The following is a 224,194-nucleotide window of genomic DNA, read 5'->3' as shown; positions in this document are numbered from 1 at the left end:
ACCCCCTCACGCCATTGAATGGGGAATAACACCGGAGACACTGCTCCCGCAGCAACCCCCCTGACACAGCACAAAATGGGGAATAACCAGGGGACACTGCACAGCAGGGGGCAGTGTTGGTCGCGGAGCCTGCTGTGGGGGGGGGTCCGCAGGTCATGGTCAGCCCCCCCCTCACCGGGATGGAGCGGCCAATGCGGGGCCCGGGGCCACTGACCGCCGAGGGTCCCCCAGGCCAGAGCTGGCACCAGCACTGCCTCTACCCCCGAGGCCGCTCCCTCCCTCTTGCACCCGTGTCTGTGAGTGACTGCTGTCTGCTGTGACCTTAGACCTCTGCCTCTTGGGCCTCGCCCTCCTCACCCCAGGTATCCACAGCACCCACGGGCCTCGCCAGGCTCCTGGCAGAGGTGCCACCAGCACCCCTGCCTGACCACGAACCCCCCGAGGCCGCTCCCTCCCTCTTGCACCCGTGTCTGTGAGTGACAGCTGTCTGCTGTGGCCTTAGACCGCTGCCTCCTGGGCCTCACCCTCCTCACCCCAGGTATCCACAGCACCCACAGGCCTCGACAGGCTCCGCAGAGGTGCCACCAGCACCCCCGCTATAGAAAAATACAGAAACAGCACTCCAATAGCGCCCAGGCGGGCTAGACAGACAAACAAGCATTTGCAATGCAATAGGTCTCGCAATACTAAAAGTCTGAACTATTGGCGACGCCAGTAGCTGCAATCTCTGCTCACATTCTTCAACTCTTTCTCCTGCTAAGGAAAGACCTTTGGGTGCGGATCAATAGAAGGGTGACAGACTTCGTAATATGAAAACAACCATGACGATGTACAGTTCAGATATTGTTGCAAAAACTCTTTAACAGGCAGAGCTGATAAAAAAGTCACACAAAGTCTGAAGCCCAAAGAGAACATCATCGAAGAAAGCAATGTGTGAAAATGTTTTTTCTGCGCTGTTACCCCGGCAGGAGGTGTTGTGGCTTCACAAGTGGACGCTCATGTGCTAATAAGACACCGCTGGAAAGATGATGGCTGCGCTGAGATTACCGAGGGTTGGGTTGTAGCAGCCTTTGCTTAGTGTATGATTCCCTTTCATGTCTTCGAACTTTCAAGAGAGAAGAGAGGTGCCAGGAGAGAGCCCGTGACAAGGACAGTCCATCAGAAGGCATTTATGAATTAAAGGTCATTGATTGATTGCAAGTCTACTGATGACGTGTCGCTCATTTACAAAATAAACCTACAAATGAAGACACAACGGGGCACATTAACAAGCAGCAGAGATAATTATCGCTGACCGCTGTTAGCGTGAGTAAATCTATCGCCGGCTATCGCTGGCGATAATCTCCATGTTAGCGTTGTATTAACAACGCTGAATGCCGTGGAGGTAAAAATCCAGCGCTAGCGGGGATTATCGCCGTTTTCAATGGATTATCGCCGTTTTCAATGGAATATCGCTGGTTTTCCAGGGGGAGCCCCGGTGTTGAAACTCAAAAAGCTGTCATTTGGGCAACATAGCAGCACGTTAATATGAGCTTTATTTGTAAGAACAAAAAGCGACACCTCTGACCCAATGGCCCACTCCACCAGTGCGCAAAGGTTTGTGACGTACCAAGGTAAATACTGTTTTTAAATTAATATAACCACACGTGAAAGGTTACCGTAAGCTCACAATGCTTCCTGGTGCAAAATTCCAGTAGACCAGTTGCAGATGGTTTCCACTGTGTCCACTGGTATGTGGATCTTTTGACAGTGCCTCATGTATGTCTAGTGATGAATGGGAGCAAAACTACTTAAATAACACACATATGAATGACCCCAAAGGGCACCACCGGGCACCAACTACCGGTTCCAATATGGAACTGGAATGTGCTTCACAGCCTGTCCGCAGCATAGCAAATCATACTTGCTGATAACTAGACAGAGTAGAAACCCATCTGTAACTAGTCAGATGTAACAGCCGCTGAGGAGCGCAAACTATGGAGAGATGAACTGAGATGCCCAAGATCACACAGTGTCGTCGAGTGAGCAGCAGGATTTGAACCCAGGACTATTATTGCAGCAACGCTCAGCTTGACCAAGCGAACCATGGGGATATAACAAGAGCTGCCCAAGATCACATGGTGTCAAGTGAAGACTCAGGATTATTGATTACCAGTGGACGATCTACCCGTGGGACCAGCCACGATGTGAAACTATACGTCACAGAACCTTACTGTTTTGTAACTTGCGAGTAACTGTTGCAGCCAACACACACGGATGACCAAAAGCCGTCAGCAGCCGCTTGAAAACCGAAAAAATTGTGCTATGCACATCCCTGCATACGCAAATGAAAGTGACCGTCAGCCATCTTTAACAAAGTGAAAATGCGCGTGTGTCTTCAGAGGAGTGCCTGCAGGGGGCGCCATTGTGCGGACGTTATATTAGAGGGAGTGTGTCAGTGAGATTGTGCATAGAGAGGCTTCTTGCTGAAATTCGCTGCAACTAAGTGTGTGTGGGGAGTGTGCGCGCATGGGGGTCACCGGCTGGGAGTCCACCGCACTGACAGGCCACCCGCGGGCCCGCTCGGGCCCCCTGATGGTGACAGCGGTGGGTGCGGGGGTTCAGGGGCGGCCTTAGGCATGTGCAAGCTGTGCACCTGCACAGGGCCGCCAAACCCCAGGGGCCGCCACCCCAATATATATCCTTAATATGAAAATTCTCTGAGGATGGATAAATATTTGCGTGGCGGCCCCTGGCAGGGATTAGGTCCACTTCCAAACACCCCGACCCCTTCCCCTTCACAGGCCTCCGCACCTCCATTCCTCCTGGTTCCTGATTGGCTTCTTTTTTTCCCGACCCACTGCTGGCCACGTCGTGTTTCACAATACCCTCCTCCGCCTAAATTTTATCGTTCTAAGACAAATTCGGAAGGGTAGGAGCAGCCGCAGGTACTGGTCATCTAATGCCTTTTCTGGACATTTTATTAAAACACCTTCCTGAGCTCTGGGGGGCTCCACCCCGCCCGGACCCCCTCTTCCAGGGCCCCCTACCTACGCTCCCTGCCCAGGGCCGCCATGAGCCCAGAGCCGTCCCTGGGTGTTGTACCCATCACGTGGGCCCAGGCAGAGCTGGAGAGTTCCCGAGGCCGCAGGCCGCGGCGGTGACTTCAAGGGATGATTGCAGTAGCGCTCTCGAGCGCTTGCACAAGGGCCGGCGGCGCTGAGCTCACAGGTCCAGCGCGTCTCTTCAGCGCCTCCAGGGCAGAGTACAGTCAGGTTGCCCGGGCCAGCAGCGGTGAGTCCTGGCAGCAGCCTTTCCTCTCCTCCACAGCGCCTGCACTTCCCAGCACGCTCAGGTGCCGGGCGGTGGCGGTTACTCCCGGGCACACAGCGCTTCAGTCCCTTCACAGCGCTTTGCAGCACCTCAAGAGCCTCGGGCTTCTCCGGTGATTGTCAGGATGACAGCGCCCCAGTCCCTTCACGCAAGGAAAAGGGAAAGGCTGGGTCCTGTCTCTGACCGGCTTGGACCACTCTTAGGAAGCAAACACAAGAAAGTGCCGGACAGTCTGAATAAATACAAACGAATGCACACCTAGTATAAATAATTGCTAGGTGGACAACCCATTAGTGATTGGTCACTTGTATTTTATGGAAAAGTTTTTGAAACGTTTTTGGCATCAAAAGATACACACCTCATTCACAATGATACACAAATGCATTGAAACCAAAACACAGTACATAACATTACAATATACACGAAAAATAATTGTGATTACAATGAACAACTATGCTATGCCTCAAAATATATTGTTGTGCTGAGGCACCAATCCTAAGTTGCAAATGAACAAGTGGACAAGGAAATGAAATACTAGCCTACTTGTTTCCACCACCACTAGATACGTATTACTTTTAACATATGGTACAACAACATAGGAACACACAAAAAACTAAGCAGACATGTAGAATTTGTGCGAATTCTGTTCCTATTGTGCCCTAATATTTGCGGTATCTGGGTGGAGCAGGACGCCGACGCGTTTCGAACCCATAGAATCAGTTGGGGGTTCTCCTCAGGACAAGGATTGGGGGTCGTTGTTGCTGTGGATTTAAAAAAACGTGGTATCAATACGATGTTGACTACCACCTTACTGAAGCTATCACACTGTACATACACGTATGGGGTACCTTAAACTTGGAATGTCAGGAAACTCTCTGTGGGTTAGCCTGTGGGTAAGATGATATAAACCCTAATTAATCATTTAGCCATATGCAACACGTAAGCCTCCAAATGGTCAAGGGGAAGTGGGCACGTACCTTGGTGAATACAACCCTACATGGTAAACAGGGGGTGCCGATGTGCGAGAAGTCAGGAATAATGAAGGTTATGCCTGAAAAGATAAACCACGCTGAGTGTCAGAAAACACACTCCAAAAGCCCTTATTAGTTTTTTTGCGCATGTAGCTAGAACTGCTACGAAGGTAAAATGTACTCCTACCTTGTTAGGTAGACTCTTGTAGGAATACACGAACTCGAGCGGCAGCCGCCGCTGTAGTTCGAAAACTGTGGGGACAAAGGAAGGAATAGATCAGTCGAGGGCTAGATAGGCTTTTGCTAGCTCTCCATAGTAACACTATATTAAAGCGGGGCTTACGTTTTCTGCGATTCAATCGGACTTCACATCAGCGCGCCCAAGCTGCACTGGAATGGTAGCGCGAGTGAGTTGGGGGCGTGTCCCGGTCTTTTTAACGCGTGATGCGTTAGCAAAGACGTGCTGGGACTTGTAGTCCACTGTATTTTCTTGACGCGTGATGCGTTAGCACAGGTGTGCTTGGACAATAGTCCACTTTGTCGCAAGTAAGTAGGGAGCGTGTCCCGATGTTAGACACGTGGTGAGTGAGTATGTCGGCCACCAGGACCCCGGCAGCCACAAGTGTAATTATAAGACTAGGGATGGGTGAATTCGAACGGAGGGCAGCTAAAGTATTGTATATCTACTGAGATTGTGATTGAGAGGTGACGTGTGTTTATGGCAATCCGGCCCTTGTGTGTTAAAAAAACGGAGGCTGGCATAGTGGGTACATCAATACGTACAGAGTTGAGGATATTCACAAGCACATGAGCGACTGGCAGCAAGAGCAGATAACGGATGCAGGCAGGCTATCTAGAGGTTACTCAGTTCATTAAGATCATTCAGTCCCACCATCGCAGTGTTGAACCTTAGAATGAGGTAAGCCTCTTTCTGGGCAAGGCGGACATCGGGGTCCCCTCCAGCTTCCGGTGTGTTCTTGATGTTTGACAGGATTGTCCACTTTAGATCATTGGATGAATGTTCTTTATGCAGGAAATGAGATACCAGGGGAGCGGTCAGAACTTTATTATTTATCCTGGATCTGTGCTGGATGATGCGTTGGCGCACCTCCTGCGTTGTTTTGCCGATATAGACCTTTCCACACGGGCAGGTTATGGCGTATACTGCGTATTTGGTCTTGCAGTTGGTGAAATTATTATGGCGCCAGAATTTCTGACCGTCGGTGAAGAGGGTTCCTTCTGTCGTCAAGTTGCACACTGAGCATGTGCCACATTTGCGGTGACCCATGACCGGGCCCATATTGAAGAGGGTACCTTGTGATTCTTTTTTCGTGGCACCTCTCGTGGACGAAATTTGTTGACCAATGCTCCTGTTTTTTCTGAGAGCAAACAGAGGTTTGCCGACGTGTGGCAGAATTTCTTCAATCAAGTGCCAGTTACTGCGGATTATTTTTTGCACCGGGTTGGTATGGGGATCAAAGGTGGAGACGCAGACCATTCTCTCTGTGGTAGATTTTTCTCTTTTTTGCAGAAGGTGTTCCCGTGGGGTCCATCTTGCTCTCTTCATGGACTGCTTTAAAAGTTTTGCTGGATAGCCTCGTGCCCTCAGCTTGTTCGTCAGTGCGTCCCCATGGGTGGTGAAGTCTTCTGTTCTTGAGCAATTCCGTCTTACCCGGAGATATTGGCCATATGGGAGGTTGTTTTTCAAGCTTTTCGGGTGGAAGCTTGCGTAATGCAACGCATTGTTCCTGTCTGTTTTCTTTTGAAAGAGTGTGGATTTCAGGCCCTCTGGTGTGGATTTTATTTCTACGTCCAGGAATGGCATGGATCTACAGTCGTATGCTAGACTAAATTTAATGTCTGGACTGCGGTTGTTCAGCCACTGATGGAACTCCTCTAGGGACTCAGGTGTGCCATTCCAAATGCACCAGACGTCATCTATGTACCTGAGCCACTGCCCAATATGTGCTGCATACGGGTTGTTGTTATAGACAAATCTGTCCTCGTACTGTGCCATATACAGTATGGCCATTTCTGGGGCGAACGGACACCCCATCGCCGATCCCTTGATCTGTAGGAACATTTCGTCCTCAAAGATGAAAAAATTCTTTTTAAGGGCTAGGGAGGCCAGGTTCACAATTAGTTCAGTGGGCACTCTATGCGGCCGTGGTCTTGAGTTGAGGTACAATTCTATCACATCAATGCCATCCTGCTGCGGAATTTGGGTGTACAGAGAGGACACGTCCATTGTGACTAAGAGTTGAGTGTTGGAATCGAACTCAACTCCCTCAACTTTATTCAAGAAATCCATCGTATCTCGAAGGAAGGATGGTACTTTGATGGTGAATTCCTTCAGAAACACGTCCACAAACTTTGAAATTGGTTCTAACACCGAGTCGCAACCCGAGACTATCGGGCGTCCAGGTGGGGCACTTGGATCTTTATGCACCTTTGGAAGGAAATACAGATGGGGGGTGCGTGGAAAACGTTTGACAAGGTACTCTGCTTCCTTGGGGCCAATGATTCCATTATCTCTTGCATCTTTGACAATCCGTGAGATTTCATAGGTAATCTCGGCTGTAGGGTCCTGTGTAATGAGGCGGTACCAGTCGGTATTGTACACGTGTTTCCTTCCTTCACAGCGCTGCGACCTGAAGTCAGTTCCTGGGCGCGGTACTTATTTGGGGGTGAATAAAATAGCCTTCCTCACCCAGCGCTGCAGAGGCAGTTCAGACAGCAGAGGAACGTGGCAATCCTTATGAATCCCCCCCAGGCAGGGGGATAGACAGTAGTTTGTGGTGGAGACACTCTGGAGATGGTATTCCTGGGTCCCCTCTGGCAGGGCAGGATCCGCAGGCAGGAAGGGCAGCTCAGCTAGCTTGGGGCAGCAATTCCTGGGAGCGGTCAGCCTAAGTAGTGTAGCAGTCCTCGCAGCACAGCGGTCTTCACTCCGGCAGAGCACCCCCAGGTCCAGGAGTGTAACAGGGATGTGTGGCCAGAACCCACCCTAATGTACCCTAAGTAAGGTCAGGTGACCGGGAGGGGCGGCAACTTCTGGAAGGATCTAGGGGTTGGAAGACAGTGGAAAAATCCAGGAGGCTCTGGGGTGTTCCCTTTCCTACCTGTCTGTCAACCGGGGACTAAAGGCTACAGCTACAAAAGTCCCAGAACATGCAGACTCCCAGTATGTAAATGAAGGGTAGGCCTCACTGCAGTACCAGGGCCTGTAGCCAGGGCTCGAGTCGGGGTACCACGCGGGTGGACGGCGCCCCCCCACTTATTTTACCATGAGCTCTATAACTGGAGCAAATGGAGCCACACATTCACTCTTTGGCCTCTCTGGGGCGAGATCGGAGCTCATTCAGAACGCTGCTCACATGCTGGCTTCTCTGATGCAATCGCATGTAAGGGGTGAGCGAGGGGAGGCAATGACCACCTCATCACTATCCCCATTATTGTTTAACTTGTACATTCGACCTCGGATTCAATCACTCAAGGCTAGGAATGTAACAGTATTCAATTATGCTGACGATCTTCAGCTGGTCTTCAAGCTAGAGCCCCAAAATGCAGCGGTTGAATTTCAAGCTACAATGCTGCACAGACAAGGCTGGATGGATCAGAACCAACTGAAGCTTAATCCCGGGAAAACTGAATTGGAGTTGCCTGGGAAAAGCCTTGCTAGTTGGGGACCCCATTTTTGGCCGGGCGAACTGGGCCCCCCTCCTGTACCGTCACCCTCGGTGAAGAGTCTTGGAGTGACTATAGACCCTGATCTCTCTCTTAGGGGCCATGTGGGCACGGTGATTTCCTCCTCTCTGTTTCAACTATGGAAAATAAGGAAGATCGCCTACCTTTTGTCTCATCAAGCCTTGACCCAGGTGGTGATCGCTCTGGTTTTTTCCCGCATTGATTTTTCTAACTCACTGTATTCTGGCCTCCCCATAAGCCTGGTAAACCGTTTACAGATAATCCAAAATCAGGCGGCGAGATTGATGTACAAGCAGCCGAGATGGCAGTCGGCCAGGATGCATCTGCGCACCTTACATTGGCTACCTACAGCACAACGCTCGGTGTTCAAGGGGGGCTGTATAATCTTTAAGGCCTTGCACTGCACTAGCCCTAAATTCCTAAACAGCTTAATCACGAGACACGTCCCCACACGCAACCTTCGTCCCGCCCATCTTCATCTTTTGTCTATTCCAACTATTAAACTAAAACGACTAGGCGGACGTAGGTTTGCTTATTTAGCCCCTAGGCTCTGGAATTCATTTCCACTCTCAGTTAGGAACTGCGACAGTCTCTTAGGATTCAGAAAGACCTTAAAAACCTGTCTTTTAGGACAAACTGATTAAGTCGGATCCTCGCAGCTGCCAGTGTAGGAACAGCGCCAAGAGACCTATGGTGTAAGTGCGCTCAATAAATCTATCTTAACATAACATAACATGAGTCTGATGGTGCAAGGAACCTTTCGTGATGTCACTTGCTGTTGTGTCGTCTGGGTCCCCACACTTCTTTTTTTAAGACTTCTGCCCTGACTGTCGCTGATACTCTAGGGTCACTTATGATTTTAAAAGAGAGCACCTGCACCTCAGCACTGTTTAGCAGTGGTAAGGGGCCCACAGTCCTAATGTCCAACAAAAATATGGGTCCAGTAGGAGGCAAAGAGGGCAAAAAATGAAGGGGAAGACCACCCCAAGGCTGACAGGTCTAACACACTGCTTGTCTCAATGTTAACAATGAAATCTTTTTTTAACAACTTCGCCGCAGGGCTAATTCCCCTGCGGCGCTGGGGGGAGGGGGCGCGAGCGCAGCACCACGGTGCTCTTGACGAGCTTGGCTTTTCCCGCTGCGCGGTGGCACTGTGCTCATAACGAACTGAGCTCATCATGACCACGCCCGTTTTAATAGAACGCTCAGCATCGCGGGGTAATTAGCCCCTCGTGTAAGCGCCACGCGTGTCATGATGAGCTCAGCTCGTCATGAGCACGGAAGGGGTTAAAAAAAGGGTTGGGACGATACAGGTGTCCCTCCTTAAGGGGGGAGGATGGACAAGGAGCAGGCTAGTCCCCTGTCCATTCTCCAGGTTTGTTCCAGAGCAGGATCCAATGGCTCCCTGAACTGGTTTGAACTGGACTATGCATGGACGGCACCAAATGTGCCCTTTAAGCAGACTGTGTGGCGCTGGGAAGCTCAACCACCCGGCCCCAATACACTAATCCCTGTGTGGGAGGTGGTCACACCTCCCTGTGACAGGATGTCTATTGTACTGCCTTCCTCTGCTTGAGCTTAGCTCAGCAGCAAGAGGGCAGCATTGTGTCTCTGGCCCGCAGCACCCATGTTGTGCTGTTCGAGTCTAGAAGACAGGTACCAGGAGCACTGAGGACCTAACGGAGGCCCTTCACAGTGCTTTATACCAAACACAACAGTGTTCATTACAGCCAGTTTCGAGATGGTCCTCGCGTAATGACGCGGTGCCCCTCTCTATGTTATATGGCTGTCTCACTTACAACCCGGGTGAATGGACCCCGAAAGCTGTAGGGGTGTCCTCACACTTAGAACCGAGCACTCTGCCTTTAGGATTGAAAAGCTTGCTGTAGGGGTGACTTAGAGGTTTTAAGTGCAGTGACCCTAGATGTAGGGAACCCTATAATTTTTGTAAGTAGTGCTAGCACAAGCTTACACAAGCTGAAATGGCAATCCTGTAGTTATAGTTTGAATGGTCTCTTATAGATGACACAATACATGTTTCAGTCCATGGGGGACCTCTGGGGTACCTATGCCCTGGGTACCTTGGTACCATATAGTAGGGACTGATAAGTGCACTGAAGGAAGAAGCCTGTTTAGGGCCACGCGCGTCACTCACGACCACCTCTCAGCCTTTCGTACCAAATGAAGAGACGGTCAGACAGTAGAGAGTACAAACCAATAACTGTTTATTCAAAGTACACTAAGAGGGGAGCCTCATTTGTAGAGTCGCTGAGAGTGCTGCAGAGGGTACTGAAATCAACAAGCATAAAAGATGCATTTTGTACGTTTCGTAACTGGGCAGAAACATGTCTACAGTGGAATTTTCCAGGCAGGTGCAGTTAAACAGTGTGATATAGAAAGAACGGTTTCAGTGATCCTATTTTACACAAAGTATCGTAGTCCAAGGTCGTTCCATTGGGATCTCACCACCAGAAAAGGGGGAGAAGGCCGCTATTTAGTGAGAAAGCTATTTGCGAACATGAGCGGTATGCTTACTACTAAAACAGGACCGAGAGGAAGAAGCAAAACCTACAGAGGAGCATTTCTCGGAATTGAACTGGATCAATTTCAAACAACCTGAAATGGCGCCAAAAATGAAAATGGCTCAACAAATGCTAACCTACATAGAGCTCTGTGTAAGCATAAATGATTTCTATTCTAACATTACCCCAGTGTCCATTCTGGGATGTACCTTAATACTTACCATAACAATTTAGGGGAGAAAGGAGAGAGACTGGGGTCCCGATTGGCAGGATCCCAGTCAGACTAGTCAGAAACAGTATATGTCGAGCAAAAACTGTGGGTAAGCATAGAAGCAGATCCTACTTTCCTACAGAGGTTGAAACTAATTAGTCTCTGTTAGACCTGGCATCATTGGCGTGAGTCTCCCTTTGACGGATTGCCTCCTCTGTTTTGATACGTTTTTGTGGTTACATGTTTTGGGCCCTGGGCCACTGCTAATCAGTGCCACAGTGCATTTGCTCCCTATGTTAAATGTATGTCCTAATTGGTTATTCCATGATTGGGTCATTTGATTCACTGTCAGCCCCTAGTACAGTGCACCATGGGTGCCCAGGGCTTGTAAATCAAATGCTGCTGGTGGGCTTGCAGCACTGGTTGTGCCACCCACAGAAGCAGCTTGTAAAGTGTGTCTCAGGCCTGCCATTTCAGAGCCTATGTATAATCTGGTACTGCCATGCTGACTGAGCACGTGCACCCACTTGCCAGTCCCTAAACCTTCCCTTTTATACATATCAGTCACCCCTATGGTAGGCCCAAGGGCAGGGTGCATTGTAAGTATAAGGTAGGACATGCCCTGGTGTGTGAGGCATGTTCTAATAGTGAATTACAGCCATTTTCGTTTTTCACTGTTGCAAGGCTATCTGTTCTCCATAGGCTAGAATGGGCAGTCAGAATATTACATTTTTATAATCCTAACTGACTCAGGGAACATGGTAGCAATTCAAATTTAATATTCCAGAACGCAGAATGATAAAATACATCTTTTAGTAAAGTTGTTTATTCCGGGTTTGAAAATACCATTTTTAGAAAGAAGGTATTTTCTTGCCTAACTGTCCAGGCCAGCCTCTGCTAGGTTGTGTATTCCTTGTCTGGGTTTGTGAGTGACATAGCTGGGGGATTCCAGGAGAAAGGCTGGGGCAGCCTGGTGGTGAATAGAGAGATTTGCATCTAGATCGGAGGGAGGAGTTGCACCTGGGACCCGAATAGGGCTGAGCCTTCCCTCTACAATGCTGGTTCCACCTTCTGTGGCTTGTGTGATGTCTCTGCCCTGCAATGTGAAAGGAGAGAAGGAATCTTGTCAACAAAGTGCTGCAGGCTTGCGCCTTCCATCCCCTGTGCTGGATCCACCTCCTGTGGGGCGGCTGATGTCTCTGCCCTGCACAGTGAATAGAAGGAAGGAGTCATGTAAACAAAGTGCTCAGGAACTGGTTTGGACTCGGCAAAGGCCTCTCTGCCTTCAGAGAACAAAGGATTTTGGGTTTAAATATTTGGGACCCAGTCCCAAGAACTTTAAATCACTTCTGGAACAAGAAACCTTTTGCCAAGGAGAAGCTGCAGGAGTTTGGACTGCCCCTCTGCCAGTGTGCTGTTTGATGGGTTGGCCTGAAGTGGTTGCTTCATTGCCAAGGAAAGAAGAAGGAACTTTTAAGGACTTTCATCATTTACAGAATATTCTCCAAGGGCTTGAACTGTGCTTGCCTCCTGCTGGAGTCTCAGGGCCAAAAGACTTCATCTCCAGCTCCCCGCTGAATTTCCTTGCTGGGAATTCTCAACTCCACACATTTGCGTGTTGCTAGAAGCTGGAAGTGCGACGCATCGAGAAGAAGCGTGTCACCGCCGCAGCTAAAATCGTCGCACCGCCGTAGAAGTGTGCATCCGCCGCATCTCCCAGAAAGCGTGTCTTTGTGAAAGCTGCCTGCTATTGCATCACTGGAGAAGCGGGATGCCATCGAGAGAGTCGCCATCGCATCACCCGAGAAGCGTGTCACAGGTCCTGTTGTGGCTCCAAAGTACATAGTCATCGCAAGGTTGCCAAGGCGTCTACGCATCATCATCGCATCGCCGCGTCAAGGGCGCTATCTTCTCACATCGCAACCAGATCATCGCATCAAGGCGCCATCTTGCGCATCCCAACGGGCCAACAGGCTGAGAACCTATGCATCAACCCTGCGCTGGTAAGGTTTACGATGCATCCCCTGCTCTGCGCAAGCTTTGAGGCACGAGGCATCATTTCCCCTGGATCACGTAACCAACGGATCTCCCCTTTTGCAAGCCTTTTGTTGACTTTGCATTACGCATCCAGGTACTTTGTTGAGAACTGTCGCATTTATCATCAACTTGGACTAAGCAACTTTAATTATCTTTAAGTCAACTTTAAGTAAAGTATTGTGGATTTTTGTGGTTTGTGGTCTTCTGTTGGGGCTATATAAAGAATACTTATTTTTATAAAACCTGTCTTGTGTCCATCTGTAGTGTTTTCACTGAATTACTGAGTATATTCACAAATGCTTAACACACTGCCTCTGAGATAAGCATGTCTGCTCATGCCAAGCTACCAAGGGGGTGAGCAGGGGTTATTAAGGAGTGTAATCCCCGTATCCTGACTTAGAAGTAAGGGTCCCTATTTGGACAAAGGTGAATACAATTGCCAACTAGAGACCCCCAGATCTAACAGTCTCTACTAAGGGGTGACCCCACTAAGGAGATTTCTGAAGCCATCAAGAAAATGATAGATCAAGCGCTCAATCAGGGTATGAATTTTTGAACAAAGACAACTGAGGTTGCCCACAATTGACCCCTTACCTAAGATCCATAAAAACCTGGAGAAACCACCGGGTAACCCATAGTATCTGGATGTGGATCAATACTAGAACCCCTCTGCAAATATGTTGGTTTCTTTTTTCAGCATTTTGCCAAATCCACGGTTGCCTGCATACGCAACACCATTGAGACAATCAAACTGATGGACTGTTTAGCATTTAATCCATTAGATCAGATTTTAGACACAATGGATATAACCTCCCTCTACGTGAATATCCCTCAGGAATCGGCTTTGAATCTTGTGCATGAAATATTAAACTAGAGATAAAGACCAATGCAGGCTCCGACAGATTTCATAATTAAACTCCTTGGGATCGCTATGACTAAGAATGTCTTCTTTTTCCAGGGGCTTAACTACTTGCAGACCAAGGGAGTAGCTATGGGGCAGGATTTGCACTGGATGTACCATTCTGTATATGGATCACTTTGAGAGGAGTCATACTTGCCTCCATTCTCATAGCGCCTAGACGCCTCCGATCAGATGACTGCCTGCCTCTGAGGAGAGTCAGAGCGACCTCTGCTGGGCCCAGGACCGCAATGCGCAGGTGTGACCGGTTGTGCGCAGGTGTGACCGGTTGTGCGCAGGTGTGACTGGTTGTGCGCAGGTGTGAGCGGTTGTGCGCAGGTGTGCGTGGTTGTGCGCAGGTGTGACCGGTTGTGCGCTGGTGTGAGTGGTTATGCACAGGTGTAACCGGTTGTGCGCAGGTGTGACCGGTTGTGCGCAGGTGTGACCGGTTGTGCGCAGGTGTGCGCGGTTGTGCGCAGGCCTGACCGGTGGTGCGCAGGTGTGACCGGTTGTGCGCAGGTGTGAGCGGCTGTGCACAGGTGTGAGCGGTTGTGCGCAGGTGTGACCGGTTGTGCGCAGGTGTGACTGGTTGTGCACAGGTGTGACCGGTTGTGCGCAGGTGGGAGCGGTTGTGCGCAGGTGTGACCGGTTGTGCGCAGGTGTGAGCGGTTGTGCGCAGGTGTGAGCGGTTGTGCGCAGGTGTGAGCGGTTGGGCGCAGGTGTGACCGGTTGTGCACAGGTGTGAGTGGTTGTGAGCAGGTGTGAGCGGTTGTGCGCAGGTGTGAGCGGTTGTGCGCAGGTGTGACCGGTTGTGTGCAGGTGTGAGCGGTTGTGCGCAGGTGTGACCGGTTGTGCGCAGGTGTGACCGGTTGTGCGCAGGTGTGACCAGTTGTGCGCAGGTGTGACCGGTTGTGCGCAGGTGTGACCGGTTTTGCGCAGGTGTGAGCGGTTGTGCACAGGTGTGACCGGTTGTACGCAGGTGTGACCGGTTGTGCTCAGGTGTGAGCGGTTGTGCACAGGAGTGAGCGGTTGTGCACAGGAGTGAGCGGTTGTGCGCAGGTGTGACCGGTTGTGCGCAGGTGTGACCGGTTGTGCGCTTGTGTGTGTTTGTTTAATCACTGCTGAGTGAGCACACCTCAGGGGCCTGTGCGTGAGGCATTTGACTATCTTTATTGTAAGACTCTCAGCAGTGCTGTCTGAGCGCGCACGAGTGACGTCATCTGTCAGTGATCTCTTTGTCAGTGAGCGTCACCGGATGAAACCATCAGAGTGTCAAAAAGCACAGTGAGATCCCACATTTCTGGGAGGGATGTTTTAGACCTGTGAAAGATGAGACTTCACTCCCTGTGAATGGAAGCTCTTGCTTCATTTGTGGCAGTGTTTCACCAGTCAAGGGGAGTACACGTCCCCAGCAAAAAAAATCCAACAAAAAGTTTGTTGTGTGTGTGGTTGAATCGGATCCTTGATTTAGTACTTGTGGTTGGCGATGCTGATTCCCAAGTGTTAAGTGGCACTTACCAGAGGGAGGTGCACTGGGGTGGGGGGGGTCCTTCAATGTGTGTTGATCCTAAGGCTGATGTTCAACTGCGGAACAAGACCTTGAAAGTATTAGTAGGTTCGAGTTCCAGAAATACTATCGTCGTTATAACACCCTCTCCTGTTCGGTAGCATGCTAATGACCGCGCCACACACGGAGCTCTGTAGTGCACGTCTTTATTCTTCAGACTCCAACCATTCACTGTAAGCACTGTGTCATGAACTTTATTAACCGCACCCAGACACACCCCAAAAAATACGTAATTATCCGATGGAGTCCATCAGGGAACAGAAAGGTTCCACTATTCATACTTACAAGACACTACAATCTGTTCACTGAAACTTAGGGTGTTAGAACTCTGTTGCCAAACAAATGCTCCGCTGTTTCATACAAAGGCTGCAAGATTGAACTCTTAGGATGTATAGCGGGTGGAGTTTGAAGGGAGGAGGATCAAAGGGAAAATACATGTGGCAGTAAAGCGCCTTACCACTCTAGGATGGTTTCATCAGGGCCTGGTTGGTATGATATTTAACCTGTGCTAAGGAGCAGGTCCTTGTTGTTGAGTGTGATGATGTGGCTCTGGAATGGAGCAGGAAATGGCCTCCTGTTTCAGTGATGATTTTGGTCAAGTCCAAGGGTTCAAGCATAAAACCATGGTTAAGGTAGGGGTAGTGTCAGTAAAGCTCAAGCTAAGAGAAGTGCCCTTCAGTGTCAAGGTTGATCTCAAGCAAGAAGTTAGGTGTTTATGTGAGAGGGGAATTATTGAGACAGCTGAATCATCATTGTGGCTTTTTCCCTTAGTAGTGGCATGTAAGAGGTGTGGACAGTTGCATGTTTGAGTGGATCTAAGATCTCTTAATATAAAAATCTGGGTGGATTTGTACCCCTTGCCCAAGATGTATGACTTGTTTGCACAAACTTCAGGAGCCAATGTGTTCTCTAAACCAGGTGAAACTCCATCCTGATTCGAGACATCTGTCAGCCTTTATTTCACCTAGTATTCTAGTATTGTTGTATGCCATTTGGACAGCTTCTGCGGCATCTGTCTTTCAGAGGGTTATGTACAACTTACAGGAAGAAGTAAAGGGGGGTCCTGGTGTTCCAGGATGGCATTTTGATGTTTGCAAAGGATTTTGTGGCCTATAATGCTATTCTCTACAGAGTATTTGAAATCTTCAAGAAACATGGACTTTGTTTTTAAAGAAGGAGATGTGTAAATTCTTGAGCACCGAAGTACAATGTTTGGGACATATTGTCTCAAGAGATGGTATTAGACCCAGGCCGGGATTAATTGAATGCATTTTAGGCGCGCCGCCTTTCTATGAGAAGGTGGGGGTAAAAATTGCCTTGGATTGTGCAAGTTCTAATTTTGTTTTATCCCCGATTTAGCTACCAGGGTGAGCCCCAATAGTAATTTACTGAAGAAAGGTTCCAAATATATTTGGTATAATGATTGTGCAATGGCTCTAAAGCAAATTAAATCTTTGCTAATTCAAAGTAATGCTCTCAAGACATTTGATCCAACGTTGACCTGTTGCATCACTGCGGATGCTAGCCAGGTAGGCTTGGGGGCCGTTTTCACACAGAGGAAAGGTGATTGCGAAAATACAGTAGCTTTCTAAACAAGAGTGTTATGGGAAGCCGAACTACAATACTCTGTCATGGAGAAAGAGCTTCTTGCCTGCTGGCGGGCGAGTGAGAAACTTTGTTCGCATGTGTGGGGATGATAATTTCTTTAACAAACATATCACAGCCATTCTTGAAGCTAAATGAAATAGTCACAATACACATGTGAATTTCAAAGGCAGCTTTATACATGAACAAGGGGACAGATGGCATAGGAACCAAGCGTCGATTTTGCAGAAGTTCAGCACAATCTTTTATTCTTGCGAACCACAAAATGGTGTTTCGGTACATGTCCAATAAAATCACGAGTACAATAGGATTTCTCTGCAGCTATGAACCAATACATCCCATGTCCATCATCAGACTGCACAAGTTACGCAATTATTAGACGCAGATCCAATCAGAAGAAGCTAATAGTGCTTGCCACCTGCATGTTACAGGGTGGTGGTGCCTCCTGTGGTCCTCCTGACTTGTCAGTCTGTCCCTTCAGAGGATGCAGAGGAGCCTGTAAACTGGCGCTTCTGAGACGCCTCCTGGGCCCGCTCGGTCGCCATGTGTGATCCACGGCTCAGATGCATGTTCACCCTGAGGCCTCGCTGCTGGGACTCTCCAGGCTTTGTACATATGTTTCACGAGTCAAACATAGCGATTCGGTAAGTACTGCTGCTTCTGAGGTGCAAGCCCTGGGTCCGAGGCTTCGACTCACGGGGCAGCGGAGGCGCTAGTCAGGAGCGCTTGGCTTCAGGGAGCTTTACATCCTCAGGGTTCACACTCACCACCAACATTCAGAAGTCCCTATGAGGTGCTCTCACATTACTGGGAGTAATTTGAATACCTTGTGCCTTGACACCATTTATTTCATAGTGTGTGTGTTAGACGCTACATGCCATGCTAAGGGTATAAAGCGCTATGTAACTGCAAACCTCCTGTCTCGCATTAACCTATAATACCCACCCTCAGAGACTGCTCACCACACAATGCTTGTGAAAAAGCTCCACAAAAGTGGCATTTGTAAAGCAGATCTACGCATACCCTGTTCAAACCTAGGTGTAGACGCACATTAGAGAAGCTCTCTTTGTAAATAATACATGTATACAAGCATTAATAATACATCAGGCAGGTTCATAAGAGGCTACATTAAAAGACAGGCTGGTTGCAGGTTCTAAAAGTACTTTTCCCTCAGTACTACTTGCCTGCTAACATTCTGGCAGGTAAGAAATCTCCACGCCAAACTCTTCACCTGCACCAATGGATGAGCCTACTCACCCTACAACCAAACCCCGCACTGCCACCAGTAACAATCTGTGTCTACTCACCCCACAACCAAACCCCGCACTGCCACCAGTAACAATCTGTGTCTACTCACCCCACAACCAAACCCCGCACTGCCACCAGTAACAATCTGTGTCTACTCACCCCACAACCAAACCCCGCACTGCCACCAGTAACAATCTGTGTCTACTCACCCCACAACCAAACCCCGCACTGCCACCAGTAACAATCTGTGTCTACTCACCCCACAACCAAACCCCGCACTGCCACCAGTAACAATCTGTGTCTACTCACCCTACAACCAAACCCCGCACTGCCACCAGTAACAATCTGTGTCTACTCACCCCACAACCAAACCCCGCACTGCCACCAGTAACAATCTGTGTCTACTCACCCTACAACCAAACCCCGCACTGCCACCAGCAACAATCTGTGTCTACTCACCCCACAACCAAACCCCGCACTGCCACCAGTAACAATCTGTGTCTACTCACCCCACAACCAAACCCCGCACTGCCACCAGTAACAATCTGTGTCTACTCACCCCACAACCAAACCCCGCACTGCCACCAGTAACAATCTGTGTCTACTCACCCCACAACCAAACCCCGCACTGCCACCAGTAACAATCTGTGTCTACTCACCCTACAACCAAACCCCGCACTGCCACCAGTAACAATCTATGTCTACTCACCCCACAACCAAACCCCGCACTGCCACCAGTAACAATCTGTGTATGCTCACCCCACAACCAAACCCCGCACTGCCACCAGTAACAATCTGTGTCTACTCACCCCACAACCAAACCCCGCACTGCCACCAGTAACAATCTATGTCTACTCACCCTACAACCAAACCCCGCACTGCCACCAGTAACAATCTGTGTATGCTCACCCCACAACCAAACCCCGCACTGCCACCAGTAACAATCTGTGTCTACTCACCCTACAACCAAACCCCACACTGCCACCAGTAACAATCTGTGCCTACTCACCCCACAACCAAACCCCGCATTGCAACCAGTAACAACCTGGGTCTACTCACCCCACAACCACACCAACACTCCTACTCACCCCAGAGCCAAACCCAGTACCACCACCAGTAACAACTGATGTCTCCTGCTCACCCGGGCCCCATACCCCAAGCTAAAACGACAGGTGAAGTTCACAAGACCCAGTACTGATGCTTGGAACAGGTAAAGAAGCAACAGGTGAAGTTCAAAAGAACCAGTACTAATGCTCGAAACAGTAAAGAAGCTACGGGTGAAGTTCAAACGAACCTGTGCTGATGCTCAGAACAGGTAAAGAAGCGACAGGTGAAGTTCACAAGAACCAGTACTGATGCTCGCTACAGGTAACAAAAGAACAGGTGAAGTTCACAGAAACAGTACTGATGCTCAGAACAGGTAAAGAAGTGACAGGTGAAGTTCATAGAACCAGTACTGATGCTCGGAACAGGTAAGAGAAGTGACAGGTGAAGTTCAAAAGAAGCAGTACTAATGCTCCGAACAGGTAAAGAAGCTACGGGTGAAGTTCAAACGAACCAGTACTGATGCTCGGAACAGGTAAAGAAGCGACAGGTGAAGTTCACAAGAACCAGTACTGATGCTCACTACAGGTAAAGAAACGACAGGTGAAGTTCACAGAAACAGTACTGATGCTCAGAACAGGTAAAGAAGTGACAGGTGAAGTTCATAGAACCAGTACCAATGCTTGGAACCGGTAAAGAAGCGACAGGTGAAGTTCACAGAACCAGTACTGATGCTCAGAACAGGTAAAGAAGCAACAGTTGAAGTTCACAAGAAACAGTACTGATGCACAGACAGACAAAGAAGCGACAGGTGAAGTTCACAGAACCAGTACTGATGCTTGGAACAGGTAAAGAAGCGACAGGTGAAGTTCAAACAAACAAGTACTGATGCTGGGAACAGGTAAAGGAGCAACAGGTGAAGTTCACAAGAAACAGTACTGATGCACAGAACAGACAAAGAAGCGACAGGTGAAGTTCACAGAACCAGTACTGATGCTTGGAACAGGTAAAGAAGCGACAGGTGAAGTGCACAGAACCAGTACTGATGCTCAAAACAGGTACAGAAGCAACAGGTGAAGTTCAAACAAACAAGTACTGATGCACAGAACAGGTAAAGAAACGACAGGTGAAGTTCACAAGAAACAGTACTGATGCTTGCTACAGGTAAAGAAGCGACAGGTGAAGTTCACAGAACCAGTACTGATGCTTGGAATAGGTAAAGAAGCGACAGGTGAAGTGCACAGAAGCAGTACTGATGCTCAGAACAGGCAAACAAGCGACAGGTGAAGTTCACAGAACCAGCACTGATGCTCAGAATTGGTAAAGAGGCAACAGGTGAAGTTCCAAAGAGCCAGGACCGATGCTCGGAGCAGGTAAAGAAGTGACGGGTGGAGTTCCAAAGAACCAGTACTTTTGCTCGGAGCAGGAAAAGAAGCGTTAGGTGAGGTGAAAACGAACCAGTACTGATGCACGGAACAGGTAAAGAAACAACAGGTGAAGTTCAAATGGACAAGTACTGATGCACGGAAAACAGGCAAACAAGCGACTGTTGAAGTTCATAAGATCTAGTACTGATGCTCAGAACAGGTAAAGAAGCGACAGGCGGAGTACACAAGCACCAGTACTGGAGTTCACTGCTGCTCAAGCCTCGCTTCTGCTGCATGCGAATAGAGCTACATGGATGAAATTATCGTGAACACGCCTGTGAACGCTTTTTCCATGCTGTAAGGTCAGGTTCTAGAAGCTTCCAGGAGGACTGCTCCATGCTAAAGTCTTCCCACCCAAACAAGAAACCCACCCACATCATCGCTAGTAAAGCTTTATACACAGTGATGACGTCATTCCTTCCAGGTACCCTCTCAGGCCCCTCCCCCAGACTCCCCAGTGCACCCCTAAACAGACCTGTTCCACTAACACTCAGAACAATCCCTTCCTAGTGACAAGTCCCTGGGTGGGAGCCCCCTTCGCGGGACGGGCTACACTTGATCAAGTCCCTTAGGGGTGTTATGATGTTTCTCTTTGGGGTCTCCATCGGTCACCTTTGACCCAGGGTCTGGCAGGGCTGGTACAGAGTCTGGGGAGAGAGAAAGAACAGATTAGCTAATTACCACAGGAACCTGTCATCAGAAGGACACATCAACATCTGTACAACTCAACTCAAACGAGAACAATATTCAAAATGCCACAAAAGGAGAATAAATATGATTCTAGGACATGCAGATGTGGCTGGAGGGGGGGCTTGTTCCCTGGTTTGACAGTGGCAGCCCGTTCACATCAAGTCTCTGCTGGTTTCGATCAGTAATGACACAGCTGTCAGCCTGTCTCTGCCAGGCCCCTCCCACAACCAGGCAGGGTATGGATTGCGAAGGGTCTAAGGCAAAACCAGAAAGAGAGTAACTGAGAACTGTCAACCAATCAAGGATTATAAAGCGCTGCAAATGACCCGTGCGGGTCTCAAGGTGCTGAGGTTTGGTTCTGCTTGGTAGTTATCTGTTCATTTGAACAGCCAGGTCTTGCGTTCTTTCCTGAATTGCCGGAGCAGTGAGGTGGTTCTGAGGTGCAGCAGAAGGTCGATCCAAGCTTTGGCCTCCAAGTGTGAGAAGGAGCGTCCTAGGTTGTTGGCTCAGTAGATCTGTGGGGGGCCTTCGAGGCAGAGGGAGGCAGGTGTTTGGTCAGTTGGTGGAAGGTCATTCGTTTGTGGATGTAAGCGGATGTTTCGTTGTGCAGAGCGTTGCATGCGTGGTTCAGCATCTTGAACAGGGATCTCTTCTGGATCAGGAGCCAGTGTAGCTTCCTGAGATGGGGTGTGATGTGGGTCTATCTGGGGAGTCGAGGATGAGTCTTGCAGCTGAGTTTTGTACGGCCTGTAGTCTCTTCCGGAGGTGTGATGTGGGTCTGTCTGGGGAGCCGAGGATGAGTCTTGCAGCTGAGTTTTGTACGGCCTGTAGTCTCTTCGGGAGGTGTGATGTGGGTCTGTCTGGGGAGTCGAGGATGAGTGTTGCAGCTGAGTTTTGTACGGCCTGTAGTCTCTTCGGGAGGTGTGATGTGGGTCTGTCTGGGGAGTCGAGGATGAGTGTTGCAGCTGAGTTTTGTACGGCCTGTAGTCTCTTCGGGATGTGTGATGTGGGTCTGTCTGGGGAGTCGAGGATGAGTCTTGCAGCTGAGTTTTGTACGGCCTGTAGTCTCTTCGGGAGGTGTGATGTGGGTCTGTCTGGGGAGTCGAGGATGAGTGTTGCAGCTGAGTTTTGTACGGCCTGTAGTCTCTTCGGGAGGTGTGATGTGGGTCTGTCTGGGGAGTCGAGGATGAGTGTTGCAGCTGAGTTTTATACGGCCTGTAGTCTCTTCGGGAGGTGTGATGTGGGTCTGTCTGTTGAGTCGAGGATGAGTGTTGCAGCTGAGTTTTGTACGGCCTGTAGTCTCTTCGGGATGTGTGATGTGGGTCTGTCTGGGAAGTCGAGGATGAGTCTTGCAGCTGAGTTTTGTACGCCCTGTAGTCTCTTAGGGAGGTGTGATGTGGGTCTGTCTGGGGAGTCGAGGATGAGTGTTGCAGCTGAGTTTTGTACGGCCTGTAGTCTCTTCGGGAGATGTGATGCGGGTCTGTCTGGGGAGTCGAGGATGAGTCTTGCAGCTGAGTTTTGTACGGCCTGTAGTCTCTTCCGGAGGTGTGATGTGGGTCTGTCTGGGGAGCCGAGGATGAGTCTTGCAGCTGAGTTTTGTACGGCCTGTAGTCTCTTCGGGAGGTGTGATGTGGGTCTGTCTGGGGAGTCGAGGATGAGTATTGCAGCTGAGTTTTGTACGGCCTGTAGTCTCTTTGGGAGGTGTGATGTGGGTCTGTCTGGGGAGTCGAGGATGAGTGTTGCAGCTGAGTTTTGTACGGCCTGTAGTCTCTTCGGGATGTGTGATGTGGGTCTGTCTGGGGAGTCGAGGATGAGTCTTGCAGCTGAGTTTTGTACGGCCTGTAGTCTCTTCGGGAGGTGTGATGTGGGTCTGTCTGGGGAGTCGTCGAGGATGAGTGATGCAGCTGAGTTTTGTACGGCCTGTAGTCTCTTCGGGAGGTGTGATGTGGGTCTGTCTGGGGAGCCGAGGATGAGTCTTGCAGCTGAGTTTTGTACGGCCTGTAGTCTCTTCGGGAGGTGTGATGTGGGTCTGTCTGGGGAGTCGAGGATGAGTGTTGCAGCTGGTTCAGCATCTTGAACAGGGATCTCTTCTGGATCAGGAGCCAGTGTAGCTTCCTGAGATGGGGTGTGATGTGGGTCTATCTGGGGAGTCGAGGATGAGTCTTGCAGCTGAGTTTTGTACGGCCTGTAGTCTCTTCCGGAGGTGTGATGTGGGTCTGTCTGGGGAGCCGAGGATGAGTCTTGCAGCTGAGTTTTGTACGGCCTGTAGTCTCTTCGGGAGGTGTGATGTGGGTCTGTCTGGGGAGTCGAGGATGAGTGTTGCAGCTGAGTTTTGTACGGCCTGTAGTCTCTTCGGGAGGTGTGATGTGGGTCTGTCTGGGGAGTCGAGGATGAGTGTTGCAGCTGAGTTTTGTACGGCCTGTAGTCTCTTCGGGATGTGTGATGTGGGTCTGTCTGGGGAGTCGAGGATGAGTTTTGCAGCTGAGTTTTGTACGGCCTGTAGTCTCTTCGGGAGGTGTGATGTGGGTCTGTCTGGGGAGTCGAGGATGAGTGTTGCAGCTGAGTTTTGTACGGCCTGTAGTCTCTTCGGGAGGTGTGATGTGGGTCTGTCTGGGGAGTCGAGGATGAGTGTTGCAGCTGAGTTTTATACGGCCTGTAGTCTCTTCGGGAGGTGTGATGTGGGTCTGTCTGTTGAGTCGAGGATGAGTGTTGCAGCTGAGTTTTGTACGGCCTGTAGTCTCTTCGGGATGTGTGATGTGGGTCTGTCTGGGAAGTCGAGGATGAGTCTTGCAGCTGAGTTTTGTACGGCCTGTAGTCTCTTCGGGAGGTGTGATGTGGGTCTGTCTGGGGAGTCGAGGATGAGTGTTGCAGCTGAGTTTTGTACGGCCTGTAGTCTCTTCGGGAGGTGTGATGCGGGTCTGTCTGGGGAGTCGAGGATGAGTCTTGCAGCTGAGTTTTGTACGGCCTGTAGTCTCTTCCGGAGGTGTGATGTGGGTCTGTCTGGGGAGCCGAGGATGAGTCTTGCAGCTGAGTTTTGTACGGCCTGTAGTCTCTTCGGGAGGTGTGATGTGGGTCTGTCTGGGGAGTCGAGGATGAGTGTTGCAGCTGGTTCAGCATCTTGAACAGGGATCTCTTCTGGACCAGTGTAGCTTCCTGAGATGGGGTGTGATGTGGGTCTATCTGGGGAGTCGAGGATGAGTCTTGCAGCTGAGTTTTGTACGGCCTGTAGTCTCTTCCGGAGGTGTGATGTGGGTCTGTCTGGGGAGCCGAGGATGAGTCTTGCAGCTGAGTTTTGTACGGCCTGTAGTCTCTTCGGGAGGTGTGATGTGGGTCTGTCTGGGGAGTCGAGGATGAGTGTTGCAGCTGAGTTTTGTACGGCCTGTAGTCTCTTCGGGAGGTGTGATGTGGGTCTGTCTGGGGAGTCGAGGATGAGTGTTGCAGCTGAGTTTTGTACGGCCTGTAGTCTCTTCGGGATGTGTGATGTGGGTCTGTCTGGGGAGTCGAGGATGAGTCTTGCAGCTGAGTTTTGTACGGCCTGTAGTCTCTTCGGGAGGTGTGATGTGGGTCTGTCTGGGGAGTCGAGGATGAGTGTTGCAGCTGAGTTTTGTACGGCCTGTAGTCTCTTCGGGAGGTGTGATGTGGGTCTGTCTGGGGAGTCGAGGATGAGTGTTGCAGCTGAGTTTTATACGGCCTGTAGTCTCTTCGGGAGGTGTGATGTGGGTCTGTCTGTTGAGTCGAGGATGAGTGTTGCAGCTGAGTTTTGTACGGCCTGTAGTCTCTTCGGGATGTGTGATGTGGGTCTGTCTGGGAAGTCGAGGATGAGTCTTGCAGCTGAGTTTTGTACGGCCTGTAGTCTCTTCGGGAGGTGTGATGTGGGTCTGTCTGGGGAGTCGAGGATGAGTGTTGCAGCTGAGTTTTGTACGGCCTGTAGTCTCTTCGGGAGGTGTGATGCGGGTCTGTCTGGGGAGTCGAGGATGAGTCTTGCAGCTGAGTTTTGTACGGCCTGTAGTCTCTTCCGGAGGTGTGATGTGGGTCTGTCTGGGGAGCCGAGGATGAGTCTTGCAGCTGAGTTTTGTACGGCCTGTAGTCTCTTCGGGAGGTGTGATGTGGGTCTGTCTGGGGAGTCGAGGATGAGTATTGCAGCTGAGTTTTGTACGGCCTGTAGTCTCTTTGGGAGGTGTGATGTGGGTCTGTCTGGGGAGTCGAGGATGAGTGTTGCAGCTGAGTTTTGTACGGCCTGTAGTCTCTTCGGGATGTGTGATGTGGGTCTGTCTGGGGAGTCGAGGATGAGTCTTGCAGCTGAGTTTTGTACGGCCTGTAGTCTCTTCGGGAGGTGTGATGTGGGTCTGTCTGGGGAGTCGTTGAGGATGAGTGATGCAGCTGAGTTTTGTACGGCCTGTAGTCTCTTCGGGAGGTGTGATGTGGGTCTGTCTGGGGAGTTGAGGATGAGTCTTGCAACTAAGTTTTGTATTGCCTGTAGTCTCTTCCGGAGGTGTGATGTGGGTCTCTCTGGGGAGCCGAGGATGAGTCTTGCAGCTGAGTTTTGTATTGCCTGTAGTCTCTTCGGGAGGTGTGATGTGGGTCTGTCTGGGGAGCCGAGGATGAGTCTTGCAGCTGAGTTTTGTACTGCCTGTAGTCTCTTCGGGAGGTGTGATGTGGGTCTGTCTGGGGAGTGGAGGATGAGTCTTGCAGCTGAGTTTTGTACGGCCTGTAGTCTCTTCCGGAGGTGTGATGTCGGTCTGTCTGGGGAGTTGAGGATGAGTCTTGCAGCTGAGTTTTGTATTGCCTGTAGTCTCTTCGGGAGGTGTGATGTGGGTCTGTCTGGGGAGTGGAGGATGAGTCTTGCAGCTGAGTTTTGTACGGGCTGTAGTCTCTTCGGGAGGTGTGATGTGGGTCTGTCTGGGGAGTCGTCGAGGATGAGTGATGCAGCTGAGTTTTGTACGGCCTGTAGTCTCTTCGGTAGGTGTGATGTGGGTCTGTCTGGGGAGTTGAGGATGAGTCTTGCAACTAAGTTTTGTATTGCCTGTAGTCTCTTCCGGAGGTGTGATGTGGGTCTCTCTGGGGAGCCGAGGATGAGTCTTGCAGCTGAGTTTTGTATTGCCTGTAGTCTCTTCGGGAGGTGTGATGTGGGTCTGTCTGGGGAGCCGAGGATGAGTCTTGCAGCTGAGTTTTGTACTGCCTGTAGTCTCTTCGGGAGGTGTGATGTGGGTCTGTCTGGGGAGTGGAGGATGAGTCTTGCAGCTGAGTTTTGTACGGCCTGTAGTCTCTTCCGGAGGTGTGATGTCGGTCTGTCTGGGGAGTGGAGGATGAGTCTTGCAGCTGAGTTTTGTATTGCCTGTACTCTCTTCCGGAGGTGTGATGTGGGTCTGTCTGGGGAGCCGAGGATGAGTCTTGCAGCTGAGTTTTGTATTGCCTGTAGTCTCTTCGGGAGGTGTGATGTGGGTCTGTCTGGGGAGCCGAGGATGAGTCTTGCAGTTGAGTTTTGTGTTGCCTGTAGTCATGTTGGGAGGTGTGATGTGGGACTGTCTGGGGAGTCGAGGATGAGTCTTGCAGCTGAGTTTTGTACGGCCTGTAGTCTCTTCCGGAGGTGTGATGTGGGTCTGTCTGGGGAGTCGAGGATGAGTCTTGCAGCTGAGTTTTGTACGGCCTGTAGTCTCTTCCGGAGGTGTGATGTGGGTCTGTCTGGGGAGTTGAGGATGAGTCTTGCAGCTAAGTTTTGTATTGCCTGTAGTCTCTTCCGGAGGTGTGATGTGGGTCTGTCTGGGGAGCCGAGGATGAGTCTTGCAGCTGAGTTTTGTATTGCCTGTAGTCTCTTCGGGAGGTGTGATGTGGGTCTGTCTGGGGAGTCTAGGATGAGTCTTGCAGCTGAGTTTTGTACAGCCTGTAGTCTCTTCCGGAGGTGTGATGTGGGTCTGTCTGGGGAGCAGAGGATGAGTCTTGCAGCTGAGTTTTGTATTGCCTGTAGTCTCTTCAGGAGGTGTGATGTGGGTCTGTCTGGGGAGCCGAGGATGAGTCTTGCAGCTGAGTTTTGTATTGCCTGTAGTCTCTTCGGGAGGTGTGATGTGGGTCTGTCTGGGGAGTCGAGGATAAGTCTTGCAGCTGAGTTTTGTACGGCCTGTAGTCTCTTCGGGATGTGTGATGTGGGTCTGTCTGGGGAGTCGAGGATGAGTCTTGCAGCTGAGTTTTGTACTGCCTGTAGTCTCTTCCGGAGGTGTGATGTGGGTCTGTCTGGGGAGTTGAGGATGAGTCTTGCAGCTGAGTTTTGTATTGCCTGTGGTCTCTTCCGGAGGTGTGATGTGGGTCTGTCTGGGGAGTCGAGGATGAGTCTTGCAGCTGAGTTTTATACGGCCTGTAGTCTCTTCGGGAGGTGTGATGTTGGTCTATCTGGGGAGTCGAGGATGACTCTTGCAGCTGAGTTTTGTATGGCCTGAATTCTCTTCAGGAGGTGTGATGTGGGTCTGTCTGGGGAGTCGAGAATGAGTCTTGCAGCTGAGTTTTGTACGGCCTGTAGTCTCTTCCGGAGGTGTGATGTGGGTCTGTCTGGGGAGCCGAGGATGAGTCTTGCAGCTGAGTTTTGTACTGCCTGTAGTCACTTTCGGAGGTGTGATGTGGGTGTGTCTGGGGAGTCGATGATGAGTCTTGCAGCGGAGTTTTGTATTGCCTGTAGTTTCTTCGGGAGGTGTGATGTGGGTCTGTCTGGGGAGTTGAGGATGACTCTTGAAATTGAGTTTTGTACTACCTGTAGTCTCTTCGGGAGGTGTGAGGTGATTCCCCTGCCCTCGCTAAGGGAGCTTTTGTGAGTGCGGGTGGTGAAGTACTTCAAGAACCGACTGCAGTAATTGACTATCCCCATATAATACGGCACGGGTGCAGAGGCAAAGGGATTCTCTCATTTGCATTGGGCCACGCCCCCATGCGAATAAGGGAACGGCCCCTGAAGATAGCGCTGGCGCTTTATGTGCCCCAGTGCTATAGGAATTACAGAAGCGGTCTTACAAGCATCTTCGGCCCCTTCTGTAATACCAAAGTGTCCCAGGGGGGTGCAATGCAGGAATAAATGCCTGTTGCACCCCTGGGGCCCTTTGAGTAATACAGCCCTGTCATATGGTTATTACGTTCCCAAAGGTTGTGTTAAGTTAGCATGTGCTTGTTAAAAGTTTAAACGCCATCTTTTCTTTCTGCTTCGGTTTGCACACGACACCTACTTGTTATTACAGCTTTTAACCTAGAAGAAGGATTTGATTTACTTCAGAATAATATATTATTGCACTGATATCAGTCGTGCCTGGAACATTTGGAACAACTGTCTGCACACTGAGAGCTGCACACTCTAACACAAGGTTATTGTAGGCCTGATCCTCACACTACGTTAGTCATAACACAAATAATGTTTGTGCCAACTTTGGGCTTTACGTGAGTTCAAGATACAGTTACAGGAAATTCTAAACACACTTGATGCTGGACATGCTGAGAGCTGGTAGCTGTTGATGTGATCTCCTACTACTGAGAATTTGAGGTATGGGTTCGCCCAGCTAAAGCCCAAATGAGACCTTCTTAGATATAATATAATATGCTAATTAGGGTGCGCGAAATATAGGTGATACAGAATTCTATAGATTTTGCATCATAACATGTTATCACAGTTTGCTTATTATGGATTAGTGACTATGCTGCTGACTCTGATTTTTATAATATGTATGTTGGTATTATACAAGATACTGCGTTTGAGAATGTTGCATTGAAAAAATAAACATTTCAAACTTGCACGTGTTCTCATTGCCTCCCAGTTTCGGTTTGGAATGATAATATAACGAAAGAGTGTTCATGTGTTCCACGATACCTGAGGTATTCTAAGTTCATGTTCTGGATTGTCTAAGACATCGGGAAGTATTTACTGCCGATGAGATACTGTAGCTAGCCTGGTAAGGGGATTTCTGAAACATAGGTGAGTTTTGGGTCACCCTGACTCACCCAGGTTCTAGGTCTCTGAGCACAGTTCTGTGAGAGAACGGAAACCCTGCGACAGCCCTAGGTGGTGCAGATAGGGTGCAGAGGCAGCCAGAACTGTGATGATGAGGCTGGAGTCTGGGCTGTGTGGGAGGGAACTGACCACTATTTCCTTCTTGACGTTGACTGGTTTCTGTGGCCCTTGCAGTGGTGAGTACGGAATATCCTGTGGGCGAAGAACCACCTTTGCACCACTTTCTGCCGCTTGGTTAGAGCACTGTGGCAACAGGCAGCATATAGCCTGGCTCGGACATAGGTGATTGAAGCCCTCTGGTGGGTGCATGGAAACCTCATGCTGTCCTGCAGGGAGAACAGGCACTGCATAGGCCCAGGACCCCGTGGCACAGCGCAGTGCGCAGAACATCCAGCAGGGGGCAGAAGAGCCCTCCATACAGATGTAGGGTACTGTGCAGGCCTTAGCTGTGAGGCACAGCGCTCTCGTTTGTTTCAAATAATACTGGGTCACTGAAGACACTGAGCTACAAATAAAACTGTGCCACTGAAAATACTGAGCCACAAACAATACTGGGTCACTGATGATACTGAGCTACAAATAATACTGGGTCACTGATGATCCTGAGCTACAAATAAAACTGGGTCACTGAAGTCACTGAGCTACAAACAATACTGGGTCACTGATGATCCTGAGCTACAAATAAAACTGTGTCACTGAAAATACTGAGCCACAAACAATACTGGGTCACTGATGATACTGAGCTACAAATAATACTGGGTCACTGATGATCCTGAGCTACAAATAAAACTGTGCCACTGATGATACTGAGCTACAAATAATACTGGGCCACTGATGATACTGAGCTACAAATAATACTGGGTCACTGATGATCCTGAGCTACAAATAATACTGGGTCACTGATGATACTGAGCTACAAATAAAACTGTGTCACTGAAAATACTGAGCCACAAACAATACTGGGTCACGGATGATACTGAGCTACAAATAATACTGGGTCACTGATGATACTGAGCTACAAATAAAACTATGTCACTGAAAATACTGAGCCACAAATAGTTCTGGGTCACTGAAGATACTGAGCTACAAATAATACTGGGTCATTTATGTTAACGAGCTACTAATAATACAGAGTCACTCACATTACAGGGTTACTGATAATACTGGGTCTCTGATGTTACTAAATTACTAATAATGCAACAACTGCTGTAATTGTAGGGTCCCAAATGTGCGTAGAATCTTTAAAATCTCCTGGTGCAGAAGTCTGGACCATTGCTAGATGTAAAGTCTTTGCTCATTGGTCGCTCAGACCATCGAGTGGGCTGGTTCTCTTTTGCGTTGCCCTGTGATTGTCAGTAAGTTTTAAGACAATGCTCAACCTCTTCCCAGTGTCCCGGTGCACACAGGGGTCATCAGCACCCTGTCCTATGCCTTCTCTTCCTTTAAGGTGTCACACACCTGCCCCTCACGTGTGCCCTCTCAGCTGGAGGCCTGGAGTGGACCCCAGTGGGGTGGTTGGTAGATGCTGATGGTGCAGTTGTCTGTGAGCAGACCCTGCCCCATCTACCTGCCGCAAAATGGGCCATGAGATAAACAAGGAATGAACAAGAACCTCAAGGTGGAGTGGAGACGAGGGGCCATTTCTCCCTTTCCAAGATGGGTATAGCTGCTACTCTATATCCATCTCAAAGGGGCAACAGAGGTGGGGTTCAATCAATCAATCAATCAATCAATCAGGGGTTTGTAAAGCGTGCTACTCATCCGTGAGGGTCTCAAGGTGCTGGGGGGGGGAGGGAGTGGGGGTGGTTGGGGGGGAGCAGGTCTGGAAGAGTCGAAGAGCCAGGTCTTAAGGCTCTTCCTGAAGGTGCCCAGAGTGGGGGGAATGTCTGATGTCGACTGGGAGCTCGTTCCAGGTCTTGAGGCTCTTCCTGAAGGTGCCCAGAGTGGGGGGGGGGGTGTCTGATGTTGACTGGGAGCTCGTTCCAGGTCTTGAGGCTCTTCCTGGAGGTGCGCAGAGTGGGGGAGCGTCTGATGTTGACTGGGAGCTCGTTCCAGGTCTTGAGGCTCTTCCTGAAGGTGTGCAGGGTCGGGGAGCGTCTGATGTCGACTGAGAGCTCGTTCCAGTCCCTGAGTCTCTTCCTGAAGGTGCGCAGAGTGGGGGAACGTCTGATGTTGATTGGGAGCTCGTTCCAGGTCTTGAGGCTCTTCCTAAAAGTGTGCAGAGTGGGGGAGCGTCTGATGTTGACTGGGAGCTCGTTCCAGGTCTTGAGGCTCTTCATGAAGGTGCGCAGAGTGGAGGAACGTCTGATGTGGACTGGGAGCTTGTTCCAGGTCTTGAGGCTCTTCCTGAAGGTGTGCAGAGTGGAGGAACGTCTGATGTGGACTGGGAGCTTGTTCCAGGTCTTGAGGCTCTTCCTGAAGGTGTGCAGAGTGGAGGAACGTCTGATGTTGACTGGGAGCTTGTTCCAGGTCTTGAGGCTCTTCCTGAAGGTGTGCAGCGTGGGGGAGCGTCTGATGTTGACTGGGAGCTCGTTCCAGGTCTTGAAGCTCTTCCTGAAGGTGTGCAGAGTGGGGGGGCGTCTGATGTCGACTGGGAGCTCGTTCCAGGTCTTGAGGGTCTTCCTGAAGGTGTGCAGAGTGGGGGAACGTCTGATGGTGACTGGGAGCTCGTTTCAGGTCTTGAGGCTGTTCCTGAAGGGGGTGCAGAGTGGGGGAGCGCCTGATGTTGACTGGGAGCTCGTTTCAGGTCTTGAGGCTGTTCCTGAAGGGGGTGCAGGGTGGGGGAACGTCTGATGTTGATTGGGAGCTCGTTCCAGGTTTTTAGGCTCTTCCTGGAGGTGCGCAGAGTGGGGGAACGTCTGATGTTCACAAGGAGCTCGTTCCAGGTCTTGAGGCTCTTCCTGGAGGTGTGCAGGGTCGGGCAGCGTCTGATGTCGATCGAGAGCTCGTTCCAGGTCTTGAGGCTCTTCCTGAAGGCGTGCAGGGTCGGGAGCGTCTGATGTCGACTGGGAGCTCGTTCCAGGTCTTGAGGGTCTTCCTGAAGGTGTGCAGAGTGGGGGAGCGTCTGATGTCGACTGGGAGCTCGTTCCAGGTCTTGAGGCTCTTCCCGAAGGTGCGCAGAGTGGGGGAGCGTCTGATGTGGACTGGGAGCTCGTTCCAGGTCTTGAGGCTCTTCCTGAAGGTGTGCAGAGCAGGGGAGCGTCTGATGTCGACTGGGAGCTCGTTCCAGGTCTTGAGGCTCTCCCTGAAGGTGAGCTGAGTAGGGGAGCATCTGATGTCGACTGGGAGCTCGTTCCAGGTCTTGAGACTCTTCCTGAAGGTGTGCAGAGCAGGGGAGCGTCTGATGTTGACTGGGAGCTCGTTCCAGGTCTTGAGGCTCTTCCTGAAGGTGTGCAGAGTGGGGGAACGTCTGATGTTCACAGGGAGCTCGTTCCAGGTCTTGAGGCTCTTCTTGAAGGTGTGCAGAGTGGGGGAGCGTCTGATGTTGACTGGGAGCTCGTTCCAGGTCTTGAGGCTCTTCCTGAAGGTGTGCAGAGTGGGGGAGCGTCTGATGTCGATCGGGAGCTCGTTCCAGCTCTTGAGGCTCTTCCTGAAGGGGTGCAAAGTGGGGGAGCCACTGATGTTGACTGGGAGCTCGTTCCAGGTCTTGAGGCTCTTCCTGAAGGGCTGCAGAGTGGGGGAGCCACTGATGTTGACTGGGAGCTCGTTCCAGGTCTTGAGTCTCTTCCTGGAGGTGCGCAGAGTGGGGGAGCGTCTGATGTGGACTGGGAGCTCGTTCCAGGTCTTGAGTCTCTTCATGAAGGGGTGCAGGGTTGGGGTGCGTCTGATGTTGACTGGGAGCTCGTTCCAGGTCTTGAGGCTCTTCCTGAATGGCTGCAGAGTCGGGGAGCGTCTGATGTTGAGAGGGAGCTTGTTCCAGGTCTTGAGGCTCTTCCTGAAGGTGCGTAGAGTGGGGGAGCATCTGATGTTGACTGGGAGCTCGTTTCAGGTCTTGAGGCTATTCCTGAAGGGGGTGCAGGGTGGGGGAATGTCTGATGTTGATTGGAAGCTCGTTCCAGGTTTTGAGGCTCTTCCTGGAGGTGCGCAGAGTGGGGGAACGTCTGATGTTCACAGGGAGCTCGTTCCAGGTCTTGAGGCTCTTCCTGAAGGTGTGCAGAGTGGGGGAACGTCTGATGTTCACAGGGAGCTCGTTCCAGGTCTTGAGGCTCTTCCTGGAGGTGTGCAGGGTCGGGGAGCGTCTGATGTCGACTGGGAGCTCGTTCCAGGTCTTGAGGCTCTTCCTGAAGGCGTGCAGGGTCGGGAGCGTCTGATGTTGAGAGGGAGCTCGTTCCAGGTCTTGAGGCTCTTCCTGAAGGTGTGCAGAGTAGGGGAGCGTCTGATGTTGACTGGGAGCTCGTTCCAGGTCTTGAGGCTCTTCCTGGAGGTGCGCAGAGTGGGGGAACGTCTGATGTTCACAGGGAGCTCGTTCCAGGTCTTGAGGCTCTTCCTGAAGGTGTGCAGAGTAGGGGAGCGTCTGATGTCGACTGGGAGCTCGTTCCAGGTCTTGAGGCTCTTCCTGAAGGCGTGCAGGGTCGGGAGCGTCTGATGTTGAGAGGGAGCTCGTTCCAGGTCTTGAGGCTCTTCCTGAAGGCGTGCAGGGTCGGGGAGCGTCTGATGTTGACTGGGAGCTCGTTCCAGGTCTTGAGGCTCTTCCTGAAGGAGTGCAGAGTGGGGGAGCGTCTGATGTCGACTGGGAGCTCGTTCCAGGTCTTGAGGCTCTTCCTGAAGGTGTGCAGAGTGGGGGAGCGTCTGATGTTGACTGGGAGCTCGTTCCAGGTCTTGAGGCTCTTCCTGAAGGTGTGCAGAGTAGGGGAGCGTCTGATGTTGACTGGGAGCTCGTTCCAGGTCTTGAGGCTCTTCCTGAAGGCGTGCAGGGTCGGGAGCGTCTGATGTTGACTGGGAGCTCGTTCCAGGTCTTGAGGCTCTTCCTGAAGGTGTGCAGAGTGGGGGAGCGTCTGATGTCGACTGGGAGCTCGTTCCAGGTCTTGAGGCTCTTCCTGAAGGTGTGCAGAGTGGGGGAGCGTCTGATGTTGACTGGGAGCTCGTTCCAGGTCTTGAGGCTCTTCCTGAAGGTGTGCAGAGTAGGGGAGCGTCTGATGTCGACTGGGAGCTCGTTCCAGGTCTTGAGGCTCTTCCTGAAGGCGAGCAGAGTGGGGGAGCGTCTGATGTTGACTGGGAGCTCGTTCCAGGTCTTGAGGCTCTTCCTGAAGGTGTGCAGAGTAGGGGAGCGTCTGATGTCGACTGGGAGCTCGTTCCAGGTCTTGAGGCTCTTCCTGAAGGCGTGCAGGGTCGGGAGCGTCTGATGTTGAGAGGGAGCTCGTTCCAGGTCTTGAGGCTCTTCCTGAAGGCGTGCAGGGTCGGGAGCGTCTGATGTTGAGAGGGAGCTCGTTCCAGGTCTTGAGGCTCTTCCTGAAGGTGTGCAGAGTGGGGGAGCGTCTGATGTTGACTGGGAGCTCGTTCCAGGTCTTGAGGCTCTTCCTGGAGGTGCGCAGAGTGGGGGAACGTCTGATGTTCACAGGGAGCTCGTTCCAGGTCTTGAGGCTCTTCCTGAAGGTGTGCAGAGTAGGGGAGCGTCTGATGTTGACTGGGAGCTCGTTCCAGGTCTTGAGGCTCTTCCTGAAGGTGTGCAGTGTGGGGGAACGTCTGATGTTGACTGAGAGCTCATTCCAGGTCTTGAGGCTCTTCCTGAAGGTGCGCAGGGTCGGGGAACGTCTGATGTTGATTGGGAGCTCGTTCCAGGTCTTGAGGCTCTTCCTGAAGGTGTGCAGTGTAGGGGAGCGTCTGATGTTGACTGGGAGCTCGTTCCAGGTCTTGAGGCTCTTCCTGAAGGTGCGCAGAGTGGGGGAATGTCTGATGTCGACTGGGAGCTCGTTCCAGGCCTTGGTTGTGATGTAGGGGAAGGCTCTTCCACCTCCCATGTTTCTATGGGTGCATGGGGTCTCTGCCAGGGCGAGGTAGGTGGAGCGAGGGTTCCTCTTGGGCACGTGGAAGGAGACTCTCTTGTTGAGGTATTTGGGTCCAATGTTGTGGAGGGATTTGTAGGCGTGGATGAGTAGCTTGAAGGTTACTCTCTTCTCGACGGTGAGCCAGTGGAGGTCTCATAGGTGCCGGGCCATGGGCTTGTGTCATGGGGCACCGAGGACGCAGTGTTTTGGATGGTTTGGAGCTTAAGTAGCGGGGTTCTGTTGATTCCAGCGTAGAGAGTGTTACCTTAGTCCAGTCTGCTGGTTATAAGTGTGTAGGTGACAGTTTTTCTGCATTTTGGGGGATCCACTTGAAGGTCTTTTTCAGAATGCGGAGGAGTTAAAGCAGGTGGAGACAACGGCATTGGTCTGGTGGGTCATGGTGAGGGAGGAGTCTATAATGATGCAGAGGTTCCAGGTGTGGTCTGTCGGGGTAGGTTGGTTTCCAAGGGCAGAAGGCCACCATAAGCTGTCCCACGCAGTGGGGGAGGGTCCAAGGACGCAGACCTCGGTCTGCTCGAAGATCAGTTTTAGCCAGCTGTCACTCATCTAGGCTGCGACGTCTTTCATTCCTTCTTGGAAGCGGAGTCTGTTGTCTTTGGGGTTCTTCGTGAGAGAGAGGATGAGCTGGGTGTCATTGGCGTAAGATACTATGCTGAACCCATGCTGTCTTGGCTGTTCTTATGCACTTATGGTATTCATTCATGGCGTTCCTGTAGTTGTTCTGGTCTTTGGTGGTTTTCCTGTTCTGCTAGAATTTCTCAAAGCAACTACAGGAGCGTCTGGCTTCTTGGAGGTTGGTGGTGAACCAGGCGGCCTTCAGAGGCATTCTTTTACGAGGTGGCGGAGTGGTGCATGCTTGTCAGCGCAGCAGGAGATCCTCCGGTGTAGTTCTTTGGCTGCGGAGTTGGTGTCGGTCGTGGCGGAGGGGGGAGGAGGGTGAGGTTGAGGTATTCCTCCTTGACCTTGCTACAGTTCCTGTGTGGTTGGCGCGGGCTGGTTTTGGTGCGATGGTGGTGTTGAGGGGCTGCGTGGTGTGGCTGAAGTGGAGGTTTGTCTCTCCTGCGAAGATGGGTTTAAGGGTGTGTCTGGCACTGTGGGTGGGGATGGTGACAAGCTGCTTCAGTCCGAGGTTTGAGAGGTTGGCAAGGAGGGTGGTGGAGTCTGGGTCGCTGCGGTTGTCGAGGTGGAAGTTCAGATTTCTGATTAGAATTTAGTACATGGAGACAATGGTGTGGGGTGCGATGAGGTCGGCAATGGTGGGGGTGGAAGAGGCGTGAGGCCCAGGGGGCCTGTAGACGAGGTTCCTGTGCAGCATGGTTCTGGGGGTGATTTGGATCTGGAAGTGGAGGTGCCCTGTGTTGGAGATGGGGTCGTTCGTGCTGGAGGTGCTCTTGTGTGAAATGGCGAGCCTCCTCCTGGGTGGTGGGGGTGGTCCTTTCTTTGGATCTTGTATCCATTGGGGATGGCAGTGGCAATGTTGGGGGTGGAGGTGGCGTTGGTCCATGTTTCCATGAAGAAGGCAACATCTGGAGAAAGGTTGTCAAGCAGGTCCCAGGTTTCAGTGACATGTCCGTGGAGGGAGCGCACATTGAGGATTATGCAAGTCCGGGCTTCGGTGGTGCTACAATCAGTCACGGGTTCAGTGGTCGTGGCAGGGCTGTTTTTGTTGAAGGATTATTGGCAGTTTTGCCAAAAGAACTGGCCGTGGGTGGTTGTTAGGGGTGGTCGGATTTGACCTCATTCATAAGTGTTCAATATAGATTCCTCAGGGCTACGTAGAATGCTCATTTCTGCAAACCTTCTTTTGCCCCTGTGAGCCTTTTGTGACCTTCCCTAAACCTCTTACAGGGTAATGCCATGGTATTTGGAGATGCTCCCTAGGTAGCTGAAAAGGGAAGCTCACCCGCGAATCATTGCTTGGCTTACTGTTTGGTTAGTGACCACGCCCCCTCTACTCAGCGTTCTGCTCCGTGAGGTTCCCGTAGTGTCCTGAGATCCTGCTTTGTCCTATCGATCCCGTTTGTGCTCTTTTCCGGCTCCTGAGGTTTTTGCCCTTGTGTCACGGTATTTCTGTTCCTGTTCTGGGTTCTACCTGTTGTTTGTTCCTCCCGCCCTGCTCCGCTACCTTCCTTCTCGGCACGCCCTTCCCCTGTGCCTAGATCCCCCTTCCGCCTTGATTCCCCGTCTGCCCGTCTGCCCTCCTCTCGGTTGTCAGTTCCTTGCTGGCGATTCAGCTCTGGTGTATTTCTCCGCGGTCACTGTTGTGATCGTAGGGGTTCTGTGTATGTGTGTTTTTTGCGCTCCACTCCGTCTTGAGTTTACGAGTGGAGCGCGGCTGGTCTATCACGTCTTGTTACATGTACGCCCACTCTGCTCTGCTCTAGTCGGACGGGGCGTGTTTATTGTCCGTGTTCTATGTTGTTTGTTTCCTCACTCCGCTCTGTCTTAAGCTTATGAGCCGGAAGTGGGGATTGTCTGTGTTATATGTTTGTTTCTCACTCCACGCTGTCTTAAGTTTATGCGCTGGAAGTGAGAATTTCTGTATCACTTTGTCTTTAGCTTTATAAGTGATACCATTGTTATCAGCTGCGTTGGTGGCCCCAGTCCTGCTCTGTCTTCAGTTTATGAGCAGGACTGGATTTGGGTGCATTCTGCCTTGGAGATGTCATTGCTAGTTGTCACCCAGGTTTTCTTCTGTACCTCCTGGTTCTCGCCTGGACTGCTAGCTTAACACTCACCTGGTGAGGTAAGTGGAATGTTATGTTGAACACTTGTGTATCCGCCCTGTAAACTACTGGTGAGGTTAGTATTGTTGTACATTTATTTTTCAGTCATCTCCTGCCATCAAGACTGCAGCTACGTCACTTTGCTGGGGGAGAGTGGTATACTCCCTGGGAAAATTGCCCCCACACTTTCTGGTAGCAGCTGACTTGGAGCGAAGTTATCTCTTCTCGCTTGGGTCGTTGTTGTCTGGAAGTGTGTGGGACATTCATCTTTGCTCCTGTGGATGAACAGCCTCCTCTACCGAGGGGGATCCTTGACAGTGGTGTTCGGCGTCGATCTCGGGCAGTTGTTGTTTCTTCTGGGGTTGAGTGTGAGGAGGTCAGCGGAGTTGTAGCGGTGGGGGGTGATAGATCCAGGGTCCCTGGTGCTGGCCGCGGTCAGGTTGTGTGTTGGACAGGCCACATGAAGGGCCCGCTCCCCCTCTGCCCGACCAGGCCCGAGCCCGGTCCCTCAAGTGTCACACACCACCACTTCACGTTTTCCGTCCCCTCCGGGACCCCTGCCTCTGGACATATCGACCTCGTGGGCCCGATCCTGGCCCGCGCACCCAACCTGGGCGCCATCTTGGACACTACACCACGAGGCCGCGTGGCCTCCGATCGACCCTAACCCTGGGCCTGGCCAGGCCTCAGACATCCCGGCACCACCATCCACCCAGGAGGTGAGCGGACTACTTGGCAGGTCAATGGGAGAAAGAGGTGTCGATGGCTCTCCCCCGCCAGGTACCGCTCGCCCCCGACCTCCCCGGGCGCTGGCTCCACCCCCCTGCTGGGTGTCTGGACTCCCTCATCCCGGACCCCCCGACCTCCAAGTGCGAGGGTCCGGACATCAAAGGGCACCAGCCCTATAACTGAGGCAGCTCCAGGGCAGGAAGGCAGTTGTATCCTGGAGTCGAGAGACGCAGAGAAGAACTCATCCTTGACGGACTACTGGCGCTGCCGTAGCTCTGCCTTGCGAACTATCGTCCTGCCTGCTGGCGCTGCCGCAACCTTCGTAACCTTCATCGTCGTCGGGACCTGCTGGCGTGGCCGCGGACCGTTTGTAAACTACCATCTTCATCGGGACCTGCTGGCTCCGCCGCGGACCGTCGCTTCCTTCATCCATCTCGGGACCTGCTGGCTCCGCCGCGGCCCGACCATCTAGAACACCGAGCTCGAGGATTGAGAGCTATTTCATCTATTGGTAACAAGACTGTCCCGCTACCCTTTTCCCAATCCAGAGACTAGAATCGAGGGGACCCCGGAGTCCAGACCTCCTTGTATCATTTTACCGTACTTGAAGAAATGCTTATAAAGTATCGTTGAACCTTATCCTTGTGTGGTGTACGTCTGTGGGGGGGAAGTTACTTGTCTGTACGATCGCTGGAGACGGCTATCCCCGGAGACCTCTCCCCTTATCCTCGGCCGACCCTCCCAGTCCGTCTAACATTGGTGGCGCGATCCGAATCACCGCATAATCGTACAGAGAGTAGCTCACCCCACGACGAAATCACAACCAAAGAAAGCGGATCCACCGAGAAATTTCAGATGGAGAAATTGGAAGAATACAGCCATCGTGAATTAAAACAATTCTGCATCGAACTAGGTATCGCTACCACCGGTCTAAGTACCAAAGACGATTTCAAGCAGGCCCTGGAGTCCTGGGCAGAAACCGGGGCCGTCAGACCCCCGGACCAAAATATCGCAGCAGTAGAAAAAGACACTACGGCCCCCGAGGAGCGAAGAACGGGTCTCTCGCAAGACGAGATCCAGGAACGAGAAAGAACACGACTACATGAACTAGAAATGGCCCGGCTCAAAATGGATGGTGAACTTAAGTTGGCCGAACAGAAACTGAGCTTAGAGCATCTACGTCTCCGAGAAGAAAGAGAGGAAAAACAGAGACAAAGGGAGCTTGAGGAAAAAAGACTGGCATATGAACACGAGCGCAAATTAGCGGAGATAGACTTACGCAAGCAGAACAAAGAATTAGGGGCGCCCGAGCAACCCCGCACCCCAGGGACAACAGATAAGAAGGTACACATCCCCAAGGATGTCGTTCGAGAATACTTCCGAGAGGACGACATCCAGCAATGGTTCAAGGCCTACGAAATCGCTATGACCGCCCACCGGATCGATCGAAGCGACTGGGGAGCCGGTCTATGGGGGAGATTCCTCAATGAGGGCCGCGATGCCCTGCTACAGCTCCCGGACCATCTGATGACCTCCTATGACCACATGAAAGCTGCCCTCCTCACCCGCTATGGGCTCACACCCGAGATGTACCGTCAGAGGTTCCGAGACTGCACCCGCATCCCGGGTACAACTTGGGTGGACTACGTGAACTATTTTAGCCGAGCCTTCGAGGGCTGGATCAAAGGAAGCAATGTCACAACTTACGAACAACTCTTCAATCTCATGGTGTGGGAGCATCTATCAAACAATTGCTTCATTGAGCTCCGGCAGCACCTCCTCAACAGCAAATTGACTGATCCACGGCAGCTCGCAGCCGAGGCTGACCGGTGGGAAATCACCAGAGTGGGCCGAAATGGATCCTATGAACAGAACCGGAACAACCACGGTCAGCACCGTCCCCGAGGAGGAGGAGGGGGCCAAGGACGAGGAAGAGACAACGCTCCGGCCGCCCCCGCTACCAGCACCACCCCCCCGGCCAACCGGGGCAGCACCCCGGCACGACCGGGATACAGAGCCAATGTCACGTGTCACCGATGCCAACGAGTCGGCCACTATGCAAACGACCCAAATTGCCCACAGTACCAGAGCCCAAGACCCCGCCAGGTGGCTGCTGCTGCCCTGGGGGAAGAACAGATTTCCGAGGAGCAGGAAGAATATGAGCAAGAGCATCAAGAATGGGAGCCAGCCGCCATGGCTCTAGCATGCTTAGGGGGGAAAGACATGGTCCCGCGGGTCCCCCTACCCGCTAACACCCGGAAGTATAGCCAATGGGTGAGCATCAATGGACGCCAGGCCGAAGCCCTCTGTGACACCGGGGCCAGTGTAACAGCCGTCCGCTGTCACCTGGTGACCCCAGAACAGTTCCTACCAAACATTCTCTGCCCTGTCCGTTCAGCCGATAACTCGGAGAGTCTGTGTCGGATGGCCTGCGTCCCTTTCGAATGGGGAGGGGTCTCCGGCATGTTGAAGGTGACGGTCCGAGATGATGCCCCCGTAGACTGCCTCCTGGGAAATGACCTTGAAAGCTCTCCGTGGGCAGCCGTAGAACGAAGAGAACACCTGGGGATGTTAGGCATCCCGGACTGGGCGTGCGTCACCACCCGGTCCATGGCCGCCCGTGCCAATCCCCGACCCGAGGAACCCGAATGGCCGGCGCCTCCTCCCCCGGTCGCTCCAGTCGAAGACACCGATCGTGCCGTCCCCCCAGAACCAGCTCAACCTCCGGACCTCGCTGGCCTCGACCAGTGGCATCAAGAGGGGGGGCCCACACAGGAGCAGTTTCGCCAAGAGCAGAAGACCTGTCCCTCCCTCGAGGGACTCCGCCAGCAAGCCCTCGCCCAGAGCGCAGGGGATACCCCCGGAACACATTGGATCTATTGGGACAATGATCTGCTATACAGTGAACAAAGGATCGCGGAGTTGGGGACCAGCCGAGTGCTAGTGGTGCCCCTCCGTTTTAGAGACTTCTTGCTAAATCTGGCCCACGATGTCCCCCTGGCTGGACACCTGGGTCAGGATAAAACTTACAGTCGCCTAGTGACCCACTTCTTCTGGCCTAAAATGAGGAATGATGTACTCCAGCATTGCCGATCTTGCCCCACGTGCCAAGCCAGTGGAAAGAGCGGCCGCAAACTAAAAGCCCCCCTGCAACCATTTCCAGTGGTCACCACCCCGTTCGAGAGGGTCGGGATAGACATTGTGGGGCCCCTGGACCCCCGTACAGCACAAGGACATCGGTTCATCCTGGTACTGGTGGACCACGCCACCCGCTACCCCGAGGCTGTTCCCCTGCGAACTGTGACAGCCCCGGTAGTCGGCCGGGCCCTGATGGGGATCTTCTCCCGGGTGGGCTTCCCCCGAGAAGTCGTCAGCGACAGAGGCACGAACTTTATTTCCAAATATATGAAGTCCCTCTGGCAACAGTGTGGGGTCACCTACCGATTCACGACCCCCTATCACCCTCAAGGAAACGGACTCGTTGAGCGGTTCAACCGCACGCTCAAAGGGATGATTGGGGGGTTGGAAGAGCCCCTCCGTCGCCAGTGGGATGTGCTGCTGCCGTGCCTCCTCTTCGCATATCGAGAGGTCCCCCAGAAGTCCCTCGGCTTCAGCCCGTTTGAACTCTTGTATGGACACCCGGTACGGGGGCCGCTCAGTCTAGTCAAGGAAGGCTGGGAGATGCCCCCTCTAAAGAACCCTCCAGATGTCTTCAAATACCTCCTAACCCTCCGCAACCAGACCCGACGGTTCAGAGAGCTGGCGAAAGCAAACTTGGAGGCCAGTCAAGAGGACATGAAAAAGTGGTATGACCAAAATGCCTCCTCCATCGAATTTGAACCCGGCCAACAAGTATGGGTGATGTCCCCCACCGAACCCTGCGCCCTGCAAGACAAGTGGACGGGGCCCTTCAACGTAGTCGAGCGCAAGGGCCCTGTCACCTATCTCATCGACATGGAATCTTCACGGAACCCCCTCCGGGTCCTCCACGCTAATAGGCTGAAACCCCATTTCGTGCGTTCAGAACTCAGCCTCCTGATGGCCACAGACAATGGAGCCGAAGAAGACTCCGAACCCCTCCCTGACCTCCTACGGACTCGGGAGAAAGACGGCTCCGTGGACGGGGTCCGACTCTCGGAGGCCCTCACCCTGGAACAACGCCTAGAATGTCGAGACCTTCTGTTGCAGTTCGCCAGCCTGTTTTCCCTCACCCCAGGTGTCACCTCCTGGTGTGTGCACGACGTGGACACGGGGGACAGCCCCCCTATCCGTCACCGGGCGTACCGCGTACCAGATCGGGTACGGGCCTGCATCCAGGAAGAAGTAACCAAAATGCTCACGCTCGGGGTCATTGAGCCCTCAGACAGCCCCTGGGCCAGCCCAGTAGTACTGGTCCCCAAAGCAGCCACTCCCGGCACCACACCGGAACTCCGGTTCTGCGTCGACTACCGGGGATTGAATGCGGTCACCAGAACAGACGCGCACCCCATCCCCCGGGCAGACGAACTAATCGACCGCATGGGAGCTGCCCGCTACCTCAGCATTTTCGACCTGACGGCGGGCTACTGGCAGATCGGCCTCACACCCCGGGCCCAAGAACGATCTGCATTTTCCACTCCTGACGGCCATTATCATTTCAAGGTCATGCCCTTCGGCATGAAGAATGCCCCAGCAACGTTTCAGCGACTCGTTAATCAGGTCTTGGCCGGGCTCGAAGGATTCAGCGCCGCCTACCTAGACGACATCGCTGTATACAGCCACCACTGGTCCGACCACCTCCACCACCTCCGAGCGGTGCTACAGGCCCTTCAGCGAGCCGGCCTCACGATCAAGGCCAGCAAATGCCAGATTGGTCAGGGGTCCGTAACCTACCTCGGACACCAGGTGGGAAGCGGCCTGGTGGCCCCTCTGCAGCTCAAGATCGCCGCCATCCAGTCCTGGCAGCCCCCCATCACCCAGACCGAGGTACGCGCCTTCCTGGGACTCACGGGCTATTACCGACGGTTCGTGAAGGACTATGGTAGCATAGTGGGGCCCCTCACAGAACTCACATCCAAAAATCAACCAAAGAAGGTCAACTGGACCCCAGATTGTCAAACAGCCTTCGAACAACTGAAGGCCGCCATGTGCTCCGCCCCTGTGCTCCAGGCCCCCGACTACAGCCGGGAATTCGTCGTCCAGACGGATGCCTCCGACCACGGCATTGGGGCGGTCCTGTCTCAAGTGAACCCTGAAGGCCTGGATCAGCCAGTGGCCTTCATCAGCAGGCGACTCCTACCTCGAGAACAACGCTGGAGCACCATCGAGAGGGAGGCCTTCGCCGTGGTATGGGCCCTCAAAAAGCTCCGGCCCTATCTCTTTGGCACACACTTCCGGGTACAGACCGACCATCGACCCCTGCAGTGGCTGATGCAGATGCGGGGGGAGAACCCAAAACTACTACGTTGGTCCATCTCCCTACAAGGGATGGACTTCACTGTGGAACATCGGCCTGGGCCAGATCACCCCAACGCGGATGGCCTGTCATGCTTTTTCCGCCTCGACGAGGAGAATCCCCAAGAGGATGGGTGACTCTCCCCGCCTTCAGCTGGGGGGGACGCATGTTGGACAGGCCACATGAAGGGCCCGCTCCCCCTCTGCCCGACCAGGCCCGAGCCCGGTCCCTCAAGTGTCACACACCACCACTTAACGTTTTCCGTCCCCTCCGGGACCCCTGCCTCTGGACATATCGACCTCGTGGGCCCGATCCTGGCCCGCGCACCCAACCTGGGCGCCATCTTGGACACTACACCACGAGGCCGCGTGGCCTCCGATCGACCCTAACCCTGGGCCTGGCCAGGCCTCAGACATCCCGGCACCACCATCCACCCAGGAGGTGAGCGGACTACTTGGCAGGTCAATGGGAGAAAGAGGTGTTGATGGCTCTCCCCCGCCAGGTACCGCTCGCCCCCGACCTCCCCGGGCGCTGGCTCCACCCCCCTGCTGGGTGTCTGGACTCCCTCATCCCGGACCCCCCGACCTCCAAGTGCGAGGGTCCGGACATCAAAGGGCACCAGCCCTATAACTGAGGCAGCTCCAGGGCAGGAAGGCAGTTGTATCCTGGAGTCGAGAGACGCAGAGAAGAACTCATCCTTGACGGACTACTGGCGCTGCCGTAGCTCTGCCTTGCGAACTATCGTCCTGCCTGCTGGCGCTGCCGCAACCTTCGTAACCTTCATCGTCCTCGGGACCTGCTGGCGTGGCCGCGGACCGTTTGTAAACTACCATCTTCATCGGGACCTGCTGGCTCCGCCGCGGACCGTCGCTTCCTTCATCCATCTCGGGACCTGCTGGCTCCGCCGCGGCCCGACCATCTAGAACGCCGAGCTCGAGGATTGAGAGCTATTTCATCTATTGGTAACAAGACTGTCCCGCTACCCTTTTCCCAATCCAGAGACTAGAATCGAGGGGACCCCGGAGTCCAGACCTCCTTGTATCATTTTACCGTACTTGAAGAAATGCTTCTAAAGTATCGTTGAACCTTATCCTTGTGTGGTGTACGTCTGTGGGGGGGAAGTTACTTGTCTGTACAATCGCTGGAGACGGCTCTCCCCGGAGACCTCTCCCCTTATCCTCGGCCGACCCTCCCGGTCCGTCTAACATTGTGGATGAGTGTGACCCATCTGGTTTGGGGAAATGATGACCTCATGTTGGGCTTAACCTCTTCCTCCTAATCCTTTACTAGCGATGTACCCAAGTTGGCATTGACCAAGCGTTGTCTCGCGTCCCTTCTTAGACCTATTAAAGGTCCTCTGGCCCTTGTGCTCTATGCCATCTCTGGTCGCAAGAGACTGGTTGTTGTTCTTAACGAACAATGCCTTTGTAAATCACGTGTTTTGCACAATTTATTCTTGCAGCCGTGTTTTTAAAATTAAATTGTTTACTTGCCTGTACCCACGTTTCCAGTCCGTCACGGCTGCCTGGTGCCGGTTGCATGGAGGAACGCACCAGGCTCACTCCCTCTGTCCTCCCGACCACAATCACTTCCTGTTGGTTGGAGGGCAGCTTGGCAGTATTTTGGCAGATATAAAACATAATGCTTTCCCGAACGCGCAGCGGACGCGCGCAGCGGGCGCGCCAAAGGCAAGCCCATCAGCGCCCGTTTGCGGCCGGCCAGGGGCCACTCCCTATGCCCAATTTTATAGATATTCCTCTAATGACTTAAAATTGTGGCAGGGTAAATACAAAATTAACGGGAATACCAAACCGAGCCTTGAACAGGCGGAAATCTTTATACCAAGACATGATTTCGCAGAATTAATCCTAGAACCCTCCCCCCCATGAAGTTATCCCGGTTCATTTCTTCCCCCTCCATGGGTCGGAAACCTATAGGACTCAAAGTTTACTATTTAAACACCCGATCCTTGGTGAAATTCCAAGCTGAAATTTTACTACTCCTGCAATCAGAAAATCCTGATATCCTCCTCTTAACTGAAACCTGGTTGACTGATGATTGTGCCCCATTTTAGCGGCTATTCCGGATGGCTATTACATCCTTCAAGCTAATCGGTCCACGGGGAAAGTTGGAGGTGGGGTTGCTGCAATTATCAGTAAAGATCATCAATTTACACGTTTAGAAGCCCCTGGTCTGCCTGCTATTGACTTCTTGATTTTAAAATTTGATTCACCTCAGTTATCGTTTATTTGCACCCTTTTTCATAGACCCCTGGGGAACATGCCCACTTTTCCTCAGGCGCTGTGAGAAATGATATCTCACTTCATCATCAACCATGCCAGGATTATTTTCATCGGGGATTTTAATGATTGTCCTAGCGATAATTAAGAAAGCCCTAGTTCAAGGGAATTTGTCGATCGGCTCTCTGGGATGAATTGCTCTTCGCATGTCAGGGACGCCACCCATATAAAAGGGCACACCCTAGATCAAGTCTGGACCTCCAATATGGAGATCTCCACTCCTTTGATAACTCCATGTGCTTGGTCTGACCACCATTTGATTAGATTCACTCTTCGATGTACTCCTCATAGTCATATTGATGGAACCGCGCACAGCCACTTTGCGTGGATTTGAATGTCTTAAAAAATATGGAGTAACGTGATACAGCGTAAATCATTGTGTTGTATTACTCTGCTCTGGGTAGGCGTTCCATGGGCGTTAAGTGGGTGTTCCATGGGCGTTCCATGGGCGTTCCATGGGCGTTCCATGGGCGTTAAGTGGGTGTTCCATGGGCGTTACAGTGGGCGTTTCATGGGCGTTCATGGGCGTTACAGTGGCCGTTGCATGGGCGTTCATGGGCGTTACAGTGGCCGTTCATGGGCGTTACAGTGGCCGTTGCATGGGCGTTCATGGGCGTTACAGTGGCCGTTCCATGGGCGTTACAGTGGCCGTTGCATGGGCGTTCATGGGCGTTACAGTGGCCGTTCCATGGGCGTTACAGTGGGCGTTCCATGGGGGTTCCATGGGCGTTACAGTGGGCGTTCCATGGGCGTACAATGGGCGTTACAGTGGGTGTTCCATGGGCGTTACAGTGGGCGTTCCATGGGCGTTCCAGTGGGCGTTCCATGGGCATTACAGTGACTGTTCCATGGGTGTTACAGTGGGTGTTCCATGGGCGTTCCATGGGCGTTACAGTGGGCATTCCATGGGCGTTACAGTGGGTGTTCCATGGGCGTTCCGTGGGCGTTCCATGGGCGTTACAGTGGGTGTTCCATGGGCGTTCCATGGGCGTTCCATGGGCGTTACAGTGGGTGTTCAATGGGCGTTACAGTGGGTGTTTCATGGGCTTTACAGTGGGCGTTCCATGGGCGTTCCATGGGCGTTACAGTGGGCATTCCATGGGCGTTACAGTGGGTGTTCCATGGGCGTTCCGTGGGCGTTCCATGGGCGTTACAGTGGCCGTTCCATGGGCGTTACAGTGGCCGTTGCATGGGCATTCATGGGCGTTACAGTGGCCGTTCCATGGGCGTTACAGTGGGCGTTCCATGGGGGTTCCATGGGCGTTACAGTGGGCGTTCCATGGGCGTTACAGTGGCCGTTCCATGGGCGTACAATGGGCGTTACAGTGGGTGTTCCATGGGCGTTCCATGGGCGTTCCATGGGCGTTACAGTGGGCGTTCCATGGGCATTACAGTGACTGTTCCATGGGTGTTACAGTGGGTGTTCCATGGGCGTTCCATGGGCGTTACAGTGGGCATTCCATGGGCGTTACAGTGGGTGTTCCATGGGCGTTACAGTGGGTGTTCCATGGGCGTTCCGTGGGCGTTCCATGGGCGTTACAGTGGGTGTTCCATAGGCGTTCCATGGGCGTTCCATGGGCGTTACAGTGGGTGTTCCATGGGCGTTACAGTGGGTGTTTCATGGGCTTTACAGTGGGCGTTCCATGGGCGTTCCATGGGCGTTACAGTGGGTGTTTCATGGGCTTTACAGTGGGCGTTCCATGGGCTTTCCATGGGTGTTACAGTGGGCGTTCCATGGGCATTACAGTGACTGTTCCATGGGTGTTACAGTGGGTGTTCCATGGGCGTTCCATGGGCGTTCCATGGGCGTTACAGTGGGCATTCCATGGGCGTTACAGTGGGTGTTCCATGGGCGTTCCGTGGGCGTTACAGTGGGTGTTCCATGGGCGTTCCATGGGCGTTCCATGGGCGTTACAGTGGGTGTTCCATGGGCGTTACAGTGGGTGTTTCATGGGCTTTACAGTGGGCGTTCCATGGGCGTTCCATGGGCGTTACAGTGGGTGTTTCATGGGCTTTACAGTGGGCGTTCCATGGGCTTTCCATGGGCGTTCCATGGGTGTTACAGTGAGTGTTCCTATGCAATTCCCATGGTTTTTGTAGCATTCCTAGATTTACCAAGCGTGGGAAACCTGAGAATGCACCAACAATATACTCCTTCCCAGGCTAAGTGTAACGAGGAGAAATATATTTATATTTTCTTGTTACTTCCTTTTTCTGGAAAAAGGAAAAAGCCTCCACTGTCTGTTTTTGTCCAGGAAGGTGTCCCTTCCTGCCCAAATCCATTCCTGCCTACAACCCAAGCACCCTTACACCCTGCATTGGTACTCGACTGCCAAAACGGCACCAGCGCAAGGGAAAAGGACAGCAATGTGCTGCATTGGATAAACACAGTGCATGCATTCCCTTTCCCTGTGGCGAAGGGCAGCACGGCATTATGCCTTTCTGTGCTGCCCTGCACCACAAAACTTGTAAATATGGCCCGAAGTGAAACCCCAGGAGCCAGGTCTCACAAACCTCTCACATAATCTCAACAAGGGCACACAATCGTACTGCACGTTCATTTAATATAATGATTCAGATATAGCTCCTTATCGGCTACAGTGTAATAAAGAGAGGAGGGAGGAGAGAGGGAGTGACCCTTCACTAGGGGGATCTCCGGAGACTTTTAGGGTACTTCAAGTCACTGCAGTGTGTGAAGTGAGGAGAACGTTTACCTGTGTGAGGGCTCTCTTTCTGCTCAGGCGCAGGCTCTCTCCTGGAAAGCTCCTCTCCTGCTTCACATGTCTGCTCCTCCTGTGCTGGGTCAGTGGGAGGTTCATCCCGGGGAGGCTTGTCCTGTGCTGGGTCAGTGGGGGGTTCATCCCGGGGAGACTTGTCCTGTGCTGGGTCAGTGGGAGGTTTATCCCAGGGAGGATCCTCCTGTGCAGGTTCAGTGGGGGGTTTATCCCAGGGACGCTTGCCCTCTTTGGTTTGGCCAGAGTGCGGGGGGTCCTCTGGCACTGGCAGCAGCTTCTCTTCTCCTCCAGGTGAACTCTTCAGATATACAAAGCTCCCCTCACTCAGGTTTAGAGGCGCACCGCCATGTCCTCCAGTTGCAACCAGGCGAGAAACCGATGCTGAAGAACCAGAGAGGGACAGAAAGGAGAGAAGCCAAGCCACTGTGGAGATAAAGGAAGAAACACCATCATGAGAGGGATGAGAAGGAGGAGGCGGGGCGTGGAAATGAGTGGGACAAAAACACCAACCTCATCAATTACAGACTCACTACACACCTACCTTTCCTTCGATCTTACAGAAGTGCATGCAAATCAAGACAAAGAGGAAATGTACCAAAATATGATGCAACACAGTGGCATGAAACGGAGGGAGTAGAACAGCGCCATATTTACTAAGATATGGGTCGGTTTTTGTGGCTCCTGCACTGGTGCACTTTAGTCTGCCATGCACCATCGTGCACCATTGTGCAAGGGTTTGTGAATTCTTTTAAGATTAGGTTTTTGTCCCGGAAGGGGACCTTTCTAATACACAAACTATTCTTTACGTTTTTTCCACTGTATGTCACTCGACTCTACACCACTCGACTCTAAGTCGCTACAGTCTGCACTATTCCACCCTATGGTACTCCACTCTACGACTCTCCAATGTACGCTTGTGACAGGGTGTACCAGCCTGATGAAGCAGGGAAGAACATATGGGAATGGTGGGCTGCCACCGATGACTTACCCCCTCTTATCCCATTTCAGCAGGAACCCTGGGGAACACAAAACCAAACTTTATTAGGCGCTGAGGAAGAACAAAGTGCGGGCGCCTTTAACTGGAGCTTCACATATGATGAGACTCCCATCACAAGAGGAGGATTCCCGGAAGGAAGAGGGCGGTGTGTATCCCGAGGAGGAAGAAGTCGTGAGGAGGAGAACGAGTGGCAGAAACTGGAGACTGGAAGAAGGAGGAGACGGCGAGGAGACGAGGTCGGGACCTGGAACCAGCACGGAAACGCCTGGAGGCCAACGACCCCACGAGTCGCCCTGCCATGTTCCCAGGGGAGGAACGTGGCTTGAACAGGTACGGGGTAAGGTGGCGGGCTGGGTTGGACGAAAGGAACGCCCGACTGTGTAAACCTGTGCTCCTCTCCCTATATACGAGCTCATTGTATATACTAAACTTTGTATATACTCGCTGTTGTCCTTTACACCCCCATGTGCACTGCCATTCACGTTCGTCGAGAGTTTTACACAGTGCACTCTGGGAGATATAGTTTTCCTCATTCCCCTGGTCCCTGGTTTAGGTTTAAGACTGTAGGACGGTAGTCCTGATTCTTTTTTTCTTTATTTGTTTTGTTTTGGGTTCCGGCCCTATTGATACGGAGACCTCAAGACTCGGAAGAAAAGATTCGCCATGTCCAGGAGAAGTTCAGTATACCCTCCCCCGTATCTACAAACAGGGAGAACAAGACGGATCCCGCAGCCTTTGCTAGAGAAAGACTATCTAGTAGAAGTAAAAAAGTGTTGGGTAAAATAAAACCCTTGTTGAAACGATTTGGTCTACCTTCTGATTTGGCCACCCGCCACAAAGCTCACCACTGTTACACACTGTACGACTTGCCACTCTATGACATGACACTCCACTCTACTGTACAACAAATCACTCCTCTCCATGCCATTTCACTATACTCCACTTCACTCTTCTCTATTCCATGCAACTTCACTCTACTCTATTCTATGCCATTCAACTGTATGTCACTCAACTCTATGCCTCTCCACTCTACGCCCCACCACTGTAACACACTGTACGATACTGTAGAACTTGCCACTCTATGCCACTCCACTCTAAGTAGCTACACTCTACACTTTTGCACTCTATGGCACTTCATTCTACGACTCTGCACTCTACGCCCCACCACTGTAACACACCGTATGACTTGCCACTCTATGACATGGCATTCCACTCTAATGTACAACACATCACTCCACTCCATGCCATTTCACTATACCGCATTTCACTCTACACTTCTTCACTCCACGCCACTCTATGCCATTCAACTCTACGTGTCTCAAATCATCTCTACTCTACTCTATGCCACCCCACTCTGTGCCACTCCACTTTCCACTCCTTTACTCCACGCCACTACACTCTATGCCACTCTGCTGTATTCCACTCCACTCCACGCCACTCCACTCCATGCCTCTCTGCTGTATTCCACTCCACTCTATGCCATTCCACTCTACTCTACTTTAGTCTACACTATTCCAATTCACGTGACTCGACTACTCTCAACTTGACCATATGCCACTCCTCTCTATGTCACTCAGCTCTCTGCCCCGCCTCTCTATGCCACTCAGTTCTCCACCCCTCCTCTCTGTGCCACTCAGCCCCATCTCTCTATGCCACTCAGCTCTCCGCCCCTCCTCTCTATGTCACTCAGGTCTCTGCCCCTCCTCTCTATGCCACTCACCTCTCCACCCCTCCTCTCTATGCCACTCAGCTCTCTGCCCCTCCTCTCTATGCCACTCAGCTCTACACGTCCACTCTATGCTGGTCCACTTTACGCCAATTGACTCCACTATACGCCACTCCACTATACAACTCTCCACTCTATGCAAAGACACATTACACCTTGACACTGTACGACACAATACTCTACAAACAACATTCTACGACATGACACTGTACACCACTGCACTATATGCCACACCACTCTATGCCACTCCCCTCTATGACACTTTGCTCCACTCTACAACTCTTCACGCTACCAAACTCTACTTAAGTGTTTTTATTTGATTTTACTGCTTTTAAATACTTCTGACAATTGGACACATTTGCTTTGTTGCACAATTGCGGGAATTGCACAAAGGCTAACTTCAAGTGAGGAGGGAGCAGTTAAAAAAATCTATTTTGCATATTGAGTATCACTGTGGCCATTTTGCTTTGTATGGGACTGCTAGAGCCAACATTTTGGTTATTGCGCACTCTTGAGTCATCTGTATTCAAAGTACCATGCGGTGCTGATGTGCCACCAGTGCACCAATGGCACGCCAAAGACAAGCCTTTTTGTACCGCTGTCTGCACCCATCAGCATCACGAAAGTGACCAGCAACAGCCACAATGCTCAGGATGCCCAAGAAGGTAACTTTGGGCTATGCTGTAGCCCTGAACCATTGGTTAGTTTAGTCCACGCATGGAATCAAAGCCCCTATCCCCTACTGCCTTCACTGATTACTCCTGCTCACAGGGTGGTTTTAACGTTAATCTCACATCCCATAGTAACAACAAGCATTGGCATAGTCAATAGGTCTCGCATTTGGGACCTTATAAGTCTTTAGTTATCCAGCACAATATCCTTGGTGCAAAACATCAAGTGTTGCATGGCTAAACACTAATAAGCTCCCAAAGGCAAGACCTTTTGGCTATGCCAATGCTTGTTTTGAGTGAGTGGCTAGTGCAGGTATGCGACTGTGAGGTAGAGATGCTGCGGGTGCTTTTACAGGAGCCCCTGTGACATTGTGCCTCTTCAAAATGTATCTTGGGTCTAGTGTAATACTTCTAGACCCAATTCCCGTCTTCTCGCACCTAATGCATCCTTAAATGTCCCATGTACTGCTGGGGCTGATACTGCTATTACCCTTACCCTCCAGTGACACTTATCTGTCACAGGTGGTGGTGATGGACGTTGTGGTGGTGGATGTTGTGGTGGTGGTGGACATGGTGGTGGTGGTGGATGTGGTGGTGGTGGTAGACATGCTGATTGGGGAAGTGGTGTGGTGGTGGTGGTGGACGTGGTGGTGGTGGACATGGTGGTGGATGTGGTGGTGGAGGGTGTGGTGGTGGTGGTGGATGTGTTGGTGGAAGATATGGTGGTGGTGGACATGGCAGTGATGGACGTGGTGGTGGTGGACGTGGTGGTGGAGGATGCAGTGGTGGTGGTTTTGGTGGCAGTGGTGGATGTGTTGGTGGTGGATGTGGTGGTGGTGGATGTGGTGGTGGATGTGGTGGTGGTGGATGTGTTGGTGGTGGACGTGGTGGTGGTGGTGGATATGGTGGTGATGGATATGATGGTGGACATGGTGGTTGTGGTGGATGTGGTGGCGGTGGGCGTGGTGGCGGTGGGCGTGGTGGTGGTGGACATGTAGTGGTGATGAACGTGTTGGTGGTGGATGTGGTGGTGGACGTGGTGGATGTGGTGGTGGTGGATGTGGTGGCATAGTGGTGGACATGGTGTTGGTGGACTTGGTGGTGGTAGTGGATGTGGTGGTGGTGGATGTGGTGGTGGTGGACGTGGTGGTGGATGTGGTGGTGGTGGACATGGTGAAGGTGGACGTGGAGGATGTGGTGGTGGTGGATGTGGAGGTGGTAGACATGGTGGTGGTGGACATGGATGTGGTGGTGGTGGACGTGGTGGGGGATGTGGTGGTGGTGGACGTGGTGTTGGTGGACATGGTGGTGGATGTGGTGGTGGTTGACATGGTGGTAGTGGACATGGTGGTGGTGGACGTGGTGGTGGTGGTGGATGTGGTGGTGGTGGAGGATGTGGTGGAGGACATGGTGGTGGTGGTGGACGCGGTGGTGGATGTGGTTGTGGATGTGGTGGTGGATGTGCTGGTGGACATGGTGGTGGACGTGGTGGTGGTGAATGTGGTTGTGGTGGATGTGGTGGTATTGGTGGTGGTTGTGGACATGGTGGCAGTGGACTTGGTGGTGGATGAGGTAGACATGGTGGTGGTGGACGTGGTGATGCTGGAGAATGTGGTGGTGGATGATGTGGTGGTGGTTGTGGTGGTGGTGGATGTGGTGGTGGTGGACGTGGTGGTGGTGGATGTGGTGGTGGTGAACATGTTGGTGGATATGGTGGTGGTGGATATGATGGCGGACATGGTGGTGGTGGACATGGTGGTGGAGGTGGTGGTGGATGAGGTGGTGGTGGATGTGGTGGCGGTGGATGTGGTGGTGGTGGACATGGTGGTGGTGGACATGATGGTGGTGGAAGTGTGGTGGTGATGAACATGTTTGTGTTGGACATTGTGGTGGATGTGATGGTGATGGATGTGATGGTGGTGGACATGGTGGTGGTGGACATGGTGGTGGTGGACGTGGTGGTGGACGTGTTGGTGGTGGACTTGGTGGTGGTAGTGGATGTGGTGGGGGTGGATGTGATGGTGGTGGATGTGGTGGTGGATATGGTGGTGGTGGATGTGGTGGTGGTGGACATGGAGGTGGTGGACGTGGTGTATGTGGTGATGGTGGTGGATGTGGTGGTGGTGGTGGTGGATGTGGTGGTGGACGTGGTGGTGGTGGATGTGGTGGTGGTGGACATGGTGGTGGTGGACATGGTGGTGGATGTGGTGGTGGTGGACATGGTGGTAATGGTTGTGTATGTGGTGGCGGATGTGGTGGTGGTGACGTAGTGGTGGTGGTGGACATCGATGTGGTGGATTTGGTGGTGGATGTGGTGGTGGTGGAGGATGTGGTGGAGGACATGGTGGTGGTGGTGGACATGGTGGTGGTGGTGGACGTGGTGGTGGTGGACATGGTGGTGGATGTGGTGTTGGACGTGGTGGTGGACGTGGAGGTGGACGTGGTGGTATTGGTGGTGGTTGTGGACATGGTGGTGGACGTGGTGGGCATGGTGGTGGGCATGGTGGTGGATGTGGTAGACATGGTGGTGGTGGACGAGGTGGTGGTGGAGGATGTGGTGGTGGTGGATGATGTGGTGGTGGTGGAGGACGTGGTAGTGGTGGTGGTGGTGGTGGACGTGGTGGTGATTGTGGTGGTGGATGTGGTAGTGGACCTGATGGTGGACGTGGTGGTGGTGGACATAGTGGTGGTGGACATGGTGGTATTGGTGGTGGTTGTGTACATGGTGGTGGTGGTGGACATGGTGGCGGTGGATGTGGTGGTGGATGTTGTGGTGAATGTGGTGATGGATGTGGTGGTGGTGGACATGGTGGTATTGGTGGTGGTGGTGGACATGTTGGTGGACGTGGTGGTGATGGTGGACATGGTGGTGGTGGACATGGTGGTGGTGGATGTGATGTATTGGTGGTGGTTGTGGATTAGGTGGACATGGTGGTGGTGGACATTGTGGTGGTGGACATGGTGGTGGTGGACATAGTGGGGGTGTTTGTGGTGGATGTGGTGGACGTGGTGGATGTGGTGGACATGGTGGCGGTGGACGTGGTGTTGGATGTGGTGGTGGTGGAGGACATGGTGGTGGTGGATATGGTGGTGGATGTGGTGGTTGACATGGTGTTGGTGGACGTGGTGGTAGATCAATCAATCAGAACATTTGTAAAGCGTTCTACTCACCCTTGAGGGTCTCAAGGCGCTGGCGGGGTGGTGAAACTGCCACTGCTTCAATAGCCAGGTCTTGAGGAGTCTTCTGAAGGTTAGCAGGTCCTGGGTCTGCCATAGGAGGATGGGGAGGTATTCCAGGTTATAGCGGCGAGGTGGGAGAACGCTCCGCTGCCGGAGGTCACTCTTCAGATGTGGGGGAGTGTCGCGTGAGCGAGGTCGACGGAGCAGAGCTGACGGTTTGGGGTGTAGAAGCTGAGTCGTCTGTTGAGGTATGCTAGTCTGGTGTTGTGAAGTGCTTTGTGTGCGTGGGTGAGGAGTTTGAAGGTGATCCTCTTGTTGACGAGGAGCTAGTTCAGGTTTCTCAGGTGGGGTGCGAAGTGGATGCGGCAATGGATGTCGAGGATCAGACGTGCAGAGGCGTTTTGAATGCGTTGAAGTCGTTTCAGGAGTTTGACCGAGGCTCCAGCATAGAGGGCATTTCTGTAGTCCAGCCTGCTACTGACGAGGGCCGTTGGTGACCGTTCTTCTTGTTCGGGGGATCCACCTGTAGATCTTGCGGAGCATGCGGAGGGTGTTGACACAGGAGGACTAGATGGCGTTGACCTGTTTTGTCATGGAGAGAGTAGAGTTGAGGATGAATCCAAGGTTGCATACGTGGTTGGTGGGTGTTGGAGCTGTTCCCAGTGTGGTCGGCCACCAAGAGTTGTCCTAGGCCGTGGGTGAATCGAAGGATGACGACTTCTGTCTTGTCCAAGTTTAGCTTCAGTCGGCTGTTCTTCCTCAACTCGGCGACGGTTTTCATCCCTTCGTGGAGGTTGGTTTTGGCAGTGAGTGGGTCCTTGGTATGGGAGAGGATCAGCTGGGTGTTGTTGACGTAGGAGATGTTGTTGAGGTCATGCAGTCGGGTGACGTGGGCGAGCGATGCCATGTAGATGTTGAACAATGTCGGGTTGAGGGATAAGCCCTGGGGTACGCCGCAGATGATCATGGTGGCACCGTGACCTCTCTTACCTCGTGAGAAGCGGTCGCTCCCCACGCTCCCTGCCCGATTGTCATTGCACCTCACACTGCTTGAATTGTGATCTTGGTGTCTGGGTATCGTAGCGCTATCGCTTGCCTGCTATTGCTGCATTGTTTGCCTGCTATTGCTGCCGCATTTGAATTTTGCATATTATCTCATCTCCGATCGCATTTACAGCTAGGAACACTGACCATCCGCATCACAACCAACTCTGATGACACCCTCACAGACGCCGAACACCTTCACTTCCAGAGCCACATCGACCCCAAGACCACACTCAGAGGCACCCTCATCTACAGGCCACGAGGACCCCGCACACAATTCAGCGAAGACATCACTGACTTCATCAGCCCACACGCCCTCCCCTCCGATGACTACATTCTACTGGGAGACCTCAACTTCCACCTGGAAAAGAACAATGACAGCAACACCACCACCCTTCTAGACAACCTCGCAAACCTCGGACTCAAACAACTTGTTGACACCCCCACCCACCTGGCCGGGCACACACTCGACCTAATCTTCACCTCAAGCAAGCACATCTCCTTCAATCACACCACAACTCTCCACTGGACAGACCACAGCTGCGTTCACTTCAAGTACAAAAAAACCACAACCCACAACCACCCACAACCATTACCCCGCAGAAACTGGAACAAAATTACCACCGACCAGCTCCTCACATCGCTTCTCCAAAACCCTCCTGCCAAATCATCGGACCCAAACCAAGCAGACACCGATCTCACACAATGGATCACCCACAGCGCTAACGAATTAGCACCCTTGAAAACCATTCATATCAAGCAAGACAACAAAAAAGACCCATGGTTCAACGAAGACCTTAAGAAATCCAAGAAGACCTGTCGCACCCTAGAGAAAGCCTGGCGAAAAAACCCAACCACTGACAACCTGTCCACCTTCAAGAACGCCACCCGCATACACCACCAACTGATCCGATCCACAAAGAAATCAGCTTTCAAGAATCGACTCGACAACAACGCCCACAACAGCAAGGAACTTTTCAACATCGTCAAAGAGTTTACCAACCCCATTGCCGGCACCAACGACATCACCCCCTCTCAAGACCTCTGCGATTCTCTAGCCTCATTCTTCCACAACAAAATCGCTGACATACACAACAGCTTTGAAAACCAGTCCACACCCCCCTCCTCCGAAATAAAATGCCCTTCCAACAACCTTTACGCCTGGAACCCAATCACCACTGAAGACACCATCCGCTTGATGAACTCCATCCACTCAGGTTCTCCAACCGACCCATGCCCCAATCACATCTTCAACAAAGCAGACTCCACCATCGCACCCCATCTCCGAGACATCATCAACTGCTCCCTCGACTCCGCTACCTTCCCGGAAAGCTGGAAGCATGCCGAACTCAGCGCCGTTCTGAAGAAACCCACAGCAGACCCCTCTGAACTGAAGAACTACCGCCCCATCTCGCTCCTCCCATTCCCTGCCAAAGTCAATCAATCAATCAGTGACACTTATAAAGCGCGCTACATACCCGTAGGGTCTCAAGGCGCTGGGGGGGGGGGGGGGGGGGGGGGCTAGGGGTGCCGCTACTGCTCGAACAGCCAGGTCTTCAGCTTCTTCCTGAAGGAGAGGTGGTCTTGGGTCAGGCGCAGGTCGGTCGGGAGGGAGTTCCAGGTCTTGGCGGCCAGGTAGGAGAAGGACCTTCCTCCTGTAGTCGCTCTTCGGATGCGGGGGACGGCGGCGAGGTTGGCTGATCGGAGGTGGCGTTTGGGAGCATAGAAGTTGACTCGGCTGTTGAGGTAGCTCGGGCCTTGGTCGTGTAGGGCTTTGTGTGCGTGGGTGAGGAGGCGGAAGGTGATTCTTTTGTTGACGGGGAGCCAGTGAAGGTCTCTCAGATGTCCGGAGATGTGGCTGGTTCGTGGGATGTCGAGGATGAGTCTGGCTGAGGCGTTCTGGATCCGCTGGAGTCTCTTCTGGAGCTTGGCGGTGGTACCGGCGTAGAGGGCGCTGCCGTAGTCCAGTCGGCTGGTGACGAGGGCCTGGGTGACGGTCTTCCTGGTCTCGGTGGGGATCCACCAGAAGATCTTCCGTAGCATGCGTAGGATGTTGAAGCACGCCGAGGAGACGTTGTTGACTTGCCTGGTCATGGAGAGGGAGGAGTCCAGGATGAAGCCCAGGTTGCGTGCATGGTCTGTCGGTTTGGGTGCGGTGCCCAGGGCGGGAGGCCACCAGGAGTCGTCCCAGGCGGAGGGTGAGGAGCCCAGGATGAGGACCTCCGTCTTGTCCGAGTTCAGTTTCAGGCGGCTGGTCGTCATCCACTCGGCTACCTCTTTCATCCCTTCGTGCAGGTTGGCTCTGGCGGCGGCGGGGTCGTTGGTCAGGGAGAGGATCAGCTGGGTGTCGTCGGCGTAGGAGATTATGCTGAGGTTGTGTTTGCGTACGATGGCCGCGAGGGGGCTCATGTAGACGTTGAAGAGGGTGGGGCTCAGAGATGATCCTTGGGGGACGCCGCAGATGACTTCGGAGGCCTCTGACTTGTACGGTGGTAGGCGGACTCTCTGTGTTCTTCCGTCGATGAAGGAGATGATCCATTCCAGCGCCTTGTCCTGGATTCCGATGTTGCTGAGGCGCCGTACTAGGGTGCGGTGGCAGACCGTGTCGAATGCCGCGGAGAGGTCTAGGAGGATGAGGGCCGCTGTTTCTCCATTGTCCATCAGGGCTCGGATGTCATCGGTGGCGGCGATGAGGGCGGTCTCGGTGCTGTGGTTGGCTCGGAAGCCGGACTGTGAGGGGTCGAGGGATCCGTTCGTCTCGAGGAAGGCGGCCATCTGCTTGTTGACGGTCTTCTCGATGACTTTGGCTGGAAACGGGAGGAGCGAGATGGGGCGGTAATTCTTGAGGTCGGTGGGGTCCGCTGTTGGTTTCTTGAGTAGAGCGCTGAGTTCGGCGTGTTTCCAGCTCTCAGGGAAGATGGTGGTGTCGAAGGATGTGTTGATGATGTTGAAAAAATACAGGCACAAATTACAGACAAAATAAGGCAAAAACAACCGCAGCGGAGGCAGCCGGCAACCGGCAAACGAGGCAGCAGCGAGGCAGAGGGCAGGCAAGGGGCACACGCAGCAGCTGGTGGCCGTGCGGCGCGGGGGTGTCCCACAAGTGGGTCACACTCACCTGCGTCGCACGGTCGCCATTTAAGGCCAAGTGCGCGGGTGGGCGGAGCAGCTGGGAGGCGGGAGCGGGGAGGGTACAGAATAGAAAAAGGGGCGGGGAAAAGCGGCGGTGGCGGGAACGGAGGGCGGAGGGCGGCGAGGTAGGCGGACAACAAGGAAGGAAACCAAAACACAGGCAAAATGAAATAAAAAATACAGGCATAAATTACAGACAAAATAAGGCAAAAACAACCGCAGCGGAGGCAGCCGACAACCGGCAAACGAGGCAGCAGCGAGGCAGAGGGCAGGCAAGGGGCACACGCAGCAGCTGGTGGCCGTGCGGCGCGGGGGTGTCAAAGTCATTGAGAAAGCAGTCAACACTCAGCTCGCCGCCTTCCTCGAATCCAACAAATCCCTCGACCCTTCACAATCCGGCTTCCGAGCCAAACACAGCACCGAGACCGCCCTCATCGCAGTAACAGACGACATTCGAACTCTACTAGACAACGGAGAAACAGCTGCCCTCATACTACTTGACCTATCTGCAGCCTTCGACACAGTATGTCATAGCACCCTTATACAACGCCTCAGCAACATCGGAATACAAGGAAAAGCCTTGGACTGGATCACCTCGTTCCTCACCGGAAGAACCCAGAGAGTCCGCCTCCCCCCTTTTAGATCAGAGGCCACCCCAGTCATCTGCGGCGTACCACAAGGATCATCTCTCAGCCCCACCCTCTTTAACGTATACATGAGTCCCCTCGCAGCCATCGCACGCCAACATAACCTCAACATCATCTCCTACGCAGATGACACCCAACTGATCCTCTCCCTCACCAAAGACCCAAACACCGCCAAAACCAACTTACACGAAGGAATGAAAGAAGTAGCTGAGTGGATGAAGAACAGCCATCTAAAACTGAATTCAGCCAAAACGGAAGTCCTCATCTTAGGTTCATCCCCCTCCGCCTGGGACAACTCATGGTGGCCTCCGGCCTTGGGAACAGCACCCACACCCAAGAACCACGCACGGAACCTGGGTTTCATCCTGGACTCCTCCCTCTCGATGACCAGACAAGTTAACGCCGTCACGTCATCCTGCTTCAACATCCTACGCTTCCTCAAAAAAATCTTCCGCTGGATCCCCACCGATACTAGAAAGACGGTCACCCACGCACTGGTCACTAGCAGATTGGACTATGGAAACTCCCTTTACGCCGGAACCACAGCCAAACTACAGAAAAAACTCCAACGCATCCAAAACGCCTCAGCCAGACTCATACTAGACATCCCCCGCCAAGCTCACATTTCCGGTCACCTGAAAGACCTCCACTGGCTCCCCGTCAACAAGAGAATAACGTTCCGTCTCCTCACCCACGCCCACAAAGCCCTCTACAACTTAGGACCCGAATGCCTCAACATACGCCTGTCCTTCTACACCCCCCGCCAACTACGATCGTCCAATCAAGCCCTCGCCACAATCCCACGCATCCATAGATCCATCATGGGAGGAAGATCCTTCTCATATTTAGCGGCCAAAACCTTGAACTCTCTCCCCACCCACCTCCGCCTCACTCAGAGCCACCTCTCCTTCAGAAAGCAACTAAAAACCTGAATATTCGATAAGTAAAGTACCCGCCTCCCTCAAGCGCCTTGAGACCCTCTGGGTGAGTAGTGCGCTATAAAAAATTTTGAACTTGAACTTGCTTCAGAGAGGAAAAGGGGAGGCGGACGCTCTGGGTTTTGCCAGAGAGGAAGGAGGTGGTCCAGTCCAGAGCTTTTTCTCGGATCCCAGCGTCGTGGAGGCGTGTGCGTGGAGTGCGGTGGCAGACAGGGTCAAAGGCAGCTGACAGGTTCAGGAGGATGAGCGCCGCGGTTTCTCAGTTGTCCAGCAGGGCCCTGATGTCATCTGTGGTGGCGATGAGGGCAGTTTCGGTGCTGTGGTTGCTGAGGAACCCGGACTGGGACGGGTCCAGGATGTTGTTCTCTTCGAGGTAGCGGGTCAGTTGTCTGATGACAGTCTTCTCGAAGACCTTCGCTGGGAACAGGAGCAGGGAGATGGGCCGGAAGTTCTTGAGGTCCTTGGGGTCAGCCTTGGGTTTTTGAGTAAGGCGTTGATCTCGGCGTGCTTCCAGCTCACCGGAAAGGTCACTGTCTTGAAGGAAATGTTCATGGCTTTCCGGAGATGGGGTGCGATAGTGCTGCTGGCTTTGTTGAAGATGTGGTGTGGGCATGGGTCTGACGGTGACCCGGAATGGATGGTGTTCATGATTTTGATGGTATCGTCGTCGGTTATGTTGGTCCAGGAGAGCAGAGGATCGGTGTGGATGGTGGCCGTGTGGAGGGAAGTTGGGAGGGAGGAGCAGCTGGGAGGTGGGAGCGGGGCAGCAAATGGGCACTTCAGGGGGGCTGGGATGCAGCAGCGGGAAAAAAATGGAGGATAGAGCAGGTGGGGATTACAGAGGCAAAACAAGGGCACAATAATAGGGTAAAAAAGTACAAAAACAAAATAAACGAGGTGAGATACAGCAAAACAATACAAAGGCAGGCACCACAACCAGGCAAGGCTAGCAAGGGAAAAAGGGGCAGAGCGAGTGCAAGAGCTTACGGCCAACAGTGGCCTCGGACCAACAGTAATCGGCAGCAGTGGGCAGTGATACACAGGTGGTGCTGTGTGGCTTGGGTAGCAACCTGCCTGAGGATAGGGTCAAGTGTCGCTCTCCTCACCACGCAGAGGCCACCATATGAGGGTAGTTGGGAGGGAGGAGCAGCTGGGAGGCGGAGCGTGGTGGCAGATGGGCGCTTCAGGGGGCGGGCCGCAGGGGACACAGTGGCGGGAAGAAACCGAAGGTAGAGCGGGCGGGGAATACGGAGTCAAAACAAGGGCACAATAATAGGGCAAAAAAGTACAAAAATCAAATAAACAAGGTGAGATACAGCAAAACAATGCAAAGGCAGGCAGCACAACCTGGTGGTGGACATGGTGGTGGTGGATGTGGTGATGGTGGATGTGCTGGTGGTGCTGGTGGTGGACGTGGTGGTGGATGTGGTGGTGGACATGATAGTGGTGGTGGATGTGGTGGTGGTGGATGTAGTGGTGAATGTGGTGGTGGTGGATGTGGTGGTGGTGGATGGGGTGGTGGTGGATGGGGTGGACGTAGTGGTGGATGTGGTGATGGTGGTGGACATGGTGGTAGATGTGGTGGTGGACATGGTGGTGGTAGACGTGGTGGTGGTGGATGTGGTGGTGGTGGAAGTGGTGGTGGTGGACGTGGTGGTGGACATGGGGATGTGGTGGTGGACATGGGGATGTGGTGGTGGACATGGTGGTGGATGTGGTGGTGGACATGGTGGACGTGATGGTAGATGTGGTGGTTGTGGTGGCGGACGTGGTGGTGGACATGGTGGTGGATGTCATGGACATGGTGGTGGATGTGGTGGTGGTGGACTGTGTGGTGATGGAAGTGGTGGTGGACATGGTGGATGTGGTGGTGGACGTGATGGTATTGGTGGTTGTGGTGGCGGACGTGGTGGTGGACATGGTGGTGGATGTCGTAGACATGGTGGTGGATGTGGTGGTGGTGGACTGTGTGGTGGTATAAGTGGTAGTGTTGGATGTGGTGGTGGACATGGTGGACGTAGTGGGGGACGTGGTGGGGAACATAGTGGTGGCGGTGGATGTGGTGGTGGACATGGTGGTGGATGTGGTGGTGGTGGACTGTGTGGTGGTGGAAGTGGTGGTGGTGGATGTGGTGGTGGACATGGCGGACGTGGTGGGGGACGTGGTGGTGGTGGTGGACGTGGTGGTGGATGTGGTGGTGGTGGACTGTGTGGTGGTGGAAGTGGTGGTGGACATGGTGGATGTGGTGGTGGACGTGATGGTATTGGTGGTTGTGGTGGCGGACGTGGTGGTGGACATGGTGGTGGATGTCGTAGACATGGTGGTGGATGTGGTGGTGGTGGACTGTGTGGTGGTGGAAGTGGTAGTGTTGGATGTGGTGGTGGACATGGTGGACGTGGTGGGGGACGTGGTGGTGGTGGTGGATGTGGTGGTGGACATGGTGGTGGATGTGGTAGTGGTGGACTGTGTGGTGGTGGAAGTGGTGGTGGTGGATGTGGTGGTGGACATGGTGGACGTGGTGGGGGACGTGGTGGTGGTGGTGGACGTGGTGGTGGATGTGGTGGTGGTGGTGGTGGTGAACATGGTGGTGGTGGAGGAGGAGGAATATTGGGTAGGAGGGCGCTGGCAGAACACAGATGGAGAAGAGACTTAGGACTTAGAAAGATATCTCATAGGTTGGAGACCATGGAAAGTGAGAGTGCATTCCTCAAAGGCTGGGGGCCGAACGAAGCTGTCAGCCTCCAGGGGCCTTACCCAGAATCAGAGGGCCGTAAAACGCATGCAGGAATTTAGGATCTGCAAGTGGGATTGCATACGAGTGGATTGGAGTGCCTGCATGGATTGTGGTATTTATTCATATTATAGAGCTTGATGCTGTACTGCTGTTTCTAAGCGCTGTAACTGGTGCTAATATTAGCAACTTTAATAGTCCTCAGTATTACAACCTTGGAACGATAACGGACTGATTAGCCTTACTAAGATTTCATCTTGTGAGAAGCGTTTAACTCGCTGAGCCATTGCGCCGGTGTGTCGGGCTTCTGTGTTTGAATTGTCTGTGTGTACCAGGGAACAAGTCCTTAAAAAATAACAAGATAGGCACATGACAAAAGAGAAATGAGGGTGAGATAAAATAGGGGGTAGACTGAAAGGAAAGAGGGAGGGAGAGAAAGTCGCAAAAGATAGACTAACAGTGAAACAGGCAGAGGAAACTGAGGAGGCAGAGTGGGAACACAGAGTTGAAAGACTGATGGAAAAAGGCAAACTGCGATAGGAGGGAAGGGTCATTGAAAGCTTGAATGCAAATGGTTAGCGAGAGACTGCGGAATGCAGGCAGGAGGTGAGCCTGCGAGTGGTGCGCACGCACTCGGGAGAGCAGTCGGCTTACTTTCAAGCACTGCTCGCTCCCGCAAGGTGGGTGTCGTCACAAGCACGGGTGTGTCCTTGAAAATGAGCAGAGCGATGGCTAAAGGCCCTCCTATGCAGCGCCCCCATGATCTATATAGAGACAATTTTGATTGTGTCCCAATACCGATAAAGGGTCTGGAAGGTGCGGAGGCGCTTGGATTTTGCCTCATCCTCTCACCACATCAATCCTTGGTGGGGGCTTTAGTTTATAGACCCGCAGGCCCGGCAGCCCCTTTCCTTAACTCTTTGTGTAATGCGCTGACACATCTGGTCTTGAGGCACACTCATGGTATACTTTTTGGAAGATTTTAATCTCCATATGGATCATGAAGAGGAGAGTGAGGCGATCTCCTTATGTGAGGACATTTCATCCCTGGCGCTGTCCTCTTTGGGTTCGATCCCATGCACCAAGCTGGCCATGTGTTAGACCAGATATATAATTCATTTTGTCTGCCCCAGTCTTGTAAACCAGGGCAGCATCAAAAAGCAATGGGTGTTGTGGCGGAACACCCACTGCAATACCCATTGCGACCCCTTTCACACCAGGTGAAGCATGAAAAGGGGCCTTATTTACAAGGTGCTGTTAATCCACGTTAATTGGCAGAATGCCACTTTTCAAATATGCCCCTAAGTGTCTAGAAAGAGAGTGGGGGCAATCATACATCCTTACTGTTGAAGCTAGGTATGAAGATGCCTTACAAATATTACAGAGAGGTTACATTGGATAAACAACTCCTCTCGGATGGAAGAATTGCTGGGGCTGGAAATAGATCCAGAGAAATGTTCAACACTGTGCAAACCTTTGTGCCCCCTGAGGCTAGCTCTGGGCATCAGTAGCCTGCGGCGGAGTTGTGTGATCAACGGGCACCCTTTTGCAGAATAAGATCATGAATATTCAGGCAAGTCTTCTCCCTTCTATGCAGTCAAGGAGACAGGGGTGGGAAGCATGCACCCCCCCACTGTGACTCTTGCTAGGATCTCTCTCAGCCACATGCGGCCTTAAGTCTGGATCTCCCACAGACCCCTGCCTCCCTAGCATGCTGGTTTTAGGGGCAGGCATTATTAACCCTTTGGCCACTAAACTCTTGAATGCATCGCTGTCATCAGCAGTAGTGCCTCGGGCCTGGTAGCAGACAAATATCCAGCCTCTGCTAAAGAAACCTCAGGCAGACCCAGGGGAGCCATTCACTACAGACCCATTTTGTTGCTTCCAGTTACCTCCACAGTGCTTGAGAATCACGCCAACCATCAGCTCTCCCAGTCCCTGGAAAGCAATAATGTACTACATCCGGGGCAGGCTGGCTTCTGCCCCAGTGTCAGTATGGAGACGGCCTAGTGGAGGGGGCAGATTACAACGGGGTACTTAAGATGCCGGGGGCAGGGCGGTGCTGATTATGCAAGACCTCTCAGTGACCTTCGTCACGGTACCCCACACCACACTCCTGGCCTAACTTCAATCTATGTTATAGGGTGGCTTGCATTGGACTGGCTGGCTGCATTCCTTGAGGCGCGAGATCTAGAGGTCTGGATGCTTCCCTGTTCGTCTCGGTCATGTGATTCGCGAGACGGAGGGTCACAGGGCTCGGCTTTGAGCCCAACTCGATTTATTATTTATCTTACACCACTCGCCCTACTTGCTGAGGGTCTGGGAGCAAAAATAATCTGTTTCCCTGAGGCAGGGGTGAAGTGTTCCCTGGTGAAAAGATTAGATCCACTGCCGTGAAGGCACATGAGCCTTGGTAGTCCTTTTGGCAGGTTGATGCTCCTCCAACAGGTCGCCAGGCCAGCTCAGTAAATAATCTAGGCATTCATCGATGACTGACCCTCTTTCTACCTGAGAGGCAGCAGTGGTGGGAAATTGCTTTGGACTGTTGCGTGTCATAGTAATATGTTGTATTCTCATTGTGAGCTATCTGTTCATTTCCCCTTTAAGTCCATGATTCCATTTAGATATTTAGTTGGCTGAAGTTCTGTACTTTGTTTCCTGTGGGCAGTTGTCTGCTAGTCTTGTTGGGAGCACCAGCTAATCTCTGTATCTCTTAATAAACCTCTTATTCTTTATATAAGCTTCCTGGTATTAGTCTACCTTTCCCTACAACAAATGGCGACGATCAGGACTGGCAGAGTGAAGAAGGAGACAGAGTGAGGAAATATTACCTCAGTTGGTGAAAAGAACTCCGTGTGCAACAAAGAAAAACAGAAAAGACGGCAAGAAAGAAACAGAAAAGCAAGGTGCAAAAGATTTAAAGAAAATCGGAAGTTATTACTATAAGAGAAGTAAGAAAAAAAAGAAGAACAGCGTGAAAGAAGATAAGTCATAAATAAAAAAAGAGGAACTTCAACGAACAACAAAGCGTGAATAGAGACATTGTTGTGAATGATGAAGGGAAAGGATATGCCTGGAAAAGGAAAAGTTAATCGATAACTTAAGTGCAGAGAGTTCAGTGCATCTTTTGAAAGTGATTTAACTGCACACGAGTGAAGTGCGAGCAGGTTGCGACATTTAAAACCTCACCTTTACTCGAGACTCAGCGCGAGATGCAGATGGCAGTGTCTCGGGCAAGAGCTTGACGCAGAGGGTGTGACGTGGACCAACGTGCACTGCGTGTTGCTAAGAGAGCATAAGAACGCGTTGCATGTTGACGTGAAACGCAGCGGCCAATGAGAGCGTAAGAACGCGTTGCGTGTTGACGTGAAACGCATCGGCCATTTTAAGAGATAAACCAAGCGTATCCTAGCAACCACTCTGTGAAGCGTAACAAGGCCTTCGTGAAGCGTACCAAGGCAGACGCAGAAGAAAGAAAAGCCGCACTTAAGGAAACGAACTGCTGCATTCACGGACTACTGAAGTGGTGAAGTAAGGAAAGGAAAACGGAACGGTGTAGAGTATTCTGACATTGACTTTAAAAGTATAACAAGGGGAAGCAAAGGAAGGAAAGGAAAAGTAAAGGAAAGTGCTGATCAGAAGAAAGGAACAGTGAAATAGAAATCTGGAAGATAAACTGGGAAAGAGGGAAAAGTGTAAAATTGTATAAAAGAATATCCTTTCTTGTGTGGGTTTAGGCGTGTAAGTTTACTTTATTTTTCCTACAAGGATGGAGGGGCATAATGTTGTGATGCCACCTTTGTTCCTGCAACAGAGCGGAGATCCCCCAATAGAATGGGAGGAATGGATTGAAATTTTTGAGAACTATATAGAGGCATTAGACGGGAAAGATTTTAGTGCAGCTAGAAAGAAGGCATTGTTACTGAGTACATTGGGGAAAGAAGCACAGCATGCCTTTAAGTTTTTACCGGCAGGTACAAATGCAGATGGGAGAGTAATAACTAATGTCTATCTTGAGGCGAAAGCCAGGCTAAAGAAACAGTATTCAAAAGAGGTGAACATAGTTATGGCCCGGCACAAATTCTATACTCAACATCAGAGGATAGAAGAAAATATTGATCAGTTTGTCACCAGACTGAGGGAATTGTCAATTTAGTGCAATTTTGGGGCAATAAGGGATGAAATGATAAGGGATCAACTAATTGTTCAGTGTAAGAACAAAAAAATGCAAGAAAAGTTATGGGCGGCAAAGAATCCATCTCTGCAAAATGCTATAGAGATTGCTAAGGTTGTGGAGGAGTCAAGTGCGTGCATGAAGGAGATGGAGAAAAAAGAGTATGTTAAGGAAAATGTGGGTGCGGTTGGTGTGTCTCAGGAGGAGAAAGAGGAAGATGTGGCTGTGGTTTCTAAAAGAAGTAGTGAGAGAGGGACCAAAAAATATAATGGAAATACACAATACGGTGTGGAACAAAACAGGGGACAAGAGAAGCAGTGCACAAGGTGTGGCAGTACTTATCACACGGCTGAATATAAAAGATGTTTCGCATTAGACAAAGAGTGCAAGAAGTGTGGAAGAAGAGGCCGTTTTTATAAAATGTGCAAAACAATCAACAAAACAAAGGTTGCTGTTGTGCAGAATGAAGGGGTGTGTGTGGTGAATGGCTGCAAAGTAAAGGCAGCAAATAAAATATTGTGCGTGAGTGACAAGGAGATGGAGGATGAGAGGAGTAGAAAGGAAAGACCCAAGGCTATGTTTGTCATAAAGGGAAAGGACACTGAATTGATGGTTGATTCAGGTTCCTTCTGGACAATTATTCCAGCATGTTTATTTAAGGCAAACTGGCCAGATGTTGTCCTTATGCCAAGGACATCAACCCTGGGGGTTATCAGGGAGAGAGGATAGACATTATTGGGTAAATGTTGACGGACATTGTTTTTCAGGGAAGGAGCGTGGAAGGAAAGGTGTATGTTGCGCGATCTGGACCACCAATACTGGGTTGGAGTCAGCAGTATGATCTCAATATCATCATAAACCCAAGAGCAAAAAATAAAGTGATGGTTGTGGATGAAGTGACAACAGAGTCAATTGTGGACGGGATGTCATGTTTGTTTAAAGAGGAAATAGGGGCACTTAAGGGGTACGTACATAAAATCATGCTTAAGGAGAATGTGGTTCCCATGCAGCATAAGGTGAGGAAGGTGCCCATTGTAGCAAGGGAAGAGGTGAAGAAGATGTTGACTGAGATGTTAGAGCAGGGAATAATAGAACAAATAGAGACATCCAGTTGGATTTCGCCCGTTGTTATTTCGACCAAGTCTGATGGAAAGTACAGATTTTGTGTAGATTTGCGCACCCTAAACCAAAATATTGTTGTGGATAATTACCCACTACCCAACATAAATGAGCTGATCTTGTTGCTGAAGGGAGGAAAGTATTTTACAAAATTAGACCTACGCAGCGCATACCATCAGATAAAATTACACGATGAGTCAAAGTCTTGGACCGCGTTTATCACTCCAGAGGGTATTTACCAATTTACGCGCATGCCCTTTGGGTTGGCGTCCGCTGCTGGCGTGTTTCAACGAATTATGGGATCAGTCTTGGGTGGAATAAAGAATGTTGTGTACTTCCAGGACGATGTTTTGCTGTTTGGAGAATGTTTGGAGCAGCATAACGTGATTTTGAGTGTAGTGTTGAACAAAATGGAGAAGGCAGGCCTGACGTTGAAGAAAGAAAAGTGCAGGTTTGCAGTGGAGGAAGTAGAATATTTGGGGTATACCTTGTCCGCTGATGGAGTAAGACCAAAAAGAGATTTGTTGGAATCCATAAGGAAGGCACCTGCACCGGAGGATAAAGACCAGTTGAGGAGTTTCTTGGGCTTAATAGAGCACTACGCGAAATTTGTGGAGAATTTCGCAGATAAGACGGAGAGGATTAGGGCACTATTGAGAAAAGGTTGTAAATTTGTGTGGGATAAGGAATTGGAGGCCGTGTTTAACAACATAAAGAAGGAGATTTGCGAGGCAAAAATTCTCACACCTTTTGACACTAAGTTTCAATCTGTTTTGACTGTTGACGCAAGTGGTGTAGGTGTAGGTGCAGTTTTGGCACAGGAACATCCTGTTGGACTCAAGACGGTAGCATTTGCGTCAAGATCACTTACCAGTACGGAGAGAAACTACTCGATAATAGAGAGGGAGGCGCTAGCGGCTGCATGGGGCTGTGAGTATTTTAGGATGTACTTGTGGGGATTCAAGTTCAGATTACTTACAGACCATAAACTGTTGCTTAGAATCTTGTCACCGGGTGGTGCAGGTAAGGGCTCTGCAAGGTTGGCGAGATTGGCGGCACGCATGCAGGACTTTCTGTATCAAGTTGTTTATATACCTGGTTGGAAAAATTGCCAGGCAGATGGTTTATCTAGGCTACCTTTACCGTGGGAGGATGTAGACAGGTCTGGCGTAGAATTGACACAGTGTGAGGGCGCGGTAGCAGCAATAGATGATGTTGTTAGTTTGTGTTTTGGAGCAATAGGGAAGAAGCAATGGAATGAAAGTATGGAGAAGGATGAGGTTTTGCGTAGTGTGAAGGAGTTGATTGTGAAAGGTGCCAGACGGGAAAGCACCCTTGCTATTGGTGTTAGACCGTATTTGAAGGTTTTGGACCACTTGTCAATCTATGATGAAGAAGAAAATTTGGTGATGAAGGACGATAAATATATTCCACCGTGTGATTTGAGGTTTCTCTTATTTAAGTTGGCACATGAGGGACATCTTGGACAATCCCTTACCAAGAAAAGGGTTAGAGAGCATTTTTGGTGGCCGGGAATGGACCAGCAGATTTCTGAGTGGGTGGAAAGGTGCGCAGATTGCTTGGAGTGTGAGAAGCGGTTGAAGGTGGGTAGTCAGAGTAATCATGGTGAAATTGAGGATCCAGGGTTACCTTGGCATACCGTGTGTATGGATTTCATTGGACCATTTTGTGGGTTCAGTGTGAGCATGAAATTCGGTCTGGTTATGATCGATGTTTACTCAAGGTGGTTGGTTGTGAAATAATTTTGTGCAGAAATCACAACAAGATCTACTATTAATATGATGTCTGGAATTTTTAGAGAGGAAGGGTATCCGGTGAAAATCATTACTGATAACGGAACACAGTTAACATCAGGTGAGATGGTTTCATTTTTGAGGGGATGTGGTATCTTACACTCAAGAACATCTCTTTATAACCCACAAGGCAATGGCATCGTGAAGAGGGCGAACAGGATGGTGAAGGGCGTGATGCAGATGGCCGTTTCGTCTGGTGGTGATGTGAGATGTATGGTGGATGATTTAGTGTGGGCATATCGGACAGCGGAAAACAATGTTTCTGGGAAAATTCCTTTTCAATTGATGAGAGGAAGGGCTGCTGGAACCAAGCTTTTACCTGCATGGATGAGGGAAGGTGTGGATATGGATGCGTTGGAAAATCACGAGAAGACTAATGAGGGAGAAGAACAGGTTGTCACCAATAAGATTAAAGTAAATGACCTTGTGAAGGTGAAACCTGGTCGTATTTGCAGTGGCTTGAGCAAATTTAGGGGTCCTTTCAAGGTAAAATCTGTAAATAATCGCTTTGTAACATTGTACAATGGTGAACACTGGAACATGAGGAGAGTCGCATTGTACAAAAAGGGTACTGGGATTGAGGATGATGAAACTTGTGTTCAAGATGATACCCATGTTGGTCCGGAGGGCAACGTGGGTGGTTCAAGTGTCTCTGTAAAGAGGTGCAGACGACCACCTAACTACTTAAAAGATTATTTGTGTGATTATGCTTAATTGTTTTGCTTGTTTTATTTTTCGCTTCTTCCTTTTTGTTAATTTCACTTTGATGTATGTAGGGTAGAGGATAAGTTGTATTCGCATTGTGTGCTATCTGTTCATTTCCCCTTTAAGTCCATGATTCCATTTAGATCTTTAGTTGGCTGAAGTTCTGTACTTTGTTTCCTGTGGGCAGGTGTCTGCTAGTCTTGTTGGGAGCACCAGCTAATCTCTGTATCTCTTAATAAACCTCTTATTCTTTATATAAGCTTCCTGGTATTAGTCTACCTTTCCCCACAACATAAACCTTTTACATTTTCTTGACTACAATGATGCATTGTATTTGGCCTTCAAGACTATCGGACCAATAAGCTGCAGGTGGTCCAAAACGCAGCAGCGCGTACCCTTTTGGGCCCACCACTGACAACACGTGTATTGCCACATCTAAGGATGTTGCACCGGCTCCGTATTAAGAAGAGTATCCTTTTTAAGACCCTGTTACTGGTGCATAGGCCCCTCCATCAGACTGCGCTGGGTACATCAGAGCAAGGATTCGTTTCTATGCTATATCAAGGCGCCTTCATGTAGCCAAGACTTTTTGGGCAAAATCCCTTGGATCTGGCGTTCCAGAGCTGGAGGTTGGTGCTTCTCTCTCTAAGGACCATCAGCAAGGAACAAACTCTCCTTGCAGCTGTGATTCATCACAGCCACGCCCAGTTTCGGAAGAAACTTTAAAATGTGGCACTTTAATCAGGATTACTGGTTTGCCTCTTAGGTAGTCAACAGTAGAGATGCAGAGTATCAGGACACTCCCTGTAGTAGCAGAGCGCTATACAGTTGCCCTTTACATTATATTACAATACATTACTGTACAACACTCCACTCCACTCCACGTCATCCTAAGGCAAGAGATGTACAAGTGACAGGTTTCGAAGAAGGCTTCCTGTTGAATATTGCCCTTTCTTCAGGGTCTCCTCCAAACCTTTTGCCTTCTTCCTCCTCTCCTTTTCTGACCTAATTATTGAGACTTGAGGACTCTGGGCACTGTCTACTGCTAACTAGCGCTAAATGCATGTGCTCTTTACCTAAAATGCAGTAACATTGGCTTATCCACAATTGACATATTTCATTTACCTTCAAATCCGTTGGAAAGTGCACCAACAAGGCCCAGAGCCCAGAGCCTCTGTGTTACTATCCTACTAATGGGCCTGTAGCACTGATTGTGTCACCCACGCAAGTACCTGTGTGTGCAATTTTACTGCCATGTCGACCTGGCATTTAAAACCCTTTGCCAAGCCTTAAACTCCTCTTTTAGTACACATAAGTCACCCCTAAAGTAGGCACTAGATATCCCATAAGGCAGGGTGTTCTGTACATTAAAGGTAGGGCATGGACTTTTAAGTTTTGCATGTCTTATTAGTGAAAAACACCTAATTTTTGTACTACTGTGAGGGCTACCCCTCTCATAGGTTAACATTAGGAATTCCTTATTATAGCCTTATAGCCCGCCGTAGCGGGCTATACCGGCTAATAAAGGCGCGCTGAATCGTTAAAGGCCCGAGCCGAAGGCGAGGGACTTTAATGAGACAGCCGGACTTTAATTGCCGGTATAGCCCTGCTACGAAGGGCTATAAGGCTATTAGAACATTCTGCCACTAGAGGGTAGAATGTTCTAACAAATTAAACAAAGGGTTCTCGAAGCTCGAGGGGATATAAATCCCCTCGAACTTCGAGAAACCTTTGTAGAACATTGGAATGTTGCTCTGCGGGCCTTTACCGGCCCGTAGAAGCAGGGAGCACTCCATTGTCTGCAATGGAGCTCCCAACATTCCAATGTTCTAATAGACTTTTAAGCTGTAATTTCTGGTTGAGAAGGCGTAGCTCTATCATTTTTCACATATATTAAATGATAATTCCTCTTTACTGATAAAGTTGGATTTAATGATGCTATTTCAGAAATGCCACCTTTTAGAAAGTTGGCATTTCTCTGCTTTTAAAGATCTAAATGCCTGCAGCCTGTCTCCCATACACGTCTGGGGTGGGTCACAGCTTCACTTTGTGCACTCCCTCTAGACAGCCACACACAAAGGAAGGTTAGGTGTGTCCGAGTGCCCATCAGCATCCTGAAGGCACAATACTGGGAAATATGGGAGAGAGGAGCTGACTGTCATGGATTGGCAGCAGCGCAGGCTCACACACGCCACTAACCTTAGCTCAGGGTGTCCGGCAGAAACGACTTCGGATGCTAAGCTCTCCTTCCCCCACCAGACACGGAACCCACAGTGGAAGCGAAACACACTGTGCGCACACGTACCTAGCCGGGAAAGGGGAAGTGGAAAAAATAATAAATGGGTAGCGATGATTCCTTGGGATCCCCCGGGAGTCTGGTCACCAAGATGCGTAGGACAGCAGGAGAGAACCCACCTGATTAGGGAAAAGTAAGGAACACAGTCAACACTACACTTCAGGTTTCTCGGACAGTATCTTAAGCAATTCGTAGGCACATCACTCACCGGAATCATACAAAACCCTGGCAGTGAACAAAGGACACCACAGCAAGCCTGCAAGGACTATGACTCGTTCTGTAATGAGTTCAGAACTGTGGCATGAGGTAGTCAAAAAAGGATATGGAAAAATAGCGGTTGTTTAAAATGGCACAAACCGCTCTCAGAATCAGCCACAAGTTTGCTTCAGGAAACCCACAAGAAACGTCCGTGGAATAATGTCTCTGTCTCTGTGTGGCAAGAACTGTCCGTCAACAAAACAAACAAAACAAAAACAGTTCTGAGACTACGTCTCCCAGAAACCCTCTCTGGAGAGAAAGTACAAGGAATATTAGCGCAGCCCGTCTTCAGGCAGAACGCTGCCTAATACGAGTTGCAAGAACAAGCAATACGTCCCAAGAGTGCCCTAATCTAACTAGCTAGGGACTTTTAAACAACAAAGCAGAAAACAAAAACGAGCCCGTTTCCGTTTTTTAAGTACTTATCAGAAAAGCGCTGAAAGTTCCAAACGCTGGGTTAATCACGGCTTCTCAAATCCAGGAATCTTCTAGCTTCTCGCTGGAATCCGGCGGGGAACACCTTCCGCCACTCCGATCCTCTCAACAAACAAAAATTGACAAGCACCGTCCGTGAAGAGGGGAGGGGCTAATATGCCTTAGGTCTCATGGCTCTTCCTGCTTGCCCCTTGGAATGCTGGTCACTGTAGTTCACTCTGCCTCTTCTACAAACGTCCCCACACGCATACCATCTTCGGGATCTTGATAGTAGTACCATCCCTCGACCCCCGGGCACCACAATCGCTACAGAACCCCCTCTCGAGGACTGCCGACTCGGCAGTCGACCAGGCTTGCCCGGATGCAGGGCATGGAACCGGTCAACTAGTTCCGGACAGTGCAGATTCCCTAGGGGTTCCCAAGACCGATCTTCCGGGCCGTAACCCTTCCACTCCACCAAGTACTGGATCCTGCCCCTCACCATACGGGAATCTAGGATGGACTGCACCTCAAATTCCTCCTGACCATCCACATCAATAGGAAGTGGAGCTACCGGGAGCCTCATACTGGGAGGGCAGGGAACCAGGAGGGAGACATGGAACACAGGATGAATCTTCCAACCCACCGGGAGCAGGAGCTTCACAGCAACAGGGTTGATCACTTCAACTATACTGTAGGGGCCCACGTATTTGGGTGTCAGTTTGGTATGCCCTTTAATGTGGAGATTCTTGGTGGAGAGCCACACCTTGTCTCCTACCCCATATGTCGGTTCGACCCTCCTTTTCCTGTCAGCGAAGCGTTTCTGCGCGGACTGGGCATCGGCCAGGCTGTTTCGTGCATCCAACAACACCGCTCTCAGATGGGCGTGGTGTTCGTGGATGCTAGGAACAGGGGAATGGACAGGCCACTCAAAGGGAAGGATGTTTGGATGGTACCCATGGAGGCAAAAAAAAGGCGAACAACCCAGTGTTGAGTGCACGGCATTGTTGTATGCGAATTCGGCCATCCAAAGTAACACAGTCCAGTCCATATCATTCCTCAGAGAGAAACAACGAAGATATTGCTCCAGGGTCTGGTTCAGGCGCTCCGTCTTTCCATCCGTCTGAGGGTGGTAGCTGGAGGATAGACGGGCATCAATGTTCAAGGTGGTACATAACGCCTTCCAGAATCGAGAAGTGAACTGAGAACCCCTGTTGGTGATCAATACACAAGGAAGACCATGGGCCCGGACTATATGTTGAAGAAACACTTTTGCTAATTCAGTAGATGTGGGGACATCCTCCAGAGGTATGAAATGGCCCATCTTCGTCAAGTGATCGACGACAACTAATATCACTGTCATTCCATCACAAGGGGGCATCTCAACAATAAAATCCATGGAGAGAGTGTGCCAAGGCTGGGGAGGTATGGGCAAGGGTCTCAGTAGTCCCACCGGTCGAGCATGCACAGCTTTTCCTTGCGTACAGATGGCACAATTCCTCACATAAGACCGGACTTCCTCTCTTAGCTGGGGCCACCAGAAGGAACGCTCCACGATAGCAATAGTTTTGTACATTCCCATGTGACCCCCCAGAACCGAATCATGAGACCAGGCCAAAACTCGTTGTCTTAGGGCATCGGTGGGGATAAACAGCGCATCATCCTGGTAGGCGAGATCATCCTTTTCCGTGCGATGCTCTGGATCCATTCAAGTACGTTCATATCTGCAAGGGCTATTTTCACGTCCTCAAGAAAGTTGTTTGACGACAGGAGAGCTACAGATCCCACGCTTGCAGTTGTTTACTGAAGGATCAAAGGTGTTTCCATGTCTTCGGTCTTTCTCAGTTCTCCATCCTCCAGACGTGACAGCGCATCTGCCTTCCCATTTTGGGGTCCGGGTTTGTATTTGATAATGAAGTTATAGTCAGAGAAAAACAGAGACCACCGTAACTGTCGGGGAGTGAGGGCCTTAGCTGTTTTCAAAAATAACAAATTCCGGTGATCAGTATAGATCTCAACTGTATGTACTGCGCCTAGTAGATAATGACGCCATTCCTCACATGCCCTTTTTATAGCTAAAAGTTCTTTGTCTGTTATGGCATAGTTCACCTCACATGGCGTCAGCTTTTTAGAGAAGAAGGCAACAGGGTGTACTTGGCCCGTACTAGGGTGTCTTTGGGAAAGCACTCCCCCCACAGCATATTGAGATGCGTCGGTTTCCAGTATAAATGGTAGTTGTGAGTCAGGGTGACGAAGAATAGGAGCTTGAGTAAACTGCTTCTTCAGGTATTGAAAAGACGCGTCCGCATCTTTACTCCACACAAAAGGCATATTCTTCCTTAACAAACAAGAAATCGGATGTATGATCTTGGAGAAGTCCTTGATGAATCTACGATAGTAGTTTGCGAAACCGAGAAAGCTTTGTACAGCTTTCACGGTTTTGGGTGTAGTCCAATTGAGTATCGCCTCCACTTTACTCAAGTCCATTTGAAAGCCTTTCTCGTTGATGATGTACCCAAGGAAGGACACTTCCTGGACGTGGAACAAGCATTTCTCCAACTTGGCGTAGAGAGAGTTCCGTTGTAACCGGTCTAGCACAGACTTCACATGCATGACATGTTCTGAAAGAGTGGAGGAATACACCAGGATGTCATCGATGTAGACTATGCAATAGGTTTCTAGACAACCCCGCAGAACCTCGTCCATGAAAAACTGAAATGCTGCGGGGGCATTGCACAGCCCAAAGGGCATTACCCTATATTCAAACAGGCCCAGCTTCGTTCGAAATGCTGTCTTCCACTCATCCCCTTTTTTGACACGCACCAGATGATAGGCTCCACGCAGATCGAGTTTGGTAAAGTATCTGGCTCGTTTGAGTTGGTCCATGAGCACAGGTATCAAGGGGAGAGGGTACCGGTTTTTGATGGTCACACGGTTAATGGCTCGGTAGTCTATACAGGGCCTTAATTCTGCGCAATCCTTCTTGGGAATAAAAAACATAGGGGATGAGGCAGGAGATGATGAGTGCCTGATGAATCCCGATGCTAAATTCTCTTCAATGTATGTTTTCAGATATTCTGTCTCCTTCTCGGTCATGGCATAGACCCTGCTACATGGAATATCTGCTCCTGGTACGAGATCGATTCTGCAGTCGTATACCCTGTGTGGCGGCAAATGGGTAGCCTGTTGTTTGTCAAACACAGGGGAGAACGACTGATACTCCAAGGGAAGTATCGTGGCACAACAGTATCGCTCAAGAGGACATGCAGCCGCCAGACAAAGAGAAGACGAGAGTTCGGTAGTGCAGGGAACCGAAGAAACCTGAGTACAATGTTCCTGACAGTAATCGGATGACAAGGTGATAGTGCGTGCTGCCCAACAGACCTTTGGATCATGTAGAGTTAACCAGGGCATTCCCAGGATGAGACGAAACTGGGGGGCATCAATGAGATCAAACTGGATGTATTCCTGATGATTGTTTCCAATGTGCATCAGCATGGGACAGGTGTGGTAGGCCACTGGACCCGATGATAAAACAGTTCCATCCACGGCTTTCACCAACTCCGGTTTTTCTTTTTTCTCACATGCAATTCCGATCTTCATGGCAAATTCCTGATCAATATAGTTCCCGGTGGCTCCTGAATCTACTAAGGCATCTATATTCAATGATTTCTGTGGGGTGACCCAGAGGATGATTTGAAGGTTCATATGCGCCACTGCAGGATGCAATGTGTTTGCAAGACATGGGGAGATCATTTGCGGCAAACAACCCAAGACAGAGACCTCTTCCTGGTTTGGGTTCTTCAGTTTTCCGTCGGTTGATCGGACTGTACTAGAGCTTGTATCCTTGGGACGGGGTTTCTGGCTGGAACAGTGTTCCGGGCTCTACAGTCCTTAATGAAGTGACCCCCTTTTCCGCAATAGAGACATTGCTTCAAACAACGTCTTTTCTCTTTTTCTTCCTGTGTCAGCGGTCCACGGATACCACCGATTTGCATGGGTTCAGGACCTTCGGAGGGTTTGGAACGTTCTTCTATCGGACCTCTAAAGCGAGGGTAGAAAGGGCGATTGTCTCCTCGTGATCTATCCCCTCTTCTCTCTAGGAGCCTGTGGTCCAACTGGACAGTCAAATCAATGAATTCTTCACAGGTGTCGGGTAACTGTACCACTTGTGCAAGGATGTCTTTTAATTCACCACGAAGGCCTTGATAAAATAACGAGATGCGTTTTGCAGGGGGCCAATCGGTCTCTACCACCAACCTGTTGAATGAGGTGATATAAGTCAACAAGTCCTGCGAACCTTGACGTATGGTGAGTAGTTCCCTATCCAGGGTCAACATGTGAGATTTGCAATCAAAAAGTTTGCGCAACTCAACACAAAAAGCAGAAAAATCGTGCAGCACTGGGTCGTTCTTCTCCAGCAAAGGGATGTTCCAGCTAGCAGCATTACCCCCCATATAAGACATCATAAAAGCTGTCTTAGCAGAATCGTCCTGAAATACCCCGGGCTTACATAAAAAATGTAACCTACATTGATTCAGGAATGTTTCAAACTTACGGGGGTCTCCGTAAAAGCGTTCAGGGGAAGCTAAAGGAACGCCTACGGTCTGCACCACATGAACGGTATGAGCGGCTTCAGCCGAGGAGGCACTAGAGGTGGCTAATTGAGGGGAACAGAGAACCCACCCCCTTCCACTTCTATAGGTTTTTTTGCGCCAGGGGGAGGTAAGGCAGCAGGTTTAATATAAGGACTCCCTCCTGTTCCTTTCTGGACTAGTCCTGCGACTTCCCTTCTTAAGGTGCCCACTTCTTTATACAGGGTTTGATTTTCAGCTCTGGAAGTGGCTACTTCCTGTTGTAAGGCGGCCACGCCTTCCACCAGGGAGGCCAAGACTGCCTCAACATTCATCGTTCGGGCCGGTGTGTCAACTTGGGCTTGTCAATCTGTCATGGATTGGCAGCAGCGCAGGCTCACACACGCCACTAACCTTAGCTCAGGGTGTCCGGCAGAAACGACTTCGGATGCTAAGCTCTCCTTCCCCCACCAGACACGGAACCCACAGTGGAAGCGAAACACACTGTGCGCACACGTACCTAGCCGGGAAAGGGGAAGTGGAAAAAATAATAAATGGGTAGCGATGATTCCTTGGGATCCCCCGGGAGTCTGGTCACCAAGATGCGTAGGACAGCAGGAGAGGACCCACCTGATTAGGGAAAAGTAAGGAACACAGTCAACACTACACTTCAGGTTTCTCGGACAGTATCTTAAGCAATTCGTAGGCACATCACTCACCGGAATCATACAAAACCCTGGCAGTGAATAAAGGACACCACAGCAAGCCTGCAAGGACTATGACTCGTTCTGTAATGAGTTCAGAACTGTGGCATGAGGTAGTCAAAAAAGGATATGGAAAAATAGCGGTTGTTTAAAATGGCACAAACCGCTCTCAGAATCAGCCACAAGTTTGCTTCAGGAAACCCACAAGAAACGTCCGTGGAATAATGTCTCTGTCTCTGTGTGGCAAGAACTGTCCGTCAACAAAACAAACAAAACAAAAACAGTTCTGAGACTACGTCTCCCAGAAACCCTCTCTGGAGAGAAAGTACAAGGAATATTAGCGCAGCGCGTCTTCAGGCAGAACGCTGCCTAATACGAGTTGCAAGAACAAGCAATACGTCCCAAGAGTGCCCTAATCTAACTAGCTAGGGACTTTTAAACAACAAAGCAGAAAACGAAAACGAGCCCGTTTCCGTTTTTTAAGTACTTATCAGAAAAGCGCTGAAAGTTCCAAACGCTGGGTTAATCACAGCTTCTCAAATCCAGGAATCTTCTAGCTTCTCGCTGGAATCCGGCGGGGAACACCTTCCGCCACTCCGATCCTCTCAACAAACAAAAATTGACAAGCACCGTCCGTGAGGAGGGGAGGGGCTAATATGCCTTAGGTCTCATGGCTCTTCCTGCTTGCCCCTTGGAATGCTGGTCACTGTAGTTCACTCTGCCTCTTCTACAAACGTCCCCACACGCATACCATCTTCGGGATCTTGATAGTAGTACCATCCCTCGACCCCCGGGCACCACAATCGCTACACTGACACACCTGAATAGGCAGTGTCCTGCCCCCACACAAAGGGCTGATTAGCCCCTGTAAACAGTTTGGAGCCAGGGCTAGGAACAAAAGGACCACTGTGCACTTCAAAGTCCCTTATTTGAAGTCAGACCCACTTCAAAGGCACAACTGGGTATAATTACTGGGTCTCTGACCCCACCATGAGAAATGGACCTGTAAAGAAACTCTGCCAGGAAGAAGGACAGCTGTGCTGCTACAAGGACAGCCACTCTGCTGGACTGGCGCTCTGAAAGAACTGCTCATCTGCTGTGCTGCCCTGCTGCCTGTGACCCCTCTGTTCCTGCTGTGGAAGAACGGGACTCTGCTTGAACCCAGAGTGATCCCCAAGTGCTTCTTGGCTTGCCTCCTATTTCTGAGAGTTCGGGATATTAAAGTCTCACCACCTGCTCCAGGGCCTGGTCCACTGGAATTGGACCCAGGCTTTTGCTGCAGTAGAACCGGCGCATCTCCTGTCTGCAAGAAGCAGTACTGATGCATTGTTGCTGTTGAGGGAGGAAAATTGGTGCATGATACTGGAATCCAGTGCATCGCCCTAAAGAACCTCAGCATCGTACCTGCTGCAATGTGGGAGCTTCAACTCATCCCTTTGACTGCATCCACAGAACCAATGCCTCTTGGCATGGTGCATCATCTTTGGAACTGGTGCATCTCCATCACCAAGTGAAGAAAATGGACACATCACCTCGACTGCAGGATAGACACCAATGCATCGCTCGGCTGTTGCAAACAGTATCAAGGTAGTTTGTTCAGTGGGCCTAGCGTGGCTCTTGTATCCAGCCCGCAGTCCATCGCAGTCGGCCTGAACTCTTTGACTTTGTCCGGTCCAGCACAACCAGATAACCCCCTTTTTGCTTCTAAGTGCTATTTTTACATTTAACTTTAACAATTCATATCTCAACTTCTACTTATTGGATTTTTGTTGTTTTGATCTTATGTTATTTACAAAATCATAATCAATTTTTAAAATCTGGTGTGGAGTCTTTTTATGGTGTTTTCACTGTGTTACTGTTTGAAGTGTTGCATAAATACTTGACTCTTAAGTTAAGGCTGACTGCTCTGTGTCAAGTTACCAGAGGGATGAGCAAAAGTTACTTAACAGTGTGTATCTGACTTACCCTGACTAGGATTGTGGTTCCTGCTCGGACAGGGTGCCCACCTCTGTCAATCAGAAACCCAATTTCTAACACTTCCCAATACTGTATAACAGTCAGAGAGAGGCAAGGACATGTAAGAACCTCAAATCAGTATCAGAACTGATGAGAGTTAAAATTTCAAAGGAACTCAGATTGGGGAGGATAGGAGGGCGATATCAGGAGCCAGCAATGCCGAATCTCATCAAATCGCCACTGGGAGTGGAGCTGAAGAAAGAGCCAGGTGAGTTCAGGTAATTCACCACTTGTCTCACCCAGAGGCAGCTGGGTGAATGGCGTTAATAATCCTGAACACTGTTCAGTGGCCAATGACATGCTGGATGATGCGATTAACCTGGTGATGGCAGCAGGCAAGGGGGCACTCATAGCAAAAGCGGACATCGAGTCAGTGTTTTGCCTCATGCTGGCACACCCAGGCAGGCATAGATTGCTGGGGTTTCAGTTTGAAGGACAGATCTACTGATGCAAAGTGTCATCTCTGAGATGGTCAGCATGTTCCTCGAATGGACGATGCACACAAGACTCCTGGAAGCTGGAACCTTTTATTATCTAGATGATTTCTTCACTGTCTGTGTTGACATGTTTCTGACCCTCTGCACGTGAGAGTCCATGCTCTCTTAGGCAAGAAACAATGCCTGCTCCGGAGGAAGGTGTTCACATCTCCTCCAGCAGGATGGCTAGTGATTTAGCGTATCAAAGCCAGGGGCTTCAGATGTCCTGCCACCTTGTGCTTCATGAAAGAAGTTTTCCACCATCTTATATTTGGTGGAATCAGGAACTCAGGGACAGGATTCCTGCCCACAGGAAGTGGACCTAAGGGGTGTAGTAAACTCAGGGTAAGTAGACCATTGGCTACAACTCTTCAGTTCCCTTAACACCCTTAAATGTAGTATTTAGGTGAACCCTGACCCCAGGAACCCAGATTTATCTGACTGAAATAAGGAGAAGGTAGAAGAAGAGGTAAAGATGTGAAACAGTGAACCAGCACCTAACTTGGCGCATCACCCTACCTGGCTGCTGTTCTTATGACAATCACCGACATGGATTCGTCCAGAAGCGGAACAGCCTCCTCAAACCCTTGGAGGTCTGCTCAGCACTTCCCCGCACCAGCAGGCATTGACGAAATCTGCCTGGTACAGCGTTCTGTCAACCACTGAGCCCACAATGAAAGCAGCACCCCAAAAATAGGTCTTTGTTGCTCCAGGAAGTCAGATCCGTCTCCCCACCATTGGAAACACCAGGACCCCCAGGATAGGGGCAACACTTCTTCTGGATAGAGACACACACTCCTTCTGGATACGGGCACACACTCCTTCTGGATAGAGACACACACTCTTTCTGGATACGGGCACACACTCCTTCTGGATTCGGGCACACACTCTTTCAAGACAGGGACACACACTCCTTCTGCATAGAGGCACACGCCTTCTGGATAGGGGAACACACTCTATTCACAAATTAATTATTAATACCTATTACATCTATTTACATCAATTTCAAAATGCTTCAATGCCCCCTGTGTGTGGTTCATGCTTTACAAAATTGCAAACATATAAATAAATAAATAGAAATAGAAACAATCCAAACAAACAGGACTCATTCAGATAGCAACATCTAATTTTTAACCCCATAAGCTACCTTTTGAGCCTTGAAAACATTAATTCATTTATGTGTTCACTCAATCACTCCTGCAGGTAATTTGCATGAACTTTACTTGCACAAAGAAAAGGGGGAGCAAACATATATACTGCCTATAACTAGTGATAAGAGGTAAACTCTGCTTCTCCGGGAGAGTTTGCTTCGTTTTGCCCACTTCCGCCAATCACAGTGCGCCGGAGTCTTTCACACGTGCAGCTCGCCAACGCTAAGTTGATGAGTGCAAGCAGGAAAAACCGATCAATAGAACGCCTCCCGGCCAGACTTCTCAATGCAGACAGTTGCAGCATGTCGCTACCACTTACGATGAGAAAGTTGACACTTGTGCTGTGAAAGTAGAAAATCTACTCGAGCGGCAGAAAGAAGCGATACCCTCGGATGCGTCGGGTAGTGCTGTTCATGCTGATTTTACAGCACAGAAAGAGCTACGGCCGCTAAAAATGAATGTGAGAACGCAACATACAAGATTTCCACTCCCCGAGGAACTCCATGGAATCTTGCAGAGTTTTTAGGTACCTCTGTGGAATTACATGAAGTTCAACTCCACAAGTTCCACCCACCCCTTCCTATAGCTCAAAAAATACTTTGAGAAGGGCCTGTCTCTTTCTCTCTGTCTCTCTCTCTCTCACATACACACATTCATTAGAATAGCAAACAAAACAAATGTGCATGCACACATATATAGCACACACACATACACGCATGACTGACATGCATGCACACTTGCCACACACACACAGACTCTCACACATCTGGTGCACAAATTCATTAGACAAGCAGATAAAACATATGTACATGCACACCCCCATACACACATCACAAGAACACATACACACATACTAGACACACACATTCAGACATACCCCTGCACACACACAGACTCATGCACACCTCACACACACACATTCAATGGAGAAGTAGACAACACATATGTGCATGCACACACATGAATACACATATCACAAACACAAATAACACATGCACACACACAAACATGAATACCACATGTATACATACATATACACACACACATATACACCCCCCCACACACATTCATTAGACAAGCAGACAACACAAAGGGGCATGCACCCACACACATGCACTCATCACAAGCACACACAAACACATCACAGGAACACACACATATCACAACACACATACACACACATATACCACATATGTGAACAAACACACACACATCTAGCAAGTGCTAAGAACACACACATATCACATATCACATGGATGTGCAGACATTAGGACACTGGCATGCGCAGAAACATCCCACATACACTCCTTGCCCTGGAGATACTTCAGTCTCCCTGAGACCTGCATTAACATGTCTTGATATGAGTTAAACACCTAGTACCCCAGGGGCCACACTCGCCGAAGACTTAAGAGTGTGGGAACTGTCTCATTCTCAAGAATGGGTAGGTGTAAAGTGAGATTGTGGCATCCTGCCTCCTTCTCATTCTTTGTTCCAATACCATAGTTACTGGACGTTCTACTCAGCTCTTGGTTTCTTTAGCATTGTTATGAACTATTTTGAATTTCTGAAACTGTGATTCCTGTCAGGTTGAGCTCCTGGATGGGTTCCTTCTTGCCTAAGAATAAATCTTGGATTTCAACCTCAAGAATACCTGCCTTGCCTGATCCTTTACCTCCAATTCAAGGATCTTACACTGGCGTAGTCGACAGCTGGCAGAGGAACCGAACAAGACTCAACTCTACTACTTCTGAAAGTTGTGCAAACCAGGTAGTGAACTGAAACTCCTACCGCAGGTACATTTATTTAATTTTATTTAATTCCTTTGGGACACTCATTCTGGATTTATTCAATAGTAATTTACATCTGGACTGGGAGCTATCGCCCCGCTTTCCGTGTGGTGTGAAGGAGGAAGGGTTGACGCGGGCTCGTCCCTGTAGGGTGTGCAACTATGCCTTTCAATGACTATACTGCCGTGCCTTGTCGGTAATGGGCTGGTGTATTTTTGCACTTTTCATGTGTTTTGTTGGGTTGTGCCTCACTTCAACGTGGAATTTTTAAAGGTTTAAAATTTGAAGAACTCACCGCATTCGTACTCGCAAGCACAAGAATCCTCCTCGCTTGATCTTTTCGTGTTGAGGGAGTCCCTGGGTGTCTAGAACGCAATCTCATTCTTCACTGGAGCGTGGTTGGGACACTTTTTACGTTGTGTGACGACAATCCTGGAGCCATCTTTGAAGTACTTCTTTGTTTTGTTGCAGCGTATGGTTGCCACGCTTTTCACGTTGCGTGACGACGATGTGGAAGCTATCTTTCAAGTACTTCTATGTTCTCTCACTTGTGTGCCACTTCAGTGACACTCACACTTTTTTTTTGCAGTTAGCGTGTTTGGGAGTGCAAAGTCTGTGACACGCACACTTATACGGGAGTCAACGTGTCACTTCAAGTCAGGTACTTCTTTATTTTCTCATTTGTGTGCCACTTCAGCGACACGCAATCAATCAATCAATCATAGTACTTGTAGAGCGCGCTACTTACCAGTGAGGGTCTCAAGGCGCTGAGGGGAGTGCTGCTACTGCTCGAAAAGCCAGGTCTTGAGGAGTCTTCTGAAGGCGAGTAGGTCTTGAGTCTGCCGCATGTGGGTAGAGAGGGTGTTCCAGGTCGCTGGTGGGGGTGTAGAAGCTGAGTCTGCTGTCCAGGTAGGCTGGTCCGGCATTGTGGAGTGCTTTGTGTGTGTGGGTGAGGAGCTTGAAGGTGATCCTCTTGTTGGTGGGGAGCCAGTATAGGTCTCTCAGGTGGGGGGTGATGGGGCTGCGGCAGTGAACATTGGCAATCAGTCGGGCGGAGGCGTTTTGGATGCGTTGTAGTCGTCGTATGTGTTTAGCTGGGATTCCTGCATAGAGTACGTTGCTGTTGTCCAGTCTGCGGCTGACGAGGGCCTGTGTCACTGTTCTTCTTGTTTCAGTCGGGATCCACTTGTAGATACTGCAGAGCAATGGAGGGTGTTGGAGCAGGAGGAGGAGACGGCGTTGACCTGTTTAGACATGGAGAGGGAGGAGTCGAGGATGAATCCTAGGTTGCATGCATGTTCGGTGGGTGTAAATGTAAATGTAAATGTAAGGTGTTTTGTAGCGCGCTCAATTACTACCGGAGTATCCTGGCGCGAATGACCGCTGGGGAACCCGTCCTGGCTTTCCCTGTGAGATGGTCCCATGCTGGGTATCTCCAAGGTGAAGCCAGGCATCCCCGGCGTCTGTGGGGGGCCGTTGTAGAGATGAGGCAAGCTTAATGCCCAGAGTTACCGAGTGTGATCACTGCCCAAAGTGGGCACCGAGGCGAGAATTATCAGTCCGCTGACCCTGGTCCTCGACCCTGCCGCGTCGGGAATCGAACCCTGGTCCCGGGCCGTTCTCAGCCTCCGGGTCTGCCGCCTCTAACCAGTGAGCCACACCTCGGTGTTGGTGCTGTTCCAAGTGTTCTTCTTGCAGTTACCTTGTGTGGGAGTTCTAATTCTTTGGGAGTGCTAATTCTGTGAAACGCACACTTATACGGGAGTCAGCATGTCACTTCAAGTCAGTGTGCCTCTACTGTGACACGCTCACATCATCATCGTAGTAGAAAGTCCTGTGTTCATACATGTGAGTCAGCGTGCCACTACTGTGATATGCACACATCTTCGCTGTCCTTGAAAGTTGGGAATTGCATGTCTCTTCAGTAATGCAGACTTTTTATTATCCTTGACAATTCTGAGAGTTGTGCAGCGACGGAGACATTCTCCTTGCTTATGATTTGTCTAGTTTATTTTTTGCTTACGCTTTATTTTACTTAGTTGTTACAAGTTCTCATCACTCCTTTAATGTGTTTCTTGCGACACACACACGGACACGGTGTGTATCAACCAACACATTTTACACTGTGCATCTAACTAGTTTGATCATTTTCTAGTATTGCTTTTAGTGCATGGAACAGTTGTATTTATGTCTCCTTCCTCTGTTGCTTTAACGTCAAGTATGCAGAACGTTACTGCTCCCCCTTTCTTCCTTATATCTCCTGGGGATCCATCCACACAATGGAAGAAGGTTTTTGAGCGGTATGCTAGAGTGCGTGGTGTAAGTTTGAGTATGGAGCGTAGATCTTCTCGTCTCCTTCATTGCTTGGGATCTGAAGGTCAGGACGTGTTTGATCACCTTCAGGAATTTAGTGATTCAGAAGGTAGGGATTTAAATGAATTTGAAATTTGTATGAAAAAACTTAATAAACACTATTTTCCCAAGGTTAGTACCATATTAGAAAGGTATCATTTTGGGAGAAGGTGGCAAAACGAAGGAGAGACTGTTGAAAGCTACATCACCCAACTCAGGAAACTTGCTTCGATTTGTACGTTTGCTGAATGCTCAGAAGAAAGAATTCGTGATCAATTCAAGTTAAGATGTAACATAGAAAAGGTAGTGAAGAACTTTGGCTGAGGGATGAACCTTCTTTAGATGAAGTTATCCAAGTGGCCAGGAGAGTTTAGCATTCTTTGAAATGTGTTGACATTATAAAAAGGGATAAACCAGCAGCTGTTCAAGTGGTTAAAGGAGGCGAACAAGCTGTTGAGGTCGAGGTTGAGGAAAAACATATTGTCAAACCAGAAGTTGTGCTCAAAAACTAAAGCAAGCCTTTTGTTCCCAAATGTTTTAGTTGTGACAAGGTTGGCCATCTGGCTAATGACAAAAAATGTCCAGCTTTGTCTGCTATTTGTACCAAATGCAAAAAGAAAAGTAATTTATCTATAGTTTGCAAAACTAAGATTACAACTTCAAAATTTAAATGTGTGGAGGCAGCGTTTCCTGAAGAGGACTTTGTGTGTGGGCAAATTGTTGTTCTGGTTGGTGCACATGTGAATAAATCTGGTCCAATTGATGCAATTCATGTTGCGGGTGAAACCACCAGAGTTCTTTTTGACTCAGGTACCAAAATCACCATTATTTCAAATTTGTTTTACCAGACTAAGTGTGTGTGTAGATTTGAAGCAATTTAACAGGTGTGTTATATTTGATTGCTATCGACTTCCCAACATTGCAGAGTTATTGGTTTTATTAGATGGGGATAAGGTCTTCAGCACCATGGACTTGGCCTCGGCTTACCATCAAATTGAGTTGGAAGAAACTTCAAGGGATTACATTGCCTTTATAACTCCTTTCGGCACTTTTCGCTTTGTTGGGATGCCTTTTGGGCTTGTGTCTGCAGCATCTATTTTTCAACTTGCAATTGAAAGAATTCTTAAGCACGGTAGGGGCATTTCCGAATACCAAGATGATATTTTGGTTTTTGGTAAAGATCACAAGGAGCATGCGGAGCTTCTCAACATTGTCTTGGGTAGGCTTGAACAAAGTAATCTCACCATTCAATCTGAGAAAAGTTGGTTTGGCACTTTGACAATACAGTAGGGCACACTATTTCCGGTGATGAGAGTAAGCCTTATGCCAATCTGGTCGACACCATTAATCGCATGTGTGCCCCCACGTCTAGAGAGGAACTCTTGACGTTTTTCGGCAAGGTCGAATATTATAATAAATTTGTGGGCAATTTTGCAGAACACTGTTGTAATATGAGGACACTGTTAAGGAAGGGTGTTGAATTCAATTGGAGTGAAGCTTGTGAACATGAGTTTAACACGCTTAAAAGAAAACTTAGTGATGCTCCCAATCTCAAAAGTTTTGATCCATCAAAGACTTCCATCATTACCACTGATGCCAGCCTTAAAGGGTTTGGGGCTGTTTTACAGCAGGAAAGTGAAGGCGGTTTGAAAATCATCATGTTCATATCCAGAGGTCTCAAGGATGCGGAGTCACGCTAATCTGTTAAAGAACGGGAAGCTTTGGCAGTGTTCGGGGCTATTAAGAAGCTGAAAAACTGTTTGTGGGGTACCAAGTTTCTAGTTAAACATGACCACAAGCCGCTTTGTGAAATTTTCACAAAAAAAGGAATTGACCTTGTTTCCAGTAGGATTACCAAATGGGTAATAGCTTTACAAGAGTATGACTTTGGTATAATGTATATACCCTGTGTTGAAAATCACACAGCTGACGCTCTTTCAAGACTTGTTGGGGAGGCAGCAGATGATGAAGTCGGTGATGACATTTTTGTTGAAAGTGATTTTTATATTTATGTGGTTGGGGAGGAAATCATTGATGAGCATTTATTGTGTAATGAAATGTCTTTAGATCCTGTACTCACTGAAATATTGTCACTTATTCACAGAGCGTGGCACACAAAGAGGCAAGCTTCTGATGAGGCTGCCAAATTTGGGGGTTTAAAGGATGAGTTAGCAGTTTGTGATGGGTTGTTAGTCCGGGTTACTAGATTGGTTGCTCCCCTGAAACTACGCAAGGTTTTGATTAAATTGATTCACAAATCCCACTTTGGAATGTCTAAGAACAAAGAGAGGGTTTGCGCTTCTTATTGGTGGCCAGGCATGGATTTTCATGTTGAAAGTGTCAAAAGGGATTGCATCGTTTGTGCTACTTGTGAAAAAAAAAGAAAGTAGTTAGGGTGCAACCTATGACGAACAGAGGGCTTCCTCGTGGTCCCTGGAAGGATGTGTCTTTGGATATTCTTGGGTCTATTCACTCTGATGGTCGCCAAGTGTTCCTATTGGTGCTCATCGATTTATTTCCTGGGTGGCCTGAGATCCAAATCACTTCTAGCATTGAAACTGGTTTTGTTGTTAAGTTTTTAGAAACACTTATTGCTAAAGAAGGTTATCCAGAAACTATTCTTACAAACAATGGTGCACAGTCAGTCTCGCGTGAAATGGAGGGATCCGGCACAAGAGGTGTTCTCTTTACCACCCAGAAGCCAATGGTGTTGTGGAGCGGTTCAACAGGGTGTTGACGGAGACCATTTCTTGGGCGAAGGGCTCAGGTCTGAATTGGAAAGCGGAAGTTCTTAAAACAATCAAGTCTTCTAGGGTGACCCCCCACAGCAGGACTGGCGTCACCTTTTGTTAATCTTGGATTCCAACCTCAAGAATACCTGCCTTGCGTGATCCTTTCAAAACCACGGGGCGACCCTTGACCTCCATTGAAGGATCCCGCAGTGACCTCTCACCTGGCTGAAGGCAGCAGGGCCTCATGGAAGGAAAGAGTGTCCTGGCCAGGGGGGAGACTGCACTCTCCACAGGTCCACAGTCTGAGCAGTGCTCGCCCCTCAAAGCTGCCTCTTGCTGCGCCCTCAGGCTGTAGGAGGTGAAAACTGCAAGAAGTGTGAGAAGGGAGAGGGCTGGTTAGTGTCTGATACCCCACAGCACCAGTGTTTGTTACATTGCATCAGCATCACAGTTTAGCAAAGTGTCCAAATGGGATCCATTGTTTACCAAGCAAGTAACAGCAAGAGGGAGAGATATGATAGAGAAGGAAGAGAGAGGGGCGAGGAGAAGACAAAACTAAGAGGAGAGAAGAAAGGCAAAGGAGAGAGGGAGGAATGAGTGTGGAAAGAGAGAGAGACAGAGAGACAGAATAAGAGAGCGAGAGAGAGATGGGGAGGGAGAGAGAGAAAGAGAGAGAGAGAAAGAGAGAGAGAGAAAGAAAGAAAGAGTGAGAGGAAGACAGAGAGAAAAATAGAGAGAGAGAGGGTAGAGAGAGAGAGAGGAGAGAGAAAAGGAGAGGGAGAGAGAGAAAGAGAGGGAGAGAAGGAGAGAGAGAGAAAGACAGGGAGAGATGCAGAGAGAGAGAGATGGAGAGACAGAATCAGAGAGTGAGTGAGAGACAAACACAACAACAGAAAGAAACAAAGAGAGAGAGAAACAAAGAGAGAGAGAGAAACAGAGCGAGAGAGACGGAGAGACAGAATTAGAGAGAGCAAGAGAGAGGAAGAAACAGAGAAAGAAAAACACAGAGATACACAGAGTCACAGAGAGACATAGAGAGCAAGAGACAGAGTGAGGCAGAAACAGAGAGAGACAGAAACAGAGAGAGACATACACAGAGAGAGATTGAGACAGCGAGAGGCACAGCGAGACATAGAGAGAAAGAGACATGAGAGAGACACAGAGAGAGTGAGAGAAAAAGGCACAGAGAGACAGAGTCACTGAGAGATATAGAGATAAAGGGGAAGAGAGAGACATAGAAACAGAGAGGGAAAGATAAAAACCGAGAGAGAGAGAGAGAGAGAGAGAGAGACACACACAGAGAGTGTGAGAGAATTACAGAGAGAGACAGAGAGAGAAACAGAGAAAGAGACATGTAGAGTGAGAGAGGGGGCCACCCATGGGCTAGCTGGTAATGCACATGGCAGAAAAGAAATCACTGACACACAGGGGCAAATGATGCCCCCCTCACGCCACCCACCTCCCATGCAGCAGGCAGGTGAAGAGGGAGGCACTCGACTGCAGAGCCTGGCCGGGGAGCACATGGCATATCTTGGACTATTATCAACAGCGCTTAATTTGTAAAAACATTAGTGCCGGGGCTCTCGTCAGGAGGCCACTGCAGCCTGCACCACACAGTGTCCCCGCCAACGCTGCCAATAATAGTAACGGCACAACTACCACCCATCAGACTCCTACAGGTGAGACGATTCGGGCTATCCCAGGCCCCCAAAGATATAAGTATGGATTAGGCAGTAGTATTGTCATTTTTAATGTATATTGAATTAATGATTACCTCTTGTTGTGGTCGACTCTAAATAAGCCAGACAGCGCCACCTTGTGGCAGACTGTGACAAGCTCTGGCGAGGACAATGATTTGCCGTGCCGAGCACTGGAGTCCACCGGCTCAAACTAAGCATTGTCTATCAAGCGATGGGAAAATGCCACCTGTGGAAGATCTGCATGGCTTGGTCTCAGCTTCACACGACAGGTGATTACGAGTCAGCTGAGCGAACACAACTGTTGTCGACTCAGGCTGACACCTGTGCACAGGCAGCGCTGTCACATATGGAACCAAACAAAAATGATCAGGATTCAATCGAAAGCCCAAAGAGACTGCATCAAACTGCTTTTGATACAGTGTAACTTGTAGTGCTTTACTCAGCACGGTATCGTTAATTGTGTGTTCGTTTAATTGAAGAGAGGAATATGACGCAAAGGCCACTGATGCTGCTTTATGCACAAATCATCGGACAAGAATCCAAGTAGGAGGTCCCTTCCGTACATATTTAGGGCCCGATTCACAAAGGTAAACTTACAGCAAAAGTCTACCTTTACTACGTTTCAATATTCACAAAGGTAAGTTACTACTAGTAAAATAAGTTACTACTGGTTAAGTTAGACCTTTGGTCTAAATTTTCCTTCGTGAATACCAAAAAGTAGTGAACTTATACAAAAATGTAAGTTCACCTTTGTGATCAAACCCAGATTCCTTCGCGTGTGCCATATATTGTTATATTTCCTAGAGACAGCCTTCATGAGATGTTGTAGGTTGGGGGGGGCTGGGGGGGTCATGACTTTGCCCACCAGTGATCGCTGAGTACAGCAGCCCACCCCAGAGAGATGAAGGCGTCTCCAGCTGCAGGAGGGGGGCACACCGGGCATCTCAGTGGCTATTAGCTGCACCCCCTGTAAGTTATCTTGGAGCGCCTTCTCACTTGGGGCAAATGGACGACAGGCAGAACTCTGATGTATTGTTGAGGTTTCGTAGAGAAGTGGCCAGGGCAGGGAGAGCTTGATTCAGTGACGGAGATGTTCCACATTTTGGAGCCATCGCAGACACTAGGTAGAAGCAGAGGAGATGGAGCCGGATACCAAGAGGTTTATTTTTCATGTTCTGCCTTGTTTCCTGCGACACAATTGTCTCCACTTGTTTGGGCCACTTGAGCCCTCCTCCATAAAAGGTTTGTAGTCATCCTATGGGGATCGGATCGGGCCCAGCATGGCCAGATGCAACGACTTGCTTCAAGAGACATTGAACCAGGTCCGGTCACAGACGCTGCACCAGAAGACCGCAAAAGAGAGGGATGAGGCAAAGCAACGGACACAGTCCAAGGCCCAGCAGGCAATCCCGCATGAAACACCACAGCCCAGACCAAAGCCTGAGAATTTGGAGGAGGAAACAGTAGGGGACACAACCCTCCGGCGGGGAAGCAGGAAGAGGACACTGGTGAGGAAAGAGGACTTTATGGCCAACAAGAAGTTGAACAAGGCAGGCACTGTGGAAAACGACCACGAAAAAGAGATGGAGGATGAGGAAGAAGGCCAGGAGGGCCTCCAAGGACTCCATCAGCAGCCCACCATGATTGGAAGCACAGAAGAGACAGCACAGTGGATCCCGGATGTAGGAATAGAGATGCTCATCGGAAACACTGAAGACAGCACAGGAGAGGGAGAGCAGGACCAGCAGGGGGCTCAGCACCCCAAGTAGAGCACCCAATGGCCTTTAACCTGAGTCGCTTTCAAACTGAACACTGATGGCTAGTGTAGAGACAATGGCGATATCATTGTTCACCCTAAACGTCAGAAGTATGAAGGATCAGGTAAGGCAGGTCGGCACATTGCAGCTTCTGGCCGCTCAGAACTGTGATATCTACTTTCTGTAGGAATACAGGATTCCCTATGCACAATCATACAGCTAACTTGGACAACAGTGGTGTTGGACCCGGCCTCGTGGCGTGGTCCCACTCCGCCCGCATGGCGGGCCCTGGACGACATCGACCCCTTCCCTCCGGCCTGAAGCTACCCCCTCCGGCCTTCACGAGATCCGCCACTCCTGGCGACCCCGGCTCTACCCCTCAGGAACACGGCGATCCCTACTCGCCCCACTCTGCTGGTCCGACCCCTCTTCCGGGCCACCATCTCAGGCCCCGACCCCATCTTGGACCCTCCACGTCCGGGCCATGTGGCCTCGGTCCGACCTCGGCCGCGGCCCCAGCGAAGCCCCGACATCGAGGCACCAAGATCCGACCAGGTGGTAAAGCAGCCACTTGACGGATCAAGGAGAAGGAAAGTTTCGATGGCCCTCCAGCCGTCCCCGACGCCTGGTTTCGATCGCCCTCCGGCCTCCCTGGGCGCTGGCTCCACCCCCCTACTGGGTGTCTGGACACCCTCATCCCGGCCCCTCTGACCCCCCAGGCGCGAGGGTCCGGACATCAAAGGACTCCAGACCTATATCTGGGGCAGCTCTGGAAGGGGTGGGGAGTTGTATCCTGGAGTCGAGAGCCCTGCAGATTGAATCGCGGCTGACCCTGGGAAGAACTCACTACTTTGAACCCTGAACCCATCTTTGGAGCCCTGCTGGCACTGCCGCTGCCCAACCTCGCTGAAACCATCTTTGGAGCCATGCTGGCGCTGCCGCGACCCGACCTCGCTGGAACTTTCCTCGGAGCCATGCTGGCTCTGCCGCGGCCCGACATCGCTGAAACCATCTTTGGAGCCCTGCTGGCGCTGCTGCGGCCCGACCTCGCTGAAACCATCTTTGGAGCCCTGCTGGCGCTGCTGCGGCCCAACCTCGCTGAAACCATCTTTGGAGCCATGCTGGCGCTGCCGCGACCCGACCTCGCTGGAACTTTCCTCGGAGCCCTGCTGGCTCTGCCGCGGCCCGACCTCGCTGAAACCATCTTCGGAGCCCTGCTGGCGCTGCCGCGGCCCGACCTCGCTGAAACTATCTTCGGAGCCCTGCTGGCGCTGCCGCGGCCCGACCTTGCGGCACCCCCCAGCTTGAGGATTGAGAGCTGAGCGTAGGGTATTCCTGTGCCAGGCTGGTACTAAGACTGTCCTGCTACCCCCTTCCCACAGTTACCGAGACATTAAGGATCCCTTGATCCGTTTGTACATATTGCTGAAAGATTCGACCTTGATTGATGATAAAGACTCTAAGAACCTATCCTTGTGTGGTGTCCATTTGTAGTGGTGTGATTGCTCGGCTGTACGATTCTAGAAGAGGAACCTCTCCAGGAGGCCTCTCGATGGCACTCGGCCAACTCCAGAAGGAGAGGTGGGTCTCGGGGTGGTCGGCCAGACAACTTCTGCCTCCCCATAGGATCGCCTTTCTAACAAGTGGATGCACGGGCCATTGTTTTGGTCTGGAGGAATCAAGTGCAAATCATCTGGAGTGGCTATTCTGATCAAGGGGAGGCATTTCACCTTGAACAAGGTCACCAAGCAGGTCAATGGCAGAGTGCTGGACGTGGAAAGCTCGTGGGCCGGTGAGCCCGTTAGGCTACACAATGTCTATGCCCCCCAGGGAAGAATGAGCGACTCGAGGGTGCTCAGGATGCAACTTGTGACCTCAAGAACCTCCTGATGGGTGGAGATTTCAACTGCATAGTAGAGTTGGATGGACGCATTGGGTCAGGCTCTGTAGGGATGGACGTGACGTGCATAATGCTGGTGGAGATGGTAGGTGAGGCGTCCCTCCGGGATGAAATTGGAAGCATGAATCCGAACGCCAGGAATGTTTCCTGGAGTAGGCCGGACGGTTCCTTTAGTTCACTGATCGACTTCCTATTCACCTCCCCAATGGTAAAGCATGGGAGAAGTTCCATGGTCACCATCCACTTCTCCGACCACAGAGCAGTCAGTTTCGAGAGGGAAGTTCCCTTTCTGCCCAGGATTGTGGAAACTAAACTGCTCATTGCTGGAAAACGAGGAGTTAGTGGCAAACCTCTGAGTCATATATGTAAAGTGGAGGGACATAAAGGACCTCTTTCACTCCGCCAGTGAGTGGTGGGAATGGATGAAGCTCCGGAGCTTTTTCCAGGATGCAAGCAGAGCTGCTGCACAGGAAAAGAAGAGGTTGCTCAGGAAGCAGTAGAGCAAACTGCAGCAACTGTACAAACTCAAGCTGGGGGATGGGACGTGGATGACAAACTGGAGGAAACCCGAAAAGGGCTCGCTGACTACTTTAAGGAGGAATCCAGGGAAATCATCTTCCAGACCAGAACCGAGAACCTTGAGCAGGAAGAGAACTGTAACTCGTTCTTCTTCACAAAACTTCACTCAGCCCACACACCATTGGTATGCTGAGAGGGGCCTCAGGGGCAGTGAAACGGGCGAGAGGGGCCTCAGGGGCAGTGGAAAGGGCGAGAGGGGCCTCAGGGGCAGTGGAAAGGGCGAGAGGGGCCTCAGGGGCAGTGGAAAGGGCGAGAGGGGCCTCAGGGGCAGTGGAAAGGGTGGGGCGCATGAGAGGGGCCTCAGGGGCAATGGAAAGGGTGAGGCGCACAAGATGGACCTCAGGGGCAATGGAAAGGGTGAGGCACATGAGAGGGGCCTCAGGGGCAGTGGAAAGGGTGGGGCACATGAGAGGGCCCTCGGGTGCAGTGGAAAGGGTGGGGCATGGGAATTGGTGGGGTACTAAGAGAGAAACCAGAATATTTTGTAAAATAACCAATATTATTTAGGACTTTTTAGAATCATCTTCCAGACCAGAACCGAGAACCTTGAGCAGGAAGAGAAATGTAACTCGTTCTTCATCACAAAACGTTACTCAGCCCACACACCACTGGTAGAGCTTCAGGACTCAGAGGGCAACCTCCAAAGTGAGAAAAAGCAAGTCATGATAGTCGTAACCGACTTATACGGTGAGCTTTAATCACCAAAGTCATCAGAGAGAGCCCAGGTGGATAGTTTCCTGGAGGGCATCTCAAAGACCCTGGGTCCGGAAGAGAGAGAGGGCCTGAACGCGCCCTTTACCCTGAAAGAACTGCACTTGACCACTACGACCTCCAAGAGAGGCAAGACACCCGGGAATGACAGTCTTCCAGTGGAACATTATGTTGAAATGTGGGACCTGATCGGGTTGGACTTGCTGGATCTCTACGAGGAAATGGTGGACAAGGGCAGTATGCCGCAATTCCTCGGAGAGGGTGTGATAACACTTTTGTACAAGAAGAAGGGAGAGAGAGAAGACCTCAAGAACTGAAGGCCCATCTCTTGCCTCAATTTGAACTACAACATTCTCGCAAAGGTGATGGTCAACTGCCTAAAGAAGGTAATAGCAAAGATAGTCCACCCAGACCAGTCTTGGGGGTTTCCGGTTGGCAAATCGCAGACAGCCTGGGCCTGGTCCGGGACTCAATTGCATATGTCAAGGGCCGCAAGGTTACGACACCCATGGTCAGCCTGGATCAGGAAAAGGGTTTGACCACGTTTCCAATGAGTTCATAGACCAGACACTCGGAGCACTGGGGCCGGGAGACTTCTTCTGTGACATGGTGACCATAATGTATAGAGATATCTCTAGCACGGTGTTGGTTAACGGCAGGAAAACCAACCCCTTCCTTGTCATGTCAGGCATCAGGCAAGACTGTCTGCTCTCCCCCCTCCTGTTCCTCTGTGTGATTGAGCTCCTCGCCGAATTCATCAGACAGAACAGGAACATCCGAGGAGTGACAGCCCCAGGAAGCAAGGGAAAGGGTGAAGTGAATTGTTCCCTCTACATGGATGTCCCAATCTTCTGCGCGGATGGACCATCTGTGAGAGGACTGGAGAGGATTTGCATCCAGTTTGGAAAGGAGTCAGGAGCGAAGATCAACAACACCAAGTTGGAGACCCTACTCCTCAGATGCTGGACCCCCACCCAAGACCCACTGCCGTCCCCCATCAAGCAGGGCTTCCAAAAGATCCTTGGAGATTGGTTTGGGGTAGAACGTGCCATGGAAGACATGGGAAATGAGACTGGCATTGACACTGCAGAAGCTGGGACTTCGGAGCCTCTGGAAACTGATGATCGAAGTGTAGCCTTTGTAGTCCTGCACGGCCAGGGCCAAAACAAGAATGATCTTCGACTTCATCTGGAGTTCAAAGATGGACAGGGTGAGGAGGGCAGTGATGTTCAAGACCCACAACAAGGGAGGCAAGGGAGTGCCAGACATCACCACCATCCTGAGGGAAATCTTCGTATAGAACTGCGTGAGGAGCATCCTGAGGAACGAAGACGAGGGCCAAGTCGGCTTTCTGATTGCACGATTCTTGCTGGTGCCAATGTGGAGGCACCTCGGATGGGCAGAGTGGGTGAGCGCTGTCCCATACAACTGGGAGCCCCGTGGTTCTAGAAGGGAGTGGAGAAGTTTATGAAGAGATTCGGGCTGGAGGCTGCCGCCCCCGCCACATGATCCCCGAAGCTTGTCCAACAGCAGACACGAGCGAAGAACATCAGCAAACTGATCAGCGCCTTCCCCTCTGCCACAGTAGACCACGTGTAGGGAAACATCGTATCCAAGAGCCTGACCAACCAGCACAAAGGCATTGCCTGGATGGCAATCCAAGGAGGACTTCCTATGAGAGCTTTCTTGCACGCTAGAGGATACAAGTCTTGCCCGAGATCGTGCACCACGGACGAGATGACATACCACCTCTTCTGGGAGAGCGCGTATGCACAGGACCTGCTGAAGGCCCTGGGCATGGAGCTTAGGACCTGGATACCTACGCCCTGAATCACCGTGGACTCTGTGATGTATGGTTTGTTCCCAGGGACACACACACTGAGTGACCTCCAGAACTGCTGGAGGTTCCTGTGCTGTCTTTAAGATGTTCTTCGGGGGATGGACGCTTGTTGAAAGGGCTCTGCCGGCCGAGGAAGAGTCTGTTAATAATCCTGCTGCAAACGCAACAGAGTTTGCATACATCCTTCACCGCACAAAGTGCAAGAGATCCGTGCAGCTTGAGCGCCAGAAAAAAGCCACAAACTTTGGAGGCTTCATTCCGACTGCTCTGAGAAGCGGGCTATGACAGGCCTTGTGCATGGGCCGTAGTCCCGCCGTCCAAGTAGCCCAAAGATCCGGCGGTTGGAGTGGCGAGCAACGGAATCCGAAGAAACCCAACTGAAACCGAGTGACCTGCTGTGTGTTCCCGCCACTGCAAGTAAGGAGGGGTACTCGGAGGGCACCGTTGACAATTCGCACCCCGGTCGGCAGCACGTCTGCCCTAGGCATGGGGGCGCTGAGCGGAGCTCATTGCAGGAAGCTGGAGGCATGCTGGAGATTGGAGGGCAATGAAAAGGGCAGGGAGCACGACAGGGGCCTCAGGGGCAGTGGAAAGGGTGGGGCGCATGAGAGGGTCCTCAGGGGCTCTGCAAAGGGTGGGGCGCATGAGTGGGACCCAAGGGGCACTGGAAAGTGCAGGCGCACAAGAGGGGCCTCAGGGGCTATGGAAAGGGAGGGGTGCATGAGAGGGGCCTCAGGGGCAGTGGAAAGGGAGGGGTGCATGAGAGGGGCCTCAGGGGCAGTGGAAAGGGTGGGGCGCATGAGAGGGGCCTCAGGGGCAGTGGAAAGGGTGGGGTGCATGAGAGGGGCCTCAGGGGCAGTGGAAAGGGTGGGGCGCATGAGAGGGGCCTCGGGGGCAGTGGAAAGGGTGGGGCGCATGAGAGGGGCCTCGGGGGCAGTGGAAAGGGTGGGGCGCATGAGAGGGGCCTCGGGGGCAGTGGAAAGGGTGGGGCGCATGAGAGGGGCCTCAGGGGCAGTGGAAAGGGTGGGGTGCATGAGAGGGGCCTCAGGGGCAGTGGAAAGTGCAGGGTGCACGTGAGGGGTTTCAGGGGTAGTGGAAAGGGAGGGGCACATAAGAGGGGCCCCAGGAGCAGTGGAAAGGGCAGGGCACATGAGAGGTGCCTCAGGGGCAGTGGAAAAGGCGGGGGCATGAGAGGGGCCTCAGGGGCAGTGGAAAAGGCGGGGGCATGAGAGGGGCCTCAGGGGCAGCGAAAAGTGTGGGGCGCACAAGATGGACCTAAGGGGCACTGGAAAGGGTTTTACCCCGACCGGCGCCAAACGCTGGTCTTCTTTTGAACGTTTGATTCTATGAGGGCCGGACCCTGCTTCTCCTACGTTATCGCTACAATATTCGTGCTACATTCCAATATTACTCTTTGGCCCTAGGTCGGCACATATCTGTGTCTCTCAGATCTTATGCCTTTATTCCAAGCTCCTATTCTGAATACGCTGTGAAGGACTAAAATTACCAGAAAAGACACGTTTCATCATCCCTTTATATTTAAGGAATTCCGCATTATCATTTTACTTATTGTCCTAAGTGATACGTTGCGATACCGACGGATGCTATACAGAACCATTAGGCAATAACATTTTTGTGAGTCCTTCTTCCTCTCCTAGGTTTTATGTTGCAATAGACGGGTCACCTGATGAAGGCTAACGAGCCGAAACGCGCGTAGTGTGTCCATCTACCGCATTGCCTCCATCATCTCATCTCTCTTATGCAAACTGTGTGTCTGTTATGTGTGTTTTTTATGAACTCTCTGTAAATACTGCCACATAAATTTTCAATTGCATCAAAATGAGATAGATTCAACCATGTATAAAACTGTTATATATATATAAAAAAAACAAAAAATATATATATATATATGTGAAAAATAAAATTAAAGAATACATCCACATTTTTGGTGATAAGTCCTTAAGTGTTGAGTAACAGTTTTACTTAATCATCTTGGTTTTTTCATTTAGTAGATCTACTCAGCTATAGACCTTTCCAACCAGTTATTGTTCCCTATGTATAGCGAGTACATTACTATATAGGGGTCCCCTACTTACAAAATAACTGGAAAGGGCGAGGCGCATGAGAGGGGCCTCAGGGGCATTAGAAAGGGCAGGGAGCACAACGGGAGCCTCAGGGGCAGTGGAAAGAGTGGGGTTCATGAGAGGGGGCTCAGGGGCAGTGGAAAGGGCAGGTGCATAAGAGGGGTCTCAGGGGCAGTGAAAAGGGCGAGAGGGGCCTCAGGGCAGTGGAAAGGGAGGAGTGCATGAGAGGAGGCTCAGGGGCAGTGGAAAGGACAGGGAGCAAAAGGGGGTCCTCAGGGGCAATGGAAAGGGCAGTGTGCATGAGAAGGGCCTCAGGGGCAGTGGAAAGGGTGGGGCGCATGAGAGGGGCCTCAAAGGCAGTGGAAAGGATGGGGCGCATGAGTGGGGCCTCAAGGACAGTGGAAAGGGCGGGGGCATGAGAGGGGCCTCAGGGGCAGTGGAAAGGGTGGGGTGCATGAGAGGGCCTCAGGGGCAGTGGAAAGTGTGGGGTGCATGAGAGGGGACTCAGGCGCAGTAGAGAGGGCGGGTGTGAGAAGTTGGCCTGGTATATGATGCTCACTAGTTCTAGTGATGGATCAAGCCCTGATCTTTTGACTGGGTAAGAGTGGTCTGCTTAATTCAGACACTCTGTTCATCACCACCCCCTTTTCTGAATCACTAGTTCTAGTGATCACCTTGTACCATGCCAAGCAACCCTTATGATGATTGGTTGTAAGTCAACCTTATAGACCAGCTATCCTAGAGGTAGCGTGGGCAAAGCAGTCTTAGGCTAAACTCTGTAAAGGCAGGTGAAGCATGCTGTTTTACCATACACAATCCCCTTGAATACCAAATGAAAGGACACCACACAGATATATATTGAAAATATATATATATATTTATTTACTACAAATATCCCCTATACTCTTTATGAGCACAGAATCAAATGCGTTAAAACAAAACACAGTTTAAATATACGAAAGCTGCACAATATGGATGAGCCCTAGGGGCCACCTAAACCATATACTAAAATAGTGGTATAAGTACCACGAATCGGAAAGGAAGTAGGCCTAGGACCAGGGGAATCGCTGGAGCTGTTCGGGACTAACAGTGAAGAAGTCGGGAAAGGCCCGCGGGACTCGGGTGCAGCGCTTAAAGCACACGCATTCACCAATGCAATGTCAATGGTGCGTAAAAGTTACAAAGTTACTGTTTAAGGAACCTTCCGACTGACATATATACTAGAGGTGTGTACCAGTACAGGAGAACCAGCGTTGTTGAGTTACCTCACCCACAGGAAGCGGGTGCATAGGTGCAAAGTAGTGTCGGGTTTCGTCACGCAGGTCGATGGTGCCTGAAGATGAAGATGCTGCAGGCGGGTCGTCGAGGAGAGTTCCGGTGGATCCAAGGGTGGATCTGAAGAGGTGAAGACCTGACAGTAGAGGGGACAATGTTCAAAGTCACTAGCCAGTGACTACCGTGGAACCAGGATGGAACCAGGCAATGTTGGGTGCAAACAGGTGAAAAGGTGAAGATTGTCTCTGCAGCCATGTAGACACGAAGAGGTCGAGGACGTCCAGGCGTTGGTCACGAGCTGTTCCACAAAGGCTCTAGCTGATGGCGGTGTCGGCTTTTTGATCAGAGCAAACAGGCCTTGGCTAATGCAAGCCATGCAGGAATTGATGCAAGCTTCTCACTCGGACCAGCAAGGTCAGAGCGGGTGCTCCTTTTCAGGGGAGCAAGGGCCAATCTGGAGCAACCAAACCAGCGGTGTTGTTTGTAGGTTTCGTCGCCAAGATGGCCGCTAGCCACGTGGCAAGTGGCCGGGATGGCGCGTCAAGTGGTAAAGTGCAAAAGGGCCCCACGCAGATCGTGGAGATGCTGGGGGGCTGATCTTCGATGCAAATGCTGCTCAGTGGTGGGGCTTCTCAAACCCCAAAGCACAGCATCGAGGGTGCCTTGGGTGCTGCGCAGTTAGCTTCTCAGGGGTCTTTCGAGATGACCGGTACCACGTCTCTCGGTGCCTCCACAGGTCTCTTCTTTTCAGGGACTGTGGATCGGGCTCTGAGATGTCTGGGAGTCTGGGTCTCGCCGGCTCTGGGCTCAGGCTCCGGCAGGAGGCGGTGGCAAAGCAGACGTCGAGTTGCTGGATGGTGCCTGTATTCACAGGGTGGTCACTCCTTGGCCACAAGGGAGATGGTCTTCAGTCTTCTGTGCAGCAGAATGTCGAAGTCCAGTTTTCTTTTTAGTTTCAAGTCGAGTTCAGGATGATCTGAAGTCTTGGGACACATCTCCTACTCTTATTCCAAGTCTGGGGGCCGGATCACCTGCTAGGTCCCTCCTCTGGGTGGGACCAGAAAGGGGGGCGGTTACACCCCCTTTCCTTTGTCCAGCTCCGCGCCAGGACTGGGGCTGGAAAGCCCCAGCACCGGTTTGGACTGGCTTATGAACGGGGACACCTTGTGTGCTCCAGGCATGTCTCATTCTATTCAGCCCTGTCCTACCCAATACACAAAATCCTGTCTGGGGTTGTGCTAGAACCTCCCGAAGCAGGAAACCCTTTGTCCAAGCCTCCCTCGCTGGAAGGACTCCCAGCAGCAGGAGGTCAGACTTGTGTCTGTGGTGGCAGCATCCATTTTGTGATGCTGAGGCTCGAGTTTAACTTTACCCGGGGTTCAGGTTATGTACATGTCGTGTCCCTCTAGATGGTTGGAATGCTACCCCCGTCGCCAGAACTGGCGAGGGGGTAGTATCCCAATTCGTATGACACCTTACTCGACATGTTTTGATAAAGCCAAACCAAAGTTAGCAAGTAACCGCGAGGATTATAATGCATTTAAGAGTATATGGTATGACAATATCCCGGAACAGCTAAGGGAGTTGTTCCCGACAGCTGCAGATGGGCTCAGCTCATGCCAGAGCACCATCTCACATGAAACCACGCACTCTGCCTCCAGGATTGTAGAGGCCCTCCATAGGAGTGGCTTATAGGTTACCATGGGTCCAGTGAGGTTAGATATAGATATACTATATCTAAGTAAGAGGTGATTACACCAACTTCCCCAGCTGATTATTCAGCCAGTTGTGTCAAATATGGAGGCCAGGCCAGGGGTGGCATAATACATGCTGCAGCACCTGGTATGCCTTGGATACACCTATGCCCTGGGTACCTGGAGTACACTGTTACAGGGGCCTATTTGGTGAACCAGTTCCAATTCGTAATGCACCTAGAGTGCATTGGCAGTAATTTAGAGAGAGAACAGCAGGCTGTGGGTCTGATTAGCAGGCCCACAGCCACATTAAGTCATAAACCAGTGAAGCAAAAAGCAAAAATTTGGGGTGACCATAGGATAGCAGACCCTACTCTCCTACAGCAGGTGCATGAGAGGGGCCTCAGGGACAGTGTAAAGGGTGGGGTGCATGAAAGGGCCCTCAGGGGCAGTGGAAAGGGTGGGGCGTGGGAATTGGTGGGGGTACTAAGAGAGAAAACAGAATATTTTGTAAAACAACCAATATTTTTTAGGACTTTTTAGGACTTTAAAAACAGACAGGTGCTTGGTGCATTTTTGTCTCTGTGTCTGTAAACATTCCTGCTGACATCCCATAATACCCGACTGAAAGCACCTGCACTCAACTATTTATCATACAATACATTTGTTAGGGGGGGTAACACCCCGTAAAGCTACGCCCTTGAATACTCTCTATATTTACACCCCCAAAGGGGCAAACTCCGGTTTTTGTTCTCACAGAGCCCTGGCGGAGCCTCTTTGCTTACACTGGCAGGCTTCAAGCGCCTACCTACTCTCCCTCGTAGAGTTCAGGGTCTGAGGGCTCTATACAAGGGTTGTGAGTGCACTGGATTAATGCATAAATCAATATTGAATTGCAAGCAGGACGGCAATGAATTGAATGGCCATTTGGAAATGGCATGCACAGGGGTAGGGCACATTAGTTTGGGGAGTGCCCACATGCTGATAGTGCTCTGGCTGCTGGCACTGAAGAGTGGCAGCAGCCAGAGCACTTGGCTGGGCTCTACAGAGACAAGAGGCTCGGCTGTGGGGAACCTTAGTTGGCAGAGAATGGTCTGCACCAACTGGTGGCAGTCAGTGTGGACGTGGCCCTTGTGGTGTCTCAGCTTATTATTATTATTATTATTATTATTTAATTTTATAGAGCGCGTAGTCACCCGTAAGTATCCCAGCGCTAAAATCAGTACAACTAGGAGTCAGCAAGGGAAGGGGAGAGACAGTTTAAGGGAAGAGGTGGGTTTTCAATTGCTTCCTGAACCGTAGGTAGTTGGATTCGGTTCTCAGGTAGTGCGGTAAGGCGTTCCAGAGACGTGCGGTGTGAACCGAGAAACGTCTTCCTCCTGTTCGGGCCTTCTTAATTCTGGGGGTGACAATGAGGTGTTCCTGGTCGGAGCGGAGGGATCTAGGGGCTTTGTATGGTTTGATCATTTTTTTTTAGGCTTGGGGGACCATTGTTTTGGAGCAGTCTGTGTGCTAGGCAGAGGGCCTTGAACATCACACGTTCTCTAACCGGAAGCCAATGGAGACACTTCAGCGCTGTTTTGGCTGAGGCTCTGGCCGGGGTGTTAGTAAGGATCCGGGCAGCTGCATTTTGGACCCTTTGTAGTTTATTCAGGGTTGCCTCTGGGGCCCCTAAGTAGATGGAATTACTAAAGTCGAGCCTAGAAAGAATCAGTCCTTGGATCAGCAGTTTTTGAGAGTTAAGGGGGAGTATGGGCAGGATCTTTCGAATTGACCTGAGCAGTCCAAAACACGTACCGGCTACCTTTTTTGCCTGTGTTGCAAAAGATAATTCCTTATCGAGCCAGACACCCAGGCTTTTTACCTCTGGTTTCGGATCTGGGATCGGGCCTAAACAGGGTGGCCAGATGTTATGAAGTGAAGTGGATCCCTTCTGGCCAAGGAGGAGAATGTCAGTCTTTGAGCCGTTGAGTTTCAGAGACGATCTATTCATCCATCCTTGTATCTGCGTCAGAGAGTTGTAAAGGTCCGCAGGTTGTTGTTTCGGATGAGAAAGGGACACCACTAAATGAGTGTCGTCGGCATAGCTGACGATGCTCACTCCAAACGGGATAACAACCTCCTCCAATGGGGACATGTAGATGTTAAATAATGTGGGGCTCAGGGAGGAGCCCTGAGGCACGCCACATTGGAGGGGAGTGTCGGAGGAGCAGGTGTTGTTCTCCCAGATTTGAAAGGAGCGTTGACTCAAAAAGGACGATATCCAGGACAGAGCAGTTCCTTCCACACCGATGCTCATGAGCCGTTGGATGAGGAGCTGATGGTTGACGGTGTCGAAGGCCGCACTGAGGTCGAGGAGGATCACTGCCACTGATCCTCCTTCGTCTAAGAGTGCTCTGGCCTCCTCCACCGCCATGAGAAGGGCAATGTCGGTGCCCTGCCCGGGGAGGAAACCCGTCTGCGAGTTTTTTAGACGGTTGTTGTTCTGCAAAAATTGTGACAGCTTTCTGTTCACCATTTTTTCCGCGATCTTGCTGGTTCCCGGGAGGAGGGAGATTGGTCTATAGTTTGCCAGGTCGACCGGGTCAAGGGAGGGTTTTTTTAGAAGTGCCTTGACGACTGCCGCCTTCCAGCTATGGGGGACGACTCCTTGTTGAAGGGAGGCGTTGATGAGGTGAGTGAGAGAAGGGGCGATCGAGGGTGCTACCTTTTTGAGAGTACGTAAAGGGGCAGGGTCCCTGGGAGATCCGCTTTTAATAACTTGCAGCGTATCTTCGACTTCTTCTACTGTCACTTGTCCCCAGGAAGTGATGCATGGGAGGGTAGGAGAGTTGCTGGCTTCTCTCTCCTCGCTTGAACTAGTAGGTGGAATAGAGTCGAAATTAGCCAGCTGGTGGCACTTTTCCTTATCAGCTTTGGGGTCTGGTGGGTCTCTCGGTCCCGAGTCAGGGACTTTGAGGAGTTCTTTTAAAATGGTAAAAGATTCTTTACTGGAGCTAGCGGAGTGTTCTATTCTCTCTTGGAAAAATAGACTTTTGGTTTTGCGGAGGGCGGTTTTGTAAATTTGTGAGGCGGTGTGATAGGCTTCCTTATTTTTGTTAGATTTGTCCTTCCTCCAAAAGCGTTCTGATCTCTTGCATTCCTGTCTCAGAGATTTGAGCGCCGGAGTATACCAGGGAGCGGGAGCCACTCTTTTTATGTGTTTAAGAGTGGTGGTTTTCAGGAGGAGTTGGTCTAGTGAAGATGAGAGCCAGGAATTGAATTGTTCGTCGGCCGTGACCGGATCCATGGAGAGGGCAGGTGTCGAATCTGAGAGTAAGCTGGCCCACTCTGCCGGTTCAAGCTTGTGCCAACGTCAGTCCGTCACTCGGATTTTGGGGGGTTGGGGGAGTGCTGTGGCAAGGTCCCAGGAGAAGGGAACAAGAAAGTGGTCTGACCACGGAAGGGGGATGGGGGGATCTGAGGTGATATCCCCAATATTGGTCAGGACGGGGTCCAGAAGGTGTCCTTTGTCGTGGGTGGGTTCGTTGTTGACAAGTCGGATGTTAAATGACCTAAGGTCCTGCAGGAGATCCAAAGCTAAGGGATCGGTGGGGTCGTTAAGGTGAAGGTTGAGATCGCCCACGAGGAGGAAGTTCGAGGCAGAGGAGGCTGATTGTGATACCATGTCAATGAGGGCGTTGAGGAAATTCCCTGTTGTCCCCGGAGGGCGATAAATCAACAGTCCTGAGATGGAATGTGTCGGGGAGATTTGAAGGGCGAAATGGCAGCTTTCGCAGTCTGCAATGTTGGCGTTGCTAGTCCTACAGGCGAGATGTTCTCTGTGGATAATTGCCAGCCCCCCTCCTCTCCCTTTAGGTCTATGTAAAGTTTGAATGAGGTAGCCTGGGGGAAGGGCAATGAAAATATCCAAGTCCGTGCTAGCAGAGAGCCAAGTTTCTGTGAGAAACAGCGCGTCCAGGCCATGATCCTGTATCAACAAGTTGATTTCGTGCGCATGCTTAGGGAGGGAGCGGCAGTTAAGGAGGCCAATCTGTAGCCCCGGCTTTCCCAAGCCTTGTTCGGCTGGGTTACATCGTACACAGTTGGCGAAGGGTTTACCTTCAGCGTGGATGTAGTGACAGTCCTGCTTTTTTTCCTTGCGAAGGGCTCGAAGCATGTCACTTGTATACACCACACGTTTCTGCAGCGGATCGGGCAGAGTTCCTGGGCCTGGGGCCGGCTGGGCCCGGACGGGCCCAGATGGGCTTGCCTTTGGCGCGCCTTCGGCGCGCTGACGGCGCGCTGACGGCGCGCCCGCTGCGCCCGTCCGCTGCGCGTCCGGGTGTTACACATAGTTTTATCCAGAGAAAAGGACGTAGGGAGGTGTGGCCTGGAGAAGTGGGCGTGGCCTGTGAGCAGGCTCGCTCGCTGATGGCGGTGCTTGCAATTTCCTACCCCGTGGCAGCGTTCAGATCGGCTGCACGGGTAATTAGTAACAGGATGAGTGCCCCAACCAGCCTGGCAGGTGAGGGAAAGAAGCGTAAATTTTTAAAATCAATTCACACACAATATTTTTAAAAATGACACAATTTCAAACAGAGCTCCCGGCTGTGCCTCAGGAGTACAGATTCTGGGAAGGGCTGGGCGTCGGCGCTTTATATAATCAAAGGGGGCGTGGCCTGGAGAAGTGGGCGTGGCCTGTGGGCAGGCTCGCGTTATATAATCAAAGGGGGCGTGGCCTGGAGAAGTGGGCGTGGCCTGTGAGCAGGCTCGCTCGCTGATGGCGGTGCTTGCAATTTCCTACCCCGTGGCAGCGTTCAGATCGGCTGCACGGGTAATTAGTAACAGGATGAGTGCCCCAACCAGCCTGGCAGGTGAGGGAAAGAAGCGTAAATTTTTAAAATCAATTCACACACAATATTTTTAAAAATGACACAATTTCAAACAGAGCTCCCGGCTGTGCCTCAGGAGTACAGATTCTGGGAAGGGCTGGGCGTTGGCGCTTTATATAATCAAAGGGGGCGTGGCTTGGAGAAGTGGGCGTGGCCTGTGGGCAGGCTCGCTTTATATAATCAAAGGGGGCGTGGCCTGGAGAAGTGGGCTTGGTCTGTGAGAGGCTCGCTCGCTGATGGCGGTGCTTGCAATTTCCTACCCCGTGGCAGCGTTCAGATCGGCTGCACGGGTAATTAGTAACAGGATGAGTGCCCCAACCAGCCTGCCAGGTGAGGGAAAGAAGCGTAAATTTTTAAAATCAATTCACACACAATATTTTTAAAAATGACACAATTTCAAACAGAGCTCCCGGCTGTGCCTCAGGAGTACAGATTCTGGGAAGGGCTGGGCGTCGGCGCTTTATATAATCAAAGGGGGCGTGGCCTGGAGAAGTGGGCGTGGCCTGTGGGCAGGCTCGCTTTATATAATCAAAGGGGGCGTGGCCTGGAGAAGTGGGCGTGGCCTGTGAGCAGGCTCGCTCGCTGATGGCGGTGCTTGCAATTTCCTACCCCGTGGCAGCGTTCAGATCGGCTGCACAGGTAATTAGTAACCGGATGAGTGCCCCAACCAGCCTGGCAGGTGAGGGAAAGAAGCGTAAATTTTTAAAATCAATTCACACACAATATTTTTTAAAATGACACAATTTCAAACAGAGCTCCCGGCTGTGCCTCAGGAGTACAGATTCTGGGAAGGGCTGGGCGTTGGCGCTTTATATAATCAAAGGGGGCGTGGCCTGGAGAAGTGGGCGTGGCCTGTGGGCAGGCTCGCTTTATATAATCAAAGGGGGCGTGGCCTGGAGAAGTGGGCTTGGCCTGTGAGCAGGCTCGCTCGCTGATGGCGGTGCTTGCAATTTCCTACCCCGTGGCAGCGTTCAGATCGGCTGCACGGGTAATTAGTAACAGGATGAGTGCCCCAACCAGCCTGGCAGGTGAGGGAAAGAAGCGTAAATTTTTAAAATCAATTCACACACAATATTTTTTAAAATGACACAATTTCAAACAGAGCTCCCGGCTGTGCCTCAGGAGTACAGATTCTGGGAAGGGCTGGGCGTCGGCGCTTTATATAATCAAAGGGGGCGTGGCCTGGAGAAGTGGGCGTGGCCTGTGGGCAGGCTCGCTTTATATAATCAAAGGGGGCGTGGCCTGGAGAAGTGGGCGTGGCCTGTGAGCAGGCTCGCTCGTTGATGGCGGTGCTTGCAATTTCCTAACCCGTGGCAGCGTTCAGATCCGCTGCACGGGTAATTAGTAACAGGATGAGTGCCCCAACCAGCCTGGCAGGTGAGGGAAAGAAGCGTAAATTTTTAAAATCAATTCACACACAATATTTTTTTAAATGACACAATTTCAAACAGAGCTCCCGGCTGTGCCTCAGGAGTACAGATTCCAGAAGATCACACCATGCAAAACTATGCTACACTCTGCGCTGCCTCTACAAATCCACCCCAACCCCATCGGGTCTTGGTAATCCTATCTGGACTGAACCCCACAGAAGGCTCAGGCATGCTGCTGTTGCAACAAACAACCTCTCAGTAAAGCAGTCAGAGCTCCTGAAGCCAAGCGTCTCCTGCACCCAATACCTGCAAATGAAGTCTCTCACACCCCAAGGATTGAGACAGCCATAGTTGGGTCAATATTGTGAAGCGGTATTGGTAGTGGTATAGTTAGGAGTATTGGTAGTAGAGGTATTGTACTGGTGATGGTGGTGGCAATGGTATGGGCAGTGATATCGGTGGTAGTGGTGGTGTCGGTGGTGGTTTTGGTGGTACTGTGTCTGTGGCATTGGTGATACAGAATGAATTAGTGAATTAATTACTTTTATCACGCACTCAGTGACCTCAAAGGACACTGGCGGTATTAGATTTGGTGGCATTTTGTTATTGTTAATGGTATTCATGTGGTACTGATGGTATGGTGTTAGTGGTAGTTGTATTGTGGTAGCATTATGCTATTGGTATTATTATTATTATTATTATTATGGGCTTATTACGCGCCGGCATCACACCCGAAGGTGTATCTCCGCGCGGTGCTGTGAGGTGAACAGATCAAGGAGCTCCTCCTAGAATAGTAAAGTCTTTAGTCGTTTCCTGAAGGCTGTGTGGCTCTGACATTCTCTAAGGGAGAGGGGGAGACTGTTCCATAGACGAGGACCCATGATAGATAGGGCACGGCCTCCCTGTCTGGTCTTATAGTGTCTAGGAACCTGAAGCAGCTGTTGATTGGAGGACCTGAGGATACGGGAAGAACGGTGAAAAACAAATTTGTCTGTCAGGTAATGAGGTCCTAGATTGTATAAGCATTTGTGTATCACACAGCTGATCTTGAATTCTATCCGCTTCCGGATAGGAAGCCAATGAAGGGCCTTAAGGAGGGGAAGGGACGGTGTTCTGGGGGGGGTGTTGGTCACCAGCCGAGCTGCGGTGTTCTGCACCACCTGCAATCTATTGAGCACTCCCTCATTGGCAGCTAGAAGTAACCCATTACAATAGTCCAGGCGGCTCAAAACGAGGGCCTGGACCAGGGTCTTCCGGGAATCGTCAGGTAGAAGGGGGAACACCTTCCGAAGGAGGCCGATGATGTGGAAGCAGGACCCTGCAGTGGTGCTGGCATGGTGAGAAAGGGTGAGGTCCTGGTCTAGACGTACTCCCAGGTTCTTGACTACCTGTTTGGGGAGCGGAGCTTGTCCCAAGCTTGGAGGCCACCAGTCTGGGGTCCAGAGGATTAGTGTTATTTGTAGTGGTTGTGGTGTTTGCTGGTTTTTGTGATGGTCCATTGGTGGATTTGGTGGTGATATTGACGGTCATGGTATCGTTGGTGGTATGAGTAGTATTGGTAGTGGCATTGGAGGTGGTAATATTAGTAGTGGTGGTATTGCTGGTAATGGTTTTGTTGGTAATATTGTTAGTGGTTCTAGGGGTGGTGGCACTGGTGATGGTGGTAAAGAATGGAGTAGTGAAATAAGTACTTTTGTAATGCAGTAAGTGCTCTCAAAATGTATTGGTGGTATTACTAGTAGTGGTGTTTTGTAATTGTTGAGGATAATGACTTAGTACTTGTGGTGTGACATCAGCAGTAGTTTATTGTTGTGGCATTACGATTTTGGTATTTGTGTTATTGGTAGTCGTGGTGGTGTTATTCATACTGGCGGTGGTGTTATTTTTTGTGGTGGCAGAGTTATTCATACCGCTAATGGTGTTATTCGTCCTGGTGGTGGGGGTGTTATTGGTAGTAGTGGTGGTGCTGTTATTCATATAGGTGGGGGTGTTATTGATGGTGGTGGTGGTCTTATTCATACTGGTGGTGGTGGTATTTGTAATAGTGGTGGTGTGGTACCCACCAATATCAACTGCGGAGTACCCCAAGGGTCATTGTTCAGCCCCACGCTCTTCAACATCTACATGGCCCCCTTCGCCGCCATCATTAGACATCATGTGCTCAGCATCGTATCCTACCCCGATGACACCCAGCTCATCCTCTCACTCATGAAGGATCCCAAAGACACCAGACTCTGCTTCCAGGAAGGAATGAAGAAGGTGGCAGCCTGGATGAAAGACAGCTGCTTGAAGCTCAACTCAGAGAAGTCTGAGGTCCTCATCCTTGGACCCTGCACCACCGCCTGGGAGAACACCTAGTTCCCCTCCACTCTTGGGAATCCACCTACTCCTACAGACCACGCACAAAACCTCAGCATCATCATCGACTCCTCCCTCTCCATGAACCACCAGATCAACGCTGTTGTCTCCACCAGCTTCAACTGCATGTGCATCCTCTGCAAGACCTTCAAATGGATCCCCCCTGACTGCAGAAAGACCGTCACCCATGCGCTCATATCCAGCAGACTGGACTACGGCAATGCCTTATACACCGGAATCAACAGAGCTCTACTACACAGACTCCAGACCATCCAGAGTGCCAACACCAGACTCTTCCTCGGGACTCCATGTCATGAACACATGACCCAACACCTATGAGACCGCCACTGGCTCCCCGTCGAGAAGAGGGTCACCTGCAAACTCCTCACCCACTCCTACAAATCCCTCAACAACATCGGAACCAAATACCTCAACGAGAGAGTATCCTTCCACGTACCCAAGAGGAACCCACGGGAGCAGGGCTGGCGGGGAGCACAGGAGAGGCAGCACCACTGGGATGGGTACAGGAGTGGAGGTAAGTCACCAGAGACCCCCAAATGTCAACAGGTTGGGACTTGGCAGGTAGTAAGTACAAGAACTCCGATAACAGAGTCTGACACTGAGAGGAGTCCTCCAGCCAGCTCTCAACTCTAGAAGCAGGTCTGCGACCCCAACACATGGCCACCCTACGCCTGGCCAGGACCAGCAGCATCTCAATCAGGCATCGAGAAGCATCTGGGCAGAATTTTACGAAACCAAGAAGACACAGGGGAGGGTCAGGATGCACAGTGATACTAGTAATGTCAGAAATTGTGGAACACACCACCCTCCAGAATTCGGAGACCTTAGGGCATAACCACGCTAAGTGTGCGAAGTCCACGGCGGGGGCAGCACAACGCATACAAGTGTCCCTTGGAATGAGCCCGAGCCTGTGGAGCTGAGCAGGGGTGCGGTAGATCCTGTGCAAATACTTAAAATGTATCAGACGGAGCCGGCAATTTGGTGACAGCTTCTTCGTCTGGTTGCAGCAGTATAGCCAGTCAGTCTGCGCAATGTCCATACCAAGATTGACGCCCCACGCTTCCGCGCCCGGTCTGAGGAAATGGAGGTGGGCATTAGAGTAAGAGCGTATAATTTGGTGACTAATTTGTGTGGGGACAGGGGTGTATACATGAAGTCCAGCCGGCATAGTGGGTGGGGGCAGAGGAAATGTAGAGTGTAGTTTCCAGCAAATAGTACGCAGCTGGTAGAAAAAAAGTGTGTCCAGCGGGCCCGAGGAGTCAGGAAGGGAGTAGAAAGTTTTCCCTGGGTAAAGGTCCGCCACTGTCCGTAAACCCAAACGCGTTGCATGCCTAGACATGCCAGAAGGCTGGAGTGGGGGAAAATCAGGGTGGTTCTCTATTGGCACAGCATTTGCAGAGAGTAAGGGAAGATTAGAATGCCGGAGAAGGCCGGACCAGGCCCAGCGCAATGACTCGACTGTGTCCACCTCCGCCGCCCGCCAGTGCGAACAAAGCCTTGGACAAAGGCCAGGGGGATGCTTTATCCGTCTCAACAGCAACCTGAGGTTGATAAGGGGTAGGATGGACCCAGAAGTGCTGAAAGCTGGCCTGGGTGCACAAGGCATAGATCTTGAAGTCAGGAGCGCCCATACCGCTGACAGACATGGGGAGATTGAGGATGTCATGTTGTGACTCTTTTTTTGGGGGGAAAACAGATTTTATTTGTCTGTAAGTAAATATTATGCAGAGCTCCGAGACCCGGAGTCGTCAGCAACAATGGAAAACAATACTAATTGCAGCAGACTTATACTCGAACACTAACACCCCCCTCCCCCACCCCACCCTCCCAAGTGTGGTTCTGAAAATTATGGACTGTGGTTCTGAAAATTATGGACCCTGCTATTATATGGTACCGAAGCTCTACACTCGTGTCAGAAAATATCATCAAACCATGACGAATTTGGTATCGGCAGACCGGTAATGATTGGGACATTATACCTGTGCATTTGCGTCATAATCGAGTGATGCAATCACCCTTAAATCGTAGTTTCTGTCTTGAACCCTCAGGTTCCATTTTGTGAGCGCCATCCATCTTGTGGTTGCCCTTACATAGTCAATTGACCAAGGCCGAATTCGAGCTGAAAGGACACGTAGACCTTTCCTGACTCCTCTGTGACCTGGGCGAGCTGACTCCACTGCCTCCAGCCAAACCTGTTCGGGCAGTCCCCAACCCAATGGCCGAGCGAGATTAGCATCAAGGCACAACATGTCATAAACCATTCACCGCATACAAACCACGCTTTATCATACACACACCTGTCCCTGTTTCTCCTTTATGGCTAGTTTTACAAGGAGGAGGTGCCCGATTTTATTGGGGTTTCATCGATATCTGATGGAAGTTCTTGACCTGGCTGGGTAATCTGTCACAAACTGGACAAACGAAAATATGGGCTTGCCATCATGACTTTGCTTTTCCTTTGTTGCGAAAATATGTATATGACCAAACTGTAAAACTAGGAATTCTTGCCCGAAGTGTAATATTGTGTATAAAAAGAGAAGGCTGGCTCTGTAAAAACGAACAGTCTCCTGAGAATATACACACCGTGCTGTTGTACTTCTAGGACGCTTGTTACTTGGTTGCAACCAATAAAACTCGATCCTTGACATCACCTAGAAGACTCTGTGTTTCTGTGGTCCAGAACAGGAAGAACTCAAGAGGTCTCTGGGTGTTCCCCCTGGCACCGCCGGGTCCCTAAAAACCCGGTACCTCAGTTTGGCGCCCAACTCGGGGCGGTATCAAGCGGTGTCGGTCCAAGCCAGATGTTCGTGAGGAGCTTCGTGTGAAAATTCCAGAAGACGGCCAGCCACTTCAGCGACCCATGTATGTCGACGTGGTTCCGAAGGTCTTTGCTGCGAGGTTCCCCGCGTCCCGACGGCTACGAAGGACTGCTGCCCTGACTATCGCCCTGTTTTGGACCAATTGATGCTTGGTAGAGCGAAACGATAGACGAGTCTTCTAGTGACGTCATCGATCTTCAATACTTCTGTTAAGTATAAGTGGAGCGTCTCCCAGTCCTTAGTTTGATTCTTAGTTTTGGTATCCTTGAGATACGCTTTGATTTGGAACTTGCAAGCGCCAAAGCCGAGGGACTCGTGTATTCACGAGAAATATCGTAATCGATAATCCTTTGAAGTTTGAAGCTAGACTAGTGAGCGAAGATGCCTGGTCGTAGCAGACTTGGAAACTTGTTTTGTCTTGGTTGTAGTAGGGACTCCCGATTAGAGGATTCGTGTCCGGTTCCTCCGATTGGAACTCCAACGTATGAGCTCTATGTGAAGCACGGCGTAGGCCCTATCACGTATAATGAAGTATGGATAAAATACACCAGAAAAGATGGTGTTTTAAAATGGCCACAATATGGTAGCTTTGACACAGAGATTTTAGATAATCTAGAGGTGAAACTTTTCAAGAAGAAAGCCCGGCCGGCGATGTTTGACTCTTTTCGCCTATGGCGTAAGGAAGCCAAACAGAAAGAAATGAAATTAGCAAAGAAAAATAAAAGAGGTATGTCAATGGTACAAGCTGCCGTTGCATTCAGGGATAACGAGGAAGAGCAAGAGAGTGAACAAATGCTTAGAAGTAGGAAGTTAGCGAAATGCTACCCAGTTCTGCCACGTAAAGGACAAGGATCAATGGAGAAACTTGATAGTGATCCTCTAATGTCCCACTTATTGAGTTCACCACCCCCCTATGCACAAGATGCTACTGCACCCTCGCAACGCTTTGTTATACCACGCCCCGCTGCACGAACTCCAGTTCTTCCACAAGCACCAGCTCCTCTTCAGCTGGTTTCTACTCCTCCGGCGCAGCCCTCTCAAGGGCCGCTGCCTTTGCTACATACTCCATCCACCTTTTCTACGACTTCACCTACTGCTCCAACTGCTTATCCTAATACTCTTTCTGATACTGCCTCGACTTCTACTTTACATCAGCCTGTCTTTTCTGGCGTTTCTGCCGTTCCACCAGTTTCTCCCTCTGTTCGACAGAGAGTGGCAAACACTGTCACTGGTCTTTTCTCACCGTTCTTTGGGTCGCCTAATACGACCCCTAAAACAGAACGTAGACAGTTGCGGAGTCGACTGCCTGACTATCAGGAGAGAGAAGTACTGAATGAATTAGCGCGTAACTGGGTTACCAATACTGTAAAGTATGACGTTCAGTCCGTCATGGAAGTCTTCAGTCAGTGGGAAGCATCTACACAGAGATATGTCTTCGAACAAATGTGTGTCTTCCTCTGTGAAGATTTGAAGGGAAATGATCCAGAGTACAATATGCAAGAATTATTCCGTGTGCGATTCAAGTTCGGAGAAGGCATGATTGTGGGTGCTGATGTTGAACCAGCAATTGAGATGTTATTATCTTATAGGAGTAAGGGAAGCAATTCCAGATTACTGTCTGAGTATGACATGCCAGGTAGGAAAAAGGTGCGACAGTATCCCATGAGAGAGGTTCCTCCAGTTTGGAGGGAAGGCGATGCAAATGCGAATCCAGCAATTCCACCACATTTTCAGCGTGTATGGGTACATGTCCCATGGAAAAGATTTGAGGTTTTGGCTCTAAAGCAGACATTGCCTGATCCCCGTAAAAATCCTGCTGGGTATTACAAGGAGTTATAACTTATCACAGACTGCCAGCTCCTGTATAATGAATTTAGCTGATGTAGACATGTTGTTTGGTAATGTTGTTCCACAGCCTTTATGGGGTAAGATTCGTCATGCAAACCATGATCAAGAGTTAGGTGATACATGGGTTAATATTGCTGCTGCTGATGCTAGACAAGTTGGTGGCTCTAAGCCTGAGCCTTTGGTAGCAGAACTTCCTGGTAGAATTATCACGTATATGAAGACTTTAATGTCCGAATTGCGTGTGAATTGGGACAAGTTGTCTGCATGCAAGCAGAAGAAAGCTGAGAATGTGTCTGACTTTTTCACGAGGTTTGAAGAGACCTTCGTCGATCATAGTGGTCAGGATATGGCTACCGAGGGTGGCCAGAGATTGTTTGTAGACAAATTTGTACATAATTTACTTCCTGAACTATGTAATAAATTGAAGGATTCCGAGAGTGCTTGGGCTGTTCCCACGTCAGCGCAGATTCTAGCCACAGCCCAGTACTATGAGAATAGACGCAAAGACGAGCTAGAGAAGGCAGATAAAAAGACTAAAGAATTGAAAACTAAAGTCCTTCTCCAGCAAGCTTATCCACCTCGTACTGCTAGTCAGCACGATTATCAGCAACCTCAGCAGTATTCGAGGAACTCGCAAAGAAACGAGTCTTCTCAACAGCGTTTACCGTATGGTCCGAATCAGTGTGCGTTCTGCAAGGAAGAGGGTCATTTCAAGAATAGTTGTCCGGCTCTGTTACGACGCATGAATGGTGTTTCTGGTGCAAAAGGTAGAGGTGTTCAACAGGCTCCTAGAGGTAGGGGCCGTGGAAATTTCCCCCAGAACGCTCGTCCCTTTCCGCCTCAGAATTCTATGAACAGCTTTGACCAACAGAATAATGCGTCTTCTAGGACAGCTCAGTACTATGCTGATGACTATTACGCAGAAAACGAGAATGAGGGTAATAGTTGCTAGGACAGCCATGGACAAAGAGAGGGAGTTGTTTCAGTTCCAGTAGATCAGAATGGACCTTATGTTGAGGTGATTACATCAGGAGTGTCGGAACCTTTTCTGCTGGATACTGGTGCTACAAAGAGTTCTATTATGCACTCAAAACTTCCGGGCGCACCTTTGTCTGGCGAAATGAATGTTTCAGTGGGTTTTTCTGGCGCCACGGTTAGGAACCCGATCTCTGGTCCTATGTCCCTTTCTGTTGGGCCATGTGAATTGGAAGCACCCCTCATTCTTACAACAGGTTGTGGTGAAAACTTGTTGGGATTGGATCTGTTGAAGAGATTATATGCGACTTTGTACTGTTCTCCTTCGGGAGTACAACTTACCCTAGGTAAGAAAGTAATTTCTCCAATGTATTTGTCAAAGGAAAAGGTTCCAACAGAATTGTCTTCTCTTCCAGATATACTTTGGGCTAATGGATCTAATGATGTGGGTCTTTTGGAAATAGCGCCATATGTTATAACATTGAGAGCCAATGTTAGGTTGCCACGTATTCCCCAATACAAGATATCTAGCGAAGGTGAAAAAGCGTTGTTAGCAATCATTTACGACCTGATTGAGAAAGATGTAATTGAAGAGACAACAGGCAATATTTGTAATAGTCCTGTTCTGCCAGTTTTGAAAAGAACTGATCCTTCCCAGCCACCTGTGTATAGATTTGTGATTGATCTTAGAGAAGTGAACAAGATTGTTGTGCCACAGTTTCCAGTTGTTCCTGATATCACTGCCTTATTGACTATGGTTCCAGCGTCAGCCACTTGGTTCTCGGTGATTGACTTGAAGAATGCTTTCTTCAGCATCCCGATTGCCGAGGAGAGCAGAGATATTTTTGGCTTCAATTTAGGAGGCCGAAGTTTCCGCTTCAAACGCGCTCCTCAGGGCTACTGTGAAAGTCCATCAATATTCAGTCAGGCTCTGAAATCACAGCTTGACACGATTGTTCTACCTGACGGTGCGACCCTTATTCAGTACATCGATGATTTGCTGGTCGCTGCAGATACTGATGAAATTTGCAAACAAGCCACTCTGTCACTGTTGCATCATTTATGTGACATGAAGCACAAAGTCTCTCTTTCGAAATTACAATATTGCCGACAAGAAATGACCTACTTAGGTCACATCTTATCGAAGGAGGGAAGGAAGTTGACCCCAGAGAGAATACAGGCAATTGCAAAATTGAGTGTCCCAAGGACACAGTGAGAAGTGCGTGCTTTCTTGGGTATCACATCGTACTGTAGACAGTGGATTCCAAATTTTTCTTTACTGGCCAAACCATTGGTGGCATTAACATGTAAAGATACACCCAATCCCGTGCCTTGGTCTGAAGAGTGTCAGAAAAGTTTTCACGAATTGCGTGATGCATTGTGTTCGGCTCCTGTGTTGGGTAACCCCAACTACAGTAAGCCTTTTACATTATATGTCCACGAGAAAGAAGGTTGTGCATTATCTGTCCTGACACAGTCTTTTGGGGGGAAACAGCGTCCATGCGCATACTTTTCAGCGACTCTAGACCCGGTAGCTAAGGCATTGCCAAGTTGCTTGAGGGCCACTGCGGCAGCAGCTGTCTGTATTCGACAGTCTGCTGGGTTAGTAATGAATAATACACTAGTCGTTATGGTCCCACATGCAGTAGACATTTTGCTAAACAGAACAAGGACACAGCATTTAACTAGTGCTCGATTGTCAGGTTATGAGCTGACACTGTTAGCGAGTCACATACACATAAAGGGGTGTGACACACTAAACCCAGCCACGTTATTGCCCATTCCAGTTGAGACAGATGAGGTCGAAAAACATGACTGTTGTTTTAGGACAGAAGAGGAGACAAAAGGGAAAGTAGACTTGCAGGACACTCCTCTTCCTGAATGTAATGATGCTTTATGGGTTGATGGTTCGTGTTTCAAATTGCCGAATGGTGATACGACTGCAGCATATGCTGTGACAACATTGCATACGATTGTTGAAGCTGCACGTATCCCACACAATTCTGCGCAAGCAGCAGAGTTGATTGCACTTACAAGAGCGTGTGTGTTGGCAAAAGGAAAACGAGTGAATGTGTACACAGACAGCCAATACGCCTTTGGCGTGGCTCACAGTTTTGGACGATTGTGGCGTGAACGTGGGTTCCTGACTTCGCATGGCACGAAAATACAACACGGTCAGTTAGTAAATGAGCTTCTCGAGTCACTGACCTTGCCACTACAAGTTGCGATTGTGAAATGCAGTGCACACAGAAAGGTGACGGACGATGTTGGTCGTGGGAATGCATTTGCAGATGAAGTTGCAAAAGAAACTGCAAGGAACGTGATGAGTCGAATGTATGATGCAGGCCCTGCGAGATGGATTGGTGGTGTTGGTATGTGCACAGATACCATCGAGAGTGTGAAGTCTATTCAATCCGAAGCCACAGAGAGAGAGAGGTGAATGAATGGAGAGAAAGCAAGGGTAAATTGGATGCGAATGGTTGTTGGGTCATATTGTCAGAACATCAGAGATGGTTGTTACCCGATGCGTACGTGCTTGCAGTGGTGACAATGGCTCATGGAATGGCTCACATCAGTGTGAAAGGGATCTGTAAGTTGTTAGTTCCAGTATGGCAGAATAGCGGAATCCCTAAATGTGCAGAGAATGTGGTCAAGAACTGTATGGTGTGTTTTAAGTACAATCCTGGTAAGGGAACTCCAACTCCAGCTGGTCATTTTGCGCCTCCAACGTATCCGTTCGAGGTTTTGCAGCTAGATTTCATCCACATGGAAAGGTGCAACAATCTGAAATATGTACTCGTTGTTGTTTGTGCCTTTTCCAGGTGGGTGGAAGCATATCCCCTTAAGGACAATACTGCCTTGTCAACAGCTAAAGCCCTTGTCAAAGAATTCTTCCCTAGGTTCGGAATGCCTAGAATGATCTGGAGTGATAATGGGAGTGAATTCGTGGGACGAGTGATGAAGAGAGTGTGTGAGAGTCTAGGCATACACCAGAAGTTCCACGCTGCAAATCACCCCCAATCAACTGGACTAGTAGAATGCTATAACGGCACTCTAAAGTTGAAACTGGCCAAGATTCAAGCAAGCACAGGTCTTAAATGGCCTGACGCCCTGCCTTTGGCACTCCTGTCCACGAGAATGACCGTCCACTCTAGAGTGGGACTCAGTTCACACGAGATTGTGTTCGGCCGCCCAGCCAACATATGGGGAGTGCCAAGGCCCACAAAGCTCAGCGAGATAGAGCACCCTGTACTGCTTGACTATTTGCACGAATTGACAACTAAATTGCGTGTTTTACACCAACAGGTCCACAGTTCTTCCCCACCAGCGTCTGATGATCCAGGCCACGCTATTGAGCCCGGCACCTGGGTCCTGGTGCACAACTTCCAGCGAACCAAGAACAAGCAGCCTCGCTGGTCCGGACCCTTCCAAGTTTTGCTGGCTACCCGCTCTGCAGTACGTGTCCACGGCAAGAAGAACTGGGTGTACGGCGCCCACTGCAAGAGGGTCATGCTACCCCTCCCTTATGACCGGTGGGTCGAGGAGGGAATTGCTGACTCTGAGGCTGAGACTGTGCCTCGCTTCTTACCCTTCAGTGATGCACATTTGAAAGGAACTACTTCAGACAAGGAGAGTGATAGCCTTCTGCAAGGACCTGTGCCACCGTCAATGCAATTGGACACTACTGAGCCTGAACTCCTGTTTCAAGACTACACAGCACCTGGCCGAAACCGCTATAACTTGAGGCCAAGACCTATGACTATGGACAAATAAAAAAGCTTTTTCTTTTTGATTGTGCAGCTCTCTCATCCAGGAAACTTGCTCATTTTTGATTTTCGAACCGCCATCCGGTTATGCTGCTAGGGTCGCGGTTGCCACAGTCTTTGGAGTGCAGCTGGAGACGGTTAGGTCGACAGTTCTGGTTGGTCTAAGGGAGTTGCCCTAAACTGACAGAAGCACTCCTTAGCAGAATCAATCTCCCACCGCGGGCAGCAACTTAGAGGATGGAGTTTCCCAAGATGGAAAGACCTGTCAGGTTAGCGGACTTTGAAACAAGAGTATGCACTGTGATGGCAAAAACACGATTTTTAATAATATGCATTTTCATGTTGTGTAGCATAATGATGTTTTTAGTGGGCTATGCTTTGTTCACCTTTCGAGTTTCATTTGTACACAACACTCAGCCCACACCTCCTCCTACTGTTTCCCCGCACTCTTTTCCCTTTCTGCCTGAACACGAGTCTGCAAGAAGATTAGAATTTGTAAATAACTCATTCGTCCAGCTCCTACACCAGCACCAGTCTGTAATGAACACAACGAATTGTTGGGTATGTGGACTTATGCCACACACAACAGATAAGGGTATCCCGTATTTTGTCCTGCCATTTAGCTACCATGGTTCTCTGTGGGCATTTCGAGCAATGTTCCTGTTTGCCCTCGAACCATATGTTCCAGGGAAAAACTCAAGCAACAAGGCACTAGTGGCGGGAATTAGAAATATGAGTAGGGATATCGACACATATAAAACGATTCCCAGAGATGAATTGACGCCTTACAGCAGATGGAATGTCACTAAATATGGAATTTCCTTGAGTGAGAGCCAGAAAGCAAAGAAATCCTCCCCAATCTGGATGGTACCCCACCAAGGTCACCTATGTCTGCAGGGAAATGGCAAAAACCCTAGAGCTCAGTTAGGGAAGAGTGTCTGTACTGAAACTTATGTCTTTTCGTCTCAGACATCTCCTTCATTCTTAGCAGCTAAGGGTACCTACTTCGTCTGCCATGATAGAGCATACACATGGTTGCCCCCTGACTTTTCGGGCACATGTTTTATCTCGTTTCTGTTGCCACCCACCTACACGGCCGAGGCAGATTACCATCGGACAAGGACAGTTAGGGGTGTCGTGAGTAAAGACGACACTGCGGAACAGGAGTTTGGAGATTTCGCAAAAGGTTTTCTGCCGTTTTGCGGGCCTATGGTGAACAGCAGGAACATTCGCCAATTGATGAGGGTAGTTGAATCCGCCGTGATTGAAATGGCTGGTGCCCTTAGTAACTTGACTGTGGAGCTCCAGTCGGACCGCCTTATGACTCTTCAGAACAGGGTTGCCCTAGATGTCATACTTGCAGACCGTGGTGGGGTATGTAAAGTGATCCAATCCAGTTGCTGCATTTTTGTCCCCTATAACGCTCCGACAGTGTACCAGGCCATCTCCAAACTGCATAAGATTTCTGAATCCATTCACGTGGATAAAGGGGACTGGTCCTTAATGGGGTGGTTCTGGGAACTGATATCTGCCTGGGGATGGAAAATTCTAATAGTCATTGGAATGGTCTTAGCCATTCTGTTCATGTTCTGCCTGTGTGTACAGTGCGCTCCTGCAATATGTGGCCTCTGTGCTACATCATGTGTAAAGAAGCCTGTGTCAAGGGACGAACTAAGCAACAGGATGATGCTACAGCAGCATCTCAATGACTTCATGCACACAGACCTGGACTCAGATTAGCATGAGTTATTGCCTATATAAGGGCAAAAGGAGGGTCTGTGGTTCTGAAAATTATGGACCCTGCTATTATATGGTACCGAAGCTCTACACTCGTGTCAGAAAATATCATCATACCATGACGAATTTGGTATCGGCAGACCGGTAATGATTGGGACATTATACCTGTGCATTTGCGTCATAATCGAAGGATGCAATCACCCTTAAATCGTAGTTTCTGTCTTGAACCCTCGGGTTCCATTTTGTGAGCGGCATCCATCTTGTGGTTGCCCTTACATAGTCAATTGACCAAGGCCGAATTCGAGCTGAAAGGACACGTAGACCTTTCCTGACTCCTCTGTGACCTGGGCGAGCTGACTCCACTGCCTCCAGCCAAACCTGTTCGGGCAGTCCCCAACCCAATGGCCGAGCGAGATTAGCATCAAGGCACAACATGTCATAAACCATTCACCGCATACAAACCACGCTTTATCATACACACACCTGTCCCTGTTTCTTCTTTATGGCTAGTTTTACAAGGTGGAGGTGCCCGATTTTATTGGGGTTTCATTGATATCTGATGGAAGTTCTGGACCTGGCGGGGTAATCTATCACAAACTGGACAAACGAAAATATGGGCTTGCCATCATGACTTTGCTTTTTCTTTGTTGTGAAAATTTGGCACCGCCGGGTCCCTAAAAACCCGGTACCTCACAAGTGCGCCGCTGTCAATGCACATATACAGGAAGAATCTATGCAGAGCATGCCAAGTTCAGTAGGACACTTCTCAAGGTTACCATTGTTCCAGTGATCAAAGCGTCAGGAGGGCATCCCTCTCGGGCGGAGGATCCAGGCCCAGCCCTCGGTAGTCTGCCCACCTCTTCCAAATTTTAAAGTGTTTGCGAGGGCACCCTTTGGCCAAAAACACAGGCTGCTCCAATCCCATGCCGAAGTCCATGCCGTTCCTCCAGGCAGCCAGCAGCGGGGCGCTGGGCGCCTTCCAAGCCGGGCGATGTCTCGCTTGGCCAGGGTAAGTCCCAAGAGTAAAAAGTGACGTTTGTACAGGTTGCCCCCAATCCCTGCCATGACATGCAGCAAAGCCAATTTGGGGTCACGGGGAAGCTCCCAGGCCAGCACCTCAGATAAGCAGCTAAACACTCCGGCCCAGAATCTGGATAGCGCAGTGCACCCCAATACAGTGTGTAACAACGTGCCCACCTCCGATCCACAACGGAGACAGTCAGGGGAACCAATCATTCCCACCCTCCACAAACACTGCCGGGTGATGTAGGTACGATGTAGGTACTTAAACTGAATAAGTCGCAGGCGCGTAGAAATTACAGCCCCAGTCGGGCTTGCAAGGGCCTCTGCCCAATCCTCTCCCTCCAAGTCCCCTACGTCCCCGGCCTTAAGTCTGTGTAAGTCAGAAGAGCAGTGGTGTACTAGCGTCTGGTAAATACGGGACAGCTTCTTGTCTGGCAGCTCTCCCATGAACAGCTTGGCCTCCAGGGGACCGAACTCAGGAAGGCTCCCCAGGTCAGCCAAGTGAGGTGTCAAAGCATGCCGGAACTGAAGGTATTTAACGAACTGTGAATGGGGCATCCCAAATTCATCCTGGAGATTCTGGAATGACTTCAGGGAAAGACCTGACATCACGTCCCCTAACGTAGAGATACCTATCGCATCCCACCCTCCGAAGCCCAACAGAGCATCCAAGTGGGGCAGGCGACCATTGCGCCAGATGGGGGTCTCATGAGTTAGCACATTCCACCATCCCATTCTGCGTAGCGCAGCTCTCCAAACATGAAACACCACCTGAGTGGCCGCAGGGAGGCACCCTCTCAGCGGTGCCGAGTACAGCAGAGTATGCATGGATGCAGATCCCATGAAAAACCGCTCAACCGCATATGCCGGGTCGTTCCTATCGCCATACCACCAATCATTGAGGACCATCAGGTGTGCCGCTTGGTAGTAAGAGAGCACGTCGGATGTAGCCAGCCCCCCAGTAAAGGAGGACAGAAAGCACGTTCGCTGCGCCACGCGCACCGGACCCCCGGCCCACAGAAACCCCCACAGTGCCGAATTGCCCTGCTGAAACCAGCGGGGCGGAATCCGATACGGATGATTTTGGAGTCGATAGACCAGACGAGGGAGCGCCACCATTTTAAAAATTAGGGACCTGCCATTGAAGGACAGTGGCATACGGGTCCACACCTTCATATCTTCGCGCGTGCGATCCCATACCGGGGCAAGATTGCGCTCCTGGGAAGCAGTCTCGGCTTCCGACAGGTAAACCCCCAGATATTTCACTCCATCCGTCGCGAGTCTCAGACCCGACGCCCACCCTCCCACTTGCCGCTGGCCCCCGAGTATCCAAAGCGTGGACTTACCTGGATTCATATAGAGGACAGACGTTTCACCGAATATCTGCAGTATGCGCAGAGGGGACAGCCCTTACGCTTCCCCCGCCGCACCGAGAAGGATCGGGACACTGCACCCCCCACCCGCACCGAAGCCGTGAGGTCAGTGTACAGCAGCTGTATATACGCCAAGAATCGTGGGCCCAGGTTTAGCCGTCGTAGCAGGGCGAGCAAGTAGGTCCAGCTCAGGGAGTAGAACGCGCGGTCCATGTCCGCCAAAAATAGGGCGGCCTGCTCCCCCAGCCTCCTCCAGGCCGATACTGCCACCTGGGCGCGCCAAATATTATGGCGAGTGGCTTGTCGAGGCATAAAGCCCGCCTGATCCAGGTGGACTAGATCTGTGATATGGGGTTTAAGTCGATTGGCCAAAGCCTTAGCCAAGACCTTGGCCTCCGTGTTAAGCAGCAAGATCGGGCGGTGTGACGCGTGGGCCTCAGGAGGTCTACCCGGCTTCAAGAAAACCACCACCTCCGTGTGTCGCCAATCCGGAGGAAGAGCTCCGCTCTCACACGCCTCCTCAATGACCGGATGAAGGCGAGGACCCAGCTGCATGTGGAATCTCCGGAAGAATTCACACGAGAACCCATTTGGTCCCGGCGCCTTTCCAGGGTTCAACTCGCCCAGAGCTGCACCCAATTCATCGTCAGTTAGAGGGACATCCAAACTATTGTGCACCTCGTCCGAGACCTTCCGCGGGGGGAGATCATCGATAAAGCGCTGGACTACGTCCGCCGCCAAGCATTCCCGGGAGGCATAGAGCCCCTCATAATACACAGCAAAGCTCTCCGCAATCGCCGGGGGTTCAAGTATGGGTACTCCCCCAGGATCCAAAATCCGAGGCAGCGGCTGAGCATGGAGAGCACCCTGACACAGGCGGTTTAGCATCTTACAGGATTTGTCCCCCCACTGGTACGCTCGGCTGCGCGTGGCCATCCAAGCCTGCCTAGCCTCCTCTATCAACACTGCCGTGTATTGCTGCTGCGCCAATACCAACTGTCTTCTAGCGGGGCCCCCACCCTCCTCACGGCTCCTACGTTCTAGCTCCTCTAGGGCCGCCTCGCGCTGCACTAACGCCTGACGCCGCTCTCTGCGGGCTGCCGCACACCAGGAGATGTCCACCCCCCGCAGGGTGGGCTTCATAGCCTCCCAAAGGGTAGTCGGGGAATCCACCGAGCCTGTATTGAGGGACAAGTAGTGATCTATTTCTTTGGCCATATTATCCCTGTAGCCCTCCTGCAGTAGGTGCCACCCAGACAGCCGCCACCGAAATGGCTGCCTGGTCGGGCCGACGCTAAAGGTAAGAGCAACCGGGGAGTGCTCGGACAGGGCTCGCGGCAGAATATCAGCAGACAGCACTCTATAGGCCAACCCCCGCGGAACAAAAATGTAGTCCAGCCTAGAAAAGGAGTTATGTACAGAGGAGAGATACGTGTATTCCCTACGTGAGCCATGCTTATAGCGCCAAGCTTCCGTCCAGTCAAGGTCCGTCACCAGGGCATGCAGTTTGGTGGAGGGACCCCCCCATCCCCCACTCCCCCTTCCTCCCGCCGCCCCACTCTGCCACCTGTTGCTATCCAGATCCATGACGTTGTTCCAGCCCCTCCTACTATCGAAAGGGCATCAGGTATGGCACACCAGAGGGACAGGAGCTTTTCCACTAACGGCCAGTGTAGTGGCTGCGGGCGTACACACATCCCAGGGTAATTCTGTCCTCCCCCACCCTACCCTGCACATAGGCATACCTACCCTGCGGGTCCGCCCAAAGCCTGTCATGGATATAGGACACCCTCCGGTGGATAAGGATAGCAACGCCCCTAGATCCACTTGAGGAACCCCAAACCGTTGGAGACACAAGGCCTTGGTACCTAGCAAATGGGTCTCTTGAAGAGCAGTAGGACATCAGCCCCCACCCTCTTGGAATATTGGAGAACCGCCCCCCGCTTCACCTTGTCCAATACCCCCCGCACATTCCAACTCAAGATACGCAGACGATATAGTATAAGTGGAGCGGCTTTAATAAGTCAGCCCCTGGCAAAATATTATGTCCAGGGTAGGCGAAGTGCAAAAAAGAGGAGATTGCTTTATTCGGCTCCTACGTAGTGATATGAGCTCAATTCTGAGCGGCGTCTCAAGGCATAGTAACTGTTTCCCTGTTGGAGCCATATATCGGCAAGCTCAGTTGAATTGTCGTTCCAACTTGGAGCAGGTGGTTCTTTACTCGGAAGACGAGAACACTACAAGAGTCTCAGCAATTGCAATTGACTGGTCGACTGTTCCATCTGATACAGATTTGATCGTGCCCTGAAGAAGTACCGTAAAGGAACGAAACGCGTTGGCTGTGTGATTTGCCTGGTATAATTACCAATATAAAGAAGTTTAACCATTCGGACTCAGAAATCTGTCTGTCATATTTCAATTGAGTGCGCCTTCCACCTTTTGATGCAAAGGTGAATACCATTGCCAACTAGAGACCCCCAGATCTAACAAACGCCTTTGTAGCGTCCAGCAGAATAGTCACTGCAGGAAGATTGGGATTAATTTGATGTAACACTGAAAAAATTGAACGTAGGTTGTGCTAGGTAGCCCTACCAGGAATGAAACCAGATTGGTCCGGAAAAGCAGTGAGGGGCATGAGTAACAGAAGACGGGAGGCGATCAGTTTGGCGTAAATTTAGTTGTCAATGTTTATTAGGGAAACGGGGCGGTAGGAATCGCGACAGTCAGCAGGCTTGTCGGGTTTGAGAAGCAGAGTTATCATAGACTCATGGAGAGACTGCGGAAAGAGGCCAGTGTCAAAGGATTCTAGGAGATCTGCATACATTTTGTAAAATGAGGCCGGTAGGCCATCCAGGCCCGGGGCCTTGTCCCCGGGTAAGTCACTGATGGCTGCGAGTATTTCCTCCCTAGAGAATGGCTCATCTAAAAATTTCCGGTAGTAGTCCTCTAGCCAGACCAGCCCAATAGACTAAAAATATTGAGCAAAGTCCTCCCGTGTCGGAGGGGTGCTGGCGGAGTATAGCTGCGAGTAAAAGTCTAGGAAGCGGGACTTAATTTCCTCCGTGGAGGTGGTCCTCGACGAACCCCCATCGCAGAGGGCCGTAATATAGGAAGCAGCACGTGGCAGGCAAAGGAGATTGGCAAGAGTACGTCCCGGGCGGTCGCCTTCACCGAAGCAACAAGCCCTGCCCTCCCTACCCAAGAAGGAAAGTTTGCGGTCGGCTTCATCAGAGAATTCAGTGTGTTTTTGACATATTAATGCCAACATCTCAGGCCTGGGGTGTACAGCCTGGGCGGCATCAAGATCGTTTATTTCCGCCTCGAGCTTAGCCAGAGTGGTGCGGATGGAATGAAGAACACTGACCTGTTTGGAAATGCATTCTTAAACCCTTCCCAGAGTACCGAAGCTGAGTCCACGGATCCCGAGTTTAAGTCAAAATAATTAGTAATAGCTATTTGAATGTCCTCACAAAATACAGTGTCCCCGAGAGCGTTTGGGGGAGACGCCAGGTAAATGCACGTTGCGGGAAGTGGGGAAGACAGAGGCAAATCTAGATCGGCCCATGGTCAGATAATGTGCCATGTGTGCTGTGTCGGTGAGCCAGGTCAGGACATCCGGGGAGGTCAGCCAAAAATCAATGATTGACCAACAGCCCCTCACACTGGTAACTCAGGTTCCCTCACGGGCATCAGGCCGAAGGTGGCGCCAAGCATCATAAAGAGAATTATCAGTTAAAATAGATGTGAGGGCCGCAGTGGCACGCGGTTGGGATGTATAGGAACCAGACCGATCAAGGGCCACCGATAGGGTGACATTAAAATCCCCTCCCCAGACGACAGCCGCAGGGCCACAAGCGGAGATGAGGTGCCATATATGATTGAAGAAGTTTGGATCGTCCGAGTTGGGACCGTAGACGGCGGTGATCGTCACAGGCTGGGCCAATAGTGAACCGTGTAGGATTACATACCTGCCCTCAGGATCAGTAAGTGCCTGAGCAGTGTGCCAGTGGAGGGCCCTGTGTATCAGAATAGAAACCCCCCTAGCATATGAAGAGTAGGTAGAGGAGTGAGGTTCCCCCAATAGCGCGCCTGGAGTCTGGAGAGGGATTCGGACATCAGGTGCGTCTTCTGTAAGAGACATATGTCCACCCTGTGTTGCTGTAAGTGTGAGTGGATCAGTCTGGGCTTACGGTGGTCATTCAGGCCACGGACATTCCAGGTCCAGCAGACAGTGTCAGTCATGAGGAGGTGGTCATAAGTGTAGCGTTACGCAGCGCGGGCGGGGAGCGCCACGTGCAGGTGCAATCAGTGCATCAGGGACGTCAGCTGGCAGGACAACATTGAGAGAGCACGCCGGCCCTGATCCGGTGAATAAGGAGCAAAGATGCAAAGCGCGCCAGTGAACAGGGGTAGCCCCTTGTACACCCATACCAGGCACATGCAGCAAGCAAGTGGGAGGAGAGACTAAAGGCGCAGTGTGTGCATAAAAGGTGAATAACAATTGACTTGAGGCAAGGAGAAGCAGTAAGCACAATGTAGTGTCACAGTCCAAACATACAAAAGCAATACATAACAGACAGACGGCGGCAAAATAAAGCCACATCTCCTATAGAGGAACATAAAGACCCCAAGAGAAATTCCCCACCCCATCCTAACCCAACCCCCCCCAGGCGAGCAGCATGAAAGTGAAAATTGGACAGCCATTGACCAGTCGCAATGGTGAGCTGGAAGCATAATGTGGTGTCTAAGACTGGACATGTGAAAGCAATGCAGAACACCAAAAAATAACATATTGACACAGCATCCCCCGAAGAAAACAAAAAAACCCTGAAATCCCCCTGACCCAACCCACCCACCCTGAGACACTGCAATGAGGACATTACTCTACCCCCACCCCGACCATACCCCCCCCCCAACTTAAATGACTGATAAGGAAAAACAGAATGATCCCCAACCCCACACCCACTCCAACCCCCCAATCAGGCTGAGACTCCAACCCACCCCACCCCAGGGACCCACAACTAGGAGGGGGAAAACAACTGAGCAGTTGGGAATCATCCTGTGAGGGCATGGCAGGGCTAGGCCTACACCCCTGCAGTAAAGCAGGGTGGGCAAGCTGGGGTGAAGTCAGGCTTCCTTTGAAAAAAATAACAGCATTCAATGCATGGCACTTCAGTCATTGTCACTTGTCTGCAGCTTCAGACGAGGATTTGGATGTTGGTAGCCGGGATGATTTCTCGAGCGTCTTGGCGAACGCCAATGCCTCCCTAGGATTGGGGAAGACAAGGTTTTTGCACGCTGGTGGACTCTAAGCTTCGAAAGGAGTATGGGACTTCATGTTTCTGTAGGATTTGTTTGGCAAGTAGGAATTACTGCCGGGCTGCCTGAACTGTGAGGGTGTAGTCCAGGAAAAAGGAGAGTGTTGCCCTGGTGAGTAATGGTGGCTCGGAGAATGGCTTCCCAGTCCCGGTAATTGAGCAGTTTAGCGATGATGGGACGTGGGGGCAGGCCAGGACCGAGATGAGGCCCAAGGGAGCGGTGTGCGTGTTCCACAATGAACACCGGAGAGGACGTTGCCGAAGAGTTCTTTGACCAGGGTCTCAACAAAGTCCTTCATGCGGGAGATGTTGGTCGATTCCAGAAGGCCTGTTATACGGAGGTTGCTCAAGCGGGAGCGTGCTTCCTAATCCTTGTTTTTCTCCCGGATGACAGACAGAATCTTGTCCATTTGGAGCAATTTTTGACAGTCCTGCATGGCGGCATCTTCTACATCAGACACCCGGGACTTAACATGCAGCAGACGATTGTCGTGAGTATCCACACGGGCCTTCACCGAATCCAGACGGGCTGAGAGTTGTTCCAGCTTGGTGAGGATGCCGGTAACCGTCGGCTTCACGTCCAGCATGATCGTCTTCAAGTCGTCGTCTAGGGAGTGGGGCGCATCCAGGGTGGCCGCAGGCTCATTCCCCTTAGCACCAGAACCATCTTGGTGGGAGGACCTGCAGAGATTGAAGGCAATCTAAGGCTGCTTCGGATTGGTTTTTCCCATGGTGAGTGAGGCTCCCGGCTGACTAGCACCCTGAAACAGTCTGGCTCATGCAAGGGTGTGGTGGCTGGGTATGCGCCACCGGTATGGAGGACCACCAGTGCAACTGCGTTGAGGATTGGCAGTCGTGCGGCCGAGGCTCCTTAGAGGTGAGAGGGAGGAAGGAGCAGATCTGCAGTGCTGTTGAAGCTGGGTGAACAGAGTCCCACCAGGAGAATAACCCATGCGGCAGCCGGGCCAAGGAGGAAGATCAGCGGGATAGTGGTCAGAATCAGACCAGCACCAGGGGCCAGTACAGATCTCAAAGTCTGGGCGTGTGGCCAGCAAACCTCAGCATGGGTCTCCTCCTCCACGGACCCACTAGGGAGATGAAAAACAGGGGGGGGGCACCGGTCCAAAATAAAAGCCCCCAAGATGGCGGCCACCTGCATGTGGGCAGTCTCACCTGGCAGATGCACAAGAGTGGAGGGGCTGGGAGTGGACACCCCCAATCTTATGGCACTGATGGTGTGCAGAGGAGGCCCTCCCAGGCAAGAATACAAGGCGCAGGTGAGTCCCCCTAACAGGCAGCATACAAGGGGCTCCCTCAAAACCTCTCACCATCAGCAGGAGAGGAGGAGCGCCCAGTGCAGGAGGGACCGGCGGAGGTCGCAGTGGCCGGCAGCAGAAATCAAGAGCATGATGCGGGGCCCACTGGGAGGCCGGCGCCGGGAGTCCACAAATGCGAGGCCCCGCCAGGTGTGTGTTCGAGGCTGCTCCACGTATTTCAGGAGCCAGGCAATGTTGCGTTGTGGCGAAGGAGCTCGGGCCCGATGAAGAGGGGGGCTGGTGGCAGGGTTCAGGTGGGCCGCCATAGATATGGAGCGGAGCGGAGACAGCAACTCAAGGGCCTCAGCCCGGCCGGGCCGTGTTGAAAGGCGAGAGGGGGGGCGAGCAGCACTCAGGGGGCAGGGCCGGCAAGGAAACACGAGGGGTCTGCCACCCCCGTAACCAGACCCAGGCGTTAGCGGCTGCCGCCAAAGACAGCCAGGGGGAAGTGGAGAGAAACAGCAGCGGCTAGGCCGCGGCCTCCCGGACCCGGTGGATCGGCCCGCGGACCCCCAACTAAGCCAGCAATCCCCCCAAGGCAGCGCCCCTCACTGGGAGACACGATGCCCAGACCTCTGATCCCCCATCCGCAGCGTGTGGTGCCAGGAGCCCACGCGGCCCCGGAGGAAGTTGTTGCAGCCAACACGGGAGCCAGAGCACAGGCCAGACGCCGCCTCCCGACGGTGTATCTCAGCCGCCCGGCCGTGCTGGAGAATGAAAGCAGCTCGGATCGATGCCTCCCGCCATGGGAAATCAGAAACCAACTTCAAAGTGTAGGTAGGTTGCGATAGCCTGCAGAATAATGTCGGATAGTAAAGCTTGGCCGGCAGAGCCCACTTAGAGTGCGGCCATCTTGCAGCTGGCCAAGCCACGCCCCCGGTATTTTGTTATAGTTGGTGCTATTATTTATAGTTCTGTGGTGAAGGCATTGGTGTTATGTTGGTAGTATTGGTATTGGTGCTAATACTGGTGGTTGTGGTAGTGGTGGTGGTATTAATAATTCTGGCTAGTGGTGTCAGGGGTGGTGTTATTCATTGGGTTGTCATTGGTGTATTGGTATTTTCTTGTGTCCTGACTCTGTGTTGCTATCGCTGCTTGCTTTTAGTGAATTCTGCCCGTCATTCTGTGGTAAGGTTTTTCGTGTTTAATGTAACATGATCCATGTATGTTATCTTGGTCTATCTAAGCCTGGTGTTGTTTCTTATGCATAGGCACATGTCAGACAGTAAGAATCCTCAGGACATCCCTCTCACGGTGCAATAGACACAAGGACTTTTTCCACCGCCCCCTGCTGTGAAATGACACAAGTTGGATTCTTTGTGCTGTGTGAGACAGAAAGGAGCACATCCTGCATCCAGCGAGCTGGTCTCACCCATGAAATGAAGGAGAAAGGCTCTCGGGCACTGCAAACTCCACCGCTGGCTCTGGCAGACTTTAAAAGCTAATCCTCAGCAGAAGAGAGTTAGTATAAAGGCAATCTTAAAACACCCATGTGCTCTCTCCATAATATGTCTGCTCTATGTAGTCTCCATTGCCCCCATAACTGGGATGATTGGTTTTCAACTAGTTTGAATTCCAATAAAAGCAAATAATAAAACCAGTCTGTCTACACGTCATCTGTACGCGCTAACTCTGGGAAAAGGATGCGCAGAACCTCACTACCCAACTCTGTCTTTGCTACTTCGTAAAGCTGATCATGTTTCAGGTAGGTTTGGGAGAGGTTTATGGGGCATTTGCCCATTTCCCCTCTCCACATGGAAAGCTGGTATATCTGCAGTACCTGATGACCCAGGGAGGTCTACAAGGTGGGAGCAAGATTAGCTAGGCTACAAAACAGTCTAGGAGGTGGTGGTACTGGTGCTGATGATGGTGGCATTACTGCGGGTACTGTACGAGTACTGTGGGCAGTGGTATTGTTTGTATGTTTGATATTGCGGAGGTGGATTTGGCGACATTGTGATGATCGTATTGGTGGTATTAATACTGACGGTGTTGGCAGTGGTGAAAATGGTATAGTGATACCACTGCTGATGCCACTCAGAGTGGTATTTCATGTGATTTGTTTGTGCTAGTGGTGGTGTTGGCAGTGGGATGATATTGGTGATTGTGGTATTGGTGGAGGTGGCATTGGAGGTAGTCTTGGTATTGAGGTGGTGATATTAGTTGATTTGGGAGTGGTGGTGATGTGCTATTGTTGTTTGACGCATTGCAGTGGTAGAATTGGTGATGGTGTTATTGAGAGAATGCATGAACTTTATTTATAATGTCCTCAGCAAAATCAAAAGGTACTGGTGGTGGTGGTATTTTGTTATGGTTGGTGGTATTTCTGTTGGTTATATGGTTTGATGGTATTAAGGTATTGGCATTTGTGCTATTGATAATGGTGGTGGTAATGGTGTTGAGATACTGGTATATTTTGTGGTTAAGGCATTGGTGATACTGGTAGTGATGGTGGCATTAGTGTGGAATTGTTGGTTGTGCACTGCTAGCATTGGTCATGGTATTGCTGGTTGTGTTGCTGATGCTGGTGTTGGTATTGCTGGTGGTATTGATGGTTGTGTTACTGGTGGTGGTGTTGGTATTGATGGCATTGGGGGTGTCAGTGGTGTGGTATTGGAGGTGATGCACTGCTAGTATTCCTGGTGGTATTGATGGTTATGTTACTGGTGGTGGTGTTGGTATTGGTGGTGGTATTGATGGTATTGGTGGTGTCAGTTGTGTGGTATTGTTGGTGCTGTATTGATGCATTAGTTGTGTCATTGGAGGTGGTACACTGCTAGCATTGGTCATGGTATTGCTGGTTCTGTTGCTGCTGGTGGTGTTGGCAGTGTCTTCTGTGCCTTCATCAAGTGCATGGTTATGACATGCCAGCTGTAGCAGTAGCAGATAAGTGGTGCAAGTACATGAAGGACTTACTGAGACGGAGCAGGACAAGCAAGATGGAGACCTGAAACATCAGGCAGATCCCAAAGATGAAGGCACGCTTCCTCCAGTGACGAATCTCCAAGGAAACTGCGGAAGAAGATGAGAGGTGAAGGGTGGAGGCAGCAGCAGTGAACATCAGTGACAAAGATAAGTAATAAGTCTATGTACCAACCATTGACTAGAATTGGACCAAATGGAGCAGGGTACCCTTGTTATAAAAGGATCAGTGCAGCTTGTTATTACACACATGGAACAACTGATATAGGAAAGGTATAGCTTGTAGGAGCAGGCAGGGTCACTGTTGTTACAGGGAGGGTGCAGCTTGGTGTCACTGTGGAGGGTGCAGCTTGGTGTCAGAGGGAGGGTGCAGCTTGATGTCAGAGGGAGGGTGCAGCTTGGTGTCAGAGGCAGGGTGCAGCTTGATGTCAGAGGGAGGGTGCAGCTTGGTGTCAGAGGGAGGGTGCAACTTCGTGTCACGGGAGGGTGCAGCTTGGTGTCATGGAGAGGGTGCAGCTTGGTGTCATGGGGAAGGTGCAGATTGGTGTCACAGGGAGGGTGCAGGATGGTGTCAGAGGGAGAGTGCAGCTTGGTTTCACAGGGAGGGTGCAGCTTGGTGTCATGGAGAGGCTGCACCTTGGTGTCATGGGGTAGGTGTAGCTTGGTGTCACAGGGAAGGTGCAGCTTGGTGTCACGGGGAGGGTGCAGCTTGGTGTCACGGAGAGGGTGCAGCTTGGTGTCATGGGGAGGGTGCAGCTTGATGTCATGGGGAGGATGCCGCTTGGTGTCACTGGGAGGGTGCAGCTTGGTGTCACGGGGTGGGGGCAGCTTGGTGTCACGGGAGGGTGCAGCTTGGTGTCACGGGAGGGTGCATCTTGGTGTCACGGGGAGGGTGCAGTTTGGTGTCACGGGGAGGGTGCAGCTTGGTGTCACGGGGAGGGTGCAGCTTGGTGTCACAGGGAGGGTGCAGCTTGGTGTCACGGGAGGGTGCATCTTGGTGTCACGGGGAGGGTGCAGTTTGGTGTCACGGGGAGGGTGCAGCTTGGTGTCACGGGGAGGGTGCAGCTTGGTGTCACGGGGAGGTTGCAGCTTGGTGTCACGGGGAGGGTGCAGCTTGGTGTCACAGGGAGGGTGCAGCTTGGTGTCACGGGGAGGGTGCAGCTTGGTGTCACGGGGAGGGTGCAGCTTGGTGTCACAGGGAGGGTGCAGCTTGGTGTCACGGGGAGGGTGCAGCTTGATGTCATGGGGAGGATGCCGCTTGGTGTCACTGGGAGGGTGCAGCTTGGTGTCACGGGGAGGGTGCAGCTTGGTGTCACTGGGAGGTTGCAGCTTGGTGTTACGGGGAGAGTGCAGCTTGGTGTTAGAGGGAGGGTGCAGCTTGGTGTCACGGGGAGGGTGCAGCTTGGTGTCACTGGGAGGTTGCAGCTTGGTGTCACTGGGAGGGTGCAGCTTGGTGTCATGGGGAGGGTGCAGCTTGGTGTTACGGGGAGAGTGCAGCTTGGTGTTAGAGGGAGGGTGCAGCTTGGTGTCACGGGGAGGGTGCAGCTTGGTGTCACAGGGAGGGTGCAGCTTGGTGTCACGGGGAGGGTGCAGCTTGGTGTCACGGGGTGGGGGCAGCTTGGTGTCACTGGAGGGTGCAGCTTGGTGTCACAGGGAGGGTGCAGCTTGGTGTCACAGGGAGGGTGCAGCTTGGTGTCACGGGAGGGTGCATCTTGGTGTCACGGGGAGGGTGCAGCTTGGTGTCACGGGGAGGGTGCAGCTTGGTGTCACAGGGAGGGTGTAGCTTGGTGTCACAGGGAGGGTGCAGCTTGGTGCCACAGGAAGGGTGCAGCTTGGTGTCACTGGGGGTGCAGCTTGGTGTCACTGGGGGTGCAGGTTGGTGTCACAGGGATGGTGCAGCCACTATGTAATTAGACATCTCATAATGACCGATGTCCACTATATGTATTAAAATGGTTGAACACACCTACAAAGCCTGGACAATCGACTCTAGGATATGTGGGGGTATCCTGCTCATGCAGGGGCACCCTCACTCCTATAACCATGACTTATAACCAAGCACCTTCCCTCAGGACTGAAGACCCTGCCATGGGGGGACTTATAGGTTTTAAGTGCAATGACGTCAGATATAAGGAAACCTATAACTGTTGTAAATGGTGCTAGCACCAGCTTACACAGGCTGCAATGACAGGCCTGTAGTCACAGTTTAATGGTCTCTCATCAATAAATCAATCAATCAATCAATAAAAACATTTGTAAAGCGTACTACTTACCCGTGAGGGTCTCAAGGCACTGGGGGGAAGCTGCTCCTGCTTGAATAGCTAGGTCTTGAGGAGTCTTCTGAAGGGCAGCAGGTCCTGGGTCTGCCAAAGGGGGATGGTGAGGGTGTTCCAGGTCTTGGCGGTGAGGTGGGAGAACGATCTGCCGCCGGAGGTCGCTCTTCAGATAAGGGGGACTGTGGCGAGGGCGAGGTCGGCGGAGCGGAGCTGGTAGTTGGGGGTGTAGAAGTTGAGTCTTCTGTTGAGGTATGCTGGTCCGGTGTCGCAGAGTGCCTTGTGTGCATGGGCGAGGAGCTTGAAGGTGATCCTCTTGTTGACGGGGAGCCAGTGCAGGTCTCTTAGGCGGGGTGTGATGTGGCTGCGGCGAAGGAAGTTGAGGATCAGGCGTGCAAAGGCGTTCTGAATACGTTGAAGGCGTTTCAGGAGTTTGTCCGAGGCTCCTGCTTAGAGGGTGTTTCCGTAGTCCAACCTGCTACTGACGAGGGCCTGGGTGACCATTTTTGTTTCGGTGGGGATCCACCTGTAGATCTTGCAGAGCATGCGCAGGGTGTTGAAGCAGGAGGACAAGACAGCGCTGACCTGCTTTGTCGTGGAGAGGGTAGAGTTGAGGATGATCCCTAGTTTGCGTGCGTGGTCGGTGGGTGTTGGAGCTGTTCCCAGTACGGTCGGCCAACAGGAGTCATCCCAGGCCAAGGGGGTGGATCCGAGGATGAGGACTTCCGTCTTGTCGGAATTCAGCTTCAGTCGGCTGTTCTTCATCCACTCTGCGACGGCTTTCTTTCCTTCGTGGAGGTTGGTTTTGGCCGTGTGGGGAGAGGATCAGCTGGGTGTCGTCGACGTATGAGATGATGTTGAGGTCATGCAGCCAGGCGACGTGGGCGAGCGGTGCCATGTAGATGTTGAACAGTGTTAGGCTAAGGGATGAGCCCTGGGGTACGCCACAGATGATCTCAGTGGCTTCGGAGCGGAAAGGGGGGAGGCGGACGCTCAGGGTTCTGCCAGAGAAGAAGGAGGTGGTCCAGTCCAGGGCCTTCTCTTGGCACTATACATGCTGCAGCCCAGGGCGACCCCTGGTGTACCTTTGCCCAGGGTACCTTAGTACCATTTAGTAGGAAGTTACAAAGGTATACCAGTAGCCAATTATGGATTACACAAGTACTTACTATGGCCAATTTATTGAGAAAGCACCGGGACTGGGGTCCTGATTAGCAGGATCAATCAAATCAATCAATCAGTAATTTGTAGAGCGCACTACATACCAGCAAGGGTCTCAAGGCGCTGGGAGAGGGGTGGGGGGCCGCTACTGGTCAAACAGCCAGGTCTTGAGTATCCTCCTGAAGATCAACAGGTCTTGGGTCTGTCGTAAGTTCAGTGGGAGGGTGTTCCAGGTCTTGGCGGCAAGGTGGGAGTAGGACCTCCCGCCGGTGGTTGTTCTTCGGATGCAAGGGACGGTGGCAAGTGCGAGGTCGGCGGAACGGAGCTGGCTGTTGGGATTGCAGAAGGAACGTCGTCTTTTGAGGTAGGCTAAGCCGGTCTTGTGGAGTGACTTGTGTGCGTGGATGAGGAGCTTGAAGGATATCCTCTTGTTGACGGGGAGCTAGTGCAGGTTTCTCAGGTGGGGGATGATGTGGCTGTGGCGTGGTATGTCGAGGATCAGTCGTGCAGAGGCGTTTTGAATGCGTTGCAGTCGTTTGATGAGGTTGGTTGGGGCTCCTGCATAGAGGGCGTTTCCGTAGTCGAGTCTGCTGGTGGTGAGGGCCTGGGTGACCATCCTTCTGATTCTGGTGGGGATCCATCTGTAGATCTTGCGGAGCATGCAGAGGGTGTTGAAGCAGGAGGAGGAGACGGCGTTGACTTGCTTGTTCAGGATCCCAGACAAACTTGTCAAAAACATAATGACACCAGTAAAAGGTGGGAATAACCATGTAAGTAGATCCTACTTTCCTATACCTGCTCTCTGAGAATAAAGACTGGACCTGAACCCTTCATCCCAGGCTACCTGAGTGACTCCAAGGATCAGCTGCCTGAGCCTCTGTACTGAGATACAGGGACACAATAAGTTACGGAGATCTCCCTTCCACTGCCCAGCTGACTTCCTGCAACTGAATCTGCCTAGAACTGCAACTGGAATGTCCTGAGCCCTGCTTGCCTCTGACAGAGCGTGTTCCTGATTCCCGGGAGGCACCTCCCTAGGTCCTGGGCCATTGGTTGGCATCAGAGTACACTCCTCTGAAGAAAAAGGAGAAATCCTGAAGTTTTGGTCTCCTCATGAACAGGCCCGTTCTCTCCATTGTGAAGCTTTGGTGAAGCTACTGCAGCCGCCAGTGACGATAAATATGCCAACGACAATGCGAGATTTGACCGCCCACTGTGACCACCAACGTGAAGCTCCACCAATGACCGTCTGTAACATCAGACAGCATCTTTATGCTATAGCGACAACCATCTGCTCTCCCTGCTCCTCGCCGCCTCCTCCAGCACGAATTGTTCTTTTCGTGCCAGACCGTAGGAAGTTAAGTTATTCAGTGGTCCAACCTCTTCCCTGTATCTGGCCCGGACTCCATTGCAGTAGTCAAGCATGTGAGGCATGTGGCGTTTTGAGCGATTCAGTGCTATTCTTACCCAATTGTTTAAATAGCATACCTACTGTTGTACTGATTGGATTTTTGTAGTTTGGGTCTCAATTTATATATTAAATTTTACTCTATTGTTCTAAATGGGTGTGGGTTTTTTCTTGTGTTATAGTTCCACTTTATTACTGGATGTGTGCTTCATAGACACTTTAAGAAACCGCTTCTCTGTACAGTGCACTAAAATGAAGTACACTATGTAGAGGGTGCAAGAAATTCCCAAAGGGCAGGCAGAGCTTAAAGTAGCGTTATTGTCACTGTTAAACAAGCTGTATACTGACTGTAATAACATGCTATACTCTGGATGTAATACCAGGCCACCCTGGATGTAATACCAGGCTACCCTGGATGTAATACCAAACTACCCTGGATGTAATACCAAGCTACCCTGGATGTAATACCAAACTATCCCCTTGATGTAAGAAAAAGCGTTATCCTCCCTGTTCAACAAGCTGGACAAAAGCACTGGTTCAAGGGAACTCTCCAAGATGCTTCTAGCTCATAAATTCCTTGGTCTAAACATCACTGGAGAAAGGAGTGGTTCCCAAAGGATGGCCATGAAATGCTTCTCCCTGAATGCTTCAGTGCCACAGGAGTCCAGGCAGAGGAGGCTCTCTGTGGTTCATGGATCCAGCAAGGATGTGTCCAATACGTGTGCCCAGAAAACCCACAGCATGCCAGCCAGAAGCCATCCTGCTGCCTATGGACAAAAATGAAGGGCTCCTGTGCTCCTTCCACAGCGGACGAGCAGCCCTTGGTGGGACGAAGCCCCCATCAGGGCTCTCGCTCATTGACAAAACATTCTGGGAGAGCCGAAAGAGCGAAGGTGGTCAGGACATCCCTTTGTCAGTATCACTCACCAGTGTGGTCTCTGTGGCCCTCATTGGGATCTGTGCCTTCATCTTCATCCTCAGAGTCGGAAGACTGGCCCACGATCAAACTTTTAATTGCAGTATACAGATTGGCTGTGGAGACAAAGTGCAAGAAGGAAGCTGTAAACTTTGATTCTGAAATATGGGGGCCCAATGAGCTGCAAGCACCATCATGCCCAACAGTTGCACTTCTGAAGACTCTTAAGACAGCAGTGCCAGCCAATCACTCTTCTGTATCCTACTAGTTCCACCAGTCTCATCACTGCCTCCTACTGCTTCAATCACTTCGACAGGGAGGTGACTCCGGTCACTGGCGGGCACTTCTCTGATTCCTAATGGTTTGACCAACCACATCACTGTCTCCTACTGGTTCAACCAACCACATCACTGTCTCCTACTGGTTCAACCAATCACATCACTGTCTCCTGCTGGTTCAACTAGTCACTTCACTGTCTCCTGCTGGTTCAACCAATCAATTCACTGTTTCCTACTGATTCAACCACTCGCATCTATGTCTCCTACTGATTCAACCACTCACTTCTGCAGGAAGGTGGCTCTGGTCACAAGCAGTCACTTCCTTGTCTCCTAATGACTGGTTCAACCTGTCACATCACTGTCTCCTACCGGTCCGACCAATCGCATCACTGCCTCCTACTGGTACAACCAATCACATCACTGTCTCCTACAGGGCCGACTAATTGCATCACTGCCTCCTACAATTTCAACCAATCACTTCACTGTCTTCTATTGGTTTGATCAATCACTTTACTGTCTCTTACTGTTTCAACCAATCACTTCACTGTGTCCTACTGGTTCGACCAATCACATCACTGTTTCCTACTGGTTCAACCAATCACTTCTCTGTCTCCTAAAGGTTCAACCAATCACATCACTGTCTCCTGCTGGTTCAACCAATCGCATCACTGTCTCCTGCTGGTTCAACCAATCACATCACTGTCTCCTGCTGGTTCAATCAATCACATCACTATTTACTACTAGTTCAACCAATCACTTCCCTGTCTCCTCTAGGTTCAACAAATCACATCACTGTCTCCTACAGGTTCTACCAATCAGTTCCATGTCTCCTACTCATTCAATTACTTCTATAGGAAGATGACTCTGGTCACCTGCAAGCATCTCTATGTCTCCTACTAGGTCACCCAATCAGGGTGGTCACCCAACCCAACTAGGTCTGCGCCCGTCCGCGCCCATACGGGACCCGGGGCCATATCCCCTGGTCCTTTCACGGGTACTCCTCTTTCATATAACACCAAACAATTACTTGATCTAAGACCTTCAAGCACTCACATTGCAACCTCTTTTAATATGCTTGATCGGTTCCCTCAGCATTGATCTGACTGTTCTTTTCATTTAGATATCCCTCTCCTCTCACAGACGACATCCGAACGCTACTGGACAACGGACAAACAGTTGCCCTAATCCTACTCGACCTCTCCGCCGCCTTCGACACAGTCTGTCATAACACCCTTATACAACGCCTCAGCAACGTCAGAATACAAGGAAAAGCCTTGGACTGGATCATTTTGTTCCTAGCCGGAAGAACCCAGAGAGTCCGCCTCCCCGCATTCAAATCAGAGGCCACCGAAGTCATCTGCGGAGTACCACAAGGATCATCACTCAGTCCCACCCTCTTCAACATTTACATGAGTCCCCTCGCATCCATCGCGCGACAACACAACCTCAACATCATCTCCTACGCTGACGACACCCAGCTGATCCTTTCCCTCACCAAAGACCCTAACACCACCAAAACCAATCTTCATGAAGGCATGAAAGAAGTAGCCGAATGGATGAAAAACAGCTGTCTAAAACTTAACTCAGACAAAACGGAAGTTCTCATCCTAGGGTCTTCCCCATCTGCGTGGGACGACTCATGGTGGCCATCGGCCCTGGGCACAGCATCCATACCCACAGACCACGCACGTAACCTAGGCTTCATCCTAGACTCCTCCCTCTCGATGACCAGACAAGTTAACGCAGTCTCATCCTCTTGCTTCAACATACTTCGTATGCTCAAAAAAATCTTCCGTTGGATCCCCACCGAAACAAGAAAGACGGTCACCCACGCACTGGTTACTAGCAGACTGGACTATGGAAACACCCTCTATGCCGGAACCACAGCCAAATTACAGAAAAAACTCCAACGCATCCAAAATGCATCAGCCAGACTCATATTGGACATCCCTCGCCAAGCTCACATTACCGGACACCTGAAAGACCTCCACTGGCTTCCCATCAACAAGAGAATAACGTTCCGTCTCCTCACCCACGCACACAAAGCCCTCTACAAACTAGGACCCGAATGCCTCAACACACGACTGTCCTTCTACACACCCACCCGCCAACTAAGATCCTCCAATCAAGCGCTCGCCGCAATTCCGCGCATCCACAGATCCACCATGGGAGGAAGATCCTTCTCCTACCTGGCGGCCAAGACCTGGAATTCTCTCCCCACTCACCTCCGCCTCACACAGAACCACATTTCCTTCAGAAAGGAACTTAAAACCTGGCTATTCGATAAATAATGCACCCCCTCCCACAAGCACCTTGAGACCCCCTGGGTGAGTAGTGCGCTATACAAATTCCTGAACTTGAACTCTCCTTTGTAACAGTCTAAAACTACAGTCAACTACTTCCTCTCCTTCTAGCTTTGTATTCTTTAGTCACAATTGTCGTTCTCTGCCCAAACATAAACGAGAAATTTTTGATCTGTTAATTGATGAAGCACCGGACACGCTCTTTATTACTGAATCTTGGCTTCATGACAGCTCCGGCCCTGACATCGCCGAAGCTTTGCCGGCCGACTACGCTATTGTCAGGAATGATCGTCCTAAAAGGGCAGGGGGTGGTGTGGCAATCATATTTAAGAAAAAGTATCAATGCCAGTCCGATCCTGTTATTTTAGGTAGTTGCGAAGCATTGCATTTTAAGCTTGCCCTTAATCCGAAAAATACCCTCACAGGACTTCTAGTTTATCGTCCTCCGGGCATTGTAAATTCCTGGCATACTCAATTCTTGGAATACATTGCATCTGTTCTTACTTCATCTAGCAATTTTTTAATTGTAGGTGACTTAAATTTGCATCTTGATGACCCTACTGATAGTTTGGTACTAAGAGGAAGGGGTCCCAGTGTGAACAGAGAACATATACAGCATTTTTATAAAAATAAATCCAAAGCATTAGTTGGGATCCACAAAGTTTTATTCACTGAGGGATCAGGTGTAATTAATACACATATAGTAACAAATAGAAAACTGTATTAAAGGTCATACAGCGCCCCAGGGAGGAGAAAGGGAGTGATAGTGAGGAGGATGGGTAGTGATAGGATTGTGTGGCAGTAAAATCAGCAATTCAGAACATTCTTCATGCCATAACTTATATAGCGGCAACTGCCATATTGAAATGGCGACATTATTTTCATGAAGGCATACCATACAATGTACAATATATATACACAAATATAACCATGTGCGGTTGCCGAAGATAGAAAGACCGTCGACGTTTCGACCCTCTGTGACTGCAGGAAGAATTAACCTTGCTGCGGGGTCTTCATCAGGACCGGGGAAGGGGCAGAGGACCTATTGATACAAATGTAAGGGACTTATGTTAGAGGTGTCTAGCGTAAACCTCTAGTTATCACATAGGTAGTAGTGAGCATAGAACATCAACATCATCAATTGAATTAATGGCAATGGAGATTAAATAAAGATCAACGGTAGTGTCACGACTAAGGTAAATTCTCTTATCATGGAGTTCTATTTGGATCGAATTTGGAGTGCCTGTGTAGATAAACTAGCAGGACAATTAATAGGCACATAGGTAATGCTAGGTGTAAAACATCAACATCGTCACTTCAATTGATAGCATTAAGAATTAGATACGAATCAGGCATAATAATATGACAAATGGACTCAACTCTCATTGTCTGTGGACAGAAGCCAATGTGCCCAGATGGGGAAACCGGCAGGACACAAGGAGAACAACCACTTACAGGGCCAGGAGTTCGAAAGATAAAGACATGGCAAAGATGTAAATTGCCAGACTAGGTCAGAGAACGCCATAAATGTTGAATATAAATGGCTGACACTTGGATCAACACGGATCCAGCATTAAATATAAACATGAAAAATAAATGGAAAGGACATACCACAAGGTCAGAAAATGTCCACGTGGTCTGTCAGTGATTTTAAAACAATGGCGGTTGGTGAATCAGCACCTAGAATGAGTATTGCTCGGTTAGCCCAAATCATAGATGTAAAATGATGATAATAAACATAGGTTTCGTAAAAACTGAAGTGCTGCTTACCGAAAAAACGGCATGGCAAAATGGGCCGATGTTCAATCAATTGGGGTATCGTGGTGAAAGCATCCACAGTTCAATCTAGTGAAGCAAAGATACAGGGGTTAGCAATGCTGGGGAAGTAACCGCCGATCACCAGTAAGTTGATCAGAACATGGGACAGAGGCGGAGGGGACGTGTACTCACTCGTCGGTGTGCGGTCTGTATGCTCCGTACGAGGGCAGCCGATAAGCGCGGCATTTCCTGGTTCAGTAAAGTAACCATGGAAACGGATCACATGGTGATCACTATGGTAATGGAGCGTGAAAACAGACTCGCGTAGTGTTGGATAGACAATTATAAGGGAGCCTACGGGCATGACGATCAACCGCTATAAATACATTATAAGCTAATGTTAGACAAAGAATTGTAAATAGGATTGCGGGCAAGACAGTGAACCGCTGTCAGTACATTTCAAGCAAAAAGTCACAACAACCTATTTGGGGAGAAGTATGACTATACATCAAATAATTGAAAATAAGGGGCGTACCTCTCCAACATGAGGGTAAAGCCCCTAAATGTGGATACTGCAGTTATTAGATTTAAAAAAACATATGATACAGACCAATGTAAGCAATTAAATGATAGCGTTTAAAGAAATTAAGAAAAAACACCAATTCACAGAATTATTATATGGCAGTGGCGTACTCATAAGGCATGCGGGTAGAGCCCTTGAAATAATCAATTCGATCATTCGGATTACAAATCCTAAATTGCACATTAATTTAGATAATTAGAAAGTGGCGTACCTCTCAAACATGAGGGTAAGGCCACCATGGTGAAATGAAGTAGTAATGCAATTTAGGTGTTACTGGGAAAATTACAATATCCAGAAGCATGATCATGTTGACCTCTGGATGAGGTATATAGATGATATTTTAATGGTTTGGAATGGCAACAGTGATCAACTGAACATCTTCTTCACATGGTTAAACCTACAATCCCAGCACGTCAAATTTACGATCCAATCGGATAATAACACCATCAATTTTCTGGATGTGACTATCTATCATCACTCTGGCAGACTTTGTACCAAACTTTTTCGCAAACCCTCTGAGAGAAACTCATTATTGGCTTACAATAGCCATCACCCTCGAGCTCTCCGCGATAATCTCCCCTTTGGGCAATTTTTGAGGATACGAAGAAATTGCTCTAACAAAGACGATTATTTCTCGGAATCCCAAGATCTCTCTAATCGTTTGCTCAATCGTGGATATCCGAGAGGCTTGATAAAGAGAGCACGCAAACGTGCATGGTTTTATCCGCGGGAAGAACTTCTAACTGCCAAAGACAGAACCAACTGCGAAGAGAGCCGGATTGTCTGTGTTACGACCTATAACACGAAGAGCAACAGCATCAAGCGGATCGTCAATAAGCACTGGCACTTGGTATCCGATGAGATCAAACAATCTGAGACACCACTTCATGCCTTTAAGAAGGCGAAGAGCATAAAGGACTTTGTTGTGTGCTCTTTCCTATCCCCTGAAAGCCAACCCACCATCAACACCTTGTGGAATCTACCACCAGTTACAGGCCACTTTAAATGTGGCCATTGTAAGGCTTGTGACCTGACCATCCAAACAAAAGAATTCGTCCATCTTCATTTAACCGTCAAATTGAAATCCTTCAGCAACTGTAACTCCCACAATCTCATCTTTGCAATCGTATGCCCATGCCACAAAATCTATATTGGGCAGACTCAACAAAAAATCAAAGCCCGTATCCTACAACATATGAGTCGAATTCGATGCGATGTTCAAGGCGCACCCCTTGTTGAACATTTCAAGCTAAATGCTCATTCCCCAGAAAGTCTCCAATGGTTGGTCATAGAAAAGACATCATTAGGACCACGAGGCTGCAACATCTCTGACGTTCTAAACATTCGAGAGCTCAAATGGATATACTTTTTCAACTCAATTGAAACTGGCCTCAACGAATATGACAGTTCTTTCTCCCAATTGGCCACGTTACCATGATTGATCTATCTTTAAATTTTAGATCTTTCCTTTCTCAGTTAGTAGTTGCCATAATCTCTGCTTCTGGATATTGTAATTTTCCCAGTAACACCTAAATTGCATTACTACTTCATTTCACCATGGTGGCCTTACCCTCATGTTTGAGAGGTACGCCACTTTCTAATTATCTAAATTAATGTGCAATTTAGGATTTGTAATCCGAATGATCGAATTGATTATTTCAAGGGCTCTACCCGCATGCCTTATGAGTACGCCACTGCCATATAATAATTCTGTGAATTGGTGTTTTTTCTTAATTTCTTTAAACGCTATCATTTAATTGCTTACATTGGTCTGTATCATATGTTTTTTTAAATCTAATAACTGCAGTATCCACATTTAGGGGCTTTACCCTCATGTTGGAGAGGTACGCCCCTTATTTTCAATTATTTGATGTATAGTCATACTTCTCCCCAAATAGGTTGTTGTGACTTTTTGCTTGAAATGTACTGACAGCGGTTCACTGTCTTGCCCGCAATCCTATTTACAATTCTTTGTCTAACATTAGCTTATAATGTATTTATAGCGGTTGATCGTCATGCCCGTAGGCTCCCTTATAATTGTCTATCCAACACTACGCGAGTCTGTTTTCACGCTCCATTACCATAGTGATCACCATGTGATCCGTTTCCATGGTTACTTTACTGAACCAGGAAATGCCGCGCTTATCGGCTGCCCTCGTACGGAGCATACAGACCGCACACCGACGAGTGAGTACACGTCCCCTCCGCCTCTGTCCCATGTTCTGATCAACTTACTGGTGATCGGCGGTTACTTCCCCAGCATTGCTAACCCCTGTATCTTTGCTTCACTAGATTGAACTGTGGATGCTTTCACCACGATACCCCAATTGATTGAACATCGGCCCATTTTGCCATGCCGTTTTTTCGGTAAGCAGCACTTCAGTTTTTACGAAACCTATGTTTATTATCATCATTTTACATCTATGATTTGGGCTAACCGAGCAATACTCATTCTAGGTGCTGATTCACCAACCGCCATTGTTTTAAAATCACTGACAGACCACGCGGACATTTTCTGACCTTGTGGTATGTCCTTTCCATTTATTTTTCATGTTTATATTTAATGCTGGATCCGTGTTGATCCAAGTGTCAGCCATTTATATTCAACATTTATGGCGTTCTCTGACCTAGTCTGGCAATTTACATCTTTGCCATGTCTTTATCTTTCGAACTCCTGGCCCTGTAAGTGGTTGTCCTCCTTGTGTCCTGCCGGTTTCCCCATCTGGGCACATTGGCTTCTGTCCACAGACAATGAGAGTTGAGTCCATTTGTCATATTATTATGCCTGATTCGTATCTAATTCTTAATGCTATCAATTGAAGTGACGATGTTGATGTTTTACGCCTAGCATTACCTATGTGCCTATTAATTGTCCTGCTAGTTTATCTACACAGGCACTCCAAATTCGATCCAAATAGAACTCCATGATAAGAGAATTTACCTTAGTCGTGACACTACCGTTGATCTTTATTTAATCTCCATTGCCATTAATTCAATTGATGATGTTGATGTTCTATGCTCACTACTACCTATGTGATAACTAGAGGTTTACGCTAGACACCTCTAACATAAGTCCCTTACATTTGTATCAATAGGTCCTCTGCCCCTTCCCCGGTCCTGATGAAGACCCCGCAGCAAGGTTAATTCTTCCTGCAGTCACAGAGGGTCGAAACGTCGACGGTCTTTCTAACTTCGGCAACCGCACATGGTTATATTTGTGTATATATATTGTACATTGTATGGTATGCCTTCATGAAAATAATGTCGCCATTTCAATATGGCAGTTGCCGCTATATAAGTTATGGCATGAAGAATGTTCTGAATTGCTGATTTTACTGCCACACAATCCTATCACTACCCATCCTCCTCACTATCACTCCCTTTCTCCTCCCTGGGGCGCTGTATGACCTTTAATACAGTTTTCTATTTGTTACTATATGTGTATTAATTACACCTGATCCCTCAGTGAATAAAACTTTGTGGATCCCAACTAATGCTTTGGATTTATTTTTATAAAAATGCTGTATATGTTCTCTGTTCACACTGGGACCCCTTCCTCTTAGTACCAGTTTCACCCAGGTCCCAGTGACTTTATTGGGTAACCCCCTTGTATACTACCTACTGATAGTTTGGCGGGTAACTTTATTGCAGATCTAGCCTCTATGAATTTAACCTTACATAATAAGGGCCCCACTCATAAAGGTGGTCATCTTTTAGATCCTATTCTTTCTAACACCACTCAACTAGTCTGTCTTCCTGCACTGCCAGTTTCCTGGTCTGACCATTACCTTATTAAATTCACTATAACGAGTAATGAAGCACAGTCTAAATACAATCCTTCTGTGAACATCAGGAAGCGAGACTGGAAAAATGTTGATATCGTTGTTTTTAATAAAGTCCTGCTCGACCTTGCGCCCAATTTTCCAATTTTCTGGATGATATGGAAGCAGCTGCCAGCTCAGTGAATTCCTGGCTTCTTGAAGCTATCAACATCTGCCTCCCCCTTGCTAAAAAGAAAATAACTGTTCACAAGTCTCCTGCCCCTTGGTACAATGAAACCCTTTGTCTCCATAAATCCCAATGTAAAAAATTGGAACGTGCCTGGAGAAATAACTACTCCATCCCAGCCTGTCTCATATACAAAACAGAACTAAAACAATATCACAAGGCTTGCGCTCATACTAGAGCCACCTATGTTAATAAAATGATCACGGAAGCTATGAACAAATCTAAAATATTGTTCAATGTAGTCAAAGATCTTGCTGGCTCACAAACTACGGCTATACCCCCCCCTCTCTCCAGCAGTAAATGTGACGAACTTGCCCAGTATTTTATTTCTAAAATCGAAAACATCTACCAGGATATTGCTACTCGTGACGACAACAATGCCTTCAAAAATTCTTCCTCGATCATGGGTAAGGGCGCAGAATCTATCTTGTCTCTCAATGAACCTCGTTCACCGTCGGCCTCACTGTTGACTTGGCCTGATCTTTCGCCTACTACTTTATTGGAGACATTAAACAATATTAAGTCTAGTTCCCCAATCGATCCCTTACCTATTTCGATTTTACGCAAGCTAGAGCTCCCTCAACTCACTATGATTTGTACCTTACTTAACTTCTCTCTCAGCTCGGCCACGGTCCCTAGCTGTTGGAGAAGTGTGGCTCACTGGTTAGAGGAGGCATACCCTGAAGCTGAGGTCAGGCCCGGGACCAGGGTTCGATTCACGACGCGGCAGGGTCCTGAACCCAATTGTCCACGGACTCGATAATTCTCGCTTCGGTGCCCACTCTAAGCACGAGTTCACACTATGCAGCTCTGGGCAACAAGCTTGCTTAATCTCCACAACGGCCCCCCCGGGCCGGGATGCCTGGCTTTCACCTTGGGGATGCCCAGCACGGGTGATCTCACAGGGAAAAACCAGGACGGGTTCCCAAGGCAAGCGCCGAGATGCCCAAGGGTAACATCGAGCGCTATATAAGAACATACATACATACATTGGAAGCACACAATGGTTACCCCGCTTTTAAAAAAAACAACCACGGATCCCAATGTTGCGTCAAAGTTTCGCCCCATTTCATTACTGCCTGCATTTTCTAAAATTCTTGAAAGGCACATTCATCTGCATCTATCGCACTTTGTAGCAACCAACAATCTTCTTCACTCTTCCCAGTCTGGTTTTCGTCAGGGTTTCTCTACAGAAACCACTCTTTTAGGAGTGACTGAGAATCCTCGCCTACTATTAGATCGAGGCGAATCGGCTGCACTGATATTGCTTGATCTCAGTGCAGCCTTCGATACCGTATCTCACAGTATCCTCCTTAACAATCTTGCCTCCTTCGGTATTGGCGACAAAGCTGTGCACTGGTTTTCATCTTTCCTCACTGACTGGACTTTCCAAATTTTTTCTAATACGTCTACGTCCAACACTTATGTCTCCCCACACGGTGTGCCCCAGGGTTCTATCCTTAGTCCTCTTCTTTTTAATCTTTATGTTATTCCTTTGGCCCATATTGCTCACTGTTTTGGTCTGAATCTATTCACCTACGCTGATGACTCACAAATTGTGTTTTCCCTATCCCAAGCTGATCCCACCTCTCCTTCATCTTTGCAAACGGGTCTCAGCGAAATTTCCCGTTGGATGAATCGCAATTTTCTTAAATTGAATAGCGATAAGACGGAGGTATTAGTCTTTGGAAACAAACCTGATCTTTGGAGCCAGAGACACTGGCCATCGACCATGGGTTCCTTACCCACTCCATCGGAACGAGCACGCAATCTCGGGGTCATTATTGATCAGGATCTGTCTATGAAAGACCAGGCCAACAAAGTTTTACCATCTTAAGGTGGCTGAGAAAAATCTTTTGGATTTTGCCTTCTGATACCCAGAGATCTGTCATGATGGCCTTGGTGACCTCCAGACTAGACTACGGGAACGTGCTCTACCTGGGGTCTACCAGGGCGGTCATACGCCATCTCCAATTGGTTCAAAACTCTGCGGCACAGCTTCTCTGTGGTTGTCGAAAATGCGATCATATCACTGAGCGTCTAAAGGAGCTGCACTGGCGTAATCATGACAACCGGGTAAAATTGAAGCCCTGTGCTTCATGCACAAGATCAGAATTGGAGTCGCCCCCCCTATCTTCAGTCCCTTGTTAAACCTTATGTTCCTGCTCGTTCTCTTTGTTCTTCTTCCCAACACCTTTTTTGTATTCCTAAGTTCAGACTCTCAAGAATGGGCGGTCGCTCTTTTGCTACCTTAGGACCCAAACTCTGGAACTCTCTTCCCTTGGACTTGCGGATGGAGAACAGTCATATTCTCTTCCGTAAAGCCGTAAAGACCTGGCTTTTTGTCCAATAACTTTCCCCCTGATTGTATTTTGCTACCACTGTTTTTCAGCGCTGGGAAACCCTTACGGGTAGCTGTCGCGCTATATAAAATTAATAAATAAAATAAATAAAATAAAATCACTTCCCTGTCTTCTACTGGTTGGTCCATTCACTTCTGCAAGAAGGTGGCTTTGGTCACCTGCAGTCACTTCCTTGTCTCCTACTGACTGGTTCAAACTGTCACATCACTGTCTCCTATCGGTCCGACCAATCGCATCCCTGCCTCCTACTGGTTCAACCAATCACTTTACTGTCTTCTACTGGTTTGATCAATCACATCACTGTCTCCTACTGGTTCAACCAATCACTTTACTGTCTCTAACTGTTTCAACCAATTACTTCACTGTTTCCTACTGGTTCAACCAGTCACATCACTGTTTCCTACTGGTTTAACCAATCACAACACTGCCTCCTGTTGTAATTTGGCAGCAATTAGGTTAAGCATTAGCAGAAGACATCCTGTATTTAGAGACTATCTTGTCCGTTTTCTGGAATCCATTTTGTATTTCTGTCAGCCATTTTGTTTGCCATGGGCTCGCCATGTGCTCTGTCCTACCTTTCTGTTAACTGCTCTTGAAATCTGCCTAGATACGAGATATATTTAGCATCTTCCACCTTTGCACATGCTCAGTTGAGCTTGCAGCTGCTGTAGTCTGTAACTGTCAGGGTGTGTCCACCAGAATTAGCAAACTGTTAGCTCCTCCCACTTGTTGCCTGTACACTTTCTGTATGACCTTATATGTACCTACAACCAGCATTTTGTACCTCCTTCCTGTGTGGGTATAAAAGTACCAAGCTCCTTCCATTCAGTTTGCTACTTCATACATTACCGAAGGGTGCTGTGTGAATGCAGTTCCACCTCATGAGGTTTAATAAACTCTGTCTTTTCTATTCCAGTTTCTGTGCCAACTTCTTCCTATTGGTCTGAGGACTCTGTGCAGAGAAGGGAGAACCCCTAGCACTAGTAGTCCTTGCTGAGGCCTACTACTACACTCCTGCTGGTTCAACGAATCACATCACTGTTTCCTGCTGGTTCAACCAATCACTTCACTGTCTCCTACGGGTTCAACGAATCACTTTACTGTCTCTTACTGTTTCAACCAATCACATCACTGTTTCCTACTGCTGCAACCAATCACTTCCCTGTCTCCTATAGGTTCAACCAATCACGTTACTGTCTCCTGCTGGTTCAACCAATCATATCACTATTTCCTACTGGTTCAAGTCAAGTCAAGTCAAAAGCTTTATTTCGATAAAATTTCATTATCATAAAAGCAAGTTTAAAAAGAATTGGTAGGTAATAAAATTAGTTTAGACATATCCAGTTAATAACAAGAAATATAACATTTGCTAAAGTTAATATAGTTTAAGAAGAATTAAACAAGGTTTTTAAGCTTTCTGGCTCGAATAGCCCAAGCCCAGAATAGAAATTTGGCTAAGGCACAGACATAGGGTACATAACTGTCCGAAACAAGTATCCTGATTGCCACATCGTGACTCCTGGTTCCCAGTTGCCGGCACAGGTTCTTCAACCAAACCCTTCTTGGATTGGCATATTCGCTACAGACAAATAGGAAGTGAGCCAATGTCTCTGGATGGACTAGACATGAAGGGCACAGGTTAGTTTTGTGAGGACAGGAATTCCATGTTTCAGTAAAAGTGTTCAATGGCAAGGTACCCGTTCTGAATTTAAAATACAAAGACCGGGCAAATGGTTTCCTGATTATATCTAAATAGGGTTCTCGCATGGGAATATCTTTAAACTTCAGGAAGTCCTCAGTAAGCCTGCCAATAGATGTACTAGAATGCCTTTGGGAGCAGATCCAGTCCCGATAAAGATTTTTAAGTACTTGTTTTGGTGGAGAAGTTCTGCTTGACCAAAAGTCCAAAAGGCCCAAGTTCGACAGTAAAGATTTCATATCTGTTAGCCATTTGACTCTGGCCCAATGTGGTGACGCCATTATTTCTTCCAGGCCTCTGGCATAGGCACTAAGTTCCTCTACCCGCCAAATACGGGCCCATAACAAAAGAGGGCGAAATTTCGCAATTTCGCCAATCTGGGTACAGCCAAAGTCCATAAATAAAGGTAAAAGTGGGGTGCTTTGAGGGAGGGACATTATTTGTCTGCAGAAATTATTCTCAGATTTTTGGAGAGCTAATGAAGATGCAAAGCCCCAGAGTTCAGCTCCGTAAAGTGCAGAGCTAACACCCTTGGCGGCATAGATCTCTAGGACTGTTCCTATTGGTTTCAACGAACTGGAACGTTGCTCCCTCAATAGGGCACCTGTGATCCTTTTATGATTTAGCAGCATCTTGTCTAGATGAGGAGTCCAATCCATTTTGTCTGAGATGCGTATCCCTAAATAGTCAAATACTTTCACCCTTTCCAGGGTCTCAGTGTTTAAAATAGGGGGACGCACTTGCTGTTTGGGGGGTTAAGGACAAGGTATTTTGTTTTATTAGTGTTTATAACCAGGCCCCGATCAGTGCAAAAGGATTGGAAATTATCCAAGAGTTTCTGTAGCCCCATAGGTGTTTTGGAGATTAGGAGCGTGTCGTCCGCAAAGAGAAGGGTCGGTACACGAACCCCCGCCAGGGATGGTTCGTCAGATGGAAATTTCAGTAAATGCTCAACCACCCCATTGATGTACAAGGAGAAAAGGGTGGGAGCCAGAACGCATCCCTGGCGGACCCCTCTCTCGACGGGGATACAGCCCGTTTTCTCCCCTCCAGAACCCCACCTAATTTGGGCAAAGCTGTCCTGATGGAGCCTGACTAGTAGGGATAGTAAATACTGTGGGAGCCCCATATTGACCAGGACTCTCCATAGCAGGTCCCGGGGGACAAGGTCAAAGGCAGTCTTTAGGTCGATAAAAGCGAGATAAAGACTGCCCTTGCCTATCACTACCACCTTCCAGTAGATCATCATAAGCCTAAAGGCCTGCTCTATCGTACCATTGCCTACTCTAAAACCAGCCTGGAAGTCGGTAAGTATTTTATTTTCATCTACCCAGTTAAGTAACCTGAGTAGAATAACTTTACCAACAACTTTTTGGCTTACATCTAGCAAGCTGATCGGCCTATAATTGGACGGGTCATCCCTTGGGCCTTTCTTATGAATGGGAACTACCTCTGCCCCCTTCCATGACGCAGGAATGGGGGCACCCCTACAAATGGCGAGAAGGAGAGAGTGGATTAATTTGCCCCAAGTAGCAACATCAGATTTTAGCAAGTCACTATTTCCTACTGGTTCAACCAATCACTTCCCTGCCTCTTACATGTTCAACCAATCACACCACTGTCTCCTGCTGGTTCAACCAATCACTTCACTGTTTCCTATTGGTTCAATCACTTCTGCAGGATGGTGGATCCGGCCACCTACAGTCACTTCCTTGTCTCCTACTGGTTCAACCAATCACTTCACTGTCTCCTACCGGTCTGACCAATCAATTTACTGTCTCCTACTGGTTCAGTCCCTTATGCAGGAAGGTGGCTCTGGTCACCACAGCCTCTCCGAGGAGCAGGCACGTGTCCCGCCTCATTTGCTCTAGTGACACATCTCAGTGTGCACTCTCTCCCACCCTATCTCTTTAGACGGTTCCTAGTGCAGACTGTAGTCTTCATGGCTGTCTTCTCTCGACGGACCTTGCCGGAGTCTGTCCTGCTATGGCCTTTATTGCTCACACAATGCTGCAGGTGAGGCGTCGAGGTCTTCACACCTCAGTAACACTGCTTCAACTCAAAAGCATTTCAGCGACACCCAGTGAGTAGGAAGATAACTAGGAGTCCCTGAGGCAGCTGGTAGGATAAAATGTGTGGACCCATAAACTGGGTGGGGGGAGGCAACATGGGCTCCTGGTATCCATATGGGCTTATTAGCTCCACATACACAATGCTACTGTCTCCTGTGCCGGGGACTCTGAGGGGACCGGAGGGGGGATTAGACATCTGTTGCAACCATTTTCATGTTGGCGCTAGGGAGTCCATCTGCCTTGTGAGTGACAACGCTGCCTTTTCTACAGACTGAGGGTCTCTTTTACAATGGCTTGGCACAGTGCAGCACCACAAGTCTTGTTGCTGTGCTGCCCTTTGCCAAATCAAAAGGGTGTTAATGCAACGTATTTAAAAGATACAGCGCATTCCTGCTCTCAGCCAGCGCCCGCCCACAATTGACTGGCTAGCGCAACGCAGACACCCTTGCATTTGGTGGAAGGGTGTCTGCGTTGTTGGCAGGATTGTTTTTGTGCAGCATGGGACATCTTCCCTGCAATCAGTGGTGATGTCTCCCTCGTTCTATGTGTGCTGCAGAATCACACTCAGAAAGAGGAAACAACAAGGAGAAACGTTATTTCTCCTCATTACACCTGCCCCATGGAGGCCCTATGCCCAATGGAGGCCCTATGCCCTATGGAGGCCCTATGCCCTATGGAGGCCCTATGCCCTATGGAGGCCCTATGCTCTATGGAGGCCCTATGCCCTATGGAGGCCCTATGCCCTATGGAGGCCCTATGCCCTATGGAGGCCTTATGCCCTATGGAAGCCCTATGCCCAATGGAGGCCCTATGCCCTATGGAGGCCCTATGCCCTATGGAGGCCCTATGCCCGGGGGAGGCCCTATGCCCTATGGAGGCCCTATGCCCTATGGAGGCCCTATGCCCTATAGAGGCCCTATGCCCTATGGAGGCCCTATGCCCAATGGAGGCCCTATGCCCTATGGAGGCCCTATGCCCAATGGAGGCCCTATGCCGTTGGAGGCCCTATGCCCTATGGAGGACCTATGCCCTATGGAGGCCCTATGCCCTATAGAGGCCCTATGCCCTATGGAGGCCCTATGGAGGCCCTATGCCCAATGGAGGCCCTATGCCCTATGGAGGCCCTATGCCCGTTGGAGGCCCTATGCCCTATGGAGGCCCTATGCCCTATGGAGGCCCTATGCCCAATGGAGGCCCTATGCCCAATGGAGGCCCTATGCCCGTTGGAGGCCCTATGCCCTATGGAGGCCCTATGCCCTATGGAGGCCCTATGCCCTATAGAGGCCCTATGCCCTATGGAGGCCCTATGCCCAATGGAGGCCCTATGCCCAATGGAGGCCCTATGCCCGTTGGAGGCCCTATGCCCTATGGAGGCCCTATGCCCTATGGAGGCCCTATGCCCTATAGAGGCCCTATGCCCTATGGAGGCCCTATGCCCAATGGAGGCCCTATGCCCTATGGAGGCCCTATGCCCTATGGAGGCCCTATGCCCAATGGAGGCCCTATGCCCTATGGAGGCCCTATGCCCTATGGAGGCCCTATGCCCTATGGAGGCCCTATGCCCTATGGAGGCCCTATGCCCAATGGAGGCCCTATGCCCTATGGAGGCCCTATGCCCTATGGAGGCCCTATGCCCAATGGAGGCCCTATACCCAATGGAGGCCCTATGCCCGTTGGAGGCCCTATGGAGGCCCTATGCCCTATGGAGGCCCTATGCCCTATGGAGGCCCTATGCCCTATGGAGGCCCTATGCCCAATGGAGGCCCTATGCCCAATGGAGGCCCTATGCCCGTTGGAGGCCCTATGCCCTATGGAGGCCCTATGCCCTATGGAGGCCCTATGCCCTATAGAGGCCCTATGCCCTATGGAACCCCTATGCCCAATGGAGGCCCTATGCCCAATGGAGGCCCTATGCCCGTTGGAGGCCCTATGCCGTATGGAGGCCCTATGCCCTATGGAGGCCCTATGCCCTATAGAGGCCCTATGCCCTATGGAGGCCCTATGCCCAATGGAGGCCCTATGCCCAATGGAGGCCCTATGCCGGTTGGAGGCCCTATGCCCTATGGAGGCCCTATGCCCTATGGAGGCCCTATGCCCTATAGAGGCCCTATGCCCTATGGAGGCCCTATGCCCAATGGAGGCCCTATGCCCTATGGAGGCCCTATGCCCTATGGAGGCCCTATGCCCAATGGAGGCCCTATGCCCTATGGAGGCCCTATGCCCTATGGAGGCCCTATGCCCTATGGAGGCCCTATGCCCAATGGAGGCCCTATGCCCTATGGAGGCCCTATGCCTTATGGAGGCCCTATGCCCAATGGAGGCCCTATGCCCTATGGAGGTCCTATGCCCTATGGAGGCCCTATGCCCTATGGAGGTCCTATGCCCTATGGAGGCCCTATGCCCTATGGAGGCCCAATGCCCTATGGAGGCCCTATGCCCAATGGAGGCCCTTTGCCCTATGGAAGCCCTATGCCCTATGGAGGCCCTATGCCCTATGGAGGCCCTATGCCCAATGGAGGCCCTATGCCCTATGGAGGCCCTATGCCCTATTGAGGCCCTATGCCCTATGGAGGCCCTATGCCCTATGGAGGTCCTATGCCCTATGGAGGCCCTATGCCCTATGGAGGCCCTATGCCCTATGGAGGCCCTATGCCCTATGGAGGCCCTATGCCCTATGGAGGCGTACTGTTTTGACGCATTCCCAGGTTTATAGATTCTCGTGAATCTGCAAATGTGTCAAAACCCATGGGTGTTGCTGGGAAAACCCACCGTAACGCCCATGAAACATCTCCATGATGCTGTGGAAGGCAACGCAGCGACTTCCGCTGCCGTATACCATAGCTACGAAGCCGTGGAAAGCCATGCAAAGTGGCTTAGCGTGGCCTCGTAACTATGGGTTTGCACTGTGCTCCACCCGACAGTCAAAGAAAGTGACACATAAACGGCGCACGGCGGTTGTAAATAAGCCACTGAGGTTTGAACTGCTAACAAGAGTAGCACCTGACATACGTTAGGCCCGGTGAGGAGCACATTTCATGTCACCGGTGCTGGTGGCTTGTCTGCCGCTGCTCCCGGGGGTTACATCTGACTTGTTCATCTCTCTTGGCTGCCACATCCTCTTCCAAGTTGGCTCTTGGCCAACACTTAGAGTCAAGGATCCTTGTGTTCGATGCATCACAATATAACTAAGCCTGGGCAGAGTTTGTGGAGTTCCGCTATGCTCTGCGAAGTGCAAATAAACCCTCCCCCATGCTATGCGGAGCTCCGCCTGCAGTGGAGTATGTTAAATAAATGCTGTTTGCAGTGATTTTCAGTGCCAGGTGTTTATATGCACTGTGCAATCATCGTGAACGAAACCATGCACAGCGCAAGCGGGCGCTGCTTCCTTTCTGCCTCTTGAGTACAGTTTTACTCGAGCAGCAGCCTTCTTAATGCGAACGGACAGTTTCTCCACACAAGCGGTAGCGGGCATACGCGACCACTCACAATGAGCAATCTGAACACCCGAGTTGAGAAATCTCGCCGGGAGGTGGATTTTACACGCTCGCCAACTTGATGTTGACAATAGCGAATGATGAAAAATCTCACCGAGAGGTGGATTTTGCTCACTCATGCTCGCCAACTTGACATTGTCAAACGCAACCAAGAAAAAAATCTCCAGTCCACTATGCGGAGCAGAGTTTTTCTGAACTCCACGAGCTCCACATAACGCGGAGTGCGGAGTGGAGTTCGACACCCAGACTTAGAAATAACCTCTTGTTTGATTAAAGCACAGATTCCCTGAATTCACCTATACTGTTCTTAATGGAATTACCCGGTGTATACCATTTGCAGGGAAAGTAACACATTTTATATTTCAGGGCATGGTACCGGAATATTTTGGTCAGAATATCTTCTCAAATACATTTTGTGTCCCAGATACAAATTAAAAAAAAATTGCACCATTGGAATAAAATATAGAAATTCTACACAGAGTGGCTATTTTAAAAAAAAATACCTATCTTAGAATAAAAATTGTTTATGCTTAAGCAGTGCTCTATGTAAGGTACCATTTGCTGCGCCATTTTCTATTTGAGCACCATTTTAGGCTGTTCAAAACTGATCTAGTTTAATTCTGAGAAACTCTCCCTTGTGAGTTTTGATTCTTCACTTCTGTTTTGTTTTAGTAATAAGCACACTGTTCACGTTGGCACATAGCTTTCTCATTAGATAGAGGCCTTCTCCCCCTTGTCTAGTGGCGGGCTCCGGATGGAACTGTAGGAGAGTAGGGTCTGCTTCCTATGGTCACCCCCACTTTTTGCTGTGATTTTCTGGTTTTTCGACTTTAGTGTGGCTGTGGGCCTGCTAATCAGACCAACAGCCCAGCTGTTCTCTCTCTAAATTGATACCATGTACTTTAGGTACCTACCTGATTGGGTATTGGGTCACCTTTGTGAACCCCTGTATAGTGTACCATAGATACCCAGGGCATAGGTGCATTCAAGGCCTACCAGGGGCTGCAGCATGTATTATACCACCCCTCTTATAGCTGTTCTATGATATAGCCATACCATATACTCTTAAGTGCATTATAATCCTTGCGGTTAATGCTAACTTTGGTTTGGCTTTATCAAAACATGTTGTGTAAGGTGTCAAACACTTTGGAATACTACGCCCCCCGCCCCCACCAGTTCTCGCGGCGGGGGTAGCATTCCACCCTTCTAGAAGGAAAAGACATGTATGTTACTGCTTTACTCGGTTAAAGTTAAACAGAGCCCCAGCATCACAAAATGGATGCTGCTGCCACAGACACAAGTCTGACCTCCTGCTGCTGGACGAAACTCCGGCAGGGGAGGCCTGGACAATAGGTAATCCTGTCCAGGGAGGTGCCAGCAACTCCCCAGACAGGCAGATGTGTATTGGGACAAGGAGGGCTGCATCAGCAGATGCTTTTTGAGACACTGCCTGGGGCACACCAGGTGTTCCATGCATAGCCCGGTACAAACCAGTTGCTGGGGCACACCAGCCACGCTCTGGCGCGAAACTGGACAAAGGGAAAGGGCTGTAACCCCCCCTTCCCAGGTCCACCCATAGGAGGGACCTAGCAGGTAATCCAGCCCCTTAGCTTAGTATAAGTATAGGAACTGTGTCCCCAGGACTTTAGATTATCCTGGAACAAAACTTTGATACAGAACTCTTGGACCTTCGACATTCTATTTTGACTAGTAGACTGAAGACATCTCCCTTGTGGTCAAGGATTGACCACCCTGTGCAAACAGGCACCATCAGTAACTTGCTGGTCTGCTTTGTCGACGCTCCTGCCGAAACCCGAAGACTCAGCGACACAGGAACTGAGCTTCCAGACTTCGCTGACTCCGACCCACATTCACAGCAAAACTGAGACCCGTGGCGGACACGAGAGATGTGGGACCGGATACCCTAGACATCCTGCATTTTGCTAACTGCATCGACTCCTGAGATAACTCGCAGTTATGCATTGGGGTACTAGAAGCCCTAGACCCGAGCACCATTTGCACTGAAGCTCATCCCTCCACACTCCACGAGTGCAGCATGGGGCCCGCTCTTGCATTTCAGCTTGACGTGTCTTCCCGGTTGCTAGCCTGTTGGCTAGTGAGCCTCCTGAAGACAAACCTTTGAAACCAAACTGCTTTCCTAGTTGCGCCAGGCTTGTTACAGCTTCCCTGCAAAGGAGAAGCTCCTCGGATCTTTCTGGTCTGCACCAAAGCCCATCTTCAATTCCTGCGTGGATTGCGTTTGCCAAGGCTTGTTGGATCCAGTCCGAATACCAACACCGCAGTCAGCTAAATCCTTTGAGGGACAGCTCGAATACAGCTCATGGTTGTCGTCAACACCTCCTGGTCCTCGTGGCTGCAGAGACAAGCTTCACCTCTCACCTGAGATCATCGCGACATCACCTGGTTCCTTCCTGGTCACTGGCTAGTGACCCAGACTATGTCCCCTCTGCTTTCAGGTTCTTCACATCTTCGATCCACTCTTGGATCCACCCGGATACTCTTCCTCTGGTCGCCTGCAGCACTTCTTTACAGCTCTCCATAGAAAACGACGACAAAACCAGACACGAAAAGGCACCTATCCACCCGGCTTCCCTGGGTGAGGTAACACAAGTACTCCGGTGCTCTCATGGGTCTTGACTCACAAAGTGTCCTAGTCTAAAGGGGTTTTGTCGTAGTCCATCCAGAAGTGTCCTTAAACAGTAACTTTGTAACTTTTACGTTCTACATTATAAGTCAATGGTAACTCGCGACTGTGTAAAGACACTGCACGCGTCTTCCGTGGGCCTCCTACTTCCTAACCTTTGGTCGTTTAGTGTAGCCCCAGCGATTCCCTAGGCTCTAGGCCTACTCACTGTTTCTGCCGTGGTTCTTATACCACTTGCTTAGTATATGGTTTGTGAGGCCCCTAGGGCAAAACTGTATTTGTGCAACTTATCGTATGCTAATTGAGTAACTTGTGATGTACTTCGATCTCTGACCTCATAAAGAGTGCAGAGGGGTTGTGTTAGAAATAAATATATATTTATTTGATATATACCTTGTGTGGTGTCCTTTCATTTAGTATTCAAGGGATTATAATTGGTAAAACAGCTTTCTTCACATGCTCTCTGAAGTCTTAGCCTATGACTGCTGGTCCATGCTACCACTAGGATAGCTTGTCTATAAGGTTGACTTTACAACCACCATCAATAAGGGTCGTTTAGACTGGTGCAAGGTGCCCACTAGAATAGTGGACATCATATGCCAGGCTAACTTCTCACAGGAACGACCTTGGACTATGTTACTTTGTGTAAGATCTGAACGCTTAAACCGTTTTTTTCTGCATTTTGTTACCCAACTGCACCTGCTTAGAAAATTCCACTGTGGCAGAGTTTTCGCCTGGCTACAAAACGAACATATTGTATCGTTATGCTTGCTGATGTCAGTTCCTCAGCAGCACTCCTAGCGACTGGGCAGACGGGGCTCCACAGTTATTGGTTTGTATTCTCTTCTGTCTGACCGACTCTTCATTTGGTACAGAAGGCTGAGAGGTGGTTATTAGTGACCAGGGTGGCCCTAAACTGGTCACTTCCTTCACCTCGGACACAATATTTATGTCAGATAATATTTCTGTAGACAATATTCTGACAAACAACCATATCACTGTTTCTATACATCTTGATGGATATTATGGGCGGATTTGGAGTTTGTTGAAGAGGGTAGTCCATCGCAACAGCAGCGGGGTGCCCTCTCTGCCAACCTGAAGGCCTGCCTGCCTGATCGATAGTCAGGTAGATGATAAGAACGTCAGCGACAGAGCCTACTCCAGGTCGGTAGCTCACATACTCCTCTGATAGCCTGATGGAGAAAGGGTCGCGGGAGCTTAGACCATTCTAGCGCCTGCATGATTTAGAGAGGGTGGTCGAATGACCAGTTTTTACTATTCTTTACCGCTGTGAAAAACCTGGCAGTAAAATCTTTTCAGAGACTCCAACATTAAAGTGGAAATGCTCCAAGGGCCCCCACCCAGGTGCTCTACACACACTTTGTTGGAGACGAAGCACACAAGATGATAACAAGGGGCATCGCAGATTGAAAGGGGGGGATGGCATTGGGGCCCACCTGCGCAGGGCATACCAGGTGCAGCTCTCCACGAAGGACCAGAAAAGGATGCCTGAAGAAGGGCATGAACCACAGATGACCTTGTCAGGCCTTCTCACTCACCTAAATTAGCAATATCACCATCAACTACGGGTACACCATCATCATCTTCATCCAAAGGGTCTCCAAAGCGACGCTGTCCTTCTCCACGATCCATCCTTGTAGTGAACCCGGAGGCTGCAAAAGTTACAAAAGGTGACTTGTTTGAAAAATTCATTCTGTATCAGAAGCAGAATACCTGCTGTAGGGCTACAGGCCCTTGCACTGAGCTGCTCTTCATTGTATCACCCTGGCAGATCTGGTGTGCTTCCTTGTGCAGGAGACTTGTGATGCTGGTGTGCTGCTCACCAACAGAGTGTTAGACTCTTGGGGTCTGCTGGTGCCCTCTCGGACTGTCATCCCCATGAACAACTCTTGAAGCTACTAATGGTGTGTCACAGCTGCCTGAGCCCAAGCAGGAAGCCTGCCTCCTGCCTCTCATTGACAAATACTTATAAATGTCATGACAGGGCCTCCTCACTCTCCTGATTGAATGTGATGTGTGCATGAGCTTCTACTTGGGTCACCTGTGAGGTGGGGTTGCGTATGTCAGGGCTTCAAAGCACTAGTAGTAGTCAGAATTAACTATCTATGCTCTCCCTGTCTCTCCCTGTATCTCATAGAAAACCTAAACACTCACAGAAGACCCTGAACACTCACAGAAGACCCTGAACACTCACAAAGGACCCCGAACACTAAGAGAAGACCCAAACACTCACAGAAGATACTGAACACTCACAGGAGACTCAAACACTCACAAAAGACTTCGACCACTCTCAGGACATCTGAACACTAAAAGATAACCCAAACACTGACAAAAGACCCCAACTCTTTCAAAAAAGACGCTGAATATTGACAGGTGACCCTAATAACCACAGCAGACCCAGAACACTCACAGAAGACCCCAACACACACCTCACAGAAGACACTGAATACATGAAGAGGACCCCACACACACACACTGAAGACCTAAACATTCACATGAAAAAAGCTGGACACTCACAGAAGACACTAAACACTCACAGAAGACCCTGGACTCTTACAGAAGACACTAAACACTCACAGGAGACCCTGAACATACACAGAAGACGCTGAACACTCACAAAGAACCACGAACACTCACAGAAAATCCTGAGCAGTCACAGAACACCTAAACACTCACTGAAGACCCTGAGCACTCACGGAAAACCCTAAACACTAACAGAAGACCCTGACCACTTACAGAAAACCTAAAAACTCACAGAGGACCCTCACTACTCACAGTAAACCTAAACACTAACAGAAAACCTAAACACTCACAGAAGACACTAAATACTCACAGAAGTCCCTGAACACTCACAGAAAACCCTGAATATTCATAGAAAACCTTGAGCACTCAGAGAAAACCCTAAACACTCACAGAAAACCTAAACACTCACAGAAGATCCTGAACACTAGCAGAAGTCCCCAAACACTCACAGAAGACACAGAACTCACACAGAGGACCCCACATACACACTGAAGACCTACATATTCACAAGAAAGACGCTGGACATTCATAGAAGACACTAAACACTCACAGAAGACAATAAACACTCACAGAAGACCCTGAACACTCACAGAAAACCCAAACACTCACAGATGGCTCTGAACAATCACAAAGAACCCCGAACACACACAGAAAACCATGAGCACTCCCAGAAAACCTAAACACTCCCAGAAGACCCAGAGCACTCACGTAAAACCCTGAGCGCTCACAGAAAACCCTGATTACTCACAGAAAACCTAAACACTCTCAGAAGACCCTAAACACTCACAGAAAACCTAAAACCTAACGGAAGACCCTCACTACTCACAGTAAACCTATTCACTAACAGAAAACCTAAACACTCACAGAAGACACCAAACTACAGGTGGTCCAGAATACGGCCGCGAGGTTAGTCATGAATGCTCCACCTAGGACTCCCTCCCAGCCACTATTGACGGAACTGCACTGGCTGCCAGTACGACTGCGGACCAAATTTAAAATCTTGTGCACAATTCATAAATGCCTGATGGGGATAGGCCCGAAATTTCTCAGCACAGTCTTTACACCCTATGTTCCGGGCCGCTCACTACGATCAAGTAATCTCCAACTCCTCAAGGTTCCCAAGATTAAAAAAGCCCGTCAAGGAGGTAGGGCTTTGGCCTATACTGGGCCTGTTCTGTGGAACACCCTCCCCCTCTCACTAATGCTCAGTTCTGATCACTTATTTTTTCGAAAAACCCTGAAAACCTACCTCTTTTCTAGCATTTAATTTTATTCCCCCACCATCTATTGGTATTGTCTGGGTACAGTAGCAGGTTTCCCCTGGATGGCAAAGCGCAGAGATACCCCTTCGGGGGTCTATTCAGGCGCTATAGAAGCATATAAATAAATAAATAAATAAATACTCACAGAAGTCCCTGAACACTCACATAAAACCCTGAGCACTCACAGAAACCTAAACACTCACAGAAGACCCTCATTACTCACAGAAAACCCAAACACTCACAGAAAACCTAAACAATCACAGAACACCTAAAGTCACAGAAGACACCAAATACTCACAGAAGACCCTGAACACTCACAGAAGACCCTGAATATTCACAGAAAACTATGAGCACTCACAGAAATCCCTGAGCACTCACAGAAAACCTAAACACTCACAGAAGACCCTGAAGACTCCCGGAAAACCTAAACACTCACAGAAGAATCTGAACACTAACTGAAGAACCCAAACACTCAAATAAGATACTGAACACACACAGAGGACCCCCCACACACACTGAAGACCTAAACATTCACAAGAAAAATGTTCGACACTCACAGAAGACACTAAGCACTCACAGAAGACACTGAACAGTCACAGAAGACCCTGAACACACACTGAAGACCCTGAACACACACTGAAGACCCTGAACACTCATAGAAGATCCTGAACACTCACAGAAGATCCTGAACACTCACAGAAAACCCAAACACTCACAGAAGGCTCTGAACACTCACAAAGAACCCCGAACACTCACAGAAACCCCTGAGCACTCACAGAAAACCTAGACACTCACAGAAGACCCTGAAGACTCCCGGAAAACCTAAACACTCACAGAAGAATCTGAACACTAACTGAAGAACCCAAACACTCAAAGAAGACACTGAACACACACAGAGGACCCCACACACACACTGAAGACCTAAACATTCACAAGAAAAACGTTCAACACTCACAGAAGACACTAAATACTCACAGAAGACCCTGAACACTCACAGAAGACCCTGAACACACAGTGAAGCCCCTGAACACACACTGAAGACCCTGAACACTCATAGAAGACCCTGAACACTCACAGAAGATCCTGAACACTCACAGAAAACCGAAACACTCACAGAAGGCTCTGAACACTCACAAAGAACCCCGAACACTCACTGAAAACCTAAAACTCACTGAACACCCTCACTACTCACAGTAAACCTATTCACTAACAGAAAACCTAAACACTCAAAGAAGACACCAAATACTCACAGAAGTCCCTGAACACTCACACAAAACCCTGAGCACTCACAGAAACCTAAACTCTCACAAAACACCCTCACTACTCACAGCAAACCTAAACACTCTCAGAAGACACCAAATATTCACAGAAGACCCTGAACACTCATAGAAAACCCTGAATTCTCACAGAAAACCACGAGCACTCACAGAAATTCCTGAGCACTCACAGAAAACATAAACACACACAGGAGACCCTGAACACTCCCTGAAAACCTAAATACTCACAGAAGATCCTGAACACTCACAGAAGATCCTGAACACTCACAGAAGTTTCAAACACTCACAGAAGACCCTAAACACTCAAACATGACCCAAACACTGACACAATACCCCAATCTTCTCAAAAAAGACCCTGAATAGTGACTGGTGACCTCAATAATCACAGCAGACCCTGAACACTCGCAGAAGACCCAAAACAATCACAGAAAACACTGAACACACAAAAAGGACCCCACACACACACTGAAGGCCTAATCTTTCTCAAGAAAAACCCTGGACACTCACAGAAGACATTAAACACTCAAAGAAGACCCCGAGCACTCAAAGAAGGCCCTGAACACTCAAAAGGGACCCCAAACACTAAGAGAAGACTCTGTACATTTATAGAAGACCCAAACACTCACAGAAGACCCTGAACCCACAGAAGATCTGAACACTCACAGGAGACCCTGAACATTCACAGAATACACTGGACACTCACAGAAGTCTGGGAACATTCACAAAAGACACTGAACACTCACAGAAGACCCTGAACAATCACAGGAGACCTGATCACCTACAGAAGACCTTAAACAATCACAGAAAACCAGAACACTCACAGACGACCTTCACTACTCACAGAAGACCCTGAACACTCATAGGAGACCCACACACTCACAGAAGACCATGAACATTCACAGAGGACTATGAAAATTCACAGAAGACACTGAACACTCACAGAATACTCTGGACACTCATTGAAGACACTGAACACACACAGAAGACCTGACCTTTCACAGAATACCTTGACCACTCTGAGAAGATCTGAACACTCATAAAAGAGCATGAACACTCACAGAAGACACTGGACATTCACAGAAGCCCTGAACACTCACAGAAGACCTCGCCCACTCTCAGAACATCTGAACACTAAAAGATGACCCAAACACTGACAAAAGACCCCAACTCTTTCATAAAAGCTGCTAAATATTGATAGGTGCCCTCATAATCACATCAGACCCAGAACACTCACAGAATACCCCAAACACTCCTCACAGAAGACACTGAACACACACAGAGGACCCCAAACACACACTGAAGACCTAAACATTCACACAAAAAACCCTGGACACTCACAGAAGACACTAAACACTCACAGAAGACCCTGAACACACACTGAAGACCCTGAACACTCATAGAAGACCCTGAACACTCACAGAAGATCCTGAACACTCACAGAAAACCCAAACACTCACAGAAGGCTCTGAACACTCACAAAGAACCCCAAACACTCACAGAAAACGATGAGCACCCACAGAAAACCTAAACACTCACAGAAGACCCTGAGCACTCACGGAAACCTAAACACTCACAGAAAACCTAAACAATCACAGAACACCTAAAGTCACAGAAGACACCAAATACTCACAGAAGACCCTGAACACTCACAGAAAACCCTGAATATTCACAGAAAACTATGAGCACTCACAGAAATCCCTGAGCACTAACAGAAAACCTAAACACTCACAGAAGACCCTGAAGACTCCCGGAAAACCTAAACACTCACAGAAGAATCTGAACACTAACTGAAGAACCCAAACACTCAAAGAAGACACTGAACACACACAGAGGACCCCACACACACACTGAAGACCTAAAAATTCACAAGAAAAACGTTTGACACTCACAGAAGACACTAAACACTCACACAAGACCCTGAACACTCACAGAAGACCCTGACACTCACAGAAGACCCTGAACACACACTGAATACCCTGAACACACACTGAAGACCCTGAACACTCATAGAAGACCCTGAACACTCACAGAAGATCCTGAACACTCACAGAAAACCCAAACACTCACAGAAGGCTCTGAACACTCACAAAGAACCCCGAACACTAACAGAAAACCCTGAGCACCCACAGAAAACCCTGATTACTTGCAGAAACCCTAAACACTCACATGGCACCCTGAACACTCACTGAAAACCTAAAACTCAGGGAACACCCTCACTACTCACAGAAAAACCTATTCACTAACAGAAAACCTAAACACTCAAAGAAGACACCAAATACTCACAGAAGTCCCTGAACACTCACAGAAAACCCTGAGCACTCACAGAAACCTAAACTCTCACAAAACACCCTCACTACTCACAGCAAACCTAAACACTCTCAGAAGACACCAAATATTCACAGAAGACCCTGAACACTCATAGAAAACCCTGAATTCTCACAGAAAACCACGAGCACTCACAGAAATTCCTGAGCACTCACAGAAAACATAAACACTCATAGGAGACCCTTAACACTCCCTGAAAACCTAAACACTCACAGAAGATCCTGAACACTCACAGAAGATCCTGAACACTCACAGAAGTTTCAAACACTCACAGAAGACCCTAAACACTCAAAGATGACCCAAACACTGACACAATACCCCAATCTTCTCAAAAAAGACCCTGAATAGTGACTGGTGACCTCAATAATCACAGCAGAGGAGGAGGAGCCTAGCCTGCAACCATGATGGCCGCCTAACTCCTAGGCTCCGCCGACCCACTCGTTCTCCTTCCGAAATGCCGCTGATCCTGACAGCTATCCTGGTAAAGCGTTGGCGTTTCGGAACCGGGTGGCGATCCTGATTCCGACGGTGTGCTCCCCGTTGTATTTCTTGCGGCAGAAACGGCGAGACGTCCCTACTTTCGCTTCAGCGCTGCACGGAGGCGACCAGGTCTTTGTTCCCGGAGACAGCTGTCCCAGAACGCAACAACAGCGGACACTTGCAACGGGAGGGGCCGGCTGCTAGCGAGTTACTGTTGCACTTATTTTTTGCTACAGTGTGCCTCCCGGCCCTGCGCACCTCCACGCTCGCTTCATTCCATCGCTGCCAGCGCTACATTGTATCCCCTGTCTGACTTGTGGCCGGCTCTGGGAGCCTTATTGTTCTTTAGCGCTACGGTGGGTGCCATCTTTAACCGAGCGCTCGGCACTTGGAACTGCCGACCCCGGGGGACTGATCGAGGTGCTCATGATGGTGAATGCTGCATTGTAACCGGGTCTCGGTTGACAGGGACAGATTTGCGGTTGTGACCCCCGAGGTGGCTGTGCTTCGTGGACCGACTACTGGCGCTCTGTTTTCGCGATGGGCATCGGTGGACATCCTCGAGGACGGCAATATGGCGGCGCCCTCTGGGTACATGAGACTGCTGCGTCCTCTTCTCTTGAGGCGCCCCTTGGGATTGCTGCTGTTCTGGGCGCCCTGAGTGACCTGCGAGTTTCCATGCGTGCAAATGCCCAGGACCTGGAGGGCCGACTGGATACTGCAGTGCCCGCAGAGCCCCTGCTTGGCCGTGCTGCTCATCATGCTCTGTGCGCCTTGCCACACCCTGTGCTCGACGGCGGTTACCAGTCTACCCAGACGTACGTGGAGGCACTGAAGGCACAGGATATAGCGGCCGCCGCGCTACCCATTCAGGATGTGCAGAGATGTGGGAATCTTGGTCCTCTCCGATGGCTGGAGGTTTCTTTTTGGACGCAACGCCTTGTGCCTACTTCGTGGCCCCCTGGTGGGTCCCTCTGTTTCATCATGGGATTGCTGCTACGGTTCTGGCCGGTCGACTTTCAGGAACTGCTGCTGTGTTTTCCCCTTTTTTGGGTAGCCTTTGACCGTTTGGCTTTGAGTTGGACAGACCTCTGTAGATGGTGTTCGGCTCTGCTGTGGTCCTTACATTTGCGGTTCCCGTCCAAGATGGCTGCTATTCGACTGGACCTCATTGACTGGCTGGATCGACAGGGACAAGGCTGAGGATGTTTTCTTTTTCTTTATTGCGTTCTGTTGCGGACATTGCTGGTGATTAAAATGGACAACTGGGGAGGTAAACGTTGGTACGGTGTCAGGTTGGGGTCCGGGGAGGGGTCCGGGGAGGGGTGGCCGAGGGCGAACACGTTGATTGTTTTGTTCATTTTCATCTGGCCCTCCTCAGGTCTTATGTGATTCCTTTTCCTTCTTTCTTCTTCTTCTGTATTTCGGGTACTCTTTCTGGGCGACAGACACACTGCTAGGGGGGGGGTAGGCCATAGCCTCTGCATGCGTGTAGGGTGGGGGGAGGTGGGGGTGGGTTTTATTTTGTCCGTTTCAGTTCCTATGGGCCTTAATTTTTTCTTCTTCTTCTTCTATTCTTTTCTTCTTCTTTTTCCTTGGGTCATTAGGTGGATCGATGTGATGTGGGTAGTGGCTGCCGTATACCATAATGTCTGCTTGTTATCTCTCCTGTGCTATTCATCTGCGGCCGCTTGCTTAGCTGATACTGTTTGCTGATTTTCGTTGCTGAACGTTGCCCACTTATGTCCTAGACGGTTGCCTCTGATCCTTCCTCGTCTCTACTATTTTGGACATACTTAAAAACTTTAAAATTAAACCTTCACTTCTCCTACTTCTCGGTGGCGCAAATACTTCCAGTGTAACCCAGATTAATCTTGCTTTGTTTTGATATGCTACCGGGTCGCCCAATAGCTTGCTACTGTGCTTCAAATGATGCCGAGGCCGGCCGGATGGTTGTAGGCCCGTATTTGTTTGACTAAATTGTGCAATAAAGGTTTTCAAATTTTTTTAAAAAAAATAATAATAATCACAGCAGACCCTGAACACTCGCAGAAGACCCAAAACAATCACAGAAAACACTGAACACACAAAGAGGACCCCACACACACACTGAAGGCCTAATCTTTCTCAAGAAAAACCCTGGACACTCACAGAAGACATTAAACACTCAAAGAAGACCCCGAGCACTCAAAGAAGGCCCTGAACACTCAAAAGGGACCCCAAACACTAAGAGAAGACGCTGTACATTTATAGAAGACCCAAACACTCACAGAAGACCCTGAACCCACAGAAGATCTGAACACTCACAGGAGACCCTGAACATTCACAGAAGACACTGGACACTCACAGAAGACTGGGAACATTCACAAAAGACACTGAACACTCACAGAAGACCCTGAACAATCACAGGAGACCTGATCACCTACAGAAGACCTTAAACAATCACAGAAAACCAGAACACTCACAGACGACCTTCACTACTCACGGAAGACCCTGAACACTCATAGGAGACCCACACACTCACAGAAGACCATGAACATTCACAGAGGACTATGAAAATTCACAGAAGACACAAAACACTAAAGGAATACTCTGGACACTCATTGAAGACACTGAACACACACAGAAGACCTGACCTTTCACAGAATACCTTGACCACTCTGAGAAGATCTGAACACTCATAAAAGAGCATGAACACTCACAGAAGACACTAAACATTCACAGAAGCCCTGAACACTCACAGAAGACCTCGCCCACTCTCAGAACTCACAGAAGACCCTGAACACACACTGAAGACCCTGAACACACACTGAAGACCCTGAACACTCATAGAAGACCCTGAAAAACTCACAGAAGATCCTGAACACTCACAGAAAACCCAAACACTCACAGAAGGCTCTGAACACTCACAAAGAACCCCGAACACTCACAGAAAACCCTGAGCACCCACAGAAAACCCTGATTACTTGCAGAAAACCTAAACACTCACATGAGACCCCGAACACACACTGAAAACCTAAAATTCACAGAACACCCTCACTACTCACAGTAAACCTATTCACTAACAGAAAACCTAAACACTCAAAGAAGACACCAAATACTCACAGAAGTCCCTGAACACTCACAGAAAACCCTGAGCACTCACAGAAACCTAAACTCTCACAAAACACCCTCACTACTCACAGCAAACCTAAACACTCTCAGAAGACACCAAATATTCACAGAAGACCCTGAACACTCATAGAAAACCCTGAATTCTCACAGAAAACCACGAGCACTCACAGAAATTCCTGAGCACTCACAGAAAACATAAACACACATAGGAGACCCTGAACACTCCCTGAAAACCTAAATACTCACAGAAGATCCTGAACGCTCACAGAAGATCCTGAACACTCACAGAAGTTTCAAACACTCACAGAAGACCCTAAACACTCAAACATGACCCAAACACTGATACAATACCCCAATCTTCTCAAAAACGACCCTGAATAGTGACTGGTGACCTCAATAATCACAGCAGACCCTGAACACTCGCAGAAGACCCAAAACAATCACAGAAAACACTGAACACACAAAAAGGACCCCACACACACACTGAAGGCCTAATCTTTCTCAAGAAAAACCCTGGACACTCACAGAAGACATTAAACACTCAAATAAGACCCCGAGCACTCAAAGAAGGCCCTGAACACTCAAAAGGGACCCCAAACACTAAGAGAAGACTCTGTACATTTATAGAAGACCCAAACACTCACAGAAGACCCTGAACCCACAGAAGATCTGAACACTCACAGGAGACCCTGAACATTCACAGAATACACTGGACACTCACAGAAGACTGGGAACATTCACAAAAGACACTGAACACTCACAGAAGACCCTGAACAATCACAGGAGACCTGATCACCTACAGAAGACCTTAAACAATCACAGAAAACCAGAACACTCACAGACGACCTTCACTACTCACAGAAGACCCTGAACACTCATAGGAGACCCACACACTCACAGAAGACCATGAACATTCACAGAGGACTATGAAAATTCACAGAAGACACTGAACACTCACAGAATACTCTGGACACTCATTGAAGACACTGAACACACACAGAAGACCTGACCTTTCACAGAATACCTTGACCACTCTGAGAAGATCTGAACACTCATAAAAGAGCATGAACACTCACAGAAGACACTGGACATTCACAGAAGCCCTGAACACTCACAGAAGACCTCGCCCACTCTCAGAACATCTGAACACTAAAAGATGACCCAAACACTGACAAAAGACCCCAACTCTTTCATAAAAGCTGCTAAATATTGATAGGTGCCCTAATAATCACATCAGACCCAGAACACTCACAGAATACCCCAAACACTCCTCACAGAAGACACTGAACACACACAGAGGACCCCAAACACACACTGAAGACCTAAACATTCACACAAAAAACCCTGGACACTCACAGAAGACACTAAACACTCACAGAAGACCCTGAACACACACTGAAGACCCTGAACACTCATAGAAGACCCTGAACACTCACAGAAGATCCTGAACACTCACAGAAAACCCAAACACTCACAGAAGGCTCTGAACACTCACAAAGAACCCCAAACACTCACAGAAAACGATGAGCACCCACAGAAAACCTAAACACTCACAGAAGACCCTGAGCACTCACGGAAACCTAAACACTCACAGAAAACCTAAACAATCACAGAACACCTAAAGTCACAGAAGACACCAAATACTCACAGAAGACCCTGAACACTCACAGAAAACCCTGAATATTCACAGAAAACTATGAGCACTCACAGAAATCCCTGAGCACTAACAGAAAACCTAAACACTCACAGAAGACCCTGAAGACTCCCGGAAAACCTAAACACTCACAGAAGAATCTGAACACTAACTGAAGAACCCAAACACTCAAAGAAGACACTGAACACACACAGAGGACCCCACACACACACTGAAGACCTAAACATTCACAAGAAAAACGTTTGACACTCACAGAAGACACTAAACACTCACACAAGACCCTGAACACTCACAGAAGACCCTGACACTCACAGAAGACCCTGAACACACACTGAATACCCTGAACACACACTGAAGACCCTGAACACTCATAGAAGACCCTGAACACTCACAGAAGATCCTGAACACTCACAGAAAACCCAAACACTCACAGAAGGCTCTGAACACTCACAAAGAACCCCGAACACTAACAGAAAACCCTGAGCACCCACAGAAAACCCTGATTACTTGCAGAAACCCTAAACACTCACATGGCACCCTGAACACTCACTGAAAACCTAAAACTCAGGGAACACCCTCACTACTCACAGAAAAACCTATTCACTAACAGAAAACCTAAACACTCAAAGAAGACACCAAATACTCACAGAAGTCCCTGAACACTCACAGAAAACCCTGAGCACTCACAGAAACCTAAACTCTCACAAAACACCCTCACTACTCACAGCAAACCTAAACACTCTCAGAAGACACCAAATATTCACAGAAGACCCTGAACACTCATAGAAAACCCTGAATTCTCACAGAAAACCACGAGCACTCACAGAAATTCCTGAGCACTCACAGAAAACCTAAACACTCATAGGAGACCCTTAACACTCCCTGAAAACCTAAACACTCACAGAAGATCCTGAACACTCACAGAAGATCCTGAACACTCACAGAAGTTTCAAACACTCACAGAAGACCCTAAACACTCAAAGATGACCCAAACACTGACACAATACCCCAATCTTCTCAAAAAAGACCCTGAATAGTGACTGGTGACCTCAATAATCACAGCAGAGGAGGAGGAGCCTAGCCTGCAACCATGATGGCCGCCTAACTCCTAGGCTCCGCCGACCCACTCGTTCTCCTTCCGAAATGCCGCTGATCCTGACAGCTATCCTGGTAAAGCGTTGGCGTTTCGGAACCGGGTGGCGATCCTGATTCCGACGGTGTGCTCCCCGTTGTATTTCTTGCGGCAGAAACGGCGAGACGTCCCTACTTTCGCTTCAGCGCTGCACGGAGGCGACCAGGTCTTTGTTCCCGGAGACAGCTGTCCCAGAACGCAACAACAGCGGACACTTGCAACGGGAGGGGCCGGCTGCTAGCGAGTTACTGTTGCACTTATTTTTTGCTACAGTGTGCCTCCCGGCCCTGCGCACCTCCACGCTCGCTTCATTCCATCGCTGCCAGCGCTACATTGTATCCCCTGTCTGACTTGTGGCCGGCTCTGGGAGCCTTATTGTTCTTTAGCGCTACGGTGGGTGCCATCTTTAACCGAGCGCTCGGCACTTGGAACTGCCGACCCCGGGGGACTGATCGAGGTGCTCATGATGGTGAATGCTGCATTGTAACCGGGTCTCGGTTGACAGGGACAGATTTGCGGTTGTGACCCCCGAGGTGGCTGTGCTTCGTGGACCGACTACTGGCGCTCTGTTTTCGCGATGGGCATCGGTGGACATCCTCGAGGACGGCAATATGGCGGCGCCCTCTGGGTACATGAGACTGCTGCGTCCTCTTCTCTTGAGGCGCCCCTTGGGATTGCTGCTGTTCTGGGCGCCCTGAGTGACCTGCGAGTTTCCATGCGTGCAAATGCCCAGGACCTGGAGGGCCGACTGGATACTGCAGTGCCCGCAGAGCCCCTGCTTGGCCGTGCTGCTCATCATGCTCTGTGCGCCTTGCCACACCCTGTGCTCGACGGCGGTTACCAGTCTACCCAGACGTACGTGGAGGCACTGAAGGCACAGGATATAGCGGCCGCCGCGCTACCCATTCAGGATGTGCAGAGATGTGGGAATCTTGGTCCTCTCCGATGGCTGGAGGTTTCTTTTTGGACGCAACGCCTTGTGCCTACTTCGTGGCCCCCTGGTGGGTCCCTCTGTTTCATCATGGGATTGCTGCTACGGTTCTGGCCGGTCGACTTTCAGGAACTGCTGCTGTGTTTTCCCCTTTTTTGGGTAGCCTTTGACCGTTTGGCTTTGAGTTGGACAGACCTCTGTAGATGGTGTTCGGCTCTGCTGTGGTCCTTACATTTGCGGTTCCCGTCCAAGATGGCTGCTATTCGACTGGACCTCATTGACTGGCTGGATCGACAGGGACAAGGCTGAGGATGTTTTCTTTTTCTTTATTGCGTTCTGTTGCGGACATTGCTGGTGATTAAAATGGACAACTGGGGAGGTAAACGTTGGTACGGTGTCAGGTTGGGGTCCGGGGAGGGGTCCGGGGAGGGGTGGCCGAGGGCGAACACGTTGATTGTTTTGTTCATTTTCATCTGGCCCTCCTCAGGTCTTATGTGATTCCTTTTCCTTCTTTCTTCTTCTTCTGTATTTCGGGTACTCTTTCTGGGCGACAGACACACTGCTAGGGGGGGGTAGGCCATAGCCTCTGCATGCGTGTAGGGTGGGGGGAGGTGGGGGTGGGTTTTATTTTGTCCGTTTCAGTTCCTATGGGCCTTAATTTTTTCTTCTTCTTCTTCTATTCTTTTCTTCTTCTTTTTCCTTGGGTCATTAGGTGGATCGATGTGATGTGGGTAGTGGCTGCCGTATACCATAATGTCTGCTTGTTATCTCTCCTGTGCTATTCATCTGCGGCCGCTTGCTTAGCTGATACTGTTTGCTGATTTTCGTTGCTGAACGTTGCCCACTTATGTCCTAGACGGTTGCCTCTGATCCTTCCTCGTCTCTACTATTTTGGACATACTTAAAAACTTTAAAATTAAACCTTCACTTCTCCTACTTCTCGGTGGCGCAAATACTTCCAGTGTAACCCAGATTAATCTTGCTTTGTTTTGATATGCTACCGGGTCGCCCAATAGCTTGCTACTGTGCTTCAAATGATGCCGAGGCCGGCCGGATGGTTGTAGGCCCGTATTTGTTTGACTAAATTGTGCAATAAAGGTTTTCAAATTTTTTTTAAAAAAATAATAATAATCACAGCAGACCCTGAACACTCGCAGAAGACCCAAAACAATCACAGAAAACACTGAACACACAAAGAGGACCCCACACACACACTGAAGGCCTAATCTTTCTCAAGAAAAACCCTGGACACTCACAGAAGACATTAAACACTCAAAGAAGACCCCGAGCACTCAAAGAAGGCCCTGAACACTCAAAAGGGACCCCAAACACTAAGAGAAGACGCTGTACATTTATAGAAGACCCAAACACTCACAGAAGACCCTGAACCCACAGAAGATCTGAACACTCACAGGAGACCCTGAACATTCACAGAAGACACTGGACACTCACAGAAGACTGGGAACATTCACAAAAGACACTGAACACTCACAGAAGACCCTGAACAATCACAGGAGACCTGATCACCTACAGAAGACCTTAAACAATCACAGAAAACCAGAACACTCACAGACGACCTTCACTACTCACGGAAGACCCTGAACACTCATAGGAGACCCACACACTCACAAAAGACCATGAACATTCACAGAGGACTATGAAAATTCACAGAAGACACAAAACACTAAAGGAATACTCTGGACACTCATTGAAGACACTGAACACACACAGAAGACCTGACCTTTCACAGAATACCTTGACCACTCTGAGAAGATCTGAACACTCATAAAAGAGCATGAACACTCACAGAAGACACTGAACATTCACAGAAGCCCTGAACACTCACAGAAGACCTCGCCCACTCTCAGAACTCACAGAAGACCCTGAACACACACTGAAGACCCTGAACACACACTGAAGACCCTGAACACTCATAGAAGACCCTGAAAAACTCACAGAAGATCCTGAACACTCACAGAAAACCCAAACACTCACAGAAGGCTCTGAACACTCACAAAGAACCCCGAACACTCACAGAAAACCCTGAGCACCCACAGAAAACCCTGATTACTTGCAGAAAACCTAAACACTCACATGAGACCCCGAACACACACTGAAAACCTAAAATTCACAGAACACCCTCACTACTCACAGTAAACCTATTCACTAACAGAAAACCTAAACACTCAAAGAAGACACCAAATACTCACAGAAGTCCCTGAACACTCACAGAAAACCCTGAGCACTCACAGAAACCTAAACTCTCACAAAACACCCTCACTACTCACAGCAAACCTAAACACTCTCAGAAGACACCAAATATTCACAGAAGACCCTGAACACTCATAGAAAACCCTGAATTCTCACAGAAAACCACGAGCACTCACAGAAATTCCTGAGCACTCACAGAAAACATAAACACACATAGGAGACCCTGAACACTCCCTGAAAACCTAAATACTCACAGAAGATCCTGAACGCTCACAGAAGATCCTGAACACTCACAGAAGTTTCAAACACTCACAGAAGACCCTAAACACTCAAACATGACCCAAACACTGACACAATACCCCAATCTTCTCAAATACGACCCTGAATAGTGACTGGTGACCTCAATAATCACAGCAGACCCTGAACACTCGCAGAAGACCCAAAACAATCACAGAAAACACTGAACACACAAAAAGGACCCCACACACACACTGAAGGCCTAATCTTTCTCAAGAAAAACCCTGGACACTCACAGAAGACATTAAACACTCAAATAAGACCCCGAGCACTCAAAGAAGGCCCTGAACACTCAAAAGGGACCCCAAACACTAAGAGAAGACTCTGTACATTTATAGAAGACCCAAACACTCACAGAAGACCCTGAACCCACAGAAGATCTGAACACTCACAGGAGACCCTGAACATTCACAGAAGACACTGGACACTCACAGAAGACTGGGAACATTCACAAAAGACACTGAACACTCACAGAAGACCCTGAACAATCACAGAAAACATAAACACACATAGGAGACCCTGAACACTCCCTGAAAACCTAAATACTCACAGAAGATCCTGAACGCTCACAGAAGATCCTGAACACTCACAGAAGTTTCAAACACTCACAGAAGACCCTAAACACTCAAACATGACCCAAACACTGACACAATACCCTAATCTTCTCAAAAAAGACCCTGAATAGTGACTGGTGACCTCAATAATCACAGCAGACCCTGAACACTCGCAGAAGACCCAAAACAATCACAGAAAACACTGAACACACAAAAAGGACCCCACACACACACTGAAGGCCTAATCTTTCTCAAGAAAAACCCTGGACACTCACAGAAGACATTAAACACTCAAATAAGACCCCGAGCACTCAAAGAAGGCCCTGAACACTCAAAAGGGACCCCAAACACTAAGAGAAGACTCTGTACATTTATAGAAGACCCACACACTCACAGAAGACCCTGAACCCACAGAAGATCTGAACACTCACAGGAGACCCTGAACATTCACAGAAGACACTGGACACTCACAGAAGACTGGGAACATTCACAAAAGACACTGAACACTCACAGAAGACCCTGAACAATCACAGAAAACATAAACACACATAGGAGACCCTGAACACTCCCTGAAAACCTAAATACTCACAGAAGATCCTGAACGCTCACAGAAGATCCTGAACACTCACAGAAGTTTCAAACACTCACAGAAGACCCTAAACACTCAAACATGACCCAAACACTGACACAATACCCCAATCTTCTCAAAAAAGACCCTGAATAGTGACTGGTGACCTCAATAATCACAGCAGACCCTGAACACTCGCAGAAGACCCAAAACAATCACAGAAAACACTGAACACACAAAAAGGACCCCACACACACACTGAAGGCCTAATCTTTCTCAAGAAAAACCCTGGACACTCACAGAAGACATTAAACACTCACAGAAGGCTCTGAACACTCACAAAGAACCCCGAACACTCACAGAAAACCCTGAGCACCCACAGAAAACCCTGATTACTTGCAGAAAACCTAAACACTCACATGAGACCCCGAACACACACTGAAAACCTAAAATTCACAGAACACCCTCACTACTCACAGTAAACCTATTCACTAACAGAAAACCTAAACACTCAAAGAAGACACCAAATACTCACAGAAGTCCCTGAACACTCACAGAAAACCCTGAGCACTCACAGAAACCTAAACTCTCACAAAACACCCTCACTACTCACAGCAAACATAAACACTCTCAGAAGACACCAAATATTCACAGAAGACCCTGAACACTCATAGAAAACCCTGAATTCTCACAGAAAACCACGAGCACTCACAGAAATTCCTGAGCACTCACAGAAAACATAAACACACATAGGAGACCCTGAACACTCCCTGAAAACCTAAATACTCACAGAAGATCCTGAACGCTCACAGAAGATCCTGAACACTCACAGAAGTTTCAAACACTCACAGAAGACCCTAAACACTCAAACATGACCCAAACACTGACACAATACCCCAATCTTCTCAATAAAGACCCTGAATAGTGACTGGTGACCTCAATAATCACAGCAGACCCTGAACACTCGCAGAAGACCCAAAACAATCACAGAAAACACTGAACACACAAAAAGGACCCCACACACACACTGAAGGCCTAATCTTTCTCAAGAAAAACCCTGGACACTCACAGAAGACATTAAACACTCAAATAAGACCCCGAGCACTCAAAGAAGGCCCTGAACACTCAAAAGGGACCCCAAACACTAAGAGAAGACTCTGTACATTTATAGAAGACCCAAACACTCACAGAAGACCCTGAACCCACAGAAGATCTGAACACTCACAGGAGACCCTGAACATTCACAGAAGACACTGGACACTCACAGAAGACTGGGAACATTCACAAAAGACACTGAACACTCACAGAAGACCCTGAACAATCACAGAAAACATAAACACACATAGGAGACCCTGAACACTCCCTGAAAACCTAAATACTCACAGAAGATCCTGAACGCTCACAGAAGATCCTGAACACTCACAGAAGTTTCAAACACTCACAGAAGACCCTAAACACTCAAACATGACCCAAACACTGTCACAATACCCCAATCTTCTCAAAAAAGACCCTGAATAGTGACTGGTGACCTCAATAATCACAGCAGACCCTGAACACTCGCAGAAGACCCAAAACAATCACAGAAAACACTGAACACACAAAAAGGACCCCACACACACACTGAAGGCCTAATCTTTCCCAAGAAAAACCCTGGACACTCACAGAAGACATTAAACCCTCAAATAAGACCCCGAGCACTCAAAGAAGGCCCTGAACACTCAAAAGGGACCCCAAACACTAAGAGAAGACTCTGTACATTTATAGAAGACCCAAACACTCACAGAAGACCCTGAACCCACAGAAGATCTGAACACTCACAGGAGACCCTGAACATTCACAGAAGACACTGGACACTCACAGAAGACTGTGAACATTCACAAAAGACACTGAACACTCACAGAAGACCCTGAACAATCACAGAAAACATAAACACACATAGGAGACCCTGAACACTCCCTGAAAACCTAAATACTCACAGAAGATCCTGAACGCTCACAGAAGATCCTGAACACTCACAGAAGTTTCAAACACTCACAGAAGACCCTAAACACTCAAACATGACCCAAACACTGACACAATACCCCAATCTTCTCAAAAAAGACCCTGAATAGTGACTGGTGACCTCAATAATCACAGCAGACCCTGAACACTCGCAGAAGACCCAAAACAATCACAGAAAACACTGAACACACAAAAAGGACCCCACACACACACTGAAGGCCTAATCTTTCTCAAGAAAAACCCTGGACACTCACAGAAGACATTAAACACTCAAATAAGACCCCGAGCACTCAAAGAAGGCCCTGAACACTCAAAAGGGACCCCAAACACTAAGAGAAGACTCTGTACATTTATAGAAGTCCCAAACACTCACAGAAGACCCTGAACCCACAGAAGATCTGAACACTCACAGGAGACCCTGAACATTCACAGAAGACACTGGACACTCACAGAAGACTGGGAACATTCACAAAAGACACTGAACACTCACAGAAGACCCTGAACAATCCCAGGAGACCTGATCACCTACAGACGACCTTAAACAATCACAGAAAACCAGAACACTCACAGACGACCTTCACTACTCACAGAAGACCCTGAACACTCATAGGAGACCCACACACTCACAGAAGACCATGAACATACACAGAGGACTATGAAAACTCACAGAAGACACTGAACACTCACAGAATACTCTGGACACTCATTGAAGACACTGAACACACACAGTAGTAGTACTTTATTGTGCATGGTTATTTAAAACCTTTACAATATAAATCAGGATTCAGTCAAACATAAATCAAATTTTAGCATGTTAAAACAGCGATTCTGCCCTTAAGACAAGACACAAGATTCCGTAGTGAGATAACTGCAGCAGAATTTAAAAGAAACTTAGCATCATGTTAGACAGCCTATTTATCCTAAAAACAGAAGAATAATAAAATAATTTAAAAAAATAAAAAAGTTAAGGAATGGATTATCCATCCTTGCCTGCCAACGGAAGATAACGAAACAAAAGTAAAAGAAGATGCCACGGAGGAGGCGAGGATACATAAGTTGTGATAACAGTTCGGAGGAGCCCTATTACCAGTCAGTACTGCACAGTCTTAGGAAGGGCAACGATGTACACACACAGAAGACCTGACCTTTCACAGAATACCTTGACCACTCTGGAAAGATCTGAACACTCATAAAAGAGCATGAACACTCACAGAAGACACTGAACATTCACAGAAGCCCTGAACACTCACAGAAGACCTCGCCCACTCTCAGAACATCTGAACACTAAAAGATGACTCAAACACTGACAAAAGGCCCCAACTCTTTCAAAAAAGGCGCTGAATATCGATAGGTGACCCTAATAATCACATCAGACCCAGAACACTCACAGAATACCCCAAACACTCCTCACAGAAGACACTGAACACACACAGAGGACCCCACACACACACGGAAGACCTAAACATTCACACGAAAAACCCTGGACACTCACAGAAGACACTAAACACTCACAGAAGACCCTGAGCACTCATGGAAAACCCTGAGCACTCACGGAAAACCCTGATTACTCAGAGAAAACCTAAACACTCACAGAAGATTACATTTTTTTACATTTACAGAAGACCCTGAACACTCACAGAAAACCTAAAGTCACAGAAGACACCAAATTCTCACAGAAGACCCTGAACACTCACAGAAAACCCTGAATATTCACAGAAAACTATCAGCACTCACAGAAATCCCTGAGCACTCACAGAAAACCTAAACACTCACAGAAGACCCTGAAGACTCCCGGAAAACCTAAACACTCACAGAAGAATCTGAACACTAACTGAAGAACCCAAACACTCAAAGAAGACACACACAGAGGACCCCACACACACACTGAAGACCTAAACATTCACAAGAAAAACGTTTGACACTCACAGAAGACACTAAACACTCACAGAAGACCCTGAACACACACTGAAGACCCTGAACACACACTGAAGACCCTGAACACTCATAGAAGACCCTGAACACTCACAGAAGATCCTGAACACTCACAGAAAACCCAAACACTCACAGAAGACTCTGAACACTCACAAAGAACCCCGAACACTCACAGAAAACCCTGAGCACCCACAGAAAACCCTGATTACTTGCAGAAAACCTAAACCCTCACATGAGACCCTGAACACTCACTGAAAACCTAAAACTCAGGGAACACCCTCACTACTCACAGAAAAACCTATTCACTAACAGAAAACCTAAACAATCAAAGAAGACACCAAATACTCACAGAAGTCCCTGAACACTCACAGAAAACCCTGAGCACTCACAGAAACCTAAACTCTCACAAAACACCCTCACTACTCACAGCAAACCTAAACACTCTCAGAAGACACCAAATATTCACAGAAGACCCTGAAAACTCACAGAAGTTTCAAACACTCACAGAAGACCCTAAACACTCAAAGATGACCCAAACACTGACACAATACCCCAATCTTCTCAAAAAAGACCCTGAATAGTGACTGGTGACCTCAATAATCACAGCAGACCCTGAACACTCGCAGAAGACCCAGAACAATCACAGAAAACACTGAACACACAAAGAGGACCCCACACACACACTGAAGGCCTAATCTTTCTCAAGAAAAACCCTGGACACTCACAGAAGACATTAAACACTCAAAGAAGACCCTGAGCACTCACAGAAGGCCCTGAACACTCAAAAGGGACCCCAAACACTAAGAGAAGACTCTGTACATTTATAGAAGACCCAAACACTCACAGAAGACCCTGTACCCACAGAAGATCTGAACACTCACAGGAGACCCTGAACATTCACAGAAGACATTGGACACTCACAGAAGACTGGGAACATTCACAAAAGACACTGAACACTCACAGAAGACCCTGAACAATCACAGGAGACCTGATCACCTACAGAAGACCTTAAACAATCACAGAAAACGAGAACACTCACATACGACCTTCACTACTCACAGAAGACCCTGAGCACTCATAGGAGACCCACACACTCACAGAAGACCATGAACATTCACAGAGGACTGTGAAAATTCACAAAAGACACAAAACACTAAAAGAATACTCTGGACACTCATTGAAGACACTGAACACACACAGAAGACCTGACATTTCACAGAATACCTTGACCACTCTGAGAAGATCTGAACACTCATAAAAGAGCATGAACACTCACAGAAGACACTGAACATTCACAGAAGCCCTGAACACTCACAGAAGACCTCGCCCACTCTCAGAACATCTGAACACTAAAAGATGACCCAAACACTGACAAAAGACCCCAACTCTTTCATAAAAGCTGCTAAATATTGATAGGTGACCCTAATAATCACATCAGACCCAGAACACTCACAGAATACCCCAAACACTCCTCACAGAAGACACTGAACACACACAGAGGACCCCAAACACACACTGAAGACCTAAACATTCACACAAAAAACCCTGGACACTCACAGAAGACACTAAACACTCACAGAAGACCCTGAACACACACTGAAGACCCTGAACACTCATAGAAGACCCTGAACACTCACAGAAGACCCTGAACACTCACAGAAAACCCAAATGCTCACAGAAGGCTCTGAACACTCACAAAGAACCCCGAACACTCACAGAAAACCCTGAGCACCCACAGAAAACCTAAACATTCACAGAAGACCCTGAGCAATCACGGAAAACCCTGAGCACTCACAGAAAACCCTGATTACTTGCAGAAAACCTAAACACTCACATGAGACCCCGAACACTCACAGAAAACCTAAAAACTCACGGAACACCCTCACTACTCACAGTAAACCTATTCACTAACAGAAAACCTAAACACTCAAAGAAGACACCAAATACTCACAGAAGTCCCTGAACACTCACAGATAACCCTGAGCATTCACAGAAACCTAAACTCTCACAAAACACCCTCACTACTCACAGAAAACCTAAACACTCACTGCAAACCTAAACACTCTCAGAAGACACCAAATATTCACAGACGACCCTGAACACTCATAGAAAACCCTGAATTCTCACAGAAAACCACGAGCACTCACAGAAATTCCTGAGCACTCACAGAAAATATAAACACTCATAGGAGACCCTGAACACTCCCTGAAAACCTAAACACTCACAGAAGACCCTGAACACTCACAGAAGACCCTGAACACTCACATAAGATCCTGAACACTCAAAGAAGATCCTGAACACTCACAGAAGTTTCAAACACTCACAGAAGACCCTGAACACTCAAAGATGACCCAAACACTGACACAATACCCCACTCTTCTCAAAAAAGACCCTGAATAGTGACTGGTGACCTCAATAAACACAGCAGACCCTGAACACTCACAGAAGACCAACAACAATTACAGAAAATACTGAACACACAAAGAGGACCCCACACACACACTGAAGGCCTAATCTTTCTCAAGAAAACCCCTGGACACTCACAGAAGACACTAAACACTCAAAGAAGACCCCGAGTACTCACAGAAGGCCCATAACACTCAAAAGAGACCTCAAACACTAAGAGAAGACTCTGTACATTTATAGAAGACCCAAACACTCACAGAAGACCCTGAACCCACAGAAGATCTGAACACTCACAGGAGACCCTGAACATTCACAGAAGACACTGAACACTCACAGAAGACTGGGAACATTCACAAAAGACACTGAACACTCACAGAAGACCCTGAACAATCACAGGAGACCTGATCACCTACAGAAGACCTTGAAAAATCACAGAAAACCAGAACACTCACAGACGACCTTCATCTACTCACAGAAGACCCTGAGCACTCATAGGAGACCCACACACTCACAGAAGACCATGAACATTCACAGAGGACTATGAAAACTCACAGAAGACACTGAACACTCACAGAATACTCTGGACACTCATTGAAGACACTGGACATTCACAGAAGCCCTGAACACTCACAGAAGACCTCGCCCACTCTCAGAACATCTGAACACTAAAAGATGACCCAAACACTGACAAAACACCCCAACTCTTTCAAAAAAGGCGCTGAATATTGATAGGTGACCCTAATAATCACATCAGACCCAGAACACTCACAGAATACCCCAAACACTCCTCACAGAAGACACTGAACACACACAGAGGACCCCACACACACACGGAAGACCTAAACATTCACACGAAAAACCCTGGACACTCACAGAAGACACTAAACACTCACAGAAGACCCTGAGCACTCATGGAAAACCCTGAGCACTCACAGGAAACCCTGATTACTCAGAGAAAACCTAAACACTCACAGAAGATTACATTTTTTTACATTTACAGAAGACCCTGAACACTCACAGAAAACACTGATTACTCAGAGAAAACCTAAACACTCACAGAAGACCCTGAACACTCACAGAAAATTGAAAAACTCACAGAAGACCCTCACTCACACACAGAAAACCTAAACACTCATGGAAGACACCAAATACTCACAGAAGACCCTAAACATGCACGGAAAACCCTGAGTACTAACAAAAAACCTAAACACTCACAGAAGACCCTGAACACTCACAGAAAACCTAAACACTACAGAAGACTGTGAACACTCACAGAAAACCTGAACACTCACAGAAGATCAGAACACTCACAGATGACCTAAAAACTCACGGAAGACCCTCATTACTCACAGTAAACCTACAAATTAACAGAAAACCTAAACACTCTCAGAAGACACCAAATACTCACTAAAGACCATGAACACTCACAGAAAGCCTTGAGCACTCAAAGAAAACCCTGAGCACTCACAGAAAACCTAAACACTCACAGAAGACCCTGAACTCTCCCAGAAAACCTAAACACTCACAGAAGACCCTGAACACTCACCGAATACCGAAACACTCCCAGAAAACCCTGAACACTCACAGAAAACCTGTGAGAAAACTCCCCAAACACACTGAAGAACTAAACATTCACAAGAAACACCCTGGACACTCACAGAAGACACTAAACACTCACAGAATACCTAAACACTCACAGAAGACCCTGGACACTCACAGAAAACCTAAACACTCACAGAAGACCCTGAGCACTCACAGACGATCAGAACACTCACAGAAGACCTACAAACTCACAGAAGACCCTCACTACTCACAGTAAACCTAAACGCTAACAGAAAACTGAAACACTCACATAAGACAACAAATACTCATAGAAGACCCTGAACACTCACAGAAAACCCTTAGCACTCACAAAACACCTAAACACTCACAGAAGACCCTCACTACTCACGGAAAACCTAAACACTCACAGAAAACCTAAACACTCACAGAAAACCTAAACACTCACAGAAGACACCAAATACTCACAGAAGACCCTGAACACTCACAGAAAACTCTGAGCACTCACAGAAAACCTAAACACTCACAGAAGACCCTGAACACTCCCAGAAAACCCAAACACTCACAGAAGACCCTGAACACTCACAAGTCAAGTCAAGTCAAGTCAAAGAATTTATATAGCGCACTACATACCCAGAGGGTCTCAAGGCGCTTAGGGAGGGGAGGAGGATTACTTGTCAAATATCCACGTTTTAAGTTGCTTTCTGAATGCTAGGTGGTTCTGGGTAAGGCGAAGGTAAGTGGGGAGTGAGTTCCATGTTTTAGCTGCCAGGTATGAGAAGGATCTGCCTCCCATGGTGGTTTTGTTGATGCGAGGTACAGTGGCGAGGGCTTGGCTGGAGGAACGTAGTTGGCGGGAGGGGGTGTAGAAGGACAGTCGTGAGTTGAGGCATTCTGGTCCGATGTCGTAGAGGGATTTGTGTGCGTGGGTTAGCAGTCGGAAAGTGATCCTCTTATTGACGGGTAGCCAGTGAAGGTCTTTCAGGTGACCAGAGATGTGTTCGTTACGCGGGATGTCTAATATGATCCTGGCTGAGGCGTTTTGGATTTGTTGGAGTTTCTTCTGGAGTTTAGCGGTAGTACCTGCGTAGAGGGTGTTTCCGTAGTCCAGTCGGCTCGTGACCAGAGCATGGGTGACTGTTTTTCTGGTTTCGGTGGGGATCCAGCGAAATGTTTTTTTGAGCATGCGAAGAATGTTGAAGCAGGATGAGGATACGCTGACTTGTCTGTTCATTGAAAGTGAAGAATCCAGGATAACGCCTAGGTTCCGTGCGTGGTCTGTCGGGATGGGTGCTTTTCCAAGGGCTTCCGGCCACCAAGAGTCGTCCCATGCAGAGGGGGATGTACCCAAGATGAGGACTTCTGTTTTATCTGAGTTCAGTTTCAGACGGCTGTGTTTCATCCATTCGGCAACTTCTTTCATTCCTTCGTGTAGGTTGGTTTTGGCGGTGCTGGGGTCATTGGTGAGGGAAAGGATCAGTTGAGTATCATCCGCGTAGGAGATGATGTTGAGGTTGTGTTGGCGAGCGATGGCCGCAAGGGGGCTCATGTATACGTTGAAGAGGGTGGGGCTGAGTGAGGATCCTTGTGGTACGCCACAGATGACTTCAGTGGCCTCGGACTTGAATGGTGGAAGGCGGACTCTCTGGGTTCTTCCGGTGAGGAACGAGGTGATCCATTCAAGTGCTTTTCCTTGTATTCCGATGTTTCTGAGGCGTTGTAAAAGGGTGCTGTGGCAGACTGTGTCGAAGGCTGCAGAGAGATCGAGTAGGATGAGGGCGACTGTGTCTCCATTGTCCAGTAGAGATCGGATGTCGTCTGTTGCTGCGATGAGGGCGGTCTCAGTGCTGTGTTTTGCTCGGAAGCCAGATTGTGAGGAGTCGAGGGATTTGTTGGCTTCGAGGAAAGCGGCGAGCTGGTTGTTGACAGCTTTCTCGGTGACTTTGGCCGGGAAAGGAAGGAGCGATATGGGGCGGTAATTTTTGAGTTCGGTGGGATCCGCTGTGGGTTTTTTCAGAAGGGCGGTGAGTTCAGCGTGTTTCCAGCTTTCCGGGAAGGTGGCGGAGTTGAAGGAGCAGTTGATGACGTCTCGGAGGTGCGGTGCTATGACGGAGTCTGCTTTGTTGAAGATGTGGTGAGGACATGGGTCTGTGGGGGATCCTGAGTGGATGGAGTTCATCAGGCGGATGGTGTCCTCGGTGGAGATTGGGTTCCAGTCGTTAAGGATGTTCAAGGGGGGAGAATGTTCAGCATATGGTTGGGTGGGTTGGTCTCCGGGTTGGTTGTCGAAGCTGTTGTGGATGTCTGAAATTTTGTTGTGGAAGAATAAAGCCAGGGAGTCGCAGAGGGCTTGAGAGGGGGTGATGTCGTTGGAGTTGGCCGAGGGGTTGGTAAATTCCTTGACGATGTTGAAAAGTTCCTTGCTGTTGTGGGCGTTGTTGTCTAGTCGATCCTTGAATGCTGTTTTCTTGGCCTTTCGGATTAGTTGGTGGTGTGTGCAGGTGGCGTTTTTGAAGGCGTCCTTGGTGCTAGTGGTTGGGTCTTTTTTCCAGGCCTTTTCAAGGGAGCGGCAGAGTTTCTTGGACTTCTTAAGGTCCTCGTTGAACCATGAGGCCTTCTTGCTGCCAGGTTTGCTTTGACGTTTTTTCAGTGGTGCTAGGATGTCGGCGGTGTTGGATAACCATAGGGTGAAGTTGGCGGCGGCTTGGTCTGGGTTAGAAGAGTGGGCTGGGGTGTTTAGAAGGAGCGATGAGGAGATCTGGTCGATGGTGATTTTGTTCCAGTTTCTTTGCAGAGTTGGTTGGAGGTGGTTGGTGGGTTTTGGCTTGTTGTAGGTGAAGTGAACGCAGCTGTGGTCAGTCCAGAGGAGATCTGTAGTGTGGCTGAAGGAGACATGATTGCTGGAGGTGAAGATGGGGTCGAGTGTGTGACCTGCGATGTGGGTGGGGGAAGTGACCAGTTGTTTAAGTCCGAGGTTGGCGAGGTTGTCCAAGAGGGTGGTGGTGTTGCGGTCGTTGTTCTTTTCAAGGTGAAAGTTGAGGTCTCCCAGCAGGATGTAATCTTTGGAGGGGAGCGGGTGTGGAGTGATGAAGTCCGTGATGTCTTCACTGAATTTTGCGCGGGGTCCTGGTGGTCTGTAGAGGAGGGTGCCTCTGAGTGTGGTCTTGGGGTCGATGTGGATCTGGAAGTGAAGGTGTTCAGAGTTGGCGAGGTTGACGTCAGAGCTGGTTGAGATGTGGATTGATTTTTTATGGACGATAGCGATTCCTCCTCCTGTGTGGCCGGTACGGTCCTTGCGTGTGATCTTATAATCTTCAGGGATGGCAATGGTGATGTCTGGGGCGGAGGAGGCGTTCATCCATGTTTCTGTTAGGAAGGCGACGTCTGGAGAGATGGTGTCTAGTAGATTCCATAGGTCAATGGCGTGTCTGTGGACCGATCGGGTGTTGAGAAGGATGCATTGTAGGTGGTTGGGGTCGGGAATCTGTGGTGTGGTCGTAGCGGAGATGTTGTCAGTGCCGATGAATTTGCAGGAGTAGCAAGAGAAAGGTCCATGGGTATGTTCAGGAGCGGCTTGGACGCAGTTGGGGGCGCGACCGGGGTTAAGGGCTAGGAGGGAGGCGGCATCGTAGGTAATGCGTGAGGGCTGGGAAGCGCGAGGGGCAGGGGGGCTGGCGCTAGGCGCGGTCCAGGCGCGGACGGGGGTAGACGGGCTTACCTTTGGCGCACCTTCGGCGTGGACGTAGCGCGTGGACGCTGCGCGTGGGGGCATTGGCCATAAATGGATGGTGGAGGGGGCGGAGCGTGGGAGGGTGAGCTGGGAGGCGTTAGCGAAGGGGGAGGGACGGGCTGCAGGAACAACAAAATGGAGGGCTTCCAAACAAACAACACGACGCAATGCGAGGCCAAAGTAAATGCACAATAGCAGATGCGATCTGTGAAAACGGCGGCGCTATGCACACAGGTAATAAACAATATAAGAAATCCTGAGATTAATAATTGCAGTGACAGCACAATGCGCCTAAAACAAACACTGTAGAACTGCTATGAACTACGCATATGCGGAGCGCTACGCTGGGGACTGGGCGCTTAAGCACGAGTGGGAAATGCCAATAAGGAAGATATTGCCAGTGTCAGAAAGTCAGCGCTACGATACCCCAATGGCGCTTGTAGGTCGGGAGGTGATCAAGGAGCAACCGCTTCACTGGGAGTTCAGCTGAACACTCTTCTGAACACTCATAAAAGACGCTGAACACTCACAGAAAACCCAAACACTCACAGAAGTCCCTGAACACTCACAGAAGACCTCTAACACTCATAGAAGACCCAAACACTCCTCAAAGATCACAGAAGACCCTGAACACACATGATAAACCCTAAAAGTCGACAGAAGAACACACACATTCACATAGGACCCTGAATACTAACAGAAGACCTTAGCAATCACAGAAGGCCCAAAAACTCACAGCGCACCTGAACACTCAGAGAAGACCCGAAAGACTCACAGAACACCATGGATACTAACAGAAGACCCAAACACTCACAGAAAACCATGAACAATCACAAAAGACACTGAACACCCACAGAAGACCCAAACACTCACAGAAGACACTGGGATCATAGAAAACCCTGAACACCTACAGAAGACACTTAACACTCACAGAGGACCCTGAACACGCATAGAAGTTTCTGAAAACCAACTGAAGAGCCAAACATTCACAGAAGATACTGAACAATCGCAGGTGACCCCAAATACTCACAGAAGAATCCGACCATTCACAGAAGGCGCGAACATTCACAGAAGACACAGAACACTCGCAGAAGATCCCAACCACTCACAGAAGACCCCAAACATTCATGGAAACCCTGCATATTCACAGAAGAACCCTAACATTCACATAGGACCCTGACACTAACAGAAGACTCAAGCAGTCACAGAAGGCCGGAACACTCACAGAAGGCCCAAACAGTCACAGAACAGAGCACCTGAACATTTATAGAAGACACTGAACACTCGCGGAAGATCCCAACCACTCACAGAAGGCCTCAAACACTCGAGTAAAACCCTGCACATTCACAGAAGAACACAAACATTCTCATAGGACCCTGACACTAACAGAAGACCCGAGCAGTCACAGAAGACCCAAAACACTCACAGATGACCCTGAACACTCACAGATGACCCAAACACTCACAGAAGACACTGAACACTCATGGAAAACCCTGAGCACTCACAGAAAACCCTGATTACTCAGAGAAAACCTAAACACTCACAGAAGACCCTGAACACTCACAGAAAATGAAAAACTCACAGAAGACCCTCACTCACACGCAAAAAACCTAAACACTCATGGAAGACACCAAATACTCACAGAAAACCCTAAACATGCACGGAAAACCCTGAGTACTAACACAAAACCTAAACACTCCCAGAAGACCCTGAACACTCACAGAAAACCTAAACACTATAGAAGACTGTGAACACTCACAGAAAACCTGAACACTCACAGAAGATCAGAACACTCACAGATGACCTAAAAACTCACGGAAGACCCTCATTACTCACAGTAAACCTAAGCATTAACAGAAAACCTAAACACTCTCAGAAGACACCAAATACTCACTAAAGACCCTGAACACTCGCAGAAAGCCCTGAGCACTCAAAGAAAACCCTGAGCACTCACAGTAAACCTAAACACTCACAGAAGACCCTGAACTCTCCCAGAAAACCTAAACACTCACAGAAGACCCTGAACAGTCACCGAATACCGAAACACTCCCAGAAAACCCTGAACACTCACAGAAAACCTGTGAGAAAACTCCCCAAACACACTGAAGAACTAAACATTCACAAGGAACACCCTGGACACTCAAAGAAGACACTAAACACTCCCAGAATACCTAAACACTCACAGAAGACCCTGAGCACTCACAGAAGATCAGAACACTCACAAAAGACCCTCACTACTCACAGTAAACCTAAACACTAACAGAAAACCGAAACACTCACAGAAGACACCAAATACTCATAGAAGACCCTGAACACTCACAGAAAACCCTTAGCACTCACAAAACACCTAAACACTCACAGAAGACCCTCACTACTCACGGAAAACCTAAACACTCGCCGAAAACCTAAACACTCACAGAAGACACCAAATACTCACAGAAGACCCTGAACACTCACAGAAAACTCTGAGCACTCACAGAAAACCTAAACACTTACAGAAGACCCTGAACACTCCCAGAAAACCCAAACACTCACAGAAGACTCTGAACACTCACAGAAGATCTGAACACTCATAAAAGACGCTGAACACTCACAGAAAACCCAAACACTCACAGAAGACCCTGAACACTCAAAGAAGATCTGAGCACTCATAAAAGACGCTAAACACTCACAGAAGACCCTGAACACTCCTAGAAAGCAAACACTCACAGAAGACCCTGAACACTCACAGAAGACCCTGAACACTCACAGAAGATCTGAACACTCATAAAAGATCTGAACACTCATAAAAGACCTTGAACATTCACAGAAGACCCTGATCACTCACTGAAGACCCTGCCACTCTCAGAATATCTGAACATGAAAAGATGACCCAAACACTGATACAAGACCCCAGCTCTCTTAAAAAAGACCCTGAATACTGACAGGTGACCCTAATAATTACATCAGACCCTGAAAATTCACGGAGGACCCAACACACTCACAGAAGACACTGAACACACACAGAGGACCCCACACACGGAAGACCTAAACATTCACAAGAAAAACCCTGGACACTCACAGAAGACACCAAACACTCACAGAAGACGCTGAACACTCACAGAAGACCCTGAACACTCACAGGAGCCCCTGAACATACACAGAAGACTCTGAACACTCACAGAAGACACCAACCACTCACAGAAGCCCCAAACACTCACAGAAGTCCCTGAACACTCACATAAGTCCCCAGACACTTACAAAAGACCCTGAACAATCACAGAACACCCTGAAAACTAACAGAATACCCCGAACACTCACAGAAGACCTCTAACACTCATAGAAGACCCAAACACTCCTCGAAGATCACAGAAGACCCTGAACACACATGGAAAACCCTAAAAGTCGACAGAAGAACACACACATTCACATAGGACCCTGAATACTAACAGAAGACCTTAGCAATCACAGAAGGCTCAAACACTCAGAGAAGGCCCAAACACTCACAGCGCACCTGAACACTCAGAGAAGACCCGAAAGACTCACAGAACACCATGGATACTAACAGCAGACCCAAAAACTCACAGAAAACCATGAACAATCACAAAAGACACTGAACACCCACAGAAGACCCAAACACTCACAGAAGACACTGGGGTCATAGAAAACCCTGAACACCTACAGAAGACACTTAACACTCACAGAGGACCCTGAACACGCATAGAAGTTTCTGAAAACCAACAGAAGAGCCAAACATTCACAGAAGATACTGAACAATCGCCGGTGATCCCAAACACTCACTGAAGAATCCGAGCACTCACAGAAGACCCGAACATTCACAGAAGACACTGAACACTCGCAGAAGATCCCAACCACTCACAGAAGACCCCAAACACTCATGGAAAACCCTGCATATTCACAGATGAACCCTAACATTCACATAGGACCCTGACACTAACAGAAGACTCAAGCAGTCACGGAAGGCTGGAACACTCACAGAAGATCCAAACAGTCACAGAACAGAGCACCTGAACATTTATAGAAGACACTGAACACTCGCGGAAGATCCCAACCACTCACAGAATGCCTCAAACACTCATGTAAAACCCTGCACATTCACAGAAGAACACAAACATTCTCATAGGACCCTGACACTAACAGAAGACCCGAGCAGTCACAGAAGACCCAAAACACTCACAGATGACCCTGAACACTCACAGCTGACCGAAACACTCACAGAAGACACTGAAACTTGCAGAAGACCACAAACTCTAACATAAGACTCTGACCACTCACAGAAGGCTATGAATACTCACAAAAGACACTGAACACCCACAGAACTCCCCAAAACTCACAGAAGATACTGAACACTCACAGAAGAACCCAAATAGCCCCAGAAGACAGAACACTCACAGATGACCCAAACACTTACACAAGACGCCAACACTCTAAAAAAGACTCTGAACACTGATATATGGCCCAAACACTCACAGAAGACAGACACTCACTACTCACAGAAGAACCCAAACACTCACTGAGGACCCCGAACACTAAGAGAAGACCCAGTACACTCATAGAAGACCCTGAACACTCACAGGAGACCCAAACACTCACAGAAGACCCTCGCTACTCACAGAAAATGTAAACACTCACAGGAGATGGGCACTACGCACAGAAGGCCCCAAACACTCACAGAAGGCACTGAACACTCACAGGAGACCTTGAACATTCCTAGGAGACCCAAACACTCACAGAAGACCCTTAACACTCACAGAAGACCCTTAACACTCACAGAGGACCTTGAACAGTCACAGGAGACCCTGAACATTCCCAGGAGTCCCAAACACTCACAGGAGACCCACTGTTCGAATTGGGGGTCTCTGGTTGGCGCAGGTATACATTTGAGTCAAACAGGGACCCTCTCCTCTAGTCAGGGCAAAGGACTACTCCTAGAAATAACCCCTGCTCACCCTCTAGGCGGCGTGGGGCGAGCAGACAAGGCTTATCCCCAGAGCATATATGGTTAAGCATTTGCAATAATACATACAGTAACTTATCAACCCACCACACAGAGACACAAGACTGTTCTGATGCAAACATATATCCTTTATATTAGAACTCTCAAGCAGGCTTTAGATTACAGGCTTAGTACTTTAAAATGGTTCAGTAACTTCAATAAACGGTTCCAAGATACCCAAAGCAAGATGTAGGACTTGGTCGCAATGCTTATTCGGACTGTGCGCTTCGCAGCGCTCCTGTACGCTCCGTTCGATTTAATAAGCAATGCCCAGTTAGATCTCACGCGCCTCGCGTTACAACGCGTACGGCGCGGCTGGCGTACACAAGGGGTACGAGTCGGAGCACTCCTGTGCGACTCCCACTCCGATAACAACACGCGGCTTTCAGAGTACCACGTGCCCCGCGGACACTGCCGTCCAGAGCGCGGCGTCCGCTACAGACGTACCAGGGGCGTCATTAGCAAAGAGGCTGGAGCGAGACTCGCACAGTTCGAAGCGGGTTCATCCCAGTACCTTTCTTTGTTGGCCTTGACGATTCAGTGCGAACGATGCAGGGCCCAAGCGTCCTACGCCACGGTGTCTGCCTGATGCGATGCGAGCTACGGCTCGGGGGCTTGATAGTCGCGCAGGTCTCAGGGCAGCGAGGCATTGTAGAGGCAGGCTTTAGATGCAGGGTCCGCTCCGATCCTGAAGGGGGGAAGCGGCGGACGGTGAAGCAAGGTGCGGTGCAGTCCCCAGGTACGGCGCGGCTGGTCACTCACAGCGGCGGGGCGCTTTGAACAGGACGCTACACGGGGGGAAAGCGAACACGGGTAGGAGTCCAGTCTTTACAATGCGAGCTACGGCTCGGGGGCCAGAGGGTCGCGGTGCTCGGACCAGACGGGTCCTCTGCTTTGCATTGTGAGCTACAGCTTGGAGGGGCACAGTCACGGCGCTCGGGTCAGGCGGGGCTGACCTTTACTTTGCGAGCTGTGGCTCGGCGGGCAGAAGTCATGGTACTGGACAGGACAGGGGGGCTGCACGGCTCTTCAGAGTGTGCGATGACGGGGCACAGCACACTCAACTTTCCGTGGGCAGCGCTGCAGGGACAGGCAACACCAGCAGCAGCTTCTCCTTCAGGGGGGTAGCGCCCAATGTTCCTGGGGCGCAGTTCAGGGGGCAGGCTCACACGCAAGCCCTTGGAGATTGTTCACAAGAATGCACAAGTTGAATAAAGTCTTTCTCAGTCTTTTTCCTCTCTCCTTCTTGCAGCAAAGGCACCCACCACAGGCCAGTCTCTCTGGCTAGAGACAGTAGTCCTCCATGCAGTTTTCCCAGGTCCTTCTCTTCGGGCAGAGTGTCTTCTTGCTGTAAACAGGATCTAATTTCTTGGGAGCAGGGCTCCTACTTTTATACACCATTTCTTTTGTCTTTGCAGGCCAGGGGGGCCTGTGCCTAGTTCAACTCGGTTTTGGAGCACTTTGTTGTGGTAACTCTAGCTTCTTCTTTAAGTGAGCAAGGCAGAGACATCAGACACTCCGCAGGAGGTGGAGCCAGCATTGTGGTTGCAGAGCACAGCCCTATTCAGAGTCATGGGGCACTCCTCCCACCCATCCTGGTGTAATCGCTCTATTCACCGCCTGGCAGCCTAGACTGTCTCCTGGAATCCCCCAGCCCTGTCACTCACAGAAACCAGACAGCAGATACACGTCCTAGCAGAGGTGGGCTGAAATGGTTAGGCAAGCAAATGCTAACTTTCTAAAACTACCATTTGCAAACACAGGATATTAAAATAAACTTTACTAAAAGATGTATTTTATTATTCTCAGTTCAGGCATACTAAACTTGACTTTCTACCATGTTCCCTGAGCCTGCTGGGATTTTAGAGTGTTATAATTCCAGCAGCCCATTCTGGCCTATGGAGAGTAGGTAGCCTTACAATAGTGAAAAACGAAAATGGCTGTAATTCACTATTAGGACATGCCACACACATCAGGGCTTGTCCCACCTTATGCTTACAATGCACCCTGCCCTTGGGCCTACCATAGGTATGACTAATATGAAGTTAAGGGAAGGTTTTAGGGACTGGCAAGTAGGTGCACTTGCGCAGCCAGCATAGCAGTACCAGACTGCAGTCAGGTTCTGCAATGGCAGACCTTAGGCACATTTTACTAGGCCGCTTCTGTGGGTGGCACAACCAGTGCTGCAGGCCCACTGGCAGCATTTGTATTTACAAGCCCTGGCAAACCTGGTGCACATTACTGGGGTCTGACAGTAAACCAAATAAGCCAAACATGGAATCCAATCACATATAACAATTTACAGTAGGGAGAGCATATGCACTTTAGCACTGGTCAGCAGTGGTAAAGTGCCCAGAGTCATTAAACCAACAAAAACAGGTCAGAGAGAAGATTAGAGGAAGGCAAAAAGTTCAGGGATTACCCGGCAGAGAGGCCAAGTCCAACACCCACACACTCACAGAAGACCCTGAACACTCACAGAAAACCTAAACACTCAACGAAAACCTAAACACTCACAGAAAGCCTAAACACTCATAGAAGACCCTCACTACTCACAGAAGATCTGACCATTCGCAGGAGACAGAAGACATTAAACACTCACAGAAAACCTAAACACTCACAGAAGACCCTGAACACTTACAGGAGACCTGACCACTCACAGGAGACCTGACCACTCACAGAAGACCCCAACCACTCTCAGAACATCTGAACACTAAAAGATGACCCAAACACTGACACAAGACCCCAACTCTCTCCAAAATGTCCCTGAATACTGACAGGTGACCCTAATAATCATAGCAGACCCCAAACACTCACAGAAGACACTGAACACACAGAGGACCCCACATACACACTGAAGGCCTGCACATTCACAAGAAAAGCCTGGACACTCACAGAAGACACTAAACACTCACTGAAAACCCTGAACACTCACAGAAGACCCTGAACACTCACAGAAGACTCTGAACACTCACAGAAGACCCTGAACACTCACAGAAGAACTCCAAACACTCACAAGAGACCCCGAACACTCACTGAAAGCCCAAACACTCACAGAAGGCCCTGAACACTCACAGAGGACCCTGAACACTCACAGAAAGCCCAAACACTCAATGAAGGCCCTGAACACTCACAGAGGACCCTGAACACTCATAGAACACCCTGAAAACACAATAAATGCCATGAACACTCACAGAAGACCTCAAACACTCATAGGAGACCCAAACACTCTCCGAAGATCACAGAGACCCTGACCACACATGGAAAACCCTGAAAGTCGACAGAAGAACACAAACATTCACATACATGAGCAATCACAGAAGGCTCAAACACTCAGAGAAGGCCCAAACACTCACAGCGCACCTGAACACTCAGAAGACCCCAAACACTCATAGAAGACCATGGATACTATCAGAAGACCCAAACACTCACAGAAGACACTGTGGTCATAGAATACCCTGAACACCCAGAGAAGACAATGAACACTCAAAGAGGACCCCGAACACGAACAGAATTCCCTGAATACCAACAGAAGACCCAAACATTCACAGAAGATACTAAACAATCGCAGGAGACCCCAAATACTCACAGAAAAATCTGACCACTCACAGAAGACCCAAACATTCACAGAAGACACTGAACACTTGCAGAAGATTCCAACCACTCACAGAAGACCCCAAGCACTCATGGAAAACTCTGCACATTCACAGAAGAACACAAACATTCACAGTAACAGAAGACCCGAGCAGTCACAGAAGGCCCGAACACTCACAGCGGCCCAAACACTCACAGAACAGAACACCTGAACATTCATAGAAGACACTGATCACACACAGAAGACCCGAAACACTCACAGAAGACCCTGAACACTCACAGAAGACCCAAACACTCACAGAAGACTATGAACACTCATATAAAAGACCTCAAACACTCACAGACATCTACCACTCCTCTTCCGAAGGTCTGATTAAGATGGACCTTATTTTTCACACGGAGAGACCAGAAGACTGGATCTACATGCACAGAAGGCATCTCCACATACCCAAAACCACATCCACACCACACAGCTGCAAATTAACATCCCTGCTCCCTAATCGCTCGTCTAGAAGTGGGACCACATCCGTGACCATCTACACTAACGGCACGGTCCTCATGCAGGCAAACAATGAGAACCTTAAAACGTTTGACTCCCTCTTCCCCTCCCTTTGAGCCACTCTCCCCCTCCTGCCTCACCCCGCCTCAATCCAACTCCAGCCTACTACTACACCCAACCTTAAAGCTTTAGACCCCCTCTTCCCCCATTTCGATCCGCTCTCTCCTACCTGCCTAGCACCGCCCGGCCCTACTACCGCCTACAGCTTCTCTGCTACAAAATGAAACTCAATCCACACCACCACATGCCCCCACCGCACAGATCCCCCGAGTCCTCACCCAACACAGTGTCCCGACCAAGCTTGCGCCACAGCTCCCTAAGGATAACACAACCTTATCCTCCTACTCGACCCACTCATCGCAACCTCAAGAAATTGCCCCACCGACAGTTACCCCTAACCTTACCAGTTCCCACACAGATCTCAGAAACTCAAAATCTTGTCAGGACCCAATCCTCCTCCCTCCTAAGATTTCATAAAGAGACAACCTGCAAGAGACAACACTGCCTCAACCCAACCTATACCTCACAAGGTGAATCCCCCCAAGATGCCCTCAACCCCTCCCATGACTCAATGGCGCAGCGACTCGTGTCACTTGAAAACCAGACCGACTCGATCTCCCGGGGGCCTAACCGAAATCCTCTCTAACCTAGGTAAGCTCGCAGATGCAACCAATCACTCCCTGGGTTCCCCCCACTGCCAACACCAATGGCCATAAGAGCCCCTCCCCGCCCTCAGAATCCCCTGTAACTCAACCTCAGAGACCCCCAAGAAGGGTCTCGGAACCCTGGCCACAAATAGCCTCCAGAACCACAGTCCCTCCCTTTTGGGCTCAAAGTCGCTCTAATACCGATACTAAACCCTTGACCTCTAGACCCATCATAACAGAAGCAGCCATGTCCGACACAGAAGCAGCCGCTCTAGCCTCTTCCTATGATACACCAAACTCCGACTCCCCCAAATCCAAAATCCAAGTGATCACTGGTCTCCGAAAAAACCTTCCCTATACAAAACCCCAGAGACCGCCTGTCCTGACCACCATACCTAGGTCGCCCAAAGAAAAGACCGCCAGCAAAAAAAAGCCTTTCACCAACTTCTTACTCATCAACTGCAGGTCGGCCTCTTTGCATGCAACGGAACTAGCAGAGGCCATCCTCTCGCATGACATTGACATTGCGTTCCTTACGGAGACCTGGCTCAATAAGCTATCCCCACCATGTTTTGACATGCTTCTTCCCCCGGGCTTCTCCCTCATCAACAAAGACAGAAAAGACCAGCCAGGGGGAGGGGTAGCGATCATTCATAAAGACAACATGTTCATCATGGAAATAAACTCATACGACTACAACACATTTGAATGTCTCTCAACCAACATCAAGACCAAAGATAATGACTCTTTACTTTGTCACCTTCTCTATCATCCCCCAAGAAAAAACGCAGCATTCGGAGAACAAATATCTGACCTGATAGCTAAAGGTGCCCTCGGCGATACCAACAATCTAATTCTTGGTGACCTGAACCTACGATGGAATGAGACCAACAACCTGCTAATCCAATCACTATCCAGTCTCCTCTATGACAACAATTTAATCCAGTACTGTACAGAGGAGACGCACTACAAAGGAGCTATCCTGGATGCCATCATCGCGCAAAGAAACACAATCACTATCAAGCACATACTCCCCGTTGACTGTTCAGATCACCACATGATCCTATTCCACATAAACCAACTTAGTCTCTCTCAACCTCCTCTGCAAGACCCCCCCAAATGGGTGGAAACCTCTCCCAGGTTCCCACAGGAGTCCTCGAATAAGAGATAAGCTCACTTCTCCCCGACAACATTGAGCACCTCTCCACTAATGACCTCACTGACTGTTACAATGCTAAGCTAGTATCCATGCTTGACAAAATAGCTCCCCGAAAACTCAAAAAGAGTAGAGCCATCCCATCCAGATCATGGTTCATCTCCGAACTGAACTCTGAAAGGAGAGAACTAAGAACCAAAGAAAGAAAGTGGAGAAATAATCCTACCTGTATTCTTCGCAATCAACTCAAATCAGCCCACAGGAAGTACAACAACCACATCAAAAACAAGAAATGCAACTTTTTCCGCTTGGCAATGGACAGTGCCAAAAACAGACCCAAGGATCTCTATAGCATCATCGGACAACAAACCTCCAAGCCCGTGCCCTCCTCTGTGCAGGCGTCCAAAGAACTATGCGACAAGTTCGCCAATTTTTTCAAGGATAAGATCACAAAAATTGAACTCTCACTGGATGGCTTCAACATGAACCACTCAAAGAGCAGCGTGGCTGGGTCACTGGATCTTTCTCCCGGTCCCTCTCCCAATGCCTGCCTTAGTTTCCATCCTATTGAAGAAACTGTGATAATCACGCTGATCTCCACCTCCAAACCCTCAGCCCAAGTCCTAGACCCCATTCCTCCCCTACTGACCAAAAAAATGAAGCACACTTTAGCTCCGCTTTGGAGCACGATTATAAATAGCTCCCTGAAAAAAAGAGTGGTTCCTGACTGCCTCAAAATGGGCCAAGTCACCCGCCTGTTGAAAAAACCCGACCTAGATGCGACAGATCTAAACAATTTTAGACCTCAAAAACACTTGAAAGATGCATACTTCATCAACTAACCCAGCACCTGGACAACATCAACCTCCTGGACCCGCACCAGTCTGGCTTTAGAAAAGGCTGCAGCACAGAAACCACGATTCTCAACATCATCGACAATATCCATGGATCACTAGACTCTGACCAATGCTGCCTCCTCATCCTCCTTGATCTCTCTGCAGCATTTGATACTGTTGATCACAAACTCCTCATAAGGACTCTCCGAGAAAGAGCTGGTCTTTGTGAGGTAGTCCTCAAATGGTTCTCCTCCTTTCTTCACAATCGCACACAAAAAATTCAAATAAAAAACTTCCCTTCCGACCTCCAGCAAGTCAACATGGACGTCCCTCAAGGCTCGGTGTTATCACCGCCACTCTTTAGCATCTACATGGAACCTCTTTCTAAACTACTCAGAAAAGCCAACATTCACTTCCATCTCTACGCTGACGATACCCAGATCTATCTGGAAACGACCTCTCTCAAAGAAATACAAAGACTTAATGATGTCTTGAAAGATGTCCAACGTTGGCTCACAAGCAACCACCTGAAACTCAACCCTGACAAGACTGAGACACTCCTCATCTCAAATAAGGAAGATAACCTACAAATTGCCGAGTGGTTAAAGGCCATCGAAGCACTCAACAGGAATCTCACTCAAGCAGACTCTGTCAAATCTCTCGGCATCACTCTTGACCCAAAACTGAATATGACGAGACATATTAAGAATTCAGCCAAACGTGCATTCCTTAACCTCAGACTACTGAACAAAATAAAACCCTACGTTCAGCCCAATGATCTCAAACAGGCCACCAAAGCTCTGGTACTGTCAAGACTGGACTATGGGGACGCAGTCCTCTCAGGAATTCCAAAGTCACATCTGGCTCCCATCAAAACAACGCTACATGCGGCTGCTAGAATGATCACCAACATCAAGAAATACGATCATAACTCTCCCGCACTCAAGGAACTCAAGTGGCTTCCAATGGAAATGCGGATCGGCTTCATAACAGCCTGCCTCACCCACAAAGCCCTTCAGACCGGCAAACCTGAGTACCTGGCAAAAAATTCATAAAAGCCGGCCAATCCAGGAACTTGAGAAGCTCAAACTCCCTCTACTCATCCCACCTAAAACTAGAAGAAAAAAGACTGCAGATCGATCTTTCACCGGGAGCGCTCCCGAAATTTGGAATTCCATTCCCCCTCACATCAGAACCCTTCCCTCTTTTGTAGAATTCAAAGGACAACTCAAAACCCTGCTCCTGAACCACAGAGGAAAAAAGGACAAACTCAAGACATACAGTACACTCGACATAAAACACACACTCTAAGATCAAGTTCGTTGTCCATTTCATTGCTTAAGGGTGATAATAAAGCTCCGGGGTAGATATAGTGAGAGGTAATGGGAGGAAAAGGAAATTGAAAGAGCATACTGTTATAAATCAATTCTAATGCCTCACGAGCCTCTGGAACGCTGGGGTCACCGTGCAGATTCGCTACCTGCAAATGATGTAGAGTTATTGCATTCCGTAGTACTCACATTCTCGTTGTGGTGTTCATCTCTCCTCCAAAGTGACATACTCACGAAAGTCTAGAGGAAACTCCTTTCTGACTGCCCCATACGCGGCTCCGCTGAGAGTGCGTTGTCTGTCGTGGGGTCGTTGGTTATATACTGCCGTTAATTGCCAATTTGAGCCCTTAATTGGTCGGATTTGCCCAAACATGGGTATCCCGGTGCTCCATTGTCAGCTAGCGGTCCATCACGCATAACCGTGTTGAAGACTAACATTAGCGCATGCGCGCTGTCTGTGTTACGGTGGTGTGACCTACTGCTCCTGTCTTGAAGTGTGTGCTTTATGTTGACCTGATCATAGAGTGTGTGCTTTATGTTGAGTGTACCTTATGTCTTGTATTTGTCCTTTTTTCACGCCAGGCACAAATTCACAAATAGCATGACATTGTTGTCTAGTGATTGGAGCCCGCACAATGATATTACTTCTCCACAGGTCACTGCGCCTAGTGTTTTATTTTCAAAGGAACGGACCACCAGAAAATATTTTTTGTCCTTTTCCTTTTCAGGTCGACTGTATTACGACTACTGGAATAATTTGTAGGTACATATTAGAACCTGCATTATATCTCACTTCTGTAAATTCAAGTAATTTTGAACCATAGAAACGTGAGTACGGTGGGGATTTGTGTACCCTGTCCTGAAGAAGGAGCTCAGTCTCCGAAACATATTGACACACACACATGGGAGGTAATGCACATTGCCCTGCATAATACACCTCCTTTTGCTGCACGTTTTTATTAGCGCCAGCCCGGGGGCCCATTAAAATAGTTTCTGACCCCACGAGCCAGGCCCTTTTTAAACATCAATCGCCGTAGAACCCCACCACTCACGCATAATTAACCCTCACACACACCACACATAGTCACCAGTTGAAAGTGCTCCCGCGTAGTTGTAGGTCGAAGCGCGCCGCATCCCGTAGAGGGGTGCGAAGACCCCAATGATGAAGAATGACACCAAGGGTCCTTTTGGTGTGTGAGGGGTATTTTACAAACATAGGGTGCTCCCAACCATAGTAGGGAAACCCTTCCATTGTAACGGTGGATTATTTTTGTTTATATACGATTGACTAGGGAGAACGAATCCATCTTTATACTCTCTCTCCCCCCGTTGTTATTTTTGGTATAAAAGTAGGAGCCCTTCTCTTAAGAAATCAGATCCTGTTGATGCCAAGAAGAAACTCTGCCTGAAGAGAAGGACCTGGGAAAGCTGCATGGAGGACTACTGTCTCTAGCCTGAGAAACTGGCCTGTAGGTGGGTGCCTTGCTGCAAGACGGAGAGAGGAGAAAAGACTGAAGGACTTTTTGAATTCAACTTGTGCATCTTTGTGAACAATCTCCAAGGGCTTGCTTGTGAACTTTCCCCCTGAACTATGCCCCAGAAACAGTGGGCGCTACCCCCCTGAAGAAGGAGAGGCTGCTGCTGGTGTTTGCCTACCCCTGCAGCGCTACCCACGGAAAACTGAGCGTGCTGTGCCCCGCCATCGCACACTCTAAAGAGCCTGAGTAACCCCCTGTCCTGCCAAGCAAAGTGACTCCTGGCCGCCAAACCGCAGCTCGGAAAGTAAAGGTCAGCCCCGCCTGACCCAAGCACCGTGACTGCTGTGCCACCGAGCCGGAGCTCGCAACGCAAAGCCTGACTGCGCCTGGGCTCGCCCCTCTGTGAAGACGCCCTGCTGAAAGCGCCTCGCCGCTGGAATCACCTCAAGCCGCCGTCCCCTCTTTAGGACCGGAACGGACATCGAGATCAAGAGCCCCCAACGCATCGCTGCCCTCCGAGAGCTGAGACTACTGAGCCACCGAGCCATAGCTCACCACGAAGGAGGAAGGCACCGCAACGTGAGATGTCGGATCTACGCCTACATTGTCCGCCCCGGACCCCCAAGAAAAGGTACTGTGCCCATGGTACCCTTGAACTGTGCGCTGTGCGAGTCTCACTCCCAACAAATGCCTCGCACCACCCGTATGTACTGAGGCCCCTGGTGCGCCTCGAACTGTGCGAGTCTCACTCCCAACAAGCGCCTCGCACCACCCGTATGTACTGAGGCCCCTGGTGCGCCTCGAACTGTGCGAGTCTCACTCCCAACAAGCGCCTCGCACCACCCGTATGTACTGAGGCCCCTGGTGCGCCTCGAACTGTGCGAGTCTCACTCCCAACAAGCGCCTCGCACCACCCGTATGTGCTGAGGCCCCTGGTACGCCTCGAACTGTGCGCTGGGTCCCGCGTCTAATTCGCTTGTGTCTGAATAGCGAGGTACGAGTCGCACCAGTGTAATACGACTCGTACCCCTTGCTTGCATCGGCCGCGTCGTATGCGTCTAACACGAGGTACGCGGGAGTTAGTGGGGCCTTTCATTAGTTTACCGTACGAAGTGCGCAGGAGCGCTAGGGAGTGCCCAGACCTTAAACGAACAGTGCAACAACCATAGAGACAGTGCCTGAAATACAGTGGAGCCGGTTTTAGAAGAATTTAACCCTTCCTCAGACTGAACATTGCAACTAAGGCCTACATCTTGCTGTGAACATTGTGGCATCATCTTTTAAAGTTACTGGAGCCATTTTTGACACACTGAGCCTGTATTCTGAAATCTGCTGAGAGTCCTTATATGAAAGAGTATATTTTTACTAAACTACAGTCTTGTGTCTCTGTGTGGTGGGTTAATGAGTCAGTGTGTGTATTATGACAAATGCTTAACCGTATGTACTCTGGGGATTAGCCTTGACTGCTCGCGCCACGCCGCTTAGAGGGTGAGCAGGGGTTATTTCTGGAAGTCCTTTGCCCTGACTAGAGGAGAGGGTCCCTGTTTGACACAAGTGTATACCTGGCCAACCGGAGACCCCCAATTCTAACAATACCCGACTGCAATCTACTCACCCACACTACAATATGCTCTCTGACCCTACCATATATACAACCCCTACAAGATACTCACCCAAACTACAATAGCCCCCACTACAATATACTCACCATTCCTACCATATACACAAGCCACGCAATTCAACCATCCGACTATAATATGCTCATCCACACTACAATCTACTTCCCCACTTCAGGATACTCCATGCACCCTTCCTCCTGCAGGGCAGCACCCTCTAGCATGTGGGGCAGTGTACTCCCTCCTGTGGGGCAGCCCCCTCCCTCCTGTGGGGCAGCCCCCTCCCTCCTGCGGGGCAGCCCCCTTCCTCCTGTGAGGCAGCCCCCTCCCTACTGTGGGGCAGCCCCCTCCCTCCTGTGGGGCAGCCCCCTCCCTCCTGCGGGGCAGCCCCCTCCCTCCTGCGGGGGAGCCCCCTCCCTCCTGTGAGGCAGCCCCCTCCCTACTGTGGGGCAGCCCCCTCCCTCCTGTGGGGCAGCCCCCTCCCTCCTGCGGGGCAGCCCCCTCCCTCCTGCGGGGCAGCCCCCTCCCTCCTGTGAGGCAGCCCCCTCCCTCCTGTGGGGCAGATCCCTCCCTCCTGTGGGGCAGCCCCCTCCCTCCTGCGGGGCAGCCCCCTCCCTCCTGTGAGGCAGCCCCCTCCCTACTGTGGGGCAGCCCCCTCCCTCCTGTGGGGCAGCCCCCTCCCTCCTGTGGGGCAGATCCCTCCCTCCCTCCAGTGGGGCAGCCCCCTCCCTCCTGTGGGGCAGCCCCCTCCCTCCTGTGGGGCAGCCCCCTCCCTCCAGTGGGGCAGCCCCCTCCCTCCTGTGGGGCAGATCCCTCCCTCCTGTGGGGCAGCCCCCTCCTTCCTGTGGGGCAGCCCCCTCTCTCCCACCGGGCAGCCCCCTCCCTCCAGTGGGGCAGCCCCCTCCCTCCTGCGGGGCAGCCCCCTCCCTCCTGCGGGGCAGCCCCCTCCCTCCTGCGGGGCAGCCCCCTCCTTCCTGTGGGGCAGCACCCTCTCTCCTGTGGGGCAGCCTCCTTCGGAGTCAAGTCTGCGGCCCCCATCCGGAGTCACTTTGACGGAGTGAAGTCTGCGGCCCTCATCCGGAGTCACTTTGACGGAGTGAAGTCTGCGGCCCTCATCCGGAGTCACCTTGACGGAGTGAAGTCTGCGGCCCTCATCCGGAGTCACCTTGACAGAGTGAAGTCTGCGGCCCTCATCCGGAGTCACCTTGACGGAGTGAAGTCTGCGGCCCTCATCCGGAGTCACCTTGACGGAGTGAAGTCTGCGGCCCTCATCCGGAGTCACCTTGACGGAGTGAAGTCTGCGGCCCTCATCCGGAGTCACCTTGACGGAGTCAAGTCTGCGGCCCCCATCCGGAGTCACTTTGACGGAGTGAAGTCTGCGGCCCTCATCCGGAGTCACCTTGACGGAGTGAAGTCTGCGGCCCTCATCCGGAGTCACCTTGACGGAGTGAAGTCTGCGGCCCTCATCCGGAGTCACCTTGACGGAGTCAAGTCTGCGGCCCTCATCCGGCGTCACCTTGAGGGAGTGAAGTCTGCGGCCCTCATCAGGAGTCCCCTTGACGGAGTCAAGTCTGCGGCCCTCATCCGGAGTCACCTTGACGGAGTCAAGTCTGCGGCCCTCATCCGGAGTCACCTTGACGGAGTCAAGTCTGCGGCCCTCATCCGGAGTCACCTTGACGGAGTCAAGTCTGCGGCCCTCATCCGGAGTCACCTCGACGGAGTGAAGTCTGCGACCCTCATCCGGAGTCACCTCGACGGAGTGAAGTCTGCGGCCCTCATCCGGAGTCACCTTGACGGAGTCAAGTCTGCGGCCCTCATCCGGCGTCACCTTGAGGGAGTGAAGTCTGCGACCCTCATCCGGAGTCACCTCGACGGAGTGAAGTCTGCGGCCCTCATCCGGAGTCACCTTGACGGAGTCAAGTCTGCGGCCCTCATCCGGAGTCACCTCGACGGAGTGAAGTCTGCGGCCCTCATCCGGAGTCACCTCGACGGAGTGAAGTCTGCGGCCCTCATCCGGAGTCACCTTGACGGAGTCAAGTCTGCGGCCCTCATCCGGCGTCACCTTGAGGGAGTGAAGTCTGCGGCCCTCATCCGGAGTCACCTTGACGGAGTCAAGTCTGCGGCCCTCATCCGGAGTCACCTCGACGGAGTGAAGTCTGCGACCCTCATCCGGAGTCACCTCGACGGAGTGAAGTCTGCGGCCCTCATCCGGAGTCACCTTGACGGAGTCAAGTCTGCGGCCCTCATCAGGCGTCACCTTGAGGGAGTGAAGTCTGCGACCCTCATCCGGCTGGGTTTAAGCGCCGCCTTTGACACGGTCTCACATGAAATACTTGTAGGCCGACTACAGGTGAAAGGGATTGAGGGTTCGGCTCTGGACTGGTTTCGCTCCTTCGTAGAGGGCAGAACCTTCCTCTTCCGGGTCATGGGCCCACCCTACCACCCCAAGTTTCAGCCGTCAGACTGGGGGTCCCACGGGGTTCTGCATTGAGCCCTGTGCTCTTTAATGTTTATGTTCAACCCTTGGCAGAGTTGGCAAACAGTAGAAGGTTGTGGTTGGTTTCCTATGCCGACGTCATCGCCTTTGCCAAGAACTGTAAGAACAATCTTGTCAAATTTAAGGAGGAGCTGCTGGCAGTCGCCCATTGGCTGACAACAAACTGCTGACAGCTGAATGCCAGCAAATCAGACATTCTTCTGTTCGGCAGGGACAGTGAGATGTGGTCAGAACAGTGGTGGTCACCGCTGCCAAGGAGGCGGTTAAGACCCCGGCTTTGGGTTTGACAGGGGTCTTTCTTTGGATGCTCAGTCCACAGGAGTCGCAGGGACCTGCTTTGGGTTTGACAGGGGTCTTTCTTTGGATGCTCAGTCCACAGGAGTCGCAGGGACCTGCTTTGGGTTTGACAGGGGTCTTTCTTTGGATGCTCAGTCCACAGGAGTCGCAGGGACCTGCTTTGGGTTTGACAGGGGTCTTTCTTTTGATGCTCAGTCCACAGGAGTCGCAGGGACCTGCTTTGGGTTTGACAGGGGTCTTTCTTTTGATGCTCAGTCCACAGGAGTCGCAGGGACCTGAGAGGACTAAACCCAATCTTCGTTTCTTCGAGTCTAAAGTCCAGAAGACTAGAATACAGGCCACAATCCGATCGATTGAATTATTGCAAATCCCTTTATCTGGCTGCCAATACATCCTGTGCTCAGGCCTCCAGAGAACACAAGACGCAGCAGCGCCCCCTCCTCCCCTCCCCCACCCTGGTGATGCCGCCGAAAGCAAGCTCTTTGTCTCGGTCACTGGCGGCCAAACGAAAAAGAATCCATGTTAAGCCCTTGTGCGCGGCCCGTTTAACTCAACAGACCCCGGTTTATCCGGTCTGCTACGCAGTTCTCCCAAGACGCTGCCCACGGTCACGGACCAAGCTTCGACCTGGAGCCCGGGAGGATGAGAGCCCGAGCCGGCGGCGGCGAGACTCCCTCCCCGCGGCTGTCAGAGCTCGCAGACACCAGCGCGTTTCAAGAAGCCATAAAGACCGGGCTCTTCCCGCGTCAATCTCTTCTCTTCATCTGGTTGCTGCACTGTTGGGTAATGCAGGGATTGCGCTGGGACGCCCTGTTGCTGGGGCAGCTGCGCGCGGGATGAATCTGTGTCAATCGTTCATTCATTCATTAACTCACATGTTTGACGCTGCGCTCGTGTGTGATCACAAACAGAAGGAGGCTCTGGGAAATAACATATCTGCCTAAGGTCCCAAAATGTGCTCGAGCCAGGAGGCAGGTGTGGATACAAGACTGTCACTGTGCAATCCAGCTGCGGCCTGGAGGCATCCGAGGTTGGTGCTTTGTCCCCAACTCTTGTTATGTTATAACAATTTATTATGCGCACAGCGACTCTAGCGAAGGAGCATCCCGGCGCAGAGACACGGAGCAACATAACACAACAAGGAGATAATGCCACAGAAGGAAGGCTAAAACAGGCTAAAACAGGAAGGCTAAAACAAAAAGGTCTTTATGGCTCTGCGGAAAGACAACAAGTCCTCAAGCAGCCGAATTTCGACTGGGAGGGTGTTCCAGGTTAACGCAGCTTTCACCCTGAAGGAGCGACCCCCCCATCCTGCTGAGCCTAAATCTGGGGACAACAGCAAGGGCCTGACCTTGAGATCGAAGGTTGCGGGTGGGGACATAGAAGGAGATGGAGTTGGCCAAAATCTCAGGGCCTATGCCTCTTAGGATTTTAAAGGTCAGACACAAGACCTTAAAAAGAATACGCTTCCTGACCGGGAGCCAGTGCAGGGAGCGAAGGACATGAGACACCGGGCAAAACCTAGGTAGGCCGACAATGGCTCTCGCCGCGGCGTTTTGCACCCGCTGCAGACGGGTTAACTCAGCCTGGTTAGCCCCAGCCAGCAGAGAGCTAGCATAGTCCAGACGGGAGATGATGGTTGCCTGGACCACAAGCTGTCTGGTAGGGGCATCGAAGAACTTAAGCACTGGCCTTAAACCTCTTAAGAGTCCAAAGCAACAGGCTGCAATTTTTTTGGTGTGCCCTATGAATGTGAGACCAGCGTCTAACCAGACCCCTAGGTTCTTCACCTCCGACACCGGGGTCGGAGTGGGGCCCAGCTCCGGAGGCCACCACTGATCGCCCCAGAGCTCCACTCCCTTCCCGACAACCATAACCTCCGTTTTTGTGGCATTAAGCTGGAGACAGTTACCTGTCAACCAGCTGGCCACCGCCTTCAGTCCAGACTGAAACCTGGGGGCATCCTGTTCCGCATCCCCGCTGAGAGTAACCGCCAGCTGTGTGTCATCGGCATATGAGACCAGAGTTAGGCCCCACTGCCTAGCGACATCAGCCAGCGGTCTCACATAAAGATTAAACAACGTGGGACTCAGCGAGGACCCCTGCGGAACCCCCATGGCCAGAGGCTGGAACCTGGACTTGAAGGGAGGGATGGCAACACAGAAGGAACGGTTGTCTAGGAAGGAGCGGAACCATTGCAGCGCCTGGCCACCGATACCGATCTCCTCGAGCCGCTGCAGGAGGATGCTGTGGAATACAGTGTCAAAGGCGGCGCTGAGGTCTAACAAAATCAGCGCCGCCGTCTGACCAGCATCCAGCCTCGCACGGAGATGTTCCACCATCACAAGAAGGGCGGTCTCCGTGCTGTGGCCAGCACGGAAGCCATTCTGTGTGGGATCGAGGGCGTTGGTCCGGGCGAGATGTTCAGACAGGGCCAGATTGACATGGGCCTCTGTCAGCTTAGCTGGCCAGGGTCGATTCAGAAAAGGGGGTGGTGATGAACAGAGTGTCTGAATTGAGCAGACCACTCTTACCCAGTCCAAAGATCAGGGCTTGATCCATCACCATTATTTATCTCACTGCCCCATCCCAGCTCAGAACCTGGCTATATGCAAATCAGTCTGTCCCTGGCCCAGTGCATCATGGGAACAGGGCAGACTAAACTACCAAGCCAATTCTTCACCAGAAAGGAAACAAGCTACCGGGGACCGGTTTCTGGCATTTCAGCCGTCTTCGGCCCAGCTTGCTTGAATCCTGATGGAGCAGTGAGAAAGGGACTCATGTCTGAGTATACCCTGCCACACCTATAGTGGCCAAAATCGATTCAGAAAAGGGGGTGGTGATGAACAGAGTGTCTGAATTGAGCAGACCACTCTTACCCAGTCCAAAGATCAGGGCTTGATCCATCACCATTATTTATCTCACTGCCCCATCCCAGCTCAGAACCTGGCTATATGCAAATCAGTCTGTCCCTGGCCCAGTGCATCATGGGAACAGGGCAGACTAAACTACCAAGCCAATTCTTCACCAGAAAGGAAACAAGCTACCGGGGACCGGTTTCTGGCATTTCAGCCATCTTCGGCCCAGCTTGCTTGAATCCTGATGGAGCAGTGAGAAAGGGACTCATGTCTGAGTATACCCTGCCACACCTATAGTGGCCAAAATCGATTCAGAAAAGGGGGTGGTGATGAACAGAGTGTCTGAATTGAGCAGACCACTCTTACCCAGTCCAAATATCAGGGCTTGATCCATCACCATTATTTATCTCACTGCCCCATCCCAGCTCAGAACCTGGCTATATGCAAATCAGTCTGTCCCTGGCCCAGTGCATCATGGGAACAGGGCAGACTAAACTACCAAGCCAATTCTTCACCAGAAAGGAAACAAGCTACCGGGGACCGGTTTCTGGCATTTCAGCCGTCTTCGGCCCAGCTTGCTTGAATCCTGATGGAGCAGTGAGAAAGGGACTCATGTCTGAGTATACCCTGCCACACCTATAGTGGCCAAAATCGATTCAGAAAAGGGGGTGGTGATGAACAGAGTGTCTGAATTGAGCAGACCACTCTTACCCAGTCCAAAGATCAGGGCTTGATCCATCACCATTATTTATCTCACTGCCCCATCCCAGCTCAGAACCTGGCTATATGCAAATCAGTCTGTCCCTGGCCCAGTGCATCATGGGAACAGGGCAGACTAAACTACCAAGCCAATTCTTCACCAGAAAGGAAACAAGCTACCGGGGACCGGTTTCTGGCATTTCAGCCGTCTTCGGCCCAGCTTGCTTGAATCCTGATGGAGCAGTGAGAAAGGGACTCATGTCTGAGTATACCCTGCCACACCTATAGTGGCCAAAATCGATTCAGAAAAGGGGGTGGTGATGAACAGAGTGTCTGAATTGAGCAGACCACTCTTACCCAGTCCAAAGATCAGGGCTTGATCCATCACCATTATTTATCTCACTGCCCCATCCCAGCTCAGAACCTGGCTATATGCAAATCAGTCTGTCCCTGGCCCAGTGCATCATGGGAACAGGGCAGACTAAACTCCCTAGCCAATTCTTCACCAGAAAGGAAACAAGCTACCGGGGACCGGTTTCTGGCATTTCAGCCGTCTTCGGCCCAGCTTGCTTGAATCCTGATGGAGCAGTGAGAAAGGGACTCATGTCTGAGTATACCCTGCCACACCTATAGTGGCCAAAATCGATTCAGAAAAGGGGGTGGTGATGAACAGAGTGTCTGAATTGAGCAGACCACTCTTACCCAGTCCAAAGATCAGGGCTTGATCCATCACCATTATTTATCTCACTGCCCCATCCCAGCTCAGAACCTGGCTATATGCAAATCAGTCTGTTCCTGGCCCAGTGCATCATGGGAACAGGGCAGACTAAACTACCAAGCCAATTCTTCACCAGAAAGGAAACAAGCTACCGGGGACCGGTTTCTGGCATTTCAGCCGTCTTCGGCCCAGCTTGCTTGAATCCTGATGGAGCAGTGAGAAAGGGACTCATGTCTGAGTATACCCTGCCACACCTATAGTGGCCAAAATCGATTCAGAAAAGGGGGTGGTGATGAACAGAGTGTCTGAATTGAGCAGACCACTCTTACCCAGTCCAAAGATCAGGGCTTGATCCATCACCATTATTTATCTCACTGCCCCATCCCAGCTCAGAACCTGGCTATATGCAAATCAGTCTGTCCCTGGCCCAGTGCATCATGGGAACAGGGCAGACTAAACTACCAAGCCAATTCTTCACCAGAAAGGAAACAAGCTACCGGGGACCGGTTTCTGGCATTTCAGCCGTCTTCGGCCCAGCTTGCTTGAATCCTGATGGAGCAGTGAGAAAGGGACTCATGTCTGAGTATACCCTGCCACACCTATAGTGGCCAAAATCGATTCAGAAAAGGGGGTGGTGATGAACAGAGTGTCTGAATTGAGCAGACCACTCTTACCCAGTCCAAAGATCAGGGCTTGATCCATCACCATTATTTATCTCACTGCCCCATCCCAGCTCAGAACCTGGCTATAAGCAAATCAGTCTGTCCCTGGCCCAGTGCATCATGGGAACAGGGCAGACTAAACTACCAAGCCAATTCTTCACCAGAAAGGAAACAAGCTACCGGGGACCGGTTTCTTGCATTTCAGCCGTCTTCGGCCCAGCTTGCTTGAATCCTGATGGAGCAGTGAGAAAGGGACTCATGTCTGAGTATACCCTGCCACACCTATAGTGGCCAAAATCGATTCAGAAAAGGGGGTGGTGATGAACAGAGTGTCTGAATTGAGCAGACCACTCTTACCCAGTCCAAAGATCAGGGCTTGATCCATCACCATTATTTATCTCACTGCCCCATCCCAGCTCAGAACCTGGCTATATGCAAATCAGTCTGTCCCTGGCCCAGTGCATCATGGGAACAGGGCAGACTAAACTACCAAGCCAATTCTTCACCAGAAAGGAAACAAGCTACCGGGGTAGCAGCGAGATGGGACAATAGCTTTCCGGCTTAGACGGGTCGAGAGAGGGTTTTTTAATGATCGGTGACACCACCGCCTGCTTCCAACTAGTGGGGACTACCCCCGACTCCAGGGAGAGATTGACAAGGGAACGTATAGCAGAGCGTCCCAAAAAGGTCTGGTCTCGAAAGAGGACAGGCCTCACTGGATCAGATGGAGACCCAGACTTAACTTGCATAGCAAGTTTGTCAAACCCTTCCTGGGTGAGAGGGGGAAATGAGAGCAAATAGCGCCTGGACACCGGGCAGAACCAACAGTTTATGTGTTCGCAGTTTTACCTGAACCTGATCAAAGCCACAGGAGCCTCAGAACAGACACACAAGAAGATACAAAAACATTTAGGGTCAGAGAAATCTTTCAAGCTTCACAGGATGCAAAGATCCCACCCTTGTCCCCCTGGTACAAGGTCGGCAGCTGGAGTCACGAGGCCGTGTCACCTCGGTGAAAGGTCAAAGGTTCAAGAGGACATCAGGCTGAGGCAGAGACAGACCTCTAACTAGGGTGACCAGAAGTTTAAAGCCAAAAACCGGGACATTTCACAAAAACAGAAGAAGGACTACAATTTTACTTCAAGTGATGAGAGCGCTCATCAGCAGAGAATTACAGAACAGGCAGTAAGAACATACATAAAATGCAACTTTTAAGCCCAGTACCGTGCCTGTTTATTAAATTGTTTTCTTGAAATAATTGCTAACTCTCCCTGCTTTGTAAAACATAAAAAACACCTCCCACCGTTTTCAGTCGACCCTCTCTAAAAACAGGGACATGAGCTAAATTTCTTGAAATTTGCTGGGACAGCTGGTTAAAATCGGGGACCGTCCTGGCAAAACGGGGACGCCTGGTCACCCTACCTCTAACTCGAGCCTGGCTCCAGCCTTCAGCAGCTCTCCCACTCCCACAACATACACAGGTTACCTGCAGCAGAGCTCGGCTCTCGCCTCTGCACCCCGGGGACGTGTCGAGGGTCACACGGCGCTCTCACGGGCACGGCCGACCGTGGAGGCGCAGCCAGAGATGGGCCGTCTGTGCAACGTAGCTGGAGATCTTCCTGTGTGTGGGTGTGTAGGTGTGTGTGAGTAAAGGTGTGGTGTGGTGTGGTTGTGTGTGTGTAGGTGTGTGTGTGTAGGTGTGTGTGTGTGTGTGTGTGGGTGTGGGTGTAAAGGTGTGGTGTGGTGTGTGCGTGTGTAGGTGTGTGTGTGTGTCTCCGTGCATGCACAGAGCTGCACCAGTGTGTAGAGTGCAGCCAGAGATGCTTCCGCGCGCAGAGCACAGAGACAGCTCATGTGTGGCTGCTGCTGCTGGGTGGGTTTCTTTTTAGTGAGACAGGAGGGGACACACAGGAAGCCCCCCCCCCACTCCCCCCCCCAGCATGCCTGAGCTCTGCGCCCCACACATGGCGTGCGAAGATGATGAGACAGCCCCACACTATCTGAAGTCACATCTCGCCTGCTTGCAGCTACAAAGCTATCTGTGGTCATCAACGCACACAACACACTCAATAATGTGTGCGCCATTCGTACTCAAAACACGAATTTGCCAACTGCAGGAAATCCAAAACATAGCATCCAGGAAGAAAGATGGAAGGTGGCAAGAGTTATGGCATGAGCTGTGTGCGGTGGAAGCTAGAAGTGGTGAACAGCATTGTTTTTACGCATTTCAGCTAGAAGAATATCTATCAGATTCAGATTCAGATTCAAAATACTTTATTCGGTTAAAAACAGAGAATAACCATAAAAGTAGCATGCAAAGGTACAATTTACAATGGGTCAGGTGATCATTATTTAAAATCTCCACAAAAGAACATGTAAGAAAACAACAAGAATAGATACATATATACAACATAAAAGATTAATTCATTTGGATGGATTTACGGCACTTAAAAACTGACTTAAAAAATTCAGCAAGTGATGCTACCATAAAAACAGTTTCCATTTTCTGACACTCTAAAAAAGCTAAGCGACATCTATATACATTTAAGTCTTTGAGAATGGGAATAATAAGTTTTCTTCGAAAAAAAGTGTAAAATTTACAAAAAAAAATAAAATATGAATATCAGATTGTGGGGACACATCATCACATGGGCAGGGACATAAGTCTTTCGCCCAACAATTCATCACAGGAAAAGATAATAACCTAAAAGCAATGTTAAATCTAAACCGGGTTAAAAGGAAACGTTCATGGTTGGACATATATAATGATAGATATGGCTGCAGTTTCTCTCCACTTAAAATTGCCTGATGAGCAGAAACAGTCTTTTTTTTTCACCTCCTCCATTTCTCTTTTGTCCCTGAGGTGGGCAATACACAGATTTTTCAGACCTCTTCTTGATATATGTGTGTAAAGGGGGGTCAGGAATGGACTGGACACGTTGCCTTGGTAAAGAGGGTTTTATTTTAACATAAAGTTTCTTTTTCCTGAAAGTTAGTCTCTCCTTGGCAAACCCTGCAGGATCCGTGATGTCGGCTGGGTTGGGGTGTTCTTTCCGTCTATCGGTTTGTGTCAGGCGGGCGCTTCTTCCCAAAGGACCTCTCGCAGGGGATATGCCGGAAACAAAATAACAGAAAAAGGACCAATTACTGTCACGTCCTACTACTCTTTTATTCCCAGGAGCCAAGGGAGTGAGGGGTCACCTATAAGTGCTGCAGTCTTTACAGAGAGCTCAAGTGATAGACGTGAGGGTTGGTATTCTTAAGGGGAAGGGTAGTGTTGGGATACTAGGGAGGTGATAGTTTTTTTAATGCGGGTGAGTTTCCCCGTCGTCCCACCCAGTTCGAGATACGGTCCCGTACCTGTCGGAGCCACACTCCTCCCTCGGGAGCGTGGCACGGCGCTGCGCGGTCTCGTTGGCCTCCTGGCACGTCTTCTTCGGACAGGGCTTCACCTTTCTCCAACTCGTCTGCTTCTTGTCCTCGCGTTGTGGTTTCCACGTCCCGGCGGCGTTCTTCCTCCACGCTCTCCTCTCTCCGTTCCTCTCCTCCGGTGGTGATGTCACACGCCGACCTTCAAGGTTCCGGTCCTTTATCCAATGAAAGGAAGGCAACGTCACAAGGGGCAGTCCCGGCGTCCTGCTCTGTATGCCAGTTAAAGGAGCCGTGTTGTATTTCTTGTGACGATGTTCCCCACGTGAAAGGCTCGTCCTGCGAAGAAGGAGCAACCATTTCTTCAGTATTAACAGACCACCAGTTACCGTCATTACTGCAGTCCTGACTATCAGTCATTGTCCCGGTCACCTGGTTACAATGTGCCATTGATGACGGGTCCTCAAAATATTGAAAAAAATGTTTTTGGGTAAAGGGGTATTTTTAGGGTTTAGGGTCAGTTTTCAGTTTTTGGGTAAAGGGGTATTTTTAGGGTTCAGGGTCAGTTTTCAGTTTTTGGGTAAAGGGGTATTTTTAGGGTTCAGGGTCAGTTTTGGGTTTTTGGGGTACAGTCGTACAGGATAAAAATAAAATAAATTTAAATTAAATCAATTAATTGAAATTAAAAAATATAAAATTACATTAAATTATTAAGTTTTTAATTTATTTTAAATGTATATGTATTAGTTTTAATTTTTTAATTATGTTTTAATATTTTTATTTAATATTTGTAACATGATTAAGGAAGTACTCGCCTCAATAACTGTAGATATGCAGTCTGAAATTGATTAAAAAAAAGGGGTGAAGTCATGATATTATGGGGGGGGGGTGATTTTAACTGTACATTATGTAAAAAGGGTCATAAGGGTATATGCGGCCTGATGTTGGAACAGGATATTAATTTGACGCACTTTGAACATACCCTACTTGGTGATTCACTAAATGAGATGATTTTTAATTTTGATTTTGGGTTTACAAATGAGTTAGCCAACCACACAATGTCATTTGTCCCAACTTTCGTGGGTCGGGGGGCCTCGACTACTATCGATTTTAGTTTGTTCACAAATAGTTCTGCTGGTACATTGATTAGCTCTGGCATAATGGACCTACCTCTGAGTGACCACTTCCCACAGGTAGTGAAAATGGAGAACCTATTTGTCCCATCCGATAATATAGTATGTTCTAAGTATATGGCGCAGGATGTGATGTTAGGTTCTCAAAATGGTTATACTCTCAAATGGAGTAAAGTGGTCCCGGATGACTTTTTGTCAAAATTGTTGATAAAGTGTATGAATAGCTTTTTGATCTGTCTGAATGAATATGCTGAGAGTAACGAAATGTTATCACATTTTAATATTATTGCTACCACAATTAAGTAGGTTCTGTGGGTTACAAGGAAAAATTCCCTAAAGCCTAACAGGAAATGGTTTGACAAGAAGTGCACTAAAGCCTTAACAAAACTTAGACACGCGATTCACAAAAGACCGCAGGATGTAACTCTAATTAGAGAATTGAGGAGGGATTACAACACAGTACTGAAGGATAGGAAGGACCTTATTAAAAGGGAGGCATGGGATGATTTATGTTCGGCATCACAATCAAAGGATCCGGCTGCTTTCTGGAGGGTTATAAATACTCCGCTCCTGTATGATAAAAAAGCACGCATGGAAATCGCCGTTACAGGGTGGCTCACTTTTCCTCCCTTTATAGGGCTGTTGAATCAGTGTCCGATACAGATTATGACTCCACAATGGTAAATCTAGATCTACCTAAAGCCCTGGTTGTAACTCTTCCTGAAGTTCTTGCGAGCCTGAAGGCAACTAAGGGGGGTAAGGCGGCCGGACCAGACGGCATACCAGCCAACCTCTATAAGTCCAACACTGATTTATGGGGGCCAATGCTAGTCCAGCTTTTCAATGTTGCTCTGGCAAAAGGTCTAATCCCTACCTGGTTTACATCAATTATAGTCCCGATCTTTAAGAAAGGTGACAGGCAGAACTGCACATGCTATAGGCCAATTTCTTTATTGGACTCCTCAATAAAAATTCTTGGGAGAGTGGTTTTAGTTAAGTTGCAAAGCTGGGCAGAAGAAAATGGGGTGTTAAGTGATTTTCAATATGGGTTCCAAAGGGGTTTAGGGACTATAGAGCAAGTCTTTGCTCTAGAGTCATTGTTTTGCCTTCTACGAGAATGATAGTGTATTTTAGATTATGATAGTCTCATGGCGTATGACTACTCTCTTGAAGATTGTAGGGTAACTGATTGCAATCCCCTTGTTAAATATTGAATTGTTTTTGAACAACAATTGAAGGAAACTAACAATTGTGTCATATCTTCTACATTGATAGGTTCTGCAGGATTCTCCAGAGTCAAAGGGAGAGTGACACCTGCAGAACGAATGACAAAGATGAATTCGAATTCCTATCCTTGACAGCCATAGATGAAAGCAGGAAGTTTTGGTTTATAGTCCCAGCACCCAGTAAGGAATCTGAACGCCATCAATGGTAGTCACACGTTCTTTGTTGATGTATTGGCCAGCGTTTCATGACAGAAGAAAAGGAGTCTCTTTGGTTTTGCTACAGAAGTTGAATTGAAAGAAAAAAAAAAGTTCAAAAAAGGTACCTGTTATGTACTGGCAACCTCTAACAGTGTACAGCCCCTTGAGCCCTTGGCCTAAGTTTTTGCCTGAACCCCTTGAGTCCTTTGGTCTGCGCATTGGCCTGAGCCTTGGTCTAAGTTGGCCACACCGTTCCCTTTTTCACCTTTGCTCCAACGAAAAAGAAATGAAATGGAGAATTCGAGATTGGCGAGAGGCACTATCTTATGGTGCCCATGAACGAGCAGCTTGAGCGTCCTCTGACATTGAATAAGGAGTGTTGGAGTTTGAAAGTGCTGCTGATTTGCTGAAGGAGTTTTCTTGACAGTGCTTGGATCTGCACAAGATGCTTTGTGCCCTTGATCACGAAGAGTACATCGTTTGTAGTGTCTGCTGTAAGTGTCTGCCGCAGATGAGAGACACTGGTGCACTGCCTTGAGCGACTGAACTATGAGTGTTTGCCAAAAAGGGCACTCCAACGGATGCTGAGATACATTTCCATGGAAGGCCTGAAATGAGAGGCCCATGTTGCAATGGATGAGGAGATTCGATGAACAATAGTAGTCCGCCAGAGGGACTTGGAATTGGACTCTGGGCATAAGTTGTGGTTATAAAAGTGATTCCTTAAAAGTTAAAAATACTGGGTGTTGTGGAACTAATTTTTATTGTCTTGCCTGCAATATTCTAGAGTAGTGTTCTGTTTAGTTTAGGTAGAATAAAAGTTCATTCTCTGTGGAATAGTATCTATATCCAACTTGAGAGCATTGAAGGATTGCATTGACACTGTTTTATATGAGTATATAGTGTTTTCTGAAAGATTTAAGGATTTGCTATTGCTTAGGGTTATGAAAATGTTAATTTTCTCTGTAATAGTGGTCATTATTTCCTCCTACTGTTTGTATGTATGCTTATGACCTAATGTCCCGTTCTTTAGTATTCCTGGTCATCCCCTTGCTGAAATGTTTACAATGGAAATGGTTATCTAGCAATGAATTAGAAAATTGATGAAATTATGTTTAAATTAATGAGCACCTGTTTTCCATGTTCCTACTGAATAATACGAATGTCTTCAGCAAACGCTAAAACGGCCGTCTGTTGTAAATTAGCATAAATGGGTTAGCGTTAGCAGAAGCCATTTTGCATTTAGAAGTTATCTTATCCGCTTTTTAGAAGCCATTTTAGTTTCTGGAGGCCATCTTGGCTACCATGTGCTGCCA

The 224,194-nt window shown here is 49.7% G+C and overlaps 1 protein-coding gene across 1 annotated transcript; it reads right to left on the bottom strand.

The window, feature by feature from the left end:
• Positions 1–20,587: 20,587 nt before the first annotated feature.
• LOC147669081 (uncharacterized) lies at positions 20,588–218,810 on the bottom strand. The gene is made up of 7 exons (XM_086948245.1): positions 218,439–218,810; positions 164,590–164,703; positions 141,819–141,923; positions 136,044–136,139; positions 91,010–91,153; positions 49,130–49,573; positions 20,588–21,197 (listed from the first exon to the last, which is right to left on the bottom strand). Exons 2-7 carry the CDS (start codon positions 164,681–164,683, stop codon positions 21,100–21,102), a joined length of 981 nt encoding a protein of 326 aa, XP_086804371.1. The 5' UTR covers positions 164,684–164,703; positions 218,439–218,810; the 3' UTR covers positions 20,588–21,099.
• Between the last annotated feature and the right edge of the window lie 5,384 nt (positions 218,811–224,194).

Source organism: Lissotriton vulgaris, unplaced genomic scaffold (genome assembly GCF_964263255.1).
Source record: "Lissotriton vulgaris unplaced genomic scaffold, aLisVul1.2 SCAFFOLD_227, whole genome shotgun sequence".
In the NCBI taxonomy this organism is placed as follows: Eukaryota; Metazoa; Chordata; class Amphibia; order Caudata; family Salamandridae; genus Lissotriton; species Lissotriton vulgaris.
The sequence above is the reverse complement of the archived record's forward strand: the minus strand, read 5'-3'. Positions and strand labels throughout refer to the sequence as shown.

Excerpts from the sequence above, each read along its gene's own strand:
- LOC147669081 (XM_086948245.1), bottom strand. The coding sequence starts at position 164,683 with ATGGATCGTGGAGAAGGACAGCGTCGCTTTGGAGACCCTTTGGATGAA. Across the intron at positions 136,140-141,818 it reads GGGCCACAGAGACCACACTG|TTTCCTTGGAGATTCGTCAC; the intron begins GTGAGTGATACT and ends CTTCTTCCGCAG. Across the intron at positions 49,574-91,009 it reads GCCCTGCTGCCTTCAGCCAG|TGGCTTGGCTTCTCTCCTTT; the intron begins GTGAGAGGTCAC and ends TTATCTCCACAG.